General features: G+C 45.3%; 6 protein-coding genes and 4 long non-coding RNA genes across 13 annotated transcripts; 5 read left to right on the forward strand and 5 right to left on the reverse strand.

Moving 5' to 3' along the window:
* The first annotated feature begins 3,681 nt into the window (after positions 1 to 3,681).
* On the forward strand, positions 3,682 to 101,486 carry CPNE2 (copine 2). The gene is made up of 16 exons (XM_081203676.1): positions 3,682 to 4,048; positions 38,334 to 38,530; positions 63,954 to 64,133; positions 66,285 to 66,359; positions 75,106 to 75,177; positions 76,908 to 76,991; positions 79,654 to 79,743; positions 80,374 to 80,472; positions 84,073 to 84,159; positions 85,748 to 85,807; positions 88,917 to 89,050; positions 91,008 to 91,062; positions 96,348 to 96,399; positions 97,895 to 98,028; positions 99,697 to 99,933; positions 100,905 to 101,486. The coding sequence occupies exons 2-16, from the start codon at positions 38,363 to 38,365 to the stop codon at positions 101,010 to 101,012; spliced, it is 1,635 nt and encodes a 544-aa protein (XP_081059802.1). The 5' UTR covers positions 3,682 to 4,048; positions 38,334 to 38,362; the 3' UTR covers positions 101,013 to 101,486.
* Positions 30,414 to 44,150, reverse strand: LOC308592357. 2 transcript variants are annotated; one of them, XR_014010484.1, is made up of 4 exons: positions 42,988 to 44,150; positions 37,764 to 37,884; positions 31,112 to 31,277; positions 30,414 to 30,519 (listed from the first exon to the last, which is right to left on the reverse strand). It is a non-coding gene; the product is annotated as an uncharacterized lncRNA (long non-coding RNA). The 2 variants fall into 2 exon arrangements; XR_014010485.1 differs by lacking the exon at positions 30,414 to 30,519 and having other exon boundaries at positions 31,027 to 31,277.
* Positions 87,744 to 88,891, reverse strand: LOC308592361. The gene is made up of 2 exons (XR_014010489.1): positions 88,331 to 88,891; positions 87,744 to 87,946 (listed from the first exon to the last, which is right to left on the reverse strand). It is a non-coding gene; the product is annotated as an uncharacterized lncRNA (long non-coding RNA).
* A 932-nt stretch (positions 101,487 to 102,418) lies between the features above and the next one.
* PSME3IP1 (proteasome activator subunit 3 interacting protein 1) lies at positions 102,419 to 113,102 on the reverse strand. The gene is made up of 7 exons (XM_081203721.1): positions 112,971 to 113,102; positions 110,386 to 110,526; positions 107,623 to 107,721; positions 107,047 to 107,169; positions 105,016 to 105,148; positions 104,474 to 104,541; positions 102,419 to 103,232 (listed from the first exon to the last, which is right to left on the reverse strand). Exons 2-7 carry the CDS (start codon positions 110,513 to 110,515, stop codon positions 103,012 to 103,014), a joined length of 774 nt encoding a protein of 257 aa, XP_081059847.1. The 5' UTR covers positions 110,516 to 110,526; positions 112,971 to 113,102; the 3' UTR covers positions 102,419 to 103,011.
* Positions 113,103 to 113,380: 278 nt separating this feature from the next.
* RSPRY1 (ring finger and SPRY domain containing 1) lies at positions 113,381 to 150,406 on the forward strand. 2 transcript variants are annotated; one of them, XM_081203674.1, is made up of 16 exons: positions 113,381 to 113,629; positions 118,547 to 118,624; positions 125,281 to 125,775; positions 129,842 to 129,894; positions 131,912 to 132,024; positions 133,081 to 133,207; positions 134,296 to 134,354; positions 135,595 to 135,661; positions 136,693 to 136,824; positions 139,976 to 140,091; positions 140,951 to 141,094; positions 142,138 to 142,249; positions 144,613 to 144,715; positions 146,322 to 146,474; positions 147,683 to 147,787; positions 148,900 to 150,406. In XM_081203674.1, the coding sequence occupies exons 3-16, from the start codon at positions 125,429 to 125,431 to the stop codon at positions 148,994 to 148,996; spliced, it is 1,728 nt and encodes a 575-aa protein (XP_081059800.1). In that variant the 5' UTR covers positions 113,381 to 113,629; positions 118,547 to 118,624; positions 125,281 to 125,428; the 3' UTR covers positions 148,997 to 150,406. The 2 variants fall into 2 exon arrangements, with proteins under 2 accessions (XP_081059800.1, XP_081059799.1); XM_081203673.1 differs by lacking the exon at positions 118,547 to 118,624.
* Positions 150,407 to 153,159: 2,753 nt separating this feature from the next.
* Positions 153,160 to 164,452, forward strand: ARL2BP (ARF like GTPase 2 binding protein). Of its 2 annotated transcripts, none has more exons than XM_081203733.1 (7): positions 153,160 to 153,323; positions 154,287 to 154,433; positions 156,247 to 156,308; positions 157,674 to 157,780; positions 158,784 to 158,869; positions 160,352 to 160,448; positions 161,844 to 164,452. In XM_081203733.1, the coding sequence occupies exons 2-7, from the start codon at positions 154,396 to 154,398 to the stop codon at positions 161,940 to 161,942; spliced, it is 489 nt and encodes a 162-aa protein (XP_081059859.1). In that variant the 5' UTR covers positions 153,160 to 153,323; positions 154,287 to 154,395; the 3' UTR covers positions 161,943 to 164,452. The 2 variants fall into 2 exon arrangements, with proteins under 2 accessions (XP_081059859.1, XP_081059858.1); XM_081203732.1 differs by having other exon boundaries at positions 153,161 to 153,323; positions 154,382 to 154,433.
* Positions 164,453 to 165,484: 1,032 nt separating this feature from the next.
* On the reverse strand, positions 165,485 to 182,035 carry PLLP (plasmolipin). The gene is made up of 4 exons (XM_081203731.1): positions 181,742 to 182,035; positions 171,123 to 171,296; positions 168,043 to 168,165; positions 165,485 to 166,578 (listed from the first exon to the last, which is right to left on the reverse strand). Exons 1-4 carry the CDS (start codon positions 181,877 to 181,879, stop codon positions 166,459 to 166,461), a joined length of 555 nt encoding a protein of 184 aa, XP_081059857.1. The 5' UTR covers positions 181,880 to 182,035; the 3' UTR covers positions 165,485 to 166,458.
* Positions 182,036 to 218,105: 36,070 nt separating this feature from the next.
* Positions 218,106 to 233,461, forward strand: LOC308592322 (uncharacterized protein). The gene is made up of 3 exons (XM_081203701.1): positions 218,106 to 218,273; positions 230,521 to 230,641; positions 231,378 to 233,461. Exons 1-3 carry the CDS (start codon positions 218,192 to 218,194, stop codon positions 232,240 to 232,242), a joined length of 1,068 nt encoding a protein of 355 aa, XP_081059827.1. The 5' UTR covers positions 218,106 to 218,191; the 3' UTR covers positions 232,243 to 233,461.
* Positions 233,462 to 241,571: 8,110 nt separating this feature from the next.
* LOC308591565 lies at positions 241,572 to 242,654 on the reverse strand. Its single transcript, XR_014010190.1, has 2 exons — positions 242,486 to 242,654; positions 241,572 to 241,686 (listed from the first exon to the last, which is right to left on the reverse strand). It is a non-coding gene; the product is annotated as an uncharacterized lncRNA (long non-coding RNA).
* A 5,325-nt stretch (positions 242,655 to 247,979) lies between these two features.
* Positions 247,980 to 251,504, forward strand: LOC308592508. The gene is made up of 3 exons (XR_014010533.1): positions 247,980 to 248,285; positions 249,105 to 249,225; positions 250,600 to 251,504. It is a non-coding gene; the product is annotated as an uncharacterized lncRNA (long non-coding RNA).
* The last annotated feature ends 7,261 nt before the right edge of the window (positions 251,505 to 258,765 follow it).

The raw sequence follows: 258,765 nt of genomic DNA on the forward strand, positions 1-258,765 counted from the left end.
AAAACACTTAAATTTCACAGCTTATTTTCTTGTAACTTATTTCCCCGACCTCCTCCTACCTCCCCTTCTTGTATACCCAGTTTTTAAGTTACTTATACAGCAAATCCTTATCTCAACATCTTAAATTATTGTAGCTTTAAATTCTTGCTTACAAAAAGAAAGTCATTTTGTCATAGTTACAGCTTGAAACCACTTAATTTCAATCCAGCATCATTCAACATTCCTTAATTTTACAATATTTTTGTAAATGGTCCTTAAATTTTTTCCAATCTTCTTCTGCCGACTCTTCTCCCTGGTCACGGATTCTGCCAGTCATTTCTGCAAGTCCCATACAGTCAATCAGCTTCATCTGCCATTCTTCCAAAGTGGGTAGGTCTTGTGTCTTCCAATACTTTGCGATGAGTATTCTTGCTGCTGTTGTAGCGTACATGAAAAAAGTTCTATCCTTCTTTGGCACCAATTGGCCGACTATGCCCAGGAGAAAGGCCTCTGGTTTCTTGAGGAAGGTATATTTAAATACCTTTTTCAGTTCATTATATATCATCTCCCAGAAAGCCTTAATCCTTGGGCACGTCCACCAAAGGTGAAAGAATGTACCTTCAGTTTCTTTACATTTCCAGCATTTATTATCGGGCAAATGATAGATTTTTGCAAGCTTGACTGGGGTCATGTACCACCTATATATCATTTTCATAATATTTTCTCTCAAGGCATTACATGCCATAAATTTCATTCCGGTGGTCCACAACTGTTCCCAGTCAGCAAACATAATATTATGACCAACATCTTGTGCCCATTTAATCATGACTGATTTAACCGTTTCATCCTGAGTATTCCATTTCAACAGCAAGTTATACATTTTTGACAAAATCTTAGCTTTAGGTTCTAACAGTTCTGTTTCCAATTTAGATTTTTCCACCTGGAAACCAATTCTTTTATCCTGGTTGTAAGCCTCCATTATCTGGTAATAATGAAGCCAATCTCTCACTTTGTTTTTTAGTTTCTCAAAACTCTGCAGTTTCAATTTATCTCCTTCTTGTTCTAAGATTTCCCAATATTTTGGCCATTTGACCTCCATATTGAGCTTTTTCTGGGCTTTTGCTTCCATCGGTGACAGCCGGGTTTTAGTTCATTTCCAGCCTATCAGGTTTTGTCTGTAGTGCCTTATCTGATGTAAGCCCACCCACAGCAGGTTACGTAACTACACCTGAACCTCAGATGCTCTAAAACAGGGGTGGCTAACCTGTGGCTCTCTAGATGTTGTTGGACTCCAACCCACCTGCCCCAGTGGTCAAGGATGGTGGCAGGAGCTCTGGTCCACCAGTGTCTGAAAAGCCACAACTTTCCCACCCTGCTCTAAAACCTTTGACATGTAGGTTTCCTATAGATGCAGCTTGGGATGTGTGAGAAAACCCTAAATTCCCAGCAATGCGATTGAATCCCTGTTGTGAAATGCCAACAGCCAATAGGTGTCAGATGTATCCTGTGCCTTCTTTCCTTTTGCCCTTTCTACTGGCTACTGGGCTACAATTCTGTACCAGTTGCTATTCTTAGTCTCCACTTTTGCCCTTTTCCTACACAAGCATCAAACACAGGCTGGATGCTTGGACATTGCCTACAGGCAGGCAAAGAGCACTGTAGGTTCTGGCCTTTTAGCCTCTGTTTTGTTTCTGATTTGCTTAGGCAACTGCTGGAACCACACTTTGCAATACAAAGAGTTGGTGCCTGCCTGGCTACCTCAAGTAGCCACATCTTCTAACAGTGCTCCAAGGACATGGCAGGTGGAAGTATCATCTCTCTCTATCTGTTGAGCTGGGAAATTACATTACAAACACTTGTTTGCATTTGCTAGGATGGTGCTGCTTCTGTTCAAATGTTTCATGCCAAGGAAAGTGGTAATCAGCACTAGAATTTTGTGCCACAATTCCCTGCAAGAATTTCCAGATAAGTCTATTGCTTTGAATAGGTTTGGCAGAAAGATAAAAGAGGGAAATGCATCACCCTCTGGAAAGTTTACAAATATAGGTGCCAGTAGACATCATGAAGTTGTTACAGTAAGTGCCACACTATAACAACAAAAAGAGGTGCCAGTACTGCGTACCCTTGAGTACCCCCTTAAAGAAACTTACTACATTATGTATTTTGTGTTTTATGCTGTGAACTGCCCTGTGGGCTCTTGATGAAGCGGGGCGATATAAATTTAATAATTACAAATAATTCACTTGGAACTGAGCTAATGCATTTGCTGAACAAATACAGTCAAACCTCAGTTTTCAAACAGCTCCATTTTCGAAAGTTTCAGTTCCCTGACACCGAAAACCTGGAAGTAAATGCGCTGGCTTTTGAACCGTTTTTCAGACCCTGAACGTTTGACGCTGCTTCTGCTTGAGTGCAAGAAGCTCTTGCAACCAATTGGAAGCCGTGTCTCGGTTGTTGAACGTTTTGGAAGTCCTGAATGGATTATGTGTGACAACCGAGGTTTGATTGTAGACATTTTTGGTAGGACTCGCTCGCTGCTGTTGTTTGCATCTATCCTGAGAGACAATGGAGTGTGCCTCAGGGTGGGGAGTGAAGTTAAACCGCTGCGTTAACAGCACTGAAGTGATCTCCCTGGGGCACAAGCCTGGGCTTTTTGTATGGAGGTCCTGGCCTGCCCAGACCCCACTCTGGGACTCTCTGATGTAGTCCAAAAGAAGGCAGCGCAATACGTTTGCCATCAGCTTGGCTACAGGAGTTGCCGGAAGCTGCCATCCAACCGTGTTAGGGACTCCACTCTGGATTTGCGTAGCGTTTACTCCTTAGAATTTTCTTCTCCCAAAGATATCCCGCAAGGCAGCAGAAGTTTAGGATCAGAGTTTTCCTTCTCTGGTATGGGCTGCCTTCCCAGGTTGATGAGCCCCATCTGCCCCTCACTTCTCTCTACAGCATGTGCAGAAACAGCTTTCTTGACCCCTTGGCCCCACTGTTGGTCTCGTCCACTGGAGCCTGTCTTCGCATGCAGGATAAGTCCCTAACTCACCGAGAGTTTGAGACCCTCATCGGGTTTAGCAGTTTCCTGGGATGAAGCCTGAAACTCAATGAACTGAACTGATTGAGCCTGAAACTCAACGAATCTTAAAGGGAGTCAGTGTGCTATTGTGGAAAAAGACCAGGACGAGGGAGAAACCAGGGAAAGAGGTCCTGAGGGCAAGAGCACCTCTCCCTTCCTGTGTTTCCCAGCTACTGGTATTTAGACGCATTCCTCGACAGCCCACGAATTTCTTTAACCCTCTAAGTTGGCGGCCATCGCCGCCTCCTGTGGGAGGGAGTTCCGCTGCTTAACCGCATAGTTAAGCAAGCAGGGGGCTCTGCGCCGAAGCTACGCGGCCTTCTGTACTCGGGAAAAGTCCACGTCTGTTGCGCCATCAGAGGAGACGTCCCGCTCCGCTAGGAAGGAAGCCTCCCCCTGCCGGACTTTCCTTCCGAGTCCCGTTCCAGTCGGGCTCCGGCTGGTGACTACGAGCTTTCCTTGCGCCGCCCCGAGGGGCTGCCTGCCTGGGGCCTTGATCGGCGCAGAAGGGGAGTATCCCGAGCGGCGGAGGGAGGCGGGACGGGCGGCACGAGATTCCGGAGATTTCGGCGCCTCCGCCCCCCGGGAGGGGCCGAGCTCCCGCCCGCCAGCCCGCCCCTTGCTCGCCCGCCCGCTTTCCGGGTGGGCGCCGTCGACGCCGCTGCCTGGTGCACTCGGGGCTGACCGGAGCGCAGCGCCTGCACAGGGCGCCTCCACCTCCTACCGCCGCTGCTGCTCACCAACGGCTCTTTCCCGAGGGCTCCTCCGCCCAGGCGAGGCTGGGCGAGGCGGGAGCCCAGCTGGGAGGAGCCGCCAATTCCGCTGTTGCTGCTGGTGGTTGGCGCTCGAAGAAGACAACAGGCAGCGGGCGAGGGAGCGATCTGCCGGGCAGCGGCGCTGCTCTCCGCCGGGAGACTCCGCTGAAGCGCGCTCGGCTCCCTGCGCCGAGGCAAACGGCCGCTTGGGCTCGCCCTGCCCGCGGTGAGGAGCGCCCGAGCGGTGAGTACCAGGCAAGGGACGAGGGGTGCGTGTGGGACTGGGGACCCCCTCCCTGTGCCATTGCGCCGCGATCCCTTCCCAAGGCTTGGGATTTTGCGCGCTCTCTCTCTCTCCAGCTTGCAGGCTGCCTCTTTTTGCTTCTGGGAGTTCTGTTCACACGTGCCGCCGTACCAGACGCGACTTTGCCACGGAACGGGCGCTCTTGGAGCCCCATCCCCATTCCATATCTAGCTGACACACGTGTTCGGCGAACACAAGTTTGCCCCCACCTGTTGGTCTCGTGTTTCCAAGGCCAGTGTTTTAAAACACAGCTTATTGGGTTCGTTTATTTTCTGAAGAACGGGCTGCGTGTGCGCCGAGACTCGGGAGCCGCCTGTTTTGGTTCGGGGTGAGCCTGCAATTCTGCATGCTTCTGCCTTGGGGGATGCTGAGGAGAATGGCTGAAACGTTGGAGACAACGAAGCAGAACCCTGGAGCAGAGACACGCGGGAGACAAGGAGGCAGGAATCCCAAAAAGGGTGTTTCTATGTGAGTGCAGAGGGCCTGAAACACAGCCAGCCCACACATCGCTGGGGTCGGGGAGAATGGGCTTCCAGGTTAAAGAGAAGCAAGCAGACTGAGGAGCTGGCATCTGCCATTTTTAAAATAGGATTTTGGGTGACCCCCTCCCCTTCTCAAGCACACCTGGTTGGTGGGTTTATTTTTGCAGGGAAGGGGGTGCTCTCTTGGCAGACTGTGGAAGGCTGTGGTGTCTTGGGAAAACGAAAGGCAGGATAGAAACGCAATAAATACTTCAAAGAAAAATATTTCAATAATTTGTATGCCACTTAGTTACAGTACTAATTAATTACAGCAGTTAAAAACAGCCTTCTAAAAAGCAATTAAAAACTCCCAGAAGCAATTGCCTTCTCTCAAACAGTTTTGGTGTTGCTGCCAAAATGCAGGAGCACGCTGCAATGTCCCGGATGTGGGGACCACCAGCCCTTAGTATTTTCTTTCTTTCCAGGGTTGAAGCTCAGTCTAACCCAAGACTATGGTGTTGTCGCTGGACGCCCATCATCCCCAGGCAGGATGGCCTGTTGTTAGGGATGATAGGATTTGGTTCCAACAGTGCATGGAAGACCACAGGTTTGCCCCTTCCCACTTTACGACCTGATGTTGTGGCACCCTGAAGCACCTGTGCACAGTTTGCTCATTCACACCTGTTCACATCTTTAAGCAGAGGCTTGACAACCATATGTCAGGAGTGCTCTGATGGTGTTTCCTGCTTGGCAGGGGGTTGGACTCGATGGCCCTTGTGGTCTCTTCCAACTCTATGATTCTATGATTCTAACAGGTCTCCAACAGGGTGGAGAGGTGTAAAGCTTCAAATCAGTCTGACCCCATCTAGTTTTCTCTGCATGTTTTGGACTACAACTCCCATCAGTCCCTGTAGCCAGCAGCACCAGTGGTCAGGGACTGATGGGAATTGTAGTCCAATGGCACCCAAAGGGCCGCATGTTCCCCATCTCTAGCCTAACCCAAAAAGGTTGTTGGGCAACCCTAAAATGCACTTTTCCTCCACTTCCCTAGGCCCTCTCACCACAAGAACAATGACAGCTAGCCTGGGGCCCCTCTTTCATTGGGTTTCCAGTGGGCTTTTATTGGTACGGTGTCCTGTCTATGGGATGTAGTCACTGGTGCCACTTGTGATTCCCCCCTTTAAAAAAAAGATACTCCCCACACCTGTGCCAGCAGGTGGTTGTCAATATTTAGAACTATATCTGCTGTTACCCATTGCTCTTTGGTTTTGTAGCATTGGGGGTTTGAGAACTAACTTTAGAGAGACTTTGCATTGTGGGGTTAAAAAAATTATATAAAGTGGCTTACATAAGGCAAGATAGCTCTTTTAAAATAAGGAATATACAATTCAGTGTTCATTGCTTCATTGAGTAACTGCAGCCGAAATATAAATGGAAACTAGTGTTAAATCACACATTTCAACCTCCCAATGGCTGCAGTTGTTACTTGCTTGTGTGAAACTGTTCTAATTCATCTCCTTAGAGCACTACTTCATCTTTTCCTTCGCTGGAGGTTTATTATTGAAGGTATATTATTATTATTATTATTATTATTATTATTATTATTATTATTATTATTATTTTTCAATGGTACGATAGCAAATATAGCAACTCTGTACGTCTCAAAATGTCCCAGTCAGGGAACTTCGCACAGGTTTCTGGTGAACCACAGTGAGAACAGGATGCTGGGTGAGAAGGGACCCCTGTGTCCTGACCCGGCAAGTCTCTTTTTGTAGGTTCTTATGAAGAGTGTATTATATTCCTTTAAAAAGGGGAAAAGATTGGGGTGGCAAGGGAGTGTAGAAACAGCATCCACCACAAAGAAACAAAAGCAGGGAGAGGAGGTCTACATGAGAGGAGGGGGAAAATATCATTCATTCATATCAACGGCCTCGGTCCTGTATACCTGAAGGAGCGTCTCCGCCCCCATCGCTCAGCCTGGACACTGAGATCCAGCACCGAGGGCCTTCTGGCAGTTCCCTCATTGTGAGAAGTGAGGTTACAGGGAACCAGGCAGAGGGCCTTCTCAGTAGTGGCGCCCACACTGGGAACACCCTCCCTTCAGATGTGAAGGAAATAAGCAGCTATCTTCTCTTTAAAAGACATCTGAAGGCAGCCCTGTTTAGGGAAGTTTTTAATATTTAATGCTGTACTGTTTTTAACACTTGATTGGAAGCCGCCCAGAGTGGCTGGGGAAGCTCAGTCAGATGGGCAGGATATAAATAAATTATTATTATTATTATTATTATTATTATTATTATTATTATTATTATTATTATGTATAAAGATAAATGGTGTTCTGTTTTAGTTAATTAGCTAACTGAATTATTAGGAATAACTTTCTAGCAATAAGAGCTGTTTGACAGTGGAACAGGCTCCCTCCAAAGGTGGTGGACTTTTCTCCATTGGAGGTTTTTCAACAGAGGTTGGGATGCCCCCTCTGTCAGGGATGCTTTAGTTGTGATTCCTGCGTTGCAGGCAGTTGTGCTAGATAATGCTTAGGGACGTTTCCAAATGTACATGGAATGTTTGTCCCACCCTAACTCCTAAAGGGGGACGCGGGTGGCGCTGTGGGTAAAACCTCAGTGCCTAGGACTTGCCGATCGTATGGTCGGCGGTTTGAATCCCCACGGCGGGGTGAGCTCCCATCGTTCAGTCCCAGCTCCTGCCCACCTAGCAGTTCGAAAGCACCCCTAAGTGCAAGTAGATAAATAGGTACCGCTTTATAGCGGGAAGGTAATGGCGTTTCCATGCGCTGCGCTGGTGCTGGCTCGCCAGAGCAGCTTCGTCACGCTGGCCACGTGACCCGGAAGTGTCTTCGGACAGCGCTGGCTCCCGGCCTCTAGAGTGAGATGGGCGCACAACCCTAGAGTCACGACACGACTGGCCCGTACGGGCAGGGGTACCTTTACCTTTACCTTTAACTCCTAAAGGAGCCCAGGGTGGCAAAAAAAGGAATTAAATATAAAATGAAAACAACTTGAAATATTTAAAGCGATGAAAAAAATCTCAAACCATTAAGGGCATCCAAAAACACTTAAGAACAGTCCCATATCCCCATTATCCAATGGCCGTGCTGGCCTGGGCTGATGGGAATTTTAGTCGCAAACACCCAGAGGGCACCAGACTTGGGAAGGCTCTTCTCAGCCAGTAATGTCCAACCTGTGTGCCTTGGAAGAGCTGCCCATGTGCTTTGGTACAGTAGGTGAAACTCCAGTGAACTCCAAAGAGTTCATCCATAAATGAGGATCCCCACTGCATCTCTGCATGAGTCATTGCCCTGGTAGTTTTGCTGCATCTCGGAAGAGGCTTTTTGTGTGTGTGTCACTGCATGAACTCCTGCTTGGGGCTTGTCTCCTTTAAATGAAGAAGCCCAGCCAAATCAGCAGTCTCAACAGAAGCACAACAGCATGGGGCTCCTCTGAGCATACAAAGCCGCCATATACCAAGGCAGTTCATTGCACTTGTCTGCACTGGTTTCAGAGTTTGAAGCCAGAGTCGTGGCTGGATGGCCAGGGATTGAGCCTTCTGCGTGCAGAACAGATGCTCTACCATCTTCCCTGATGGCTTCTCAGAGGACCTGTGACTTACACCTTTGGAAACATGAAAGTGAACCATAGCTATCAGAAGTTGGGACGTGCTGTTGCAGAGGTTGGGGTCCCAGTCTTCCTTGGCACTTGGCTTGGTTCTGGGAAGTCCACACACACACACTGTTCTCCTCTGTGAGAACTCCCCCTGCTTTGTTCTTGTTAAGCTCTGCCTGATACTGCATTGATGTTTTGCCTGTATAAACTCAAGATCCCATCTTCACCTGTTCTGTGTGTGTGTGTGTGTGTGTGTGAATATCTCCTTTCAACCTTTGCAAAGGCCATGGCAGGGAGATGGAGGCTGGCTCTGTTTGCAGCAGGTTATGCCCTGGTGCAACTCAGTGGCACTTGCGCTATCGAATCAGGGACTAAATGAGATCTCGTAACCCCATTAATCCATCCCAATTTTGCATTTGGTTCTGGAAAATTGCTGTAATTACTGTGTCCTACTTCTCTCTCTCTCTCTCTCTCTCTCTCTCTCTCTCTCTCTCTCTCTCCTGCAATTGAATAGATGGTGACTCGCTCTCTGCAGCAGTTATCTGAACAATATATTGGCACTTCCCCAAGATAAGTGGCTGGATCTCTGAAAATGTAGCTGTATAGAGAAAGTTCATTGCTTACAATTGAGCTGCCTGTTCCTTTTTCATGCCTCCATTCAAATCAGATTCCATCCTCCCTGTCAGAATGCACTTGATCTCTACTAGCTTCTGTGGCTTGCAGTACCCAGTTCAGACATTACACTTACATAGATAAGGTTTAGGGAACCTTGGTTTGGCATGGTGTCTGGATGGGGAAACTGCGGTTACTGCCCTTATTTCATTTCAAGGGAACCCTGCAGTGGAGCACTGAGCAGCGCCATAAGACAAAAGATTACTCTAAAGCTGCAGGTCTGGAACCTCAACCCATTGTTTGTGTTGTTAACCATGGTTAGCCCAAACTGTGGCTTGGGATAATGTTGACCTGATGTGGCGTGGCTGATGTTCCTTGCACTCATACACTGTCAGTGAGATTTAAATACTTCACTCCATTAAGTGGGTAGTTCTTCTGATTGCTTGTGTTTTGAACTGGGCATGTTCCCTTGGCCTCGGTTTCCCCTCTGCCCTTGGAGGCAGGCTCAGGCAGAGAAGGGAGGCATCACTCAAGGAGCCACTGAGCCCCCTCCCCCAGCCCAACTCCAGGTGGAAGTGCATGCTTTGCATGCAGAAAGTCCCAGGTTCAACCCCCATCAGCAGCATCTACAGGTAGGGCTGGGAATGTCCCCTGCATGAAACCCTGGAGAGCCCCTCCCAGACAGTGCAGGCAGTTCTGAGATAGATGGACTCGTGGTCTGACTTGGTATAAGGCAGCTTCCCCTATCTTTCTTTGAAGGAAGAACAAAGGTGATCATTTGAGTCTTAGAGGTCCTTTTAATGAGCAAGCATTGAACTCAGAAAGACAGCACTTGGAGCTTCTGAAAGGCCAGCTCTTTCTAACAGTTCTAGGTCAGAGGGGCAGCTTCCAGCTTGAGCGCTGGTGCTCAGGTGTGCTGGAGACGTTTCCAATTCATCTGACCCACAAGACTTTAAAGCACATTCAAATCTGCTTTCTGCATCCTTATTACAACGAGGCTATCCAAACTGTGTAATAACAACTGCCATTCAAAACACACAATTAAGAGAGAGGTCGACCCTTCTGACATCTGGTTCTCATGTTAACACTAGATCTTCGTGTATTTACACTTCCCTAGAATAGAACCATATGACTTTCGAAATTGAGAAAATTATCAGATGTCATTGGCATATTCTTAAGGACATCCCTGGGTGTGGTAATACCCCTCCCTTTTGCCAAATAACGCACCAAGTCACTAAAAGATATATTGGTGCATATGGATTTAAAATCAACACCCGTATAATGTATGTTGTCTGGTCCTCCACATGGTTTCTTTAAATGTGGGCATTGTACCTCCTGCAAATATGCTCTGCCGGTAAAAGAGTTTAACAACAAAGAAGGTTTTAAGTTCGTTTTACAGGCATTTGCCACGTGTTACTCCACATGTAATTTACATGATTAGATGTCCCTGTGGATTGTTGTATGTAGGTCATACTCTCAGACCTATCAAAGTAAGAATGTCAGAGGACTGATCTAGGATCAGGAACAATGTAATAGATGCTCCTTCAGTACAACATTTTATTGAAGCATCTCATTCCAATGAGGACTTAACTTTTTTGTAATTTGGACGTATTCAGGTCCTGTAGAACAAGCTAAAAAAATCCTTATGCAGAAAGAAACTAGGTTTATTTTCTTATTCAATTCCTTACATGCCTCAGGTCTGAATACTGTACTGAAATTGATTGTTTTTTGTGAATTTGTACTAATGTTTACATGTAGAACATCTGAGCATGGACTAGTTTGTTTCACCTCTGTGGGCCAAGTGGATTATTTTGAGTACTTAATTGAGCATCTGTGGATTGCTATTAACTTTAGATCCAAAAATTGTTTACATTAATGTATGAGTTTGTATATATGTATATCATCTGAACATGGATTAAGTTTTTTTTATTTTTGATGTGCCATATAGGTCACTTTAAGAAATATATTCTGTATCTGTGGATTGCCAACACCTGCAACCCAATCAATAGACTCTGTGAAAGGATTTTGTGGAACTGTAACAACCTTTCATGTGGCTTGTTTGGACTTTATGAACAGACAGGTGGAATAGACACCATTACATGGATGGACCTGATGCATGAACTGACTAGAGAATGATCTGATCCACTGGGTCTTCTGCTTTGTTCGTTTGTTGAACTTTATGGGTTACTTCTGTTGAAATTTGATACAACGAATAGTATACCTTATTTATCTAAGAACACAGCCAGTTACGTCTTGTGTGTTTATTGAGGAGACGTTGGGGGAGATCTGACATTCTGTTGCTACCATGTTTGTGGGAGGCTATAAAAGTTGTTATATGCTCAAGATCAGTGGCGTAGCGTGGGGGGTGCAGGGGGGCCGGCCGCACCGGGCGCAACATCTGGGGGGGCCGTGCTCGCACTCGCAGCTCTCTGCCCCTAGGGCAGAGGGGGCGCAAATTACTTGCCTTGCCCGGGTGCTGACAACCCACGCTACGCCACTGCTCAAGATTCTCTTGGCCCCTGAGAGAACTAGTAGGGGTGTGAGAGGCTCCAAACCAACCCAGAACTGCCGCTTGCTCCTCTGGAACTTCTGGGCTTCTGTGGTTGCATTAGGAATGCATTCAGAACGCAATGCAAAAGGTAGTTCCCAGTTCCTCCACTGTGCTCTCTGTCTTTCGAGAATGAGTAAGCTCTCCACTTTTAAAAGCTGTTTTTGGCTAGTTGCCCTCAATTCTTGAGGGTGAGGTTGTTGTTTTTTTTGTTTTTTTTACAGCAGTAAGCAGACTTCTTCCAAATGTCAGACGTTGTCAGACTGCTTATCCTTCCAACCTGGCAGAAGCTTTTGAGGCCTGGGCAAAATGGAGAGCCTCTTCCGCCCTCTGATCCTTTTAACTAGAGACCCCGAGGATTGACTTTGGGACCTTTTCATGCCAAGCAGGTGCCCTGCCACTGAACTTGAGATGTTTGCCAAGGTGCAAAATATGAATCCTTATTAAATGATGTCTGATAAAGGTTGCTGGAGCCTCTAAGGCTCAGACTATGAGACAGGTGGAATACAGCTTGGTGGGTCTGGCTGTGCTTGGCGGCTGAGGGGGTGGAGCTTGAGCTGGGGGGGCGGAGCTAATAGCAAAAGCTCTCAAACTAAGCAGAACACAGCCTGCTGTGAGTAAACAAACAATCATTTCCCAGCAGGAAATCTGCATACTAGCCTCTTATGCCCAAGTGTTGCAAGACGACTCAGTTGGACAGAAGCTCTCTCTCCTGGGGACTGACTGGGCTGGGCATGTGTGTGCTGCCTTCTTTTTATTGGCAGGCTGTTAAACATGGCCCTGCAAGCAGAAATCTAGCAGGAAAGGCTTCTTCCATCACTGTGTGATGCCAGTAAGAAGCTTTGCTTGCACTCCCAGGGACATGTGTGGATGGTGTAGATTTGGCTGAGGCTCCTGGATGTGCCTGAGGCGTGTTGCCAGGCACCCAGGTGACACTCAATCATTACAGGGTAGACCCATGTTGAAAACACAGGATGGTTTCCCCTCCCCTTTCTTTGGCCGCCTCGTGTGATGCAGCGCTGCCCCCTCTCCTCAAGCCATAGGCTGTGTTCTTAATGTTGGAATTGGATTTGTTTGTGAGCTGGATTGGATTTTGCACTCACAGCTGTAATTATAAAGGTTGCCTGCTGCCACAGGAGAGAGAAGTGGGTGTGCTTGTGTATGTTTCATTCATTGATGCCCATTGAGTATTAGAGGATACACAAAGGTACAGCTGATTGCCACTGCCAAACGGTGTTGTGAGCTGCGTGAGAACAGCGGTGCCATGTTGGAGGGGGTTGTCTTTCAGCACGGCCAATTATGTATCGCTAGTCAGACATAATGGGTTATATTTCCATTCGTGGGGGGGGGGGGAGGTGTCTTTTCAAGTAAGGATCAAAAGTGCCTTGCAGAAAAAAACATTGTTGGAGGGAATAAAACTGCACCATAGAGATCCGGATACCAATTCTGGGGAAGAGGATGGCACATCAGATACTGCCTTCTGTGCTAGACCATTGATCATCCAACTCAGTATTGGCAGTGACTCTTCAGGGTCGCTGGCAGGAATCTCTCCCAACACTACCTGCCAGGACCTTCTGCATGCAAGACTGAAGCTCTGCCATTGAGCTGCAGCCCTTCCTGTAGTTGATCCATTCTTTTGGATTATCCCATTTTCTGGAAAGACAAGATGGCGCCTTCTCAGTTCCAGGCCCAGAAGCCAAGCAAGACTGGCAGCCGAATCTGACTCCAGCAGGGGGAGTGCTGGAGAGGGGACAGGCCCAGAGTGGTTTAACTGCCCATTCCTCTTCCAGGGAACATTGGGAATTGTAGCTATGGGAGGGGACTAGGGATCTCCTGACAACTCTCAGCACCTTTAACAAACTACATCTCTCAGAATTCTTTGGGGGGAAAGTCATGATGGTTTAAAGTGGCATCGCGGCTCTTTAAATGTATGGTGTAAATGTGGCCTTGGATCATTTACTCTTTGTTTAGAGAACTTTGGTCTCTTTCATTCATTGAAAAGTATAAGCAAACTGGAACTCACTTCCAGGGTGGCTGGTAGCATTAGCAGAGCTTTAGTAGTCATTTTAAAATGATTATTTAAGGTTCAAGAAGAATTTTTATCAGAGTAGATGAGCCATGCCAGGACACTTTTTTCCTGTCCCCCCCCCCCTTACTAATCTGAGCTGTTTCACAGGCCTGGCTGTGCATTTAAGCTCTGAGCAGGATTTATTTTAGTTGTATGTTAATATTTTAATATATTTTAAAATGCATTGGCATCTTTCTTGAGGTTCCAGGGATGGGAATAGCAATAAGTTTGATAAATCGTTCATGCATCCTCCTCATTTTGCGGTCCACCCCATTGGCTCACAGCAGATAACACGTTTGCTGCAAAACTCCATATTGCCTTGCTTAAACCCCCAGCTTGCTTTTTCCATGCCCACCAAAAGTCAATATGAATTGTGGTCAAAGTTCACTTTGTTTCTGGAAGAACCCTGTCCTTGTTCTAGGCATGCTTTGGAATAAGCCAGCAGAATCCTGACCGCACCACCTGACACTGGACTGCACCACCTCAGAACACAGATGAGCGGGGGAATCACATTTTTAAAGCACTATCAGTGAAAACCCCTCTGTGAATATCACCCCTGTGCCACAGGTCCAGAACAAAGACCTCCTTCCTAGTCTGTTAAAAACAAACAAACAAACAAACAACCTCCAAACTCCTTGCAAATAGAAAAGCAGTGCAACAAAGGTCTGGGATTGACCCCCCCCCCCATTTAACTTTCAGGGAATCATGGCTGATTTTTTGTTTTGTTTTAAGCATTGGAAAACTGTATTTCCCAGTCTGCAGTGGTAACATTCGTTCTGCTGCTGCAAGACTCCCCTATCTGACTCTCCTGCCCCAAAGCCTCACATGGCCTCTCCCCATCATCTGCATGTTGCTTGTGACAGGACCCTCTTGGGGACTGGATCTCCAAAAGAATGGGGACACTGGGATCGTGCAGAGCCTGTATATGTAGATTCCCCTTTTCACCTGCCTCACTGAATGTGAAGATCTCGGAGGTAGGGCTCATAGAGGCTGGGGGAGGCGGTTCTCTTGTCCTCTCCATGCTCTGTATGTTCACAGGGAGTGGCCCAAGTAAACATCCTTCTAGAACTTGTATTTCTATGAGTTTCCAGGTAATGCCCTCCTGTATCCCCTTGTGGCCCTGGTTTGAAGCACCAGTTACAAGCATGGCCAGGAGTGGTCTCTTAATCTCCACTGTCATGAGCTGACATAACAATGGAGGCAATCTCTTAGACCTGCTGGGTCCAGGGTTTGTGTGTTGTGTGTGTTTGTGTGTGTTTGTGTGTGTGTTTGTGTATACACATACAATCTCTGTAATGCATACATCAATAAGAGACTGGAGCCTGCTCTGGCTGGCCAGTGTCCTTTCCCCACTTTCTCTGGTCCCATCTGGCACAAACTGCCTTGTGATGGGAACATCGGAGGTTGACCCCTCTTCCAGAAGGCCTGGCTGCTTGATCTTCCTTTTCAGTGTGTAACTTTGGTATATCCATTGTATCTTATCAATGTTTTGGCATCAACCAACAACCAAGATGCAGAATGACTAAATATATGACACAGGTAAAATATTTATTTTTATTTATTTTTCATGTATTTGCACATATGAATGGTATCCCCATCTTTCCTCCAAGCAGCTTGTGGCAGCCTGGCCCCTCTCGCTTCATTCTTTCCCCTCCCAGCATCCCTGGGAGGTTGGTTAGGCTGATCACCTAGTGAGCATCATGGCTGAGTATAGATTTGGAGCCTGGTCTCCCTGGCCCTCCTGTGGTGTTTTAGTCCATAGGGGTGGGGAGCTGGTGCTCATCAAATGCTATGGGGTTCCCAACTCCCATCAGCCCCACAAGCATGGCCAGTGGACTCAGGGATGATGGGAGTTTTAGTCCTCCAGCAACACGCGGAGGGCTAGAGGTCCCTTTCCCCTATGCTAGTCCTGACCCCAGTCCTGGCTCTAAAGTAGACCTGGAGCTCTTTTGTCTTCAGTGCTGGCTCCAGGGGATCTTGGGCAGGATGCCCTCAAAGGATTCCTTCCACCGTCATTGGTGCCAGCTGTTGCTTGCTAGGCAGAGCCAAGGAAGAAGCAGACAGTCAGCCTGCCCCTCTTTCTTGACACTCCTGCTGCTGTTTTCTTGCTCTTCCCCTCTGGGCCAGAGGGAGCAGGTTGCAGTCTCGAGGGGGAGGAGGAGGAGCTGGTCCAGGGGGCTCAGGTCAATGGGCCCCTCTGCTGGCGTGTGGGGCCATTGACAGATGCCTGAGCACGCCAGCCCTTGGCACCAGCACTGTTCACCTTGACCAAACAAGCATCAAATTCACTCTGGGCATCCTCCCTATGGCAGTGCCCTCCCTATGGCAGTGCAGTTTTCTTAAAGCCTTTACTGGGTTCCCTCCTTGCTTTAGATTGGGGCTGTTCTTAATTAGCTGCACTCATTAGCTTTGTTTGGCTTGCATAATGGCAAAAAATTAGATGGCAAGGTGGAAAGGAGCGATGCAAGAAGCATCCCTGTAGGACAAGATTCCCGTCCGCTCTCCAATCACCTGCTGAGGATGGGGTGAAAATCAAGGGAGATGCTTTTTTTAATGGATCCCTTTAAGAAACAGCCCCAAGCTCTTCACTTTGGTCTGGCTTTCATGAGCTGGGCTCTCTTGTTCCTGTTCTCAGACCCTTTTGTACGGACCATGTGCATGTTTTCTGCTGCTCTAGAGGGGAGGATCTGAACCAATGGCCTCCAATGACAAGATAGGAGATAACAACTAAAGGTTAGGAAGAACTTTCTGAGGCTAAGAGCTGTTCATGGACTGGACTGCTTCGGAAGGTGGTGGAGTCTCCTTCATTTGAGGCTTTTAAGCAGGGGTTGTGTGGCCATCTGCCAGGGGTTCGCAAAAGCGGTGGTAGCGAAGGCTCCATCTTCCAGGAACTAGGGAGCTTCAGAGGTATCTTTTGCTCAATAACTAAGTGTGACCCGGCAGCTCTTCACCGCTTGACTGGTGGTTGGGTCATGGTCAACAGCTGAGGCAGATGCTCCATGATTCTGATTCTGTGCCCTGTAGTAACACTTGAAGTGGCACTTGCAGCTCTTACCTGCAGCTTGATCAATGACCTCTGATGGTTACCTGCAGCTGCCAGTGAGATCGGCAAGTGGCTTTAATTTTGGGAATCAGAGGTGTGAGGTCCTTCCTATAGAGCAGTGTTTCCCAACCTTTTTTGGGCAAAGGCACACTTGTTTGATGAAAAAAATCTCGAGGCACACCACCATTACAGCCCCGTGACGTCAGCGCGCAGCGTCACGCCGGGAGGGACGCACGAAAGTGTAAGTTTCAATTTTTTCCCCTCCCCCTTGCCGGGGAACCTCCAAGCTTTGGGGGTGGGGGGGAGGAGGCAGCAAAGCGAGGCAGGAAGGAGAGCGCGGCTTGGCTGGGTGAGCTTTGGCAGGGGCAGGGAATGAGAGCCGCGAGGCGGGCGCTGCGGACGGAGGCGTTGCCCGCCGAGCTCGCAGGCAGCCAGGCAGGCAGACGGCGAGAGCCCCGCGCTGGGCGGCCTCTCCTCGCCGCCGCCGCCCCGCCTCTCGCCGCCCGACTCGCCCGCCTCCCTCCAGGCAACATCTCGCGGCACACTAGTGTGCCGCGGAACAGTGGTTGGGAAACACTGCTATAGAGATCACTGTGTCCCACTGGGTTTCTCCACTCCCCCAGTATTCCACTATGCTCCCTGTATCAATGCCATCCTCTTGAGACAAAGCACTCCAGTTCACCATATTGTCTCAGAGGCTTCTAGCATTGGTGTATATACTATCTCTCTCCAAGTGTCTTTGGCACTTGTGGCTTGACTTGTAGTGCTTTGGCCTCTCTCAATTGCTGTCCCGTGCACCTGTAGCCAAAATGCCTAGTTCTCCTCCATCCCCATTTAATTTAATCATCTTCATTCATACCTGGGGGAGAGATTCATTCTGAACCTGATCCTCCTCAGCTCCTGATACTGAAGCAATCAGCCCTGCGTCCCTTCCTTCCTACCTCCCCTGCCTTGTGGAGATGTCCAGCCAGTTTGAATGCATGCTGTGATGTCATTGCAGCTCCTTTACTCCACATCACCGGTTGCCATTTGGAATTGGGGGTGGGAAGCACAAACTTTTGACACAATGATGTTATGTCTCAGGGAGTAGGCGGCAACCCTTTGATCTTCATAAAAAACAACCAAGTGTCTTTTCACCCTTTAAAGATCAACAGATTTATTGTGGCATAACCTTTTCTGGGCTAGAGGCCACTTCCTCAGGCCCATGCCAGAACAAATCTACCGGGCTTCTTTGCTGCCACAAGACTGTGCTTGCTACCCATCTATAAATAGTTACCACTCTGCATGTAGCATCTCATCTTTGCCGTAGCGAATCATCTCTACCTGACCTTTGCTAAAGGAAGCATCTCTTTGGAGGCGGATAAGTGTGCTCAATGCACCTCTCTCTGCTGAGAAGAGATTTACTTCTCCTGGGTGAGCAAGTTCCTTCTTCCCAACTGTGAATAAACTCTACAGCACACAGATAGGAATTAGCAACAGGGCAGTCCACATGCGGCTGGCTTGTGTGAGCTGGCAGTGGAGCCAGGAAAACTCTTACTAGCTGTTGCTTCTCACTGCAGAAAGCACCCGTCTCCCTTGTGGTATATTAAGTTGTGCGAGAGAATTTGCAAAAGTGCTTGTAAGCATGGCATGCGGGGGATGGGAAATGGTCAGAGGTTCTGGATGAGTTCAGACATAACAGGAAGCTGTCATTTCCTACAGGGTGTGCCTTAGGCTTATGTGTTTTATACCCTGGAAGGAGGTATAGATGGATACGTGCTTCATAACCTTCATCTATGGCCGTTCCTCATGTGCCCCATCCAACGGAGGTGTGGGTGTGGGTGTGGGTGGGTGGGTGATATGTGAGAATGGGGCCTTTTCAGTGGTAGTTCCCCATTTGTCAAATTCTCTCTCCGGACCTCTTGAAATTAACACAAGAAGAGCCTGCTGGATCAGGCCAGTGGCCCATCGAGTCCCGTTCTCACAGGGGCCACCCAGCTGCTTCTGGGAAACCAGCAAGCAGGGTTTGACCACAAGAGGACACCCCTCTTGCGGTTTGCAGCAGCTATTAATCAGAAGCGCTCCTGCCTCTGCCTAGTTAGTAGTCACTGACGGCCTTCTCCTCTGTGAATTTGTCTAATCCTGTTTTGAAGTTGTCTAGGTTGGTGGCCATCACTGCCTCCTTTGGGAGCAAGTGCCATAGTTTTATCTCTGCACTTTGTAAATAAGTAGACTTCAATGGACCTAACTTAGCCATAATAAATTCATAGGGTCTACTCTGAGTAAAACATAGTTGAGAATACCCCCTCATTTTTAATTTGGAGGGTTGTCAGTGCCTTTTCTTGCACTCATTGTTCAAGCTGGGTAAGCAGGACATGCTGTTTTAAAATATATTGTCAGATGAGTGCCTTAGTCTGATTTAAAGATAAAAAACCATGGGAAGGTAGGTGGAAGCCTTGAAGTTTTCACCAGCACCCAGTGAGCAGACCCATTGGTCACCTGGTTGCAGCCTCCCATAGGATACTGAGATGCCCTGTAATTATAGCAATTGTTTCTAAATTTGGTTCTACACATATATGAATCAGCTTATGCAAATTTTATACAAATCTCTGTCCTCATTTGTCCTTTTTTATTTTGTGTGCATGTGATTATTTTTCTTTTTGGCCCTAGGATACAAACTTTGACAGAGGTTTGTATATTAACGCAGGCAGCTGAATATAGCACAGTCCTAACTGTGTGACAGTGCCCAAGGCATCTCTGATTAGAAGCACAATTTCTTTCCCAAAGGTGATGCTCTTACTGACTTCAAAGGGAAAGTACTCTCCTGTGCATCCATGTACTTAAGGTATTGTTGGTGAAGCTATTCGTCACCTACAGCAGGGAAAACCCAATGTGGCTCTCCAGGGTCTCTCTATTTAGTGCTTGGTGAATTTCAAATGCTGCTGGAAAGTGTCCTGGAACTCTGACCTTGCCTCTTTCTTGTATGGGTGGTGGATAAAGACAGGCATGTGTGTGGAGGTAAAAGGAACATTTGTTGCTCTGCCCACCTTTCCTTCTAGCTCTGTCCCCTACTTGCCCATGGCCTTCTGAAAATTGCCCAGGTAGGAATGCAGCTCCTTGGGCTGGGGAAAGTTTGTTTCCGCTGACCTGCAGGAATCCTGCTTTCAAGCCCTTCTCCAGCAGCTTGAGGTGGTGCAGCCCAAGGAACGCTTTCCATTTGACCCTGCCGGTGGTCATGCGAACTGGCCCCAAGTGCACTACGGTTGCATCTCACATTGGGGTTCTGTTCCAAGGGTTCTCCGTCTATGTGGAAATTGTGTACATCCAAACCAGTAAAACAGCCCCATGGCTAGCAGGTAAGGGAGAGAGAAAGAACTCTCCTGTACTCCCAGGACCCATACGCTGAGCGGGCCTCGTTCCCCTACCTGCCCCCCCCCCCAAGCAAGGCAGGCAGCTTAAAATCTTGACACTGGAAAACCTTAAAAAGATCTGGCACAAAGAGCTTCTAAGCTCTCTGTCTTTCTACGTTTAAGTGGTGCAGTTTCAACCAGCTGGCCTTCAACCGCTTAAGTTCGAGACCACGCAGGCTAATGAGCATAAGATGCAATTGTACTGTAGTTGCAAATAAATCTCAGCACCCCCTCCCTACATTGCTGCTGGATCCAGCTGAGCACATGACTTCTGGATATCCCGCCCCCCCACAAAAAAAACAAAAATCTGTCTTTAACCCTACAGTGTGTTATTAGTACAGTTGGAAACTCCGTGTTGCCCGCCCGCAAGTGGTGATTATCTACTAGAGCTCTGCAACTCAGCTTTTCCACTCAGTGAGACTCACTTTTCTTTTAATTGCACCTTTTGAATTGTCCTGCGAGTCTCCTTCCTCTTATCTTTCTGCCAGGCTCCTTAGCTTTGTGTTAGCCAGGCCTGGTGTCTCTTGCATTCCACCGACTCTCTTTCCGTTTTGTTGGCGTAAACTGACCCAAAGAATCCCCACACTTGCAGACGCACGCAAGATCACGATGTGTTCCATCTTTAGCTTGCAGAAGTCTATTGAGATTGAAGGTGAGTACTTGGAAGTCCCTTTAATTCTCTGCTCTGTCTCCAGATCTGCCCCCACCCCGCTAGCTCAGGCTTATTTTTTTAAAAAAAATCCCACCTCATATCTTCCACCCAGAGACAGACACCAAGGACTCAGTTCTAATCCCTGGTTAAGTCTACAGGTTCGTCTTTCTACAAAGCAGACACTGTGGAACTTCTTCTGTGAGTCTGCTGTGCAATTTGATGTTATTTTTTTGTTGGTGCATCTGTGTTTTTTATCACTGGTGATAATGGTGTGGAAAATGCTTGGTATTTTTAAGTTGCTTTCGAAAACTGCTTTGGAGAACTGTACACCTTCCCTTTGAAACAGCATTGCTAAAGCCAGGGCTGTCTTAAGCATATGCAGCACCAGGGTGCAAAGATCCACCCAGCACCCCCCCCCCGGTTGCCCAGTCCCAGGCGTGCAGGAGGGCGGAGCTGGCCAGCCGCCTCAGCGTCTCACTGGCTTGGTCGTCCCCAAACTTGCAATGCAGAGCTACCCACAGCAGAAGAGCCCGCCGTGGTGCTCTGATTGATGGGCGGTCTCTTCATTGGACTCAACTCTTGGGCCCCGGACTCTTGCCTGGTGCCCCTGAGAGCCCAATGCCCGGGTGTCCCGCACCCCTGGTGCCTATGGGTAAGACGGCCCTGGCTAAAGTCCTGCTTGATGTCATTGTACATGACAAATCTTTGCTGGAAGATACAGTGGTACCTTGGTTTGCAACCGCTTTGGATTACAACCATTTTGGATTACAACCACGTCAAACCTGGAAGTGTGTGTCCCTTTTTTTTTACTACACCCCCCTTTTTTGGATTACAACCAATTTTTGGGGGGGAGGCCCCATTGGCAAAAGCGTGCCTTGGGTTACAACCTGTTTTGGTTTACAACCGAACCTCTGGAACGGATTATGGTTGTAAACCAAGGTACCACTATACTAGAGAATCCACTCTGGTCAGTGACCGACATCGATTCATTCTTGCTAGAGAATCTCCACTGGTAGGAACTTAACCCCTCTCATGTATATGAAGCTTCTTCTCATGGAGTCTAACCATTGGTTCCTCCAGAGTAGACCTTCCCTATCCAGGTGCCTCCAGAGCTTTTAGACTGCAACTCCCATCATTCCAAGCAGGCAAAGCTGAGGCTGGAGGGAGTTTTGTAGCCACAATATATGAAGGGTAGCAGGATGCTTTGCCACCTGACAACTTCAGTCCTTTTTGTCCCTCACAGGGTTCTCTATGTAGTCGTGCTGTAAACCTAGAGTGGGGAACATGCATCCATCCATGTGTTTTTGGACTACAACTCCCATCATCCCTGACCATTGGCCATACTCATTGAGGCTGATAGGAGCTGCAGTCCATTAGTAAGCCACCTTTGTGTTAGGATTGTAGGCCCTTAAAATTGGGACATGTTTGGTGTTGGCCCCACACCTGGCAGGTGCTGCTGGGTAGGGGAAATATTGTTGGCCTGAACTATGGATGAGGGAGAAACTCAATTTAGTATCCATTTAAAGATGAATTTAGCAAATGTGTGTTTTCCAAAACAATAAAGCTGGGGTTTTGAAAAGCTAAGTAAGCTGGGATAGCTCAGTCAGTAGCAGGTGAGACTCTTAATCTCAGGATTGTGGGTTTGAGCCCCACAATGGTGAAAGATTCCTACACTGCAGGGGTTAGGACTAAATGATCTTCATAGTCCCTTCCAACTCTACAGTTTTGTGATTCTGCTGTTCTGATTCTGTGGTAGAGTGCTCTTGTGTTTGAATCCTGCTGGCTGGTTTCCTACAATTCTATGAGGACACTGTCATCCTTTGCAATTTGTGCTTATCTAAATTTGCAATGCACTTCTACAACCAAAATGCATATGTTGGGGGGAAAGTGTACATAAGAATTAATTTATTGGTAAAACTAACATTTTATTAGGAGAAATTACTTGCAAAAATGTTTTCATTAGCCAACACGGCATACAAAAAAGTCAATAAAATACAGAAGACTTTTCATTTAAAAAAATTTAATAGCGAATTGTTGCAGATATGTGTACTGAATGTCAGCTTGGAAAAAGAAGAGTACCAAAATTGGCAAGGTCCTTACTTTTTTACAATAATTTTTATTTTCAATTACAATCCAATAATAGCCTCATTATAACAATACCAAATTATAATACAATTGCTAACACCAATCATTCAAATACCGAATTAATATAATTTAGGTGGCCCACCCACTTGCTAGATTTGATGGTTTGATGGTTTTCTTTATTTCTGCATTCCAAAATCTTATTACAGTGGTACCTCGGGTTACATACGCTTCAGGTTACATACGCTTCAGGTTACAGACTCTGCTAACCCAGAAATAGTGCTTCAGGTTAAGAACTTTGCTTCAGGATAAGAACAGAAATTGGGCTCCGGCGGCACGGCAGCAGCAGGAGGCCCCATTAGCTAAAGTGGTGCTTCAGGTTAAGAACAGTTTCAGGTTAAGAACAGACCTCCGGAATGAATTACCGTATTTTTCGCTCTATAACACGCACCCAACCATAACACGCATGTAGTTTTTAGAGGAGGAAAATCTGTAGGCATGCCACCCGTAGGCATTTCCTCCATAACACGCACAGACATTTCCCCTTACTTTCTAGGAGGAAAAAAGTGAGTGTTATGGTGCAAAAAATACGGTAAGTACTTAACCCGAGGTACCACTGTAATTTCAATTACATTCCGTTCAAAATAATAATCCCTTATGCAACAACTGCAATATTAATAACTTCTATTTGTGTTGACACATTAAATGATTTATAAAACTACAAGTGAGGCACTCAGACTATATCCTTGCTCTTCCTGTGTGTGGCAATTATTCTGTTTGAGGTGTTTCTTCCTGTCCTTGTAAAATGTTATGTCTATCTTTTCCCGGTTGTTGCTTTATCTGTCATGCCATGGGCATATCCCAGGCAAGGTCCATTCTTCCCCGATTCTACAAGTAACTAATAAGGAGGGATGGTAGTTCAGTAGGAGAGCAGGTGTTTGTATTCAGAAAGTCCCACTATCAATTGGCAGGATAGAAACATGGTTCCCAAACTTTTTCACACCCCTGCCTTCTTGATTCCACAAACTCATCGCCCTTCCACCCCGCCGTATAAAAAACATTATTCATACTAGCGGTTTGCACCACCCATTAAGGATGATAATGGCAGAATAAAATTCAAAAGAAGCAAAAATTAATTTCACAATGTTTATTCAAAATCCAATTAAAATTATTTCGTTCAATCAGTCCAACAAAACTGATAAACTTGATCCAGTGATGCTAGCTTTTCAGAGTATGCTAGTCATTTGGCAAGAACCTTAGATACCATGCTTAGTAAATACACTTCACTGTTCAAGTAAATGCTTCATGCAATGTTTGGGCTTGAGGAAGTGATGCCAGTCTCCAAATGTCTGGCTTGAAGCCACTTAGCAGCAGTCTTAATGCACCATTTTTAGTGCCTCCCTTCCTCATAGCACCCCCAGGTAATCCCCCCTGCCGGGGGTGATCCTGCCCCCTTTGAGAATGGCAGGAATAGATCAGCATCTTGAGACTCTGGAGAGCCTCTGCCAGGCAGTGTGTGGATCTGAGGTGTGAAACCTTAGGCCTGGGGGGCTGTGTGTGGCTTTCCTGGCCTTTTCTATCCAGTCCTGAGGATCCACCCTGGCCCACATCCCTTGCCTTGCCTCTTTCCAGCCCATGACCCTCTCACCAACCCTGCTCTGCACCGTCTTTGAGCCGCCCAGAGTGGCTGGGGAAACTCAGCCAAATGGGCAGGGTATAAATAATAAATTATTATTATTATTATTATTATTATTATTATTATTATTATTATTATTATTATTATTATTATTATTATTTATTAATTGGCTGTATTGTGTCCTCAGACTCAGAACATGCTGTTATTTATTTATTGCATTTATATGCCACCTTTTTGTCCTCCAAGGAGATCAAGGTGATGTACATGGTTCCTCTGCTCTCTCCTTTTATCCTCACAACAACCCTGTAAAATAGGTTAGGCTGAGAGACAGTGACTGGCCAAAGGTCACCCAGTGAGCTTCATGGCTGCGTGGGGATTTGAACCCTGGCCTCTTCCAGGTCCTGGTTTGACAGACTAACCCCACTAGGATAGAGGTGTGTGTGTGTGTGTGTGTTGAAATTAGCCTACTGTGCAAAGGTAAAATATTTATACTTTGCTCCCTGTGTTTTTGCTTCTGGCCCTTCCCATCTCTAGCATGTGACCCCCAGAAACTTCCCAAGGGACAAATGTGGCCCACCCATTTCTGGTGACGGCACTGTTGGGTTTGATGGAGAAGATGGTCTGACTTTGCACTTCCTGTTTTCCCTGCATACATCCAGAGAGCTATTTTTAAGTGTGCCTGGAGGACTTGCAGGCACCCAGCAAGACTTCCACAGCCGGCCTTCATGTGAAGCGTCACTGAATCAGTTGCTGCAGAGAATATACTCCAGATGGGGTTGGTCGCATTTCTCCATAGTACTCAAAAATAACACAAATGAAGTAAAAAAATAGCAGCACTGGGCTGCCTGTGGAGGGGGCTGTTTTTGTTCCTTGTGCAAAATGGTCTCACGCTAGCATGGCCCAGGGAGGCTTATTATTATCATTATTATTTTCTTATATATATGCCACTCCTCTGACTGGGTTGCCCCAGCCAGTCTGGGCGGCTCCCAACAGAATATTAAAACCACAATAAAACATTGAAAAACTGACCTCTCTTTCTCCCTCTGCCCCCCGTCCACAAGCAACAGAGCCCAAATGTAGCACCCTGCTTGTGGTTAACGCTTAGCTGGAATGAAATATTCAACGCAGCAACAGAGAAATTAAAATAATAATTTATTTGTCAGACAAATAAATGAGAGGCACAGTGGTATATGGTTACCAAGCTCTGGCCTGGCTCCTGCCATTATGGCCAGCCCTTATATTTCCTTAATCCACCCCCTTTTGCTCCTCCTGTGGCTGCCTCTTGTTCAATCAGCCTGCTTGAATTTCCTATTGGCTGATTGCTATAACCAATTTTTAAGATACACCCATATCCTTCTGTCCTTATATGGAACACAAAGAGCTATATATTGTTACATCTATAAATGACAAATAAGTAGTAATATATCTTACATGTGTCTCAACAAGGAATCTTAATTACCAGCTCACCTCTTGCCTTCCTTGCCCTCCAAAACAGATGGTTAATAATTTTAAAATTTTATCTTGAACAGATGTCAGAGACCTTGGGTTCACATAAACATTGAAAGATCTCCTTCATTTGAAGGTTTCTAAACAAATGTCTGACAGCCATATATCAGGATAGCTCGGATGGCGTCTCCTTGTCTAGGAGGAAAACACTCTCAAGGTTCTCTAAAAACAGCTGGCCTGCCTGGCATGAAACTTTTGAAAATCTAAGCCCATTTAATTTAGGAACCTGATCAAGATATAAGCCAATATATGCCTTGATTAAAAATGCAGTCTATATTCAGATGCCACATTCCCCCCTTTCAAGCTCAAGGACCAAGCGTCCTTGATAGCTTGATCTGCATCATATTCCTGAGTTAAAGCTGTGTATAGGGCCATGATATGAGGTAGAGTTTCATTCGAAATCATCTTGCTAATTGTACTTCTAAAACATGAAATGATACATGGCATCATACATAAAACCATCACTACTACTGTCAAGAAAAACAAGCAAGACAATAATATCCCTTTGAGTCCTGTGACATTAGGTAACCATCCCATATCCCATCCTTCCCATGTTTGTACTGGGACATGTGCTATATTCTCCATCTTTGTGGCCAACACACGGATTGCCTCACCATTATCTGAAATGTTAAAGCAACAGGCATTCCCTGTCAAGTTCAAGACTCCACATAGGCCTCCCTGCTTGGCAAGTACATAATCCGTTCCCATTTTCAGCTGCAAAATGGGGCTCTACTTTCATCCAACTGTTGTGCAATACGTCTCAAACTCTGGGCCGTTACATTGGTTACAAGTTCCACTACTGCTTGCAATCGAATTATTCTGTTTAGATTATAAATAGGATCCTGTGCCCCTTGTATGAGCTCACCAGGATTCCAGGAGGCAGGATCATAATAGGCTATAATGCGCTCTGGTGGCCAATCATCAGTACCGCTCCAACTTTGGGTACTTCCTCCTGCTATATGAGAAATATCAGCGTTTCTTCGTGTTCGCTTGGCCAAATTAGTGGGCAAAATCCACATTGGTGGTAATACCCATCCCAGGAAACAAGTCCCACTCCATTTGGAAGGGAGTTTCTTGTATGCCCATTCTCCACATATCCACCACAACCATGGGTCTGAGGGTTTTGGTATGTGGAGTGCATGAGGCGAAATATCACAAGGGGTATATAGTTCACAGTGCAGTATGTTAGATTGCCTTTCTCTGTCACAGTTATGTTCCATACCACTTTCCATGCATGAATAAAAGGGGTTGCACAGGGCAAGGTATTCCGAGTTCGATAGGTAGTACCGTTTGCCCAGGTATGACTATTCTTAATATAATCCCAAGTATAGTGACAATGAGAAGAGCCTATCATGGTAGAATCAGCTGCATCTGATGATTTATGTACACAGAATTCCCCTTGTACAGGTATAACTCGTAATGTTTAGTTGAGTTCCATCCGAGGAAATTCTGTACTTCTGCTTGGTGTGGCATTTCGCTTACCATACCAATGGCATCTAATGGTATCGGTAATAAGGGCATACCTCCCTCTGAATCATCTGGCCCAAGAGAGCAAACAAGGCAATTAGTCCTATTTGCAACATTGGCTTACCATTTCAGCTAAACCTACCCACATATTGTGATCATAGCGGAATCCATATTTAGCAAATTTGGTCAGATTCAAGGACCCTTCCTCTTCCCAAGGGATCAGGATTAATAATAAAATCATGTTGATGTCTAGCATATACATTCCTTCCACAAAAGATTACCGTATTGTGATAGCATATAAATATTAGTCCCTATATAATTCCCCCAGTGACAGAAATGGGGAACCACCAAGACCAAAACATATATCCCAAAGATCCCCAATGTGTAATATCCCTGATAATTGTTCCACAAGGGGGCAGTCAATCAATTGTATAAGAGAATCTTCCCGCTCACAGTCTCTGGTTCAGACGCTCCTCAAGCTTCAGGCGTGCGCAGGTCAGCCAGCTTCCAGGGTGTGGCTGCAGCAGGCCGGTCGTCTAATGTTGCCCGTGACCTAGCCCGTTCCCCGTAGGGCTAGATACAGGGGTTTTTGGAGAGAGTCAGTTTAAGAGGATTAGAGGGGTCACCTTTGCACGTCCAACTGCCTTCGGACTTCTTCAAACGGGAGTGATGAATCCAGGGGGGTCACCTCAGCTACCTTCACCGCTGTTGGAGTAGAGAGCAAGACGGTGTAAGGTCCACGCCACTTAGGTGCAAGTGGATCACGTTTCCACTCTTTCACCCATATGCTATGCCAGCCTGAAGCTGATGAATCGGCACGGCAATGCTGCACGGCGTGCGCTCGAGGGCCCACCTGTTAAGATAAAAAACAAACAAACAAACACGGGAGAGAGACAAAAACACGGGAGAGAGACTGCACTTGTCCCTGTGTCACATGGTCTCTTATTTGTTTGAGGTCAGTTGGACTATCCTGAACAAAGGAGGGCGGCCTCCCATACAGGAGCTCAAAAGGTGACAACTTAAGTCTTTTTGTGGGTGTGCACCGAACACGAAACAGTGTTATGGGTAACACGTCTACCCTCCTGAGACTTTAGACATATTAGTGGGCTTCTGGCATGCCCTGCAGATACCTTGCACAAGCGTCTGGCGGTAGGTAGTAAGCCTGGCCAGGTGAATTGCATTGTTTGGATCCCAATTAGGATCTTCCAAGGGAAAGTTGTCCTGGAGATGACGGTCAATATTAAAAAATATTTCCCACTCTGGCCTGCTCACGCAAATATATCTGTGCCTTTTCAATTATGTCTCTCCTTTCCTCAGTGGTGAACAGAGTATTCAGGAGCTGGCGGCAATCTGTCCAAGTAGGACTGTGAGTATTTATTATTGAAGTCACCAAGTCCATCATAGCCTGAGGTGGCTGTATTGCTTGCTGACCGATCAAGGTCTCCCTGTAACTTCTGTGATAATTCTCTAGGACTTGGATGTACAGGGGTTTGGGGTGGGCAATTAGTTGTTCCACTAAAGGAGACTGTAGATGGAGTTCTACTGGGACTCACAGGTGGAATAACCACTTCTGCTTGGGCTTCATTATAGAACTCCAATGCCTCCTGAAGATATTTATCATAATCTATCAAGGAATCAAGTTCTGTGACTCCACCCCCATTATTCATTCCACTTTCTTGCCTTGGGGTTACAACTGGTGGAGTGTTTGGATTTATTTGGCAAGATTCCTTTCCTAGCTTTGGCTTTTACAGCCAATAATTTGCATCGTTGGACTTTGCATTCCCTTATCCATGGAGGATTTTTTTATATCAAAGGTTCCTTGAGATGGCCATTCAATATTTTGCTTCGGCCACTCTAATTCACATAACGTTCTCAGGCGCTCTGGCGTCATTTTGACTCCATACGCCCCTGAGAAGGCTTTCTTAAAATTATTTAACATACATTCAAAAGGTGTATTTCCCCCCTTTGAACCCCCAACTCCCATTGTATGGCCCTGTGAAGTATCCACTCAGTCACTTACACACACACCTTACTGGGAAACGAAGTAGTACTCACTCCACACTTAGGTCAGCTACACATTGTACTTTCTCACACATGCAATGCGCCAGATACTTCACCACACACTACCTCCCATTCTTCCCTTTCCCCCCACCAGATCACCATCTGATATACCCAGCCACCTAGCGTACTCAGTTCCCCTTTACTGAGACGCAGAAGTTTGATCAGGACTTCTCTTCCTCCCAATTAATTGGAGGGCCAAAACCCCTTAGTGCACTTACCCTTAGCTGGTTCCCTGTTTATTTCTCTGGTCCCCCCCGGTCCGTCGCCGTCGGTGGGCAGGGTATCAGACAGACGAGACTGCTGCGTTCCCCTGGAAAAAATTTTTCCAGTGCGCGCTTGGGTAGGCAATCAGTTGTCCTCTCTCTTGTACCCCGTCCAGTGAGGCGAAGGAGCTGCGTTCCAGCAGACCACTGATCCGAGTCGCAGGCACCATAAAATGTAGCACCCTGCTTGTGGTTAACGCTTAGCTGGAATGAAATATTCAACGCAGCAACAGAGAAATTAAAATAATAATTTATTTGTCAGACAAATAAATGAGAGGCACAGTGGTATATGGTTACCAAGCTCTGGCCTGGCTCCTGCCATTATGGCCAGCCCTTATATTTCCTTAATCCACCCCCTTTTGCTCCTCCTGTGGCTGCCTCTTGTTCAATCAGCCTGCTTGAATTTCCTATTGGCTGATTGCTATAACCAATTTTTAAGATACACCCATATCCTTCTGTCCTTATATGGAACACAAAGAGCTATATATTGTTACATCTATAAATGACAAATAAGTAGTAATATATCTTACATGTGTCTCAACAAGGAATCTTAATTACCAGCTCACCTCTTGCCTTCCTTGCCCTCCAAAACAGATGGTTAATAATTTTAAAATTTTATCTTGAACAGATGTCAGAGACCTTGGGTTCACATAAACATTGAAAGATCTCCTTCATTTGAAGGTTTCTAAACAAATGTCTGACAGCCATATATCAGGATAGCTCGGATGGCGTCTCCTTGTCTAGGAGGAAAACACTCTCAAGGTTCTCTAAAAACAGCTGGCCTGCCTGGCATGAAACTTTTGAAAATCTAAGCCCATTTAATTTAGGAACCTGATCAAGATATAAGCCAATATATGCCTTGATTAAAAATGCAGTCTATATTCAGATGCCACACAAACTGCTTTTGAAATTTCATGCCTTGCCATGCCTGGCCCTGGAGAATGCTGCAAGGCTTAAAGCCTTAGTGGCCTTGTGCAACTCGGAGTTTGGCTCATTGTGCCTACAGAGAAAGGACATTAAATCAAGTAACAAAATGAGCTCATCTTTCTCCCATCAGAGCAGCAGGGTGGTTGGGGCCATGTGCGTGACTAATGGCAAGGGGCAAACCAGCAAGCTGCAAGCCTGTCATTAAAACCAGGTGCAAGTTGGAGAACCCGTCAAGCTGTGAATGGGGAAAACACTCTGCCTTGTTGTTAAAAAAAGATGATGAAGGAGCAGCACAGAAGCTTCCTGTGGCTTGCTCCTGGAAATCTGGGTGCCCCTTGAGCACCCTGGAGCAAACCCAGTGCAGATGGATGCAGGAGCGAGTGTGGGTATCGGTGCAAAACCCACAGATCTGGTGGGCACTGGAGACCTTGCTGAAATGTGCAGAATTCTAGTGGAAAGGTAACAAGCATAGCATGGAACATTGTAGATGAAGAAAGAGAAAGGGATCTAGGAATCTGCGTCCTGCATACTGGAAAAAATGACTTTGGGCCAGTCCAGCTAGGGAGCAATCAGTCCAGCTAGGGAGCAATCAGTGTTATAGTTCAGGCTGCATTGCTAGTTTCCTGCTGTACTCATGGGGCTGTTGTGGAGTGAAACATGCCTACCTTATCACCCTCCTGGTGTAAGGGTGAACTGCCTATGGATGTGCCTCCTCTGCAGCCAGTGTCTAAATGTCTGCTGTCTGTACTTGATCCTGCAGGTACAGGTTGAGCCATTCATTCATTTTATTTGTACACCGCTTTTCCAGAAAAGAAATTGTGCTCCAAGCAGCTTAAAACAAAAGAACAGGAATACATTGCAAACGAAAGCAATTTCATAATAACACCGCAAAATAACATAGCAACAGTTTCACAAAAACAGCAGGACAATAACATAGTAACTGTTTCATAATAAGATTTGCAAATTAATAGCAAATCTAATAGTACACAAAAAAACAGATCTCAGTGCTGTAAATATAACAATATTACATAAATAACATGCAGCATCCTCTAGCAAAAATAACAAGGGAGCTTCACGGTTTGACCATAGCCCTAGGAACACCCCTCCCATGATGATGTTGCTCACAGTCCCTTTCCTGCAGCAGCTTCTTATAAGGCTTCCAAGAGCAAGGGGTGGGGTCGTGTTTCAGGTGTACATCTTGCAGGTCCAATGCCTGATGCAAGAGCATAGGGCCTGAAGGTTTATCCTAGCTTGTGTGCTTTGCTTGATTTTAAAATGCCAGGATGTCAGTATCTGTTTTTACAGAAACGCTCAGAATGTGCAGGTGTGCCAATAGCATTATTTAGCTGTGATTTCTGCACAGCAGCTGGGTTGGGGTTCCTGCCAACTCTACAGTGCTATGATTCTAACTTAAACACTATTTTAAGGGCTTGTTGGTGCTGACCTTTAAAACCCTAAACTGCCGCGGTTCAGTATACCTGAAGGAGCGTCTCTACCCCCATCGTTCAGCCCGGACACTGAGGTCCAGTGCCAAGGGCCTTCTGGCAGTTCCCTCGCTGTGAGAAGCCAAGTTACAGGGAACCAGGCAGAGGGCCTTCTCGGTAGTGGCACCCGCTCTGTGGAACGCCCTCCCACCAGATGTCAAAGAGAAAAACAACTACCAGACTTTTAGAAGACATCTGAAGGCAGCCCTGTTTAGGGATGCTTTTAATGTTTAATAGATTACTGTATTTTAATATTCTGTTGAAAGCCGCTCAGAGTGGCTGGGGAAACCCAGACAGATGGACGGGGTATAAATAATAAATTGTTGTTGTTGTTGTTGTTGTTGTTGTTTTCCCTCTGCCAGGCTTAGGCCATCTCAGCCAGCAGTAGCCCCACTCCTGAGCAGAGTTTGGATCTGGTGTAACTTTACACAGGTTTAATTTACTTCAGCTTCTTTCTTCCCAGTGGATGGGCCTTTGAACCTAACTTGCATTTTCTTCCCTCCTAGCCTATCCCTTCAGAGCTAAGGCCAGTGCCAACACAGCCGTTGCAAATTTGGTTTTGGTCTGGAAAAATGATAAAAATAGAACAAGCCTGCTTATTTTAAGGCTTTGGTTGTGTGAAAAGTGTATTTAAAAAAATAATAATGGTAGGTGGAAACACTTCATTCTAGTCTGGACTTATTCTCTCTCTCTTTTTTAAAAGGTTTTTTAACAGGCCTGTAAAAACAGAGTTCTGAAGGTTTATCTAAATTGGAGGGAAGTGGATGATTAATAACCCTGAAGTCTATGACCTCAGGACTTTCCCCCTTCCTGTAGACGTCCTTATATAGCTAGTTTTTGTTTGCTCCAAGTCACACTCTTTACAAACCAAAACACCTTGCAGCATGGAAAAACGTGAGGCTGGACTCTAAGGCTGCCTATGCCCTAGATCTTTAAGTGCATTCTCCACACACACACCCCACTGATTTTGCATTATAACAATTCAAAACATGGATGCAGTGCAACAAATAAACATTAGTTAACATGAAATAACCATAATGTCTGCTTATATACAGTGGTACCTCAGCTTACAGATGCTTCAGGTTACAGACTCTGCTGACCCAAAAATTGTACCTCGGGTTAAGAACTTTGCTTCAGGATGAGAACAGAAATCGCGCAGTGGCAGCTGGAGGCCCCATTAGCTAAAGTGGTACCTCACGTTAAGAACAGTTTAAGGTTAAGAACAGACCTTCAGAACAAATTAAGTTCTTAACCCGAGGTACCACTGTATACACCTTTAAAGCACATTTGAAGTACCTTCTTTCCTCAAAGAATTCTAGGCACTATAATAATAATAATAATAATAATAATAATAATAATAATAATAATAATAATACCCTGCCCATCTAGCTGGGTTTCCCCAGCCACTCTGGGCAGCTTCCAACCGAGTACTAAAAACACAATACAGCAGCAAACATTAAAAACTTCCCTAAACTGCTTTCAGATGTCTTTTAAAAGTAAGTTTGCTATAGTTTACTCCTCACAGAGTTACAATTCACAGCAACCCTTCACAAACTACAGTGCCCAGAATTCTTTGAGGGAAAGAATGTGCTTTAAAGGTATAGCATGTGCACAGCTTAAGGCTCAAGATATTAAGCCCTTGGGTATTGGTATAATAGGGCCTGAGGCCTATGTTGTGATAGATTTCCATTCCCCTCCCTCCAACCTCTCCCTCTCTCCTCCTTGGGCACTCACATTTAGCCTAAGTGTTCTGCATAGCTCTGAGCCTCCTGGGTGGTTTTCTGCTTAATGCTTGTTTACTAGTATAGAAACCATAGCATCATTAAAATGATGTCCATTACTCTAACAGAGCTGTAGTTATACTAATGTGGAAACACCCAATTCATGCAAGCAGCTAAGACAAAGAATCGGCCTACCAAAACACAGGCATTAAAATAAAACATCCCCCATAAAAAAATACCACAGAGCAATCCCACTAAAACATTAAAAAATAAACACCCAAAGTTAAAATGTTTTCGTAAACGTAACTGGAAACTGTCATGTAACAGGAAATATAAAAACTTACAAATGTGCACATTTATAAAATAATATCGAAGGATAATGCAGCACTGGGTGAATAGATAATGGTGTTTATTTAATTAGTGTCATCATCACCATTTAATTTCTAGCGCTTTATTATTTTTATATAATATGAATTGCTTCCTGTGAAACATCTCAAAGGAGTTTAACAAAAATAAATAAAACAATTTCAAATATTAAAAATCATATATAAAAACAATTACAACAATTTCAGATATAAAAACAATTTCAAATCCAATACAGATACAAGTGAGGATAAAAAAATCTCCCCTCAAAAGGTTTGTTGAAAAAGGAAGGTATTGAATAGGTGCTGAAAAGACAACAGAGATAGTACCTATCTCATGTATATTAGTATTTATGTAGTCAGTTTCAAAGTACTTAACACGCATGATCTCAAACTACAGTCCGAAATACTTACTGAAGCATAAGCTCCACCCTGTGCTGTAAGACACACTTCAGAGCAAACATGCATATGATTGTGCTATTAATCTTTATGACAGTTCTGCAAGGCAGGATAGTATTAACTCCATGTTGCAGTTGGGAATAAAGCTGACTGTTCTTAGACCTCCTGGAAAGGAATCTGTGGCTCGGGCAACATTTGAATGATAGATTTTCTCTTACTCCTCCTACTTTGCCCAAAACCCTTTTGAAATTGTGGTTCGGTTTCATGACGGGATGAACATGAGGTATGGATGCTTTCCTACAAAAACGAAGTACAGTGGTACCTTGGGTTACAGACGCTTCAGGTTACAGACTCCACTAACCCAGAAATAGTACCTCAGGTTAAGAACTTTGCTTCAGGATAAGAATAGAACTATTGTTTTTCTTAACACACAGTTTCATTTCAGTGTAATTGACTACCCCTTAATCTATAACTAAGCCGACAAAGATTTTTTTTAACAGCCTGACCCTTATTTAAACAACTACAATTACTGCCTGAGCATGACACACGAGGGGCTGCAAGATTTCTCCCACCTGTCCTTCAGAGAAATTCAAAAGACTCTAGTTGTTTTTGCTGCAGCAAATGGAGTAACAAAGCTACCTGATAAGTAATTTGCTCTAAAAGCCCCTGTTTTGCACTGGCTTCCAAAGCAGGGCATGTTAGGAAATGAATCACTATTTCCCCCTTAATAATAAAGAATATTTAGTGAAATGCTTGGGTTGGTTGGTGCAGCTGATTGTATTTGCAGCTGCAACTCAAAGAGAAAGTTTATTTGGGAGGGGGTACGTGTTTGTGTGCAGCGACAGTTTTCATCTGTGTACACAGGCCTTGATGTATGTTGAGTAAAGTCAGGATGGATCTACCACCTGATACGTGCTTGCGCACCCACACACTCTTAATTCCTAGTAGTAGTAGTAGTAGTAGTAGTAGTAATAATAATAATAATAATAATAATAATAATAATAATAAATTTATTATTTATACCCCACCCATCTGGCTAGGTTTCCCCAGCCACTCTGTGCGGCTTCCAACAAAAGATTAAAAATACATTAAAACTTCCTTAAGCAGGGCTACCTTCAGATGTCTTCTAAAAGTCAGATGTTTATTTCCTTGACACCTGAAGGGAGGGTGTTCCACACACCCTCCCTTCAGGTGTCTAGGGGATTAAGAATTACACAACTTTTAGAAGACATCTGGAAACAGCCCTGTATCTGGAGGTTTTTAATGACTGGTGTTTTTATTATATTTTTAGATATGCTGTAAGCTGCCCAGAGTGGCTGGGGAAACCTAGCCAGATGGGCATGGAATTATTATTATTATTATTTTATTTTCCCTCCCAACTTTTCACCTCAAAGTTTAAAATCAGGGCAATATGGAGACTGTGGGAAATAGGAACTGCATAGGAATGTATGCATGTATATCTGAAGGAGCATCTCCACCCCCATCGTTCTGCCCAGACACTGAGGTCCAGCGCTGAGGGCCTTCTGGCGGTTCCCTCACTGCGAGAAGCCAAGTTACAGGGAACCAGGCAGTGGGCTTTCTCGGTAGTGGCGCCCGCCCTGTGGAATGCCCTCCCACCGGATGTCAAAGAGAAAAACAACTACCAGACTTTTAGAAGACATCTGTTTAGGGAAGCTTTTAATGTCTGATGCATTACTGTATTTTAATATTTTGTTGGAAGCCACCCAGAGTGGCTGGGGAAGCCCAGCCAGATGGGCAGGGTATAAATAATAAATTATTATTATATTATTATATGAGAGCCAGGATCTCTGCAAGCAGCTGTAAGTTTGTGAAATAAAGACTCTGAAATTTAACACACCCTAATACCTGGTGCCCTGCAGATGTTTTGGACTAACAGCTTCCATCTGCTCCAACCAGCATGGCTTTTTTGGGGGGGGGGGAGAGACACCTTAGACTGAGAGATTCTGTTTCTGTAGCTGGTGTCATTGATTCTCTCTGCATCTGCAAGCAACTTGGAGTAGAGGGGCCCCCTGAGCATGTGCAGAGCTCTTCCCAGCCAGCTCTCTGTATTCAGGAGCAGTGGCTGTAGAGCAAGCTGTCTTTCTGCAGACTGAGCCCTCCCTCCTAACCTGGCTGATGTTGTTCTGCCTCTCTTATGGACATGGCTGGCCTGCCACCTTCTGCCCAGGACTTGAAACTGTCAGGAAGATGTGACATCTCTGTTGGCGGAGAAATTGAGATGCAGCTGAAAGGGCCTGGGGCTGGGGGAGCTTGGAGAGATGGCTGACCCTGAACAGGATGAAGAGCACAGCTGTCAGCAGCTGCCCACAGGAAGAGACAGCAGAGCCGTCATCCCTGGGCAGTCATGCCTTTTGTGAATTAAAAAAGAGAGGGCTGTGAATCTGGTTTTAATGTTCTCCCATAGGGAAGCAGATGCGGCCCACCGAACTGGGGAGAGGATGCTGAAGGTTTTGAGCTGGAGGGAGTGGCAGTTCCAAGGATGTTCACCCGGGTGGCCCTCGTTTCAGAGATGGAGATGTTGAAAGCAGTGTGTTAGTTGGGGTTGGTCACTTGTCTGTCCAGATAGCTGCACAGCCAGGGCGGGGAAGTTTGTTCAGTCCAGGGATTAGGAACCTTCTGGGCACAAGAAGGAGCCAAGGATGGGACTTAACCTTTGTACAGCTGGCTGCATTGCAAATGTGCAAAGCCAATTGTATCTACACTCATTTATCTCCACTGCATTATAGAATTGTAGAGTTGGAAGGAACCCAAAGGGCCATGTAGCCCATTGTGTGTGTGTGTGTGTGTGTGTGTGTGTGTGTGTACAAGAGGCATTATCATAGTTCAGTGGCATGTTCCAGCTAGGACAAAGCACTCAAGGAGGGTGTGGAGCCGGTGATGGGGTGCCTTGGGGAAGGTTCTGAGAGCCAGATAGAGATGCTTAGAGGGCCACATTTGTCCTCCTGTGTCATTGTGAGAGTCACACCCATCGTTCTGGCCACAGCCACTGTTTCTCTCTCACCTCACCTGCCAGTGACACGTGGCCCCTGGAAGACTCTGCAACTGTCATATAGATTCCATCACTCAGACAGAAAAATCGCAATAGAGCAAGCCAATAAAAATATTCAAAATAATAGAGAAGCAATAAGAGAAGCAGTGAAATAGGGAATTAAGAGCAATGTGTGAATTAAGAGCAATACAAAAAGCAGTGAAATAGCAGCAAAACGTATTAGCAATAAATAGCAACATCCAACTTGGCACTGTATCATTGTACTGAATGAAATAACTCATTGCTAGATCAATGAACAGCAGTGAAATATACTTGCCAAGGGAAACCAATTTGGAGCAAACCTGTCTTAAATGTTTGTTTGAAGGGACTTATGGTCCTCACTTGGAATTGAGTTCCATCAATGTGCATCTTGACACATCACCTTATTTTGTTTTATATTTTATTCTACTTTATGTTGAATTTCTGAAATTACAGAAAAAACAAAACTTCAGTATCATTCTCACAATGACCCAAATTGGGGACACAATGAAAATGCTAGGCATAAGCGATATTAAATTGAGCTTTCAGCCGTAAGGAAAATAAAGCAAAGACCCAAAACTACACCTCTGTTAGTTTGATGGAAGAATAAAGTTGTAACAAGTTGCAGTCTTAACCACAAATATAACAAAGTTAAAACTAAAAGCAATGGGGAGGGCAGCTGAAGCTGAGAAGAGGGAATCTGCAGTGGAGTGAGTACACAGGATTGATATGACATTTGAACTCAGAACTTAGCTCACGTGTTTGGCCACTATGTTACATGGGTGGTCAAAGCACCAGCAAGACTCCTCTCTCCTTGTAGCAAATGCCTTTTTATGGGGAATTTATGAGTTTTATCCCTCCCCTAGTACTAATAAACCTTTCTACCCTTGCAGATTGTCGGGAATTGTTGCTGCCTGAGCTGATGGCGTACACAACCAGCTCCAGCCCTTCCGTGCCAGTGGGGCCCCAGTACTGCGTTTGCAAAGTCGAACTGTCTGTGTGTGGCCAAAATCTTCTGGACAGAGATGTCACCTCTAAATCTGACCCCTTCTGTGTCTTATTTATGGAAGTCAATGGCAAGTGGACAGAGGTAAGGCCCAAAATGTTGCCCTGTGTCAGGAATGGCCATCCTCCATTGGCCAGTGGGTGCGAGTTACAAAATGGCTGCCACAGGAGCATTGCATCACACAAAATGGTGGTTGTGGGAGAGTGGTATAATGGATTCCGTGTTGGAGAGGCTGAGACAGATGATCAGCTAACAAGAATTTTGTCATGGGCTGGTTGGATGCAGAAGAGTGATGGGAGGCACCGGCTGTGGAACCACCAAGGGAAGAAGGCTCAGAGCCAGGGGATTGGTGGTGGGACGACACCAAGTGGTTGGAGAGAGAAGAGGGAGCAGACTGGGAGGAGGTGGTGTCAGAAGCTGAGGAGGCAAGAGGGTTTAGTTAGCAGGAAGAGTCTGTGGCAGAGAGAGGTCCAGAATCAGTGGCAGAAAAGGAGGCTGGAGAGGAGATGGGCCAAGAGGCAATATGCTCCTGGCAATGATAAGAATATTAAAGTTCATTTAGATAGAGAACCGGATTTGACACACATTCAAGCATTTACAAACCTAATCCCTGGTAAGAATTCAAAAGGGTGAGGGCTGGTCAGCTACATGCATGCTTGGAGGATACGAATTCTCTATTTAAATAATAATAATAATAATTTAGGTTTTCACATAATACATCTTAGGAACACGATATATTACAATTCTTATTTTTCTGTGACTTCCCATATCACTTGATAATACAGTGGTACCTCGCAAGACGAACGCCTCGCAAGACGGAAAACCCGCTAGACGAAAGGGTTTTCCGTTTTGGAGGCGCTTCGCAAGACGAATTTCCCTATGGGCTTGCTTCGCAAGACGACAGCCCATAGGGAAATATCCGGGACAGCGGGGAAGCGCAGCGCGTCTTCCCCACTGTCCTCGGACCTCCTCCGAAGCCGGGCGGTGGGGCGGGAACGCCTCCTCCCGCCGCCGCCGGGCTTCGGAACGATGCTCCGAAGCCGGGCGGCGGGGCGGGAACGCCTGCCCCCGCCGCCCGGCTTCGGAACGGTGCTCCGAAGCCAGGCGGCGGGGCGGGAACGCCTTCTGAAGGCGGGCGGGGGGCGAAAGTCTTTGTTCCCCCCTGCCTGCCTTCCCGGGAGAGCGGAGAAACACAGCGCGTTTCTCCGCTGTCCCAGAGGGCTTTTGAAGGCAGGCGGGGGGGAGCAAAGACTTTCGCCCCCCGCCCACCTTCAGAAGAGGTCCAGGACCTCTTCTGAAGGCTGGCGGGGGGCAAAAGTCTTTGTCCCCCCTGCCTGCCTTCCCAGGGGCTTTTAAATCGCCCCGGACAGCGGAGAAGTCCTCCGCTGTCCCGGGGCGATTTTAAAATGCCGCCCGCCAGCATTTTAAGATCGCCCGGACAGCGGAGAAGTCCTCCGCTGTCCCGGGGTTTTTTAAAATGCTGGGGGTGGGAAGAAAAGCCCTTGTCCGCCCCCCAGCCTTCAGAAGAGGTCCGGGGACAGACTGTCCCTGGACCTGGTCTGAAGGTGGTTTCCCTAGGAACGCATTAATTGATTTTCAATGCATTCCTATGGGAAACCGTGCATCGCAAGACGAAAAACTCGCAAGACGAAGAGACTTGCGGAACGAATTAATTTCGTCTTGCGAGGCACCACTGTACGTTATATCGCTACTCTCTGAACTGCCCATTTGTGAGGATGTGGGTTCTCTCTATCCATCACAATCTGGCTTGAGGTCTGGGTACTGCTCTGAGGCTGCCTAGGTTGCCCTGAAGGACACCCTTTGTTGGGGAAGAAACAGAGGGAGTGCAGCACCGTTGAATCTCTCCACCATTCAAGCAGCATTACGAGTTATAATCCAATATTTGTAAGCTGACCCATTGGCTTTTTTGTGTGATTCCCCCACCCTGGAAATAGTAGATTCTTGCAGTCCTGGGTGTGGTGGAAGGTGGTGGACTCTCCTTCATTGGAGGTTTTTAAGCAGAGGTTGGATGGCCAGGGATTCTCTAGCTGTGATTCCTCCATTGCAGGGGGTTGGTCTAGATGACTCTTTGGGTCCCTTCTAACTCTACAGTTCTATGATTCTATGAAAGACTGTGAATCTGTGGCCCAGGAATCAGTTATTCTCTGGGCAGAAACCTCAATGGCCTCCTGCTTGCTTTGGTCATACATTTCTGTTATCTTCTCTTTGCAGACGCCTGTTTTGATTAAATCTGCTGGCAATTTGTTCCCTTTCATAGACTTCTTAAAACGTTGTTATAGCTTTATCAGGAAGTCCAAAGAGCAAGCAGTTAACCCAAGGAGCAACGGTCAGCAATCACTCTGCAGGGATTCCTTGTCTGTTCAGCTTACCGGCAGTAGATTGTCCGCCACCCTCTTCTTGACTTGTGCCAACTTCCCACAAGCTCCTCCAAAAGGAGGAGACTGCGGGCAGGCTGGCCAACAAGCCTGCTGCTTCCATCTCCATCTTTGGACAACCACTAGGTTCTAACCAGTGTCAGTCCTCCTCAGAGCAGACCCATGGGAAATAATCATTCCAATCAGCCTACTCTGAGTATTTCTTGGATACAACCCATTAAGTCCAGAGTCTAAAACCACCCAACTGCGGACTTCCGGGTTGGCGCCATCGCCGAATGGCGGACTCCCTCTGAGCTCCGGAGGGAGTCTGCTCGGCAGGGGCTGGGTCCTACCGCGCCGGCGACGCGGGGACCCTTAAAAACCATGGGCACGGAGCCCGTGGACATGGTGACTCGGCTGGCACCGCTAGCGCCCTCCCGACTCGTGAAGGAGCCTTTTTAAAGGCTTCCGATCGGGTGCTGGGGAGCGGCGTGGTGCTGTGAGTCCTCCGCTTCCCCTGCCGAGTGCAGCCGCATGCCATTCGAAGGAGAGCGCTGGCTTCTTCCATTGGAAATTCGGACTTTTAACAACAACCCGTGAGTAATTGGGTAACTGGGTATAAAAGGAGAAAAAAAGAAATTTTTTTCGGATTCGGCACGAGCGGGGGCGATCTAAAAAGGAAGCCAGTCCCCCCCTGATTGTAAACATGCTAAAACAAGGACTGGGTAACCAAGATCGATCCAGAAGTTTATTGCTGATAAAAATTATTAATTCCACGATGCGAAATTACAAGAATTGTGCTGGAGGAGAAAAGTGGAGGGTGAGAGGGAAAAGGCAACCCCCCCCTGGGAACCGGGGCAATTCGTAGAACCTGGCGAAGAGAGACGGAGAATTTGACAGCTGTCAAAGTAGCTGTCAAATCTTGAGAATATAAAGAGGACTTTGTTACAAGTATTTTGCTGGTTAATTCTGTTATAATTTGATATAATATGGATACAAACTGTCGGGGGGGGAAAGAAACAACAATTTGACTTTTGGATTAGAGGATACAAAGTTACTGCAATCCCCCTAGAGGGGTTTCGGGACATTACAAGCGGTCGTATGTGGAAAACTACTCTGGGATGTGCACAGGTCTTATCTTCTGGGAAAGCTGCAAAACTGAAATACTATTTTGTCTACAGAGCTGTTTATATTAAAAGGAGATAATAGAATTTTCTTTTGAAGAAAGGGACTGGACGTAAGTTTTTGTTCCTGAATAACAAACCTCTGTAGAGATACTAGACTTCGGAATAAGAACGTTTTAGCAGCTGAACAAGACAAGAAACCTGAGAAAGTAAGGAATAAAAAGAACAAAGGACCAACTACGACACGGAAAGAACAATGGGAGGAGCAACAAAGACCAAGGAAACTAAAGGCCTCTATTAGACTGGATTTTTGAAGTTAAACATCAATAAAACAAATAAATTTAAAGAAAACCGGCAAGGTGGAATGAGAAAAATTTGGCTGTGGACTTGAGATCTCCAGGCCGATAACATACAGACTGATGGACATGGGGAATTCAAACCGGGGAAGGGAGGGGGAATCTTGGAATCCAAAGGCTATGTAACCAACTTTTTGAATCTTCTTATATCTTTTATTTTCTATTTCTTTATATAACTTTGGTATCTTGATCTATCATGTTTTTTTTAAAAAAGGGGGAATTCGTGGAAGGAAATTGGGGCAGATCTTGGGGGGAAAATCTTTTTTCTATTTCTGTTAAAGATGAGGAGTGATGGTAAGATTGTATAAATTTAAATTGGCTAATGGGTTAAACATATTAGGTTTTAATTGGGAATGAGAGCTTGTGGAACCAACTTAGGGAAAGGGGAATACAGTCGGGAGGGGAAGGAGGGAGTCCTAGAAAGAAGGTTATGAAAGTAAGAATTTAAATTTGTCTTTCTTTTTCTTTCTTTTCTTTATCTTCTCTATTTTTCTTATTCTGTTATTATTGGAAATTTTAATAAATATGATTAAAAAAATAAAAATAAAACCACCCAACTGCCCCACTGTTAAGCAAGGTTTTCTATAGCAGTTGTTCACTCTCCAAACAGATACTACTGTTGGCTTTCTTTGACAAGAAAACCGCATGCTGTGTGAAATGGAGTACAGACACACACACACATTGACTTGAAAGATGGTTCCTCTCTTCTGCGCTAATATATTCAGAGAGAAGACACATTGTACTGCCCAGCAGCTGGGATTTGCATGCTCTTGGGTTTATTTTGTGAATAACATTTTTTTGCCCATAAGGAAGAATCAGCCCTGGTTTCTCAAAGCGGACGGCATTGTTGCCTTGGATGATATGGGGGGGGGGGGGGAGGGTAAAAACTCTGTTGTGATGAGAGGCAGATGGACACAGGAAAACAGCTGTGTTGTAGAACTGCTCAAGGAAGGAATTGGAAGCTTGTTTACACAGCTTTGTTTACATGGTCAGAAGCTGCCAGAAGGTTCTGCTCTTTCCCCTTGTAGTCTGCACTGGAGTCATTTACTCTGCAATCACTTCTTCTGCCCAAATGGTATCTGCCCTTTGGATGAAACAGTGTGGTAGGGCGAAAGCAAATCCACTGTGATGTTCGTGTGTATGCATTTACATGCATGCAAAACCAGATTGATCCGCCCCTATGGAAGGGGACATAACTTATTTTGACTGTGTACACATCATACATTTAAAGTACATGTGCCCCCCGCCCGAGAATCATGGGAAATGTAGTTTGCTAAGGGTGCTGGGAATTGTAGCTCTGTGAAAGGCTAAACTACAGTTCCCAGAATTTTATTTTGGGGTGGGTGGGTGGGTCAGGGAGGGGTGTTGTGTACTTTGCATATATGGCATTTTACGCAACATGTTGAAGTGGTGAACTCTGAAGAATGGCAACTCTGCCGAGCTAGTCTGAGCAAATTTTGAGAAGGCAAAAGGGGGAGATAGTGAATTTACCAGGAACCAGAAAATACAGTGCCTGTCTGGTGAAGGAGCGGGTAGTAACTCCTTAACTGATGCTATGTTCATGCTTGATGCAACCAAGAGGATTGTCTGGAGTTGAAGGGGGAGCCAAATACAGTATATTTGTGGTTCCATGTTTATCTTCAGCTGCAGGGGGTAGTGTGGTACAATTTCATGGTGAAGACTTTAGGTGCAGAAGGTTCCAGGTTCAGTCTGCAACATCTCCAGGTGGGCTGGAAAAAGACCCTGGAGAGCCATTCCTGCCAGTCACTGTAGACAATGCTGAGTTGGCTGGAGCAATGATTTGACTTGGTATAAAGTAGCTTCCTATGTTATTATGTTCTTTCAATGAACAGTATTGTGAGGCTCAGACTGCAGGGCAGGGGGGAAAGCAGATGTTAGTAAGAGAAGTGTTGGGGCAACTGATTTTGGAGCTAAGGAAACAGGGATGGCAAACCATGCTTAGTAACATAGGCAGTTTTAGGGCTGGGACTGATGGGAGTTGTAGTTCAAAATGTCTGGAGGGGACCAGGCTGGTGGAGGTTGGTGTAATAGGAAGTTTGTTCCTGAATGAAAAAGATTCCCTTTCCTCCTTTTCGTATTCTGAAGTGCTATTTTTCACTGCCCTGTTGCTCCGAACTCCTTCTCTGTTCAGGGTTTTCATCAGAACTGAAGTGTATGTGTTTCTTTCTCTCCCTCCCTCCCTCTCTGTAATGCCAACTTTTCAGATGTGTGGTTTTTATTTCGCCTGGGTTATTTTTGGACTGTTGCTTCAGAAAAACATGCGGTGCGGAATGTGAGAGAGAGGAGTCTTCAATGGGCAGTCTGTGAGACGCAGGCTGTTGCTTGCTGCTCTGATTCTGAAGGGAGGTCAGAGGATTGTCTGAGCTGGCAGCGGGTGTGGAAAAGGGGGAGAGGGCATATTTTCAGCCTGCCCACCAGAACCTGGGCAGCCTCCAGAAAGATGTGAAACAAAGAACAGTCACTGACTCCTCCTGAATGTAAAAGTCTCCAGTGGGAAAGGCTTGCTGGCACCAAGAAATCAAAATCGAGGCTGCATTTTTAAGTGTCGCTTGAAAAGTCCCCTTTCATCGGTCAGATAATAGTGGTTTGGGGGCAGATTCTGGCCCACTAGGGAACAAGAGGGATGTAACAGCTTGCTGAGTGGGACCCCCAAGGTTTCTGAAAGTACAAAAAAATCTACCTGCTACAAAGCCCCCATAGGGATGACTGTGCTCGGTAGCAGTGGAAAGCTGGGCGTCAGCTGGAAAACAAAAATGGAAAACTGAGATGGGGTGTGGAATGGAGTTTCTGAGGTGCACTGAGCAGAAACACTTCTGTTAGGAGTTGGGAATATATTGCAAAACTCTGTTGCAGGTCCCACTTGTTTGTGATCTGCAAGGAAAATATCACAACTTTTCACTCTCTCTTTTCCACATTCCTTTGCATTCCATACCATGGATGGTTCTATGGAATCTATAAAGAAGGCAATAAAAATGTTAAAATAAAAAAAATCCTTCCAGTAGCACCTTAAAGACCAACTAAGTTAGTTCTTGGTATGAGCTTTCATGTGCATGCACACTTCTTCAGATACACTGTGTATCTGAAGAAGTGTGCATGCACACGAAAGCTCATACCAAGAACTAACTTAGTTGGTCTTTAAGGTGCTACTGGAAGGAATTTTTTTATTTTGACTATGGCAGACCAACACGGCTACCTATCTGTAATAAAAATGTTGTTAGGCAATAATTTTTTATTACTTTTTTGCAGATGTGTGTAAAGCTGCCTTTTATGGGGCAGGACATGCAAATGTGTGTGGATAAAAATGGGGGTTGTTTTTTGTTTTGTTTTTTGCAATTTGCTACCTTTTCTTTTCTTTTTATATAATGAAACATCAAACATTAAAAACTTCCCTCAACAGGGCTGCCTTTGGATGTCTTCAAAAAGTCAGATAGTTGTTTCCTTGACCTCTGATGGGAGGGCGTTCCACAGGGCGGGTGCCACTACCGAGAAGGCCCTCTGCCTGGTTTCCTGTAACCTCACTTTTCACAGGGAGGGAATTGCCAGAAGGCCCTCGGAACTGGACCTCGGTGTCTGGGCTGAATGATGGGGTTGGAGACACTCCTTCAGGTATACTGGGCTGAGGCTATTTAGGGCTTTAAAGGTCAGCACCAACACTTTGTATTGTGCTTGGAAATGTACTGAGAACCAATGTAGATCTTTCAGGACCAGTGTTATATGGTCTCAGCAGCCACTTCCATCCATGGTGGTCAGCCACCATTTTTATTTACTCAAGATGCATGGTCCTGAATATAACAAACATTGTTCCTTGACCTTCCTTGGAGCACTTTGTGCCATATTTGGATCTGCAGTGCCAGCCTTTTTGTGGATAATGACTAAAAGCTGGAACAAGAAGCAATTAACTCTGTAGCTATGCAAAGGATGTTCAATGAATTCCCTCTAGTTAATCAGTGTTGGTGTGTACAAATTAACTAGACATTTTTCAAAAAGATTTAAAAGATCTGCTGAAATCTGCAGTTTTCCTTAAATCTCAGCCAGGCTGGGGGGTTGGGGAGTCGCATGGAAAATGAGCTCGGATCCTGGGTTTGAATCAGACCGAAGCTAAGAAATCACATCTTAGATGGGTAAATCATTCCCAGCCATACAGTCAAATGGACTTATTTGTACAACCTGCAGTTAAATGAGGTTAGTAGTACAGCTGCCCATTGTTATTTAGCAGAAACGTAGGTATAAATACAACTAAAATATAAAATAAATTTACAAATGAAACAAAAAATAAAGTGTGAAGCTGCAGCATACAGTGCCACAGTGAAACATATCATTCAGTGCAGAGAGAAACCACAATCTACAATCAATTTCGGAGTTTCAAGGTTGTGCTATGTAATTACTACTAATACGTAGTTGATTATTTGATTGCCATCCTCCCAAAAGATCGTGTAGGAAGCCGTTTTGAGAAGATAATATTCCTTTTCTGCTCTCTCTCCCCCCACACCCCCGACAGCTGGTCTACAGTAACTCGCTGTTCTATTTCCCTTCCAACCTCCCCTTGTATTTTTAGCAAAATTACCATATTGTTGATATGCATTTCCAAACATTTCTCCCATTTTTAAAAATACATTTCAGCAGAGCTTCTTTCCCTTTTTCCCTCTCCCACCCCGCTCACCATTTTTGACTCTCCCCCAACACACACGTTGCGTACCTATTTCTAGCTTTCAAATGTTCACAGGTTTTGTTAATATCCTTTTCCTGTTTGGCATCTATGCGCATTGGCAAGGTGGAATGGTGGCGTGCCTAAACGAAACACGAGGAGTGATGGCGGACAGTAATTTACATACCTCTAAAAGGAGATTCGGAAAAATCTATGGTAAAGAAGTCTATCAATGGATACTAGTCACGATAGCCATATTATGAAGCTTAGGGTTGTGCAGGAGAGCGCCTACTCTGTGGCAGCCCCAGAATTGTGGAATCCCTTCCCTTCACCTTCATGATACAGCTTTGCGGAAGTTGCACCTTTTAAGACCCTGGCCGTTTGAAACTTGTATGTTCATTTATTCTTTTATTTATTACATTTCTATACCGCCCTCCATCCATAGATCTCAGGGCAGCTGACAACATAAAATTACAATATAAAAAAAGCAGAATACAGAATAAAAATAAGAACCAAAACAAAGCCCTCCCAGTTGAGAGAGATTTTAGGAGTTACTGTGTTCTTGTGGTTGTACAGTGGTACCTCTGGTTACGTACTTAATTTGTTCTGGAGGTCTGTTCTTAACCTGAAGCACCACTTTGGCCAATGGGGCCTCCCGCTGCCGCCACGCCGCCGGAGCACGATTTCTGTTCTCATCCTGAAGCAAAGTTCTTAACCTGAGGTACTATTTCTGGGTTAGCGGAGTCTGTAACCTGAAGTGTATGTAACCTGAAGCATATGTAACCCAAGGTACCACTGTAGTTTGCTTTGTAATGTTTTTATTGTTGCATTTTAAATTGTTGTGACAATTTAACCCTGATGATAAAAGGCGAGGGAGGAGAGCAGCAACGACATAAAAAGCCTGCTGAATCAGACCAATGGCTCATAGACCTAGTGGTGGGAGGAAAAAATCCTTAAATAAGAGACATGGGGGAATGATTAATGGACTTCAATGTCTGTACACTAATGCGCAAAGCATGGGAAATAAACAAGATGAGCTTGAGCTCTTGGTACAGCAAACTAAATATGACATAATAGGCATCACTGAAACCTGGTGGGATAAGTCCCACGATTGGAATGTAATAATGGGGGGATAAAATCTATTTCGGAGAAACAGACCAGACAAGAAAGGAGGAGGAGTGGCGTTATATGTCAGGGATGTGTATACCTGTGAAGAGATCCAAGATTTAGAACCTCAAAGCCAAAGTGAGAGCATTTGGGTCAAAATTAAGGGAGAGAAGAATAACAGAGACCTCATTGTGGGAGTTTACTATAGATCCCCAAGCCAAACGGAGGACATAGATGATGCCTTCCTGGAACAGATGGCCAAGCATGCAAAAGGAAGGGAGATAGTAGTAATGGGGGACTTCAATTACCCGGATATTTGTTGGATGTCAAACTCAGCCAAGAGCATAAGGTCAAACAGATTCCTCACTGGCCTTGCAGACAACTTCATTGTCCAGAAAGTGGGAGAATCAACAAGAGGAACAGCCATTTTAGATCTGGTCCTAACCAATGTTGATGAGCTGGTTAGTGGGATAGAAGTGGAAGGATCATTAGGCGCGAGTGATCATGCTCTTCTGAAGTTTACTATACAGCGGAAAGGAGCAGCCAAGCATACTAGGACTCAATTTCTTGACTTTAAGAAAGCCGACTTCATAAAACTTAGGGAAGTGCTGGGTGAGATCCCATGGACAGTAATACTAAAAGGAAAGGGAGTTCATGATGGCTGGGAGTTTGTTAAGAGGGAGATAGTAAAAGCACAACTTCAGGCAATACCAATGAGACGGAAACATGGAAGGTGCCTAAAGAAGCCAGGGTGGCTATCTAAAGAACTTTTAACTGAGTTAAGATTAAAAAAGGATGTGTACAAAAAATGGAAAAGGGGGGAAACCACCAAAGAGGAATTCAAACAAATAGCCAGCACGTGTAGACACAAAGTCAGAAAAGCTAAAGCACAGAATGAACTCAGGCTTGCTAGAGAGGTTAAAAGCAACAAAAAAGGCTTTTATGGGTATGTTCGTAGCAAAAGGAAGAACAAAGAAACAGTGGGGTCACTCAGAGGAGAAGATGGTGAAATGCAAACAGGGGACACAGAAAGGGCTGAACTCCTCAATGCCTTCTTTGCCTCAGTCTTCTCCGATAAAGAAAACAGTGCCCGACCTGAAGAATTTGGAGCAAATGATTCAGCAAAGGAAACACAGCCAGGAATAACTAAGGAGACAGTACAAGAATACTTGGCTAGTTTAGATGTATTCAAGTTTCCAGGGCCAGATGAACTGCATCCAAGAGTATTAAAAGAACTGGCAGATGTGATCTCAGAACCACTGGCAGTCATCTTTGAGAATTCCTGGAGAACAGGCGAAGTCCCGGCAGACTGGAGGAGGGCAAATGTTGTCCTTATTTTCAAAAAGGGGGAAAGAGAGGACCCAAATAATTACCACCCAGTCAGTCTGACATCAATACCAGGGAAGATTCTGGAGCAGATCATTAAGAAAACAGTCTGTGAGCACCTAGAAAGGAATGCTGTGATCACCAATAGTCAGCATGGATTTCTGAAAAATAAGTCATGTCAGACTAACCTGATCTCGTTTTTTGACAGAATTACAAGCCTGGTAGATGAAGGGAACTCAGTGGATATAGCCTACCTTGATATCAGTAAGGCATTTGACAAGGTGCCCCATGATATTCTTGTAAAGAAGCTGGTAAAATGCGGTCTTGACTATGCTACCACTCAGTGGATTTGTAACTGGCTGACTGACCGAACCCAAAGGGTGCTCATCAATGGTTCCTCTTCATCCTGGAGAAGAGTGACTAGTGGGGTGCCGCAGGGTTCTGTCTTGGGCCCAGTCTTATTCAACATCTTTATCAACGACTTGGATGATGGACTCAAGGGCATCCTGATCAAATTTGCAGATGACACCAAACTGGGAGGGGTGGCTAACACCCCAGAGGACAGGATCACACTTCAAAACGACCTTGACAGATTAGAGAACTGGGCCAAAACAAACAAGATGAACTTTAACAGGGAGAAATGTGAAGTATTGCACTTGGGCAAAATAAATGAGAGGCACAAATACAAGATGGGGGACACCTGGCTTGAGAGCAGTACATGTGAAAAGGATCTAGGAGTCTTGGTTGACCACAAACTTGACATGAGCCAACAGTGTGACGCGGCAGCTAAAAAAGCCAATGCAATTCTGGGCTGCATCAATAGGAGTATAGCATCTAGATCAAGGGAAGTAATAGTGCCACTGTATTCTGCTCTGGTCAGACCTCACCTGGAGTACTGTGTCCAGTTCTGGGCACCACAGTTCAAGAAGGACACTGACAAACTGGAACGTGTCCAGAGGAGGCTAACCAAAATGGTCAAAGGCCTGGAAACGATGCCTTATGAGGAATGGCTAAGGGAGCTGGGCATGTTTAGCCTGGAGAAGAGGAGGTTAAGGGGTGATATGATAGCCATGTTCAAATATATATAAGAATATCACATAGAGGAGGGAGAAAGGTTGTTTTCTGCTGCTCCAGAGAAGCGGACACGGAGCAATGGATCCAAACTACAAGAAAGAAGATTCCACCTAAACATTAGGAAGAACTTCCTGACAGTAAGAGCTGTTCGACAGTGGAATTTGCTGCCAAGGAGTGTGGTGGAGTCTCCTACTTTGGAGGTCTTTAAGCAGAGGCTTGACAACCATATGTCAGGAGTGCTCTGATGGTGTTTCCTGCTTGGCAGGGGGTTGGACTCGATGGCCCTTGTGGTCTCTTCCAACTTTATGATTCTATGATTCTATGATTCTATCTGGCCCAGCACCCTGTTCCCACAGTGGCCAACCAAATGCCCATTATGGAATGCTGGCAAGCAGGATTCGAGTTTAAGAGCACCTCCCCTCCTGCAATTCCTAGCAGCTGGTATTCAGAGGCATACTGCCTCCAACCAGGGAGGTAGAACATAGCCATTGTGACTAGAAGTCGTGGATAGCCTTATCCTCCATGAAAAGGCAGGTAAAAAGGCAGATAATAATAATAATAATAATAATAATAATAATAATAATAATAATAATAATAATAATAATAATAAATTTTATTTAAACCCCGCCCGCCCTGGCCAGAGCTTGGCTCAGGGTGGCTAACACCAGTAAAATTACAGTAAAAACATAATAGGGAAAAAAAAACTCAATTTAAAATACAGGTTAAAATGCAATTTAAAAGGCAGCCTCATTTTAAAAGTAGCCCATAGATCAAAACCATAAGGGGAGGGAAACATAAGGGTCAGACTGAGTCCAAACCAAAGGCCAGGCAGAACAGCTCTGTCTTGCAGGCCCTGTGGAAAGATGTCAAGTCCCGCCCTAGTCTCTTGTGACACAGCTTTCCACCCAGTCGGGGCCAGTACTGAAAAGGCCCTGGCCCTAGTTGATAAAAAACAGAAACATACCCACTTGTGTGCGATCGACACGTGTGCGACCATGTATATGTGCAGCGCCAGGAAAGAAGTAAATAATTGAATTCATACCCAGAAATAGAGGGAGAATGCTGGAGAGTCCTTGTGGCTTGCGAGGAAACCCTCCCCAGAACCCAAAGAGGACTTTGGTGAGGGCAGAGAAGACATTGGAGGTGCAGCGGGGCTTTGTTTAGGCTGCTCAGCTTCCCTGGCTAACAGCTGGTATGTGGGGTAGCACAGCCAACACTTTTCTGCCCGTCCTACAGCCTCCTGTCAGCCCCAGAGCTTCAATACTAGTTGTGTATATTTTTGGTACAGTATTTTTGATTTGTGGAGAGGAGTATTTTGAAGAGAGAGTATGGAAGAGAGGGCATTTATGTGATTTTCACTTTTGCTTGTGGGGTGCCGGAACGTAACCCTCCCCCACATAACTGGGGAGTCGCTTGCAGTCCAGAACAGGTTGGCAAATGCTAATATAAGCTCTCATCATCAGAGTTTATTGTGTGCGAACAAGTTAGTTTAATCTACAAATTTTTCATTTAGAAACAATTTTTTATTATTCTTATTAGTTGTTGTAGTTGCAGCAGCAGCACCTTTCTGCCCAACTAGTGATACAAAATATAAAATATATACAATATTAAAAACAACAATATGGATAAAAACAATGGTTGAAGCAGAACAAAGCTGTTACCGGGGAGAAGCGGAATGAAATTTAAAGCCCATCAAAAATCAGGCAGAGATTTTACTAATGGCATGCCAAAATGTTCCGCTGTGTTTTCATCGAACATTGTGCATTGATTGATGAGAAAAGGAACTGCGTCTGAGAACTTTCAAATAGGAGAGAAATGTTTACTGGAAAGAAAAATAGACATAAGAACATATGAAGAACCTGCTGGATTAGGCCCAAGGGCCAAACAAGGGCCAAACAAATGCTCCAATGGGAAACGAGCAAGTAGGATTTGGGCGTAAGAGCAACTCTCCTGTGGTTTCCAGCAACTGGTATTCAGAATCATTGCTGCCTCCAACTGCAGGGGCACAAAGCCCAGCCACTGTGGCTAGTAGCCATCGATAGCCCTCTCCTCCATGAATTGGTCCAATCCTCTTTTTAAGCCATCTGGGTTAATGTTCCTCACTACCTCCTGTGAGAGTGAGTTCCATAGTAAAACCATGCACTGCGTCCTCTGCAATCTGACAGCAGTGGAGTCGGCTCAAAACCCCACACCCACCGAAACACTCAAGGAATTCTCAGGTGCCCTGACAAATAGATGGGGGAAATGGAGGAGCCTTTCGTAGGGGAAGCAAACTTCCACGAAACCATGCTTGTTTTCACAGCCGTCTTTTCCATAGGGCTTAGTGGTGCGTCATGCCAGGGCGCCGGCCTCTCAGGGGCGTCCCAGCAAGTGGGGGAGCTGCGTGGCTTTGGCGGTAGCTTCCCCTTTCCCTGCATGCCCTCCAGCTGCACCCCACCAACTTTAAGGCTGGCGGGCATGCAGCTTCCCTCCCAAGCCTCCTTTGGAGGAGAGCGATCCCCGCAGAGGCTTGGGAAGCTCGGGAGGGAAGCTGCACGCCCACCAGCCATATGGTTGGTGGGGCACAGCTTCCATCCTAAGCCTCTGTGGGGATCGCTCTCCTCCCGAGAAGGCTTGGGAGGAGCCCAACTTCACTCCCAAGCCTCTGTGGGGATCGCTCGCTCACAGAGGCATGGGGGAGAGTTGCACCCCCCCCCCCCCATGGCTGGCAGTGCACAGCTACAGCCACCCCAACATTATCTGTGGTAATTTGGGGGCACTGGGCAGATATTTGCATCCCCGGCGCCACATTTGCTAAAAACGGCCCTGCTAGTTTTATTCCCTCTAAAGATAAAGGCTTGGTAAAGCTAGGGCCAACCGACCTCCTTAGCGAGGAAGGCCTACAATTGGGACTCCTGTGAGGAGGTTTCTAGGTGAGGAAGGGCACCTGAGGTGACTGTGGCGGTTTGGTGAAAGGGCAGCCTCCTTGCCCCAAACCCCTTTCCAAGTTTCTGTTCTGACAGTCCCAACATTGTTTGCTGCTGGAGGCAAACCGAAAGGTACAGAAGGGAAATTGTAGGGGAGGGGAGTTCTTCTTCTGGGAGGCGAGATATGCATTTAAGGGCTTGCACTTTCTCTCTCAGGAGTATAATTTTGCGGGAATGTGTTGCCAGGACAGCAGGCACCTCACGCCGCCTGCTTTCCATAATCCCTAACAGAAGCCCCTTTCAGAGTTAAGGAGGCATTAGCACATAAATGCTCCATTTGAGGTCGAGTGAGCCTCAGAAGTGTCAGCGTTTTCCAGGGCCTGTGGCCAAGAAAAGCGTGTCAGGGCTGGAGCCGGGCCCTGCGCACGTGCGGGCCCTGGGTTTTGGCTCCAAAGCGCCTTTAATCTGAGAAACGTTGCAGGACACGCTGTGCGCCACTTGGCAGTGAATTCTCCCAAGACAACTTGTCTCTCTTCAGGTGGCTTTTAACGCTTGATACAATCACTCCTGCAATTTTGAGTGATTTTAAAGAGCTTTATCTTGGGATAATTGGAGCTGTGTGGAAACAGGGCCTCTTTGCGTCATTTTTCCCCTCGGAGCTTTTTCTCTGTCTTTTCCCCTCCTCCCTCCTTTTCCATATAATTCAACAACAAGGCATGGAATCCAGGCTTAATTTGTAATTAAAAAGGTGATGGGAAGGTGTGTTCCTTGTTGAGAGCTGTGCTCTTGGACCAAAAAGCACTGTGACTTAGGAGCAAAACCTCCCCCAGTGGTGGTATAGTGGTTAGAGTGTTAGACTTGGACCTGGGAGACCAGGGTTCAAATCCCCACTGGGCCATGGAGCTCCCAGGTGACCTTGAGCCAGTCACTCACTCTTAGCCTAACCTACCTCACAGAGTTGTTATGAGGATTAAATGGGACAGAGGAGAACTATGTAGGCCACCTTGCGCTCCCTGGGGGAAAGGTGAGGAATAAATAAATAAATGGGCTGATAATTTGGAGATTCTCATCATTTCCCCTATTTTCAATGTGCAGGTACATCCCCACCCAGGTACAAGAGGAAAGTATCAGCCAGCTTTGGGAAAACACCAAAGGTTGCAGAAATAGAGGAATGTTCGGCAGTGGGGAGGGAGAGCTCAGCAACAGCCCCATGCTCAGTAGCCACTGAATTTGGACTTACTGTTGGGGATGGGCCGGGAGGTGGGCAGACCAAAACCATAAGAACAACATTAGAAGCTTCCTATAATTGGGTCAGGCCATTGGGTCCATCTAGCTCAGTATTGGGGTCTCCCCCAGGCCTCCCTTGGGAGGAGGTGTGGAAGCCCGTGACTCTACACCAGCCTGACCTGCCTCTCCCTCCTGCCTCACCTGTTCTTCACTCTCCGATCTTCAGCTTCTCTTGCCTCTCACTCTCATCTCCTGGCTGTCACAGGCTCCCCCAGTTCACTGATTCCTTCTTCCAAGTCAGTCTCCAATCCCACTTCTCCCCCCACCCAGTCCCTAACTCATCAGTATCCAGCCACCACTCCTCAGTGTCCAGCCAGTCCCTGGCCCCTGGAGATGCTGAAGATTCAACCTGGGACCCCCCTTTCGGCCCTAAAGCAGGTGTACTGCTTCTGAGCTTCCCATGTTGTTTATGGGAGTGGAGATATCTTAAAGTTGTTTTCAGGAGACTGTTTGGATTCTTTGTGAGATAAAGGGAGAATAGAAAGGAGAGGTGGAATTCGGTGAAGAGGCTCTTCTCTCGGGGAGTGGGCAGGGCGTTCACTTTCTGCTTCAGTGTGGCTACTGTTTCTTTCTGTCAGGTTTCTGCACCCACACCCACAGATGTGGCCTTTTTTGAGGGGGCGTGGCCTGGGAGAGTTCTGGGGGCCAGATAGTGTGCCCTGCAGGGCCACATTCAGTCCTGTAGGCCTGACATTCTACACCAATTTTGACTAGTACTGTTGGTGATCTGGAACAGGACCGGGAAGTGGCATATGCCCTAGAGAGAGTCCTGAGGGCCACATAGAGAGCTCTGCAGGGCCATATTCAGCCTGCATGTCTGAGGCTCCTAACTCCCATGAAGAGTACCATTTTATGTGCACCTGCAGAGTCCTGCGGTCATCTGCCCCAGGCTTCTTGCAGCTGTATAAACTCACATTCCGATTTCCCCTTCCCTCCTTCCGCATCTGCTCTGTCGTGCATTATGCCTTGAAGGCCTGCATTGGCACAGGAAGCACAGCCGAGAGAGCCAAAAACCTGCCATTCTCCTCACTTGGGCTTTTTCTAGGAATGCAGATTTCATTAAAGAGCACAGCCAATTATGTGAAAGTGAAAACTTCACTGCCGCTTCCTTCACCCCTCATAAGCCTTGCGAGTTTGAATGGGTGCCAGCGAGGCAGATGGAGTAAGTTACATTGGTACCCGTCCCTAGGAAGGAGGAAAAGAGGCCCTGCTATTGATCCCTGCAAAATATGTTGCCATTTCAACATGGCAAGATGTGGGAGGTGTGAGGGAGTCTTTGCTCCTTCTCTTGCATCAGTTCAATTTAAAAGTGAGCATGCAAAGAGAGAGAGAGAGAGCGCGTGCGGAAGAATTCAGTCTCTTTACTGAAGCAAAGAGAACTGATTTGTGTTGAAGCACACATATATTGGCACCCAAAGCAGTGCTGGCACACCCACCCCCAAAACTGGGGAGCCTTTTTCAGCTCAAGGGCCACGTTCTCCTCAAGGGCAACTTTCTGGGGGCCACACACCAGTGGCGGGTATGGCAGAAGTAGGTGCTCTCTCTCTCTCTCTCTTTCTCTCTCTCTCCCTCCCCCCCTCACCCCACACTCTATATTTCATCAAGGCAAGGACACATCCAGCCAAGTCAAATCACCAGCAGAGGCCACAAAGCAAGGCTAGGGAAGGCTGTGGCTCAGGTGTGTGTGGCCTAAGCAGTCTCAGGGGCCTGAGATTCTTCCACTCCTGTAGTGGATTATCTTGATGAATTCTGAGCTGAATTCTGTAATTGTGGGCTCATTACGTTGGCTCCAAAAACCTGCAAAACTGCAGCATGATGCAGTAAAACAATAGGACCCCCCCCAAAACATGGAAGTGCACAGTAATCACTATTATTATATATTAAATTTTTATACCACCCTTTATCTGTAGATCTCAGGGCAGTTCACAGCATAATGTTTGGGCTGCTGCATAAGCAGGTCAGCGCTGCTGTGCTCCGAGTCTTGCCTGTGCTTGATGTTCTAGATTAATAGGCCACAATGACTGAGTGGCCCCCGAATAAGGAGTCCCAGACTTCAGGCAGTGTTCTGTTGCCTACACTGGTGTAAATCCATGTAGTTCCTCTTCACAGAAGTTGCTCCATAACTGTATGGAGTGCACCTTTCATTTTTCCGTTCAAGACTGGTTGATATTTTGTGGGTTGGTTGGGGGAAGAAGTCTTCCCTGTGCAACATGAAATTACCCATGGAAATCCTTTGGATTTCGTATTTTAAATATCTGGCGCCTGCCTTTTTATGTGAACTGATGTATTGCACACTTCCTGGTCTAATCAGAGAGCATAATAATATTTTGGATGTTTCACTTCTTTGAAATCTATGATACAGAACATGGGCTTTAAAATGTGCCACATGAGACTTCCGGAGGCGGCGCGAAATAAGCAATGGCGGTCCTCTTTGCGCTGCGAAGAGGGGCTCCGCAGAAAAGGGTCGTTCGCTGCGGCAAAGCGACGACCCATTAAGAAAAACCATGAGCAGAACGAGCTCGTGGCCGTGGGATCCGGCGGGCACCTAGAGCGACCCCCAAAACGAAGAAGGGTCCCCGTAAGGGGATCCGGAAGCGCGGAGGGGAAGCGGTGCTGTGGATTCATCGCTCTTTCTGCGGGAGTGAAGCCGCGCGGCTGTTGCTGATGAGCGCCGACCTTTCTTCCTTAAGAATTGGATTCTAAATCATCTACTCGTGAGTAGGAAGAGTATTAATTTCGGGACTACAAAGGAAAAAATTTGGCTGAAAGCGGGAGACGAGAAAAAGGAAGTCCGTCTCCCGGTAGTGCTTAGAGATCAAAGGCAAAGGAACTGACAAGCTGGAAGCAGTGAAGGGGGATTTAAAGACGGGAAGTTTCATGCATCTGGCGGAGTTGGTAACTGAAGGGAAAGGCAAGCTTTTATTTTTCTATCTGTTACTGTGTTGATTTTACTGGAGGATCCTCTCCCTTACTGGACTTTTAAAACTTTAAAAACCCCAGTCCCGGGCTTGCAGGGGGTAAAAAGCTTCTTTGTGGATACAAATATAAAGTTGAAACGGATACATAGAGGCATCATTGGTGGATACAATTAAATAACTGTATCTTGCATCTTCAGATAAACTATTGGGACAATATTGAAAGGGCTTTGCCAGAGGAAAAAAAGTTTTTTTTTGAGGACTATTGTTAATTTACTTGACTGCAGAAACTTTAATGGCGACTGAACTCTCTTTCTTCTTTCCTGAATTGTAACAACACTCCCTCTAGTGGAGTTTGGGATTTACAAATTCCTGAGAACCAACTTTGTTTTGGCTCTCTGTGGCTTGGTTATCTACTTTGAGGCCTGTCTTTCTCATGGAACATTTGACAGTTTGACCTTGAATCCAAAGGCAGGTGTGGGATGAGTGGCCCACCGAAGACAAGAGCTGCGTCGAAAGCAGGAAAAGGCCAATTAGTACAAACAACTCTGATTTCCCAGGCTCGCAGATCTTCAGTCCCTGCTGTTTTACAGGGAGCTGTATCCTCAGCAACAGCTCCATCTAAGGAAGCTGAACAGCCAACAACTGAGGATATGGCAGCAGGGGGATCTGGATCTCTTCTAGAGGAAATGCTACAACAATTTGCAATTTTGAACAAAAAGGTTGATGACCAAACTGCTAAAATTGACCTAGCTACATCCTCAATTACTAAACTTTCTGAACAGGTGGCTAAGCACTCACAAGATATTGGGAGTTTAAAGGACGCTACATCTGAAAATCGGAAATTGGCCGAGGCTGCGAATGAAAAAGCAGGCCAAGCAATTCAGAAAGTGGATGAATTGAAAGGAGAAGTAAGGCCGCTTCATAAACACGTCAGTGACCAGCAGGCCTACCTGTCTATGGTGGAACTGAGAAACAAGGAAAATAATTTGAGATTACGCTCTATCCCAGAGATTGAGAAAGAGGACTTGACTGGCTTTCTGACAGCAGAATTTTCTAAATTCTGGGGTATAAAAGAAGATACAGATTTTAAAATAACAACTGCATTCAGACTGGGAAGAGTTGCCAGGAAGGACAGGCCTAGAGATTGTTTGATCATTTTAAGGACCAAGCAAGAGAGAGACAAACTACTTGACCTACATTTTAATAAAGCACTTGAGATCCAGGACAGAAGAGCTCAAATTTACAAGGATATTCCTAAACAACTACTGGATCTCAGATCAAACTACACTGACCTAGCTGGGCTTTTGAGAAGCAACGGAATACCCTACAGGTGGGAGTTTCCACAAGGCCTATCATTTAACTACACAGGAAAGAAGATTAAAATCAAAACGAAAGAGGACAGCCAGAAGTTTCTGCACGACCACGGAGAAGACCTGCAGAAGGGAATAGCAGGTCCTTGGCCTCCACCTGAGTCTGGGAAAGCGCCAGCACCCTCGGATTTAGACAAGAGAGAAGGCACCCCATAAAGAGCAACAACAGATTAATACAGGATGTCTCTACAGCTGTATAGCTGGAACATTAATGGCGCGAATTCCCCGGAGAAACGCAAAAGGATTTTTCATATTTTGAAGAAGGAACATTTGGATATAATCTGTCTCCAAGAAACACACGTGACCAGGCTTCACAGGAAAGTGTTAATAAACAAAAGACTAGGCCAAGAATTTATCTCATCAGACAGAGTTAAAAAGAGAGGAGTGGTGATCTATGCAAAAGAGAATTTATCACCAAAATTTTTGTTTAAAGATGAACAAGGAAGAATCCTGGCAATTGAAATACAAACCCAAGGAGAAAAAGTTTTGATATTAGGAATTTACGCACCAAATGAGGGGAAATCAGAATTCTACAAGAAGCTTCATGAGACATTACTGGATTATCTGGACTATTCTAACATCATTATGATGGGAGATATGAATGGGGTGGTCTCTACTTATATGGACAAGTCACAGAACCAGAACCTGACCAAAGATGGAAGACTACCAAAGACTTTTTTCGAACTAACTGACAATATGGATTTGATTGATATATGGAGGACGAGAAACCCCCTAGGTAAAGAAGGAACTTTCTTTTCTGAGGCCCATCTGTCATGGACAAGAATCGACCAAATTTGGATAACTAGAGGTCTGGCACCTAAGACTACAAGAGTAGAAATCTGCCCAAAGACATGCTCCGACCATAACGCTATGAAAATAGAAATGAGATTCACTACTGCCGACTCCTTCAGATGGAAAATGAATGACAACCTGCTAAGAGACCAAGAGATTGTAAAGAAGGCCCAAAAAACTTTAAAGGACTATTTTGAAATTAACCTCAACACCTCGGTGGAAAAAAGAATAATCTGGGACGCAAGTAAAGCTGTTATGAGAGGGTTTCTGATACAACAAAATACGATTAAGAAAAAACTTTGGAATGGGAAAAAGGATAAGATATTAGAGAAGATAACAGCCGGAGAGAAAAAATTAAGACTAAATCCAAAATCAAAAGAGACTTTAAGAGAAATTAAATTTCACCAGTCACAATATATGAAACTGATCAACCAAGAAGTGGAATGGAAAATTAAACAAATGAACCAAAGATCTTTTGAATCTGCGAATAAATGTGGGAAGCTGTTAGCTTGGCAGTTGAAAAAGAGACAAAAATTAAACTATGTTACTAATCTAGAAGTGGAAGGAAAAAATATTCAGAAACCAGGAGAAATTAGAAAGTGCTTCCAGAAATATTTTAAAAAACTGTATACCCAAGGGCCTGAGGAAGTGGCTGAGATAGAACAATTTTTGAAAGATAATGGTCTACCAGAATTATCTCAAGAGAAGAGATCAATCTTGAACTGTAAAATAACACAACAGGAAATTGAGGATGCCATACAGAACATGCAGTTAGGCAAATCCCCAGGCCCTGATGGACTTACCTCCAAGTATTATAGGATGTTAAAGGACTACTTGACACAACCATTAGTGGAGGTTTGCAATCAGATTATGGGGGGAGGGAGGGCACCAGATACGTGGAAAGAAGCATTCATCACTCTGATACCTAAAGTGGAAACTGAAAAGACTCAACTTAAGAATTACCGTCCCATCTCACTCCTGAACGTGGATTACAAAATATTTGCAGACATTTTGGCAAATAGATTTAAAAGGGTCTTAAATGAAGTAATTCATAAGGACCAAGCAGGCTTTCTCCCTGGTAGACATTTGTTTGATAACACCAGGAACATTATTGATATTCTGGAACTTTTACAAACAAATATTAACACTAAAGCAGTGTTAATTTTTATTGATGCAGAGAAGGCCTTTGACAATATTTCTTGGAAATTTATGAAGAGAAACTTGGAAGGGATGGGAGTGGGAAGGGGGTTTGAGAACGGAATAGAAGCAATCTATTCCGAACAAAAAGCTAAGTTGATAGTGAACAATGTGGTGACAGAAGAACTTCAGATTGAAAAAGGAACACGCCAGGGGTGCCCCCTGTCCCCTTTATTGTTTATTTCAGTCCTGGAGGTTTTGCTGAACATGATAAGGAAGGATCGGCAGGTACAAGGAATTCGGGTCGGAGTGAAACAATATAAACTGAAAGCATTTGCAGATGACTTGGTTTTAACATTACAGGAGCCAGAATCTAGTACAAAAAGAGTTTTAGAACTGATACAGAAATTTGGTCGGGTGGCGGGTTTTAAGTTGAACAAGCAAAAAACTAAGGTGTTAGGGAAAAATTTGACAGCTACTGAAACAGAAGAGTTTCAGAAGGAAACAGAACTAAACATTGTTAAAAAAGTGAAATACCTGGGGGTTAATCTCTCTTCCAAGAATTTGAACTTATTTAAAGATAATTACGAGAAATGCTGGTTAGAAGTTAAAAAAGATTTAGAAATTTGGTCAAGACTGAAGTTATCCTTGTTAGGCCGAATTGCGGCTATAAAAATGAACGTTTTGCCAAAGATGTTGTTTTTGTTTCAGGCCTTACAGATTGTGGACAGAGTGGAATGTTTTGGAAAGTGGCAGAAGGATATCTCTAAATTTGTCTGGCAGGGCAAAAAGCCCCGAATAAAGTTTAAAATACTAACTGATGCAAAGGAGAGAGGGGGATTTGCCCTGCCGGACTTAAGGATATACTACGAAGCTGCAGCCTTCTGCTGGCTGAGAGATTGGATTTTGTTGGAAAACACTGATGTCCTAGATCTGGAAGGCTTTAATAACTCGTTAGGTTGGCATGCGTATTTGTGGTATGACAAGGCAAAAACACATGGAATGTTTAAAAACCATATTGTCAGGAGAGCAATATTTATGGTCTGGAGAAAATACAAAGACTTATTAGAAAGCAAGACTCCGAGGTGGGTATCACCAATATAGGCCAAGGCTCGGAAAAAACCCAATATGGAGGCCGGATGGCCGAAATATTGGGAAATAATAGAGAATATTGGAGACAATTGGAGGTTGCAGAGCTTTGAAAGGTTAAAGGGTAAGGTGCAAGATTGGTTTCACTATGCCCAAATTAATGAGGTTTTTAAGTTAGATAAAAAAACAGGATTCCAGGTGGAAAAATCGAAACTTGAGACAGAATTGTTAGAACCAAAGACCAAGCTATTATCGAGAATGTATAACTTGCTGCTTAAATGGAACACACAGGACGAGATAGTTAAATCAGCCATGATAAAATAGGCTCAGGACATTGGTTATAACATCATGTCTGAGGACTGGGAAAGGTTATGGACCACCGGTATGAAGTTTACGGCATGTAATGCCTTGAAAGAAAACATTATGAAAATGGTATACAGGTGGTACATGACCCCAGTCAAGCTTGCTAAGATTTACCATTTGTCCGATAATAAATGTTGGAAATGTAAGGAGGCTGAAGGGACATTCTTTCACCTCTGGTGGACCTGCCCAAGAGTGAAGGCCTTCTGGGAAATGATATACAACGAGTTAAAAAAGGTGTTTAAATACACCTTCCCTAAGAAACCGGAGGCATTCCTCCTGGGCATTGTCGGCCAGAAGGTGTTAAAGAAGGATAGAACTCTTTTTATGTACGCTACTACTGCAGCAAGGATTCTTATCGCTAAGCATTGGAAGACCCAAGATTTGCCCACACTGGAGGACTGGCAGACGCAACTGATGAACTACATGGAACTAGCCGAGATGACTGCAAGGATCCGAGATCTGGGAGAAGAAGCTATGGAGGAGGATTGGAAAAAATTTAAGGACTATTTGCAAAAGCATTATAAGTTATATGAACTTTAAGACGCCGTATGATTTGGAACGTTAGCCCCAGCAACAAAAGTGGTTTATATAAGAAATTGGATAATTTTTATGAAAGAATTAAGGTTTAAATGGGTAAAAATGACAATATGCTATATTTTAAGAGTAAATGGAAAACAAGAGATTTAAACTTAAACTGCAATTGAAAGTAAAAAAGAAACACATGAAACAAGGTTATAATTTGCTGATAAATTTTATTGTTAAGAATGCATTATGCGGGAGATGTGGGGAAGTCCGATAGAATTCTGAAATAAGTTGACGAAATGGTTGAGATTTTCTGTCTTTTCTTTTCTTTTTACTGTTTATGTTTTTTCTCTTCTATTTGTAATCTGGAAAAAATGCAATAAAAATTATTATAAAAAAAATAAAATAAAATGTGCCACATGCATTAAAATACACATTTTCTGATTAAATATGTTTAGAGAGGCATAAGCATATTGAGTAAAATATGTACTAAATATTATTTTGTATTAAAATGCGTATTTAAATATGTGTGCCATATTTATATTTTTTTAATTGCAGAATGGGTTGAAAACAGACTGTAGCAGTATTATGGATAAACACATGTGAGGGGTTGCATCTGATGTTAGTCATACCCAGAGAAATGGACCTATGTTGGTCATGGCCATTAATTTCAATTGGTCTCCTTCTGACTATGGCTAACTTTGGGTACAGCAGATTGGCTGTACATAGGTGGATACCACCATCATTATTATGACCTTTATCAATACATTTTTGTAATCATTTTATTTTCTTTTTTTATTGCAAAACTGCCCTGGAGAGTAGAGGGTGGCAACATCTCAGGCTCTTGCCTGTCAGTGCTGTCCACAGGCTGCTTCTGTTGCAGCCTTGCAGAATTGCGTCTTTGTGTTCATAACTCAACCATGGAGAGGAAAGATATATGTCCGGGACTGAGCATAGCAAGAGCGCTTTCAGATTGCCTCCAACACCCTAAAAATGTTCCACCTGTCTTCACCGTTACTTTTCAACAAAAGCTGTACTACTGTCTAAAAAACTCATTGATCGGCTCACTTGTTCAACCTAATTCTTTATTTGTAGATCGACAGGACAGAAACAGCTGTGAACAACCTCAATCCAGCCTTCTCCAAGAAGTTTGTCATAGATTATCGCTTTGAGGAGGTTCAGAAGCTGAAATTTGCCTTGTTTGACCAAGACAAGTCAAGCATGCAGCTGTACGAACATGACTTCTTGGGAGAATTTTCCTGCACCCTGGGAACAGTGAGTGTTACTACCTGCTTAGTGGAGTCCCTAAGTTTCTGCTTCTAAAGTATTGCCGGTCATTGGCAAATTGTTGCTAGTTCTTCAGGCAGTGAAAGAGATTAGAAGGCAGGACAACGAACAGCAGCATAATCTGGACCCTCCTGAATTAGATCATAGTTCTGTCCCCTTTCCAGCTGTTACGCTTTTGGAAAGCCCACATTAAGACACATCAAGCATTCCACTGTTGCTTATTCCCATCTATTCTAGTTTACCACCATTGTATGTGAAGGTCCTGTTTTACTATCAAGCCTATTCTCCATTTAATAGACCAATCATCTGTGCACTCATTTATCTAATGCTTTAAAAAAACTCACCTAAGCCGGTGGCCATTACAACATCTCGTTGCCTAAATTACATGCTCTGGAGAGCAGTGCCAGTCTTTGTTTACCGTGCCAATATCTGAACTGCTAGGTGACCCCCTCCCCAAAAAGCCTCTGTAGGCATCTTCCAAACATTTCCCCAAACATTTATGAGATTGCCTTTCAGATATAGGCAACCTCACAAAGCAATTTACACTTAACATTACAGCAAAACGTCAAGGCAGCGTTGAAACTAGGTGGTTAGACTAAAGAACTGAGAATTAGGATGGTGGGGGAAAATCTGCCCCACAGAAAGTGTGAAGAATTTGTCAGCCTTGCATAACCATGGGAAGAATTGCATTTCAGGAACAAATGTCCCAAGAACCATAGAGAAGCCATTTTGGGGTGACTGTGGTTTCTTGCTCTCAGTCATCTCTTGGATCCTCTTTCTTTTTTTCTTCTTCTTCTTTCTCTCCTCTAGATGAAGATTCTTTCCATCACCTGCTCCAGTTAAAGCAAGTGATGCAAAGGGAGACCGGCACTCAAAACAGGCCCCACTTTGAGTGCAGATCCCAGCTGGCTTTCTGAGAGCCGCACTCAGCTGCTCAGTACTTAGCAGGAAGCCTGCTGGAATGTCCTCAAAGTCTTCTCCTGGGCCCAACTTTTTCTCCAAAGGCATGATCAGCCCATGAATAGCCTTGGGAAGGAGCTGCCTGAATGGCGTCTGGGAATGCCATTCTCTCTCTCTTTAATTTCACTTTTACGTCAGGCTTCTGCTGTTGCAATGCACCTGATGAACCCTGCGGTTAGATTGAATGGAAAGACTCCTTCTCTTTGTCACCCCCTAGCAACCTTGCTGGCCACGTCAACTTGAAAACCAAGGAGATAAATCCCTTGGTTTTAGGCATGAGGTGCATGCATGCTGAGATCAGGAACACAAGTCCGATCCGCCTGCTGAGCCGCTCTCTGCAAATGCCCTCTCCTGTTGTGCTTCCGTCTCTTTCTCTCCTCAGCAGTGCTGAGTGTTTTCCGCAGGTCCAAGGCAGGATGTGAGCAAATAGGAAATGTCACCATTTAGCACGTTGTGCAAGTGCATGTTTGAACAGGGATCTTAACTCTGCCCAGTATTGGGTTTTTGGTTTTAGTTTGTTTTGGGGTGAAGATTTTTTATTTCATTTTATAAAATATATAAAATGGAGAGAACAGTTATAACAACAGCTGGAAATTAAAATAGGAAAAACAAACTATAAAATAGGCACGTAGAATGAGTACAGTCACACATGGGTTATAAGTCCAAGTAGAGGATATTAGCATTATCTGATTATCAGCTATCATTCCAGATCTGTCCAGGCCTTTGACAAGGGTTGCCTTGAAAATGATGGTTCTGTTGTATATGTAAAAAGGAATGCCAAATCATATAAAACATATCTGGAGCTTCTGGTCCTTGTCGGAATCTCAAATTATGCATAATTTTCTCCATTTTGGCTGGATTCCAGAATGAGTGGTACCAAGTACCCAGTGTAAGGTTTTGGGCTGTTTTCCAATGAGTTTGCAATTAATGTTACAAATGCCAAGATAATAAATGAGGCCGATTCTTTTGGCAAGTTGTCATCATCAAAAACATTAATTTTGGGCAACAAACAATAGTTTCTTTAGTAATTGGTCAAAATTAGTATCTGTCAAAATTAAATCCCTCAAAGCTTGCAACAACTTAACATTGCCACCATAAATAATAATGACTACATCCAGGATTGTACTCTGTCGGATCATTGCTACATGCCTCCCTTTGTTTTCTGTTCTTCTCCCTTAGATTGTCTCAAGCAAGAAGATGACAAGAGCACTCCTCCTGGGGAACGGGAAGCCAGCTGGAAAAGGAATGATAATGGTATGGGGGACATGAAAGCAGTGGTATAAAGAGGGCGGGGACTTGGATTCTGAACTTAAATCCCAGTTCTGCATTTGGGATATAGCTGGAATCCTTTTTAAGCCCTTGGTTTTTTAATGACTGCTGTGGGAGCCACCCCGGCTGGTCACTTCACTCCCCAAGATCTACACACTCCCCCCCCCAAAAAAGAAAAGACACACAAAGTGTATTTTTCTAAGGAACTGGGGTAAAAGGTTGCTCCAGTAGAATTGATCTGAGCCCTGAAAAGAACATAGAACTGAAAGAAGTGGGAAATGGAGCCACTCTTCCAGATTCCTTCTTCAGCTCTTTATACTTTTCAAGAGAGAGAAAAAATTAACCACCCTCTCATTTAAAACAGATTCCTCTTCCATCCCCCTGTTTTACCTTATTTTTTATTAGAAGAGCAAAAACAACCAAAGGGACCAGAGCAGCCAAACTTCCAAGTCCTGATTCATTCCTTTCCATAGCAAAGCTTAAGCAGAAATTTCAGTGCGTGCTTAAACCTCTCACCCTGGAAACAAAGCTTCACTTGGACTGGGTGGCATCCAGGTTTTTAAAAATGTTCAGACTTATGTCCATATTAAACCATTTGCATAAAAATGCATATGCCATGCACTCCTTTATGTCTTCTGCAAATTTGTGCGCAATCTGCAAACCCATAAGCGGCATGCAAGATAAATCAGGATAAAAGGTTTGGTTTATGGGGATGAGTAGTGTTAGTGGTAAGAGGAACAGGGCTTACTACTTAGCAACAGGTTTCTTAGCAACAGTTTTTCCTCTCTTGCACACTTGTGCACACAGAGCAGTGCCTTTCCCATTGTAGACATGTCTGGCTAGTTTTGCAAATGAAAGGAAGTGATATTGGCTTGCATTAAAAGCGCGCACACACCGCCCTCCAATCCTTCTCATCTATAATTATCAATTGGGATGAACTGTTTGCTGCACCCTTGATGCCTATACATCATCATGATATATCAAATGCACCATGAGCCATGCTGTGCATATTAGCTCACTGGTCCTTACGTTGCAGCCTCGGGTTCACCGACGCTGCTTCCAGCTATGCTTTCAATGCCTTCAACCACTGTAAACCCACTACATACTGTGTGTGTGTGTGTGTGTGTGTGTGTGTGTGGTTGCATTCCAAGGAGTGCGTCTGAAGCCAAAACTGAGTATAGTCAAAACCCATTTGGTTCAATGGCAGGTGGAATTGCCAAAGTCATTTTTCCTGGAACCATTTTTCCCTTTCCACCCACTTTCTGCCCCCTTTTAATTTTTTTAAAAAATGTTTTGCCACATGCAGAAAGCTGAATGTGCAGAAGTTAAATGTGCATAAGTTGTGGACTTATTGTATGATTCCATATTGGAAACAGGAGAGAGAAATGGCAAAGAGTCAGAGGTGTTTTTGAAGGGTTTTTTCCAACTTACATTTTAAATGTAACCTGAAAAGTGGCTCCCTCTACAATAGAAACCCACAAATTCTGTGCATGTTTCTTATCCCAGGAACCTTGTTCCTGCTGAGCAAAGTTGAATCTAAAGTGAACAATGGTGTTGCTTGAATTGCCTTCACTGTAGTAATCTTGGTGTATTGTCACCAGCTTGCTGAGATGTGTGGGCAGAGGAGGCTGGTCTATGAGGTCAAATGGGGAATTGCCCTAAACAACCTCAGTCTGCCCACAGCCAGTCCCTGGATACCTGCCTTCTTCCTTACAACCAGTCCAAGCTGGAGCTAAACAAGAACAATAGCACAATTTGCCCATGAATATATGGGAGAACATAAGAAGGTGCCTTCTACCAAATCAGACCATTGGTGGTCTGTTCATGGTAATAATAATAATAATAATTTATTATTTATACCCCGCCCATCTGGCTGGGCTTCCCCAGCCACTCTGGGCGGCTTCCAAAAGAATATTAAAATACTATAATACATCAAACATTAAAAGCTTCCCGAAACAAGGCTGCCTTCAGATGTCTTCTAAAAGCCTGGTAGTTGTTGTTCTCTTTGACATCTGGTGGGAGGGTGTTCCACAGGGAAGGCGCCATTACCGAGAAGGCCCTCTGCCTGGTTCCCTGTAACTTGGCTTCTCGCAGTGAGGGAACTGCCAGAAGGCCCTCGGTGCTGGACCTCAGTGTCCGGGTAGAACGATGGAGGTGGAGACGCTCCTTCAGGTATACTGGACCGAGGCCATTTTGAATTGTGCTCGGAAACGTACTGGGAGCCAATGTAGGTCTTTCAAGACTGGTGTTATGTGGTACTGTTCATGGTGACTGGCACCGGTTCTCTGGGGTTGCAGACAGATGCTTCTCCTAACCTTACCTGGGGGATGCTAAGGGGTCAACTTGGGCCCTTCTGCATGCAAAACAGATGCCCTGTTACTGAGGATTCTCTAGCTGTGATTCCTGCATTGCAGGGGATCAGTCTAGATGGCCCTTGGGGTCCCTTCCAATTCCACAGTTCTATGATTTCATGCATATTGACCAGAGAATATTTTCATCTTGAAATGGAAACAGCAGGATGCTCAGTTGTTGTGCTTCCTGAGCTTTGTGTATGCAATTGTGCATACATTTTTCTAGTGCAGGAGAGGCCACACTACTAAAGGAAGAGCTTGGATAGGATTGGCCCAGCACAATTCGTTGCTTGAGGCAAAGGGCCAGATCACACACACAAACACATTCCACACACAAAAGCTAACTGGGCTAGCATTTGACTCTTATTTCAGCACTGGTGATGGGACAGCGTCCAAGTAAGGACAGCAGGCTAGTTCAAGAGGGTGCATGCGGTCCACACAACCTCTGCCTTCCAAGCCCTCACTGCCACTCAGGATGTGCCACCTGAAGCAGCTGTCGCACTCAGCCCAATGGTAAGGCTGGCCCTGAGTTTGGCTGCTAAATCCCTGCATGGCAAAAATTGTGAGCAGCAATCCACATAATTAAGGCCCCATTAATATTGTCTGCCCAACAGAGATAGGAAAACAGGCGTCGTCCAGCTCCTTCAAATTAAAACAGCCAGATGGACCATCATTAAAAAGGAGAAAAAATAAAAACATCGCTATTTCCTGTGTTACAGGCTGCTTTAAGCATACTCATTGATGTGGGTGGTTCCTCCCCCCCTTACCATAGGAACAAATATGTGTGTGTGTATATATATATTTACATAGCTCGGCAAAATAGTTAGGAGATGCTGGACTAAATGGGCCACTGGCCTGATCCAGCAGGCTCTTCTTATTGGCCATGCAGCTCCCACTGGTGTGGATGGGGTACATTGGATATCTGTACATAAAACTCAGATATACCGTATTTTTCGCCCTATAGGACGCACTTTTTCCCCCTCCGAAAATGAAGGGGAAATCTGTGTGCGTCCTATGGGGCGAATGCAGGCTTTCGCTGAAGCTTGGAGAGCGAGAGGGGTCGGTGCGCACCGACCTCTCTCGCTCTCCAGGCTTCAGGAAGCTATCAGCAAGCCTGGGGAGCCCGCGGGAGTTCCCGCAAGCCTCCCTAGGCTGTGGATAGCAGCCTGCTGCCCGGAGCGCGGGGCGCGCTGAAGCAGAGCGCCCCATGCTTCAGGCAGACATCCGCAGCCTCGGGAGCCCTGGGGGGGAATATTTTTTTTTCTTTATTCCCCCCCCCAAAAAAAACCTAGGTGCGTCCTATGGGCCAGTGCGTCCTATAGGGTGAAAAATACGGTATCTAAAAGATGCCACACCAGCCCAGATTCTGATTAAAGTGGAGTGAGAAGGAAAAGGTATTGGCAACAGGCTTCCGTGTGGAGGCACCCTCCAGCCCAGCACTCTGGAGAGAGATCTCGAAGGACTTCCTAATTGTGAGACATTGACTCCCATTGATAAAATGTCTACCAGCTATCCTGGCCCATGAATCAGGAGCCTGTGGCCCTGCAGTTGTTGATGGACTGCAACTCCCTTCAGCCTCAGCCAGTGGTCAGCAATGGTAGGAACTGTAGTCCAACAACATCTGGAGTGCGTCAAGTTGGAGAGACTGTTCCTAGCACACACAACTGCCGTGGAGAAAGAGGTTTAGCTCAGGGCTTGCCTTTTCAGTTTGATGGGCTGGTGATAGGAGCTGCTTGATGATGCAAATTGCAGTCTCCTCTGATTTGGCTGCACCATGGTGGGCTTTCATCTCCCTCTGCTGATCAGGTGTGCTTGATTTTAATGCCATGGGATCTGCTGAAGGCATCTTCATCTGTGCTTGCCCTCCCCATGCACTCAGCCAGTCACCAATCAAGCAGGAAATCTATTCAAGGAAACTGACGGTGGATTTAGAGAGGGGAACGGTGTAACTTGAACACTCTGTGTTCAAAACTGGCTGCTCGCAGGGCTGTTGTGAGGATAAAACAGGGAGGAAGAAAACGATCCACACCACTTTGAGCTCCTTGGGGGGAAAGGTGGGATATAAATGCAATGAACGAATAAATAAATAAAATTGTTGTAAATGGTGCTTTGCGAGAAATTAAAAGGACAGGCCTCCAAGGGGCATACTAAGTAGACACAGACCCAATATCTGTACCAGGCAGACTAGATCTTACAGGAAATGTGAGGGGCTTTTTAAAAAAAAAGCAGGGATACAGCTGAGACCTACACAGAAGGCAGGAGGATGCAGCTGGAGAGAGTTTCTTGAAATGGTCCCATTGGGCTGGTGGTTTGGTGTTGCTATGCCAGGAGAAAAGGTGGAATGGGGGGTGGGGAGGTTTTTAACCATTCGAGGGCAGCGAAATGGCAAACTCCCTGGAGACGCTCCATGCTGGAACGAGGCAGTGGCAGCCCCTCCTCCTCCAGTGCAGGATGCGCTTTCTGTGCTGGCAGCCGCTTGCCTCTGCTCAGAGGGAGCTGTCTTCCTCCCACAGAACAAGAAATGTAGTCTTTCTTTCTCTGTGCCAGGGGAGAAGGGGAGCCTGGGGCCTGAATGTGGGCCCTCCTGGCCTTAGGGGAGGCTCTTCCTCAGGCACTGCCCCTTCTCCCCAGCCCTGCCCTGCCCTCCCCTCTTCCCGAGTGCTTTTGCCCAGCTGGACTGTGTGCTTGATCTGGGGATGATGCTTCTTGCCTGCCTGGATGGAGAACGTGTGTGTGTGTGTGTGTGTGTGTGTGTGTGTGTGTGTTTTCTCACATAGAGACCTGTGATTTTTGTGTGTCCGGAACACAGAGCCGCAGCTATTGCTCTTCCCATCCTTGCCACTTCCATAAACCTGGAAGAGGAAAGTGACACTCTTTCCCACTTTCCTCTCTTGATTCCATGTGCTTTTCCAAGGTGCTTTTCCTGCACAGCAGGGGGTTGGACTCCATGTCCCTTGGGGTCCCTTCCAACTCTACAACTGTGATTCTATTATCTCACATTTTTTCACTTTGCGGTTGGACCTGTGTTCCTAGAATTCTGTGCTCTAGCCTAGGCTAAATCTACTGAATTCCTGGACCAGAAATGCCAGTGGTGGAAGCTATAATCCAGAACATGTGGAGGGTACCTGTTTGGTGAGGTCCGTGTTGCTGGGCCCTCAGCCCTTATTCAGTTGAAAATAAGGCTCCTGTGTGGAAAAATTAAAATGTTGGACTCAACCTCTGTTCTGGCTGCAAGCACTGACATCCAGCCATCGTGCTCAGGAGGGGGGGGAGAGAGAGAAAGAGTATGAAGAACATTTGCAAAAAGAAAAAAGCAGCCTTGGCATCTTCTTCTCTTCCACCCACAGTGCCTGGAACCGCCTCTCACTCCTATGTTCCTTTCAGCACCTGTTCATGCAGAATAAACCCCAAAGCAGAGCAGCCGCAGGGAGGCCAGTGACAGACATCTCTCAGCACCAGGCTCTGAGACAGGGATCCCCACTCCTCGCACATGGGCACCCTATTGCTTGAATTAGCAGAGCTGCTGGTTGGAGGATGGAACTGCAGGCAGTTCAAACCAGGCTACTCAACACTAGATCACAGTCCCAGGAATCCGGTTGACTCTGAAAAGCCAGTCCCATGCCATCGACAGCAAGGCAGATGGGCAACCCTGTTGCTCAACTTCAAAGCTACGTACATTTGGATTTTTGAGCAAGTGCTACGGTCACTTCTCTGCTGGCTCTCCTGAATCAGCCTGCCAAAGATGCATAAAGCGCGCGCGCGCACACACACACACACACACACACAGACAGACACACACACACAGTGCACTTTCCCAAGAGATAGGGGTAAAAGCTGGACCGCATAGAATCAAAGAATTGCAACTACAGAATCCTTGACAGATGGCCATCCAACCCCCATTAAAAAACCTCCAATGAAGGAGAGTCCTCCACCTTCTGAGGGAGTCTTTTCCATTGTCAATCAGCTTTTACTGATGGAAGGACGTTCCTAATGTTTAATCGGAATCCCCTTTCTTGCCATTTGAATCCATTTGTTGGGGTCCTACCCCCTGGAGCAGCAGAAAACAAGTTTGCTCCATCTTCCATGTGACAGCTCTTTAGGTATTTGACGTTGGCCATCACATCACTGCTCAGTCTTCTCTTCTCCAGGCTTAACATCCCCATCTCCCTCAGCCGTTCCTCAAAGGGAACCTTGAGGTCCTTGATCATCTTGGTCACCTGCTCTGCATGCATCCGTAGAAGACTAATAATAATAATAATAATAATAATAATAATAATAATAATAATAATAATTTATTATTTGTACCCCGCCCATCTGGCTGGGTTTCCCCAGCCACTCTGGGCGGCTTCCACAGAAACCAAAAAACACTAAAATATCATACATTAAAAGCTTCCCTGAATAGGGCCGCCTTAAGATGTCTTCTGAATGTCAGGTAGTTGTCCATCACCTTGACATCCGATGGGAGGGCATTCCACAGGGCGGGCGCCACCACCGAAAAGGCCCTCTGCCTGGTTCCCTGTAGCTTCGCTTCTCGCAATGAGGGAACCGCCAGAAGGCCCTCGGCGCTGGACCTCAGTGTCCGGGCAGAACGATGGGGGTGGAGACGCTCCTTCAGGTATACTGGGCCGAAGCCGTTTAGGGCTTTAAAGGTCAACACCAGCACTTTGAATTGTGCTCGGAAACGTACTGGGAGCCAATGTAGGTCTTTCAAGACCGGTGTTATGTGGTCTCGGCGGCCGCCCCCAGTCACCAGTCTAGCTGCCGCATTCTGGATTAGCTGTAGTTTCCGAGTCACCTTCAAAGGTAGCCCCACGTAGAGCGCATTGCAGTAGTCCAAGCGGGAGATAACTAGAGCATGCACCACTCTGGCCAGACAGTCTGCGGGCAGGTAGGGTCTCAGCCTGCGTACCAGGTGGAGTTGGTAGACAGCTGCCCTGGATACAGAATTGACCTGCGCCTCCATGGACAGCTGTGAGTCCAAAATGACTCCCAGGCTACGCACCTGGTCCTTCAGGGGCACAGTTACCCTATTCAGGACCAGGGAGTCCTCCACACCAGCCCGCCCCCTGTCCCCCAAAAACAGTACTTCTGTCTTGTCAGGATTCAACTTCAAGTTAAGATTCAAGGAGTCTTTAGACTTAGTCCTATCATATACTCCGGCCCCGTGCAGCTTTGCTTTTTCACTTCGGGGCCTGCGTCCGCATGACACTAATGAGGAAAGAAGAGGCGCAATTAACCAACTCGTCTTGTGCTCTCTCCACCAACAAAGGCTCTTTCTGACTCACTGCTTTTTATTCAGATCATGCTGGAGAGTAAACAGCAGCCCAAAGGGAAGAGCTATTTCCAGTTGTGGTCAATGTCATTTCCCCCCCCTAAGCAAGATCTGAGTGGGGGGACCAGAGGAGAGACACCCCCACTGACATGAGCAGCTGCAGGGGGGGGGAGCAGTTGCCCCTCTTTGGATAATCACCAGGTCCCCAGTTTGTTTTCTTTCTTTTTTAAAAGTGCATTTCTAACATTTGTAGACCCTAAGGAAGCAAAATGTGCAAGCCCTATTTTCTTTCTCTCTTTTTTCAGAATCTACCCTCCAGATGTTTTGGACAATAGTTGGCATCAGCCTTTGCCAGCATGGCCAATGGTTAGGGCTGGTGGGAATTCTAATCCAAAATGTCTGCAGGGCACCAGTTTGTTCTGTTCCATTTTTCCTGCCATCCAGTTTTCCAGGGTTTTTCTGCAGCAGTCTGTCAGCATTCTGTGGACACTGAGCAAACTCACTCCACCTTAGACTGTTTTTGGATTCCCAACCCCCCAAAAGTGTTTTCCCCCCTTTCAAATAAAAGAGATTTTAGCTTTGGTTCCCACAATCCTGTCAGATACCTCTCTGCTCTGTATGGCTGTTGTTGTTTTGGCTACATAGGCGGCAGCAGCACTCACACCTGAACATTGGGAGTAGATGGAATGATTATTTAATTAAAGCATTTCCACCATGCTCTTCAGCCAGAAAAAAAGACTCTCAGAGCAGCTTGCAAATTCCAGCGATAAGACAGTCCCTATCTCCAGGTTTAGAACCTAAAACATATGACACAAAAAGAAAAGGGATTGGGAGGGAGGAGGAAAGAAAAAAAAAACCTCAGGCGTGATTTCTTGGTTACAAAGATCCTATGATGAGCAGCTGGAATGGGGGGGGGGGGAAATATAAGGAAAAGAAGAGCTAAAATGTGCTGGTGTTTCAGCAGAGCAAATAAGTTCTCCATCCCATCCCTCTTCCTTCCCTGTAGCTGTGTTTTTCCACAAGCTATGTTTTTCTTCATCTTTGGGGGCTCAACCATATAACGTGTGAAGCTTGATAAGAATGACTGGAATTTTCTCTTGTCTTCCAGATAGCAGCTCAAGAGCTGTCGGACAACCGTGTGATCACTCTTAGCATGGCAGGCAGGAAGCTGGATAAAAAGGTGCGTGTTTGGGGTCCTGCTTCTCCCCCCCCCAATAAATTCATATGGATGCAACATGTAGCCAGTTAGGTGATGCTACAAATGCTTGTTTTGACATTGCACTGCACAGTGTTGAATGCAAGGCAGCAGCCTGGTCTTCCAGTGTTGTGCAGCAGAGACCACGCACAGACACGAAAGGGCTTTTCAGTCAATGTTGAACAGTTGACAACTTTGCTTGGGATGCAACAGAGGTAGGGGAAAGACGTGTAGGAGCCAGCAATTTTAATAAGGCACCCAAATTCTCTCCTTTCCCAGACCTGTTCATTTACCTTCTAACTGTCTACCCTGCCTGCATACCATGAGGTCTAGAAGCTTGCCAAAGGAAATGGAAGCAAAGAGTCTCAAATAGGCTTTTCCTTTCTCTTGGAGGGCAGAAATCCTCCTTTAGTTGATTAGCCTCTGGTTCCTACCCAGCTCTCCTTTCAGTTGCCAGAAACAGCCTTTTATTTTCCTGAGCTTTACCGATACAACTTTAATCCTGCTGGCTGTTTTATGTTGCCGGTATGATTTCATAGCTTTTATTGTACTTTTTTAAAGTATTTGCTTTTTAGGGTTTTATTTTTGTAAGCCTCCCTCAGATTGTGAGTGAAGGATGATATAAAAAAGACTTTGAATTAATGCATAAACGAAATAATCGGTCCCTGTACCAATTGAGATTCACACCCTGCGTGGACTTCTGAGAAACCCCTGTGCATCTATAAATAAAGTATGTAAACGGACTGAAAACAAGCAGCCCTTGAAGAGGCAAAGCTCTGAAAGGCCTGTTGAAAGAGAGAGAGAGCCCTAGAACTCTGAGGGGAGACAGTTTGTTTTCAGGGTGGTGCAAGTCAAGGTCGATGGCTCCTTCCATAAGCGTACTGCCTGGTGCTTTTTTTGATCTGCATTGCATATTTTTTCCCTCTGAGATGCCTCTGCTCTTCATGTATTCCCCCACCCTCTAGTTCCCTAGGATTTATCTTGTGAATGCTCATTGGTTCAAGAACACATCTCCAACTGAAGGCTGCCTGGGATGGCATTGCAGTTTCCCACAGACAATAGTAGTAAAAGTAGCAAAAGAAAAGGGTTTAATAGACCCTCTTGCCTGCTGCTCTTCTGTTCCTGACTGCAGCCTCCATTGCTGCTTTTCAGCAGCTTAAACTCTAAGAGATTAGTCATGTTCTCTCTAGTATCATTTAGTTTGGGCCATGGCTGTTGGGGAGCCCTTTAAATACAGGACTGGTTCCAAGAGTTGGCCTGGTTGGGGATCTGCTGGGGTGTGTCCACACACCAGTTGGGGAGCCCACTGACGAAACACACTACAGTGAGGAGGTAGAGGGTGCAAGTCCAACCGCTAAAGTCCCCGGCAACCCTGCCAAAGTTGTTGAGGATTTGCATTTCGGCGTGAGCACCAAGAGACCGTTTCAAGCCAATAATATTTGTTGCTTTGGGGAAATCAGACCATCTGTGGATGCTACTGTTTACCCTGTGCTTAGATGTTTTAAGATTTATGGGCATTCATTTCTTATTCGTTCAAATTGTAGCACTGGCAGGACCCTGCAAGACACATTGGGTGCCTCTGATTTATAGCCTAAGGGGAAAGACTTCCTCTCTCCTCCTAATGCTACGTTACCTGGTGCTGATTTGAGGCAGCTGAGCCTCAAACGGTTGTATAACCGTTGTGATTATTTTTCCCTCTTTCATCCCCCTTGCAGGACTTGTTTGGAAAATCAGACCCATTTTTAGAGTTTTATAAACCAGGAGACGATGGGAAATGGATGCTAGTCCATAGGACAGAGGTAAGCAGGGTCATCAGTTAGCATCAATGAACTCCCCCTTTGAGAGATGCAAATATCAGTGTTTTGCAGCAAGATCACACTCTGTCCGTGTCCCATGCTGCCAAGGACCAGATATTTTGGGTGATGTTTTTGAATAAAGTGAAGCTGAGGTGTCCCCAAACACCTCGAAAACCTTGAGTGGGTGTGTCTGTGTTGCAAGGGATAACAACTGGCTTTTGTGAGTTTGAAAAGCAGTTTCAAGGCAGAACTGGGGAACTATTATCAACCAGAGGTCCACATTCTCTTTTGGGCAACATTCTGAGGGCCATGTGCCAGAGGTGGGTGGGACCAGAGACAAAAATAAGTGGAACATAGAATGTAAATGTTGTATACTGTAGCCTAGTTTCTGCACACAAACACACTTCAGCCCTTGATACGGACTAGCATCCAGTTCAAGGGCACCTTCCAGCCCAGAAAAATTATGCGGGGTACAGAGCAGGGCTGGTGGGGGATGTGGCTGGGGTGACTTCTGAGGGCCAGATAGGGAGGTTTGGATAGCTGCATTTGGCCCCTAGCTTGAGGTTCCCATCCCCAATGCAGAATGAGTTGCATTGCAAAGGCAAAAATCAATATGGCCCAAGAAGAATTATGCAGTGCTCTTTATACTGCAACGATCACGTCTAAATGGAGAGGATGGGGACTCTTTGCACTGGCTTTTGGTAACTGTGTCCAGGTAGTTATCTTGACTGTTTTAAAAAAAACACTATACCACTAAAACATCAGCAATCAGTTCCAGGGGTGCCTCTCCAGTTTTGGGAGCTGCTGGAAAAGGCATAAATCATAAATGTTTTTGGAGGTTTTTTTGGTGAGAACTGGAGGTCTTGTCCCCCCATGGCCTAGCAGGACAGAATCCATGGGCTTCAGACCTTACAGCTGAACTGCTATTGTCATTAGTATTAACATTCCTGGCTGAATCACTCCAGAGACTTTCTAAGACACCTCTTGCGTTCAAGTGCCTTTGGGAGCAATGAAAAAAACCTCTGTCCTCAAGTTTCAAAGTAAATGTCTTGGGTGCTCATTGACAGGCCCATTCAGATATTAGTTTTTGAATGCAGCAAAAGCCTGGTTTGCCCACCCCTAACCAAATTTCTCTCTCTCCAAGACTTCACTGATGTTAGTAGTGACAAAAAGAAAAAGACCCAAAGCAGATACAGTTCCTGTGTGTGAAAAGAGCAGGCAGAAAGCAGTTTCTTAAAAAATATAGCTCAGTCGGTAAACATTGAGTCTCTTAATCTCAGGGATATGGGTTCGAGTCCCACATTGGGCAAAAGATTCCTGCCTTGTAAGGGGTTGGACTGGATGATCCTTGGGTCCCTTCCAACTTTACAGTTCTTTGATTCTACCCAAGCCCGCGCTTTTACAAACCACTGTGCCTTCCTCTTTTGCAGGCCAGAAAAGAGACAGACACTCTCCAAAGAGACAATTATCAATACATTTGTTTTCTTCTTCTGTGCCAATCCTAAATACATTATGCAGAAACCAGTGTCATTGATTTATGAGTTCCTTAATGCTGATTTCCCTTCTTATATGATCCTTGAAATATTAAAGAGCTCTTGGCATGAAGGCAGAAAATGGCTCATTTTGGATATAATGCACCATTTAGCATTACATAAGTGACCATAAACTAGCCTTGGGTTCACATATTCCCTGCTCCCCCTCCCCTTCTCTGGAGGGGCCACAAGGAAGAGATGGGAAGCTTTCACTTTCTGCAGGTTTTTGCTACATCTGAAATAGGGGTGGAGGAGGGAGGGAAGCGGGTCACCTTAAAGCACAGTTTCTTGACACAAGCCAGGACCAGCATTAGAAGTGTTACACGGTGTGGGGTTCAGAAATCCACTTTGCACCAATGGCAGTGCAGTTGTGCAGGGAGGGACAGTGTTGTGTGGAAGAGCCCTAGCCTTCCCAGTTGATTTGTGCTATTGTTGACTGACACATTGTGTGATTTTTCTCCCATGTTGGGTTGTATGTGTGCATCCTTTGAGACTCCCACACAGTGCTCCAGTGTCTGACAGTTCTGCACAGGGAAGTCTCAGTTTTACATCGCAGTTTCTCTTTGATCCTTTCCACTCCTTTGCAGGGAAGCGTTTACAGTCATTTTAACATTAACACTTAATCCGTGCTCTAACTGGCAATGCCTTGCTCTTGACAAGAGGCCAATCCTGCCTCACTCTTCAATGCAAAGCCTATCCTCTCTTACTGATGTGAGTTCAGAGACAAGGCTACCTTTTTTTACATCAAAAAAGCAATTATATTTGTAAATCATTTTGGCTTTGCAGGTTGAATGGGGAGCACGTTGCAGTCATTGCAGGGGTAGAAATAGGGGAAGGTAGAATAAATGCATTTGTAAGTGAACCAATTTCTGGTACACATTTTGAATAACCCATGCTGGTGGGGTGGTAGTCTCCTCCACCTGATGAGAGGCAATAGGACAAAGCAAGGGTCCCAGGACTTGGGAGGAAGGCCCGGGAACTGCTGCTTCCCACTGGCATCTACCACCTTGAGGCCGTTGCCTTGCTCTGCCCAATAGTAGGGCCGGCCCTGGTGTCTAGCTTGGCCCTTGGTGTGTTGGCCTTGATTGTGAAATGATCTCCCCCTGTGCTTCTCCCGTCTCTCCAAATTGCAGGTGATTAAATACACGCTGGATCCTGTGTGGAAGCCATTCACTGTGCCTTTAATATCTCTGTGTGACGGAGACGTCGAAAGGCAGATAAAGGTACCAAGGGCCCAAGTCTCCCTCTGTTTCAGTGGTTGCCAACAGTTTGGGGTGCAGGAGGGCATTTTGGAATTTTGAGATAGTGCCGAAGGTACCAGTCATAGAATGGCTGCTTCCAGGCTTGTAAACTAGCAGAAAATGTTAGGTCTTTTTGTTTGAAAACCTTCCTTTGTTTCCAGACATTGTGAAGTTGGGTATGCACAGCATGTTCTGGTGATTATGAAATCATGGACTCCACTCCTCCACAGAGTAATTTACAACATTTTAAAAATTGTTTTCTTTTTCTTTTAAGGTCTTCAAATGGGAATTTCTTGGAAGTTTCTGGAAATAGCAATATTTGTTACCATAACCTTCATCTTTATCCATTAATTGGATCTGTTCCTCTGTAATTACTATTTCTAGACAGCATCTCATTATTTCTGACACCTAGTTCTAATTCTTGGAAAAAAATAAACGATCCCATTTCCGAGAAAGATGAGTTTCTTTGTCACAAAAAATGTGCAGCTCAATTTCAGGCTTCTTTAATGGGCAGCCCAGCAATAGGCAACATGAGGACACCTGTTTGTTTGCTTCTTTAAAGAAAACAAAAAACCCCACTCACTGCTCTGCTTCTCCCTTTTCTCCCACCAGATCATATGTCATGATTACGACAACGACGGAGGCCACGATTTCATCGGGGAGTTCCAGACTTCCGTTGCCAAGATGTGCGAAGCCCAAGATGCCTTTTCGGTAAGCTCTAGAGAACCACTTTGGATGTGAAGAATAGGAAAATGTTCTGGCCTGAAGGCACTGTAGCTGCAGGCAGGGCTGGGAGAGATTCCCTGCCTGAAACCTTGCAGAACTGCTGCCACAGTGTAGACAAGACTGAGATAGACAGACATTACAAGGCAGATTCCTAAATTCACCTTGATAAGCAGATTTGGGGCTTGTCAGTCCCTGCATGGGAGACCACCTGAGAATTACATGTTGAGTTCTGTGATGTAAGAAACATGGCGGGATACATATGCTGTAATAGTAATAATAATAATAATAATAAGGACAATAGAAGAAGTCTCTTTATGCTGAGCCATTGGTCCACCTAGAACAGTAATGGCTTGTCTGGTAGTGGTTTTCTGATGTGTCAGCAGAGAGTCCTCTCCTAGAAGGACCGCCTCTCCCCATATAAACCAACCTGGATGCTGCCTTCATCATCCAAGGCCTTCCTTTCTGTGCCTCCTCCCAGCCAGGCTGATGGAGGTGACCTTGCTCTCTCCCTGCTCAGAGGCAGGGTGGTGGTGCAGGCCTGCAGCAAGGTTTCAGGAAGGGCCATAGCGCAGCGATGGAGCATACATGCGCACACAATTTACTTGTATGGCGCTTTTCCATGGTTCAAACCATGCACAATGCGGTTTACAGCATGAACAAATGTACATCATTACAGATGTAACAAAAGTAGCCATAAACAGTAAGTAAAACACATCAAAAAGTGCACAACCAAATAGCCAAAAATATCACTAACAGCACCCCCCCCTCCAACAACAACACCCCCGTGCGGGAGTCTGTTCAGCATCTTCAGCTTTTGCAGCTGGAGTCAATCACAGCCCTCCCCTCCTAGGCCAGGTGGGTAAAGGCCTGCAAGGCAAGAAGCAGGTCTTCACATGCAGAAGGCTCCATCTCCAGGCAGGTGCCTGAAACTCTGGAAAGTCGCTGCTGCCAGTCAGTGTAGCCAGTACTGAGCTAGATGCAATGGTTTGGTTCAGTACAGTGGTACCTCGGGTTACAAATGCTTCAGGTTACAGACTCCGCTAACCTGGAAGTAGTACCTTGGGTTAAGAACTTTACCTCAGGATGAGAACAGAAATCGCACGGCGGCAGTGGGAGGCCCCATTAGGTAAAGTGGTACCTCAGGTTAAGAACAGTTTCAGGTTAAGAACAGACCTCCGGAACGAATTAAGTTTTTAACCCAAGGTACCACTGTACAAGGCCCCTCCCCCCTTTTTTGGTTTTGTACTGCTGTCTGTGTGGATGAGGAGCAAAAATCCAACTGGATCATTAAAAAACAAAACACAACCTGTTGCTGCCTCCATAACTCCCTACGCTGCTGCATTGCCAGGGGGGTTGGACTAGACGACCCTTTGGGTCGCTTCTGGTTCTATGATTCTATGATTCAATGATTCTGCTTTGTCTGGATTGATGTGCCATCTTCGTTCCTTTACTTGCATTCTCTTGGTTTGTTATTTTCAGTTCTCTCCAACCTCTCACTCATTAGCAAGCCTTTACGTTGACAGTCAAAGAAAGTACTTTTTCCCCACACAGTCATTTGAATAATGGAATTTGCTTCCACGTGAGGTAGTGTTGGGCACCCATGTGGATTGTTTTAAAGGAGGATTAATGGAGGAGCAGGCTATCAATGGCTATGTCAGTATGCACCTGAATAGTAGTCACTAGGAATCACAAGTGGGGTGCCCAGGCCCTGCTCGGGGGCTCCCCATCAGGGCATCTGGTTGGCCACTGTGAGAACAGGATGCTGGGCTCTGCTATTATAATTTCTCCTACCTATGGCACACCCAGTTAAATAAGGGATTGGATGGATGTTAAACTAAGAACAGTTTTTTTTCTAAGGCCCAAACATTTTACCCTTTGCAGAATGGGAGAGCCAGATTAAAGGGTATCCCTAGAGGTCAAGCTGGATTTTGTAATTTTCAGACCCTTGATACGTGATTCACTTGATACGTGAATGTGAAGTGCATGTGGATTTCGTTTTTTAAAAAATCTACCCATTGCTACTTTTGAAGACGGATTTTTCGAGATAAGTTGCTCTTCCTGTCAGAGACACTGATAAATATGCTACATTTAGAACAGCAAAAATTCTCACTCATGATCGATGGAAATTCTGCTGATTATCATAGGGATGGCAGCTTTCTTCACCATCAAACTGTGATATTTTAAAAGGTTTTTTAAATTTTATTTGTATCAGTCTCTGAAATGTTATTAAATGTGTAAGGTTTGCTTAGTTGATACCTGGCCAAATGTTTGTAATGGCAAGTAATTATATTACAGTTTTTTAAAAAAACACCTCATCAGACCTGTTTATGAACCTTGTGGGATTTATTCAAATGTTTGTGAACATTCTCATAGCTCATAGCACGTTTTGCATGGGAAAAGTGTCTTGTTCAATCGCTGGCGGTTTCAGGCAGGGTCTGAGAAAGCCCTTAAGCCCTGGACAGCTGCTGCCAGTCAGTGCAGACAGCACTGAGTTAGCTGGACCAATTGCCTGTCCTGGCATAAGGCATCTTTTTAAATCTCAGGGGAAGTCTATAAAAGGCCAATAAAGTGCCAGTTTCCCCCTATTATGTTCAGAGACCTTTTATATTGAAGGATGCTAGAGAATTCTCTTCCGTTTCAGGTAGATCAGACTATCTAGTGGTCTAAAGGTTATGTCATTGGTGTCACCCGTAGCAAAGTGAGCAGTAGAGGTTGATCTGTGAATTGAGAAAGTCCCAGTAGGTCAGGTTCACAATTGTTCACAATCGTTACATATTGACTTCAGACCTTCCTTTTTGCCTCCTACGAATGTGTGCGTTTTTATTGACATGCTCCAGGTGGAAAGAAAAGGTTCTTTCAGAGAGACAGCTGGGGTGCTTCTACATAAAAGCTTAAAAATAAAATGGGAACACACGTTTGTTTACTTAATGAGTAATCAACATCCTTCACCCCCCAAAAAACACACTCACATAAAAAAGGACTTGGAATACTGCTGTGTTCATCTGCCATTTCCGCTTTTGTTTCTGTCAAGTGCTGAGTGCTTCTAAATGGAGTTACCTGCTGTCAGTAACCCAGGCAGCTCTTTTATTCAAAACACCAGGCTCTAAAGACCAGAAGGGAATGGCTTTCTCAGCTCCATCGTCTGGGTGCATCCATAGCTAACGATGGTTGAGAAATTCGATTAAGGGAGCATTTTAATGCAGAACCTACTAGGAAAGACTTCCTTGCCCTAAATCCTGGAGAGCTGCTGCCATTCAAGGTAGACAATGCTGAACTAGGTGGATCAGTGGTCGGTCTCGGGCAGCGTCCTGTGTTCCGATGTAGTTTGCAGTTTCCAAACTGGCAAGCAGACCCAGATGCAGCTGACCTTCCAAAGGTGCACTTTTCTGTGTTGAGTGGTGCAGTTCCCCAACCTAACAAATCGTGGCTCATTGTGGCATTTTGCTGGCATTGAGAGAATGAGAACTGGCTGTGTGCAGGATTTCTGATCCAGGGACAAGGGTCCCTGCCAACTCTACAGTTCTATGATTCAAGATCTCTTGTGTTTATTGTGACTTGTCTTCCTTCCATTTCATTTTTAAATAGGTAGAATTTGAATGCATTAACCCTAAAAAACAGAAGAAGAAAAGGAGCTACAAGAACTCAGGAATCATCATTGTGAAATCCTGCAAAGTGAGTACTTCACACAAAGCATCTGTCACCAACCATGGTGCCCTCCAGATGTTTTGGACTACAACTCCCATTGCCCCCCACTGAGACTGAAGGGAGAGGTATCCTATGGGCACCCCCAGACTGTTGCTTTTGTGGGGGTAGGATTCTATCACATACCAGCAAATCCGGGTCTTGCAGTTGTAACAGACTGGGAGGTCATGTGCAACAAACCCACTTCCTCAAGAAGATCAGTTTTCCCCCAATAAGGCATGTGACCGGGAGGGATGGGAAAAAATATTGGAAAACATTGGACAGCGCTTTGATACAGCGTTGTCCAGCCTTCCTCAAGCAAATCAGGGAAAGGCTCATTAAACAGGTAATCTGGAAGCGATTCCAAACATCTGGAGGGCGCTGGGTAGGGTGAGGCTGTTGTGAAATGTGTTGCTGCTCAAAAAACATGTATGAAAACTCTTGCAGCTGCTTCTTGGAAGGAAAAGCCGGTGGCCTTATTTTCTTCAGAGGCGGTGAATTGGAATGGTGGTGGTTCTTTTCTCCCACAGATTTGTAAGCAAGGCAGGGGGAAGATTAAGCTCCCCCCCCCCGGTGCGTTTCCCTAGAAGAAATGTATTATTGTATAATCTTTAAAGTTGCAGTTATGGTTAGTTCATCCTAACTTTAAAAACAACCGTTACTGGATTTGCATAATGCTGTGACCTCAGGAAAGGGAAGCTATCAACGCTGAGCTTGAAGGGGAGTAGAAGGGATGAGAGAGGACGGGGAGGAGGGAAGACATTGAGATTCTTCTGAGGTTCTGGAGATGCTACAAAAAAGGGAACCAGGCGGTTGGTGCTTCTAGTTCAGCATTGTCTACACTGACTGCCAACAGCTCTCCAGGGTTTCAGGAAGTGGGACATTCTTAGCCCAGCTTAGAGACTGAACCTGTGACCTTCTGTATGCAAAGCAGATGCTCTAATATGACCCTCTCCCCTTCCATCCGGCAAGAATAGCCAACGTGGTGCCCTCTAGGCATTGTAGGACTACAACTCTCTTCATCCTTAACTATTTGCCATGCTCCCTAGGGCTGATGGGAGTTGTAGTTTTACAGCAACAAGTGGACATCCCCTTGGCACCCTCTGCTGTAGGTTGCTATTGGCTGTGGCTTCTGGTGGATGCATCTTTGCTTCACACTGTGTGCTGCTTCAGGTATTCTATGCAAATGTTATCATAGAAGCAGCAAACATTTTTGCCAGGATGGTCCTGATGCAGGAGGTGCAGTGTATGCATACATACTCAGTGTTCTTGATGACTGCAGTGTTCAGCAATCTTTTGCATTTCTAACTGGACTTGCCACAGATAGAACTTTGAAGGCAATGGAGCTAGTTTTTGCAGTGCACACATGGGCAGTTTCTCTTTGATACTTACTACCAGCCATCATATTGCTTCTGAAATTTTGATGGTCAACAGGACCTTAGTTCCATAGAGACAAACGGTCAGAAGTGCTTTATAATAAGTTTTCCTTTCTGCTTATAAATGTTTAGGGATTTCTGAAAATGCACTTATATTGCCTCCCTTCCTCCCCCCTTTCTAACCATTTGAATTCCCTTTTCAGATCACCAGAGATTACACCTTCCTGGACTATATCCTTGGGGGCTGCCAGTTAATGTTTACGGTAAGGATCTTTGCCTCTTTGTGCACAAAGCGCTATAATAAGCATGAGGCGAAGTGAATTCGTTTGGGAACATGCCATTCTGCATCCTCTCCTCACTTGGACTTAATCAAATGACAGGCCTAAAAAGATCCCAGGAGATCAGGGTAGCTTTGAGGAGTCTCCGACTCCAGTGTAAGCGCTGTGGATCTGAGAGCAAGCTGCCTGTATCAGCCCCTGGCTGCAATCGCAAACGAGGCATGAGGTACAGCAGAATGAATGACATCAATCCAGCTCAACGGGGCATAAGGAAAGCAACATTGCAAAGCAATGAACACATTTCATTTGGCCAAAAAAACCCAATGCCGGGTGAATTTTGCAGCACACATCATCAGTTTTTGCCTCAGTTAGAATCTGTATTGGATCTGAAGTTGTTACTGCTGATTCTTTTTTTTAAATGGTTGATCGCTTCAAGATGCCTTCATGGGAAGAGATTCAAAAATTTAATTTAATTAACATCAATTTCCCCATGAATCCAAGTTCATTTAGGGCCACTTGCTGCCTGGGCTCATTTTGCAGGCTTGCTTACTAACCTCATTTCTTATTCAAATGAAGACTGATGCCTCAGTCAGACAGGTCTGACCCAAGACATATTGCCTCTGGAGGCAGGATATCTGAAATCTCTGTTTAAATACATGCATCTGCACACAGATATTCATTAATGTTGGCCACAACCTGCCAGGAAGGTCATCAAAATGTCTAGGAGCTGCCTTTCAATGTGGATCGCACAGAGCGACCTCCTGGTCAAGCCCATAGCCAGAAAGCGTCTGGTAATTGGGCCAAAACTAGGGCTGAGCCAAATTCACCACCCGTATTCACAGATTATTATTATTATTTTGCTGGAGGAGGGGGATTTGGGAGTTGAAATTACTCAAATGGATTGGGGGCATATTGTGCTACTGGTCTCTTCCTCTCTTTTTCTTATAAACTGTTTATAAATCTTTCTAAAAGAAATGATTAAAAATAAACAACTTACACATAACTCTCTAAGCAGCGTACACTCTAAAATTGTCAATAAAGCACAGCTAAGATCAATCAAAAAACCCCACAACCATAATGTAGTCATAGATAAAAACACAGCTAAAACCAGTAAAACCTTTAGAGCAAGCCTAGAAAGCTGAATCATATGTTTGCTGGAATAAAAATACGTTTCTAGCAGACCCAGAAAAAAATGAGGTGCGGGTCTCTGTCCATTTGTGAGTGGGATTTTTTAAAACTCATGCTCTGCTGGCAGTGGCTGTAGAACAGCTCCATCTTTTCTGCCCAGGATGCCCCTGGGGTATTGTACCAATTAGCATCTGGGCTCAGTTCCAAGTGTTGGTTCTGTCCTATAAAACCTTATGCAGCTCAAGACCACCCCAGTACCTCAAAGGCCACCTCATCCTACATTAGCCTGTTAGCAAAATGCATGTATAAGCTGCAAATTTGTGCAAATGTCTCTATTGGCGCACTTGAAGATTTGGCAGATGTAGCTTTGGGCATGCCAAGTGACAGAATCAGAGAATTGTAGAGTTGGAAGGGACCCAGAGGGCAATCTAGTCCAACCCCTCCACTGCAGGAATATCAACTAGATCAAATGGCCACCCAACCTCTGCAGCGAAAGGAGAGTCCACACCTCCCAAGGGAGTCCATTCCACTGTTGAACAGCTCTTACTCTCAGAAAGTCCTTCCTGATGTTTTGTTGGCATCTCCTTTCTTGTAACTTGAATTTCTGCTCGCTTTAATCCAAGAAGCAGATCCTAGCTTTGGTTTGTTATCTAGCAGAATTTCCAATGCTTTCCCCCTGTTCTGACCTGTATCAACGTTCCTGAGACCTCTGGGTTAAATGTTCTGTGTTTCTTCACCTTAGACATTTGCTGGTGTATATGCAATGAGAGATTTTTCATTCATTCTGCACAGGTGCGTTTGTGTAATCTTTACTTCAGGAAGAGTGGAGGGCCTTTAAATTCCACTGCTGTTTCATCCAATGTATTGAACATGTATCCCCGCCCCCTGCTGCTTCAAACTTATTTTTCCGAGTACAGTGTCCAAGAATGTTGTGTCTATGCACACAAACACACAAATGCAGGCTGTATTCTTTCCCCCCGTATTTGTTGTTTTGGTCTAAAGAGACATAAAGAGAAAGGGAGGAGGCGTTGCCATAGGAACGGGAATGAGTACAAGCATGTTACGCACACAGCTGAACTATTGCATAAAGGTTTGCTGGCACAAAGGAGGAAATGGTTCATTTGGAAGCCAAATAAACCAGCACAGAGGGCTGGAATCATCTGTTCAGAACTTGACTAGCTGGACGGGCTTCTGGATTTCTCCTGATGCTCGTCTAGCAGGTCTTGAGTTGTGGAATGGCACCGTCAGGATCCACTGAGTAACTGATTGCCTTCCATTGGATGCCATGGCCAGCGATTGGTTGTTATTCAGATAGTGCCACCAATGCACACGGTGCTTTGCAAAGTAGTAGCAGAGAGGTCTGTGCCCCAATGATCTTACAATTGAAAATGCAGCACAGTGGAGACAACAGAGGAAGCTGAGGGAGGCAGAGGAGAGGATGGATGGATGGGGAGAATGTGGTCTTGTTCAGATGTAACGCTAAATCATGAGGATCTTAGGGTCTTGGAAGGTTCATATCAGGCGAGGCGTTGAGGGACCTGTGCGATGAAGAACCAATACTGAGAAATAGTATTGACAAAGTCTACTTTTTGCCCTGACCATTTAGCTGTGGATGAACCCAAAAGCCCTTTGAGGAAGAGGTGGCCACTCTGTTGAAGTGGAACCAAGCCACACCTTAGGCTTTCCAGGTGTGGTGAACCAGTAGCCCTCCAGATGTTGTTGGATTCCAACTCCCATCAGCCCCTGTCAGCGTGGACAGTGGTCAGGGATTCTGGGGGTTGGAGTCCAGAAACATTGGGAGACCCCCAGTTTCCCTGTTGTAGAAAGGGGGGGGATAAATAACTCTTGCCCCCAGGGAACACCACTTTCCTGGTCTGTTTTTTGGAACCCGTGGAGTCCAGCCCCTGTGGCCACTACTACAAGAGGGCATTGCTATAGTAAAGGTGGTGCTGATCTTTCCTTGCAGGTCGGGATTGATTTCACAGCCTCCAACGGGAATCCTCGGGACCCCACGTCTTTGCACTACATCAACCCCATGGGAACAAATGAATACCTCTCAGCTATTTGGGCAGTGGGGCAGATAATACAAGATTATGACACGTAAGTGCCACTTCCCTCACAAGCCTCTGTCTGGAAGGGATGATCTAAATATTGCTTCAGATGTTTTATGTATTTTAAAACAAAATTCATGGAGAATTAAGTCAATCAAGAGCTGTTAGCCATGACAGCTAGGTGGAACCTCCAGCTACAGAAGCAGTACACCTGGGAAACCCAACCAGATGGGTGGGGTATAAATAATAAATTATTACTATTATAGGCCAAAAGATGCACACAGAGGGAAAACAGCAGAGGTCTATCAACACATGGGCCGCCAGTCAGTGGTAGAGCAACTGTTTTGCATGCAAGGGGTCCCTGGTTCAATTCCAATGGCAGGTAAAAGACTTTTTAAGTATGCAATAATGGCAGCGAGAATGCTACTAGCCCAGAGATGGAATGAAGGAGAAATACCAATGAAAGAAGAATGGCAGATGAAACTGATGGAATATGCGGAAATGGCAGAACTGATTGGAAAGATCCAAAACCAGGAAGATCAAGTATTTTCTAAAGACTGGAATAAATTCGTAATTTAATTAAAAGACCACTGTAAACAGTTAAAATCTTTGGCAGGGATGTAAAGACACTTGTAATGTGGAATTGATTTAATGATAATTATGGTTATAGAATAGCTAGATAAGGGTAAAAGATGCAGTAAATTTAATCTTAAAGATGGAAGGAGGTCTAAGAGTTTGAAAGAACTCTGTATTTTAATGTTTGAAATTGCTATGTTTTATATGTATATTTTTTCCCCGAAAACTACGCACGCACGCACACGCACACATACACGAATACCAATGGCAACTCCACATAGGGCTTTGCAAGACTCTGCCTGAAACCCCGAAGAGCCACTGGCAGTAAGTGTAGACATTAGTGAGCTAGACAAACCAATATAACTAACTCGGCAAAAGGCAGCTTTTTACAGCCCTATCTTCCTGTGCCACCTTCATGCCTTGCTTGTGATCTTCCAGATTCCCCTGGCTGGCCATTTGGGAAATGGGATGTTGGATTAGATCAACCTCGTCCTACCTCAAAGTGTTCCAGATGTTTTAGATTATGGCTCTCAGCAGCCCAAAGCATCTGGATACGGAAGACGGGACGGGGAGCTTGCTTTGAATCATCCTGGCTCTTCTTAAATTCCCCCTGGAATTCTGCAGATTGTCTCAAGCCAGGGACAGATTGCCAGCGTGGGGCAAAGTGCCCTTTCCAAAACAATGTGTTTCTTGGCTTATGTATTTATATTCCACTTATTAGGCATGCTTGGCTCCCAAAGGAGCTAACAATTTAAAATTGTTTAAAAGGGGAGAGGATTAACGCCTGCATGCATCCCTTCCATGTGGCTTGTGTAATTCTCTAAAGTTTGTAGTCCTCATGATGGTAGAGAAACACATTGATCTGGCAGTGAAGTTTGACCACACGCATCTTGCAAAGCTGGTTGTGAGGCCTTGCAAACACATCACCTTCTGGAACTCTTTGCATAGGGCTTTGCAGGCTGATCAGCAGTGCCTGCAACCTCCCCCTTTGACTGAGCCAGGTTTTTACCTGTCCCATACCTGGGCAGGTGTGTGTGGCTTGGCCAAATGGGGTGGCCTGGTAGGCCTAATTTGGCCCATAAGCAGGAGGTTCCCCTCCACTCCTGATTAACAGAAAGGCATATAACCACTGCAGAAAGGAACTTGGGATGGATGCACCTTCTTGTGTAACTTCCCAGCAAACAAGTCAGAAGGAATGCACAATAAAAGACTGAATATAATCTCACCTCTGCATAAGCTTTGTGTGAATAAATCAGGGTGAGTACTCAGGGAGTAGGAATCTCTCCTAAGTAGTTTTCTGCATATCGTGTTGAACCGATAATGTTTATTTGGGTTACAGAACCGTGCTGGAGATGTGCAGCCATGGCTAAGTCCATACTTACTTTCTCCCTTGCTTCCCCCTCTCCCCCCTTTTTCTGATTATTTTGCAGAGATAAAATGTTTCCTGCTTTGGGATTTGGTGCCCAGCTCCCCCCAGACTGGAAGGTAAATCTGATCCTGTTGTTGTAGACGTTTCCATGCTTACAGTGTGTGTATCATTAGGTGGAACAAAGCTTTCAGGGTTTCCTTCTTGATTCTAACAGTGCAGTTCTATACTTAGAAGTACATCCCATTGAGTTCAGTGGGGCAGACTCCTACATAAGCGTAGGAATGGCGCCTCAGTCAAACAGCTGGCCCCGTGGCAAGCATTCAGAGCACCTTGGGGAACAGAGTCTGAAATGGGGATTCTAAGGCAGGAGTGAAAAGAAAGGGGGATAAGGAGAGAGGAAGGTGTGTTTGCTTGTTCAGAGGTTTAGGCTAGGCTAGAGAATCCATCAGCTAAAACTACAATTCTGCCTCAGCCCTCCAAGCTTGGATGGGTGAGGAACAGTCCATGCCATTCACTGCTATAGGTCTGTAATGTTGGATATCAACTTAAGCTGATATCCAGAGTTTCTACAAGATTTCCCTCTTTCTCATCTCCCCCCTGTAGCTCCTGACACCTTCCCCACCTGCTCTTGATGGACCCCCTAACCTTTTGAAACATATTTGAGGGTGTTCCCAGGGGGTGGGGAAGAAGAATCCCATTACATGAATGAAAGTCCATTCTGCTAGCGGATGGGCACAACTGGGTGTCATTCATGTGGTTGGGAATGACTGCAATGGCTGTCAAACATTAGGAATCACTGCCAACCCTAATAAGGAGGGCATGAGTGTCCCGGTTGTCCACACAACAACTCCAAAGACAGAGGAGGTAATCCACGACCAGCCAAAAAGGAAACCTGTGCCATAAAATGCGGGTTAGGAACCAAAAACTTTTCTCTGAAAGCCAGACTACAAAATGTTAAAAACTGCAAGAGCAGTAATAGTGCGCTTTGCTTTATAAGATGCTCTGAGGGCATGCTATTGCTGGAAGGTAAAAATAGATTAATGAAATAAATACATGGCTAAATAAATGTTATGACAGTGCTATTAGATGTTTATGTATATGGATTTTTGTTGTGTGGAATCTAATATTTTTACCCGCAATATTGATAAACAGGAATCTGCCCTGCCCATAGAGGCATCTATGCTGCACCTCCACAGTTGGTGTGAATCCTGCATGCCCTGTTGGTGCCCAGGCATGGTTGCTGATTCTTGGAGCCTCTTCACTTGGTCTCAAGTGCTACCTTAATGATTAAATACTCTAGTAACTCTCCCACTGTGCACATTATTCTTGCTATTAATACAGTGGTGCACACCCTGTATCAAGGTGCCAGTGACATTAAGTGCAGGATCAGGCACTCGATGTGCTGCTTGAGAGTGAGTCATCCCCCTTCTTCACCATTAAACATTACATTTGTCTGTCATTTCCCCCATTACAATGAATGCAGTAAACATCTTTTGGTTCTGAAGGTGACCAATTTGTTGTTCCTGAGAGCAGGAGGAGGAATCAAATGCTGACATTTTAATGGGAGGAATTAGGATGGGTGACGTGCAACTTTGCTTCTGAGATGATTTTTTTTTTAGTTGAAGTAAGTTAAAATGGCAATCCAAAGGTTTGCATTTTGGGGTGGTTGTTTTTTCACCCCTGAGCAGGGTGTTGGGTGAGTCTCTACTTTCTAGGACTGCAAGCTTCAGTATTATGTCTGAATAATCACTGAAAGCTTTAATAAACATTTGCCAGCCATTTAACTGGAAAGACCGAAAATAAAAACGCCAGGTCTCTGAACACTCAAAAGGTCCACCGCTGTGATGAATACATGAGTGGGCAGCTTCCTTTGTCTTGCACCACATCACATGTGGGATCTGTTGTCTAATGATTTAGAAAAAGGGAAAGTGATCTGTTGGAACCCAATTAATGAAGTAAAATAAGAAGTAAACAGTCTAGCAGACATAAAATTTCTTTCAGTACAAAAAACTCCATCCTTAAATATCTAAATTCATAGTAGCATATAACTAGATTATGTCTTTGGTAAAAGCCAAAACACCTTTGCAGACACTTGCTTTGATTTTTGCATTACAGTGGTACCTCAGGTTAAGTACTTAATTCATTCCGGAGGTCCGTTCTTAACCTGAAACTGTTCTTAACCTGAAGCACCACTTTAGCTAATGGGGCCTCCTGCTGCTGCCATGCCGCCGGAGCCCAATTTCTGTTCTTATCCTGAAGCAAAGTTCTTAACCTGAAGCACTATTTCTGGGTTAGCAGAGTGTGTAACCTGAAGCGTATGTAACCTGAAGTGTATGTAACCCGAGGTATCACTGTATTCAGTGTTCCAAGGACTGACTAAATGTAACAACAACAAAAACAATATGTCACCCATTGAGTGGGTTGCCCCAGCCACTCTGTGCAGCTTACAGCAAAATATAAGCACCCCAGGCTGTGGGGTCCCAGATCTATGCTCTGTGATGTGGCCTGAATGGAGCCACTGGAAACATTAATTGACAGGCCTAATTGTCATCTATTTGGATATTGCAGTTAAAACTCCCAACCCTGCATATTAGATCTGGCAAGTGCAGTAGCTCTGTGAATCTAGGCCTAAAATTTATGCTCAGAACCTGTCAATAGGACACATAACTTCCATTTGTTCCTCATGTTTCAGGTGGGTCCAGTGATTGATACACTTTTCTAGGTGTTTTTCCCACCCACCAAACAAAAAACAACACCTGTTTGCTTTTCAGAGAGGCAGGTCTATTTTATCTAAATAGCCTATAAGCCTGATTTAGTTTCCAGCCAAAGAACAGCATGACTCAATACCTTTTCCATGCAGGAAACCCGACCACCATTCAGGAAGTTTAGGTTTATTTTAGCTTCGGAAATCTCTCACATATAACAACGCTTGTGACTTTGTGGGGGATCTGGCCAGGGATGGTGTGTAAACCTACCTCACAATACACAAACTGAAACACAGCTACATTTCAGAGTTCGCATTTCTCAAAATTTTGCATTGCAGTTCTCTTAGCCAAGTAATGTGTGCAGAAATACATAGGCTGAGGTGAAGTGTGCATAGAAACACATGTATTAGTGAAAAGAACATACCAAAAAAATAGATACATGTTGGCTGCTTTTGAGAATGCCTGCTCTTAATTTCCACCATATCTATAACCTCATGGATGGCTATCTGCATTTTCCATGGACTGCAGATAACAAATTGCAAACATGGCTATTGTTACAGTGAGGACCAGAGCAGGAAGCAGAGATGACTATTAAAGATAAGAGACATAGAAATCATGCTTTGTTCTCCCGATGCTCTTGTTGCCATGGTGCCTCAGGATGCTTTCAAAGGACTGATATGAATAAGATATTCAACACATTAAAAAAAACACCATGTTGGAAATGTCAGAGAACATCTTGAAATGCAAAGGCCTTTGCGAAGGGGACCTCAAGAAGTCATCTCTGTAGGGGCTGTGAGAGGGAACGAATTCAAATTCCAAAGCACTTGGGGAGGGGGCACCCAGGAGGCTGTGGCTGCAGCCATCTGTCAAAGTCCCTCCCATGTGCAAACTTTTGGTGGTGGTGGGAAAACTATGTCAAATTATTCATTGTTTGCTCGTGGGGAGAAAGGGTCCTGAGCCTGCAAGTCTGGGAAAAGAAAGTGTCGTCTATGGAAATCACGATGCTTTCTATTGTGTCACTTGAGGACCTATCCCCAGCCCTCTTGCTAGTCTGAAACGGGATCTCTATGCTGTTGACTGGGACTTGCAAGGTGAGGGGGAAGCAAAAAGAACACTTTTTGGGTTGTTGTTTACACATTCCTGAAGCTTTTTCCTACTATGCTATATGGCAAAAAAGGGGCTCAGTCCTGAGACCTTTTTTTGCTATATGTAGGGGGCGGTTCTAGAGAGTGGGGAAGGGGGTGATTCCCCCCCCCCTGAAAAAAACCCCTCTGTACATTGTTGGAATGGGTGTTTTTAACTTAATGGGTCATATCTCCTTGGGCCCAATGCCCACTCTTAGGATACAGCTTTAATAAATGCTCAAAGACAGACATTAAAACTTCAATACTGTTTGTTTGTTTGTTTGTTTGTTTTAGAGTTACTGATATATCTCTCTTCCCCAAAATTGGGAGCCAAGCACAGTGCATGGTGTACTTAAAAAAGTAATCACAAAGTAACCTTCACAGCATAATTTCCATTGTCGGAGACAGTGATGCTTCTGAATGCCAGTCGCTGGGAATCTCAAGTGGGGAGAGTTGCTACTGTTTCTCTTACACTGTGAGAACAGGATGCCAGGCTGGATGGGCCCCCTTGGGCCTGATCCAGCAGGGCTTTTCTTGCGTCCTTACAACCAAAGAATGAAAAGACACAAGCCCTGCAATTGCCTTCTCTTTTCTCTTCCTTTCTTTGGCACTGACCCACTCAGTGCTCAACTGCCCTCCACATTCCATAGATGCCACAAAGGGACAAATTTGTGCCTATTTGGTTTGTTTGCTCATTCATTCATTCATTCATTCATTTCCTTCTCATTCATAAACTAGTCTTCTGAATACCTGAGAAGCCCCCTGAGTATGCAGGAACCAGACCTTGCTTTGGGGTGGCCCATTTTACTTCCAAACAGAGAGGCACAGGACCATGCGAGTTTGGCATGGGAGGGAACGGCAATGATGCTTACGGGCCGAAATATAATGCAGTGCAATGTGATGAGAGCTGCCTTTGGGGGACAGTGCAGGGGTAATTGCGTGGCAGCTTTTGCCACCTTCAGTCTGACACTAAAGTTTAGTCCCATGAAAAAGAAAGGTGATGCATTTATTTGGAGCAATTGTGCCTTCCTGCTCTTCAGCCAGAAAGGTTCCCAGAGCAGTTTGTGTGCAGACAGTTGAACCAGGCATTCCCTGCCCTGCAGGCTCACAATCGAAAAGACATGATGATGACACAAAAGGGACAGGGAGGGGAAAGTGGGAAACAAAGGCCAGGTGCTTGTGCTGAAAGTTTTTGGTCCTTTCAGTGACTCGCTGGAATGGAAGCCGCTCAAGGGCTGGAGGCCCAGCCTGATGGAAGGAGCTCCTCTTCTCACCTCTCCCACTGAAGTGAAAGAAGAGGCTTCGTGGAGCTAGCCCTGGGTTACATGAATTGCTTGCTAGCTCCATCATTACATACATTCAGTGGACAAGCAGATGTGCAAAAATGGGTGTGGTGCCCTTGTGCCACAATGCAGTCTTTGGGAAAGGGTGGAGAGAATGGGCTCCCCTAATTTTAATGCTCAGGTGAATCTTGGAGGAAACTTGGGTATCAACTACATTTTGCAATATGTTTGGGTGGAAAGAGGAGTAAAATTAATCCCCACTGCTTCTTTTTCAACCTTCGTCTTCCAGGTTTCACACGAATTTGCCATTAACTTCAATCCTACAAACCCCTTTTGCCTCGGTAAGTGCCCAGTTCATTTTATTTCTGCTGTCTTTAATTCATTGGCTTTTAAATTTTAATGCTGTACTATGTTTTATATTTTATTTCTCTACACTGCTGAGGCATTTTCTGCATGTAGAGCAATATACACATTCTGTCTTAAATGCAGGGGGTGCAAAGCTGAGAGGGTTTTTTTTTGGGGGGGGGGGGTTGGCACACCTTCTGAAAAGACACAAAAACTTCCTCTAAGTAGCTTCCACCACAGAAGTATCCAGACTAAAATAGCACTATATGTGGGGTGTACAAAATGCTTAAAGAAGAGCCCCAGTTCAAATCTTTTAATGATATAAGGCCCTGGCTGGCTGGGGCTGATGGGAGTTGTAGTCCAACAACTTCTGGAGGACACCAGGGGAAGCTGCCTTAGGTGTTCCAACTAGGCTAGGGAGGTGGAAGAGATTTGATTCTGTTTGCATTTCACTAAGAAGCCCCCAATTTGCACTTCCCGAAACATTATGCATATCCAAACATAACTATCCATCAAAATGCACTCCCCTCAAAATTCTGCGAGGCCACTGACCAACCAAATAATGTGTACCAAAATGCATATATTAGTGAAAATTACATACAGAATGCATTATGGTAGGGAAAGTTGCTTGCAAAATGTGTGTATATTAGTAAAAAAAAATGTATATATTAGGAGAAATCCATGTTAAATATTGACGCATTTTCACTGGGAACAAATCACTGCAAACTGGAAAAATGAGAAAGGGAAATCGACAGACTCCTTCCTCTCTAGTTCCAATTGCCTTTCTGGATTAGTGTGAAGCTTCCTGCTTCCGATACCAACTAGCCAGATGCTGCCTCTGAACTTATGCTGCCTCTGAGCATAGAGGTTTGGTTCTAGTTAGCAGCACTTGTTGGGAGTTGTCTGTGAATTCTCTGGGAAATGCAACCAAAGCAGCCTCCACCTCTCACAGAGACATGAAGCAGCCTGGGAGCGTTAGTAGGTGTTCATACATGTTGCTTGAGTGATAGGTTAAAGGGTCACCTGAGTTAACGGGGTGAGGAATAAATAGCTGGGATGCAGAGACAGAAAACCCCACACACTTCCGGATGGAGCCGAGCAGGAGGCCCCCTGCAAACAGCTTGACAAGAAGCTTGAAAAGGTTGTTTCTTTTATAAGATTCTTTCCCACCGCCACCCAACAATGAGGATGAGACTGTCTCAAGTCATTAATTAATTACCTATATTTAGGGCTACCCCCCAATTAGAGAAGTCTTCGTCATTTGGGTGAGTTTTAGGCCAGGATCCTCTATGCACTTACCTGGGGATGAGTTCCAACTGGACTTTCTTCTGAGTAGACACATGCATGATGGGATTGTGCTGCAAGGCTATTTCAGGAACACAAAGGTCGCAAAATCAAAACTTTGGGACAGGCGTTGGGGCTCACACCTGGATTTGTGTGCATTTGGGGGCCTGCAGCACTGACCACCCATTCTCTTACTTTGCACTAAAGGTGTAGAAGGCATCGTCCAAGCCTACTCCACCTGCCTGCCTCACATACGCTTCTATGGACCAACTAACTTCTCCCCCATCATCAACCACGTGGCTCGGTTTGCAGCCCAGGCCACCCAGCAACAGTCTGCGACTGTGAGTTCAGGCACCTTTGCCATTTGTCTTTCGATAAAGTGTGTTTGGTGGGGCCACTGCTGGATCTGCACGAGGGCAGAGGCTGCAAGGAGCAGAACTATTAGATCAGTGGTTCCCAAATGTTTCAGGCCACCACATTCTTGGTTCCATTAACCCGTCCCCAGTGCCTCCTACCCTATAGAAAGCATTTAGCGGTTTGCAGGACCCACTACGGGATAACACAATAAAACTTAAAACAGTAACAATCAATTGCACCTTTATTTAAAATCCAGTTAAAACTATTTCAATTAATTAACTGAACTTGATACCAGCTTTTTGAAGGCTGAGAGTCATTTACACCTCTAGTGCCCCTTGCCACCCCCACTGTCTCCTAGCACCCCCTTAGGTAATCCCACTGCCCCCAGGGGGTCATAGAGCATACCTTTACCTTTTTACCCTGGATCATAGAATTGGAAGGGACCAGGAGAGTCATCTAGTTCAATCCCCTGCAATGCAGGAATCTTTTGCCCAACATGGGGCTTGAACCCACAACCCTGAGATTAAGTGTCTCATGCTCTACCGACTGGTACTGCCCACTTTGGGAACCACTGCATTAGATCCTGCAAGTACATGATAATGCTACTGCAGAATTGAACCCCTGGATGACGTCCAATGCACTGCTAGCTCACTCTGCTCTGAAAGCTGATGGATTGGATCACCCGCCATTAAAGACTTGCAGAAATAAATGTGTGCTTCAGAGAGAATGTTTGTGTTGCTATTTTGGTTCCAGTTTGAGCTGCAGAACAGGAGGATTAATTTTATAACTCGTGTGTTGGTTGGAAATTCACGGGAAGAGATGTACCCCAAACTTTCCTCATATACCAGGAACATTTGGTAGGGGTAGCCAATCTAGTGCTACTCTCTGGATGGTGTTGGATTCTAACCCCCATCATCCCCAGCCAGTGTGGACAATGGTCAGGATGATGGAAATTGTAGTCCAGTAACCGCAAACGTCTACCCCTTCCATCCCCTGCTGTGGTCCTGATGAAAATCGCCCTGCAAACCCTCCCACCCCAGAAAAAGTTTCCATTGATATTATTTCTTAATGTAGATAGGCCCTCTTTTAGGAAAATGTTGAGAACTCCGATGGGGGCTTAGCACAAACTTCTCCTTCTCCTGCACTATTCGGTTGAGACACCCTCCTGTATTATTTCCTAAGGCAATGTTGTCCTGCACCTTGTCTGAGGACAAGGGACCATCCTGCAGGTTTCACCAAGGACCAAGGAGTGCTAATCAGGTGTCAGTTGTGTCTGTCCTTTGGCACTAATCATCAGAAAATTTTAATAGATAACATGCCAGAAGAGAATAGATATTCCATGAGGCAGCCTAAACTAGAGCCGGTGACATTCCCCAATCTAGTTTCTCCTGGTTTGGGGAGGGAGCAGGGTGCCCTTTGGATGTGAGCCATCTCCATCTTACCCCGCCAACCCACTGAATCACCACAACACACATTTCTTTGGGCCTTACTGACACCAATGTTCCAGTGTCAGGCCAGGTGCCCCTCCCTCCTTGCAGCTGAGCAGGACTGTCCCATCCCCTGGCTCATCATCTCAAACTGCCCACGCTCCACCCATGTCCCCATACCCTGGAACTTGTCTGACTTTTCGATTTTTCGCCCTGCTTCTTCAGCAATACTTCATCCTCTTGATCATCACCGACGGCGTCATCAGTGACATGGACGAGACGCGGCATGCCGTTGTGCAAGCCTCCAAGCTGCCCATGTCCATCATCATCGTGGGAGTGGGGAACGCGGACTTTGCAGCCATGGAGTTCCTGGATGGAGACAGCCGCGTGGTCCGGTCTTACACGGGAGAGGAGGCTGTGCGTGACATCGTCCAGTTTGTGCCCTTCCGGGAATTCCGTAGTGTGAGTGTGAAAGGCTTTGCCAGTCCTAAGTGCTATTATTTTTATTTATTTGTTACCCGCCCTTCACCATAAGCTGTGGACTTTTTGGGATGCTGGCTTAGGTTAACGTTTGTTTCAGTCCAGAAAAGCTTGCCTTCTGTTCTTAAATCACCACTGAGACATACTGCCTGTCTTAGGGTCACTAAACGGATATATGAAGCTGCTTTCTGCTCAGTCAGATCAACGTTTTGGACTGCAACTCCCATATCGGCCAGGGTTGATGGGAATTGTGGTCCAAAACATCTGGAAGGCTGGCCTAACCCTAGCAACTCCACTGACCACAACTCCGTGGTGGGTGCCTTCAGGATACAGAAAACAGGCATAGTTATACGTTGCTTTGATATCGCGGCAGCGGCTGAATGTGTGAAGTGGCTTCAGTGAAAAGCCTGAAACTGTATCTACTTACCGTATTTTTCGCTCCATAGGACGCACTTTTTCCCCTCCAAAAATTAAGGGGAAATGTGTGTGCGTCCTATGGAGCGAATGCAGGCTTCTTGGCTTCAGCGATAGCAACACGAAGCCTCCAAAGCGCAGAGGGAGCAAGACTCTCCTGGCTTCAGCGAAAGGAACCCGAAGCCTTTGGAGCGCAACCTTGCCGCCGCTCCCGGACCTGTTCTGGGGGCTAGAGAAGCTTGGGCTTCCCCCGCGCCAGTCCCACGGCTAAATATGAAGCCGCGCACAGCCTCTCCCGGCTGAAGAGGTTGCGTGCGGCTAAAGAGGAAGCCGAGACAGCGAGCGGGATGGATCCCGCTCGCTGTCTTGGCTTCTTTGCTCTTTGGGGGGGGTGGGATAAGATTTTTTTTCTTGATCCCCCCCCCCCCCGAAAAGCTAGGTGTGCCTTATGGTCCGGTGCGCCTTGTGGAGCGAAAAATACAGTATTTATTTTATTTCATGGTGGAGAAGCTTGAACTGCACTGGCTTTCTTCTTTCAGGCACCGAAGGAAACCCTGGCCAAAGCTGTCCTGGCGGAGCTGCCGCAACAAGTGGTACAGTATTTCAAGCACCAGAACTTGCCGCCCATCAACTCAGAACCTGCCTAGGGCCCAGCCTACAAACTGTTCTTTGCCTGCATGTGCCCCAAACGTGTCGATGGCAGACGGTTGCATGTCTTATGTGGTTTCAAACAATTTGTACTTTTTGATCTAAGATGATTTAATTTAAGAGACGCAACAAAGAGCCCTGACCACCCCAAAAAGTGCAACATGGGAAGCCACTGGGCCTGAGATTCCTGGGCCAAGGAAACTGTTGTCAATGCAGGACATTTTCCCTTCCCAGCCCTGAGAATCAACTTTTAAGTATTTGAATGTACTTTGTATGATTTATTTTTTTTGTGGAATGAGAGGAAAATTTTTACGCCCAGAACTTTCCAAGCCGTGAAGTTCTTGATATCCCATTACCCAAAGAAATGTGGACAGTTCATGGATGTGTCATACTTCTCATGCTCAATGTTCATTTTTATACTGTGTACATGTTATATTTGTTATACTCAGGTTAATAAACAACCATGGACTCTTTGCAGCTTCATGAAACCCTGGTGTGGTCGGTTTGGAGCTCTGCAACTCAGGTTTGACAGGTGAGACAGCAATAGGAACCTGTAGCCAGTGGCCTAGAACAGGGATGGCAAACTCGAGGACCATAACCTCTTGGCCAGTCCTTGTGTGTGTATGCTAGTGGCAAATGTGGCCAGTATGTGCATAGCACACACAGGCATATACATACACACACTTAATTTTTTCAAACCTGTCTCCCAAACCTCCCTGCTTCCTGGAAGCAACTTCTGCTTCATCCCACACCATTCCTGGGCTTTGCTGCTTGCTTCCTCCTCCTCCACTTTCTCTCTGGCTCTACACCATTCTGCTCTCTGTCATTTTAAGTGGTATATAACAAAAATCCACAATATCCGAATCTCAAATTTGCCACAGCACAAGCTTCCCATATTATATAATCCTGTGTTTAGGAAGAATCTTCACTTTCTTAACTGCTCATAGCAACAGTGAGGAAAAAGTACTGGGGAAAATAAAGTGTGATGGAGTCATGCTTCTAAGCCCAAGCACACAGCATTGGCAGGTAGCAGCTTTTAATTCTATTCTCCATCATTTCCTTGAATGATGGCTTAGGTTCAAGTTGCTGACACCCTGCAGTATCCCATAAAATACATGCAATTTGCAGAAATTGAGTACAGTCAAGCTTCCAAGTTTGCTCAAGTGCTTTTGCCAACCTGGTGCCCTGGCTTACAGCTCCCAACACTGATGTGAGCTGTGGTTGAAAGCATATGGCGGGCACTAGGTTGGCAAAGGCTGCCCTGAAGATGCCCACACACATACTGCTTGACAAGGAATTTGGGCACCTGAGATACACCTGCCCAGGAGCCTGCACTGAAGAGAAAACAGCTAAGTAAGGCATAAGAAGTGAATAGAGATGGCAAGCTCCAAGGTAAAAATAATAATGCATTGAGGAGTTCTTTAATCAGATGCAACACTAAAACGTCGTTACAGTGTCATGACAATCCACATTACCATCTGCTCGATTTTGCACTCTCCCCACAACAAAACCAATACTTAAAAACTAAAGAGAGAGAGCCAGCCAACCCATATGTCAGCACCTGCCAGACAGCTACACCCTAAAAATGCTTCTTTGTAAAACCAACTTGGAACACACCCCCAGCAAACAACCTTTTCATTCATGGAATCTTTTTAAAAATACAAGGAATTTCCTGTCCTCATCTGTAAACCTCAGAAGCCTCAAGTCTTTTGTTGCTGTTGGTACAATGGATGCTTTTCTGGATTTTCTGGATATTGAAGATGTGTGTCTCCCCCAATCTGTACTCCCTTCCCAAACTGAACACAAGTCTTAGAGTGGAGAGAAGGACAGGGGATATGAAGAGAGACACGCACAAAGACTGATTCAGTACATTATTTTGGTATTCTCTGGAAAATAAGAGACAGGAGAACAGAAGTTGCAAGTCTAGGGGATGGTTGGGATGGAAACAGAGAAATGACGAGCATCCCTACCCATGCTTCTAAGGGGCTGGGGAGACGCCTACAGCGGAGCATCAAAGAAGTTGCTTCCCCGAAACACGGAGGAGACGATCTTCCCGGTGGAGTTGATGGTCCCTTCGCTGTCTGAGCTGGACTCTGAGTCGCTGCTCCCAGAGTAGGCCCCGAGGCCCGGCAGGATCCCAATGCAGACGGCAGCCGAGGGACAGTGGAGGGCAGAGCCGCTCATGGAGCCACTGCTCAGAGGAACACAGGGCGGCTTTTCTGGAAGAGAGCCGTGGAGAGGGGTTGGGAGAGGAAGATTGGAAAATAAAGCTGCCAATACAAATCTATGGAGCGACCACATTTGGAATACTGTGTATGGTATTGGTCTCCTCACCTCAAAAGGTTCAGAAAAGGGCAACCAAAACGACCACAGGGATGTAGAGATTCCACTATGGGGAAAGGCTTTTGGAACTTCTTAAGTTTAGAGGAAAGGTGAGTAAGAGGCGGCATGATAGAAGTTATGCATGGCATGGAAAGTGTGGCCAGAGGAAAGGTTTTCAGGACAGATTTTAAAAAGCACTTATTCACAGTGTATAGTTAAATTATGGCACTCACTTTCACAATGAAACTAACAGGGAAGCAGAATAAACTGCCATGTGAATACAGCCTCGGTGAGCAAAGCTGGTGCTGCTGGCCTTTCAGCTACAGATCTGCTTCATTACTTTCCTTCAGTTACCTTCAAACATTACAGACCAAGGACACCCATCAGAACAGAAGAGCCCTGCTGGTCAGACCAAAGTCCCTGTTAATCCAACATCCTGTTCCCATAGCTACTACCCAGCTGTGGATGGGAAGCCAGCAAGCGGGACAGTGGTGCAGTTTCATTATCTTGCTTGTATTCCCCCACAACTGAGGTTCAGAGGGAAGTGAGTGTCCCAGATACTGGAGATGATTCCCAGCCATCATGACCAGTTGCCACTGAGAGCCTTATCCTCCATGAATTTGTCATAGCCCCATGAAGATATATGCCCTTTAACCCAAGCCCTCACAACATGGGGCTGAGCTTTCATTTACATACATATACATCTGCTACCCATGAGGTGTCCAGACACAATCCACTTGCGAGCCTGAACATGTCGGCTTAAGACCATTGCTCTAGGACAGAGGCCACTGAATTATCAGCTCATGACATCACCATTGCTTTGAGAAGACAAGTGATATGCACTCCACAGTCAGAGGCGGTAATGCTTACAAGCATCTGGTTGGCCACTGTGAGAATGGAATGCTGAATGGGATGGGCCACTGGCCTGATCCAGCAGGCTCGCCTTAGGTTCACTGCAATATCACTTTCCCCCAGGAAAGCCGCCTCATGGGTTTTGCCCAATATTCTGCAACAGGATGCATCCCTTCCTTCACTCCCCCCCCTCAACTGACTGATCAGCTGTTCATGAAGGCAACATGACCAACGCACAGCAGGCGATACGAGGCCTAGCGTAACCCACCATTGCAAACACACCTACCTGGAGTCTTGTCATGGTCAGGATCCGGATCGAGTTTCAGTCTTTTCACGCTGTTGGCACCTTCTGAACTGAAAGGAAACAATGCAAAGTCAAAAAAAGAGGACTGGAACCATAGGGGGGGCACTGCAAGTTGTTCTGTAGGTCACTGAGTTGCCATGGCAAAAAAGCACTAATATCATATTTACTCGAGTCTAATGCGCCATTGAATCTAAAGCACACCACAATTTTCAAAACCCTGAAACCATTTGCTGGCAAATGTAAATGTGCCATAGAATCTTATGCACACCTTGATTTTCGCAATGTAAATTGGCCAAAAAAGGTGAGCATTAGATTCGAGTAAATACAGTAAATTTAAAAAATAACAATGGGCTTTACATCTCCTATTCAGATGGGAAAGCCTGGTATATTTCTGCCTGGGAGATTTTAAACTCCAGAATCTACCCCACTTCACACCCCACATTGCGATGGTCAATTTTAAGCCTCAAAAGGTTAGCTTGTTTACTTTCCATCAACAAGGGCCCTTCATTCATCTGGGAACTTACCTCCGATGTTTCACAGCTCCAGCCAACAGCTTTGCCTGTGAGAACTTGCTCTTGTTTTCTGCTGATTTCGCCGGCAGTTTCTTGTCTGCTTCCTTCTTCAGGTCAGCACTGACCCCCACCTTTGACAAAGTGCTGTGGACTCAAAGGTTAAGGATCAAGTGGAATCTGAGGACTGACGGGTGTGCAGGAAATCCAGAGCAGCCAAACTCGCCCTTACATTGGCACCTGTAGTCCCAGTCCTGCCAGGCTGCAGGGGTACCAGTAACCCCAATACCTTAGAAGAGGCAGTGTGTGTACACTTATTAAAACCTGCACAGGAGGAGAAGGAAACCAATCTTTGTGGATTTGTTTTCCATCAGGACTCTAAACCTTTCCATCAGGAACACCAGTGAATCAATCATTTGAATTATTTGAGTAATTATTTACTCAAATAAAATCAGTTATCAAATGCATTAAGCACCAGTGGATTTTATAGTAATTGGCATCATTCAGCTGCCCAGATAAAAATCTAACCACCCCATCACATTCCTGAAGCACCTTCCCCGCATTTACATAGGGCCACGCTAGATGTGACATTCAATGCATCCAATCCAAGTCCTACTCAGAGTAGACCCACTGAAGTTAATGGACTTTAAGAACTTGCACTTCCCAGTTTCAATGTTTACTCTGAGTAGAACTTTGTTGGTTACAACTTTCCATTTAAAATGCATGCTTTTTTAAAGTGCAGATAATAATCTCCCTCCAAACAAGCTAATGCTATCTATATTTTTAAAAATATGTATATTAGTGGCTTTGTTGTTTTTTTGAGATGCTCAACAGTACTGCTAAAGGAAGCTCTCTGGCACCATCTGGTGGAGAGCCTCAAATACCAAACATGCCTCTTGAAATATTAGGTGGGTGGGTGGGTGGGTGGGTGAGCGTTAACACTCACACAAACCCCACCCTATTCCAACAGGGCTTGGGGTGAAATTCACACCATTCAAGCACAGAATGAGTCACTCTGACCAACTTTACCCATTAAAGAACTCAGTAAAAGTTACAAACTGGTAGTTCATGCTTAGCAGCACACAATATGAAAGGTTCAATTTCCAGCATCTCCAGGTGGGGCTGGGGAAGGACCTGCAGCTGAGGCCTTGGAAAGCCCCTGTCTGCCAGTGTGGGGAATACTGAGCTAGGTGGGTCACTGGCTTCACTCCGCATAAGGCAGTGCAGTCAACATTTGAGTTTCTGAGATGGTTCCCAGGTCAAGACCAGAGACGTTCAGTGAAGAAACTGATGGGTTCAAATGTGGAGGGGGTGCTGGGAAAGATATGGAAGAAAGGGGTGGTGTGAGGGAAGGCTCTGGAGCAGAGCCTGGGAAAAGTACTATGGACAGGGCAACACACAGATCAGCAAGGCCTAGAGCCTCCCAGGCTATCAGCCCAAGCCAGCACAGCCAGTGGCAAGGGATGATGGGAGTTGTAGTCCCTAGCACCTGGAGGCTGCCTACCCCTGATATCCACACTTAGAAGAATCAGCCCAGCTACCAGAGCCACAAGAGCTTCAAGCCCAAATGAAAAATTCTGTTCCAAAAGTCTACAAATCTGGTCACCAGCAATGCTTACCCATTCCCTGGATGCCAAGCACAAAAAGATTCCTTTCTGATCTGTGAATAAACTCACAAAAGGGATGTGGAGGGGTCAGGTGACCCCAAATAATGGCAGGCCACCAAAACAAATGTTGTGGGGGCCCTGGTGCTAGTCACCAACCTTTTGCCACATCTCCAAGAGTCCTCTTGTTTTCATCCACAGCCAGATCAAATTATTGACGTTTAACACATCCTGAATAACAAACCCACAAGCTCTGTTCTCAAATTCATCCATAGCAAAGCGAGAATACAGCTCTAGTAAAAAATATGAAATGGGCTGTGGAAATTAAGCTCCAGCTCTTCAGATCGCCACGACACCCCAAACCGCACCCGAGTGCTAAACAAGCCACCTGCCCCTTCTTACTTCCAACTTTACAATAGGAAGTGCTTCAATGCAAAGGATATTCTGTACTCATTCAGCTCTTTGAGATCCTCTTCTCGCCGCTGCTTCTCTATTAGCGCTTGCTGCCGAGAAACCTCATCGAGGAACTTGGTCTCCTCTTCGTCTAGGCCTCTGACCATGTTTTCTGAAAGAGGAGGCGACAGGAGAACAGACTTGAATAAGCCATTTAGCTGCAAAGCCAGCACCATCTTGCCCTTCCTCTGCAGCATGTTCCTATTCTGATCCACATGACACTGCAGTACTTTAACAGGAGGTCTTTCTGGCCCAAACTCTGGAGCTGGGAACACATGATCTCTTCTAGCCTCTAGAGACAAGCGCACAGATAGGCAGCCATGCTAGCAATGGCTCAGCTATGTTACGGGAACCAGGACATCCCCTCTTCTGCCAGTACTTTGACAGACAGGCTTCTGTTCCTTCTCCTTGTCCCCCAAAAGTTGTCATGCTCTCAGAATTCTTTAAGGAGCTCAGAGATATAGGGCCCTGCTTTTCTCAGGACAGGATTTTCACAAAAAGTACTGAAGCCGTTCAGTGCGGCTCCCCTGTGTCAGGATTCACAAAGATGCTTACTGGAACTTACTGAACTTGAACTGCTCCTCAAACTCCTGCTGCTTCTTGTCCTTCTGCTCCTGGAGCCTTTCGTAGAGCGAGCGGGGGTCGTACACCTCCTCGGGGCATTCTGGGAGATGGAGAAGAAAGAAGTTGTACAGGTGGCCACTTTGAAAGGTACGTGAGATAAAACGTGCTCCCAGTACAGTCTCTGGCAGCCTTGCCTATAATCTCAGAGACATTCCAGGTCTACTAGCCTTGATGCTACCTGCTGGCTGCTTTTGGACTAAAAGGAAATGAAAAGCAACTTCTGTGAAGATCCATTTGTTTGTCACCTGAAAGGGATTCTGACTATAGGCAATAGGCAAGTGGCTCTTTACAAGCCAGGTTTATCAGACTTTGCTGATAGTTTCATCAACAGTTTATTTGTTTGACTCTCATGGTAAGCCATGCTCAAGGTGGCTCCAACTTCAGAAAAGTTTATACAATAAAATACAGCAAAGTAACTCACAAACAATTACAAGACATAACAAAATTTCTGTAATCATACAAATAAGGGTAAGGAAAACATCGTATAAATATGCATGCAGATTAAACAACTCATTCATAGCAAGGCCAACAATATAAATACAAAAGCTTAACCCAAATGGGAGTAACAATAATGTATCTTCTCCAAATCAAAATGTTGCCCCAAGAACAAACACTCAACAAGAACTTGCCCTGATGAACTTTTCCTGAATCACAGGGGGAGCAAAATGCGGCTACTTCTCCATCCCTTATGCTCTGCTGTTTTCAAGAGATTGCTTTGTGCAAGGCTGCCCCTCTCAGCATATCCAACCGATTTTGCCTCCTTATTAGCACAGAAGCCTAGGAAGCTATCAGACCATTGGCCCATCAGCTCAGTATTGTCAACACTGACTGGCTGTTGCTCTCCAGGATTTCAAGAAGGGGCTGTTGTGAGTCCTATGTGGAAATGCCTCTAGAAGTTGAACCAGGGACCTTCTGCTTGTGAAATAGATGCTCTAACCACAGTACCTCCAAAACATTGCTCCCTAACACCCCAGCAAGCTGCTGCAGTAACGTGACTGTGAAGCTGAACAGCAGAGCAAGAACCCTGGATTCAAATCTCACATCTGCTATGAACTCACTTGGTGGCTTTAGGCTATGGAAGCTTAAACAAAAAGCAGCCAGGAAGGGGCATATACTGGAGGTGGGACCCACCACCACCTAAGCCTACCACCACCTACCACCACTTCCCCTTCCTTCCCTGCAATCTCAGTGAAGGTCTGCCTCATATTGCTACAACACTTTTCCTCAAATTAAATCGCAGTGTCCAAGATTGCCATTGGAATGAGGGAGTGGGAAAGTAAACCCAACCACCCCTCCCTGATACTACCCATCTGATTGGTGGAGAAGAGAGGGCAGCCGTGCTACTTCCACCACTCCCAATTGCTCTGATGCTCCTGCCAATCAGGAATGCAACAGATCTCTTCAGCCAAAGGAGGAGGGGAGGAACTTGGAGAAGGGGTCAGGCTAGATGGAAAGGCAACCTATGGCTCCCTATCCCTGCTTCAGGCAAATGGCTCTTAACCAGTTTCAATGTCCCATTCCACCCCCCCCCCCCGCTGCATTAATAAAATAGTGCTGACCTGCTTCACAGAGCTGTTCCTTTAATATTTACATAACAAAATATTAAATGCTTCAAAAATTGCAACACATTCCTCATCATTACTGTGCTAAAAAGTAACAACTGAGTGTTTGAATCATACCTAAACAGTCTTTAGTCTCTGTTTGATCCTACTCTGTCCCACTAAGTCCTTAGAAGCTCTTGCAATTTGTTTTTGTACAAGCTTCAGGTGACAGACTCCGCTAACCCAGAAATAGTACCTCGTGTTAAGAATTTTGCTTCAGGATGAGAACAGAAAAGTGTGGTGGCGGCGCGGCAGGCCCCATTAGCTAAAGTTGTACCTCAGGTTAAGAACAGTTTCAGGTTAAGAATGAACCTCCAGAATGAATTAAGTTCTTAACCCAAGGTTAAGGGGTACCTTGCTTCTCAAACTTAATCCGTTCCAGAAGTCCATTCAAAAACCAAGTCACACTTTCCCATAGAAAGTAATGCAAAATGGATTAATCCATTCCAGACTTTTAAAAACAACCCCTAAAACAGCAATTTAACATGAATTTTACTATCTAACAAGACTATTGATCCATATAATGAAAGCAATAAACAATGTACTACAGTCACACAATCAATCAATTAGTAGTTGAACTGGGTTTCACACAGTCCCCAAAACAAAACAAAAAAGTCCCAAAAACAAAAACACAAAGTAACAAAAACAGGCAGACCTCAGCGTAACACTCAAAGCGGAGGTGTGGCACACAAATCAGAAGCGTAACACTCAAAACAGAGCACGTTTGGCTTCCGAAAAAGGTTTGCAAACCGGAACACTTACTTCCAGGTTTGCAGTGTTTGGGTTCCAAGTTGTTTGAGTACCAAGGCGTTTGAGAACCAAGGTACCACTGTACTACGGACTGTTGAAAAAGGTTTGTCTCCCAGAACCCTAGGATGTTCTGGCCCCATTTCACTAGAGGTAAAATATCCTACGACAGCAGATAAGCTACCTGTGGCTAGATAGGAAAAGGTGAAGATGGATAACTTCCAACTTCCAACAATCTCTCATGTGGAGGAGTTTCAGGTAGAGCAGGCTTTGAGGGATTGATCGGTATTGTAACGGTAGTCTGAGCTCTCCTACTACCTCTCTATTCAGCAATTTCCCAATCAACAGTCAAATACCTTCAGGGTCTTCGGGTTTCCGAACCTTCTCCCATTCTTCCTGCCTTCGCTTGCGCCGCTCTTCTATCTCCGCTTCAGACACAAACCTTTTGTTAATCACGAGGTCGGCACTACCTTCTCCTCCATCCATTGTGGAGCAGCCTGTGCAGAGAAGAGAGTTAGGAGCAGGACAGTGTCTATTCCCTACGTATAGAGACACACTGAACTCTCTGGCATAGAACTGGCCATGCAGTGCACTGCCATGCAAATAATCCTTAACCCAATCCACGGATATAGGAAACCAGTTTTCAGGTAGAAGGCTAGGCTAGATCTCCTTGACACACAGTTTTCTACAGGGAGGTACATTTCACACAGAAGTATTCAGTAAGGTAAATTCCCACCCTGCAATGGTGCAGTCCAAATACACTGTGTGTAGACCATCTCAGTGAGAAATAAATTAGAGTCAGAAGCATGCCTACAATATCCCTGCCTACATCTACTATGCTGTACCACCGCTAATTCCCCCTACCTCAGAAGACCAGAGGCAAAGCACAATGAATTGCAGGAAGGAGGCAGTTTATGCCCTATAGCAAGCACTAAAGTGGTACTGTCTCCTACTTGGACTTGACATGTGGAGCATTTGCCACAAATGGATTGTGGAAGAAGTGACCCCACAATGCTGCTAAGTTTCCAGACAGCTGCTGCCTTTAATAGATATGGAAAAGAGAATGTGTCCTGGGGGAAGTTTTGTAGAGGACCTGATACATTCCCTCTCTGTTCTATGGACTGAAATGTTAAATTCAGTCTCCCACTTTCCCCATTAATCAGAAACAGGAGTTCCTTCTTAACAGAAAAGTCAGGACTATCACCTGTAAAATTCCACCATTTGCTGTACACAGCAACAAAACAGGACGACACGTTTGTCAAAAACAGATATCATTTAGTCTCTTACAGGGTCTGCATAGTAGCCATCTCCATGCCATGTTTTTTTTTATGCATATTATATGAATTGCATTAAAAAGCCTTGCAATATAAGACTAAAGTCATATCTAGTCCAGCATCCCATCATCCACAATGGCCAACACAACGATGCCTCTGGAAAGTCAATAAGCAGGATATTGGAACAAATGCTATCTCCTGCTGTTGCTCCCCAGTAACCGTTGAGAGACACACCCATCACAAATCTTGGCAGCAGTATATAGTCATGACTTGTTGTTATTGACAAACCTCATGTTTTCTACTGAATTGTCTAATCCCCCTTTTAAAAAAGTGGCCTTCACCTCTCACTTCCATGAGTAGCAATAGAATTTTATTCTCCATTATGCGAAAATGGAAGCTGAGCTAAATTACACATATATTGAACAAAACAGGACTGCTTACATCATTTATTTTTCAGTGCAGAATTTATTTTATCTTACATAGACCTTGGAGTTTCAGCAATGGATCTGCAGGTGTTGCACACAGGATAAAACAGCTTTGTAATGAAAGGAAGAAGCTGAGCCAGCATGCAGTTTTTAATGTCAGGATGCAGCTGCTCTGAGCAAGCAGGTGACTCCAATCATAAATTACCGTATTTTTTTGCACCATAACACTCACTTTTTTCCTCCTAGAAAGTAAGGGGAAATGTCTGTGCGTGTTATGGAGGGAATGCCTACGGGTGGCATGCCTACGGATTTTCCTCCTCTAAAAACTACATGCATGTTATAGTCGGGTGCGTGTTATAGAGCGAAAAATACGGTAAGTCAACCAGTGCTTGCACCTGAGAAAAGGCTGGCCTACTGGCTCCTTAGCTAGAATACCTCTCATCAATGTGAATTATTTCACTCAAATTCCTTCACACTTAAAAAGGTTCCTCCGGTTAGAAAAAAAAAGACTGCAATGAGTGCAATTACTTGTCCCCTTACTGTTCACAACCTGAGGAAGGTACAGATGTCACAACCGTTCCCTCTTAAACAAACAAGGTACCTTACATATGTAACACTCCTTGCTTGCAAGCTTTAAAAACCTTTTAACTGAAATTAGAAGCTGGATTTTAAACTACTCCCCATCTGAAATAGTAATATGACTTTTTACAGGAGTGCAAAAGGCTTTAAAGTTAAATCCTGTTTTTAAGTTGAAAATAACTGCAGATGTTGCTTCTTAAATGCATATCCCATTAACTAGAGGCCACCTTGAGAAAACGTATTTTTAAAGAAATTTTATATATTGCTTTAAAGAAATTTTTAAAGTACAGTCGTAGCTTTAATAAACAATGGCATTGCTATCAACAGCATTTCATCGGTATTATATCAATAATATTCATCCTCATTGTGTGGGTCCAGACATTCTATTTTAAGAAAACTGTAAGGACGAGGGTCCATCCATAAGTTGCTTCTAAATTGTGTTTTAACGCTGTAACCCGCCTTGTGGCCTAAGGGTGAGTGGCGGGCAATAAATAAATAACAGCACTACTACTATTACTACTACTAGGATAGAATATCTTGTTAATAAATTATTTTAATTATCATTCATTATTAATAAATAATTTCGCTATTCCAGTTACCATCCCCGCACTCCCCCCAGTCTCAACGGCCTCCTAGAGCCGGAAGGCGGCCCGCGACACCCACCTCTCCGCCATGGACCCCCCCAGCGGGGCCTTCCTTCGTCTTCCTCCCGAGCCCACCTTTGTGGACGGAGTCCCGGCCGCACCAATGACAGCCCCGCCCCCTTTACCCCCACGGTCTCCCCGCCTCTTCCGCCTCCGAGTCACCCAATCGGACGCCGCGTTCCTTTTCCTAACTCATCGATCCAGCCAACCGAGGCTTCCGTCGCAAACAAACCAGCGAGTCCTGAAAGCGGCGTCTACGACTGGGTTGGTTAAAAAAATAATAGGGGTGGGAAGGGACAAGGCGGGCGCTTAGGATTGGCCAGCCTCCCTTCCGAGCGGCGTGGGCGGAGCTTCGCTTCTAGCAATTTGAGAATGGGCCGCGTGAGTGGAAAGCGACGAAGAGGAGGGGGCGTGGCTAGTTGCCTTGGGGATACGGAGCGAGGAGCGGCGGCGGCCTGGCGGGGAGGTGGGCGGAGCCGCGGCGCGCTCGCTCTCGGAACGGGGAGGGTCCGCGGAGGCCTCTTGCTCCGCCGCCGCCGCCGCCTTTCCTTCCCGCCGCTGGCTGAGGAGAAATAAGCGCGCGGTGGCACAAAGAGGCCGCCCCGCCGCCAGCACGGCGCTTCTTCTCTGGCCTTGACGGGCTGAATGGAAGGCGGCAGCCAGCGTGGAGCGGCTGAGGTGAGTTGAGAGGAGGGGCGCCTGGCGGGGAAGGAGAGGGAGGGGAGGGGGCCGGGGGAGGAAGTGGAGGGGCGGGGGGAGGGCAGGGCCTGATCCTGATCTTGAAGTAGGAGCGAAGAAAGGGCCCTGCGGGTGGATGGGCGAGTGGGGAGAAGCCCAGCGCACAGGGGGATGATAATTTCTCTTATTTATTTTTTTTTTAATAGTGTCTTAACGCTGTAACCCGCCCCAAGCTTTAATTCATTAATTGTGACAATGATGAAAGTCCTGGCAGTGGGACTGAGGGTGGGAAGGAGCCTGCATGTGTACAATGCCTTTGTGCGTGTGTGATCTATTTAATCTCTCTCTCTCTGATAACAAATGTGCATAGCTGATCCACACATATGTACGTATGCATATACATATATACACAGGTGATAGTGACACAAGTGTGTGTATACATATCATACATATGCATGGTCTTACATCGTTTTAGTATCTAATACATGGCTTGCATTATGGGTGGCTAGCCCTCAGATTGGGGGCCTGATCTGCTCCCCCCACCACCACCACACTCAGCAGTTTTTTCTCTCCCTTCCCTCCCCACAAGATTTTGCTAATTTGGATGGTGACAGCAAAAAGAAAACTGGAACTAAAGTAGATGCAGCACTAAAGTGGGTTGAGCCTGGTGTGCCTGCAAATCCTCAGAGTTTTCCTCAGATGTCAGATTGATGGGTGTAGAAATGGACAGTTGTTTGGTATGGATTACCTGAGGTGTGGCTGTGTGTGTGAAGAGTGCACACACTTAAAAGAGTGTGGGGTGGCCACACCCACCACTGCCATGCAGCCCTCAGAGGGTTGGCCGAGGGTGAATGTGGCCCTCAGGCCAAGAAAGTTGAGCCACATCTGACTTCCATGATAACCCACATGCATGCAACTAATACACAGTATTGTTGTTTTTGCTTACATTAGCATAACAGCTTTCTGAAGGGTAGTGGTGTTGGACCGTTGCAGAAAGAAAAGAGCCTTGTGGTACCTTTAAAGACTAACAAATAGTGTTGCTGCAGCACAGTGCTACCCTCTAAGGTGTCGTTTGCGATGATAACGGTAATCATAATTATGTCATTAATAACAGTGACGAAAGCTACTGTTTTAAGTGCAGCTCTTCGGGGCACTTTGCATGCATTTCTCTCAGTAGGCAGGTAGCATTTGACAGCTCAGAGACCTCCAGGGTAGCAGCCCAGAAGGTTAGAAATGCTGGCATTGACCCAGCTGTTATTTAACAGCACCCAGATAAATGTTTTGAGGGAGGGTGAGTCCCCTTTCAAAGAATGCATTGAAATTTGGTCTTTGGGGGGCAGGGTATAACACACAGGGTAAAATATCTCTTCTTACAAATAGACTCCCTTCTGTTAAATATGGCTTTCTAGTGCATACACATTCATACTCTTTATCCTAGCACATTTACCTGGGTTCTGCTTCATAGTAGCAGTGTTAATACTAGCATTTCTTGCCTCTGGGTTGCTGTGGTATAGGATTGTGAGCTGCCCAGTTTCCTCCTTGTGAAGGACTGCCTACTTTGCTTTGCCAAGAAAAAATTATGTGAAGTGGTTTGAATGCTCTAAAGCATTAAAGTAGCAGCATTGTAATGATGCACAGTGGTGCCCCGCAAGACAAATGCCTCGCAAGACGAAAAACTCGCTAGACGAAAGGGTTTTGCGGTTTTTGAGCTGCTTCGCAAGACGAATTTCCCTATGGGCTTGCTTCGCAAGACGAAAACGTCTTGCAAGTTTGTTTCCTTTTTCCTTGTTTCTTAACACCGTTAATACAGTTGCGACTTGACTTCGAGGAGCAACTCATAGAACGCGGTGTGGTAGCCTTTTTTGAGGTTTTTGGTGATTTTTGAAGCTTTTCCAAAACTTTTCCGACACCGTGCTTCGCAAGACGAAAAATTCGCTAGACGAAAAAACTCGCGGAACGAATTAACTTCGTCTTGCGAGGCACCACTGTAGCTATGGATATTGGTGCTGCTTATTTAGGCAATGATAATGGTCTTTGTCCTTTTTGTGCCTGAGGTTTAAGAAACCAGAATCTTTGAATGTGTAGTATCTGCCATGGGAGGGTATGAAGCAATGTCTTCCAGCACGATGTAGCTGTGGCTTACCCTTTGCTAGTTCAGCACACCTGCTTACTTCTCCTTTCATGCATGTGGAAGAAGCAAACCACGAACCCAGGCTGCATGGTTTGTTTCACTCACAGCAAATCGCCATCTGTAGCCAAGGTTTGTTCTTGGCTTGCTTGGTATGTTTTGTTGGAGCAAAGTAAATCACAGTGATAACTGTTTTTTATGTAATACTAAACCAGGGATCATGGTATAGTTCCTCTGCATGCTGGTAGGAAGAAGATAAACAACATTCCACATGGACCTGCTCTTTATTATGGTCGGTGAGCTGGGCCAAGCTTAAATCTGTGGTGATTACAATTTTCTTCTCAGTTTCTTCCTCCAGTATGAAACAATACTAAGCTCACTTTCACCACTCCTCTGTCCCAGTGATAGGTGCAGCTAAATGAGTGAGGCTGATTGTTGCTCCTCAAGGAATAATGACTCCGGCCACTTTTCTGTTGCCAAACATAATAGTGTGTTGAGTTAGGAGGGGGAAATAGCTTGACTTTTACTAGCCCTTAACCCTCTTTGCTAATATTGATTTGTTTGTTTGTTCACTTGCTGAGCTGTATTTTTAAAGTTTTAATTATGGTTTTAAATTTGTTGCATTCTTTTGGAAGTACTTTAAAATAGAGGGTTTTGTTTGTAATCATGTTGAATGGTGACTTTAAATTTGAATGAATGAATACATGGATTGGTAACATAGCGTGTAACAAGGATGGGAGAGTATGTGGTCCTCCAACCATTTGCCTTGCTGGCTAGAGCTGATGGGTGTTGGCAGCCACCATAATCTGGAGGGCCACAGGTTCCCTATCCCTGCTATATAATCTTGAATACGTCTTGTCTAGAAAATGAGATTTCCTTAGAGTTTAAAATAGTAGGTTGGAGACCTGGGGATGTACTGGCGATGAGTAAGAGATTCCTGGGGACTAGGGCAAACTTGAAATGAAATGAGGAATGGCATATGAGAAAGCCTGAGGACAAGAATCTTCCTATGGAGATAAGATGGTACTGGTAAGCTATGTGAAAGTTGTCTGCTAAAATAGGGATGAGGGAGGACGACAGGCACTTCAGGTTGGAGTGAGTGTTCTGCTGTGTGATGAGCCAGGCAGTTTCTAGGGGAGACTAGTAGCTGATTTCCTCTTGCTTTTAAGATTAGTAATTCCCAAATTGTATGTGTTCTTTCATAATTATAGAAACCCTTTTGAGAGCCCAGAGTGCCCGCCCACAGAAGGCAGTCTGCATGATCCATTGAAGGGAGGCCTCTGGCTTTCTTTTTTCCACCTTCTATGGAGGTGGGTAATTCTGCCTTGTCTTTGTTTGGATCATTCAGCCATTTCTGACACTACCGAATTATCTACCTCCAAGGATTGCAGGAAGAGGTTGCCTGTTGCATCCCTCCACCAGTCAGTTCCCTGGGTTTTCCCCTGACAAAAAGCAAGCCCAGAGGCACAATTCTTGCAGGAATATGCTGGGCTACAGGTAGTGTAATTCTTACTCTTGCACGCTCTAAACCTTTTGAAGTTTGACGAAGTGCGTTTCTTCATTTTAAACTCAGTAAAAAAATGTACTTCTACCATCAAGAATTTAGAAATTCATACTTTAGATGAGCAAGGCTATTTCTGAGGGAGATTAGTGGCTGGCTGCCTAGATGGTAGGGGCAGAACTGTGTTCTGCTCCCACATTTTATGAGACGGAAGACATGCTGCTCAGAGTTTTGAATGGTGCCTCACTCTGCGCATGATGCTAAGCTTCATGCTAAACCATGGCTTCACATCAATGCATGGGTTCCCAGGGTGCTCTGCCTCTAGTGCTACTGTGAGCTAAGCCATGTTTTGGCTTGGCAAGTCATCTGAACTGGGATGGTGGTTTGACTTATTCCAAACAAAATAGTTGAGTGAGATTTGTTCTTAGTTTGTCTAGAGCCTGCCTTCTGCCCCTCACGTTGGGTGTCCTGTTCCTTGTAGGCAGGAACCCCCTCATTCAAGTGTGATGTGTGAACAGAGTATGCAGAGAGACACTGCATCCTTCCTCATGGATTCTTCAACTATTCACATCCTTGCTCCAAACACACTTTTCACCTATAGTGATATATCATGGGAAAACATCATCTTTGTTAATTAGTCTGAGGGATGCTCTCTGCTGATGGTTATGAATAAAGTGGGGTGGGGTTGGTAGTACAGTGGGGAGAGTCCAGGATATAGGCCCAAATGAGCAATATTTGTATAAATAAGGTTTCCAGTCTGTATGCTCTTGAGTCACAGGAACAACTTTTTAGTCATGCCTGCTAGTTTGTGTGACTAAATCCAACACACAGTTTGGTTTGGTTATTTGACCAAGAATTTTTGTACAGTACTGTGGGGCAGAAGCGTTAGGGCTTCCCCTGCCATTACTTGAATAAATAAAAACTTAACAATTGCTCAGACAGAAGCATTTTTGCCATAGGGACTGGGTGGTCCATTGGCGTGGGCACAATTGATCAGTTCAGTATGCAAATAGATTCATAACCCATGACGCTCACACTGTGTAGTTGGTTTTGTAGCCTGTGGAGCTACTACACCTTAAATGACTAGGGGGAAGGGTAGGAAATCCATCTTCCTGCCCCAACCAGGATTAGCATTGAACAAAGCTGTATCGGTGAAGCTTGGCCTCCTTGGCTGCTGCCTGTACCTCGTGAGTCTAGCCTTTGCCCAAGTGAGTCAGTCACTTGGCTAGAACCTCTCCCTTACATTGAGGAGGCTATCACCTGAACTCTCTTTCCTGGTCTGTTTCAGCTCCTAGCAGTTGGTGCAGTGCAGGAGATTGTGTGCTCTACCCCTTTGTATCAGCTGCCGACATTGAGGATAAGTGAGGTAACTTATTTTTCACCAATGCATCGCTTCTTTCTAGTCAACTTTCCAGCACCATTCAGATAAATAGAAGTGTGTGATGACCCATAACAGACCAGTGCTTGGAGGCTAGATGTGGACCAGTAAATTGAAGGTGAATCCTGAGACGACAAAGATGTTGTGTGTTCTGAATTGCTGAGTCTAGGAGGTTGGAGATTACCTGTTCTGGATGCGGCTTCACTCCCCTGGAAGTAGCCGGTTCATAGCTTGGCGGTGCTCCTAGATCCACTACTGCCCCTGGAGGTTTAGGTAGCCTTGGTGACCTGAAGTGCCTTTTTTCCAGCTATGGCCCCCTTTGGAGAGAGACGACCAGTGTACTCTACGCCCTGATACTGTTCAGACTGGACTATTGCATTGTGCTCTGTGTGTGGAATCCCTTGAAGACTATTTGAATACTTCCACTGGTCAGAAATGCAGGTCCAGAAGAGGGCTCTCTCTGTGTCAGGCCCTAAATTATGGAGTTTCCTCCCTGCAGAAATGTGTCTGGAATATTTATTGTACATTTATTGTACAGGTGAAGATTCACCTCTTAAACCGAAGTTTTAATTCTGCTTTGTGGGACCCACCTCTTTTGTTGAATTTATATCATTCTGCCATGTTTTTAAAAAAATGGTTTTACTAGTTCTATAATTATAGCAATTTTATCCAGTTTTATAATTGTATATTACCAGTATATTGTTTTAACTCTCCCTGAGACCTTATGGTGAAGACTAGGTAAGAAATTAAATCAATCAATTAATTAATTTCCCCACCTTTTCTTAAAAGTATGTCATATGATTGTGACCCAAACTTGAGAATTGGCTTCCATAGGAGATTTAATGAAATTATAATCTTCTAAACCTTTTAGCTCAGTTTCATGTTAATGTGTGCCTGGTAATGTGGAATGATTTGCATAAGGAAATTTTCTAATGCTCTAGACTAGAGATTGTAATTCTCTTGCTTATTTGACTTCATTTAGAAAACAAAGTTGAAGAAATAGCCAAGCTTTCTTTGCATTGTGTTTGCTGTACTTGTACTTCCCACTTCCAAGCCAAGCACTGCAGAAATATTTCTCCGTTTAAGAAACACCTCTGCAGTTATGACCTACACGTCAGCAAACCCTAAGTTTGGATTGTGGATAAAACTGATGTCAATCATACATGAAAAATGATTTGCAATGTTTGCTTACCATATGTGCCCCATTTCTAGGAAGTAGGATTTGAAGAGAGTAACCCCAAATATAATCTAAGATTTAGACTGCACCATTCTTGGTCATAAAGCAAATGAATAGTTGGTGTTTTGTTAGTAGGGCTAATTTTTGTTTTAAATGGAGGGTCTGGGGAAGCTTGTACATGGGGACCATTGAGTCTCCAAAACAGAAACTTCTCAGGTGCCAATTGCAAATTTACACTTAGAAAACCAAAAATAAGGTTCTTATAATTGCATATTACTGTTTGGTTTTTAAACAGTAATTTTTACACTTCAGAAAATTGCCAAGCTCTTTCTGATTCAGGCAAGTTTAATAACAGAATTAGAATAAATTTCTGGCATAGTATGATAGGGAGGTTTAACCAGACCCAAAATCCAGTTTGCACATGGGCATTCTTGTTTTCTTTGCAGAAACAGTCAAGCCACATTTTCTCTCTCTTTGAAATGCAATTAGTATCTCTGTGTTAACTTTTTGTGAGTTGATTCTCTTAGAGCTATGGGTTTTATATATTTACAATGGGTGAGGGGAAAATCCAGCTATTACTGAGTTAAGACTGGAAACTGAAAAGTTGAAGTCATCCCTGTATTCAACTTTGGCTTCTTGGCAAGAATTCAGAGTGGGCAGGGTTTTTCCACAATGAGGTGATTATGGTTGAGTGTAAGGAAACACTTGAGGCTGTGAATCATTGATTCCTTCCCTCCTTACTCTAGAGGCGCCTGCGCTCAAAACCATTTCCAGCCAAGTTCTTAGCTGACCACTTCTGCTGAGTTGTTTGGACCAGGAAAATTTGGTGGGATGATCATATAGATGTCGTACGTTACATTGGATAACATGTTAAAATTACGAGTGTGGATGTCTTTTTATTGGAGACCTTCCCATAGAAATAGTGCCTGTGGAGCAAGCCTGTTCAGCTTTTTGTTTCAGGCAGTGCACAAGGGGAAATGTGCATTCTACAGTTAGAATTGTTCAGTAAATTAAGGAACCAAATTTGCATGCTTCATATTCTGTTGCAAGTGGTATACCCCTGTGTTTGCAGAAGCTAGATTTATGCACTTTTTAATATTACGAATTGGAATATAGGGGGAGGAGACCAGCTTTTTTCACAAAGGGTGGCAGTTCATTCCTAGAGTTTCTGAGAAATTAAGTATTGTGTAGAAAAATCAAGTGTTCTTTTAAGTCTTTATTTTGTTACGCTGGCTCATAGTAGGCATTCTGTGTGTGTGTGTGTGTGTGTGTGTGTGTGTGTGTGTTGTGTGTACGCGCTAAGAAAAGGAGAGTATCAGGTGTCAAAAAGTATTTATTTCTAGTGTTGTGCCTGGAGCCCACAAAAATAGAACTCTTGTTGGAAGAATTTGTGTCTGATGCAATCAGTTGGCAAACATGTTGCTAAAAATACATGTACTGTAGTAGTTAACAGAGAGCAGCTGAAAGAGGCTGGTATTTGGGAGTCCTCGTGCTGCTTCCTTGATTCACAGAACTAGCAGTAGCCAAGTCTAGTTTTCATCAGTACTGTATTAGCACTTCCCAATGTGTGTGTTCCTCTGATAAGCAGAGGTGACCAAAAGCATGCTGGCTATTTGAAGGGAGTTATTGAACTGTCTGACAGGCAGACCACGCAAGGCCTGCTGATAGTAGGGCCAAAAACCCTTGCTTGGAAGTTGTTGTTTTTCTAAGTTGTACTGTGCAATGCTTTCCAGACCTGTGAATGATACCCTTGGTTCCCAATGCATTTCTTGGCCACTAACACACTGGTTTGTGCATACAGCAAGTTACTGCAACTTTGTAGGGCTGTGAATTTTTTTGGATGATGGTTTGGAAATAATTAAGGCTGCTATATTTCAAAATTTCATAAATATATAGAACAGCACAATTTTATGTGGTAAGTTATACATAATGGGTTGTATCCATCATAGCGCTACATGAACAAAATGCATTGGATGGACGGTGTTTAACTACCTTGTCTCATCAGTGCAAGGATTTCTGCTTGCGCAACAGAACATTATGCCCCCCTCCTTCCACTATGTGTCACCTAAGTCTGTTCTAGGGTTTCCCCTAACACTCCTGAGCAGATTTGGCAAAGGCACAGAGCACACAAGGGGGAGGAGGCGGGGAAGTCATGTTATGCAAACAGAAATCCTTGTGGTGATCAGACAAGGTAGTTGAACTTCATGCTATGCATTTTGTTCTCTTACAGAGGTAGAGTAAGTTGAGAGCTGATAAGGAAAGGTGTCGCATACACTTCAGTTTCTCCCCCTGCTCCCTGTGTCTTTTCACAAGGGACTGACTCATAGCTTCCACATTGCCAGAAATGTTCTGTCTCTGTTAGGGGTAGAGGGGTATGTGGCATATGTGAGACAAAGCTTAAACAAACGAGAAGCTAGAAATTGGCTGGCAGTGTTTTTTATAGGTTGACATACTTAAGTGAAAAATATAGGAAAAATACAGACTTCAATCAAATTAGCTGTTATACCTGTATATATCTAAAGTGCATTAAGGTGTGGTGGCAGCTGAGGGTTACATAGACTGTTTACTGTGAGCTGTAAGATGACTGGTGCACAGATAACTTGTTTATGTATTGAGTGCCCAACAGAGCAGTTTTGCTTTCTGTAAGGGCTACTTAACTTCGCATTTGCAGCTTATCTTTGTCTTTGCAGCATGTGTAGAACTTCTTTTTCAGGAAACTGGCAAACTGAGGAGAGTAATAAGCTCCCCCTTCTTAGTTGAGAGTCTCCATCCCAAGTACTGTGCTAATTCACTGGTTTTACACCATGGGTTGGCTCCTCATGATTTTAAGAGAAACTTGGACATTGTGCTTTGAAACCAAATTATGCGTGCTGTTATATAGCCTGTAGCAGTTTAGGAAAAAATAAGGCAGAGGAACAACTTAAATAGGTTTGCATCAGTGTACCTTAATCCTAGGTGCACAGTCATTTCATGGGTTGTTGTAAGTTACGACGTTTCAAGATGATTGACTTGATGCTTCAGCCTCTAGGAATCTGTGAAACTGGGTTCCTCCCCTTCTTCTGCCTTACACACTGATGTGCTGGATGATCTAAATATACTGACTTTCAGGCTGTGTGATTATATATATATCAGTCATACACGAGAATGGTATATCTCATGTATGATGGAGCAATATGACTAATAATGACGAATAACATCACTTACTTTCTATATTTAATCAGTAGAGCACTTATTTTCTCCCAATAGAGAGTGGTAGAAATTCTAACTGTAATCAACAAGTGAAAAATTAGTTCTCATTCTCGTTTAGAAACAAGTTATTCTAAGAGTCTTAGATTTTATTTGCCAGGTCCAAATCACTCACAGTAATTCCTTAATAATTTGATATTAGAATAGCTTTACAGCTGGACAAAACAACAAGACAGGCGTTGAACCTGCTGTCACATGTGTGTATTGTCAACAGGGCTGTGGCATGCAAAAGATCTCAGGTTCACTTCCCAGCATCTTCAGGTATCTCTGGGCGAGATCTTATCAGAAATTGTGAAGAGCTGCTGCCAGTAAATGTAAGCAATACTGAGCTATATGGACCAATGGTCTGACTTGGAATAAGACAGTTTCCTGTGGAAAGCTTGGGTTTTAGTCATCACTGGGCTAAATGTGAGTTTTCACATAGATTAGTACTTCCTACACCTTACCCGGGCTGGTTCAGGTAGGATTTTGGGTTGATAATCATCCAGGTAAATTGTACCTTGTTCCATTAAATTGTAGTTTTCATATTATGACTAAGCTTTTATAAGTGGTGGTTTCACAAAAGCAGGTTATTTTGATAGTTATAGCTATGCCACTCTCAATATAGTGGTGTGAATTGGTCTAAAGGAAGGAAGGACCAGCCTATATGGAAAGTTCAGCTCTCAGTATCACTCTTCCCTGTTGTTGTTTTTTAAAGATTTACAAGCACCTTGCATTTTTTTAAATTAAGCCAGTTGATGCATTCCAGTCATTCACTGTGGAGGGCCATGTGTCATGAAGTCATGAAGTTACATCTCTTCCTCCTTTCTCCTTTTGCCACCCCGTGCTCAGAAGAGCTTTATGGTTACCCAAATATGGCAGCCAACTTAGTGCCAGTGCCAGCATCTGGCTTGCTTTTGGGAGGCACGTTCTGAGCCCTCCACCATCCCCATCACTCTCCTCCCTCCACTGGCCTGGTCTTATTTAAGGTATTTCTATGCTGGCTTTCAGACAGACATCACAAAGCAGTTTATATAAACATTATTACAATAATAAGAACTGATTTTTTAAAAACAACAACCAATGCAAAAGGCAACTGTTTGCTTAGAAGAAGCTGTGATGGTAACTTCTTTTCTGCTCTGCTGCAGAGTGGGTGGTTCTGCAAAGATTTCCTGGGTGACAGTTAGAGGAGGGAGGGGCCACCACTGGCAGCTGGACCTGGGCAGCTTACTAGGCTGTGGGTTTCGTTTCCACTCTCTTCAGAGCAAGATAATTCTTCATAGACCTTTATGTGCCATTTCCTCCATCAGTTGACAAGTTGCCATTTGTTTCGGGGCATAATGCTAATGGAAACTGACTGGGCAACTTGAATTGTGTGGGGTTCTTTACCCTGCTTTTTGATAGTTAGATAACATTTTTATTCTTGGTAAGCTGGCTGGAATATCAGAATACACTTATTTTCAAATAAAGCATAGTAGAAGAGGCAACATGGTATATGGAGGGCTAGGCTGAAATCCATAGGTGTCTGGCTCCTTGATTTTTATTTTTATTTTAAATGCCCACCACTTAGTAAACTGATCTTTTTTTTCAACTTGAGGCTGGCTCCTGGAGAAACAGAAATATTTTTCAAGCTCTATACTGGCTGCACACTCTACCTGCATTTCCCAGTGACCCAACTCCCTTGCAGCTGGCTTTGGACTCACACAAAGGAGTGGGAAGGACTTTACTACTGGCTGCCTCAAGAAACCTCGCATTGATCATTTGTATTAGGATGGCGGGGATCTGGATGCAGTTTGAGCCTCCTCCAGGAACTGTGTATACGTGCATTTCCCTCTCCCGCTTCAGTTTACTTTGAGAACAGCATGTTAGAATGCTTCAGGGTGGGGATAAATTGGAGGCAATTGCGGTTGATTAGCATTTTTGTAGCCCTGGGTATCTGAACGGGACAGAATTGCAGTACTGGGCGCCTTAGCAGATTTGAGGATAAGAAGCAAGTTTTCCCTCTTTGTAGCATCAGCTGTTGGGTTTAAGGCAGGGTTGGGGAACTGGGCTGGGACTGATGGGAGTTGGGAGTCCACCAGCATCTGGAGGGTACAGGTTCCCTTTCTGGTGCAGGGCACAAAGGTATGCCAAATGGGAAATTAGGATTGTTTGCCTGCTTGCAAAGGAACTTGTTTGCTAGTCACATTATTTTACAATTTCAATCCAAGTTGATGGGCTTGTATTTTTTCTTACCCTCCAGGCCTCCTTTTGGATGACCAATGTGTATCTTCAGTGATGATGTCAGACACTTACCCAGCAATTCCCTGCCCATTCCAGTTGTTACAGACTCATATGATGCAAAAGCTGCAATTCAGGATCCCAAAAACATTGCTTTTAAAACTGTCTAGATGATTGTCGTTGCTTTGGTTGTGTTCTATGCGAGCAGGAGCCTTCTCCAAGGTTTACGGCTGACCCTTGAACAGCACATTCCCTGTTTGCTGCAAACCTTGGGGGCTAGCAGCATGGGCAACTCCTGTGTTTGTCGGGAAGACAGTGGGGTAGAAGACAATGCAGAATCCAGAAGTCGCCAGACAGAGAACAGCAGAGTGCCTGTATCGGACTCCAGGAGCCACCCGAGGGATCCAGTGAGGCCCCCCCGGCGGGGACGGGGGCCACATGAACCAAGAAGAAAAAAACATAACGTGGATGGATTAGTACTTGACACGCTAGCAGTGATTCGGACGTTGGTAGACAAGTAAGTACTTCCTGAAGAGAAATATTGCCATGGATGTACCTTCCTTCTCTTGTAAATTGCTGTGCTGCAATCTGTGGAGACTGCTCTAATGTCCCCCTCCAGTGGCATAAAAGTGGACAACTTTATGTTGGAATTGGAAATGTCTACAGATGTTTCAGGAACAATCCATGAATAAGATAGTAGATTCGCCTTGGCTTCTCCTCGTAACACTTGCGCTTTTTGAATACCCCTCCAGCAGTTCATTTTGACGTCCAAAGTTTGTTTCAGTGAAATCCTACTCGGCCCTGTAACCTTACACTGCCTGATTCCGTTGAGTGGCAGCCACTGCAGTGCCTACACCAGTCGTGGGAGGAGAGCCAAATGGCAAACTGTCTTTGTGTCATGTTGAGACTTCTACAGTTTCAACAGACACAAAAGCAATATACAAGATGCTGCCTAAGGTCTTTGGAGGCCAGAGGTAGTTCTGCCACCTTTGATGGCAGAAGAAAGGTTTCCTTTGGGACGGAAGGGGACACTCTGATAGTGCTAGTAGGTGCTGTTGGGATTTGTTAGCCAGTTTGACTTCCTTCAACCAAATTCCCTTTGTGTGTTTGCAGTGCATTGTAAGATTGGGCAGCGCATGCTAAGGAGGCAGTTATTTAGGGAAGCTTTCTTCTGACCCCTTTCCTAACTCAGCAGTTGAAGATGTCTTCGTGGATAGGTGGGGGGCAGCAACTTGTGCTTGTCCCCTGTCTTTGAGTTGACTTGCTTCTGCAGAAGCATGTATTGGAGTGGTCTGTTGGTCTGTCCCTTCTAAAACTCCAGATTGAAAGGAGTTAAAGAAGGAATAGACATGAAGAGCAGTATAGAAATTTAATTATTGTTATTAATAATAATAATAATAATAATAATAATAATAATAATAATAATAATAGATAATAAGGCTCCCAGGGGCTACCAGTCATGATGATACTTTCAGAATCAAATAAAGCCCATTGCTTGGAATAATAGCCAGAAATGACTGATTCCCTTATCCTGCTTGTGGACTTTCCATAAGCATCTGGCTGAGCACTTTGGGAAACAGGAATCTGGGCTTGGTCTGGTCCAGCAGGGCTGCTCCAGTGATATATGTGTTGTGCCAATTCTTACAAATGTTTACATAATGGTTAATGATAAGTGGAAAGATTCTGAGTAGGGTAAAGCAATAAAGCCACTTTCAAAGAAGTGATGCCTGGGTGCGTTCTCTGGTGGCACAGCTTGTGATGTTTGAATTGGATCTGAATAACCCTGTTGAACCACGAGCACATTGGGAGTGGTTGGGGACAGGGGGCTACAGACAGGCAAAGGAAGGAATATCCCAGGCAAGCAAAGTTTATGTGAGGAGGGAGAGAGACATGATCACACCCTTCCAATGGCAGAGGAGCTACTGCTACATATCATAGCAACAGCACCAACAAAATTGTCCTTAATGCTTCCTTTCCTGATTAAAATTGTCATTATTCGTTGTCAGTTTGAGTTATCTTTGTAGTATCTTAAACATCAACAAGGGTGTTGACAGTTTCCTTCCTGCTTTATTATCTGAGCTGCTGTCAAAAATGCTCTTTCATAACTCCTTAAATAATCACTTCATTCTTTGCTACCTGCCAGCTCCAAGCGTCTGAGGCCCTTTCTGGCACAGACTGGAGCTTCTGTTTGTCCTAGGCCACAGTCTGAAGGCACGTGATGCCCCCACCTTGTTGAAGCAAAGAGGGTCTGGGTCTGATTAGGGTTTGACTTCAAGACTGCCTGGGAATCCTTTGTGAACAGCCTTGCGTTTTGTGGTGGAGGGAAAGACTGGGTATAAATGTAATAAACAGAAGCTTCTGGGCACAATGGAATGCATTTCCACCTCTCTTCTCAAGCATTATAGTTTACTTGGATTGAACCTCAGCAGTACAATGCTTCTCCTATGCCACTTCTTTCAAGTTAATGACGTCTGTTTTCACCCGCCTTGTGCTGAGAATAAAATGAATGACTCTTCCACTTGCGCAGAATACAACAGTGTGGGGCAGTGGGATGGGTTCAGTTGCTTTCAGGACTATCTTGTTCAAGCATTATTGGCTATAAACATTGTATTGCTTTAACTTGGGGGGGGGGTGCTGACCTGAATAAACTAACAGACAGTTTTCTACAAAAAGAGTAGGCTGTTTGGGGGGATTTTCTAGCAATAGTAAAAATTCATCCTGCTTGGATCCTATTTTTCCTTTAAGGGGCTCAAAGTAGCATCCAGGGGTTATCAACTGGCCCAAGGCTACCCAGTGTGCTCAATGGCTGGGCAGGGTTTTGAACCCAGGTCTCTCTAGGCTAAGTCCCAAACTCTGTTTCTACTCCCTCACCTGGGCACTGGAAGGGGCATGTCTACTAACAAGTTACTAGGGAAAGCACTCGGTAGAATTCTTAGCCAGTGGGAATTCAGTCCTGTGATAGAACATATTGCCAAGCACAAATGGTCACATAAGTGGAAAATAGTTTTGTGATTCTCCTCCCCAGCCCAACCCCCCAAGATTGGATCGCAAGTGTTCTGTTTCTTCCTTCCATGCCCTCTGTCATTCAGCACTCCACAACTTCCATTCCCTTTCATGTTGTGTTCCGTTAACACTTGGTGTGTAGCAGCTGGCCTTGAGCCAGAGGTGCTCTGTCTTCTGTTCTGAATGGAGGACTCTGCCCCTCTTCCCTCTTGTGCCTTTAATGGTCTTGCCTTTTATATTTTAGACCTTGGGTGTGGACCTCTGTGTTTTTATACTTTCATAAAAGCACTTGGTATACTTTTAGGAACTGTGGCAATAATGAAAAGATTGTACATTAATGTGTTGACACTGTCTCATTATCCTAAGAATTTGGATTATTGCAGTATCCTCTGAGGCAGTGAGAGTGTGAGCGGATGCTCATCAAATTTTCACAACAGCTGATTGCACTGGTTGCCAGTTTATTTCCAGGCAGAAATCAGTGTGCTGATGATTACCTTTAAATCCCTAAATGGTTTGGGCTCAGTCACTTTCCTTACCAACCTGCCTGCTCCATTAGATTTGCTGGGGAGGTTGTTTTTCTTCTTCCAAGGGTGGCTGAGATGCAGCTGGCTGGGATGTGGCTTTTTCTATGGATAACGGAATTCCCCATCTTGGGAGGTCCATTTGGCCTCTATATTTTCCACCACATGACCAAGAATGTTGTTCCTTCCAGTAGATGTTTGGCCTGCCAGGTTCTAGTTTTAATGGCAAACCTCCATATCAGCTTTCTTGTTTCTTCTAATAGGCAAAGGAGTCCCTTTTGCTGGAAGGCTTCCAACAGTCTCTTAAATTAATGATACAAATGAAGGTTTCTGGCCATTGAATCCTGGGGTATGGTGCTGATTGTGGCAGTTGTCTAGAGAAGCCCTGTTGCGTGCAATAAGAGTTTTTGTATGCCAAGTCAGGATCTTTGTTTTCACGTTCACTCTAGATGACTGCACCACCACAAAGCCATTGTGTTCCCCACATTGGATAAAGTTCTACTTCCAGTTTGTTGTAGGGCTGATAAATATCCTTCAGGCACATCTGTACATGTAGATCCCTGGATTTCATTCCCATGGTTCTGTACTTGATGATGTGACTGTGGCCTAGGAAACATTTCTGCTACACCAGTATGGGGAAGTAGTGAAGAGAGAAGGTTCAAAGTCCTTATCAGCCACGGTTTGGCTCAGGGTTACCATGACAATCACTGGCTCTCAGCCTAACCTGCCTCACAAGGTTGTTAAGAAGATAAACAGGTGGCCATGTATGCCCCTCTGAGTTCCTTAGAGGAAGGGTGGCATAAAAACCTATTCAGTAAACAAATATGAGACTATATCCAACCAGATTCTACTCAGAATAGACTTATTGAATTTCATGGACCTGTTAGTCATGTCCATGGTTCTACTCTGAATAAAATTAACATTGGATAGGAACCATGGAACTTAGCTGGCTGTTAAACAGTCATGGATCTTCTGCATTGCTCTTCATTGTAAGCTGGTATGAGTGTGCCAACTTTGATAATGATTAACGTAAGCTTTTTGTCTTGTGTTTTCTTCCAGTGATCAGGAACCTCCTTATTCAATGATGACTTTGCATGAAATGGCTGAAACAGGTACCTCCCTGCTCTAGTGTGGCACTCCAGTTGCAATCTACTAAGAAACCATTTAGCTCTGTAAAGAAGCTTAAGAGTCGCACTGCATGTTTATTTCCAAGGGTTGAGGCAATTTTACAGTGATTACCTAAATAATACTGCTACTTGACAATGAGCTTGGTAAATTTGTAATTAGCTTAATATGTGTACCTGTCTAATCTGGCTAAATTTATGAGGTATGCTGTTGCGAAATCAGCCTGCCAGCTGCCACGAGGCTCAAGCTAACAGGCTTATTTTGGTTTTACACTGAGCTAGTAAACAGGCCTTGGAGTAACTAGGGGAATAGTTTGCTTCCAAATTAAAAGGAAAATGTTAATTAAATACTGAGGAACCTTGCAGGATATGGGAAGAATGTCCCCAAATGTGTGTTGATATCTCTAGACCAGTCTTCACCAACCTAGTGCCCTCCAGATATTTTGGGCTAAAGTTCCTGTCATCCCCTTTTAGCATACCAGGTGGGTGAAGTTGGCTCCGGACCACTATACCTTTTAAGCATTTTTGCCTGGAGCAACTGTAGTTGTCTGAATTCCTCGGTTCTGGAGCTGCTTAAAATACCACACCTGCTCATGCAGCTGTGGTTTTAAGGAGCACAATTCCTAAAGATGTAACTGAAGGCTTGAGAGTAGCTCTTTGGAACAGCTAGAGGCAGATCAATTTCATGTCTGATGCAGTGGATTTCCATGACACAAACAGTTTATCATCCTTTATTTCCTCATAAAAAAATTATACCCCTTTAACTCTCAAAAGGACTCAAAATACATTTCTCCTCCTTTAAATTCAGTGTCCAAAGTCCTTTGGACTTTATTACATGTAATTCTTCTAAATTGGTGCTGTACTTAACATGTGGAAAACGAAAAAAGCATCTAGACAGTAATGTCAATTGTGGCTCTGATGATGCCTTGCTCTGCAATGCAGCCTTTAGGCCTCAGTCACTTTGACTTTTCCCTTCCTTCCTTGGTGAGGTACTTGAAGAAAATGAGCCAGGGTAAGACAATGTCACTAACTGATCAATTAAAATGTTCTTCAAGAACAGAAACGTGAGAGTTCAGATTTTCCTGTTTCATTAGCAAGTTATAGATTATCTTCTTTATACATAAATGATAGGAAATATAACAGCCTATTCACAAATTCCTCTCTGTGTCCTGCTGTTGGAGAAGGAGACTGTTGGGAACTGGTTTAGGAAAGGCAGTGTGTTACCTTCGTTGCATTCCATCTCCTGTGTGCCTTTCTTAAACTTAAACCATAGTTTGAGAAGGAAGGGTGGTGTGTTTCTGATCTTTTGCCTCTTATAAAATAACTCTGGAGCTTGCTTTCCAAGAGATAATGTATTAGACCTCGTAGTATTCAAGGAATCCTTCCTAATTCACTAATCATTATCTATAGAAGCCAGTTCCTACATTCTGTTTCAAATCACTGTTCATACCAAGGGATGGAGGTTATGCAGAGATGGATCTGGTTCAGTCATTAGTGGCTCCCATTAACTTAGTGGGACATAGTAAAGGAACTTCAGAGAGGGAGCAAAATCTCACCTTATTTCTATGCTGTAGAAACTCATGGCATTGATTGTGCATAAGCATCATGTTACAAAATGCAGCTGAATTTGTGACTTGCCTTCACTGAGAAGTATTAATGCTCAGTGTTGGTGGTGGTATTATTATTATTAATATTACTACTACTACTACTATTACTATTTATTGTACTTATGAGTCATCACTAGGTATTGCAGTTGAGTAAGAAATATGCATGTGTGAACTTATCCTAACATTAATCCCTGGAGCTATGAATATTTGCCCTATCTCCAGGAGCTGAGTTTGTCCTGCTATTGCAGTCTAGATTAGCAGCTGCTTGCTAACTGTGATGTGTTGTTCAGATGAATTGTTAAAATGCTATTGAAATCATACTTGTGATTCGTGTATGATTATTGTCTCCATCTATTGTTACCAGTCTAAGACAGTTGCCTCTGTTTTGTGATTGACAGATGAAGGCTGGCTGGAAGTTGTCCAATCCTTAATTAGAGTTATTCCATTAGAAGATCCCTTGGGACCAGCTGTTATAACTTTGCTTTTGGATGAGTGTCCATTGCCAACGAAAGTAAGTAAAATAAATGCATGCAGACTTGGTAACCTTATTACAACAGCATGTAGCATCCCCCACTGTCGAACTGATTCTGACCAAACTTTTTAACAATGCACATCTTAAGAAACAATATTGCAATGTGTCATTTTCACACCAACAATTTCCTGAACAAAAGTTTCAAAACACAACTGAAAGTCATTGGACGGAAAGCTTGTCCTGGTGAGCACACACAGAGACACATGCATAGAGTTGTATAAACTCTCTGTTATCTGAATCTGCTAATTGCTTGTCCAAACTGAGAATTAGGCTGTTGATGCCTTCAGAATTCATGTATGCGCCACCATTTTGTAAAGATACTGAATATATAGACTTCGTGCCCATAAATCTTTCTGTATGAACTATGAAATGCATTAGGATATCTATCACATGACTAGAGAAGTCAGTAAGAATTCTTTCCCCCCCCCTAGTGTGCATTGCTTAGTCAACTTTGTATAAGTGTACCACGAGACCAAAAACACTGCAAAACCCAGGCACTTTTAAGATTTCTCTTGGGCCCTCTCTCCTTCCAAAAATATGATTCATTGAGTCTCCTCTCATCATATGACTAAAGAACGAGTTGAAGGGAAATAACACTTTGCAGAATGGCTGGTGTACTTTCCTTTGGCCAAGGTTCTTAAATAGCTTATGCTGGATTTATCCCACAGGCTTCAGTGGCACAACTCCAGAGTGAGAGATTTTAGGATTGCAGCTATATATTGTTTTACAGTGAATTACTTTTTAAGAAGGAAGAAGTATTTCCTAACTTCTTAAAAACCTGTGACTACTAATTTAGTGTCTTGATAGTCCTTGAAGTTTTGTGGATGCGAGTTGCTGTTTTTCTAACAGAAGCTGTTAAACAAGAGGTTTTGCACATGCAAAAATAGGGAGCATATGTTTTGTTCCCCAGTGGTTACAAAGTACCGTGGAGATAATTGGAGTATCTTCTGGTTCTGTCTGGAGCTGAGATAAAGAGAAGGGACTGTGTCTCTCAGTGTTCTACTATTCAGTAGCATTTTAACTTGTCTTGTTTAGGATGCATTGCAGAAGTTAACAGAAATATTAAGTTTAAGTGGAGCTGTTGCTTGCCAGGATGCCTGTCATCCTGCCAAACACCGGAACACAACAGCAGTACTAGGCTGTTTGGCAGAAAAACTTGCAGGTAAGAAGGATTTTTAATGTTTTTATGTAACTGGGGGGGGGGGGTTATTAACAGGCACCCTGCTTTGCTTTGCTCTAGATTCTCCCCTCCAGTCTCTCTGCTCAGGTCACAGGTGATCTGGTGTAAATACGTTGCATGTAACTCCCATCATTATCAAGAGTACGCCCTCAATATCCTGGGGTAGTGCTTAGAACATTAACTCCCTAATTGAAATCAACGAGTCTGTAAAATGTTTTGTTCAGCTGCACCCAGGCACCCACAGCTGTGGTCTCCAGATCATCAATGATGCCCAGCAGGGTGTCTCCAATGTATTCCTCTACAGTAGGCAACATCTTTTTTAAAAAATGATGCTGGCAACACCAGAAAGCAAAGGGTTCCTCTTTGAAAGTAGTGTCAGGCTGTGTTGTTTTGCTGGAATGCACACTTACTGTTATCGGTTACAGTGGGAGGGGGTTGCAATACACCTCCTGCTCCTCCATTTGAATGCCCCTTAACTAGGGGCAGTAAATACAAGGGGGGTGTACATACTTTGTGTAGCTGGGTCTGGGAAGTGTCCAGTAGGAACAATACTTGGCTGTCACACCTAGCGAAAATTTGTGGGCTCCTGCCTGCATCCAATATACAGCTGACTGCTGGAGGTTAATACTAAAAACAAGGGGATGGATATTACCTTCATGCCATCTTGTAAACTTATCTGTGGAGTCTAGCTTTCTGAGATCCTTTTAAGCACAGTATGATTGTATGCTTACCCAAACCCTTGGAACTGCCCCTGTACAATCACCCCTTGCCTTCTGGAGGCAGCACACTGAGTAGGCTTTGCCACCTTTGGTTGAAATTGCACAAGTTACATGTGCTTAAGATGCAATATTACTGTATTTAAAAAACATTGGCTTTTCCTGCTTAATTGGTTTTTTTTAAAGCTAAACTAAATATACTTGATTTCTTTCTTTCTTGCACAATGCCTTATGCCTATAGAGCACAAGATATCAGGGAGGGCAGAGTTGTACATTAAGCTCTTTGGAATTGACTTTTAAAAAATGTAATGCAGCAGCTTCGATGCACGTGTTTCATTTTTAGTGTTCTTGCAGGCCCTGCAAGTGTAGGTTTACTCAGCCAAGGGATCTTGGAATACTTGCTGCAGAGCTTGGTGAGTATCACAATTTAATCCTCCTCTAATGTTGTTCCTCTTTAAATGCTATGTCTCCTGTGTGTGAACATCAGAGGGATCAGGGCCTTGCATTTCATCCTGTTAAGTTTTGGGAGGAAACAGCTCCCAACATGGGGTCAAGCCTTCATCATTGCTGCTGCTGCCGCCGCCATCTTCCTTTTTCAGTAGTGAGTGTGTGTTGAGGGGATGCATAGAAATGGGGAGGGGACATTGATGAGGTAGAGCACATGCCTTGAATGCAGAAGCCCCCCATATCAGAAGGCACAAGTCAGCTTCAGAAGTTGTTCATGTGGCGAAGAGTCATGTGCTCACCTGCATATTTTTTCCTCTGGGCAAGCAGTGAAGAGTAATGTTCCCATCCCACCATCTGTAGATGGTGGTGTGGATTTGCCCCTTTAGGAGCATTTATAAACTTACAGGCAACTTATTTCTGTTTTTCAAGGAAAAAAGCAATGTATAAAAAGTCTTAAATTAAAACCAACATTGTAAAATCATTACATTGTTCTTTAGTGCAATGGAAATTAATGAAAGAATAGAATTTAGAGGCCTCAAATTTGTCTGGAAAGCTTTGAAAGGTTAAAAGAAAGCTTTTTATAATGTGTTGACGGAAATGATAGGAGGTAGAACATGGCCTCCCCTGCCAGACTTAATAGGTGAGAAGAAATTGCTTAGAAATTTCATCCCCTCTGTGGCCCGGTTCAGATGCCACAGTCCTCCAAGCCATGGTTTGGAAGATCAGCAATACATCAGCATCAGCTCCACTCTCCTCAAGTCTCTCACACTCATTTCTTGCTGTGCTTTGGCCTCTAGTTATAGTTTGTTCAGATTCCTGAATCAAGCAGTCCATGATCAGCAGTAGCCTCCAAGCCACAGTTGCCAGATTTGAACATTACAGCAAACTACAGTTAGAGGAAGCCTGAAATTGAAGGAGGCGATTTGTGGGAGTCAGTGGCTTGTTTTCCGATCCTCTGAGCTGAGCCATGAATATTTCCCTAATCCAGAACAGCTTCCTTCTTCCTTCTGCGTAGGACTTTGTCTTGGTGCTTGGGTCTCTAAAAAAAGCCCTGTGATAGACCGTTCCTCTTACGACAAGACATGAATGCTTTTGTCTTGAAAGTGCAATGTTTTTCCCTGTATTTGACAAATCGGCTAAAGTTTGTTGTTTTCGGAGGTCAGTTTAAGGGAATACTGTATCCTTTAATTCTCTTGTTTATCTTAGGAGTTCCAGTCCCACCCAACCGTAATGCTTTTTGCACTAATAGCCCTGGAAAAGTTTGCACAAACAAGTAAGTGAGTTAGCTCAAAATCTATGGGGAAAACACAAGATGGTTCCTAGTAGTCTGTGTGTTGAACTCCCCCCCCCCCCCACATACACACACTTTGTTCATAAGCATGCATGTGGCACTGACAAGATGGCTTAGGCTTGCTCCAAGTGCTATGGAGTTCTTTACTGTGAACCTTCAGAGCCTGACAACTGCTCTCCCTCCTCTGCTCTCAGGGTCCACCTGAGATTTGGAGGGTGTTCTTAGTTGCCTGGAAACAGCTGAGCAGCATGTCTGCTGTTGCAGTTTCCTCTACAGAGAACACCAAATGACTGTGTGGTGTGGCAGGACTGTTTAGTTGTGCCTGTGGTTTTGCATATCTGCGCATGGTGCTGCCTGCAGTCCCAATATCCTGACAAGAGTTGCCTTGTTTTTAATGGAGGAACAGGCCCAAGTGATGCCCAACCAAGGGGCAGAGGAAGATCAAAACAAGTAAACCCGTCAAACAGAGCCTTTTAGTGCTATAGAGTAGGGATGGGGAGCCTCAGGCCTGGTGGCCAAACATAGTCCTCCAAGCCTCTCTATGTAGCCCTTGGGCCTCTCCCCAGACCACACCCCCTTTCTCCAGCCCTGTTTTCCACCCTCCTTGAGTGCTTTTGCTTGCCTGGGATGCATCTTTGAACTCTGATAAAGCCTGGGTGAAGAATGGAGAGGGGTGTGAGTGTGTGTAGGATGTTGCCTCCTTGGGCTGAAAAAGTTACCCACCCCTGCCAGATAGCAAGGGTGTGGTGTTAGGAGGGCAGGGAAGAAGAAATGGTGTCTGCAAAGGCCCTCTTGGATGCTTGGAAAAGGTGCTTTGCTTAGCTAATCATCACATGGCCAGTGACGTAAGTTCCACTGACTGCATAAATGTTGCCTGGTTCCTCTTTGAGAAAGAGAGAAGAGAAACTAATACTGCTTTTGGATACTTAGAAAATGATATGTTTAAGCATGAACAATCTTTGTTTCTGGTGAAGGTTTTTTTTGACAATCGTCACTTTGTGTTACCATTTTAGGTGAAAATAAAATGACAGTTTCTGAAACGTGCATCAGTGACCAGCTAGTCTTGTTAGAGAAATGGACAGATAATCCAGACTACTTAAAACGCCAAGTTGGATTCTGTGCCCAGTGGAGTTTAGACAATCTATGTAAGTAAGAATTTATCTGTGAGATGGGGGCGTTGCTGGTGACATGCTCTGCATTCAATAATAAATTTTTTTATTAACTGACCAATCACATCAAATCAAACCAAATTACATAAATTCCAAATTACACAGCCGAATTTTAATTTTTTGTTGGGGGTACCCATATTTCAAGTTCCGAAGGAGATCCAATCAACTTCTTGCTTCTTACTGCTGTTTTAATGTCCACAAATCTAACCTTATGATGTTCACAGTACTATCCAGTCCTTTCTTATTGTTTTTCCACATCGCTTATTGTTATTTTCATATATTTTCCCTTTCTCTTTGTGACATCTGATCGTCTCCACAAGCTGGTTAGAACAGTTTGTAATCCTGCATGGATATTATTTTTTTTATCCAGTAGCCATATCCAGACGTTTTCCATATAACATCACTTCCATACATCGAAACAGTCTTAGCATCACTAATCTTCACCAATCTGCCTCCTTTCTCAAAACCTCTGAGGAGATTCAGCAGGAATGCAGTCTGAAAACAAGTCCGTTCCTCCTCTCGGCTATAAATCCTTTGGCAAGATGGCGACTCCGAATTAATTGCTGCGCCATTGCAAAAGCTCTTATTGCTTCTCGATCTCCATAAAGCATACTTTTGGTTAAAATTTATCTCCACACAGACCTTAATCATCCTGCTTGGGTCAGTTCGACCGACGATTCTAATGAGGGGTTCTTGTAAATCACATAGAAGGAAAGTAAAAAAGGTCCCCCCCCCATTCAGTCCCGTTGTCAACATACCCAGCCTTTGGTGTATCTTCATCGTAAAATATTCCTGTTTCTCCAACCCGTCGTCGTCTTTTGCAGAGGTCACTTAAATTAGCAGACTTCCCTCCCCTTCTTCACTTGAAATATGTGCATTTGCTTCTTTTGTAATTAATTATTCCAAATTGCTGCAGCTAGTGCGCGATCAGAGACAGCGTCCAGGAGAGCCGAGGTCCACACGGGGGCATTCTGCCTAGTGCCCTCACCCCCTTCTTTCGAATTAGGGGGTGATTTATTGGCACAGCAGGCAAGGGCAGTGTTCCCCATTTCCTTGGGGCAACAAGGGAGGCTGCCTACTCCCATAACAGCCTCTTAATTACCCCGTGTGGGTCGGAGAGATGGTATTGTCGGCCATCTTCCAATGCGCCCCTAGTGGCCCCCCCCCGACATGCTCTGCATTCAAAGATGCAATGTTTTATTTGGTATTTAAGCAAACTTTGACTGCTATGGTGTAATGTAGCTTTCAGAATCCGAAAGCGAAAAATTCCTTGATAAAACCAGCAGTGTTATGTTCATGTACTGCTACTGAATTCAGGTCACTTAACCCAGAGGCAGGATAACTCAAAGGTGGAGAAAATTTGGGAAATGTCTTGGGGTAGCTGCCTAACCCTTTAGGGGACCTTTGAACACTCAGAGAACTGATTCTTCCTGCACTTCACAGTGTAGCAGTTTTGTACATTTTAGCCTTGAGGTCAGACAAGTCTGTCAGAGCAATTTTCACAGAGGGAGCTACGTGAGGTGTACAATTATTATGGGGCGTAACTTGTCGTGACTTGCTGTGGAGAGTTTATGGCCCCAAGCAAACATCTGCCTTGCATTGTCCTCCTTCTAGCAGGAAGTGCACTGGTGAAAAATTTGTTTGTTGCCCAGACATTTTTAAAATCAGTTTAATTTAGCCATCCCTATAGGAAAGTAGTGGGAGACTGTGGCCCACTTCACAAGTTGACCTGAATGTGCTGTTATGCAACTCACCTTAAGCACGTGGGTGGAAGTTGCACAGGCCACCGGGAGTGATATGGAAGCATCCACAAGACAGCAGTAACCACATTGCTATGGGTAATATATGAAGGAAATCCATGGTGATTATAGGCTTCTGCTTCTGCCACCATTGTGTTCTCTTTGGGTTGCAACTTCCCTTGAGTTTAGAATCTAGTCTCTGGCAAAAGCTTGGTTGCTGTTCAAAGTCTAAAAATAGGAATGCCTTTAAGGGGGGAAAGTCCTTAAAATTTGGACTCATTTGGCTTTGATTCAGCAGCCCACTTGTTAGTGGGAGTAAGTCACAGGTAACATAAGAATACTTGTGCTCATGAAAGAGCTACACTGACTTCCAGTAAGTTCCTGCATGCAATCTAAAGGCCTGGTTATAACCTTTTAAAGGTCTAAATCAGGGGTGAGAAACCATTTTTGACTCCATAGGCCAGACCCTAATCAGGATCTGACTTGCAGGCCAAATTTGACAGGTGGGCAGGGCCTTCTACAAGTCTCTTTCTCTAAGCCCCCAATTGCAGGGGCTTAAAAGGGCAATAGGAAGAGGCTTGGAAAATGCAGGAGCTGTTTTAGAGCCTTTGCAAAGAGGCTCTTTGAAGTAGTGTGTAAGCAGGGCTTGCTATAAGTGTTGAGCAGCTCACTGGTGTTTGCAGCAAGCCCCACTTTGGGCAGGGAATGGCTACAGTACAGTGTTCCCAATGTGGAATCTCACCAGTGCTTGCTGTCACCATTGATCAGCGCAGATAGCAAGGCTCGCTTGTCAGGGAACATCCAGGAGCACCCTTTGAGGCCCCCAATTGTTCATTTGCAGCTGCATATCAACCTGCTCCCCAGCTGACATCATAAGCCATATCAGATGTGAAAAGGGTGGTCATGGTTCGAGGAAAACTGCCTTTCAGGCCAAATTGGATCCAGCCTAATTTGGACCTTGCACCCAAACTTTCACATGCCTGTACTAGAGGGTGGTCTGTCGGATAGTCCCTTTAATGAAGAAGAGGTACATAATTTTCCACAGTTCCCAGTTCCTGCCCATCACCCCTCCTCAGCGTTCTGAGAATTTCAATATTCCATCTTTGACAAGTGTAGCAAAAATTCCATTTAATGAATGAAATATAGTAACAATTTAATTTATTATTTGTACAAACTTAACTTTATTATAACTGGTAAAGTATCTAATGTATTCCCTGATTGGGGACTTCCTTCTCGGTCAAATTCCAGACCATTTGATCAAATTGGTTAACTAACGCTCTGCAGTTAGGTGAGCATCAGGTGAGCAGATACATTTGATTGCCAGGTCCATGTTTTGCAATATTGGGACTTCTACTAGTGTTACAACTTCTAACTATGTATTTTTGCAGTTTTGAAAGAAGGCAGGCAGTTTACATACGAGAAAGTGGACTTGACCAACATAAATGCCATGCTGAATAGTAACGATGTCAGTGAATACCTTAAGATTTCACCACGTGGGTTGGAGGTAAGTTTTTGGGTGCTTAATTCCATCATATTTTTATGTCTTCTACACTTCCCCAAACAGTAAGAAGTTTCAGAATAGCACTATTTGGGTTTCATTTCCCTTTGGAAGAGAGGACACTAGAGGCTTCACTCTCTTTGAGATAATAATATAGGCCGTAAGTCAAACCAAGCCATTTTTATATGTTTTGGTTTTTTTAATAAACCCAGCTGAAATAGCAGAAAGAGAGGAAGTTTAGCAAGAGGTTTTAATCAATGATTAATAAGGTTGTGAGATCAAAGGGGATACAGTAAGACTTACAAATCCTGTTTCAGAATGTAGCTATTGGTGATCCTGGTGAAGTTATTAAAATGGACTACAAAGCCTGCATTCAGGATACATATCACAACCCTGTATCACTTGCTATCAATTTGGGAAATAATTACTGGTTTGCATTATTTGCAAATATGCAAACAAAGCATAAGGGAGGGCAAGCAGGTGCCCCTCCCGCAAGGAGCATTGGATTCCCAGAGAGTCATGTGCATAGCACACTCAAGGCTCCACCTGACTTTGTAGCAGACTCCAGACATAAATTCTCAGTGGTCTGCGTTTGCAGAACAAAACAACAAAACAAAACAAAACAACAAAAGCAAGCCTTTTTCAGACCACACCTGCAGGGCACTTAGTCTCACATCTTCACCCCTGCGGGTGAGTTACCTATTCAGTATTAAATGTAGAATCGGTTTCTTCTGAAATATGAGCCTGTTGCCTCAAAATGGAGCTGAGAACTTACAAGGATTTAAATTCCTCCTGCTAGGGCCAGGTAGCTGTTGTCTTTTGGAAGGCAAGCATTTGTTTATTTTTCTTTTGGTTTGTTCATTAGGCCCGATGTGATGCGTCGTCTTTTGAAAGCGTTCGATGTACTTTCTGTGTGGATTCTGGAGTTTGGTACTATGAAGTCACAGCCATTACTTCTGGGGTGATGCAGATAGGATGGGCTACCAAAGACAGCAAATTCCTCAATCATGTAAGTGCCACTTTCTGCCATAGGAACCTACTCATTAAGTTGGATCGGCCTTGGAGTCTCTTTTCTGGGTCCCTGTCACCTCTGGAAAAGAAGCAGATGGGAGCCAGATAGAAGGCCTTCACTGGGGCACTAAACTTGTGGAACCAACCTGCTTGGAGATGTTAACCTGGTTCCAACACTGACATCTTTGCAGAAGCCATGTGAAGATTCTGATTTTTCTTGCAACTTTTGGTTTAAATGGGCCATCCAGATGTTTTGGGCTGCAGCTCCCATCAGCCCCAATCAGCACAGGTTGGCAAAAGTTGCAGTTTACAATTACAGGGAAGGTGCTTCACTGAAGTAAAAATGTTGTATAGGGTTAGATGCAAATACCTTGATATGGTGGGGAGAGTTGGCGTTGCTGGAGAAGGAGGTAGATGAGAGCCCCTCTTCACCTTCCCTAGCAGCACAACTGTACATTTAACTGTATTTTAGTTATCGGTTATTGCACAGCACTTTGATGCCAAAATGTGCACTGGTGTTTGGTGCAATGACTGGTGCAGATGGGATTTTCTTAACCTTAAGCAAGAGAGCCAGAATATCTCACCTGTTTGCATGCTCCCTCCTCTTCTCTCCTGCACAAATCCAGCATAAATTCAGTTGTAGCATTGCATTTGCACCAAATTTAGCTTTTGTCTAGGTTTTAAAGGTGATTTTGCAATTTCAGAAAGTGTCAGGGAGCTATACACAACCAGGAAGCCATAGCCTATGGATCTTTCCCCTTCTGGAATTCACCCAGTGTATGATCACACAGCAGGAAGCAACTCTTGAGAGAAGCCCTGAGTCTGTACTTGCAAGAGGGCAAAAATGTGCCCAGTGTAGTCCAACAGTGGGCCACATATTCCAACCTGCATTCAGATCTCACCCTTGTTAAGAAAGAACATATTGATACCCCCCATGTGCCCATAGTTATGCAAAATGGTTGAGAAGCTTTAAAAACAAGATTCCCACAAGTATTGTCATGTCTCAAGAAAAATAAATGCTGTATTTTATCTTCCCTGAAGGAAGGTTACGGTATCGGGGACGATGAGTACTCCTGTGCATACGATGGCTGCCGGCAGCTGATCTGGTATAATGCCAGAAGTAAACCACATTCCCACCCGTGCTGGAAGGAAGGTACTCCACCCATCTTGTTGCAGTTGTTGCTGTTGTCGTCTTCATTTGCTGGGAAATTGTTCTAGCACTCCCCAGAGGGGAGCAAAGCTGCCAATTTAGTAGCCTAGAATCCCTTCTACCCTGTCTCCTACCATTGTAGGTCACTGTAAGTGAAGAGTCATTTTCATCCCTTCACAGCAGCCTTCTGAGGGCCACATGCCATTGGTGGGTGGGACCAGAAGCAAAAGTGGGCAGAGCCTACCTTTGTGCAGTAGGCTAGCTTCTACACACACACTTCTCTCTGTCGTCCATCCGGGCAGGCCAGAGTCCAAGGTTCACCAGAGTTCAAGGACACATTCCAGCTAGGCAGAAACACTAGGAGAGCATGGAACAAAGCCAGTGAGGGCCATGGCCCAGGAAAAAGAAAATATGGCTGGCACACATGTGTGGCCTGCAAAGAGTCCCAAGAGACATGGAAGAGGGTCACACTTGGGCCTCCTAGGCCTGAGGCCCTGTCTTCTGTCAGATTGGAAAGGCTAGGCTGCAAACTTTTTTCAGTCCTCACTACATGCAGGAAAGGTTTTGTATTGGGGGGGGGCATACCAATGGTCCAGTTCTCCACCTATAACCAGAAGTGGTACAATCTAGGAAAAGGCTTTTATTGTTGGACTAGTTCTAAGTTGGGATCATTCCATGCCATTGAAGGAGAAAAAGGTGTAGCCAGGAAAGGATCTTGATTGAAATTGAATTTTTGGACAATGGAACGGATGGCCCAGGGATCCAAGGGGTCTCTTTCCCCAAGGGGTGATTCTTTCGGGACATGTCCGTACATCAGCTTCCTGTGCTTTTAACTCAGTGCTTTAGTAGTAAACTAGAAGCACAGGAAGCCTTTCCTGGAAAAACCAAATGTCCCCTCTTCGTTCAAATGTCCCCACAGACCCCACACATTCTTATTGCTGCTCTCACTGCCAGTCATGCAGATTGCACATCCAGTATTGAGATCAGCATGCTATCTGGGGTGAAGACTGCAGAGGAGAAGCATGATATGTACATGTAGGTGCCTGCACTGCAAACTCAAGGCACAACTGCATTTTTCAGAGCATATTTACAACATGTTTACTTTTGTTTCTGATGCGCATCCAGTCCCTGGGGTCAATGTTTTAATGTGCTTCTGTTCATCTTGATCTTCTCTGCATTATGTGGAATCTATGTAGCGTCAATTCATCCTTCATTTGGGAAAAGAGGAGCACAAAGTTTCCTTCTAGTTACAAACTCTTACCTAGCTTCCTAATTACTTAAATTTGAGAAAATGAAGATGACTCTGAGCAGGCGTAACGCTGGCTCCCTGCAAAATGCTATTTGTAAATCAGGAGTCAGCCTCCGGAACATATTTATTTTTTATTTCATAAAATGTTCACAAAACAAAAACTCAAAAGTAGTTTACAAAAAGATTTTTTTAAAACCCAGTAACAATTTGCAACAATAGTTTAAAACTTACAAAAAGTTCAATGTCTGCTTCTTTTCCTTCTTGTGTGAATTTTCCCCTCTACAGCTTTAACCATAGTTTAGAACAGGGGTCAGCAAACTTTTTCAGCAGGGGGCCGGTCCACTGTCCCTCAGACCTTGTGGGGGGCCGGATTATATTTTGGAGAAAAAATGAACAAATTCTTATGCCCCACAAATATCCCAGAGATGCATTTTAAATAAAAGCACACATACTACTCATGTAAAAACACACTGATTCCCAGACCGTCCACAGGCTGGATTTAGAAGGCAGTTGGGCCGGATCTGGCCCCCGGGCCTTAGTTTGCCTACCCATGGTTTAGAGTTACAGGTGTTATAACCCTACTTGGTGCTAACCAGAGTTCTCTTAACCATGGTTTGAAGACAGTTTACCAGCCCTGGTTAAGATTGAGCCTGGTTTTTTTAACCATTGTTATTGTAAACTGTAAACCATAGTTAAAGCTATTGAGGGAAGCAACATGAGATTCATGTCAGGGAGAAGCCTCCATTCCCAAAGTTGGTTTTCAGTTTGCAAACCACAGTGTGCAGAAATCAGTGCTATATCCTCATCAGGCCTTTGAATACTTGCTGCAAGGTTTCAGGATTAAAGACAACATAAAGGAGGAGAGGAGGCATTTAAACAGAGGTTGGATGGCCCTCTGTCAGGGATTCTTTAGCTGTGATTCCTTCATTGCAGGCAGTTGCACTAGATGACCCTTGGTGTACCTTCTAACTCTACAATTATATGAAAAGGGACTGGTATAAGTTTACTCACATGCAGAGGTTGTTCCCACCCACTGCATATACCAAGTCACTATTGTGGGGTGGGTTGTTAAACAGATCTCCAACAATCCTGTGTTTTTTCTTATATATGACTTCAGGTGATACAATAGGATTTTTGCTGGACCTACAAGACAAGAAAATGATCTTTTATTTAAATGGGAACCAGCTTCCTGCTGAGAAGCAAGTCTTTTCTTCTGCTGTGTAAGTATGTGGCCCTTGTGAAAGCAGTGAAAAATTAATAGCAAGCTTTTAAGATCCAGATAACAATAAAATTAAGTCTAAAAGGCCAGGGGAACATAAAACCACACTTGCCAGATGCCATAAGAGCAACAGAATAGGGTTCCAGATGGACCTCTTTGTAGAGAGCATTCCATAAGTGAGGTGCCACCATTGAGAAGACTTTCTCTCTGGGAGGCACCTGCCTCACCTAAGATATGGGGTACCTGGGTAAGGCCCTCTATAGAACATATAGGTTAGATACAGAGATAGGTGGCTCTTCATATACCCTGGTATTAAGCCATAAACAGCTTTAAAGGTCAAAGCCAACATGTTGACTCGACGACTGGATGCTAGTTCAACTGGTGCAACACCTGTATAATAGCTGTCACTAGAACTTAGCATTTATGTATTGCATTTATATCCCACCTTTCCTCTAAGGAGCTTGTAGTGGCTTACACACGCCTCCCACTCTCCATTTTATCATCACAACAACTCTGAGGTAGGTTAGGCTGAGACAGAGTGGCTGACTCAAGGTCGCCCAGTGGGCTTCATGGTTGAGTAGAATATGAAAACTGGTCAATCACATCCTAGTCTAGCACTCTAACCACTACACTACTCTGGCTCCAGCATTGTTTCCAAAAAGTCTTCAAAGGGAGCGCTGCAAGTAATGGGTTACAGTAGTCTTAAATTGTAGATTGTCAGAGCATGGATTATGGATGCTTTGCTATCTCTGTCCAGGTACAGCAGGCCCACCAGCCTAAGCTGATGAAAGCCACTCGGTGCCACAGGAGCAAACTCGTGGATCTCAAGCAACCTCCCCAAGCTGTCTAACCCTGTTGCTTCAGGGGGAGCACAGTCCTGTATATTACAAGATGAACATTGCTCCCCTGATTTGATATGATTTGATAATAGACCATTTGAAACTATTCCTCTTCCCATCCCCCAAGCATGTAGAACTGCTATAACCTTGGAGAATGCCCACAAACATTCTAATTGCTCAGGAGGAATGTGTTGACAAATCTGCAGCGGTGGGTTGACCATGCTGGAGACTAGAGTAAAACGCAGAAGCTGGATAGTTGAAAGAGTAGGGACAGCGTGAGCAGTGTGCTCATAAGCAGAACTGTTATGTAAAGAGGTTTGAGCGGCAAATTACCCAGCGGACAAAGAAGTGGAAATCTGAGTGAGCAAAGAGTGGAATTCAGGCTGGGTATTGGAAGCAGGCAGGGAATAGATATGCAAGGGGCCTGTTTGAAGCTGCATGTTAAGGATCTAAGCAAACCTGGGAAGGGGGGCAGTCTTTAGTCTGCAACCCATCTACTTGGGCTAGCCAGCCCTTCCTATCCCTAACTAGAAAACAAGCCATGACTTGTAGTAAAGACAGCATGGTGTAGGGGTTAGTCTGTTGGACTAGGATCTTGGAGACAAGGCTTCAAATCCCCACTTGGCCATGAAGCTCACTGGGTGACCTTGGATCAATCCGTTCTGCACACCTGGATGATTCTACAAGTCATGGGTAATACAAAGTGGCACCGTGTGTTGGATGCTTTGCATGGTGGTGCTCTAATATTATTCTCCCTTGATTTTGCAGGTCTGGCTTCTTCCCTGCAGCTAGTTTCATGTCTTATCAACAGTGTGAGTTCAACTTTGGAGCAAAACCTTTCAAATATCCACCATCAGCTAAATTTAGCACCTTTAATGACTATGCCTTCTTGACAGCAGAAGAGAAAATCATTTTACCAAGGTAATATTTTCTACTTGTCAGTGCATGGAACTGAAGGCCGAGATTACAGTCTTGTTCTTTGTAGGTTTTGACCCATCTGGATATGATAAATAAAGGACATCCTGTGAAGTTTTATCAAAAGCCTGTAGTTTCACACACTGCAGCCTTTCACAATGGAAGAACCACTTAACCTCGGGACTGTTTTGTGTGTTGATTGTAGAAAATGCAGCTTGAAAATGTAATGTGGGAAATGCTGGATACCTGTCATTCTGAGAGTTGTATCTAGGGCAAACTTAAGGTAAAGGTACCCCTGCCCGTACGGGCCAGTCGTGTCCGACTCTAGGGTTGTGCGCCCATCTCACTTAAGAGGCCGGGGGCCAGCGCTGTCCGGAGACACTTCCGGGTCACATGGCCAGCGTGACGAAGCTGCTCTGGCGAGCCAGCACCAGCGCAGCACACGGAAACGCCGTTTACCTTTCCGCTATAAAGCGGTACCTATTTATCTACTTGCACTTAGGTGTGTTTTCGAACTGCTAGGTGGGCAGGAGCTGGGACCGAAAGACGGGAGCTCACTCCGCCGTGGGGATTCAAACCACTGACCATGCGATCGGCAGGCCCTAGGCACTGAGGTTTTACCCACAGCGCCACCCACGTCCCAAACTTGGGTGCAAACTTAGGTGCAGATTATTCCATGAGAATGAATTATGTAAACAAAAGCTAACTTTCATAGATTAGATTAGTTCTGTGCTATTTATCCAGTTTCTGTGATTCAGGTTTTTGACTAACATCTGAAGTTTTGTTGATTGGTTTATTAGGGGAATGAGAGAAAGGCTAGTTGGGAGGGGGAGCTTTCCATATTCTGCCTAGACCCTCCCCAACTATAAGGGGTAACAACTTCTTCCAGTGGTGGTAGCTTTAAACGAGAAGTTTAGATCTTCCAGATGCCCGATTTCATGCTTAGTATCAAATCTGTGTACTTGTTTGATAAACTAGTGGATATGCAGAGCATTAATTCTGCAGTGGCCTTAGTTAACAGAATTGAATAAATTGTTAATTGAATTTGTTTTTGTTGTTTTTGTTTCCATTGCTGCACATACTAATTCACAGATATTAAACTGAGATTCATTGTCATGTAAGGTGATCATGTCCATAGTCAAATACATTTGATATGAGCAGGATCCCTTGAAACTGTTTCTTTGAACTGAATCCTGCTGATTTTTCCTCTTCAGACATAGACGACTGGCCTTGCTAAAACAAGTGAGCATTCGAGAGAATTGCTGCACTCTTTGCTGCGATGAAATAGCAGACACAGAACTCAGGCCATGTGGTCACAGGTATGGTGGATAATTATTCCTTTTATTTATCATGGTTTTGTAGCTTCCCCTGTCTTACATGCCCTAGTATGATAAGCTGTAATTGGTCTTGGAGGGATTATTTATTTATTTATTAAATTCGTATACTGCCCTTCATCCAAGGTATACAGGGTGGTTCACAACACAAAAATTTAAAAATTTAAAATGAGAAAATATACAATAAAACAAAAACCAATAAACGCCCCCTCTCACAAACACATTTAAAAGACTATACAGGATATATATTCTAAAAGGTGGATTAAAAATACTATTATTAATTATTCATAACAATATTATTATTGATTTTCTATTTTGTAAAGCTTTGCAATCCAGGTTAGACCTGGTCTGCATATGTAGTAGGATGAGGTGGTAGAAGGGATTCTGCCAGTTCAGGCTGCAGGTGAGGAATGTCACTTTTGTTTTTTCTTCATCATCAAGAGGGGAAGCCTGCAAAGAACAACAAGCACAGCAAGGAGGAGATGTTCCAGATCAGCCTGTTTCCTGCTGTACTAGGTTTCTACTAGCAGGGATTTTGTTGTTGCTGCTGCTGCTATACCTGCAGTATGACGTGGTACTGTCCACGCTTCTCCCTTAAGATTCTACTACCCACCTTATTCCCCCACTGCTTCATGTGTACATAAACCCTATAAGTCTTGAGGCAACAAAGAAGATGTATTTTACTGCTTAGAATATGTGCATTGTCTCTGTACTATTAACTGTCCACAACAAAATTAGCATTGGCAAATCATGTGAGTTGTGACACGCCCACCTGCCCATTCGGTGTTCCCATGGAGAATTACATGACATAAGTTGCATCCATGCTCAGAGTAGTCCCATGAAATAAATAGGCACAACTAGCTTTGGTCCATTATTTTCAGTTGGTCTACCTGGATTAAAAGCTATTTGGATACAGCTCCATTCCCACAACAAAAATGAATGGATTTGTTTGTTTGTTTGTTTGTTTGTTTTTAAAAAAGAGCAAAGACATTTCTGTTGTTCCTGATGAAGAGTTCTGTGTAACTTAAATGTTTGCATACTATTGCCTGGACAGAAGTTGCCCTAGTAACCCATCTTATATCGTTGTCCTTCTTTAGTGACTTGTGCATGGAGTGTGCCTTGCAACTAGAGACCTGCCCTTTGTGTCGACAAGAAATACAGACTCGGGTCCGACAGATCGCTCACATTTCATGACACGTGGGGAACTGTATCTCGTGAACTTCCCTCTGATCCATTCCATTCAGCGCTAGAAGGGAGAAAGGCAGCTCTGACCGAGCCACACACAAGCTGAGAGCCCCAACTGTGGCCCACTTTCACGCTGAACAGTAGACGGAAACCTGTTAAGTCGCCCTGCTGCCTCAGAGCTGTGGAATGTTCTTTTAGCAGAAATGAAAGTTGGCGGCGAGACTTGAGCTACCTGTTGGTTTGTCTCCGACCAAGGTGGCTGGAGAGTCTGCCTCTTAAGTTTGTCCCCTGTCCCCTGTCCACTTCCCATTTCCTTTCTTCCGCTGCTCCTTCCACTTGCCCATTACATGTCAACAGTTTTGCACTGGAAACATAAAGCTCATAATCTCCTCTAATGGGGGCATATCTGTCTTCTAAAGCCTTTATTTCAGCAGCCGTCACACATTTAAAAACAACACCAATATTTCTTGGTCAATGTAGCTTCCTGCTGGTCAGAGACCCTCTGTATTTTGGACTGTTGACCTGAAAATGTTCAGACTTGAATTCTACATGAAGAAACTGATTTGTAAAGGAGGTGTTGAGATTCTAGAAGAATCCAAAATTTTTTTTGATAACTCTGTGATTCCAAAGAACATTGATTCTTCCACTACCACCACCTTTTTTTAAACTGCAGAAAACTGCATTTTCATTCATAGTGTTTCTAGTTCCTTCAATTTCAGTACCTACATTGTTGTCAAAAAAGAAGTGATTTTTCAGGAGGGATTCTTATAACTACAGTGCCAGATTGGAGATAGCTTGTTATTCTGGGTATTTTAAAAGGTACCATTGATTTCTCTCTCTCTCTCTTTTTAAATTCAGTATTTGTTCTTGCAAGTTCTGTATGTTTTGAAAGTATTGAGCTATAGAACTCAAGATCTGGAAAGAAAATGTGGAGAAACTCTGTTAATATTGTTTTGAAAGAAATACATGTTGTTTGAATAGCAAGTCAGCCTAGGTTGACTAAACTACCATTTCATTTACATAGGCTCTAACAAACTTAGTCTGCCAAGCTCATGCCTATCCACTTGGCAAAACATGTGGGAAGGAGGGACACACAGTGCAACTTCTAGGGTTGCACAAACCAATATCAAAAAGCTCATGGGGCAATGTGCATATTGTGCCTCTGTGCAAGTGCAGAAAAATCACTGAAATCAGCTGTGTAAGAATCTCAGCCTTAAAAGAAAGTAAGTTTCTAGTTATGGTTGCAAGGTACCTTTGGAAGGATATGTGAATAATGTCTGTTGAATTCTTAAGATGTTTAGACATTGTTGAATCACATTTCCAGTGGTTCAGGATGGGGCTTCAGTTTCCCGTCTTAATTTATAGAGTGCTGAATCCAGCTTTTCTTGATTCATTAAAAACAAAAAGCAGTTGCAACAATTATTTATTTTATTAAAATTTCCTACCCGCTTTTCTTTATAAAGGAGTTCCAAAGCTGGGTACAATACCAATGAATAAAACCATAAACTGGGATAGCTCAGTTGGTCAAGCTTGAGACTCTTCTCAGGGCTGTGGGTTCGAGCCCCACGTTGAGCAAAAGATTCCTGCATTGCAGGGGGTCAGACTAGATGACCCTCATGGTCCCTTCTAGCTCTACAGTTCTTTGCTCAAACAAACAATAAAACAGTAACGTCAGCTGAGAGCACATAGACAGTTTAATAATACCTGTTTACAAAGTGTGGCAACACAGATACCCCAAAACCTATTAATCCAGGAAAGTACCTCCAGGTGTATTGGGGGGGGGGGCTGTTGCCCATGATAACCCTTCATTGGGCTACCGGCCTGACAGGCTTTGTTTGGACTGATGTCCCTGATTCAAGACCACTCTCCTTAACCCCTGCCCAAGCCCTCTGTTCTCCCTCTTCCCACATTCCTAGCAGGATGCAAAATGGTGCCCTTTCAGAATCACTGCCTCCAACATGGTTCCTGCAGAGATACCCTCATAGTCATCCTTGGAAGAGGAGATAAGATGGTTGTACAAAGTTCAGGGCTTTAGAATCTGGTCTCACCTGAAAGGGCGAGGAAGGTGTATGAATCTTCTAGTGGCCTCTTTCCCCAACACCGTGGATTATTCACCACATCTTATGGCCGTGCATCTTCTGCTGGCTTACTGGAGCTTGGGACCATAAGCCTGCAAAGTATTCTACTGCTTTATGTTTGAGGATGTGTTGCTGCCTTTCGCTCTTCTTGCCAAGCAAAGATGCTGAGTTATGTATAGGCAGTTCCTTAGGTGGGTGACAATTCCCTTCTGTACGAGACAAGCTGTAGCTCCCACCCAGGGGTTTATTAGGTTGGCTGCAGTCAAAGGTGGCAGGCTGGGGGGGGGGGGTGTTATGCACAAAAATCAGAGGTCTCCACTCTACCTAAGAGCTTGCCTGCTCCCTGGGCTGCTCCTCTACTCCCCTGGGCAGCCAGGCAAGGTGCAGAGGCTCCTCTGGGTGCCTTGGTGTAATTCAGTTGCTGGTGTGGGGCATCACGGCAGCCCTGTGGGACCCTCTTCCCAGTCACCCTGTGACATTAGACAAAAAGCAAAATTTGAGTTTCTTGTCCATTGTCTCGCTGGCTTCAGAGGCACCAATACAGCCCCTTGCCAAGGACACAAAGGACAGGGGGCACCGATACAGCTCCTTGCCACTTGTCCTGGCTATGGTCTTGGTGCCTGAACAGCCCTGCATTCCAAGAAGAGTAGAGTTGGGCAGTGCCCCTTGAACAATGGGTGTGTAGGGGGCTGCTGGGCTGAGGGTGGGTCAGAAAATCTTCCTTCTGTGTGATCTTAAATAAACTTGTTAATTCATTTTGAGATATTTCCACCTGTTCTTAAGGATACCTTTTCACAGGGGAATGGAGGGGAGTGGCAAAGTTTTATCTTGCAATTCAAGTAAGCACTAAAGTCAGGATGCTGTCATATTAGCAAATCAACCAGAGATCAACAGCAATCTAATGGTTAAGTGTTCAAAGCAAGCCTTCCTCGCTGACCCTACCATAAAAATCACATGATTTTGTGTTATGCTTGTGTAACAAGCACGTTATTGTGGGTCCTCAGTCTGTAACTACTAAGTCAACAATGTCAGCTGACATGTTTATTATGCTTCTGTCCTAGCTTGGCATGTGGCTCCTGACGGGTGGGTGGGTGTGAATGTTTTGCAAACAGGCAGGAAAGCCCTTCAATGTAAGAGACGTGTGTCATCCCATTTCACTGGAGAGCATGAAAGCAAACAAGAATCTAGTCAGGATGACCCTCTCCCAACAGATAATCTCAAGCAAGATAAATAGTATACACATACACCCACAATGTGAAAACTGCTTTCCGGAGGGATTCGTCACTATACAACACCATTGCCCATATTTGGTCAACCACGAAGCTCACTGGGTGGCCACTAAGTCTAACCTACCGCACAGGGTTGTTGGGAATTAAATGTCATGGGATAAAAAGGTGGGATGTAATTGCAATAAACAAAAGAAGAACCCACTGGTTTGGCCACTGACAGCAGGATGCTGGGCAAACGGAGTCTTTAGCCTGCTCCGGCAGACAGGCCCGCCTATGTGAAGACACACTTCAGATACAGGCACCGAGCTCGGCGACTTTTAAACTCGACGCGTAGTTACCGTAAACACTGAAACTTTCGCAGGGGGCAAGATGGCCACCAACTTTAATACCGTTAAAAGAAGTTTGAATAAATTAACGGAGGAGAGGGCTACTATGCACAATGGCTATGGCATCCTCTGCCTCCATTGTCAGAGGCAGCAATGCCTTCTGAATACCAGCTGCAGGAAACCACAAGAGGGTGAGAGGGTTAATATGCTCAAATCCTGCTTGGAGACTCCGCAGGCGTGGGTCGGCCACTGCAAAAATGATGCTGGACCAAGTGGGTCGCCTTTAGCAAATTCCAGGAAGGATCTTAGTTGTTGCTGCTGCCGCCGCCGCCTACTTTGCTCGGCTCAGCCAAACTGGGCACCGCCACGTGGTCGGTGAGGCTGGAAGGGAGAGAACCGCCGCCCCCCCCCCCGCGCGCTTCCTCTGATTGGTTCTCTCCTTTTACGTTTCTTATTGGTCGGGAGAGAAGTCCCGCCTAGCCTCCTGTGATTGGCTCAGTTCGTTCAGCCTCACAATGATTGGTCAGGTAGGTGTGCGTTACCGGAAGAGGCCGTTTCCTAGGCAGCAGCAGCAGGAGGAGGAATAAGAAGAAAGAAAGAAGCGACGGCGGCGTTTGCAACGAACTCTATGGGGGAGGCCAAGGCCTTCGTCCCGCTCGTCGGTCTGCGGAGTGACGAGCTGGCGCTGCCTGTAGGAGGACAGGTAGGAGCCAAGGCGGAAGCTTTGACTAGGACTCCTGGGTCCCCTGTGGCCCTGAGAGGAGCCCTGCTAGGTAGGCCGGGGGGTCCTGGCTCGCTCCTGGCCTTCAGAGGTAGACTGAGTCAGTATGTGGAGGCTCTATCTGCTGGCTAGGGACTTGGAACTGCTCTGCCAGGTCAGGCCAACCTTGGGTCCAGTAGGGCCCCTGCCCTCCCCGCCCCACACAATGGCAAACCAGAACCCCAGAAGCAGGTTTTTTGATTGATTGTATTTATATCCGACTTTTTTCTCCAGTAAGCTCAATGTGTCATGTATGTGGTTCTCTTATGCTCCACAACAACCTTGTGAAGTAGTTTGGGCAGAAGTGGCCTCCAAGGTCACAGTGAACCCGGATTTGTCACGATTTGAACCCGACTCTCTCCCAGGTGCTGGTGCTTACAGCTTGGTCTGGGCGTGCAGCAGAATTAGGTGGTAGTAAAATGAACTGTCCCAACTACTTCTGGAGGATTACATTTTAAAAAATAATTCTCATCAACAAAGACTTCCTTCAACAGGAAAGCTAGTACAGTAGAGAGTGGACTGATCTAGAACCCCCCCCCCTCACAGCCAAGAGAACCCAAAAGCTCCTGGACCGTATAACAGAGGCCCTTGATAATTGCAAACATGCAAGACTTCTTGTACGTCTGGCAAACCCTAGTTGTGATAAGTGGCACCCACAATGTATTTGTGAGTCTATAAATTCTGTGGACTTCTGTTGCCCGTTTCCAAATCCAAAGTCTTGGAATTCCATACCTTCAGATCCACCAATTCCAGTGCAATGGGATAAGTTGCTTTTGTTTCAGGCAAACCTATTCTGCTGCTTACTTGTATGTATAGTTCATTTGTTGCCCACTGTTTTCCAGGAAATAGAAAACAAGTCATAATCAATGGTTATTTCTAGATGTGGAGGTGGTGTAATATTTTCAGATAGGCTTGAGGCCTGACATTGAAGACAGGATGACTGACAGCCAAGTATTACACCCTGAGGTTTAAAGTATTTAAAGGTTTACGTCATAAAACAGGTGACAAAGCCACGATGGAAACTTTAGAAGAAGAAAACTTTGGTGTGTCCATGTAAGTATATTTCTGTTTCTGCACTTTGAAATGTTAAAGCCAATAGGAAGTTTTAACAGTTAGGAGAAGATGGGTTTTTTATGGCATGTGCTTCTGTGGACTTGAGCCTAGATGATAGAATAGGCTCTCTAGTCCACAAAAGCTTATGATGCAATATTTTTGGTACTTTTTAAGGTGGGAACATTGCTTGGTGATATGTTATTTTCTAACTTTATTAATAGTTGGTTTCAGTGTTAATTTTTAAACTACAATCAAGACTGACTCATAAAGATTTTTGTTTCTCATGGATATAGATCAGTAATGGATCAATGATAGATCAATGCCTTCCAAATATTGTTACACTATAGCTTCCATCATTCCTGGCCAAATCTGTAGGGCCATAGGTTGCTCACCCCAGAAATTGATTTCCATCCTCCTTTTTAAAAGCCATCTAAGCTAGTGGCCATCATCACATCTTGAGGTGGTAAATCCCACAAGTTAATGAAGCATTGTGTGATGATTTAGTTAAGTGCTGTATATAGAAGTACTTTATTTGTCTGTTACAAATTTCCTGTCAGTTAAGTTCAGTGGATAACCCCAGCTCTTTTATGGACCCTGACTTTTAATATAATGCCTGAATCAAGCCAAAGCGATTCTGCTTTTGAATTGCAAAAACAACTGTATTCTGATCTGGAGGGATTGCTGTTATCCCTTCTGTATGTGGCTAGATGGCAGCAAGTAGCAACGGTGTCTCCTCCACCAGGCTTGGGTTAGGAACAGCCTCTTCCTTGCTTCCATTAGGACAGGGATGTCCAACAGGTTGATTGCGATCTACTGGTAGATCCCCAGGAGGTTTTGGTAGATTGCGGTCGATCGCTGGGTCCCTTTGCTTAGCGTTGGTAAAATAGAATCCAGCCCCGCCCTCCATTGTTGCATGATCTGCAGAATGGAAGACGGAGTTTACTCAGTGAGGCTGTTTGTCTCCCCAGCGATCTGTTGGTGAGTGGCTGTTTCCCTTTCTCCCTAAAAATGGCCAACAGCTTACCTTTGAACTCCCCAAAAACAGGGCTTTCCTCCTCCATAAAAAAAGTTCAACAATTGACATCACTGCCATTTTTTAATTCCGTGAGTAGATCACAGTCTCTTGGGAGTTGGCCACCCCTGCAGTAGAACATCAGCTGTTAGGCACATCACTCTTATTCCTACTTAGTGATGAGGGAGAAGAAACTGAAGGATGATGCCGTATCTAAAACCTTGCCTAGTTTCTTCATGGATAAAGTACAGGCTGAACCCAGTCCAAGTCTGAGATCAGACTTGACTGAGGCAAGGCAAGGAACTGCTTCTCATCAGGGTGACTGTCCTTGGTTAAATCTTGTCTGCAATGCAGAAGAACGTCACCATAAAATAATTCTTTGAGTAACTTGTGTTTGAATAAACAACAGCTTCTCTCTGAATGTAGTGGAATCTGGGGAGGAGGACTCAGTTCAGGTAGAACAAAGCATTACTGCAGTGGCTTAGAGATTTAGAGCTGTAAGCCAGGAAGTCTCTGGTATGAAATCTCACTTTGACAGCAAATGCACTTAAGATAGCCATAGGCAAATGGTTCTTTCTCTTAGTTTGAAGTTATTCTCTGTAACAGGAGGGTGATAGTGTACCTCCACTTTACAGGACTGATGAAAACATTACTGAGTAATATATGTGCTGGAAGTATTTTGTATGCTCATGTGTGCCATAAAGGCAGTAAGCATTATTCTGTGTGCCCTGGATTGTTATGTTTATGTGTATTTCACCTTCCATAGTAACCTGAATCCAACTTGGCTGTCTCTCATTTTAGCTCTTCACCATCGGATGCTGAGTTTGATGCTGTTGTTGGCTATTTAGAAGATATAATAATGGGTATGTTTTTCTTAAGGTAGCACTGCTCAAAAGGGACTGCCAAGGTGCATCTCTTCTTATTGTTATTTGTGAACACACTGGGGTATTTTAGAGGAATTGTTTTGATCTTATCTACAGTTTTGATTCTGTGGTGGATTTTGTCAGCACTGGTTTTTATACAAATACATCATAGTCTAGACCAGACCTTCCCCAACCTGAGATACGAACTATCTAAAAAGCACTACAGTGGTACCTCGGGTTACATACGCTTCAGGTTACATACGCTTCAGGTTACAGACTCCACTAACCCAGAAATAGTGCTTCAGGTTAAGAACTTTGCTTCAGGATGAGAACAGAAATTGTTCTCCAGCAGCGCGGCAGCAGCAGGAGGCCCCATTAGCTAAAGTGGTGCTTCAGGTTAAGAACAGTTTCAGGTTAAGTATGGACCTCCAGAACGAATTAAGTACTTAACCTGAGGTACCACTGTAGGTTGAGGGGAAGTCGGTCTAGATGATATTATTGTTTATGTATTTTCAAGTCGCTTTGAGGGCTCCTGAGGTGCCAAAAGAAGAGATAGCGAACTAATAAATAAAATAGGTACCCACCACTCTCTTCTTTGTGCAGTATCAGCACGTGGGAAAGTGTTCAGTGGTTGGCATTTGTGCCTGGCTGAAGGTGGAACTTGTATTCTTTTCCTTGGACATGGAAGCAGAGTTCTCATGTAAATTTTCTTCTTATTCTGCCTGCTTTTCCTTTCTTGCCTCCACCTACTGCATCAAGTTCTGAACAAGGTTCCTGCTCCTAAACAGCTGGACCCCATGATGAGAGCTCCTGTTGAGGGCTGGGGATGCACCACAATGTTTTATTGTGGGTCCACACTTGTTGATAGATACTTGCCTTTCAATGAAACATTCAATAAATCGGTGGTGCCTGAGGTACTGCCCAGTAGGTGGCTTGAAATAACCTGTCAATCCCTTTCATGGAGAAGTGCTTGACAACCGTGTTGCAATTACAGTGGCAAAATTTATGCCTGATTAATTGATTCTGGATGAAGGATTGGAACTGTGTGTATGCTGACTTCTCCAGGGAACTGATGTTGCCTCATATGTTCATTATCCAGCTCTGTTCCCTGGGTGAAACTTGCCAAAAGTCTTTTAATCAGGCTCTGCCTTGTTTGTGTCAGTGAGAGAAACTCTTCATCCTGCCAGAGGCTTAGCGAGCTAGCAAGATAGAGAAGCTACTGCAAGGATTGGGCCTCTGTCAGCTGCAGCTGTGCTGTCGTTGCAGCTATGAGGGTCACCATGTACTGGATCCTAAGCTGAGGACAGCACACCAATGAATGTAGTCACTGTCTTTCGACTGAATGCAACTGTGTTGTGATTTCAGATGATGACTTCCAGCTTATACAAAGGAACTTCATGGACAAATACTACCAAGAGTTTGATGATACGGAGGAAAATAAGCTCATCTACACTCCTATTTTTAATGAATATGTGAGTGCATATGTCCTGTTTTGATCGTTATCACTTGCATATGATGGTGGGCTTTGTCTTTTGAACATTTGCCACCCTGTGAAAGAAATTGGATTCTGTGTGTTTCAGCAGCAAGTGTGACCTGTGAACCATAAGAGAGAGAGCAGCCCTGCTTCAGGATGTTGAGGCTCCTCTCACACCCTCAGAGGGACCTGAGACCTCAGTGCAGGTGCTGAAGTCCAGCCTTCATCAACCTGGTGCCCCTTCACTGTTTGTTTGTTTGTTTTAAACTATAACTCCCATAAGCCCCGGCCAGCATGGATGTGAGCTGTAGTCCAAAACATCTGGAGGGCACAGATGGTTGGTGCTGCTGACCATCCAGTGTGCTTCTCTGGGCCGTACCATCACTTTGTTCACTGTGCCAGGAAGGTTTTCCTGCTACAAAGTTTGCTCAGTGACTAGAGGGGAGGGGCCCAGGCTGGTTGCTGTCCCAACATGGCATCTTTTGTAACAGCTTAGCTTCTTGTGAAAGTTTTCATAATTGTTGCAGATTAAAGGGTTGTTAAGGGCACAGCTGCAAGAGCTGGTTTAAACGCTGGCAACACTGATTGCTGCTGAGACACATGTGGTTTCTGAAAGATCCTTATGGTAGCTTGCAAGTCTCTAGTTGGGTTCTGAAATTTGGGGGTTATATCCAGTGATGGTCAGGGTACTCCCATCATTAGTCGTGCTCATTGATTTCAGACATATAGTAATTTTGGTGGGTCTGCCCAGAGTAAGGACCCATAGTGTTCTTATAACTTAAGGGTAATGAACAGAACAAATTACTTCCTCAAGGCAGAGACTCAGCTCTACATATTTTAACTGGTTGTATCCTGTTGTTACCTGTAACATCTCTCATATTTGGATCCAAAATGTGGTCCAGCCATTGACAGTCTAGTAAGCTGCACCTGATCGTAAGCTACAATATTTGCTCCCTGTCATCCTCAGCTGGAAAATAATAATACAGTGCTTCTCACTTCAGATATGCTTGGTTGAAAAATACATTGAAGAAAAGCTCTTGGACAGGATTCCTGGTTTCAGCATGTCTGCCTTCACCTTGTCATTACAGTAAGTTGGATCCTTTGCTTTCCATTTCTTTTTCATCTTCACTGCATTAACTTGCTCTTAAGGCTCCTTATTGAGTAGGGTTGGGCTTTGAATTTTGGGAGCAGCTTCTCTCAGATGTGAATCCACCTATTTTAAGCTCTGCTGCAGACTCCTTGCCCCAGGGTCTGCCCTTCTCTGAAATGCAGTCATGTGGTCCTCTGAGCAGGGAGCTCTATAATGTCAGTACATCTGTGAAATAGTATCCCCTAAGAGTGTCCACAGAATGGCGCTGTGGGTTAAACCACAGAGCCTAGGACTTGCTGATTGGAAGGTCGGCAGTTCGAATCCCCGCGACGGGGTGAGCTCCTGTTGCTCGGTCCCAGCTCCTGCCAACCTAGCAGTTCGAAAGCACCTCAAAGTGCAAGTAGATAGATAGGGACCGCTCTCCGGCGGGAAGGTAAACAGCGTTTCCGTGTGCTGCGCCGGTTCGCCAGAAGCGACTTAGTCATGCTGGCCACATGACCCGGAAGCTGTCTGCAGACAAGCGCCGGCTCCCGGCCTCTTGAGCGAGATGAGCGCGCAACCCCAGAGTCGGTCATGACTGGACCTTATGATCAAGGGTCCCTTTACCTTTACCTTTGTGTCCAACAGACCTTACCCCCTTTTTCCCATTTAGATATAATGTAAAACAGGAAGAAGACCGCTGTACATCATTCATATATGTCATGCGCTGAGGCCCAAATGTTCATGATATGCACAAATGTAAACAATGGGCTATTAAGTCACTTCCACGAAAAGAGAAGACTGTTCTATGCTTAGCCAGTGGTGCCCATCCCAGCCTCCTTTGCAGATCAAGGCCCATGCAATCCCATGCCATTTATAGAAACCTTCTTGAAGATTTCATATTGTTGATCATTCCTGAGGGCTGCATAATGAAAACTGATGTTAAATGGATATTCTGCTGCTTAGCGAGCAGATCCATCCCTTTGTTTAGTAACAGCTTAGAGCCTGTTTGCCCAGTATTCCCTCCATCACCACCCTTGGGCACACACAGCTGAGGAAAAGCTGTAAATCAGACATCCATGAATGCAGTTGGCAGAAGTGGCTGTGATTGCAGCAACAGCATTCCCACTCCCCTTCAGATTCTGAAGCTGCAGAAATTTCTGTGGGCTGCTATCTGTTCATTTTCAAAGTGGGGGGGGGCGATGACAGAAGCACCCCCTGATGCAAGACAGAATAATTATTAAGCTTAAAATCTAAAATGTGTACAACTTTGAACTACATTTTCTTTGGATAATTGCTTGGTGACAGTGTGTGAAGCACCCCTTAGTCCCATTATTTTCAGTACAAATTACTTTGTGGAAGTGGCTAATTTAAAGAGAAAATGCAACTTTTTTTGATAGGCATTTTCCTCTTTAGCTTTTGTAATGCATATTTTCTCACTGCCTTTTAAAATCTAGAATGTCTTGCTGTTTTAATGATGACTAAATCCTTCACTTACAGGCAGCACAAGGATGAAATTGCAGGGGATATTTTTGATATGCTTCTCACATTTACTGACTTCCTCGCATTTAAAGAAATGTTCCTGGATTACAGAGCTGTAAGTACTTCAAAGCTCAGAAAGCACACACTGAATGGCCAGGCAAGTTGGTTTAACTGGGAGTGACTCTTGGGCATATTGAGCAGAGAGAGATCACTTTCCCAGTTCTGCTTCCTAAGAGCCTTTTAACTGAGGAAGTGAAAAACTGATTTTGGTGCTTTATGCATGCAAAGTAATTGGGGCTCCTTCCCAGCTTCTGCATTCTGGGGGTGAGAAAGAGGACCTCAGTTCAGGAAGAGAGGCTTGGCCCTGGTTTTCAGTTTGGCCAAACTATAGCACTCTGGATGGGGCGGAGTGGTTTTCAAATGTAACTTGGGGTGATGGTTTTTTTTTATCATAAAGTATTATGCCCAAAAAGTTGCTCAGTGACAATTTGATAAAATACAATTTTTGTTAATTTGCATAGCTATCAAGATGCATGTCTTAAGTTGGTATGGGAGTTCTTTATGGGTTTGGGAGGGGGTGTCTAAAAATGCTTTTAGTGAACCTCAGTGGTGAAATGTGTGTCCAATGCACAAGTTTCGCTCCAGAATTTTTTTTGGGGAAAATACTGGAAACCTGTGGTCCAAAACAAGTCAGTTTGAAGTTACGCATGTGAAACCCCAAAACCAGTTGCATTTAACAATTCAGAACTGTTGTTATTGTGAAATCTTAAACACTGATCTTTTAATATTTAGTCTTGATAAGGAGGGTTTGAAATAGCAAAGGGGCCAGTTTCAAAAGGTTGGCTAAGGCAGAAATTGTAAGGGAAAGAACACATTCCAGGCCAGCTGCAAAAAGAATTCTTACTTATTTTGGTAGTGGGGGTGTTCACTGCAGATGCACAGAATCTGAAATCAAACAAGGGAGAACATTGTGTATATTGCTCTAAGAAAAATGTGTGCATATACACATAATGTGTGTATGTTTGTATGGAGATGGTGTGTAAATTTTTATATATGGCTATCTGTGCCCCTGATTCTCATGAGGGTTTGCAAAGACCAGAGTGGCAGAGGGCAAGATGGCAAGGGGAGGGCATGGATTACTAAGGTTACTTGGCATGGCAATAGAGGCTAGGTAGCATGGAGTAATAGTCAAAGGAGGTCTGGCAGCTGTACCAAGGATCAGAACTTGCCCTGGTCAGTAGAAACCCTGTCCAGTCTCCTCTGGCTTCACCCATGACTACTGTCAGCAACCAAAAAGCTCGGGGGGGGGGGAATCATTGCTTATTGATGATGAAAGTTACGATTCTCAGTTTCCACAGCAGGTGCCAGATTCAGTGTGGAATTTCTTGCCCACAGCCTTGCAGAAAATAAAAGCTCTGTGTTTCATTACAAACATGCCTCCTTGTCTGGCTGAAAGGCTGCCATTTAGAAATGCCGCCAAACTGAAGTATTTTTGGCATCTCCGTTCTAGGAAAAAGAAGGCCGAGGCCTGGACTTAAGCAGCGGATTCGTGGTGACACCCTTGAGCAAGTCCTCCATGTCGCCTTCCGCAAACAGTCTACGACACTAGCTCTTTCCTCCAAAAGAGAGCTGTCTCCACTTGGGGTGCCCTGAATGTAAAAGCCAGCAGAAGAGATTAGTGTGATGCTGAGGAGTGCAACCCTTATTCCCTCTTGGCAGGCCAATTTTTCGTCTTAGCTGCTTGTTTGAATGGGGCATTTCCACATGATCAGTGACTAGTATAACTCCAGCCCTGTCTTAGCACTTGGATTTGTTGCTATGCCAGCCAAAAGGGACTTGATGCCATGGAGGTCAGTTAGTGCCATGGTCTGTTTGAGGGCTGCCGATTTCTTGGAAGGAAAACAAGCACTTCTTCATTGGACAGCAGTGATGGAAAATGAGTGTCAAACGTGGGATGGTTCTAACTGCACAACTTTCTGAAGCTCACAATCACAACAAAGCGGGGGAAACATGTTTAGCGTAGTTCTAAATGCCACATTTTGACTTTCGACAGTAGCATGTGTGTGTTTGATGCGAATATATATATTTAGCATGAAACTTATTTGTCAGTTCTCTAGTAATTGTGAATTTGTATCCTTTCCCATTCAGTAGGCTTAGTGGTGTTGCTCTTGTAAGGCCCCCACTTCAGCTGCAGAAGGAACCAGAAAACTTGGGATTTCCAAAGTAACCTCTCTCCTAAGAAAAATCACACTCTGTTTCATTACTACCAGCAGTATGTGCTGTAGCACGGACAAAGCTTTCTGCAATGTCTTCATGGGGGATGGAGACTGTAAACCCAAATCCAAACTTGTATGGCTTTCAAGGAACTTTGGGAATTACAGTTCTGTGAGGTGCTGCAGTTCTTTAAAAACAAAAACAAAAGAGCTAAAGTTCCCCAGGTTCTGCAATATTAGTTAAGCTGGTTTTAACTATAAAGACTTCCCTCACAGCGAAGCTCAGGAAATGGTCTGAGAAGTCAGGACTGACTCTACCAGGTTTTTTTATCACAGCCCCTCCTCAAGCTTCTTTCAGGAAAGCAAGGACAGTTAAACCTTCTTTTAAAGTGGAGTGAATGTGTCCCGAGTGGCTTGATTATACCTGCAAGCTTTGGGATTTCATCAGTGTTGTGTTTTACTAAGGTTAAAAAAAGAATAGCATGGATAGCATTGCCTGTGCCATTATCGGTCTGCATCTTTGCTAGACACCTGGGAAGCCTCATGTGTGGTTCATGCTGATGGCTTTCTCCCTCCATCCTGGCTTAGTGACATCAGCTAGTAATATGTGCCAGTAGTGTTGGATCTGCTCTGCTTGCCCCAGCCACATCTCTGTTTCTGGCTTACCTCCACATGGATCTGTGGAACTCTTGCTGAGAAAGGTGTAGCTGCTGTTGCCATCTTGACTTGTGGCGGACCAGGCAACAGGAGCAGGGAATTCAAAACCCAAAAATTCCAGTTGTTCCCACTTTCTACGCGTTGCCTGCCTTTACTCTTGGTTGGTAATTGAGCGCTCAAGGACTCGGCCTGTACGATCCATGTGCTGCTGTCACACTGAGGCTTCTTCCAAAGTCACATAATGGAAGAAAGGCCAGGATGACTGACTGAGCCCTGAAAATTTACTATTGGAGCCTTTCAGGCTTCAAATCCTTTTTGTCCAAGCAGGGGTAAGTGATTCTTGTAATGAGGCTTATCACAAACATCTTACATGTTTCAGTTTTGGGTGACAATATGGTACAGCACAGTACTTGCTTGACTAAATCTTGGGAGATTGGGTAACGTGGTATCTTTACATCAGCAAACTTTTGCTTTCACAGTGTTTTCTTTTACATACGTTTCCCTTTCAGGGTTGTGTTCTGTAATGTGTTTAGGCTGTACACTGATCTGAAACTTGATTGCCAAGATCCAGAAGCAAACTCTGCATTGTAAAGGATGTTTTTTGTAACTTGTTTTGGCAAGGTCCCATGTGTGTAAACGAGGAATAATCTTGTCCCTATACTTTGAATATTGTTGGTATTTGAAATGTGCAAGAAGTGCATTTTCAAACAGTCACGGCAAGGCATGTTGACAATATTAATGACAGTATTTATCTTGGTGCAGTTTGCTTTTAAAAATCCAGTCTTGGTCAGCAAATGGGTAACACAGACTGGAATGCAGGATCAGATTCAAAGTTGGAAGTTTCTTGTTTCTCTCTTGCCATTTCAAAGACATTGTCTTTCAGTGCCCAATTTGTCAGAACTGCTTGGAGGAGAGACACAAGGAAATGAATTTTCATTTTCTAATCTCACCCAAAACCGTTGAGGTGCATGGGATGGATTTTTTGGTACAGGCTGAATGGAATTTTAGAATATGTCGTTACAGTATTGGATAGTCTAAGAAATCCTTGGAGGACTCCTCTGAAGGAAACATGTGCAATCGCTGGAGAAACACCTTTCGTCAAGAGCTTCTTTTGGCATTTCTTTCAATGGTGTGTTCACAGTTTGCCTGCCTCTTGTTGAAGTTCACTTCATACCAAGAATCAATTTGTGTGCTGTTGGCAAACTAAGACTATATCATTTTGTGTTTGATTAAACAACCAAGTAAATGATTACTCTCTCTGGGTGTGTAAATCTGGGACACTGGGAGAAGCAAGTACGCAATACTATTTACTGGAGCAGAAATAAGGCCAATAATGTAACATTTAATTACCCTTAGCAAAATTGTGCACCTGATTGTGTGTGTATGTATGTATATATAGAGAGAGTTTAGATTCCAAAATAACTGCACCTTTTGACTGTTCCCCTGGTCACTTTTCAGATAACTGCTCAGTCTTGTCTGTATGCTGTTGCTTCTGGGTGGAAGGGAGGACAGAGATTTAAGTAGCAGCTACTCTCCCATTTTTTAAATAAAACCTCCTATCTACCCAACCATAAAAACAAAGGCAGAAGGAATGGTGGTAGATGTAGCTGCAGGGGAGAGCAAAGCTGTCCATGGTGGAATGCCCCTTTCTCCGCAGCTATCAAAGGTGCAGTCATCCTTTCCCTTCTTTGCTTCCAGTAGACATTGGAAATGGCTCTTGTCATTGTCTTAAAGGGTAAGGTAGAGGGAGGAGAAGCAAGAGGGCATGATCATAACTCCAAACTCATGGAACAGTTAGGGTGATGCCCTGGTGCCTATTGCAGAGCACTGAGAGCTTGCTGTGGAAGTTAAGGAAGCCCAGGTCTAGTTTTATGGATGGGAGATTGCCTGGAAAATCCATCAAGGAAGAAAGAAAGAGTCTCTATTAGAAGGTGAAAAGCTAGCTGGACCTGGTGTGCTTGGAACTCTTGGTCACAAAGCCCAACTTTGCCTTTTGGAATTTCTTCTGGCCCCCACTTCATAAGGACTGGAAACTTTTTTGCTTTTTGCTTAGCCATACAATGAAAAAGTTTATGAGGCTGCTGTGCTTGCATAATGCAGTCCAACACAGGACACCCACATGCCTTCCTGAATTGTCTAGACTATATCTGGCAACTAAATAAGTGTTTAACAAGTAAAGACAGGCAGAGCCATTCCCCGTGGACTTGTACTACTGAAGGAAGCGAATTAGGTGCCTCTCCAAGTAAATTCGGTGCTGGAAAGCCCTCATTTGACAAAGGTGAAAGATTTATTTACTTTATTTAAAACAAAACATTTTTTTAGAAATAAAATACCTGTGGTCTTGTACCAGAAGCATCCTTGCTACTATGGAACACGCTGGGTTAATAATTATACATTATTTACATAATGGCTGCAAGTGGCTGGCATAAAGGGAGGCTGCTGGGTTTGCTTTTTTAGTGGGTTTAGTTTTTGGTGAGACGTGCTGGCTTGGCCGTCCCTGGAGATGGGCATCCTCTGGGCTGCTTCACAGGAGCGTGTCCATCCCTTGATGACAGTGTGGCTCAGTGGACCATCTTCCCACTTCAGAGCACTGGATGTCCCTTTGAACCTGATGCTTGCTCAGTGTAGTCAGTTGACACATCAAGTGGCGGTAAATACCTGTGCGCACCAGGCTTGTGGAGTGTCAAATCGCCAGCACAAATCTGACCCTGCAACTTTGAATGGTCACCACATGCAGTGGCCTTTAGCAATAAGATCACATGCAGCCAAGATACGGAAAGGCAGGTTCCCCCTTAATTTCAACCACTTGATTTCTGTTTGTACAGACCAGTCCCTGCAGAAGCATTGGGTCAAAAGTGGCATGAGATGCTGAGATTACTAAATGGGGTGTTACCTGTGCTGACTCACTGCAAGCCACGAGTTGTGTGTGTGAGAGAGAGAGAGAAAGAGAGAGAGAGAACCAGCCCTTGGGTTGTCTCTTGCTGGGTTTGCTCCATGATTCAGCTGGCCCTTGACCAGTCTGAGGATACTAATTAGTGCATAGTGTGGGGTGGGGTGCTTTAACCAGCTATAGATGGCGTTAAAAACAAATACAGCATACTTGGCAAAGGCCATGCTAAAGCTGGGACTGGGAATAGCATTCAGAGTACTAGGTCTGGAAGGGGAAAGGGCAGAGGGAAGACACCAAACACCCAAAGGCTCCAGTAGCCACTGTCACCCAGTCAAGTTGTGTTGATTAAAAATGGCCCACAGTTTTCAGGCGTGATTAGAAATGGTTGCTTGGCTGGTTGCTGCGTTACTCCCATATCCCCTCCAGGCTCGAATGCTGAGGCAGGCACTGACCCCGTAGCCAATCATCACCAGGCAAGCAAAAAACTGCAAAAGACAGGAGACGGGGGCATTAATGTCCCAGGAGCTTAGGTGAGTAAGCTGTAGGTCCATCCTGGGTCCTGAGTCATCGTATGATGATTAGATTGTAAATGTGCAGGCAAAGATTGCAGTGGTGGTTGTTTCTACTGAGTTTATGTAAGCCTCTGGGAGCCTTTTTGGCTGAAGAGGAATAAAAAAGCTTCAGTAGGAAAATGCTGATGAACCCAACATTTTCTGTGAAGATCTCCACTGCCTGCAGTAGAGACAATCCACTTTTCTGCTTAAAATCTCAATTAAAGGTAGCTTGCCTCTTCTGGCAGCTAGAGTAGCAGTTTTAAAGGGGGAGATGGGAACTGGTCTTGTGCACAAATCTGCTGGGCATTTATTGGATCATATGGACAGAGGCCAAATGCAGAAGCTGAGTTTCAGCACTCAAGCCTTTCAAAACATCCACTCTGGTGGCTGTTAATAGCATGAGAAAAAGTAGCTTCCAGCCAAGGTGTAAGAGAATGTCAATACTCAGCACAACATTCAAGAACCCCACGGCCTTGAGTTCTTAAAATAGGGAGTAAGTGAGATGCAAAGAAGGATCTCCCTCTGAACTGTTAAAACCTCAGTCCTAAATGGATTTAACATAACTATGTCCATTTCAGCCTGCAGTGGATTTCAGTAAAAGCATAGTACAAAATGATAACCTGGAAATTGAGGGTGGTGTGCCAGCGTGCCCTTGCCTAGCCGAAACTGGTTAACACAGCATTACACATCACCCGTCATGCTGGTGGCTGGCACTGGACTAAGGAGCTGAGTTACTCCAGGGAGGAGGACAGAACACATAATGTAGCTTCAGCTGGATTCCCAGTTACTGAACGTTACCTCATTGCTGGCACTGCAAGCTCTGGATGAGTACACAAAATGATGTACTGGCAAGCTAGCACCACATATTTACAGATGGCATTGCAGGGGGTGGGGGGCTGAGTACTGTGGGGGCAATCGGGGTCATATAACTGTAGGTATGGTAAAAGGAAAAGGGGAGCCTCGGAGTCATCTGGAGGCTCCCTTCATATTCTGATGGGCAGGGTTAGGTGAAGCTGTCAATTTTGGGTTCTCTCAGGTTCTCACTTTCTCCCTCATTCAGTTCACCACGTTTTCACACCATTGTGTTCTTTTAAACAAAAAGTCCTCATGAAAACTCAACATTTTAGTGCAACTTTTCTGTAAGTTACACATTTTTCTATGTGATTCCATCTTTTTGGCAAAGCAGTTTCCCCTAAAGAACTTTTGTATGTTGTTTTCACCAATGTGTGCACTCTTAGGCATCCTTTACCTTAGCATATGCATGTCTGTGCACTCAACTTCGCTGGATTATGAAATTCAGCAAACCGCGTATTTCGGATGACGGCGTTTCTTCCCCCTCCTCCCCCCCCCCGGCAACAAGTGCAATGGGGATGCAAGTGCAAAGGGTTAACTCACCGAAGCAGAGGCTCTTCTGTTGTAGTCTGGTGAGTGCGGCCAGGAGTATGGCTCAACAGAGGCCGCGCTTGTGATGAAAGCTGTTGCATACAAGACGGACGCAGCAACATTGAATACCACTAGCTGGAAGAAAAAGAAGACAGTCTTGGAGGACATTCCATGAGGTCTAAAGGTGAAGACCTACAGAACATTGGGGAAGGGCTGCAACTAAATGAAAAGCATCTCCCTATGTTCCTAACATTGACAATTCTTACAGCAGATTGTTCAATTGCAGGTGACCTGGATGACCTGCCTTATGCATACGAGCTGAATCTTGCTCTTGCCTCTCGCCCTCATGCTTCAGGTGGGGACTGACTGCATCTTTATAATGTGTGCTTTTTCCTTTTATCTTACAAAAAGAAACTCCACACGAACATTTTAAATAAGTTGCAAAGCTGCTACAGGAACTGAAGCCTGTATGATCTCACAGGTGTTAGCCAATAAGATGCCCGTTTTCTCCCCCGCACGAGGTTGTTCCGGGAGATGAACATGGGCATGTGTTTCCAATCGCCTCTCCCACACCCAGTCTTCCTCCTAAGCAGCCAGGTACATGAGTTTGCTGCCATGGCACTGCCCTCAGCGTTCCTCCAGGAATGAAGAGATTTTACTTGTAGCATCCTGTGTTCAAGGAGAATGCAAACAAACTAGCACACTGGTGAAAATTCTAGGATACAAATCCTCAGAGATTGGATACAATAGTTTTGCTTATCCTAGTGAAAAGGATTCTGAGCATTGTTCTGATTCAGATATATAACACTAGGCAAATAATAGTGTTTATTGGGTGAAGAAGAAGAATATCTATTGGGTAAAGACAGATGTAATAATTTTAGTTATGGGTTGGAAACAGCTTTACTGTGTTTGGTTACAAACCTGAGCTAGACCATTGGTCCATCTAGACCAGGCACCCCCAAACTCAGCCCTCCAGCTCTTTTGGGACTACAACTCCCATCATCCCTAGCTAACAAGACCAATGGTCAGGGATGATGGGAATTGTAGTCCCCAAACATATGGAGGGCCAAGTTTGGGGATGCCTGATCTAGACCATTCATCTTTACTCTGAATGGCAGCAGCTTTCCTCAGGTTATGCAACTTTGCAGCAGAAGTCAAATGTCATCAGTACTGAATGGCTAGCGAATGCACATTCCCCTGAACAGTTCTGTATTTTTTAAAAAAGCAAACAAACCAACTTTCTTTTTTTAAAAAACAAGGTGAATAATGGTCCTTTAACCACGGCAATTAAAATTTTAGAAAAGACAAAGCAGTCCTCTTGAAGCACTGGCAGACAAGCAAGAGTAGCCTCCAATTTGATGGTATGTACCAGGGGTCTGCAACCCTTAAGACAAAAAGAGCCACTTGGACCCGTTTCCGAAGAAAAAACAACAACTGGGAGCCGCAAAACCATTGTGACATTTAAAACAAATATATCTCCGGAGCCACGATCTGACAGCGGGTGGGAAGGTGACGTCGGGACAGTGCGTGACTAACGCACGCACCGCCCCCATGCGACGTCACAGTCAGTACAGCGCCTGCCACAGTGAGGAGTGTCGGGGCACACAATGCGCCTCCTCCCCTCGCTAGTATCCGCCCCGGAGCCGCAGCAAAGATGTAAAAGAGCCACATGCGGCTCCGGAGCCGCGGGTTGCAGACCCCTGGTATGTACTGTTCAAACTGTGAAGCTAGAAGCAGTCAACATGTTGCACCAGCCTTAATATTTATGTCTGGCTTCATCTTAGATGAAAAAAGCACATGCAGTTCTCTGTAAGTGAGCTGTGTGGAGGGGACCCTTTCGTGGATCTGTTCCTGACTGATAAAGGTCACTTGAACTAGGATGTTCTGTGGCCAAAACAAGTGCACACTTCGTTGATTTGCGCAGGACCAACTGCAAGAGTCGCCCATTCAGTTTTGGAATTTTGGCAACAGTTTCTGCTTAGATGGCTGTAGGAATTCTAGTCATACTGGTTATGAAAGTGTAACAATGAGAGCACTGTTCCTTTCCTGTCTCTGCCTTCTGGACTGGCAGAATGGGGAGGTGGCACTTTGCTGTTCCACAGAAGAAGAGAAGGGACTTGCTGAACTGCTGCAGAAATGGAGACTGTTAACTGTTTCCTGCAGGACTCAACTAAGCTGATGTCCCTGGTGCCAGGAGCAATCTTCACCTGCTGCTGTTAGAATGCTGCAAATTCAGCATCACCTCCCTAAGGCCCATTTTGCATTTTTTTAAAAAAAACAACCACCCACAATACTGATATTTAAACACGAGGTGAAATAAACCTATTGTTTAATTCTACTAGATCAGCTGGTCCTGTGAACATCAGAACCTATCCTGAGCAAAAAGGCTTATATGCCTTTTAAATGCCTTTTCTCTTTCCTGCAAAAGCAGCACAAATTACAATCAGGCACTAACAGCAGAAGAGAGGCACAAAGGCTGCTCTCTAAAGTATGTGCTCCCTAAAGTTCATATGTTGGTGATCTTTGAGGCTGGTTTACTGCGATGCACTCTATGGGGGGCTGCCCTGGGCCTCGCCCAGAAGCTCCAACTGGGGCAGCATGTGGCAGCCAGACAGCTGATGGGGGCACATAGCTGCCAACATGTGACACCTTGGTTAAGACAGTTGCACTGTCTACTACTGAGCCAGGTTTTAAGCCCTTGTGTCAATTTACAAAGCCATTTTTACCCTTTACACGGCTTTCTGCCATTTTGATCGATAGTTTTGATATAGTGTCGCCTATATACTGTTGCAAACTGCTTTGATTTTTTTATGATGCAGCAGTGCATACATTAAAAAATAAATAAATTGATAAATAGGGAGGCAGCTAGGCTTCCAGAACTTAAGAAAAGCCAGACTTCCTGCCACCCCCACTGCCCTCCTGGTAGTTTGATCTACAGTTCCCATCAGCCCTCAGGCAGGCACAGCTGAAACCATCCGGAGGATAGTGGGGGGGGGGGAGAGGGCTTGGGGTAGGGTGTGCCAGAGCACCTGGGAGCTGTAGTTCAAAACAACTGAAGGGCCCCAGGCTGAGGAAGGGTATTGGGTACTCACCACAATAGGCCAAGGAATCATGTAGAGCTTTGCCTGAAGTTGGAAGAGGTACATCCCAAAAAGGATGACTGTTACCAGCCAGAAGAAGATAGCGACAAACATCACCCAACCATAGGAAGGGTACGGTTGGTAATATGTGTCTGCAATGAGGGCCCACACCAGGCATCCCAGCACCTGCACAACAGAAAAAAGGACATTGACAACTTTTGCTAGTGAAGGATATTTTGCAGAATCAGAGTTGGAAGGAACCCCAAGGGTCATCTAGTTCAACCCCCTGCAATGCAGGAATCACAGCTAAAGCTTCCATGACAGATGACCATCCAAGCTCTGCTGAAAAACCTCCTTACTGGCAGAAAGTGCCTTCTTTGGTCAGAATCTCCTTTCTTGTCATTTAAATTCCTCAGTTCGGGTCCTACCTTCAGGAGCAGCAGAAAACAAACTTGCTCCATCTTCCATGTGACAGCCCTTTAGATATTTGCAGAGAGCTATCATTTCACCTCTCCGTCTCCTCCAGGCCCAACTCCCTCAACCATTCCTCATAAATAAGGCTTGGTTTCCAGACTCTTGCTCATCCTAGTCATCGTCCTCTGCACACTTTTCAGCTTGTCAATACCCTTCTTAAACTGTGGTGCATGTCATCTGAAAGAGGCAGTAGGTAAGCTCCAACCCCACCACACTACTTCACTCCCAAGGCAAACAGGCATTGCCGCAATATGGTACATTTCACTGTGGCACACAGTTCCACTGAATTTATTCCTAGTGACACAGATGTGCAGAATAAAGGCAGCTGGCAACTTTGGCGCAAGCTCTTCATTCTCTCTCAAGCGCCAATGCAATGTGGCGCCTGCAAACCTCCTCATGGTGTCTGTGTCCATGGTTACGTAGGCACACTCTTGGCTTCTGCTCAGTCACTGGAAGCAATGTTATACCTCCCTAGAGGCTTGTTGCCCATTGTCTCTTTCCTGGCTCTGGGGCCTAGTGGGGCACAGCTCCTGTCTGCTCCTGCTGCCGCCTTGGCTACGTCATCCAGCCCCTTGGCTGCTGGAGAGTAAACAAGCAAGCAATTTTCTGCCCACAACGCACTTGCAACCATAGAAAAAATTAAAAAAACAAGAAGCAAAGATGCACATTGAAAACGTTGCCATAAATAAGATTAACAAGTCGAAAATGACTGTGCAGACTCCCAGCTTGCAGGGACTGGTTGGTTTCTGCACCCCCAAAGAGAACATTGAGTTCACCAGCTGGAGGCAAGTAGCTTAGAAAGTGGAGGCATCAGGTTAAGGAAGAGGACACCTCACATCATCTCCAAAGTATTACTATCCTTCTGACAGGGAGAAGGTAGAGGAGGAGGGGAATGATGCAGTTAAAGCAGCTGGCCAGGGGCTTGATTTACCGCCGGTGACTCCACAAAAGTCTTTCATTGCTGGTGGCCATGAAAGAGGCGCTATGTGGCCAAAGAGACATTGTCTCTGGCATAAACACTCTGGCTCTCTCCTGCTGCTTCGGTCTGGACAATGCCTTCTCTTTCAGACCTCTGCTTCCCTGCCTCCACAATAGCTATTAAGAAAAGAAATATATTGATGATGATGTTGTGGTTGGTACAGGAGGCAGAACACCCAGTTGAAATTCTGCTCTGGGCTTGACTAGAGGTGGCCAGCCACAAATTTGGCATGTGATTGATGGCAAGTGAGGGGAAGGGGGTTCTGCTTTCGAGGAGGGAGGAGAAAGGAGATATTCCCATGGCAGCCAATTGCCTGCAGCAGCCTGACTGCCGCTGACTTCCGTCGTTAGTCCTGCTATATTAACTTTAGTAAAAAGATAAAGCTATTTTCAAATCCAGCTTGATAGTTATCAGATTGCCCATTCCTTGGGGCATCAAGCACAGCCCTGCACGATCCAGCACAAAAGGCTATTGAAAGACTGGCACTGGCAAGGCACTCTGTAGGACCCACATCAGACTGACTGCAAACCGAAGTGTAGAGAAGAGGACGACAGCGGTGGGCTAGGGGTGGGCCAATACATCAACTTTGGTTTCTCTCAGCTTCTCCTTTTTTCAATCTGAAGTTTAGTTCTCTGTATGTCCATATCAGTTTGTAAAAAATAATTTAAAAAGACAGGATGAAAGTCCGCATGAAAATTCATCAACAGCTTAGTTCAAATTTATCCTAATATATTTGCAAAGCGATTTCCCATAATAAAATGAGTTTTTTTATAATATTGTCATTAATACATGCATGTTTGTGCACATTAAATGGCTGGAGAAATTACACTTCAAAATTCAGAGGATGACTATTTTAGTTTACACTTTGTTTTGAAAAGTAAAAAGTAGGTAAGTCTGCCTTTAAACAACAACACAATGAACTTTCTCCCCCATCTCTGGTTGGACGAAGCCCTGTTCAGCCCTGCAGGTTTGCAAACAAGTAGGAAAGTAATTGGTCTCTCACAGCCTTGCAGGCGGGCGGTTACCAGAGGCAGTGGAAGTTGGGCTTTGAGACCCCTCAGGCATCCTCATCTGTTGTGTGCATCATATCTACAAGCACAGTGCAGCAGCAGTAAAGGATAATGCAATTATAAGCTGCATCAACAGAAGTCTAGTGTCCAGATCAAGGGAAGTATGTAATAGTACCACTCTATTCTGCCTTAGTCAGACCCTTGGTCAGTCCTGTGTCCATTTGTGGACTCCATGGTTTAAGAAGACTATTGACAAGCTGCAGTGTGCGCAGAGGAGGGTGACCAAGATGTTACAGGTTCTGGAAAACAAATCTTATGAGGAACAGTTTAAGGACTTGGGAATGTTCAGCCTGGAGAAGAGGAGACTGAGAGGAGAAATGATAGCCATCTTCAAATACTGTATATGAAGGGCTGTCCCTGGGGAGATGGTGCAAGCTTGTTTTCCACTCCTCCTGAGGGGAGGACCTGAACTGATGGATTCGGGTAACAAGAAAGAAGATTCTAACTAAACATTAGGAAGAACCTTCTGACAATAAATGCCATTTGGCAGTGGAACGGACTCCCCTGGAAGGTGGTGGACTCTCCATTCCCTGGAGGTTTTTAAACAGAAATTGGATGGCCATTTGTCAGGAATTCTTGAGCAGTGATTCCTGCATCTCAGGGGATTGGGCTAGATTACCCAGGGGGTCCCTCACAACTCTATGATTCTATGAAGATTCATACCCATAATACTATCAGGGTGGTCATAGGCTTTCAATAGTTTTTACATATGGAAAAGTTTGGGGGCAGATGTACTGCATGTCCAGTTAGTGCACACCCATGAAACCCTCTAACTTTTTATACCATATGTGTTCTGGTTTGCCTGTTTTTTGTCTCACTTTCATTGCCCTCTAGTCCAGACGGCAATAATGCAATGACACTGAGGAAGTGTCACAGAACATTTCCATTCACTGCCTCCTTCCCCACCCCCACCCCTCCTCTCTACCTACTGAGCCAGCTCCCTTTGTTTCCTTCATGGATACATTCCAAAGAAGCAAAAAACAAAACAAAAAGCAAACAAATTGTGGGCAGGGCAATTCATTGTGCAGAGGAGAGGAGGATAGCTTGGGTGCCTGGTCAGTTGGGGAGGGCTTTGGGATATGAATACTTTTACAACTGTCAATTCAGGCAGAGATTGGTGAATCCCAGCTGTTTTCTCCCACCTTTGCCATGTCACTGTTTGCTGTTCTGTGCCATGCAGAGCTGGTCCTAACATTGAGCAGAGTGGGGCAACTGTCTCAGGCGTTCGGTTTGGCGCCACATAAAAAGGCACCCTTATTAACTATAAAAAGCGCTTAAAGCACCCAGAAACTGCTCAGGAGGAGGGAAAATGAGAGCGGATTAGCAATGAAATATAGCATGATAGAATTGGGGTGCTGTCATGGATGTCATATTTGGATTCCACCCCCAAACATAGAAGGAACGAGTCAGACCAGTCTGTTAAGTGGCCCTAGCCAAGGCCATTAAGCATCTTTTTACATGACTAAAGAGTTGGCCCAGGACAGGTGTGTTGTCACAGAAATTACTGGCTAGTGATGCTTCCAGAAGAAGGGGCCAGACTTTCCTCCTTCACCTGATTGGAGGCAATGTCATTCTGGGGTAGGAGAAGAGAAGGCCAGACACAGGTGTGTGCTAGCACCTCTGAAGTCTCCCATTACTTGGGGAGTGGGCTGCATGTAACAATACGAATTAAGGACAGGGCAGGATAATGGAACCTGCCTCTGTGATGTGCAACCACAGCAAACCTAAGCTGAAAAACGTGTTCTTAAGCCCTTGGAGTTGTGTTTTTACCATACACATTGCACGCACATGCTTAAAACAAAACAATGTGATATTGTGGAATATGATCAGAGAAATCTGAGAGACCAAATCCCCACTCAACTATGAAGGCTCACCTTCTTGAGATAGTTTGTCGGTCTTTGGTTTCTCTCTCTCTCTCTCTCTCTCTCTCTCTCTCTCTCTCTCTCTCTCTCTCTCTCCTTAACCCCACAGAATTATTGTGAAAATAAAATGGGGATGAGAGAAACAGCCACATGCACTCTCTCCTGAGTTCCTTGGAGGAAGAGGCAGCGGCAAAGGTAAACATGAAAGAACAACAGCTGAAGCTCCCATTAGGAGATAATGCAAGGGGCATCCTCTATAGGCTGACCTTCACCTTGCCAGATCTACCTTATTCTTCACTAGGACCCTGAGGCCCAACAGCTGGGACTAGATGCAAAATCATGGGGCTGCCGGCTGGGGTGTGGCAGTTGGGTACTTATTTGGAGTATTGAAGGGAAGATTGCAGGCCAGTGGAAAAATACAGGCTAAGCTTCCTTTCCAAGCCATTAGCTTCACCTGGGATAGAGGCTTTAACATGACAACAGGTGTTGACACTCCATTGAAGAGGAATTTTGGGTCTGGACAGCATTAGTGCCAACTCCCTGGGACCCTGGGTGCCCAAGCACCCACCAAATTCTCCTGGGTGCCAGGCACTCAAATTTCGGTGCCAGGGCCATGCACACTGCATGGCACCCATGGGCCTGGGCACCCACGGTCACAGGGCCAAGTTGGCACTCCTGCTGGGCAGACAGAAGGTTGCCAGGGTAACTGGGTGGAAAGTGACAGGAAAAGAGTGTCTTAAGCAAGGTGTGCTGGGAAAAAAGAAGGGAGAGGCTGGCTGAGAGATGCCCAGGTTTGACTCCAGGGTTACACTGCTGTGAGGAACAAGCTCATCTTGAAATGACCATGCTTTAAGTTCTGGATTCCCCCCATATAAGCTGAAGATGTAAATATGTGAATAAACCATATTTCTTAAAGCTATGACAGTCTCTGCTGCGTCATTTCTACTAATCCTGGGTGAATGCCTGGAACCCTGGGAAACTTGCTATTGCTCAGCAGAGAGTGGGGGTGGCACCCAACTTTTGTAACAATAGCTTTATTCACTTTTCTTAATTGTAAAGATAAAAGCAGAAGCTTTTGGTTTACACCTGATGTAACTTGTATTTTTTTCCACATAAAAAGTTGAGTAAAATCATGGGAGGGGAAATGGAACAGGCAGAAGATCCTTAATGAGCTACTCATGGAGCCTTATGAAACAGCACCCACAGTTTCAGCTCTTGTCAGAAACTGTTCTTCTCTGTCTGCTCAAACTCCTCGTTAGCCCAGCCTCTGCTGCTTTCTGCAGAGCACTGACCTCAGACTCTGCTGCTGCTGCTGCAGGTGGGTTGCCAAGTCAGAAAATCATCCACAAAAGTTCTTTTGTCCGTCCCCAAGCTTCTGTGGTGGTGCCACCAGGGCAGGACTTGGGGGCAGAGGTCTGGGGCCCAAGTCAGCAGATCAAGCTGGGGGCAGGGGGGCAAAATGCAGAAGGGCAGATGCTCCACTTATTTCAAGAATGTGGCACAACACACATCACCATCTAAAATACCTCCCACCCCAGTAGGATCAGGAAGTCCAGAGCGTGGAATTACATAACTGTACAGATACTGCACATTTCCAGTGATTGAACTGGGCAAAGTCCAGAGGCCCAGTTTGCAAACAATATGAAGCTAAACAATGACTTTCTGAATTATGGTGCTGGAGGAGACTCTTGAGAGTCCCATGGACTGCCAGAAGATCAAACCTATCCATTCTGAAGGAAATCAGCCCTGAGTGCTCACTGGAAGGACAGATCGTGAAGCTGAGGCTCCAATACTTTGGCCACCTCATGAGAAGAGAAGACTTCCTGGAAAAGACCCTGATGTTGGGAAAGATGGAGGGCACTCCATCTACTAGCATGAGTTTGACCAAACTGCCGGAGTCAGTGGAAGACAGCAGTGCCTGGCATGCTCTGGTCCATGGGGGTCACGAAGAGTCGGACACAAGTAAACGACTAAACAACAACAAACAATGACTAAGTGTGAAGACACAGGAGTGTGGGGACTTAGCAAAAATAATGGCTGCTTCATTACCCCTGCTGTTGCACCATGATTTAACGTTATATCAGAACTCTGGTTCATGGTTCATCTCCCCCAGCCAAACCACAAGCAACAAGCCAAGAAGAAATCTTCCCCACAGATCATGGCTTGCATGCAGAGAGACAGCAAAGCACCAGCCTGGGTTTGGACACAACGCTAAGCCAAACCATGGCTCAGCTCTAGTTAGCGCAGCAGGAGGAGGAAAAGCAAGATGGATTACAAACAGCCCAGCGGGCGGTACAGGGCATCAGCTTCCTCCTCCTCATTGCTGCCATTAACAAATTCAACAGGGAGGAGGCAGAGACCAAACCAGAATTAGTTGGCTCCACCACTTACTAGCTCTGGCGCCACCTACTGTTGTCCTCCCACCCTTTGCCTCACCTTAGCTGCTACTGGGTTTGGCTTGGTGTTATTTCTGTAGGTTGTGATAATTACAAGAAAGGAGATTCTGAATCAACATTAGGAAAACCTTTCTCACTGTAAGTGCCATTTGACAATGAAACTGACTCCCTCAGAAGGGGGCAGATACTCCTTCATTGGAGGTTTTTAAGCAGAGGTTGGGTGGCCATCTGTCAGGGATTATTGAGCTGTGATTCCTGCACTGCAGGGCGTTGGACTCCATGACCCGTGGGGTCCCTTCCAATACTACAATTCTACGATTTCATGATTTCTCTCTGCTTCTGGAGAGACCTTTACACCAGGCAACTGCCTTTTTCCACTCAAGAGGTAGATGCCGCTAAGCTGAAATCAAGTGAACCTTAGGTGCACACATATAATCGCACCTTTTAGCAGCCTGGAAGAAATGAACACACTCCTATTCTGTTGTCAAATTCATAGACTTGTAGAGTTGGAAGGGAGCCAAAGGGCCATCTAGTCGAACCCCCTGCAATCCAACTCAACAGGCATGTTTTACAACTCTTCAACCCAACTGTGGACAATAGTTAATTTATTGAGGGGAAAGGAAAGAACAACCCTTTTATCGTCCTGACGTTTGCTATGACTGCATGGCTAAAGTGCGAAAAGAGCCCATTAAGGCTGAATCTCTCTACGTCCACCTTTGCCTACCTGTGTTCTCCATCTCTTTGGGGCCATAGGCCCTATCAGCCCCAGCCAGGAGAGTTGGGCTCCAAAACATCTGGATGGGTGCCAGGCTGGCAAAGACTGGTCTACACCCCCCCACACACACACTCTAGAACTAATTTGTGAATCTCCTCTTGTAAATTTCAAGGCGATTTAAAATAATGCAAGGAAAACAACTAAAATAGGTTTTAAATGAATATTTAAAAAACCCCCAACCATTAAAGGTAGGTTTTAAAACAATACAAAGACTGACATCACACACACTGAAGCTGGGACAAAAATGTCTCCAATTGTTCCCATAGAGCACAAATAGCAGGAACTTCTTGTATCTTAGCCAGCAGCCATGCTGTTCCTCAAAAGAGTGGTACAGGACCACCTTAACCACAGGAGGCAGAAGAAACAATTCTCCAATGCTTCCCTTTTGCAAAAACAGACCACACCAAAACATCCTATCCAAGTCCTTTGCTCTCAGGCCATTTTGGAGGGTGATGCTCCCATCACCTTCCTAGACATGGATTGATAGATTGTCTATAGAAAACTCTACATGATCTGCACTGGAGGTGTGTTGTGCTGTGTGTGTGTGTGTGTGTGTGTGTGTGTGTGTGTGTTCATGATGATTTTATTATTTATACCCCACCCATCTGGCTGGGTTTCCTGTCTGCCTGCCCACCCCCACCATCCCAATGAACCCCTCCTTTTCTGACACACATATGCCCTGTGAAGCTGGGGAAAGGGAGACAAATTCTACCCATCAGCCTTCCCCAACCTGGTGCCTTCCAGATGCTTAGGATGGCAACTCTGACATTCTATTCATTTAGAAAATTTCTTAAATTGCTTCATACTAAAAAAACCCACCCTCAAAGCAATATACAAACAAAAGTTATATGCAATACATTCCTAACATGGGCGTAGCCAAGAGGAGGCAGGGAGCAGCAGCTGCCCTCCCTAAATCAATAAAAATAACATAGCTAACTAAGGTTCTGCCCACCCCCCACAAAAATCCTGGCTACGCCCATGAATCCTAATCAGACACAATCCCATTAAAATACCATTGTGCTGGCCAGGATTCAGTTATTCTTCTGAGAAGACACTTTGCAATTAAAATACGTCTTCCAAAGTGTCGTTGCCTGTCGAATATCCGCCAGAAAGGAGTTCCATAACAAGGAAAAGGTACTTTGCGCATTCTTAGAAACTTCTTGCTTTACACATCTACTACGGCTGCAAATATTGGTCCAAAACATCTGGACAACACCAGTTAGAAAAACCTACTGTGCATTTTTAGAATGTGGGGTGGGTTGCCTCTTATGACACAAGTTTGGGGAAAAGTTTGTCCCTCTTCTGGAGTCATTCCCATTTGGGTACTCTGTGGGACAGCCAGCCAGCCAGCCGCAAACTTGGGAGGCAATTGAATAAACCCTCCGTCACCTTCTATCAGAACCAGAAGTCTCCTGAAAATGTGTAGAACTTGCCTCTCCTTTCCCGCCTCCCCCAAACCCAACTCTGGTATTCCAAAGCACTGTTTGACCCACCCACAGCCCCCCCAAACAATAGAGTCTGTGCTAGTTTTAATGAATCTTCTGTGTGTGGTTTTAGGAGAAGCTGGCAGTGGTTTATTAGTGCGCGCGCACACAGTGCCGATGTGCATAGCATTTTACAAAGGAGAGACCCTGTTCCAAGGGGCTTGCAGTAAATAGTTAGAAAACAGAGGCAATGGAATCATAGAACTGCAGAGTAAGAAGGGACCCCAAGGGTCATCTAGTCCAGCCCCCTGCAATGCAGGAATCACAGATGTCCTACTCTATTCCTCTGTAAAGATAAGAGCTGGCTTAGAGCCACAATCTGGAAATGTTTGCACACAAACAAGAGACCTGCGTGCACAACAGCTCTGAGCGCAGATGTCTGCAAAGTCCCTTGTGAAATCAATGGCTAGCATTGGAAGAAGGGAGCCCAGAAAATGAAATCATTTGGAAAGCCAACTTCCCTAGAATTCAAAAAAGTCTGAGATGACACTAGTATATGCTGAGCGGAAAGCTCTCCTCCATCTCTTGGCTGGGAACTTGGCAGGGATGTTCTTGTTACACAGGAGATAACTCCAGAATTCAGTTCTCCCACCTGTAGCCCAAAATTACGCAGGTGAAAAGGTATGCTGTACATACTTAGGAGCACTCTTTGCTTTCCTTTTTACTCAAAGTATTTTCACAGCAAGACATTGATGTGGAAGCCCGTTACCCCCACTCGCCCTCCAATTTTTCGCAGGTAAAATTATCTGCATTGGAGCAAGAACCAGTCGTACCTCCCTGGGGCACCTTGCACAGCCACCTCAAGGTGCTAGTCCCCGTTTTCAAGCCCTTTACTGCTTGGTGCAAAGCAGAAGAGGGCAAAGCAAAGCAGCAAGCGGGTGCAATTGACGCTGCTCTCCCCGACTTCATTCTGCATCTCGCTATCATCCCTCCACGCTGCCCACGATTCTTCTGCCCTGGAGTCAACCCACAAACCCCCAGTTTCTCTTCTGCCTGGAGAGAGGGCTTCATCCGGGAGTCTTTTCCAGCCCTCCTTGGAATCCCGGAATCATAGGACATGGAAGGGACACCCCCCAAGGGTCATTACTCCAACCACCAGCAATGCATCACAGCCAAGGAAACCAGCCTCTGCTTAAAAACCACCTGCTGAGGACCTTCTGCATCCCAAGCAGCTGCTCTGCCGCTGAGCTAGCGCCAGTTCCCCAACCCCTTATGCTGCAGGGGGGACAAACAGTCAAGCGATCTGCCTTAAGGGAAGGTCCCACCCCGTCCTCATAATAGTGCGGGGGGTAGCTGAACTGGACTTCTGGAAACTCTCTTTCGACGGTAAGGGTTGTTATCAGATGACTTCCCTCCTTTCAGAAGTGGGGAGCCAGTTCTGCCGGATTTGGACGCCCCCCCCCCGCTCCCGCCAACGAGCGTGGGAAAGGGAGCCTAGCCTGACGCGCCTGGCCGCTAAGGAGCCGCTGGGCGAGGACGGCACTCTGCACGCGCTCCGAGACACCCTCTTCTCGGAAGACGCCTCTCTCAGCCGCAGGACCGGGGAGGAGGGATGGGGAAAGGAAGGAGCTTGGGGCAGGGGTCGACTCACGATTTCCACGATCATCAGGACCCCGAAGAGGGAGCGGAGGAATTCGAGGTCCACCGAGGAGGAGCGCAGCAGCCCGCCGCCCTGAGCCCCGGCGGGGGTGCTGGTCCGGGTGCTGACTTTGGCCGGGAACTCGGGCATCCTGAGGCTGCGGTCGGCGCCCCCCGGAGGGGGATCGGGCCACGAGGGGGGCCGGCGGAGCGGGGAGCCGGGCTGCTGCTGCTGGGGCTGCTTCGGAACTCTGGTCCCGGTGCCTCGAAGGCGCGTCCGCCGAGCAGAAGCAGCAGGAGGAGGAGGCAGGCAGGGCAGGGCAGGGCCGCCGCCGTCGAGAGCCCAAGCCCCCGGAGGGCGAGCCCAGCCGCCGCCAGGCAGCCGGCTTAACCCTTTCCCGCCCTCGGGTTGCCACCTTCCTGGAACAAGCCCTGCGCCGCAGCTTTCTCAGTAGGAGACTCTTTCCTTGGCATCAGGACGTAGGTCTTATCATAGACTCGTAGAATCATTGAATTGCACAGCTGGAAGGGACCTCCAAAGGTCATCCAGTCCAACCCCCTGCAGCGCAGGAAGCACAGCTAAAGAATCCCAGGGAGACAGGAGTGCCAACTTGGCTCAGCGACCGTGGGTCCCGGGGGTGTGTGGGTCCCATGCAGTGTGCATGGCCATGGCACCAAAATTTGTGGGTGCCCGGCCCCTTCATGCAGAATTTTGTGGGCCCCAAGGAGTTGGCTCTCATGCTGGCAGATGGCCTTCCAACCACCTCGGTTTAAAAATTTCCACTGAATCGCAGAATCATTGTCTAATTGTAGAGTTGGAAGGCCCAACTCAACACAGAAGTCGCCTTTTCTTTCTCTCACACATGCCAAGAACCTTTACTTTGTGCCACTCCTCAAAAGCCTCCCTTCTCCTCCTGACATAGCAAAGTGGGGGTGGGGGGCGGGGGGCAGGGAGGAAGCTGAGTCCCCAGAGATCCAAACTCAGGAGGAAACACCTTTAACCACATGGGCCTTACTCCTGGATGGCAAATTATGTTAATTATTGACATAGGAAGCTGCACTGTAATGGATCCAACTGATGGTCCATCCAGGTTAGTATTGTCAACAGTGACTGGCAGCAGCTGTCCAGGGCTTCAGGCAAGGGACGTTTCCAGCCTTACCTGGAGATTTTGCCCAGGATCGAACCTGGGACCTTCTGCATGCAAGGCAGATGTTCTAGCCACTGAGCTACCCAACCTCCCGAGGATGCCTGCTCCTTCATTCCTTTTGATAATGAATGTCACCTTAGTATAATATTCATGTATTTGTGTTGCTTGTCAATCCAGCCCACTCTGCCTGCAGGAAGGGCATGAAAGGAGCATAGAAATGCCCCTGCCTCACCTTTGACCTTTTCCCTGCTTCTGAAGAACCACCTGCCACATGAGCAAGGAAGGATGGAACCCTAAGCACACTTTCTGCAGAGCACGTCCTGCTGAACTCAGTGAGATTTACTGAGGAAACATCTAGAGTCCGGTGTAGCTAAACTTTTCCAGCCTGGGGGGCTGCATCCCACTGCTCAAGCCCTCTAGTCAAGTTTCTTTGTAAGGCAATGATCTTAGCTGGCCACTTCAGTGCCTCATCAGCATGCCAAAAGAATAAGCCAGGCTGCAAGAGCTACAACCAAGTACTGGTGTTTTCCAGGCTAATGTATGGGCCTTCCCACCCCCACCCCTAGCTGTTGGGTAAGAGAACAATAGCCAGAGGTTGTGTGTGAGCTGAGCTGGAAGCAGGCTGGCAGCTGGAGACAGAGACATGCTTGCTCTGGGCTGCATCCAAAGCTGAGACTAATGGAGATGCAAGATCTGTTGGGGCGTTCATGCTGTGCTCAGGTTGTGTATATGTGTAAATAAAGCCATATATCCTAAAGCAAGGGTCAGTAAACTTTTTCAGCAAGGGGCCGGTCCACTGTCCCTCAGACCTTGTGGGGGGCCGGACTATTATTTTTTTTTGAGGAGGGGGAAATGAATGGATCCCCATGCCCCACAAATAACCCAGAGATGCATTTTAAATAAAAGGACACATTAAAACAACAACAAACTGATTTGGACTCCTTGGCAGGTTTTGAATAAACATACACAAATTTATTAGAATATATGACAGATTAGGCAATGAAATGTTCAATTTTACAACATGCAGAGAATAATATGTGCAAACAAATCAGAGAGGGGAGCTGAGGGAAGTCCTTAGTGGGTGGAAGAGGGAGGGATGGGGGGGGATAAAAAGGGGGGAAATGTAATTGGTTATATTGATTGATAATTTGTTCTGTTAAAATTGTTTAATAAAAATATACTTTAAAAAATAAGTAAAAGGACACATTCTACTCATGTAAAAACACGCTGATTCCTGGAGCGCCCGCGGGCTGGATTTAGAAGGCGATTGGGCCGGATTCAGCCCCCGGGCCTTTGTTTGCCTACCCATGTCCTAAAGATACCATAGCCTCTACCAACCTTTATTCTAAGGAAACCAAACTCTGGTCAAGCAGTGGAACCTCTGGATTTTCTCAGCACTTGGAGATTGGGGTGGTGAGTGTCATAGTCTCATTGCTGAGCAACAACATGCAGAGCTCAGTGGAGTGGAAGACCAGCCAACCAGAAGAGTCTCTGAGGTGTACTTACCTGGAGGCAGAGTCAGCATCCAAAGTCAGGGTCAGGCAAACAGCAATCCATGTGGTCAGACAGCCCAGGGGTCAGAGACTCCAATGATCAAGGCTCACGAGGCGCAGGAAGTAGCACAACAGAGCCAGGAACTACAAGCTTGGCTTCCCACATCTGACTGACCGCTGGAAGCTCTGCTTAAGAAGCCTGAAGCCAGCTGATTCTCATGAGTGCCTTCTCTGTGTCCTTGAAGGCTGATCAGCTGCAGGTGGAGTCATTCCACCGTCTCCCCCTTCAGGCTGCTATTCAGCTGGTAAAGCTGACTCCTGGCCCATGGCAGCAAGTAACAATATCTGCCGGAGGGGAGCCACAGGGATTATTTTATTCCATCATGTGAGCTGCTGTGTTTTTTGTGGTTGGACAAGGAAAATTAAGTGACCATACGTGTTTCTCTATTTGCATTGGCTGCCCAGGAAATTAAGAGCCAAAGTTATGGATGTCTTTTTTTTCTTTGTTATGGCTTACAAATAAAATTGTTACTACTTCTACTTTGAGACAGGTTCCCATAAATGGTGGGTGGGGTGTCATCCTTGTAGCAGAGTCTATCCCTCCCACTCATAAGGAAGCTGGCTTGTGCCAGCCCCCAGATCTCAAAGCAGACGTGGAAAGTATGCTCTGCCCAGGGAACACCGAAACCATTGGAGCTTCATGCTGGAGACAAATAATTTTCAACAGAGCAGAAAATGGCCTGAGAAACACGCCACTCTGTCCGCCATACACAAACATTTCCTTTGTCCCAGGTTGCCTCTGATCAAACGGGTTTGGCAGGTCTCAGAAAACTATGCAACCCCCACTTCTTTAAAAGTACAACAGAGCCTTTTCTGATGATAGACTGAACTAGTCTGATGCCCTCTAGAACAGGCATCCCCAAACTCGGCCTTCCAGATGTTTTGGGACTACAAGACCCATCATCCCTGACCACTGGTCCTGTTAGCTAGGGATGGTGGGAGTTGTAGTCCCAAAACATCTGGAGGGCTGAGTTTGGGGGTGCCTGCTCTAGAGGTTTCGGGGTACCCAGCCAGTCAGCTTAGCACCATGTTGGGGAAGGCTCCTGTTGACCCTTGCCTATATATATATATATATATATATATATATATATATATATATATATCAAAAAAATGTCCAGTAGCACCTTAGAGACCAACTAAGTTTGTTCTTGGTACAGTGGTACCTCGCGTTAAGAACTTAATTCGTTCTGGAGGTCCGTTCTTAACCTGAAACTGTTCTTAACCTGAAGTACCAATTTAGCTAATGGGGCCTCCTGCTGCCGCCGCACAATTTCTGTTCTCATCCTGAGGTAAAGTTCTTAACCCGAGGTACTATTTCTGGGTTAGTGGAGTCTGTAACCTGAAGCGTCTGTAACCCGAGGTACCACTGTATAAGCTTTCGTGTGCATGCACACTTCTTCAGATACCTTCAGATACTTTCCCTTTGTGACAGAGTTAGGGTGTGGTCCGGGCCCCCAGAAAATGCTGTAGTGTGTGGTGTAATGGTTAGAGTGTCTGACTATGGTCTGGTAGAGACCAGGGTTCAAATCTCCCTGCTTGGCCATGAAGCTCACTGGGTGACCTTGCAGGGCAGTCGCTCCCTCTCTGCCTAACCTACCTCACAGGGTTGTTGTGGAGATTAAATGAGGAGGGGGAGAAGAACCATTTATGTCACCTTGAGCTCCTTGGGCTATAAATGCAATACAGTACATAAATAATAAATAAAACTGGGGGTGCAGATAATACCCAGCTTGGCCGTTCCTGGAATGCTGGATTTGAACCAGGCTCACAATGGTTTCAAATCCTCCCTGGGGGGCAGAGGAGATCTGTGACTAGATGATTTTATTGTTATTATTATTATAATTTGAAAGTACAGAGGGTGCTTCGCATTTGATCAAGGATGGAGAAGAGGGTGTTCAATGTTTTTCCCTCTTTATTATTTTATTAATTCATTAAAATACCACTCCAGCCATACATCAATTAATTAATTAAAATACTTACAACCTTAGCCATATATTAAACTGATATCGGGCAGGATATGAGAATACATTTGAAATTAATAAAACAAACAAATGAAAGGCAGATAAAATAGTTACTATAAGTGCCAATACAGTGCAGTGGTTAGCCTAGCACCGGAGAGACCAGGGTTCAAATCCTGACTCAGCTATGGAGATCACTGGGTGACCTTTGTCTGTCACTGCCTCTCAGTCTTGGGTTGTTATGAGGATATTAAACATTATTTTATTTCAACAACTACAATAACATTAATAATAACATGTGTCACCATTTTCATAAGTCCCAAGGCAATTTACAAACCGACAATAAAAGCAACTAAAAATTGTGGGATGAGGATATACATGTAAATGCAATAGAAGAAGAAGAAGAAGAAGAAGAAGAAGAAGAAGAAGAAGAAGAAGAAGAAGAAGAAGAAGAAGAAGAAGAAGAAGAGGAGGTATCTAAACGAAATTACCGACTTTGTATAGGCAGGGCAGTGACATCTTCCAGCTACCAGCTAATTGATGATGGATATTTGTCTGAATCTGCCAATTCTGCTGGGTTAGTTTAGCCGGTAGAGTATGAGACTCTTAATCTCAGTGTTCTAGGTTCGAGTCCTACGTTGGGCAGACGTCTCCTGCAATGCAGAGGGTTGAACTAAATGACCCTCGTTGTTCCTTCCAACTCTACAATTCTGTGCATCTATGATCAGATCCCATCAGCAGCCTTGCTGCGTTTCCTTTTCCAGTGCCTCTGCTAGCATTACTCAGTGCTTTCCATTAGGGGGCAGACTTCTGCTTCCACCCGCTGTTTGCTGCAGTGCTCACAACAACCCTGTGAAGTCGAAATTATTATTGGTGTTTAAAGTATTGAACAAGTTCGGATCTGCCTTCCTGATGGAGGGTCTCTCCCTATACCAGACAGCTCGGGCTCTGGGATTGACGCGGGCGGGCACTACTTTCAATTCCACACCCTTTTAAAACATGGAGAGTGATGGAGGCTTTAAAAGATGCGCGCTAAGAGGAATCAGAGATTCAGGAATTCTGCATCAAGAGTTCTTTGCAAAATAAGATTGCACCCCTACATATTTCTTCGCAAAATAACATTGCACTCCTACAACTATCTGCACAAAAGTCGGAAGTGGTCAAAGACAAATAGCTCCCTTCCTGTGTTCCAGGAATTTTAAAATCTCTGTGTTAGAATTCAGATCGAGGGGACGTTTACACAGGGCAGTGGTAATTCAGAGTCAAAGAGCACCTCCTCTTTAGAGAACAGTTAAACATGGCTCCACGCTGCTGAATCTCCGTTGTGATTTACTTAAGGCAGACTTTGTTTGCAGGGGCAACGAGGTTAAATAATGTAAGTAACAGCATTAAAATGATTTTTCAAAAGGAAAAAAGAAAATATTGGAGCTCTTTGTCAGAAGTGGGATTCGAACCCACGCCTCCAGGGGAGACTGCGACCTGAACGCAGCGCCTTAGACCGCTCGGCCATCCTGACAAGCTGACTGAAACACGCTCCCTCCCATGGAAGAGATTTCGAAAGACGATTGGTGCGCGTACTGCTCCGCTGCTCACAGGCTTGCGCAGGCGCAGTTGGACTGCCTTTCATATTGCCTCCCTGTTGCCTTTCGCTCCTGTTTCTCGCTTTCCTTTGTCAAGATCAAAGGCAGGATTTATTCCCGCAGGAAGGGGCCTGGCTGGCTGCGCTCTGAGTCTTAGAGTCCTTGGTTTCCCAGAGGCGGAGGGGGCTAGAGAGGGGATAATGGGTTTCAGAATCGCCGTCCCCCATTTGTAAGCGCGGGAGGAGCGGGCAGGCGCTGGAAAGGGGGGCAGCAGAGAGGATCGGGCCCCTGAAATGCTGCAAGTCGGTTTCTATGCAGCCTCTGATTCCAAGCGGGCTTCCTCAAGTATGCAGTCTCTGTCCCAGCTCTTGGGCATGTTGACTCCTGTTGGGAAGCTGCTTGAAAAACATCCGGTGAAGGAAAGGCCATCACCTTCCGAGGGAGCCCGTTCCACTGTTGAACTACTGTCAGAAAGTCCTTCCTAATTTCCATAAGACGAACCCCACTGGATCAGCACAGGCCCTATCTCCTCCAGCATCCCACTCAATGGTGCATTTACGTACGTATAAGCTAAACAAGCTATAGCTTAAGGCCCCACTCTTTTGGGGGGCCACAAAAAATGTAAAGGGGGAAAAAACTGGGTGTACATTTCCAAAATATAAGATAAAAAACAAAATAAAGTCTACATACAGAAACAGTGTTTTATGTTGTGTAGGCTCCTATGATGTAAGTAAATACGTATTTTGTTATGTGCGAATGGCTTTAGGTACCTATTAGGTGCATAAATTACCATATAGCATATACTCAACACAAAAAGCAGTGACAATTTGTTGTTGACAAAGGACAACTGGACATATCAAGGGCCCCATTACCTTCAGTAGCTTAAAGTAAAGGTAAAGGTACCCCTGCCCGTACGGGCCAGTCGTGTCCGACTCTAGGGTTGTGCGCTCATCTCACTTAAGAGGCCGGGAGCCAGCGCTGTCCGCAGACACTTCCAGGTCACATGGCCAGCGTGACGAAGCTGCTCTGGTGAGCCGGCACCAGCGCAGCACACGGAAACGCCGTTTACCTTCCCGCTAGAAAGCGGTACCTATTTATCTACTTGCACTTAGGGGTGCTTTCGAACTGCTAGGTGGGCAGGAGCTGGGACCGAAAGATGGGAGCTCACCCCGCCGCGGGGATTCGAACCGCCGACCATGCAATCGACAAGCCCTAGGCACTGAGGTTTTACCCACAGCGCCACCCATCTAATCTAAATCCGGCCCTGATCCCGCTTCTTAGAGTCAGTGGGTTGGCTCTGGGAAGCTGCCAAGGAGGGTGTGAAGGCAGCAGCCAACTTTCACCCCTCGTGCTGCCCAGTGTCCAGAAGGGGCTCCATTTCATGGCTAATAGCTGTCAGTAGGTCTGCCTACCGTCAACCAATATAAAAGAGAACCTTAGTATTGAGTGTTGATGACTGGACAGGAGCGTTTGTTCATCGGCCAGCCCTCCAGAGGTTTTGGGCTACAGTTCCCCTCAGCCCCAGCCAGCTGACACAGTGGCCTGAAGACTGATTTGGTGGGTGAGGGGCGGGGTCTAGCTGCATCCCAGGCTCATTGCCAAGCTGTGACCACTGACAGAAGAACAAAGGCCCCACTGAGCATCCCTCTCTCCCCTTGGTTCTTTCCATGACTGGACGTACACATAGGCTTAAGAGGAGGGCATCTCGTCTGGTCAAAACAGATTGGGTGAGAGTGCCCATTGGATAATGGCTCTCAGGGTGCCAAGCAGAGGTTCTCTCATCCAGCTGGCATTCAGCTGCCCAAATGCAGAAGGACTGCAGGCAAGCGTTGCCAAATGATGAGGGAGGAAGAGCAAGAGCCATCATGGCTAGTAGCCATCGATAGCCTGCTCCTCCACGAATTTGTCGAATCCTCTTTGAAAGCCATCTTTAAAGCCTGTAGTTTAACTCGGTGCTGTGTGAAGAAGGACTTTCTGATGTCTCTCCTGAACCCGCCAACTTTCAGCTCGTGGCACTCCAGATGTTGCAGGACTCATAACGCCCATCAGCCCCAACTGGCATGCCCAACAGTCAGGGGCAGGAGAAGCTGCAGTCCTGCAACATCAAGAGGGCCACAGGTTGCCCACCCTTTGTCAGGAGTGCGTGCAGGAGCCAGGCCCTGTGACCAGTAGGACTTTACAGGACTAGGGCCTTCCTAAGTTTGTTCTGAAGAGGCAAGGCACGGCCGCACAGGTGAGGCAGATTGGTAACTCACAGCACCTGGTGGCAAGAGCCGGGAAGGGATATAAGGTCAGTATTTCCCTTTGGCTCTTTGCCACGGCAACACGTTTCCTGCCTTGCAGCGTTTGGCTCCTTGAGCCCTTGCTTCTTGATCCTCAGACCCTTGACTTCGTGACTCCTTGCTTTCTGACCCTCAGACTCTTGGTTTCCTGACTCCTGGCTTCTGGACTCCCATTCCTGCTCCCACCCTGCTATCAGTCCTGATGTCCCCAGCCGGGACTTCGATTGCCCTTGAACCGGACCGTGACACCCTTGCTGCAGGGGGTAGGTTCTGCTTCACTCTAACACCAGATCTTTGAGGGTAAAAGAGCACTCCTGGGAGCAAGCTCTGTGGAAGTTGTAGAGAGTGGGCCCCAACAGCTTCCTGGCACCAAAAAGACCCAGACCATAGTTTTCCTGTTCCAAGATGCCTGTAGCGACCCTCTCCTGCAGCCTTTGCCAGATCATTTAGACTTCAGTTTCTTTGGGCCCCAGCTGGAACAGCTGTTGTGGTCCATGTGTTTGGAGGGCACCAAGTTGACTAAAGCCTGCTCTTCTTGAAGCAGCTGAAAAAACTAACGCTTTGACCTTTGTATTTCCTCCTCCTCAAAAAAAGGGGAAACATCTTTACTTAGAAAGAACATTTAGTGAAATGTTCCATCCTTTCACTTCCTTTTCTTACTTGATCTTTTGACCTTCCTTTATTTACACCTCCCGATTCACTGAAGTGTCCATAGGAACACAAGAAGAGCCTGGATCAGGCCAAAGGTGGCACAATCTAGTCCAGCATCCTGTTCTCACAGTGGCCAAATGGAGGTGCCATTATGGGGAGCCCATCAATGGGACCCAAGGGCAGCAGCAAGCTTCCCCACTTGTTAGTCCCAGCATGCTGCCTCTGACAGTGGAAGCAGAACATGGCCATCTCAGCCAGACCATTTTTAAAGCCACTGAAGTTGGTGGCTGTCAATCTTGTGGAAGTGAGTTCCACAGTTCAGCTATGCCCTGCGTTAGGTGCAGTATTTTCTTTTGTCTACCCTTCTGAATCTTCCAGCATTCAACTTCATTGAGGCCCCCAACCTCTAGTATTATATGAAAGAAAAACATATCCCTATGCAATTTTCCCACACCATGATTGTATATATTTCTATCATGTCACCTCCTTGCCTTTTCTCTAAGCTAAGAAGTCCCAGAAGTTGTAATCTTTTTTTCACAGGGGACTTTATCCAATCCCTTGGTTATTCTGGCTGCCCTTTTTTTGACCCTTTCCCAGCTTCATAGTATCTCACCCAGGCAACCACTTCCTGCATCAGAAGCTGTGATCAGGTGCAGCCAACCCGATAAACTGCTGTTCGACCTTATTCTGAAAGCACTTGTTTCTCTGCTCCGGTGTGGATTGTGCTGACTTTGGGGGCACGAGGAACAAGCACTATCAGTTTGATGTATCGGGTTGGCTGTCCTAACTGTTACACCCCACAGTGTGTGGGAATGGGATGATATAGCTTAACCACCCACTTTTTTTTTAGTTTAAAAGTTATAAGTGCAAAACATTTCAGGTGCTGCTCTTTGCGTTCTGGGAGAATGTGCAGGAAGGGCCCAAAATGGAATGTGAGCAGGCAAGACACACAGAAATATATTGGTTATGGTCCTGATTGACAGAGACTGGCCCTGTTGAAACTGGTAGCCAGACTCTGAGGCTGAGACCCTGACAGCTTACAGGCAAATCCTTTGAACATAGCAGCTGACCTTTTCATTTGCCCCCCGACATGAGAGGACACCCCACCTGAAAAAGCATCAAGGTGAGTAAAGCTGATGTGCAAGGAGATGGTAATTATTAATTATCAAATGAAAACATCTCCAATGAATAATTCACATTATTATTATTATTATTATTATTATTATTATTAGCCTTTAATGCCACCTTTTTCTCCAAAGAGTTCAAGGAAGTGTACATGTCCCCCCCCCCCAATTTAATCCCCACAATAAATTCAATTCATTGGCCTTATGCAGCAAACCTGCTTGTCCATTCAAACTGGACTTTTTGCAATAATGAAAGTATGGGGGGAATGCAGAGAACAGTGTGGAGTAACAATTGTTTGATGTGGGGTTGTCCAGTCTCCCTACAAACAAATCAGAATGAATGCTTAATACGTAGTCAGTGTCATCTAGGTTTCCTGCAAAGAAATCTGGATGGATGTTCATTGAACAGGTCTTTTGTCTATCAATGAACCTGCACCTAACACTGAGAATCTTCTCTTCTTTGGTATCACTCATAGCCGAGTAAGATTGTCTTCCAGAAACACGCTTTTAACAATGAGTCTGTAAGTGACTGTGGAGGCCAATTCTGGATCCACATGTCCCTCCACAGTGGGGGTATTGGTTTTCGGGCAGGAGTTGATCACGGTGTGGATTTGCCAAGCGTGCCTTCCTCTTAGCACGTTTCTCCCTTGCGTCCTGAGTTCGAGCATCTTTAAAGCCCATGACACCTTTGGTAAAGTTCTCCAATTGGAGCGCTCACAGGCAAGTGTTTCCCAATTGTTGGAGTTTAAACTACTGTACTTTTTTTAGATTTGCCTTGAGACAGTCTTTAAACCTCTTTCGTTGGCCACCAGCATTACGCTTTTGTATTTTTAAGTTCGGAATAGAGAAGTTGCTTTGGAAGACTATCATCAGGCATCCGCACAACATGACCAGTCCAACGAAGTTGATGTTGAAGAATCACTGCTTTGACACTGGTGATCTTTGCTTCTTCCAGTACACTGGTATTAGTTCGCCTGTCTTCCCAAGTGATGTGTCAATTTTTTTGGAGACATTGACTGATAATAAAGGAATGGCCACAGGGGGGCAGTAGTTAAGCTCAGCAGGAACTAGAGTCTGATTTTCTGCTCCTCCTTCACATAAAGCGCCCTGCTCATTACCACCTGTGATATTTTATTTTGCCCTTTGAGGAGCTGTAGCAGCAGCAAACCAAGCGTTCGTACTGCCATTTTTCCCCTAGGCTTGGCAGCTTTTGAAGCAGTCCTGCAGCTGTGAGTTTATGTCTTTTGATATGCAATAGCTACTTTGCAATTTTGAAGATTTGATCTGCTCCAATACTGACTGACTTTGTCCCTAAGATCTGCTGCGGGTGGTGGAGGCTTTGCTGGTGGTCCTCACTAGGATTCATATTTTGGGAACACACCACAGGTGACACCCTTTCTTTGTGGTGACACCCTGATTTTGGTGCCACTTCCTGCAGTTAGTCTTCCCTCTTTCTTTTTACATTCCACCATCAGTTGAAGATGCTTTAGTTTAACCGGACCTCTGGATTAAAACAACAAAACACCAGTGCTCAACAGGTGTGAGTGATGTCTGTGTTTCAATTATTTCATTATTTCAGAGTTATTTATGGTTATTTGCATGTGTTTTAGTTCAGTTATGCATCTTATGATTTCATCTTTTACTGTATCTCACCCTTGTCTCCCTTTAGAGGAAGGGCAGTTCATAAATGCAATCAAATAATAATGAAAAATAAATTAGCAAGTCATCATGCCATGAAAACCTTCAGCTCAGGCCTTGTAGCCCAAAGTTTTCTGGTGAGGGGGCTAGGGAAGGGAAGAGTTTATTGCCACTCGGCCAATGCATGAATGCAGGTATCTTTAGAATGTTTACACTGTGCTGCTCATTTATTTCATTCATTTATATCTTGCCCTTCAGTGTAAGAAACATTTCTGGGGTGGCACGTAAAGTAAAACTAAAATGATCTCCAATAAAAGCAGGAATACTGAAAGAAGTATAAATGACACAGGATGAAACCAGTTCACCTAAGACTCACAAACAATTTCAAGTTAAAAAAACTGGGGATATTAAAAGCCTTTTGCCTGACATTGAAAAGACAATGGGATAAGTGCTAGGGGAGCATCTCTGAGTGGCGGCGGCAGGGGTGGGAGTGGAGACATTCTATAAAGCAGGTGCCACAACCAAAAAAGCCCTGTCCCAAGTGGCTGGGAAACTTGGTGAAAAGTCTCTGAAGATGACCTAAGTTTGTGTGGGTAGGTGGGTACACTGAATTGTGTGAAGAGTAAGGAGTCTCAATATGTATTGTATGAATAGTAAGTGCACACACACACATGAGTGAGTGTTAGTCATTTGGGCCACACCCATTGCTGCCATGCCCCACCCTGGGAGGTTGGCTAACCCTCATTGTGCTCCTTGGGTAAAAGAGGGTTAAACACTCCTGGTGCCTAGGGGACCCAGAAATGGAGTGAGCATTGTGCAGCTCAGTGGGCAACTGGGTAGGATCTGGCCTACATACTTCTACATACTTCACCACTCCTACATACTTCACCATTATTGAAAAGTATGAAGAGTTAATTTTTAAAATAAAAACTGAACATTCATGGAACGGGTGGAAGTATATCTGGCAGGCAGTGTCACATCGAAGCAGCCCATCTTGACTTGCTGATCTTGACCAAAGTCACAGGAGCAGGGCAGGCTATGTGCATGTTTGTGTGTGCATTTGGCCAGTTGAAAAACCAGCTTCTGCCAGCTTCTTCCATGTATGCATTTAGGGATTGGGGAGCAATTTGATCCAGTTTGCAATTAAAGGCCAATCTACCAAATTTGAACTTTCTAAAGCAATACGCGAACTGAAACATACTAATCCCTCACATTTCAAACTTCTCTCCATTTTGCAACGCAGTTCTCCAGGCAACGGATGTGCAAAAATGCATATGCAGTACTAGGGTAAAGCACAAAAACACACATAATAGTGAAAATAACAAAAAGAAAACCCAAAGGGTTCTCATCAATGGTTCCTCTTCATCCTGGAGAAGAGTGACTAGTGGGGTGCCACAGGGTTCTGTCTTGGGCCCGGTCTTATTCAACATCTTTATCAACGACTTGGATGATGGACTCAAGGGCATCCTGATCAAATTTGCAGATGACACCAAACTGGGAGGGGTGGCTAACACCCCAGAGGACAGGATCACACTTCAAAACGACCTTGACAGATTAGAGAACTGGGCCAAAACAAACAAGATGAATTTTAACAGGGAGAAATGTAAAGTATTGCACTTGGGCAAAAAAAATGAGAGGCACAAATACAAGATGGGGGACACCTGGCTTGAGAGCAGTACATGTGAAAAGGATCTAGGAGTCTTGGTTGACCACAAACTTGACATGAGCCAACAGTGTGACACGGCAGCTAAAAAAGCCAATGCAATTCTGGGCTGCATCAATAGGAGTATAGCATCTAGATCAAGGGAAGTAATAGTGCCACTGTATTCTGCTCTGGTCAGACCACACCTGGAGTACTGTGTCCAGTTCTGGGCACCACAATTCAAGAAGGACACTGACAAACTGGAACGTGTCCAGAGGAGGGCAACCAAAATGGTCAAAGGCCTGGAAACGATGCCTTATGAGGAACGGCTAAGGGAGCTGGGCATGTTTAGCCTGGAGAAGAGGAGGTTAAGGGGTGATATGATAGCCATGTTCAAATATATAAAAGGATGTCACATAGAGGAGGGAGAAAGATTGTTTTCTGCTGCTCCAGAGAAGCGGACACGGAGCAATGGATCCAAACTACAAGAAAGAAGATTCCACCTAAACATTAGGAAGAACTTCCTGACAGTAAGAGCTGTTCGACAGTGGAATTTGCTGCCAAGGAGTGTGGTGGAGTCTCCTACTTTGGAGGTCTTTAAGCAGAGGCTTGACAACCATATGTCAGGAGTGTTCTGATGGTGTTTCCTGCTTGGCAGGGGGTTGGACTCGATGGCCCTTGTGGTCTCTTCCAACTCTATGATTCTATGATTCTATGATTCTAAAATGCATTATATTAGAAGGAAGTGCTTTGCAGAAACGTGTGTATTAGGCAAAAGAGCATGCAAACAAGTATAGTAGGAGGAATTCACACAAAAATGCTAATGAATTTTCATAAGGACTTTTTTTAAAAAAATGCAAACTGGTGTAGAAATGTGGAGAACAGAGAGAGAAAAACAAACCAGGCAGATTCGCCAGTCTCTAGCAGGGATTGTATACCTTGGAGGGAGCAAGATGGGAAGCTGGCAGGAACTGGACTGTGTGCCAAGGAATTTATGCCAAGAATTTCCAGTTTCCCCTGCAAATGTTCTGTCATAGTTGTGAGGTGCAGCCAAGCCATTATTTTCCCTGGGATTTTCCCACTGAAGGCTATTCTTTGACAGTTTAGTGAAAAAGGAAATTTGTGAGCTAGACAAAACTCCAAGTTGGAAGTTGTTGGTTTTTCATCCAAAAAAAGCCATCACATCTGTGCCTGCAGAAAGGCCACAGAAAACCACACTCCCACAGAAAGCAGCCTCTGTGAAATGTTTCTGTGTGTCAGGTTCCTGTTAAAAGCACAAAAACAAGGACAATTAAAAGGGAGAGTAAGAGAAGCGTCTCTTTGATTTCAGACCCACAAGGCACAATCCTCAATGATTGATTGATCAGTTGAATTTATAGCCTGCTCTTCTTTCACATGAAACCCAGGATGGCAAACAGAGACATGGTTCAAAAACAAAGAAAACATATCCTAAAAGATGTAAAATTATTCCAAAAACAATTACGAGGCCATTCTAAAAGCTGTTTACAGCTAAAAACATTCTTCCATCTAATGGCCTCAGGGTTGCTAGGAACAATATTTATCAGCCACCAAATACACCTACGTGGCTTCCTAATTTCTCATGGAAGTGCTTTCTATGTTCTCGTGAAAGCTAAGAATGATGAAGATGGGCACATCTCGCTAGGGAGAGCATTCCACAACTGGGGAACCAACACTTAAAAGGCTCTGTCCCTTGTCAGTGTCAACCAGGAGGTTGTGGACTCTCCTTCATTGGAGGTTTTTAAGCAGAGGTTGAATCTGCCATGGATGCTTAAGTTGATATTCTTGCATGGCAAGGGGTTGGACTGGATGACCCTTGAAATCCCTTCCAACTCCACAGTTCTATGATTCTGTGATTCAACACCTGCATGACCCCAGACCAGGACACCTCTGCTTGTGGGAGGTGGCCCAAAGTGCCAAATAAAAAGGATGCTGCAGTCATTGCAGTTCCTCAGCTGCAGCCTGACGTGGTGCACTCTAGGGAAAGCATTACTACTTGATTTGGCAGATGGCATCTCAACTGCCCCAAGGAGCCACTAAACCCATGTGCTTCAGCCTTGAGTCCCCACAACTCCCATGACCCCTGACCATTGGTGGTTGGAGTCCAAGAAGATGTGGGGATACAAGGTTGAGGAACTGTGCACGAAAGTTAGGAAAGTTTACTTCTGGTTGTGCAGTGCACATAGTATCAGGTTTTCAGCAGTATTTCTATGTTTGGCTTTTCAAACTCCCTTGCTTTGTGGAATTAGTATTCTGCTAAGACTACCACAAATGTGTCATTCTACTTCCAAACACAAAATACACAGATTATCTGTGCAGGTCCAAACATCTCTGAGATGCAGGAGCCAAAAGTGGCTGTCCCCGCCAGCCTCCGCCCCACAACGTCACCTCTCCTATTTGTGGTTTCTTCTGTTTCAGGTGAAATGTGTTATGCAACCCATTCCCTTCTCATTCTTCTCTCTAGGCACTTTTCTTCTACCATTTGAGGGGGCAATTACGAAACTTCTCTCGACAAGACACTTCATGCCCAGTATAATCTGAGCACTGGGTTTATGGGGGATCAGCCAGGAGGAGGAAACTCAGCAAATGGCATTTTCCAAGGACAGGCAGACAACTGGCAGGTGGTGCTGTTCAGAGCCCTGTTGCGTCGTCAGACCAAAGGCCCATCTAGGTCGCTGCCATGTTTGTGGCCCATTCATCCTGATTAGTCCATGGGGAGATTAGCTGGCTTGGGTACTTCTTGAGCATTCATTCCAGTTGGTTTGCAGGGAAGTGTCAGACAACTGTGCGCCAAGTAAATATTATTCCATACTTTCCAGTCCATTTGCCTATTATTTTACTTAATCACAAAGAGTTTGATTTTGAGGGTTGGGCAAGCGGGTTGTTGAGCAAGAACTCCCAATCTGCTTTAATTGCGCAAACTGGATTTGCCAGTATGTGACTGAATCTCATCCCCAAATAGCAAGAGCATGGAAGCACCCCTTAGTCCAGCATCATCTTGTCTACAGGGACCAACCGATGGGGAACTCACATGCAAGACGTGGATGTAATAGCATTCTCTTGCTCTTTCACTGCACAATCCCATGCAAGCTGACTTAGAATCATGGAATCATATAGAGTTGGAAGGGGCCACAAGGGTCATCTTGTCTTCTTGGTGGCAATTCTCACAGTGTTCAAGTGGACTCCTCGCCTGTGGTTAGCAGGTTTAGGATTGTTGTGAAGGCTGAGGTTAGGGTGATTTTTTTCTGTCTTCTTTGGAGTGTTTGTGTAAATTAATTCTTAATCGGAATTCTGCTGTGTTTAACCACACAGAGACTTTATGCACCTGTTAGGTTTTTGATCTCTGCGTGAGTCACTTTGGGAGCTTTTTCGTGGAAGAGAAGGGAAGATGGGCACGGGGCGGCGGAAGGGGGTGCAGTGGGGGCAGGTCACCATGGGTGTCACAACTGAGCGGGGTGACAAAATGCCGGGTGGCACTCACCACAGGGCCTGCAGCATGCCCGAGCCAAGCCCCAAATGGTCCGCACACTGCCTCCCCCTCAGCTGTAGGGCGGCTGAGTGGGAGGACTCATTGGAGGCCCCGCAGAGTGTCCTGCCCTGGCTGGCTCCACCCCTGGGCACAGGGCACGTGCGCTGCCCCAGGTGCCCGATTGGCTTGCTCCACTGCTGGATGGCCAGGGCTGTCCCAAGACATTTTGCTGCCTGAGGCTGAGCACTAAAAGACACACTCACCCACCCCTTTGCCTCAAGGCACACAGCGCGAAGGCTGCTCAAGCAGGAAACCCCACAAGCGCCTCTCCTTGTTCCCTGACAGTAAAGCCACAACAATAAGAAATTAAATAATGTAACCATTTTTTGGTGTTTCATGAGGACAACCAAAATCAGTCACTCAATGTGGCCACCTCAATCTGCTTGACAGTACAGCTGGCCTGGGGGTATAAGCGTGTGTGTTTGTGTGTATATATGTGTTTGTTCCATATATATATGAAAAGAGCAGAGGAAACGCTTGGATTCAGTCCCTTTTCTGCTCCCCTTCTTATCGCGCCAACCTGTTACGCAGGGCCTGAGGTAGGCATTTGAATGGCCTAAGTGCCTCAGGTGAGCCCTGCTGGGTCAGATGAGAGATCTACTCAATTCAGTTTCCCATTCCCATCCATGGCCCACCAGATGCTTCTGGTATAAGCAAACCAAGCTTTTTTTTTTAATTGTCTGGGCTGGCAGCCAACAGAGGGTTGACCATGGTTTAAATCATTTTTGTTACTGAAAGGGCTAATGATCAACCCATGAGAAAGTCAGGGAGAGATGAAGGAAGTGCAGAAGAGTGTTTTCTTTCTCCTGATTCTGTAGAATTCCAGAGACTTTGCATGTGCAAAACGTCTTGGGCAATGTGTTCTGAACTTAGAACAAGCTTCATAGAAGAAATCAGCAAAATAACTAAACAGGTACTAGAAGTCATCCCAGAACTGGCCCTACTGAACCTCTTCCAAGATAACAATGGCCACTCACACTATAAATAGCTCATAACCCACGTACTCTCAGCAGCCAGAAACAACATAGCCAGACACTGGAGGGACCTGTCAGGAGTAAATATGGACCACTGGTATCAAGTAGTATGGAAAACAACCTTACTAGAAAAGCTAACCAGTAGCCTGAAACTGACAAGGGGACAAACAGAAGAGGACGCCTTCACTATGGCGTGGTGTAGTGGTTAAGAGCAGTGGACTCGTAATCTGGTGAACCGGGTTTGTGTCTCTGCTCCTCCACATGCAGCTGCTGGGTGACCTTGGGCTCGTCACACTTCTTTGAAGTCTCTCAGCCCCACTCACCTCACAGAGTGTTTGTTATGGGGGAGGAAGGGAAAGGAGAATGTTAGCCGCTTTGAGACTCCTTCGGGTAGTGATAAAGCGGGATATCAAATCCAAACTACTACTCCTCCTCCTCCTCCTCCTCCTCTTCTTCTTCTTCTTCTTCTTCTTCTTCTTCTTCTTCTTCTTCTTCTTCTTCTTCACATACACAGCCCAACAAGACAACAACACGAACCCACTAGTAGCATACAATTCAGTATGGCTAACTTAACCCAACAACCCCCCACCCGACCAACAAACAAACCCCACTGGAGCCAACCAAAGACAATCAACCACATCCTAGGCTACCCCAACCTGTCTCCCCACCAAGGAAACATAACAAGCGAATAGAAAGAGAACCTACCCAAGTGACACTGACACAAAAACCCACACATATACTAAGTAGAAGAACACAAGCTTTACCACCCCCACCCACTCTCTCCTGCCCCTCCTTTTGTTTCCAACCCTATACTCCATTATCAGTGCTTTTTTTCTTTAAAAAATGTTTAGGGGTACTCTCATTTTCCTACTCATATTGAAATACTGCCCCTCAATGAGGCCAAACAAAATGTTTAGGGGTATGCGTACCCCCAGAAAAAGCACTGCTGCATATAACACCATCTCACAACAAATGTAACTGATCTGTAGAAAACACAACCTGAAGAAAGAGACAGTACTTATGCTTTTGTAACGAAGAAAATATTTAATGAAAATTATTTAAAAAACGAAACAAAGTGCCTGGGGCAGTTGTTAACTTGGAAGCAGCTAAAAATATATTTCTTTTTACTTTTCATTTCCCTGCCCTCCTGTTTTTAAGCTTAGAGGTTGTAATAAGCATCCTATGCCTTGCTTGACCTTTTGAACTCCCTTTGTAATAAAATATAGGTGATATCCATCTGCACTATGCATTTAAAGCAGTGTAGTGCTACTTTAAACAGTCAGGGCTTCCACCAAGGAATCCTGGAGACTGTAGCTTGTTAAGAGCTGTTGGAAAACCCCTATTTCCCCACTCAGAGCTGTAATTCTCAGTGTGGCTCAACAGTCAATCCCTGTTCTTACTAGGGAGCTCTGAGAACTGTAGCTCTGTGAGAGGAATAAGGGCAGGCATAGGCAAACTCGGCCTTCCAGATGTTTTGGGACTACAACTCCCATCATCCCTAGCTAACAGGACCAGTGGTCAGGGATGATGGGAATTGTAGTCTCAAAGCATCTGGAGGGCCGAGTTTGCCTATGCCTGAATAAGGGTCTCCTAACAACTCTCAGCTCCCTTAACTAACTACAGTTCCCAGAATCCTTTGGGGAAGCCATGACTATTTAAAGTGAAATGATGCTGCTTTAGATGTAGAGTGTTGAGAGTGCCTAAGCCAGTAAGTCATATTCAGAGTAGACAAGGCTGGTTCAGCCATCTCACAGAAGTGCAAGGTTGCTTGCCCCATCTGAGGACCAGAACTGCTTGTCGCACATCCCTTTTCCTTATAATTGGACTGCAGGGGGCATGTCACTGTCAGATCAATGTCCTTGCTTGTGTCGCAATGATCAGAGCACTAAACCAGGCATAGGCAAACTTTGGCCCTCCAGATGTTTTGGCCTACAACTCCCATGATCCCTAGCTAACAGGACCAGTGGTCAGGGATGATGGGAATTGTAGTCCAAAACATCTGGAGGGCTGAAGTTTGCTTATGCCTGCACTAAACCTTTGGGTAGAAGCCACCAACCGACAGGCACAGCCGTCGTTGCTTGTGACCGCTGCCTTGTTTGTCTCGATGGCTGAGCCGCCCCCGCTTACAGGAAGCTCAGGTGTCAAGCGTTTCTGGCTGAACAGGTGACACACCTAGCAGAATCCAGGAAAGAGAAAGCTGACCTTTTTGATGTTTTCGCCAATGTGGTTATGACTCAGCCAGCCGCACTGTGCAACCGGATGATAAACTGTACAATGAAAGTGGTGGGTGGCATAGAGAACTCATAATACTTTGACAAGCTCAAGGCATTGTCGTCCCCATCAGTGTTTCTGTTTATTTGAAAAGCTTGCACCTATCTTTGGACATAAAACAGCTCACGTTGTGAAGTTTAAAAATTAAATTAAAGTAAAAACAACAAACACCTAGAATAAGAACCATACAAGGCAGAAATGGGGAACCTGTGGCCCACCAGAGAGGCCATTGGACTACAACTCCCATCATCCCTGAGCATGGGCTGTTCTGGCTGGGACTGATGTGAGATGGAGTCCAACAACATCTGGAGGGCACCATATGGACAAAGTCTATTTATATACCCCCTTTCAACTGCTTAGATTTCATGGGAGTTTAAAATAGATTACAAACATAACTACTTTTACTTGTTGGCACCATTACACATGTATTGCTCAAAAGAATCATTTTTAAGGGACTCTTTGAAGAGTGTGGCTAGAGGGGAGTCGTGAATTTACCATGTTCCCCAGCTACAGACTTCCTCTGAATCTGGAGACCCCATATCCCCTACATAACCCCATATCCCCATCAGCCCCAGCCACCATGGAGGGCACCAGAAAGGCTGCCTTAAACTCCACTAGTAATCCAGGCCCACCCCCTTGCTTGGTTTTAATCCCTGATCAGCTGCCACAGTGAGAGGAGCCAGGGAGCTGGCTTACCCACATTTTGAGGAATTTCTCCTCCAAGAAGTCTGTCGTCTGGCACTTATTTGGGACTCTCAGTGCTGAGCTAAGCTTCACTTCCCCCTTGCCGCTTCTTTGAACTGTGAAGCGGCGTGTTCCAATGAAAATGTGTGGTCTGGTGTTTTCTGAATTGTGTGGCTGACCTTTATTTTTTTATCTGTTTTTGCTGCCCCCTGTAATTTATAATTTTTCCACTAAATGGCCTGCCCCTGCCTCCCGTTTCTTTTAGCTCTGCCCTTGTATGGCTGATATGATGACCACAAGATTTTTGATTAGGGCACCGGAAAGGTCCCTGGCCCAATCTAGGAAGGGCTGGGAAATCCTGGTCAGTTGCTGCCAGCCAGTGCAGACAATATTGAGCTAGAAGAATCCATGGTTGGTATAAGTAAAGCTACCTTTATATATGGGGTAAAGGTAAAGGTAAAGGGACCCCTGACCATTAGGTCCAGTCGTGACCGACTCTGGGGTTGCGGCGCTCATCTGGCTTTATTGGCCGAGGGAGCCGGCGTACAGCTTCCGGGTCATGTGGCCAGCATGACTAAGCCGCTTCTGGCGAACCAGAGCAGTGCATGGAAACGCCATTTACCTTCCCGCCAGAGCGGTACCTATTTATCTACTTGCACTTTGACATGCTTTCAAACTGCTAGGTTGGCAGGAGCAGGGACCGAGCAACGGGAGCTCACCCCGTCACGAGGATTTGAACCACCGACCTTCTGATCGGCAAGTCCTAGGCTCTGTGGTTTAACCCACAGTGCCACCCATGTCCCTGTATATGGGGTAGGTAGGTGTTAATGTCTTCCTGCTTGTTCTGCTCGCCAATCATTATTTTTTATTATTTTATTATTATTATTTATTAAATTTGTATACCACCCTTCACCTGAAGATCTCAGGGTGGTTCACAGCATAAAAATGCAAGATAAAAACACAAAATACATAACACCCCCCCCAAAAAAAACCCATTCCCCCCACCTCCCCCCACAGACACATTTAAAGTAGCACATAGTGCTATTTTGGATACAAAGCCATGTCTTCTCAGAAATAATTATTATTGCATTCAGTGTGACTTATTCCTGTTGGAATTCTGCCTGGGTCAGAGGAATGTGCCACAGCGTAGGCACCGGCAGATATTCCTGTCGACCTCCCCGCGTCTCCACTCTGCTGATAAGCAGGCGAGGTCCCGGCGATTCATCTCAGATGTGTGAGAGGAACACACTGTTCTCCCTCTCTCCCCTTTGGTGTCCCCCAGGGAGGGGAAAGAAGCAGACAGAAAACTATTTACATCCTTTATTTCTGTCTCTCATATCAGTACAGAGAAACATGTCTGCACTCGACAACAGCAAGAAGAAACTCCACCCATGTACTTCCAGTACGGGTCATATGACACACACACTGAGCTAACATCCGGTGCTCAGTACAGAATGGACTGCCCCTTTGTTTCCATGGCAACAGTCACAAACATCCTGTCTGGCTTTCCAGCCACAAGCAGCTGACTGAGCTGCTGGAGCCTTTGCTTGCTGCAGCATTGGTGCTTTATGGTAACATACTCCCCCTAAAGTATCAATGCGTGCTGCGAGCAAAGCGTCATCCAGAGAAGAAAACAAACAGTTGTTATACTTATAACATTCCCCTGTTGTTTCAGTTCCACCCTTGGAACTACCCGCCACTGGTTTAACCAATGTACCTCTCTGGTTGTGTGACTTCGCATTACCTTGGTTAACAACTCTCTGTTGTGCCTTTGTCTCTGACTCAGACACAGCTTCAATCTGTCCTTGATCGTTTACAACAGCAACATATGCAAGGTTAGCAAACTCCTTTGAATACCTCTTGGGTGGTACACCCTTCGTTGCTCTCTCAGACCTACGTAAGAGCTGCTGCTCTTCTCTGCTTTCTGGTTCAGCCTCTGAACTCTCTGGAGAACCAGTACTAAGCTTAATCAGTGGTTTATCCTCCTCTTCTGAGGGTCTAGTCATTATTTGAGATTTCCTCTCAATGACTGTGACAACTGAGCTGTCTGAGCTATCAGTGTCATCATCATCAGTACCACTGAACTCAATAAGATCAAACTCATCATCATCATCATCAGAATCCTCTGTGGGAAAAGTGTGAACAATCACTCTCTCTTGTTCAGGAGCCCTCTCTAGAAATTTTGTGAGAATCACCTGACCAGATTCAGACAAAATTACTCTGTAGAGACCTTTTTCATAACCCACGAAGATGCCTCTGGCATTCTTTACCCCACTTGGAGCTTCTGTTCTCACATGAGACCCGAAAACCTTGAAATAGGCAACAGAAGGTTTTCTATTGAACAGCTTCTCAAAAGGAGAACATCCCAACTCTGTTGAGACTTTTCTCAACCACACGTGAAGATAGGACGCTAGCGATTCGGCCCAATATTCATGTGGCAAATGTGAACTAAGCAATTGTGCATGCATCCCCTTTTGCAATTCTTTGTTCACTCTAACACAGACACATTTCTTCCATGTTTCTTCGGAACTAGCAAGTTTGTGTCTTATCCCTTTCTCATCCAGGAACCTCTGGAAATCCTGTAAAAGAAAAACTGGCTTGTCATCTGTGAAAAGACAATCAATGTTAGCATCATGCATACTTTTAACCTTGTCACAAAACTCCTGAAACTTTTCTAAAGTTTCCTGCGGTTTCTTCATCAAGTAAATCCAAGAATAATTAGTGTAACAATCAACACACACAAGGTAATATTTTGCACCGCCCCTAGATGGTTCTAGAGGACCAATCACATCAGCATACACCCGCTGAAAAGCTCTGTGGACCTTCTTGGACACCTTCCTGGTGTTCACACTGGTCACACCTGCAAGAGAAATTTCGTTAGAATCAGAAGTATTACATTTCATGTAATCACTTTGATCAAAAGGCAACAAATACAGTCCATCTTTCTCTTTGGCAGTAAGAAACAGTTCTCCATCTTTGTAGATCTTGCATCTTTTGGCATCATAGTACAGTTTTAGTCCCTTCTTTGCAATCTGTGAAGCACTCAGCAGACTAAATTTCAGTTCTGGAACCAGGTAAACATCGTTTATAGTCAAGTTCAGACTCTCAAGATACACAGTTCCAATTCCGGTCGCTTCCAGTTCTTGACCGTTGGCTTGTTTCACAGTGAAGCTTTGCTTCTTCAACGTCGAAAACAGTTCTCTGTGTGGGCAGAGATGCTTCGTGGCGCCGGTATCGATTATGAATGCGTTCCCAACATCTGGCGTGGTTCCTTTCGCCATCATAGCCTTTGCAGGTTTCACCTGGCACTTGGTACGGCTTTTGCTTGACGCCTCAGGCTTCGTAGAGCTGTTCTTGGCTCCTTTTGACTGTCGCGGCTTCTTACAGTTTCGCTGTAGATGCCCAGTCAGTCCACAATTATAGCATCGGACGGCACTCAATGCTACGGCATGCTCTCCAGTAGACTCAGCAGTGGGAAGATTTGAACTCTGTTCTTGCCTCCCTCTGTCTTTCACTTCCAGTGCAGCAAGTCTGTCGTGTTCGTTCAGGACGACGGCACACACCCTTTCCGCGGTCAGATCCTGAGCAGGTAGCGAACCAAGCTGACTGGCAACAACCTTGTAGGTCCGGTTCAGGCTGTTTATCATCATGAAGCAAAACACTTCCTCCTGTAGACGGAAATTGCGTTCCACCATCTGTTGACGCAGGAACTTCATCTCTGTCAGGTGCGCTTGAACATCTCCATCAGGCGCTAATCTCAGATTGGTCAACTTCTCAAAATACAGCAACGCTGAAGAACCAGCATCTCTCTGATGCGTTGTACGCAGCGTGTTCCAAACCTCTTGCGCAAATTCCAAATGCTGTATATGCACAAGCTGCTCATCTGAGACACACAGAATTATAGCAGTCCTAGCCTTCACATTCTGTGACTCCCAAGCACGCGTTGGTGCTGCAGGGATGGGATTCTCAATCACCCCAAACAGTCTCTGATTCTGCAGCAGGGCCTTCATCTTTACAGACCAAGATGAATAATTGTCATTGGTCAGGAGGGGTGGAGAAGGCAAGCCTCCCCCCTTCTTGGCATCCATTTTGAGCCCTTGCATTGACTCTAAAACACAAGCCTCTAAAATCCAATAGCTGGCTTGTTTACACTGTCGACACCTGGCAACTCTGACACTGGCTGCGTTGGAAAGTCCCTTCCAGCAGTTCGTGAGGACCTAGTCATAACAAAACTTTGTTTTCGCCTCTCTGAAGCATAGACTGACTGTCCAGCCCTCTCGAGTAACTTTCCATTTCTCCTCTCTGAGGCACAGCCTTCTGAAGGACGTTGCTTAGCAACAGCGCATTCCTTTCCTCGGACAGGAAACCACAAAAATGCCTGGTATGCAGGCCTCTTCTAAGTTGGAGCTGCTTTCCCACACACGCTCTCCGTGAAGCAGGGAATGAATCATTCTGCACTCACACTTCTAAGCCCTTAAAGTCTCATACCTTGAGCATCGGCTTGGCTGTCAGCCTTCTTCTTGTCAGCTTCTGGCTGCAGAGAATCAGCCTCTCCCAATAGGCTTCCATGGAGCAGAGGAGGACAATTCACCAGCCTCTCATGCAGATGTCCGATGGATCGAAGAAAACAGCAACCATCCTCTGCTACCACTGTTGGAATTCTGCCTGGGTCAGAGGAATGTGCCACAGCGTAGGCACCGGCAGATATTCCTGTCGACCTCCCCGCGTCTCCACTCTGCTGATAAGCAGGCGAGGTCCCGGCGATTCATCTCAGATGTGTGAGAGGAACACACCGTTCTCCCTCTCTCCCCTTTGGTGTCCCCCAGGGAGGGGAAAGAAGCAGACAGAAAACTATTTACATCCTTTATTTCTGTCTCTCATATCAGTACAGAGAAACATGTCTGCACTCGACAACAGCAAGAAGAAACTCCACCCATGTACTTCCAGTACGGGTCATATGACACACACACTGAGCTAACATCCGGTGCTCAGTACAGAATGGACTGCCCCTTTGTTTCCATGGCAACAGTCACAAACATCCTGTCTGGCTTTCCAGCCACAAGCAGCTGACTGAGCTGCTGGAGCCTTTGCTTGCTGCAGCATTGGTGCTTTATGGTAACAATTCCCAGGTGAGTGGGTTTAGGAGTGCAGGTTTAACTACCTGCCTTGGAAATGCATTAAGATAGAAATTCAAACACACATACATGCTACCAGTGCATGGAAATGGATGGGGACAGGGAGAGGAGGCAATACTTTGTCAGTAAGAGGAAAGTGAACAAGGGAAAAGAACTCCTAAATATTAGGCAACAGCTGCATTTAACATTTTAAGGTAGTTGGATGAAAGGTTTTCAATCTCTTCAGTAATCTTTTATCACTCTAGGATGAAACATGCACTAAGAAGCAGTAGAATTGGCAGTAGTGAAACTGTGAGGGTCTAAATCACTACTGCTAAACATTGTTTTAAATCAATGTTTTAACCTCCCTGCCAATTAACTAAGAGTGGTATATGTTCTGCACCTTATTTAGTCTGAATACTGCAAGCTTCTGAAACAGTACAAATACTTAAGCCAGGTACTATTGTGATTCTGACCATGACACAGAAATGGTATGGTTCACTGGAAGCTATGACACCTGCCACAAGAAGACTTTCTGAAAGTCTTTCCCACTTAGACCTTCCTGGTTATGCCTCCCCCTTTCCTCTCCCCCTTTTCTTCTTCCTTTGGTCCTGTCTCCCATCATTACTTTATCTGTGATTGCAGGGAGTTGGACTAAATGGCCACTTGGGTCCCTTCCAACTGTACAATTCTATGATTCGACGATTTACTGCAGATACAACCTTCCTCCAGGACCCCCTCCCTCCCAATCAGCTGCAATTGTGCAACCTGAATTTTCTACTCTGAATCCCAGTCAAAAGAAGTGAGAGTCTGGAAGTGTCAGGCATCTTGATCTCCTATAGCTTATAGTATATCGGAGAAAGGCATGGTTAGTTTGCTGGACCCCTAAACAGGAGCACTCCTGCTAGGATGTGTGGATGTACTGCATTACTGTATTCCCACATTTAGGGCCCTCTCCCGCTCTTGGGGATTTTCTGGATAATCCGCAACACTCTGTCATTAAATATTACAGCACATTCAGTACATGGGGCATTAGTCATAGCCATTCAGAAATCTGGATTGAGGCCATTATCTATTATGTTCAGCAGAGCCATGACTTAATGCCCCAAAATGCCTCTTGAATGGGTTGGATCTGTTTGCTTTTCACAGGAGAACAGAGGAATCAGTCAGGGGAGTGGTACTAGTCCTTCTGGGAAGAAAGCCGGCTGGGAGGAATATGAATGAACTTGAATGCCACTCAGTGGTAAAGCACAAGATTGGAATGCAGAATGTCCCAGGTTCAATCCCTGGCAATTCCAGCTACAGCTGGGAAAGACCCTTGTCCAAAAGCCAGAGAGCTCTGGCCAGCCAGATGGACCAGTGGCTTGACTCACCAGAAGACATCTTCCTGAGCTCCTAAGGTTGCTTCTTACTTGCTGGAAAGGATTTATCCATGTGTGTTTTCAGGACCCACCTAATTCCTGTGACTGTCATTTGTTTTAACTGTTTTTAATTTGAAATTGTTGTAACCTGCCCTGGGGCTTAATATAATAATAGGGTGGAATCCAACATCATAATAATACAGTTGTTCCATCAGCACAGATATTTCTCCTTGCTAGACAGAACAATCTCTCCCCTGCCCTCTGTGCTGTCCTGGGGGTTCCACCCCCCAGAGCCAATTGAGGGGTGCACAGGGCATGCAGGAAGAGGAGAAAGTGGGAAAGGCCCGTTGCTCTAGAAGGCTAGCACAACTATTTAGCTGAGTCTGGCCCAAGAGGATGATGATGATTTCCCAGTCACTTGCCGTCTATGTGAGATGCTGTTATCTTCAATTTAGCTTGACAAAACAGAACCCACAAACTTTTATACTCCGACTTCCACGTTGGTCTAGGCTTCATTTACTTTGTGTTACTGTAATGGCTGATGAAGGATCAGGTCCTAGATTTTGAGTCCAATTTAATTATGCTGAGATCAATTTAAATTAGTGATCATTAGCTTATTTCACCTTGACTTAAATGGGTTTACTCTACAAATGAGTAGGGTTGCAATGTTAACCCCACTTACATAAAAGTAAGCTCCATGAAAACCAATAGGATGTATTTCTAACTTGATGTGGTTAGGATTGAGCTGTGAGTCTGGATCCAACCTATCCGGTATCTCTGAAATAGAGGTTGCCAACACAGTGCCTTCCAGATAATTTGGACTACAACTCCCACTACCCCCAGCCAGCATGGCCACTGGTCAAGGATGATGGGAGTTGTAATGCAAAAACATCCAGTGGATTGACTATCCCTGCTCCAAAGTGTTACTTAAATCCTCAATAATAGCCATGGATTATTAAGAGGGATTTGTGAAGGCATGTGAGGATATGCTGATGAAGATATATAGAGATTTTTATAGCACAGAAGATTTAGAAGATTAAGGCTGGATTCATCCTAAATTCCTTATTGGTTCAGATCTTATGTGTTGACCATTGTTCTGAGATGGTTTAAACCAGGGGTCTGCAACCTTTAAGACAAAAAGAGCCACTTGGACCCATTTCCGAAGAAAAAACAACAACTGGGAGCCGCAAAACCATTGCGACATTTAAAACAAATATATCTCCGGAGCCACGATCTGACAGCGGGTGGGAAGGTGATGTCGGGATGGTGCGTGACTAACGCACGCACCGCCCCCATGCGACGTCACAGCCAGTACAGCGCCCGCCACAGTGAGGAGTGTCGGGGCGCACAATGTGCCTTCTCCCCTCGCTAGTATCCGCCCCGGAGCCGCAGCAAAGATGTAAAAGAGCCACATGCGGCTCCGGAGCCTCGGGTTGCAGACCCCTGGTTTAAACTATGGGAGATTCTAACTAAGTCTTAGTAAGACCTTTCTGATGGTAAGAGCTGTTTGACTGTGGAACAGACTCCCTCAGAAGGTGGTAGACTCTCTTTCAATGGATGTTTTTAAGCAGAGGTTGTGAGGCCAATTGTCAAGGATGTTGGAGTTGGAACTTAAGAGGTTAAGTTGTTCCCATGATGCCTCACCATTCTGACGTCAATTTTAGAAGCTTGGGAGGAGCTTCGGGAAAAGTTTGTCAGTCCCACTATGTGAGCTGTGGGGAACAGACGCAGGGCAGTGATGGCTGCAACTAGCCCTGGAAATACCTGAGAAATGTTGGAAATAAATGCTGTATAGAGACAAACGGGACTCTGTGTGTTTGTCTGGGAGCTGAATCCAGCAGGTGACAGTTTACAACGCTGTGCGAAGCTCTGCTGAACCGTGACGAAGAAGAGCTGGAGTGGAAGCGTGCCGGGCAGCAATAAACCGCTAATCGAGGTTCGTAAATCAATTAGCGGGGGTCACGGCTGATAAAATAGCACAGGTTATGGGTCATCACCGCATGTAAAACAGTCGGGAGCTTTGATCTGCGATGTCGAGCAGGGGGCCGGCAGGAGGCGGAAGGACTTTGTGCCTGGTGTTAAGAGGCAAAGGAGCAGCTGCGGAGTTTGAAAGCAGCTGGCTGCAAACCGCAGAGAGTGCCTGTGTTGCGTGAAAAGCCAGAGGAGCTGAGAGCAGCAGGGAATCGTTTCTCCGGACGGGTGCTGGATGAGCTGGTGATTTTGTAAGTACAGCTTGGGGCCCCTTGGGAGAACGGAAGAGGATGGCAGGCTGCCAGGTCTTGGAGGACTGTGGGAGGCTCACTTTAAGAAGTTGGGCAACCTGACTGCTGATCTGAAGTCTACTGTTCTGGGTGCCAGGAAGCCAGAGGCCGTTCAGCGCTCCAGGGTGTTTGTGAGGCTGGAGGCGGAAAGCAAGGGCCGGGAGATGGCTGCTTCAGAACAGAAAGACAAGATGGCGCTGATCACCTACGTGAGAGCCGGTGCACAGCTGGGAAAGGCTGTGGACCCCAGAGGGGGGCAAAGGGACTATTGGCACTTGGAAATGTACTGCTGTGTTTGCTGTGGAGCTTCAGCAGGAGGCCAGAGCCCTGGGGAAGGAATACAAAAGCCTAAAGATGGCTGGAGCCCCTGTTCCTGATGCTGTAGCCTCAAGGAGTGCTAGTGAGCAAGAAGGGGGGGGCGGAAAGTTCCAAAGACAAGTTTGAAAAGTTTTCCACTGAACCTGCTGGGATGAAGCGGCAGTTCAGGGGGGGCGGATCTGGCAAGAGGTGCTTTTCCGGGAGGAGGAAGGCCAAGCCAGCTGGGAGAAGTCCCAGGCAGTGTTTTTCCACTGGAGTTCGTCGTTGCTACTTGTGTACTGCAGCGGGACGTTTGCGTCGAGATTGCCCCCACCGGAGCAGAGAGACAAGACAGGATGTTGCCAAGGTCAAACTGTTGAATTCTCATGGGAACCAGTCGGGTTTCCATGGCAACTGGTCTGGAAAAACAACCAGGCGTGAGACTGAGGCTGGTGAACTTGCCAGGTGCCAGCAAGAGACTCGTGGGACAAGGCCAGAGCAGAGTGTTGTTATTGGCTCTGCTGCTAATTGCAACTTGATTCCAGAGACATCTGCTGGGAAGCTGCGGAAATGCAGGGCTGTTTTGACAGGGATGACTGTTAGGTTCACAGACGGAACACAAAAATCAGTCTGTGGTGTGGTGGCTAACGTGTTCTTTTCTTTCCAGGAGGAGCGAGAGATCTACGTTGTGCCGGGACTGAAGTGTTGTCTTTTATATGTATCAGCTCTAAAGAAGCAGGGATACAATGCTCGTTTTGAAAATGACACCTGTTCCATTTTCAGAGGAGGGAGACAACGGGTCAACATGCAGAGGGAGAACAATGTCTTTGTTCTGGAGTCACCTATGGAGGGTTGTGGGAATGCTGGAAAAGCACGGGTGCAGTGTGCTAAGGTTCCCAGTCATGTGCAAAAGTTGCACAGGTGCACAAAAGGGTGTAAAATCACACAATGTGGGAGGTCCCAAGGGTGCAGGGCATGCAAAGGTGCAAAGGTGCTTGGTTTTCCCGGGTTTGGGAGGGTAACCAAAGAGCCCTTTGAGCTGGTTCTCACAGATCTGTCAGGACCCAAGAGGTCTGAGAGTCTGGGTGAGGCCAGGTATGTGCTGTCGCTGACAGGTGACCACAGCCAGGTTGGCTGGTGTTTCTCTCTCAAATCAGAGGGGGAGGTGACGCAACTGATCCAGAATTGGGTTGCGGGGGTGGAACGAAGGTTCTCCACCAGGGTGCAAGGGTTCAAGAGCGACCGAGGGTCACAGTTTACTGGGTCTGCTCTGGAGAAGTTTTTCAAGGAAAAGGGAATACGTCACCAAGTGACGGGTGCAAAGTCTCCTCAAGGGGAGGAGAGGGAGGCAGAGACTGATCCCGGTGACGGGGACAAGGTCCAGAATCAGGGTTCAGATCCCGGTGATGGGGACCAGGTCCAGGGTCAGGGGTCAGGGCAGGTTTGGGCATCTCCAAGGGTTGTGAAAGGAGTGTCCAGGTGTGAGGCTTCATCTCCGGTAATGGAGAAAGCTCACGGAAGGATTGTCAAGTCAGAGGGGGAAACGTCTGACGGAGAAGACACAACTGCTGGCCCTAATGGGTCAGTAGGGTATCAGGTCACAGGTGCGTGGAAAAGTGTCGCACAGTGTGATTCTGGGAGTATTGAAGGGGTTCAACAGGTGCCTGGGAAAGATGCTGGGAAAGAGCACAAGGCAAAGGGGAAGGTGTTGAACTCAAAAAAGGTGTGGTCAGAATGTGATGCAAGGGGGGGTGTTGGAGTTGGAACTTAAGAGGTTAAGTTGTTCCCATGATGCCTCACCATTCTGACGTCAATTTTAGAAGCTTGGGAGGAGCTTCGGGAAAAGTTTGTCAGTCCCACTATGTGAGCTGTGGGGAACAGACGCAGGGCAGTGATGGCTGCAACTAGCCCTGGAAATACCTGAGAAATGTTGGAAATAAATGCTGTATAGAGACAAACGGGACTCTGTGTGTTTGTCTGGGAGCTGAATCCAGCAGGTGACAGTTTACAACGCTGTGCGAAGCTCTGCTGAACCGTGACGAAGAAGAGCTGGAGTGGAAGCGTGCCGGGCAGCAATAAACCGCTAATCGAGGTTCGTAAATCAATTAGCGGGGGTCACGGGGGTCTAGCTATGATTCCTGCATTGTAATGATGACTCTTGGGGTCCCTTCAAACTCTGATTCTTTGATGGGGCATGGACACAGACATGAGCAGCACTGACTCCATAATAAACTGCCATTTGACAATGGTTAAGACCTGTCAAACCTGTCCCAATATAATTCTTCAAAGACTAACCCATGTCTACTATAGCACCTCAATTCCTCTGCCTAATAGTTTTATCAGACCAGAGAATTGGAAGGAAATTCCATGCAGCATCTGGTTTGTGTGAGGCTTTTAATAGTCATTTGTAGGAAATGGCATTCAATGCCTTGTGGGTGTGTTTACCCCATCCCTTCCCTATATAAACAAAGCTGGGGAATGAATATTCAAAAACATATCCCACCAAGGAAGGCCACCTCTGCCACAGAATTTCCAACAATTCTGCTATAAATCGGGTCCAAGGTATGAGGAAGTTGGGGCTGAATTCTTGCTGGGCCTTTAGTGCCTGGAGCCTTTGCATATAACTCCATGGCTCAGCTCTGGAATGTGTGTGAAGCAAGGACCAATGAGGGGGTTCTGCAGGAAGTAGAGAGAGAATTCTCCACTTCCCCCACCAAATGCACTGAGTCATCATAAGCACCGAAAGTTGTCTGATCTCAGGGATTATGGTGAATGAAGGTGGGGAGGAGGTGGAACAGGAAATGGGTGCAGCTTGGAGTGCTACCAACTTGGAGAAGGAGGAGGAGGCAACCACCGTTGGAGGCAGCAATGCTTCTGAATAACAGTTGCTGGGAATCTCTTGTGCTTGAGTCCTGCTTATAGGCTTCTTTTTGGAGCATCTGTTTGGCCCCTGCTCAGTTGGTTAGATAACATCAAGGTTGCAGGTTCAATCCCCATATGGGGCAGCTGCATATTCCTGCATTGCAGGGGGTTGGACTAGATTATCCTAGGGGTCTCTTCCAACTATGATTCTAAGATGCTGGACTAGATGGGACATTGGCCTGATCCAACAGGCTCTTCTTATGATCTTCTTTCTTCTGAGGCAGACAGTTAGGATAAGAACGTCTACTGGCAGCGAGTTCCACAGGACATGGCCTTGCTACGTGAAAGGCTTGGCCAGCAAACCTCAGGGGCATGTGATTCTTGCGAAGATTTTAAAAAGCAGGGGGAGACCTTTCTATGCATGCCACCCTGAGCAGCTTGGAGGAAAATGTGGACCAGAAATGTATTAAATAAATAAATCTCTAAACAGTGGCGTAGCGTGGGGGGTCAGGGGGGGCCGGCCGCACCGGGCGCAACATCTGGGGTTAGGGTTAGGGGACGCAAATCCACGGGTTAGGGGGCGCAAATTACTTGCCTTGCCCCGGGTGCTGACAACCCACGCTACGCCACTGTCTCTAAAGGGGGAGGAGCTCAAAACAGCACATTGAGGACTGAGCATGCTTGGTGAGTACAGAATGCTGACATGTGGGAGGAAAACACAGAGGCTGTGTACACACTGTGCCCAAAGAATTCTGGGTATTGTAATTTGTGAACTCTAACTCTGGGTACTACAGTACCCAGAATTCTTTGAGGGAAATAATGTGCTTCAAATGTGCTTTAATGGTATAGTGTGGGGGCAGACTTTGGTCTTTCAAATTTCAGCAAGAATAGAAGAACAATTGAGGACAAAACGAAAATTCAAGTGTTCACTTCAGAAATATCAGTATACCTCCAAAAATCAAACCAAAAGAAAACAAGGATGTATTACAAAGACAACAGGTTCCGTCACACAGCATAACACTTCAGTATTTCTATTTTCATGTTGAATTAATTTCTTTTAGTATCCCAAGCTTGGAGAGATGCTGCCAGCAGCTGCTGTTGCAAATCAGTACATAATAACATGCCCCCAAAGTGCATGGAATGCATTTAGTGTCTCTATAACTTGTAAGGTTCTCAAGGGAGGCTGGCAATATTTCAAAAGTTTTTGTACCAAAGAGAAAGTTCCAGTCCTGTAGAGCTTTCTGTTTCTGTACAATTGACAGTCTCACAGCAGTTCATAAAAATGTTGGGAGGTCCTAGGGCTTAAGATTCACGTTTGTATCTACATCAGAAATATGCAAAGGAGAAAGCGTCTCAAAGTGCTAAAATTCTGAAAAGCTTTTTCCATACAAAAAGTTGCAATCACATACTGTCAGCCCTTGAAGTGTTTAAAGCTAAACCCCAGCACAGTTATTATATGGGGCTCAGATTTGGACGGGCCCTCACCTTAGATCTACAGAAGCTGTTCAATCTAAGTTCCTAAGGCAATTTTTTTTCTGTTCCATCCTGTGTTCCAAATGCTTCTTTGTACTTGGAAGCTAATATCCCCTCTGTTGAATGACAGATTTGGTGTAGGACATTTTATTATTGGCTTTGGCTAAATTTAAACCCCATCAGTCTACTACTTTTAGTATCACAAGATTGTCATGAGAGCTTGGACTAAGATTGTCATGAGAGCTTGGACTAAAATTGTCATCCCAAAGCTTTACTTTCCTGGTTTATCACCACAACAGTTATTAACACTGGGCTTCAGTAAAGCAAATAATTTAATTAGACAGCACCTATATGATATCAAGCGACAGAATAATCTGGCCACAATAAAGAAATCTTGTCCATGGTATTATTATTTTCCACCTCGTCATTTTGATACGTTGGCACCCTATTTGCAAAATTTAACAATTCCTAAATACAGATGTGCTTTCACGTACGCAAGATTAAATATACTGCCTTCAGCTGTACTTGAGGGTCGATTTCAAAAAATTCTGCTGGGAAAATGGTTATGTCCCTGTGGAGATGGCAGTATTGAGTCAGTGGCTCATGTGCTTCTAGCTTGCACTCTTTATAAAGGTATGAGGTTATTTCCCCTCTACTAATGTCCATATCGGGTTGCTCAACCACTGCTACTGTGTCCTTTCTTGTACAAGATCAAGATGACCAGGTGACAGCAAAAACTGCAATTTTTTTAGCAGGGACCCGTAGAATAAGATATATTATTTGATTATGGATGTAAACCTCCAGAATGTATTTTGTATAGTTAAGTTTTTACCTCTACCTTCCATACACTGTGTTTTATTTTATTGCTATGGCTAGTGGCTGATGCAAATAAAGCTTTTTTTCTGATTCTGATTCATGTTCACATCTTCAGACACTTCGCTTCAAACACCCAACACTTCAAACACACATGTTGGGAATTTCTTGAAACACAGTAGGCCAAAACTTCTTTCAGGTGGAGATCCCCACCCTGGGTGCTGGTATGTAAAAGGTAAAAGGCAAAGGACTTTTGAAGGGTTAAGTCCGGTCAAAGGTGACTATGGGGTTGCAGCACTCATCTCGCTTTCAGGCCAAGGGAGCCGGCGTTTGTCCACAGACAACTTTCCAGTTCATGTGGCCAAGCATGACTAAACCGCTTCTGGCGCAACGGGACACCATGATGGAAACCAGAGCGCACGGAAATGCTGTTTGCCTTCCCACCGCAGCCGTACCTATTTATCTACTTGCACTGGCGTGCTTTCAAACTGCTAGGTTGGCAGGAGCTGGGACAGAGCAAAGGGAGCTCACTCTGTCGTGGGGATTTGAACCACCAACCTTTTGATGACAAGCAGAAGAGGCTCAGTGGTTTAGACCACAGCGCCACGACTTGAGGCCATGCATGGTAATTGAATCCAGGTCTGTGCCACCTCTGGTAGATTTTAAATAAACGGAAATTGACTCTGTTGGTTTACTGCAATGGAGCCCCCCCGGCCACGAGAGAGGGCATGATTGGCTGAAACACTAAACAGAAGCACTTAACAAAACAACATCATGTTAGGGGACGTGTCCCGTTTGTCTCAAAGCCTTGCTGTTTCTGGATCCTTATGAACATACGAATCTACATTTAGATTTTGATGGATCTATCTGGTTCTATTCCAAACCCTTTCTAGCTAGCAAGGTTTCTGGCGCGCCCCCCCCCCTGACTTAGACACGTCTTTGCAAAAAGTACCGGGGCAAACCCCGAAGAGGGGGCGAGGGGCCAAGCAGGGAGCGTGACTGCCGTTGCTGCCGCCAACCCAATCAACCATCCCCAAGAGAATCGCCTGGATTTTCCCAGAGGTCGGACTTGGGCTGCCAAGGGAGGCGTGCCGCCTTCGGGAAGGGAGGGGAGAGGGAGGGAAAGGAGGAAGGAGGCGCACAATCCGGGAATGGCGCTGCTGCTGGTGGTGGTTCTGCGAGGTGCCCATCGGGCTTAGGAGCGCCCGCCTCAGCCGCCGGGGCAGGAGCATGCGGGACCCTCTGCTGGTGGCGCTGGGCTGGGTGGTGGCGGCAGCGGCCATCGCCTCGACGTGGCACGTCCAGGTGACAGGTGAGACCCCAAAGGGGAGAGAGCGAGAGCGAGAGAGTCCCCAGCAACCTGGGCAGGGCGTCCCATGGACCACATGGGGGTTTCCTCTCGAGGAAGTGGGCAAGGGGGTGGCTTTTTCACTGCTCACACTGGATCCGTTTTAGCTGTTGGTTATTCAGTTCATGAAATGTATATTCCGCTTGATCGTAAGGAAAAGCCTCCAGCGGTTTACCAAAACACGTTTTAGATCGGCTGCTTTTAATCGATTGGCTGGTTGTTTGGTGCTGAGCTTACTTTTCTTCTTATTCAATGGACCCGTTGCTTTGTTTTGTAAAATAAAACTGTAAGAGCCGCCCTAATAGTTGGGTAGAAGAAGGCAGTGATTGGAGAGGGGCATTTGGTGATTTGCTCTTTTACCTGGCTTTGAGTGACTGCGCACTCTGTTGCTTGTGTGGGTGTGTTATGTATTAATCTTCTGTCCAGCACATTGAGGGGCCAAAAAGTGATATACAAATAAACCGTTGTTGTTGTTGTTATGCCCCCAAAGTGATATCTATTTTATTGCATAAAATTTATACACTGCTTGATTGTAAAAGAAACAAAGAAAGCTCAAAATAGTTTTCAAAAAAAAGATAGAATAATTAAATTATCAATAAGAAAAATTAACAACAGTGATTTAAGACTTTTGAAAAGTCAATATAACAGTAGACTAAAGACAGATTAAAACTCGCAGAAACTCAACTTTCTAAACATCTGGGCAGGCTCACCTAAAGTCGAATGTTTTTAGAATGTTTTCAAAACAAGAATGATATAAGAATACATAATAATAATAATAATAATAATAATAATAATAATAATAATAATAATAATAATAATAATAATAATACAACAACAGTGATGAGGGGCTCCAGCCTGTGTTGAGAACTACTGGCGGCTCTTGCCAACCAGCTGCCTCCCAGGTGTTTGGGAGCTGCTGATGGGAGTTGTAGGGCAACATGGGGAAGGGTCACTACCATCCAACCCAGCCCCCAGCATTGCTCCTCTCTCTTTAACAGTGGTCCACTGCTGAAACTTTCACACCACCTCTTATTATTTCCCTATCAGGAAAATCACCACCTGCTGAATTTCTGTTGAATTTGCTTTTTAAGGCACAGGAGCAATGGCAATTAAAAAGGTGGCAATCCTGAGTTACCTTTAAGGCAGTGGCGTAGCGTGGGGGGTGCAGGGGGGCCGGGCACACCGGGCGCAACATCTGGGGGTTAGGGTTAGGGGGCGCAAATCCACAGGTTAGGGGGCGCAAATTACTTGCCTTGCCCCAGGTGCTGACAACCCACGCTACGCCACTGCTTTAAGGTGCTTGCTTGGACCATGGTAATTGAACCACCAGCAGATCAATTTATTAATTTTTAGAAAGGGCCATACACTTGTGAGTCACCCCACTGGTTTTGTACTTGCCAGCCATCTAGGCAAAGGGTGCCTGAGCGTGTTTTGTTTCTGTTTCCCTTTCTCTAACTGCGTAGGCAAATGGGGCACCTTTTCTCTCTTGTACTTCCAAACGGGCCAGGGGGAAAGCAGATGCAGTGGGCTCAGCTATGTTCACCCCACTCCATTCAAGCGCAAGGGTTTGAGTCTTTTTAGCTTAGAGAAATTTCAAGCGATTGGCAACGTGATAGAAGTTTATAACATGGCACTTTGAAGGTGCACAGAGAAAAGCCCCCCCCCTCTCTCGTAACGCTCAAATTGGTGGATGTACAATGAAGCTGAATGTTGGGAGATTCAGGATAAACAAAAGAAATTCCTTCTTCAACCAGAGCATATTGAAGCTATGGAGACAATGATGGCTCCCAACTTGGATGGCTTTAAAAGAGGATTGGACAAATTCATGGAGGGCAAGGCTATTAATGGCTACTAGGCATAATGGCTAAGCTCTGCCCCCACAGCCAGAGGCCTCATGCGTCTGGGAATCTCAGGTGGGCAGAGTGCTGTTGCACTTATGTCCAGTTTGCAGACTTCCAACAAGGATCTGACTGGTCACTGTGGGGAGAGATGGGTCATTGGCCTGATCCAGCAGGCCTGTCTTATGCTCTTATGTTCTTATGTCAAGGTGATGGGTGGGATGCTGGATTTTGTAAATTAATAAAGCGGGGGGGTGGAGAGAGACATTGTTAGCTCACATTAAAGATAAGAAAATTAATCCCAATGATATCCAAATGAGACTAATGATTATAAAGATATATGCTCAGATGTAGAAGGGGCAATTCGATCTCCAAACCGTTGAGTAATGGATGGTGGGTGTTTTTCCTTTCAGTCTCTTTGGGACTTGCCAGATCCCCTTTCATTGTTCATCCATTAGCCCCCATCTCAGAGGGACATACCGTATTCTTTGCTCTATAAGACTCACTTTTCCCCTCCTAAAAAGTAAGGGGAAATGTGTGTGCGTCTTATGGAGCGAATGTAGGCTGTGCAGCTATCCCAGAAGCCAGAACAGCAAGAGGGATTGCTGCTTTCACTGCGCAGCGATCCCTCTTGCTGTTCTGGCTTCTGAGATTCAGAATATTTTTTTCTTGTTTTCCTCCTCCAAAAACTAGGTGCGTCTTGTGGTCTGGTGCATCTTATAGAGCGAAAAACACGGTAATTTAAAAGTGTGTGAACGTCTGCAAACACCAAGCATTTTGATTTTAGCATAGGAAGAGGTGCTTGGGTGAGGGGTGCTGAACTCTCTCTCACACCTTTGCACCCTTTGTTCCATCGCCTCAGGTGCTTTTCTCACAGCCACCTCTGATTCTGGAAATGGCTGGACTGAGGAGAAAAGTGCCTGAGCTGATGTAGCAAGAGGAGCCCTGGTGGGGGAAGGGGAGAGGGCTCAGCTTCCCTCACCCTGTAATGTAGGGGTAAGAGCAGCTTTTGCCAGCCTGCTGCCTTACAGGTGTTTTGTATTACACTTTCCAGGAGCTGCAGCCAGCGCAGCCATGGTACTGTTAACTCCAGCATCTGAGAGCCCAGCTGACTGAGGCTGATGGGAACTGTAGTTAGGAATGGGAGAGGATTTTGGTTTGCTCCAGATTTGGAAGCAAACCTCTCTGGTCTTCATCCGATGGCTCACATTGGATCACATGTCTAGACTGGATTGCATGTATGTGAACTTCTCAGGTTGTGGTTCTTTGTGCTAGCATCCTGGTTTTAGTTTCATTTCTATACAAGGTGGTTCGGGAGCTTTCTAGCTCTTTTTGCCTTTCTGTTCAAAAATCATTTCTAGCTGCTTGAAAGATACAGTATCTGTATTGGAGTTTTAAAAAAGATGTTATTAAGGTGTTTTTATTGCTTTATTGTTTGTCACTCTGGGCTCCTTTGGGAGGAAGGGCAGTATAGAAATTGAATAAATAAAAAACAAATTAAAATTAAGTCTGTGTATGTGAAAATTGCTTAAAATATCCATATGGTTATAAGATGGAACAGACTTGCTGGTCTACTTGTGTTCAAGGGACACAAACCAGATTAAGGCTGCATTCACAACATACATTTCAACTGCAATGATACCACTTTAACCAGTCATGGCTTCCGCCAAAAAAATTATGGGAGTTGTAGTTTGTTAAGGATGCTGAGAGTTTTTAGGAGACCACTATTCCCCTCACAGAGCTACCATTCCCAGAGTTTCCTGTGAAGAGGGACTGATTATTAAACCACTCTGATGAAGTTATAACAGGGCAGATAATCTATCAGAGACCCTGATTCCCCGGACCATTTGGTAGGATGGGTCCTTTTTGAAGTGGGGTTGGTCTAGAAGACCCTTGGGGTCCCTTCCAACTCTATGATTCTAAGTGTAGCCACATGATGAGGCTTCCCCCTGAGGGCAGCTGTTCACATCTAGCACTCTTGAGACTTGATTCAATGGCTTTTAAGATGCCACCAGAACTCACCCACTGTGCTTTGTGGTAGGCTAGCCAAAACCACAGGATGAAGAATGGTGCCTCCAGAATGTCACCATTCTGCACAACAAACCCACTTTCTTAAAATGAAATAAAAAGCCCCCCCCCCGACTTTTAGTGCTTAGGAAAGTGACAGGAGAGTAACAGGGAACCGTACTGAAAAGTGTGGGGTGAACTAAAGATAAATGGGAAGACATGTCAGCACCACCACCCCACGCCAATTGGAATGAATGCTCATTGTCCTATAACTGCCCCATAATAATATTTGTTAACAAATGCTCAATACATAGTCTAGCCTCTGTGTAAGCTTTGTGCAAGCAGATCAGGATGCTGAATAGCAAAGAGTCCTCAGTGTGATTTAATTTAAAGTGTCTGCTATGCTACCATTTGTCTGCATGAACTGGGATGAAGGGCCTTCCACTTTCTAGTGCATATCTTAAAAGTATTTGTGTGCATGTTTGACCGTATGTGTATTTGCAGAAACATGGATTGTTCAGGGACACTGTGAGTTGGGATTGGACCTCGGACTGGATATTCAGCCTATTTGTTTGCTGCTGTGTGTGAAGCAGACGCAAATGAGTGAAAGATGCTTTCATCAAAAACACTTGAGTTCGCCAGCAAACGACGCCAGCTGTCAGGTCTTGGTTACTCTGTGCATATTGAGCTAGGCATCTCTTGCAAAAAACAACAACAAAACTTAGCAAAATTAAAAGTTTTGAAATATGGGTTTGGTCTCTGTTCCCCACCCTGCATCAAAATATAACTTTTAGTAGTGAGAAACAATTGGCAGCCTTTATTGATGAGTTCTTCCTGCCATCGGGGCCACTGCAGGATGCTACTTCTCACAGAGAACAGCAGGGATTTGTCTTGGGCTGGGAAGGATTAAGAACAGGCAATTAATCTGAACCAGCATTGCTCAACCATCCACATTCCTGTCTGTCATGCCTCATCTGGAGGAGTCCACAATCAGAGGCCAATGTGGAGCTCCCACTACTTAGTGAAGCCCAGGACCCAACGAGATCTGTGGACAAGGACAAGTTAGGATTCCGGGACAAGGGTGCTAAGTGAGCATCCCATGGAGACCTCTCCTTTGACAACAACTCATGGGATTCGGCTGGGTGTGGTTCCAGCAAGCTCTAGCTGAAAAGCCCCAGTATCAGGTGGGAAGAGCTGCTTTTTGCCTTGGAGCTGGCCCTCTACTTGCGTGGGATGAGACCTTGGACTGCCCCTTGATTTGCATCTTTCCTGAGCCCTTGCTTGAACCACTGTTTACTTGGGACTGGACCTCGGACTGGCCTTGGGTGTTGCTGGTGTCTGCATCCATGGCAGCTCTGTTTATATGGATGTTCCTCTGCAGCTCAGAACCCAGCTAGGGCAGGACACTCCCCTCCCTCTTTATTCAGCTGTCAGGCAAGGCAGAGAAAGGGGGTGTCCCTCTTACGCCCATTAAAGTGAATCCAATTTCTCCTCTGTTGTTCTTTGGAATGCAGAGGCACCCCTTGAGGTCAGATCCCCAGGCCCTTTCAAATTCTGCAAGGCCTTGCTGTTGCAATTCAAGGAGGGGAGGTAAGCTGAGCCCTTTCCCCCCCGCCCCCCTACTTTCCTCCTCACTTCCATCAGGCTCGCTGCTCAACTCCTGTTCTCCTCCTAACTGGCTAAAGATGCTGGCTGAGTTTATTTTAGGTGTGCTCAGGAAACCCAGCTGGCGCCTTTGTGGGGAAGGGACTTGTCCAGGGATAAACACATCTTTCCAGGGCCAAGATAAGATTATATTTGTCTCTGCTGGCACCAATTATGTTGGTTTTTTTTTTTTTTTACTTTGCTGCTTGTAAAACATGATAATTTTCTGGATAAAAATATAGTTTAAAGAACCCAACTTTTTTCAAATGTGTGTGTTGGGGGAGGGTTTCCTAGGATATTGTTATTCAAATGGATTTTTTTATTTAAATATTTACAAAACACAAGCGTATCAAGGTGGCTTACCGAACATACAAAATGTAATAAAATTGCCTGTAAAACTTAATTTAAAACATCAGTAGATGCCAGGGCTATCAGACAGGCAGTACCACCCACAAATGTCAAAATGAAGACTCCCTGTGTTCACTCAAGCCAGCTGCTTCTACCACCTATCAGCTTGTCCCCTCCTCAGACCTGTCCTCAGTGTCCCACCACCAATGTCGTGGGTCTAAGTCTTCTTCCTCTGTGTCATCCCTGGGGATTTTTGGGCTGGTGTCTCCCACTGCTCTTCATCAACCAGCCAGTCTCTGACAGTAGATTGGTTAGAAAGGGAAGCTCATATTGCAAAGGCTTGCCTAAAGAGTAGAGTTTTCAGAAGAGGACTGAAAGAAGGCAGGGATTAATGCTGCCAAAGACAGTTCCACAGGGCAGGGCCTTCCACACTAAATACTCAGTCCCTACTAAAGGCCAACCAAACTTCAAGGCATGGAGATTCATCCAAAGAGCCCCATCAGATGATTTCAGTGATTGACACACAAGGGAAGAGACAGTTTTTCAGGTGTTTCAGGCCCAGGGCTTTGTGGATTAACACAAGAACTTTCGAACTGTTGCCTGCAGTCTGCTCCTGTGAGCAGCCTAGCCACTGCCGGAATCAAGTCTTGAGGCTACCAGTGCACGGACCACTGTATGGTCAGGCTGTGTGGTCCAGGAATGGTTTCAGCTGGCATACCATCTAGAGCTGGTAAAAAAAAAAGCACTCTTGGGCATTTTTTAGGCATCCCTCTGTTTTGATATGGTTTGGGCAGTTTGAGTATGGAAATTGAGTTCATCTCATTTATGTACATATTGTCGCTGACATTGCCTGTCATTTAAGTCCTTAAATGCACCTAGTGTGTCCAATTGTCCAAGAGGATTGGTGGATAAATTCATGGTGGATAAAGCACTATCACTGGCTACTAGGCATGATGGCTGTGCTCTGCCTCCGTGGTCAGAGGCATCAATGCTTTTGAATACCAGTTGCTGGAAGCCACAGGAGTGGCACATGCTCTTGTGTTTGGGGTTGTGGGTTTCCCACAGGCATCTGGTTGGCCACTGAGAGAACAGGATGTGGGCCACCGGCTGGATCCAGCAGCGCTCTGTGTATATTCTCTTGGGTTGGCGTGCTAATTTAAAAGGGGGGGGAGCTCAGTTTTGCTTTCCCCCTGTGCTTTCACCCATTTAGATTGTGATCTCCTCCGAGAGCTGTTGTTTAAGCGCTTCTGTGAGCATTATATAAATAACAATAAATTATCCATTCCATATGGGCTGGATGTCACACAGTCGTCCTTGAATGGGGCCCTAAACAACTGTTGTGCAAAAGCCAAATCTAGCTGGGATCACTGATTGCTGAGTAAATCCCTTGAAGGCAGAGGCCAGATTCCACAAGGGTGAATCTGCAGAATATTCATGCCTCCAGCTATTCAAAATCCCACTGCAGGCACTTTGTGTTGTGGGGAAATTAGCATCCTACACCCAGTTTGCATTTAGGTTAAAGCAATACAGTATCTCCCAAGATCAAGGTGGGGCAATCTTGGCTGTTCTTGCCTATCTCCCCTTGTGCAATTCTCCAGAGCCATAGGTGAATATTTCCCAAGTAGCTGAAACTCTTTCTGAGAGGTGTATGTTCCAGATTAATTGATAACCCAGAAGCTCAGTCCTACCTGGCCAGTCCAGGAGCTACAGACGAAGACCCTGATAAAGCACCCCAGCCTCCAGACCGCCAACAGTCCTGCTCTTCCTTTCAACCTCTGCCTTGCGACAATACCTGCACTGTTCCAGATGAACATGTTCAGCTTATTGCTGTTATTATTTCATAATCTGTGAATCACTTTGTGTAGCTCTGTCCCAAGGTGATTTGCAGCCACATTCTTAAAAACAGCTAAGAGAATATTGTAAGCAGTAGGAAAACAGCTGAGTATATATTTAAAAACAGCACAGAATGAACACCTAAGGCAGATTCGTCTTCATCCAGCTGGAGAAGCCTGTCGAAACAAAAAATACCTTCAATTGTTTCTGGAGAATACAGATATCAGTTGCCTGTTGTATCTCAACAGGAATGCTGCCCCTCCAGAGGACATCATAACCTGGGGTGCATGAATCCACTCTCCTAGTCACAGAGGGATGCAATTTCTCCAACTAACCCCATTTTATGGTGGCTTAAGGTGCAGGAGGGGGGGTGCGTCTCCTGCAGCAGGATGAATGTTGCTAATCAATGGCTAAAAACCAAGCTGCTGTCAGCTGCAATCCAGGACATGGTTGAAAAACTGGCAACCCTGATCTCACAGTGAGTGCCAGCTCTTAGATCTGTACTACTAATTCTTGAAGCGGATTAGGGGTGGCTGTTCTTGCATCAGAATTCCATTGAAAATGTGTCTGTGCTGGGCAATCTTACCTTTTATCTCCCTGTGTGTGCCAACCTGTTGACACTCTGCAGCCATAAGCTGCCTTGCTTTCTGTAAAATGGGTGAAAACAGTTTCACCAAAGGTGTGTCCTAGGCAACAATGGGTCCTTGGAGATGTGACTGCAAAGTTAGTTTATTCCTTTGTCAAGCTTGTTTGACCTCAGTGCTCTTTGAGGACCTGTCCCTGAACCTTTTACTATGAAAACATGTTAACATTGTTTGGGGTAATGGAAACGCCCTAATGGCAAAATTTGATGCATTTCAGGGACATTTTATGCCTCAGGTGGTGTTTTGTTTGTTTGTTTGTTTCCAGAAGAAAAACTGAAAGTGATAGGTAGCTAAAATGTGGGGACCTTGTATGGGTGACAACTTGTGACAATGTCCTAGAATGACTTCCTGGTAGGTTTGTTTCTATGTGAATTGCACAATGATAAGGGTGCTGAGGGGACACTTGGGTACCCACAAAATTGGAAGAAGGTTAAGAAGAGGCTGGAGGGGGCTGCATTCTGCATTATAGACACTGCCTTGAGACACCGTGGTACTCCAGCACCACCCTGAGTGTCTCCCATCCCTACTGCCAGAGACAGAGGAGAAGCAGCGGCGGCAGCGGCAGCAGCTCAGAGTCCCCTGCCACTGCTGCTTCTTGTTTCTGCAGCAGCGGGCAGCATGGTGTGGCAGTCGGCAGGCACAGGGGCAGGATTTGCTGTCTCAAGATTCCACCTCCACCTGAGGCAGCTGCCTCAGTTTGCCTAATCATAAGGCTGGCTCTGTCTCTAAGCTGCCTTCCAGCTCTTTATGTGATGCAATAAATCATCTGTAAATCTGCAGAATCATTTCCTCCCAGTTTGCCCTGAGAGAGGAAAAGGTTGAATTGAGCACTATGATAAGGTTACCAGATTTTTTTCAATGAATCCGGGGACACTTCAAATAAATAAATAAATAAATACTACACGTTTGTGACGTTGATGCTGCAGCGATGGCAGTGGCAGAGGGGCGGCCGCCGCCTTGACCTCAACCGCCACATTTCCCTTTCCTTTGAGGCTTCTATCTCCTTTCTCCATGAATCTGGGCAGCCCCTGAGTTGTTGGTTCTTCAGTGGTGGTGGTGGGGAAGCAGTGCGCAGTGGGTCAGGCATGGAAGGCAGAGAAGGAGGGCCGAGAGTGGTGGCGGCAAGGCTCGGGCAGCGCAATGCCTTCCTTCCCATCGGAGCAGCCCCAATCCCATTCCTACTTGCGTGCAAGCAGGAGGGGGTGGGGATCCCTCAGCTGGGAAGGGAGGCTTCCCGTTGCCTAACTGAGGGATCCCTGCCCCCTCCTGCACGCAAGCTCTGATAGGCAGCGTGAAGCCTCCCTTCAAAGCTGAGAGATCGCTGCCCCACTCCTGCTTGCACACAAGTAGGAGTTGGGAGGCTGCTCCGATGGGAAGGAAGGCATTGTGCTGCCTGAGAGATCCCTGCCCCCTCCTGCTTGCTTGCATGCAGGCAGCATGAAGCCTCCCTTCACAGCTTCGTTGCTGGGGTCAGGGAAGGTGGAGGCAGCCCGGAAGCTGCATCTTCAAGCCCCTTCACCACCATCATATGGGGACTTCTTAGCAGCTCCTGTTGCCAGCCAGAGCCAACTGCTCCGGGCTGCTGAGACTGCCGCCCCTGCGTTTCCCGGGGACATTAGATGAAATCTGGGGACATTCCAGGGATGGAATTTGTCTGGGGACTTATTCACAAATCCAGGGACTGTCCCTGGGAAACGGGGACGTCTGGTAACCCTACACTATGAGGGCACTTTGAAACTCCTTCCCGCATTATGAGAACATGATGCCTGCTCTACTCTCACAGAGAGTCTGTGAACAGGGCAGACCTCAGCCAGGTGCCTCTAAATATCACAGAAATAGCAAGCACAGTTTCCTGCTTCTGCTCCATAGGGACACAAGGGTCCCCTGCAAGGCTAGCTGCTGATGTGTATCTCGGAAGTCACGACCATTTCTTTTGTTAGCCTGACATTTGGGTTGGCTCAGTGGTGTTAACAGGCACAGCTGCTCGGTTTCAAAAATAAAATAATGAGATTGCTCATCAAAGAGGAAAGAGTTGGGCAATCACAGTCTATGCTGGCAAATCTTTCTCACATGATCCTTTTCCCTAATGCAACCAGAATTCAAGGCACATTTTCTGCAACAAGAATTCAAGAGAGTTGTGCAACCTGCAGCTGTTTTGAATATGGAAACGATTTTATATAATCGTTTTTTGGTTTGAAATTGGAAATGTGTCATTGGCAAAGTATAGTTTTGCCATCTGAAGCCTTGGGCTTGTGTGCTTCCTAAACTTTATTTATCGTTCTGACAATTTGTATAACACTTAATAACAGTTGCCTCTAAGCAGTGTACAAGAGACTCAATGCAATGAAACTAAAAATGAGCTAAAAGGATAAAAGCAAGTGTAAAAATGTTCTCTTGCCATCCACATTGATTTCCCCCTTCACCTCCTAGTTTGATCAGGCCATAGTTTACTACTACTACATCTGAATTAAGCATGCTAGAACTTTAAGCAATAGACCACATAGATGTGTGAGCATCCTGCCCTGAAAGCAGTGGAGCCTTTGAAAACATTCATTCATTCATTCATTCATTCATTCATTCATTCATTCATTCATTCATTTCATTTATAAATTCCATGACAGCCAGTGTTGCATAGTGGCTAGAGTGTCTGACCAGGACCTGGGAGGCCAGGGTTTAGCCATGAAACGCACTGGGTGACTAGTTGCTGCATCTGAGCCTAACCTACCTCACAGGGTTGTTGTAAGAATAAAATGAGGAGGGTGAGAGCCAGGTACACCACCTTGAGTTATTTGCAGGAAAGGTGTGTGTGGGGGGGGTATAAATATAATATATAAAGCACCCAAAAGCAATTTAACAATGAAAGCATCAACAATAAAAATGTACATAAAAACACTTCCATTACTGATTCAGAGTGGGATAAAATCTTTATTTAAAAGGCTTGTTGTAAAGGGAAGATCTTCAATAGGGGTTAGAACGACAATAGAGACGGCAAGTGGCTGATATGTAATGGGAGTCTGTTCCACAGCGTAAAGGCCTGATTCTGACACCATGCAGAATGGACCCCTTGATGAACTGCTGTTGGTTATGGTCCCTGATATGAGTGCAGTGATTTGTTAGGTAAATGCACAGCAAGATGATATTTTAGGTATCCTGGTCCCAAGCTGTATAGATTACCAGTACCAGCATCTCAGATATAGCCCAGTGGCTGCTCAGTAGCAATTCAAATCAATGCAGATGTTTGCAAAAGTCTCAGAAGGTGCTCACTGCTGCCTCCCCCTGTTCCCCAAAGACCAAGTGATTTATCTGGGACAAGGCAAGGCCCTGGAGAGAGGGGTGCATGCCAGGTCCCGGCTGTCTTTTCCTGCCTTGCCACAGCTAAGTCCCTGGGCTTAATGGCAATAACTACACATACTTGGTACTCTGAATCAGACTCAAAGTTTGGCATGCTACTAGTCAGGAGAGTGTTGTTGCACTCAGGTCCTGATTTTGGGCTTCCCATAGGTTTTATCTGGCCGCTGTGACAACAGGATGCTGGACTAGATTGACCGGCTTTGACTTGATCCAGCAGGGCTTTTCCTATGTTCTATTTTGTATTTGTTTCTCTCTCTCTTCTATTTAGAATCAGGCATTTTATTAGGCTAGCTTATTTGCATACAGTGTTCTTTAATTTATGCTGTTAAATTAGGTTTGCTCATTTGTATTGTTTTGCACAATGTTGTATGGGCTGATGCCTTTTTTCTATTTATTGACATTGTGACTTACAATCCGTTCTAACGTTTTTGAACAGTAATGCTTATTGTTCGTTTGATGTGTTGTGAGCCTTTTGGGGCACAGTTTTCTGGGAAAGTGGCATACAAATAAACACGCAGTGATTGATGTGCTGTTTTCTTGCTGCAGGACAACCGGAAGTAGGAAAAGGCTGTGCAAACGAATGCATTCAATACTTATCCAAGCCGATTCACCAGACCAGACTTCAAAATTATACAAAAAGGACATGTGGGACGAAGACTTCGGTAATGTAAGTGCCTTGTGCCATTAATGCTATGCCAGTTATTATACAATCCAGTTTTCTTCTCATCAGAAGAGATGGAAGTTAAATGCAGTTGTCACAGGAGACGTGTGTCTTCCAGTTTTCTTTCTACCTATCCAAAGCTCTTTAAGAAGGTCATAAATGATTAAACTGATTTCAGGAACAAAAAAGGGTGGGAACAGGCTTAAAATACATTGATGTTGTTATTATGGCAAAAAGCAATGGCTGTAGTGATGCTGTCTTTTGTTTGACCCTTCCCACCCTGACCTCTATGTGTAAATTCAATTATTACTATGAGTATATTATATATAGTGCTATCAATTTGCATGGTGCCCAGACATTAGCAATGAGAAGACAGGGCTCCACCTCATACAGTATATAATATAAAACACGACACAAGCTCAGACTACAGAGGGAAGAGAGGGAAGGAGAGGGAACAGTGAAGCAGGGAGGACGGTGGCTTCTTAGGGTGCAGAGGTGACAGGGTGCCAAGCTTCACTGCAACTCTTTGGTTTATTTCTGCTACTCTGCAACACAATGTTGATGAATATTTGCAAGGCCTTTTTTTTGTTAAATGGAAATGGATGTGGAAAGATATTTATCTTAACTAAGCAGTGCTAAAGGATGTGCTTAAATCTGTCCTGTTGATGATCACTGAGTTTTAAAACCGCTTAACTGAGCTGGATCGTGTCCCTTTTAACTGTTGTTTCCCTTCTCTGTCCAGACTGATCACTAAGATGAATCGGAAATTCTGTGCAAGACCAGAGGATGTCTGGGTACAGGAGGCCATGAGGCAGCTGGATGCAATGAACGCTCCTACAGAAGTGACAGCTGGGTTTGACAAACAAGTGGGAGATACTGTCTCCATATCAGCTCACCCTGGGGCTCCACCTGACACCACTGTCACATTTAGCACAGCTACGTACACTCCCAAACCAGCAGTGATGGTGACCGGAACGACCCTTCATCCCCAAACCCTTGCAAGTGGCACTACGGTTTCCCAAACCTCTCTTGGACCAAAGAGATATGAGGGAAGTCTCACAACTGCTGGGAAAGGCCTGGAAGAGTTCCCTGGATCAACTCATGATTTGGTGGCATCTCCATCCAGCTCCCCCATAAGCAATTTTATTATCGCAGATTCCACAGCAAAAGGCACAAAGCCGACCACAGCATCTGCCGCTCCCCCAGCTTCCTCCGAACAACTGACTCCAGTTCTGAGCAGCTCCAGCACAGGTACCGGAAGGCAGTCAACTGTGGGGCTCCCAACTGCTGAAGCAAACATGCACACTTCTACCAAATCAGCAGGTACTTTGTCAACGTCAGGCTTTCACCAGGAGAACGCAACCGGGAAAAGCAGAGCAAAGCCAACCACAAGCACTCCCGAGGTTGCCTTCTCTCCCAGTGCTTTGGCTGGACCCAGAAGTCACATCATCTTCTTGGCTTCCGTGGGGACTTTTGTGTGTCTCACCATTGTCGCTGTTGCGTGGGCATGCGCTAGGCCCAGAACACCACCTAAGGAACTGGTCCAAGGCTTGCTCTTCACTTCCTCTGACTCTCAGTCTGACTCCTTGGCCATGGAAGTTCTTTAACTTGCCTGTGACTTTGTCTAAGAATGCTTCTTTCACGGCAGGGTTTTAACCAAGGCCACTGAATAAAAGAGGGGGAGCAAGTCAGCCCCATCCTGCATGTTCAGTCACAAGATGCAGTGCAATCACATCAGATGAATGGCAATGCCCATAAACTGGGGGGGGGGGAGAGGCTGGCCCCCTCAAATATGTTATTAGTTGACTTCCACGTTCTAAGGCAAGGCAGGTGGTGTGAGCTTCCCCCACAAGAGCGGGACCTGTGACATTAGCTGCTCTTGGGCAGCAGAATGTAGCAAACATATTGCCCAAGGGTAGTGAGAGAGGCCTTATCCTGCAGGAATATGAACTCAGGCCACTTCAAAGTGGGAGGCAGGCCTTCTCACCAAATCCCTCTGCTAGGGGAACAGAGAGCGGCTCCTTCCTGAGCCATTCAAGCCAAGTTGGTTGGAAGCAGAGCTGGAGCAGTGCCAAGGCAATTGTATATTGACCTGAGACCAAGGTCAAAGGCTCACCGGGGACATATAAGCAAGCATCCTTGGATGGGACTCCTTCTAAAGTTGTTTGCTTGATCTTCCTTTATTTGTCAAAGTAGGCAAGTGTTGAATCTGTTGGTGTCTCCGTAGTCCACCAAGATTCAAATCTCATGAGGTCGCTTAGACCCTGTAGACCAGGGTAGACCAGGGCCACATTCTGCCAAGAGCCACATTCCCTTCAGGGTAATCTGATAGGGGCCACATGTCAGTGGGAGGGGGGCAGAGCCTCTCACCTCCCTCCTTCTCTCCCTGCCCATTGGCCTGCAAGCAGAAGGGCAGATCGCTCTTGTCAGAGGTCTGAACTGCTTGCTTGTGGTGGTCTTCCCCTCCCTCCTTCCATTTTGCCTTCCTCCTCCCCCTGCTCTGTCTTTCCTTCCAGGCTTTTGCCCCCCTCAAGCAAGAAATTAGGCAGGGGGCTCCAAGTAACCTGCTGGCTACAGACTCTCCACTTCTGCAACCCGCACCTGCTGGTATCTGTTAGCACATAGGAATTACCATTTCAAGTATGGGAGAGAAGTGGGAAAGCATTACGTATGTTGAAATTTGCACTAAACGCTAAAACCAGGTCATTTAGCCAAGCTCAAGGTGTACAGTAGTTTTTTATCCTTATCCATAGAATGGGTATTTTCTGGGTTTGCTATATGGTGTTTTGTATTTTCTTTAAGTAAATAAATAAAAGTTTAATCCCATGTAGTGTGTCGTCTTTCACAAACGCGAGGTGGAATAAAAAAAGAGGGTCGTCCAAGTGAACCAAAGTACCTTGTTATGGAACCACTAACAGATTACAGATGTAGGGCCATCACTTTGCTTTATTTACACCCTGCCTTTCAATTTTATAAATGCCTAAAGTGGCTTAAAATTGAACAAGGAATGGTACTGGAAAAACCAAAACAACAGTTTAAGCAGGAAGGGAAAAAGTCAAAGCATCAAAATCAGGCAGTAGCAAGTCTCAGAATTTTTTGTTTGTTTTCGTTTTAACAATTTTTATTGGTTTCTAAACAAATTCAGATACAAGAACCATTAAACACTTGTCCAGCAATACATCTAATGGTGTTTGTTTTAGCTAGACTGGTGACTGGGAGTGGCTGCCAAGACCATATAACACCGGTCCTGAAAGACCTACATTGGCTCCCAGTACATTTCTGAGCACAATTCAAAGTGTTGGCACTGACCTTTAAAGCCCTAAACAGCCTCGGCCCAGTATATCTGAAGGAGCATCTCCACTCCCATTGTTGAACTCGGACACTGAGGTCCAGCTCCAAGGGCCTTCTGGTGGTTCCCTCACTGCAGGAAGTGAGGTTACAGGAACCAGGCAGAGGGTCTTTATGGTAGTGGCGCCCACCCTGTGGAACGCCCTCCTATCAGATGTCAAGGAAATAAACAAATAAACAACAATCTGACTTTTATTTTTTTTAATATATTTTTATTGCTTTTTTCCAGTTATCATATCAAACATCAAAAGAAGAAAGAAGAAAAGAAAAACAAAAGAAATCCAACTTTCAATTACATTTTTCCATGACTTACTGGACTTCCCCACATCTCCCTCACCCTGCTTTCTTAACAATAAAATGTCAGCAAATTAATGGCTTGTTTCGTGTGTTATTAATATTTTCAAATAATTCTCTTTTAGGTTCAAAATACTTATTATCAATTTACTTTTACTTTAAACTAAAACACAATATTATTTTAAACTTTAGTCCTTTCCAGGTCGTATCTTAATTTCCAATATACAAAATCTTATTGCTGGAGCTTAGTTTCCCAGGTCATGCAAATTATTGGCATTCATATAACTTGTAATATTTTTGTAAATAGTCTTTGAATTTTTTCCAATCCTCCTCCGTTGTTTCTTCTCCCAAATCTCGGATTCTGCCAGTCATTTCGTCCAGTTCCATATAGTCCATCAATTGCATATGCCACTCCTCCAGTGTGGGCAAATCTTGTATCTTCCAGTGCTTTGCGATAAGTATCCTTGCTGCTGTTGTTGCATACATAAAAAATACTCTATCTTTCTTTAACACTTTCTGGCCGACAATGCCCAAAAGGAAGGCCTCTGGTTTCTTAGGAAAGGTATACTTAAATACCTTTTTTAACTCATTGTAAATCATTTCCCAGAAAGCCTTTACCCTTGGGCAGGTCCACCAGAGGTGGAAGAATGTCCCATCCGCCTCCTTACATTTCCAGCATTTGTTGTCAGACAAATGGTATATTTTAGTAAGCTTGACTGGGGTCATGTACCACCTGTATATCATTTTCAGAATGTTTTCTTTCAAGGCACTACATGCCGTAAATTTCATACCGGTGGTCCATAACCTTTCCCAGTCCTCAAACATAATGTTATGCCCAATGTCTTGAGCCCATTTTATCATGGCGGATTTGACTGTCTCATCCTGAGTGTTCCATTTAAGCAGCAAGTTATACATTCTCGAAAGTACCTTTGTCTTTGGTTCTAACAATTCTGTCTCTAATTTCGATTTTTCCACCTGGAATCCTGTTTTTTTGTCCAACTTAAACATCTCTTGAATTTGAGCATAATGAAACCAGTCTTGCACCTTATGCTTTACTTTTTCATAGCTCTGTAATCTCCAATTGTCGCCTATTTTTTCTAACATTTCCCCGTATTTCAACCAACCGGTCTCCATATTGGGTCTTTTTCGGGCCTTGGCCTCCACTGGTGATGGCCACCTCGGGGTCTTACTTTCTAATAAGTCTTTGTATTTTATCCAGACCATAAATATTGCTTTTCTGACAATATGGTTTTTAAATGTTTTGTGAATCTTAACCTTGTCGTACCACAAATATGCATGCCACCCAAAAGCATTGTCAAACCCCTCTAGATCTAGGACATCAGTGTTTTCCAGTAACAGCCAATCTTTCATCCAGCAGAAGGCTGCAGCTTCATAGTATAACCTTAAGTCTGGCAGACAAACTTCGAAATATCCTTCTGCCATTTACCAAAACATTCAGCTCTGTCCACAATCTGAAGGGCCTGAAACAAAAACAACATCTTTGGCAATACATTCATTTTTACTGCTGCAATTCTACCCAACAAGGAAAGTTTCAATCTTGACCAAATTTCTAAATCCTTTTTAACCTCTAACCAACATTTTTCATAGTTGTCCTTAAACAAATTCAAGTTTCTGGAAGACAAATTTATCCCCAGGTATTTCACTTTTTTAACCACAGTTAATTCCGTTTCTTTCTGAAACTCATCTGTTTCTAAAGGTGTCAAGTTTTTGACCAAAACCTTGGTTTTTTGCTTATTCAGCTTGAATCCCGCCACCTGACCAAACTCTTGAATCAGTTCTAATACTCTTTTTGTACTAGATTCTGGCTCCTGTAATGTCAAAACCAAGTCATCTGCAAAAGCTTTCAGTTTATATTGCTTCTCTCCGACATGTATTCCTTTTATCAGCCGGTCCTCCCTTATCATGTTCAAAAGCACCTCCAGGACTGAAATAAATAACAGAGGGGATAGGGGACACCCCTGCCGTGTTCCTTTTTCAATTTTAAACTCATCTGTCACCACATTGTTCACAATCAATTTAGCTTTTTGTTCTGAATAGATTGCTTCTATGCCATTTTCAAACCCCTGTCCCACTCCCATCCCTTCCAAATTTTTCTTCATAAACCTCCAGGAAATATTGTCAAAGGCTTTCTCCGCGTCAATAAAAATTAACACTGCTCTTGTATTGATATTTGTTTGCAAAAGTTCCAAAATATCAATGATGTTCCTAGTGTTATCAAACAAGTGTCTGCCTGGGAGAAAGCCTGCCTGGTCCTTGTGAGTTACTTCATTAAGCACTCTTTTAAACCTACTTGCCAAAATGTCTGCAAAGATTTTATAATCCACGTTTAGGAGTGAGATGGGACGGTAGTTCTTTAGTTGGGTCTTTTCAGCTTCCAGTCTAGGAATCAATGTGATGAAAGCTTCTTTCCACGTTTCCGGTGTCTTCTTCCCCTCCATAATCTGGTTGCAAACCTCCATTAGTGGTTGTGTCAAATAGTCTTTTAAAGTCTTATAATACTTGGAGGTAAGACCGTCTGGGCCTGGAGATTTGCCAAGTTGCATATTCTGAATGGCGCTCTCAATTTCCTGTTGTGTTATGCGATGGTTTAAGACTGTTCTCTTTTCTTGGGATATTTTTGGTAGTCCATTAGTTTTTAGAAATTGATCTATCTCAGTCACTTCCTGAGGCCCTTGCGTATAAAGCTTTTTGAAATATTTCTGGAAACACTTTCTTATTTCTTCCGGTTTCTGTATATTTTTCCCTTCCACCTCCAGATTGGTAACAAAGTTCAGTTTTTGTCTCCTTTTCAACTGCCATGCTAGCAGTTTTCCACATTTATTCGCCAATTCGAAGGATCTTTGTTTCATTTGTTTAATTTTCCATTCCACTTCTTGATTTATTAATTTCGCATATTGTGCTTGGTAAAACTTAATTTCTCTCAGAATCTCTTTAGATTTTGGTTTTAATCTCAATTTTTTCTCTCCATCTCTTATCTTCTCTAATATCTTATCCTTTTTTCCATTCCAGAGTTTTTTCTTAATCGTATTCTGTTGTATCAGAAACCCTCTCATTACAGCTTTACTTGCGTCCCAGATTATTCTCTTTTCCACCGAGGTGTTCAAGTTTATTTCAAAGTAGTCTTTTAAAGTTTTTTGGGCCTTTTTCACAATCTCTTGATCTCTTAGCAGAGCGTCATTCATTTTCCATCTGAAGGAACCAGCTGGAGTAAGTCTCAGTTCCACTTTCAAGGCATTATGGTCGGAGCAGGTTTTTGGGCAGATTTCCACTTTAACAGTCTTAGGTGCCAGCCCTCTAGATGTCCAAATTTGGTCTATTCTTGTCCATGACAAATGAGCCTCAGAAAAGAATGTTCCTTCTTTACCCAGGGGGTTCTTTGTCCTCCAGATATCAATCAAATCCATATTGTCGGTCAGTTCAAAAAAAAGTCTTAGGTAGCCTGCCATCTTTGGTTAGATTTTGATTTTGCGACTTGTCCATATAAGTAGAGACCACCCCATTCATGTCTCCCATCAAAAAGATGTTAGAATAGTCCAAATAATCCAGCAACATCTCATGCAACTTCTTGTAAAATTCTGACTTCCCTTCATTTGGTGCATAGATTCCTACTATTAGAAACTTTTCTCCTTGTGTTTGTATCTCAATTGCCAAAATTCTTCCATGTTCATCTTTAAATAGAAATTTCAGTGACAGGTTCTCTTTTGCATAAATCACTACGCCTCTTTTCTTAACTTTGTCTGACGAAATAAATTCTTGGCCTAGTCTTTTGTTGATTAATACTTTCCTATGGAGCCTAGTCACATGAGTTTCCTGCAAACAGCTAATGTCCAACTTTTCTTTTTTCAATATGTGAAAGATCCTCCTTCTTTTTTCCGGAGAGTTCCCGCCATTTATATTCCAGCTTAGAAGTTGCAGAGACATCCTGGATCAATTTAAGAGTCCTCTTGAGGTGTGTCTTCTTCGTCCAAACCCGATGGTAAAGCAGGTGCTGGTTCAGGTAGAGGTGCTGGCCCAGCACCGGCAACTCCTTTCCGAAGGTCCTCTCCGTAGTCGTTCAAAAATTTTGTTTGGTCTTCTGTTGTTCTGATTTTTATCTTTTTCCCTTTGATGGTAAAAGATAGTCCTTGAGGGAATTCCCACCTATAAGGGATTGTGTTGTTTCTAAGTAGTCCTGCTAAATCCTTATATGTAGATCTTAAATCCAATAATTGTTTCGGGATATCTCTGTAGATTTCTGCTTTTTTACCTTGGATCACCAGTGCTTTTTTAAAGTGTAAGCCGAGTATCTTGTCGCTTTCTTGCCTTGATCTCAAAATGATCAGGCAATCTCTAGCTCTGTCCTTCTTCACCACTCTTCCCAATCTAAAAGCGGTGACAATTTTAAAGTCCTTATCTTCTTTTATAGCCCAGAACTTTGATAATTCTAGTGTCAAAAAGCCAATCAAATTGTCTTGTTCAAGTTCTGGAATCGAGCGTAGCCTAAGATTATTTTCCCGGTTTTTCAATTCCACCATAGACAGATAGGCCTGCTGTTCGCTAATTTGCCTGCAGAGTGGCTTTACTTCCCTTCTTACTTCCTCTACCTTCTTATTGGCCTCCTCTGCTTTCTCATTTGCACGTTCAGCCAGTCTCCGATTTTCTAAGGTTGTTGTTTGGAGGTTCCCAATTACTTGTGTGTTTTGAGAAACTTGTTCAGTCAGCTTGTTGATAGTAGTTGTAACTTGATCAAACTTTGTGTTTAAAGCAGCAAGCTGATCCAGAATTTTCTGAGAAACTGGGTCTATCCCTCCTGCAGCCATATCCTTTGAAACTGGCTCTTGAGTTGATTGAGCACCTTGCCCTTCTTTCAATGTTAAAACCGTAGGGACAGATGATCTACGTGACTGTACGGGCTGTACAGGCAATGTTGTTTGTAGCAGTAGCTGTTCTGCCTTTGATTTAGCTGCCCTTTTCCTTGTGCCACTCATTCCACAGCTGTCTATGCGTCAAGGTCAAATTGTAAGTCCCATGGGAAAAATAATCCAGGAAGAAGAAAACAAATACCAAGAAGATAATCCAAATAAAAAGCAGTTCCCAGAGGTTAGTTAGTCCTAAATCCACTAGGGGGAGCTTCCCTGTAGGTCAGTGAGAAAATAAAATTTTCCACACTAAGCAGAAGCCCAAAAAAAGCAAAAAGTTTTAAAGGTACCTTCAGTGTCCTTTTATACTTAAAGAGCTTTCCCAAAGTACCAACAAAGTTTCAATAATAAGTGCAAGAAACAGTTTCTTCGTTATTTGTATCCAATCATGCTTGACAGTAACAAGTCCACTTTAATTACAGTTTCTGCAATTTGACAGTTCCTAGTGTCCTGGCAGCCCCAGCATTTGGTTATTTTGTAATCCACTTAGTAAAAAAGGGGAGAGGTTTCCGTTCAAATCAGTCACTTCCCAACCTCTTAATCTTTTTCCCCTTTCAGATGGTTAAGTTCCAATTTGCACAGTTCTAAAAGTTTCCTCTTAAAATCCTTTTCGCAGTGCTCTCAGTTTGCAAAAGTCTTTTGCTTTGATCTTAGCAAAGGCGGAAAGCGGACTTCCTTTTTTCACCTCCCGTTTTCAGCCGAATTTTCCTTTAAAATTTAGACTCAAATAAATGTTTGTAAATCCTTACTCACGAGTATACAGTTCTGTAGCCAAATGTTCCAGGAAGAAAGGACAGCGCTCATCAGCAGCAGCCGCGCAGCTTCACTTCCGCGGAAAGAGCGATGAACTCACAGCACCGCTCCCCCTTCCACGATCCGGAGCTCCTTACGGGGTCCCTTCAACGTTTCTGGGGTCGCTCCTGGTGCCCGCCGAGTCCCACGGCCACGGGCTCACTCTACCCGTGGTTTTTCTGGATGGGTTGTCGCTGTGCCGCAGCGCACGACCCTTTTCCGCGGAGCCCCTCTTCAGCAACTGAGGAGGACCGCCATTGCTGTTTCGCGCCGCCTCCGGAAGTCCCTGACTTTTAGAAGACATCTGAAGGCAGCCCTGTATCGGAAAAAATTTAGTGTCATTTTTTTTTACAATTTTCTATTTGCAATAAGCCACCCAGAGTGGCTGGGGAAACCTAGCCAGATGTGCGGGGTATAAATAATAAAATTGTTGTTGCTGTTGTTCTTGTTCTTGTTCATTGACTATAGACATAAACTTGCAAAAAGAATGTTCAAACATATTATTTAATGTAACCTCTGCTCTGAGAATATTGGCATGACAAGGTCTTGGTTTTGGTAATTAACATGCTTAAAGAAATGGGCCCACATTTCTTGGAAGGTATCTCTATTCTGAAATATAAATGGATGGCAAAGACAGGCTCAGAGTTAAGAGGTTAAAAGGTCTGGATGAATTAAGAAGACAGGAATGAAAAAGTACACACTTGTTAAAGGAATTGCTGGTCTGGTTTGCACATAACACTAAACCATGGTTTTCTAAACAGTGTTGATGGGGTGCTTTTATGAAAAAGTGTACCCACTCCCATAGGAGGCAGTGGTGGCCATCAACTTAGATGGCTTTAAAAGAGGATTTGACAATTTTATGAAGGATAAGGCTATCAAACGGCTCCTAGCTATGATGGCTATGCCCTTCCTCCAAGTTCAGAGGCAGCAATACCAGTGGCTGCAAACCTCAGAAGGGGAGAGTGCTCTTGAGCTAAGGACCTGCTTGTGGACTCCTCATAGGTTTGTCACTGTGAGAAAAGGATCCTGGACTAGATGGGCCATTGGCCTGATCCAGCAAGCTCTTCTTATGCTTAATAGACCAGCCTCCTAGTTACCAAAGGTAGCTCCAAGGACAGCAAATGACTTGGGCATGTGGAACTTCAGGCATCTATATCTGGCCCTTGAGACTGCCAAGGCCACACCCCCTCTGTAGGCCACACCCCCTTTTGACGCTACCACGACCCTCTTTTTGCCTGGCTGGATTGTTTGCTTGATGATGGCTTGTGCTTTCCTGGGTGAAGAGGGGTATGTAGAAACTAACCTGCAGTATAAAGGTAAGGAGCCACCAAGCTAAGGTACCAGTGCCATGTGTTTCCTGGAAGGAAGTCCAGAGGGGAATGTAGAGTTTGGGCTGGAAAACCTTTTCCAGCCCTGAATTAAGGACTGGGATGAGAAGAAAGCTTGGAGGCAAGATTAGGACAGGAGGGAGTTTACTCCACATCAGCAGCTGAGTAGATTAGATGGGAGCACTGAGTCCCACAGGAAGGAATTTAGTGGGGGAAATTTGCAGGGATTATAAAATGCATTATGAATAGCATTCATTTTGTGTTTTACTTTCTTTATTGAGCCCTTGTCCTTAGAGTCTGCCCCCTGTTTATAACTGCACAAATGCTGGAGTTCTTCCACTTGATAGCGACTTCCTCTGTAACATTGATTCTTATCAGCAAAACCAAAAGAAAGGATGACATGTTTCAGTTTAACGCATCACCACCTGCCTTTATATCGAAAACAATTGCAAACCCTTCCGCTTAAGTGATTTATTCTGCTTCTAACTACTCCTTTTATGGCAAAGTGGGAGCAACACTTGTGGACCTCCTAGTGAGGCATCCTCCCAGCCCAAAGCACAGACCTGATGGAGAAACTCTTCCAGTCCCATGAGATACAGCGGCGCACAAGATGGAACAATGCTGTCACTTCACATAAGGCAGCATCGTATGGACAGACTACCCAGGAACCTTTGCAACATTGCAGAATGTCCCTTGCTCATGCAAAGCTGTGGGGTCTGACTTCAGGGTTGTGAGCACCCCTAATTAGGGTGGAGGCAAATGCACACCCTCCAACACACTGAATCTCAAAACCGGGATGCTTGTCATCGCGGCCATGCTCCCATGCAAGTCACGTGACCCATATGAGATCACAGAGCCCAAAATATGCACTGGAGGGGGGCTCTCACATGAGAGCACAGCATGCAAAAATGTGCATTTTGGGGCACCACACAAGATCGTGGCTCTGGAAAAAGCGCTTTTTTGGGGGGGGGGGATTGCGGCACGAGATTGCAGCCTAAAATTGCCACCATGCTCTCACGTGAACAAACGGGATGTCCCGGTTTTACCGGGGCACTCACAGGGTATGCAAATATGGCCCTCCAAGCTTCTCTGCTTGGCTCTTGAGATTCCCTCAAAGGACACTCCCACTCCCCAGGCCACACCTCCTCCCCCCAAACCATATCCCTCACCAACCCTGCTCTGTACTCTCTTCCATTGCTTTTGCCTGTGTCCTTGGAACCAGGCCCACACAGAGCTTGTCTGAGGCCCGGGGGTCAAGTCTTGTTCTTGGCATGACAGTGTAACTTCAGCCAGCCACTGGCAGGGGCCCCCAGTCAGCTTAGCCCTCTGAGGCCTGGAGCAAGTGTACCCAGCTCACCCCCCCTCCCCAGCTTGGAACTGTTATCATGTCACAGAGGATGAAGAGGGTGGGTGGGTGGAGGAGGAGAATCCTCTGACTTCTGCTTGGCTGGAATGTACCCTATTGTGCAACAAATAAGAGCCACCCACACCTATTGTTCTGCCCACTTTCCCCCCTGCACTTTAGAACGGAATGCAGCCGGAACCCTCAGCCTGAAAAAGGTTCCCCCCCACCCCTACTGTAGGACCACAAGTTGTTTGGGACTCGTCCAGCTCACCCAAACTCTCTGTTCCTCCTCCCACACAATTTTCTCTGTATTTTCACTTCCTTTTCCATCCTCCTTTCCTTCCGATTGTGTCATCCAGTTTCATTCCGGACTTCCTCCACCCACAGCCCATACTGTCCTTAAATATACCATATTTTTCCGAGTATAACATGCCTCCGTGTACAATATTTTTGGGGGACGCAAAATTAAGAAAATGGGGGGGAGATTGCCCTCAGTTGTTCAGCTTTTGGGAGGGAGGATTGCCAAGACTTCTTGTGCTTTTTTGGGGGGTGTGTGGATTTTTTTTAGGGAGAATTGACGAAAATGGCTCACCCACATGCATCGCAAAAGCCACCCATTGTGTGTCTCTGTGCCAATGGTCCACCCTAGTACCGCAGCGACAGCCAATCAACAACAGCCCTTGCCGCAGCCACCAATAACACGCCAAATAGTTGATGATAATCTTCGCATAGCAGCAGTAACCAATCCCATGTCCCCTTATGCAGTACAGTGGTACCTCAGGTTAACCTTAATTCGTTCCAGAGGTCCGTTCTTAACCTGAAACTGTTCTTAACCTGAAGCACCACTTTAGCTAATGGGGCCTCCTGCTGCTGCTGCGCCACTGGAGCACAATTTCAGTTCTCATCCTGAAGCAATGTTCTTAACCTGAAGCACTATTTCTGGGTTGGCGGAGTCTGTAACCTGAAGCGTATGTAACCTGAGGTACCACTGTATCCCCAATTTTAAACATAATTTCTTAATAAATAAACCTCGTCTTATACATGAAAAAGTATGGTATATCATGCATACCAAGAAAAGAAAAAAACGTCCATGATAAAATGATTTTGTACCATCTGTACCTAGAAACATTGATCCAAAGCCAGAATATTTTCAACACAGCATCTGAATCTATAGACATTTGCCCATAATGGATACATCTCTATCTCAATGCCTGTCCCAATTATTTGCAGAGGATGAGGATTGTAAGGGTGGGAAGGGGAGGAGGAGAATATTTCTTCCCTGAAAAGAGTTTTGGGATAGCAGAGAACCCTCAGCTGATCTCTGCCATGGAGATAAGGCTCTTAGTGGCTACCAGCCATGATGGCTAATTTCTCCCTCCAACGACTGGAGGCAGGATGCATTTGAATACAGGCGTCCCCATCACTTATGTGCAATTGACTTGCATGCGGCCACATGTATGCACGGTGCCAGAAAATAATTAAATAATCCAATTCAAACCTGGAAATGATGGGAGAGAGCTGGAGAGTCCTCGTGGCTTGCGAGGAGACCCTCCCTAGAGCCCAAAGAGGATGTCAGTGAGGACTGAGGAAGCTCTGAAGAGACTGGAGATGCAGTGGGGCTTTGTTTAGACTGCCCAGCCTCCCCGCCTAACAGCTGGTGTGTGGGATAGCACAGCAGCAGCCGCCACCATTTTCCCACATGTCCTCCAGAATCCTGCCAGCCCCAGAGCTTCAATTCTAGTTGCGGGTGTTTTTTTGTCTGGATTGAAGAGAGAGGAAAGTCCCAGGTTCAGTCCCTGGCATCTCCAGACAGGGCTAGGAATGTACCGTCTGAAATTTTGGGGTGTCACCATGGGTCAATGTATAATATTGAGCTAGATGGACCAGCAGCTGGACTCAGTATAACAGGAAAGAAATATGCCCCAGTCCAGCAGACACAAAAACTCCTGCAAACATGTTGGGATCTGAACATCAGAATTTGACAAAATAGAATACTGTACCATGTAAAAAAAAAAATAACAATAATAATTTTATTTTTTATACCTTGCCCCTCTGGATGGATTTCCCCAGCCACTCTGGGCATATATAAAACACAGCAAAATATCAGACATTAAAAACTTCCCGATACAGGGCTGCCTTCAGATGTCTTCTGAAAGTTATGTAGTTCTTTATCTCCTTGACATCTGAAAGGAGGGTGAGGGTGCAATACTTATGTAAAACAACTTTGTATCATGAACATGAACCAAGTATGGAGAATATTGAACTGGTGCATTCTTTGTATATGTTACACATTGTTTAGATTGCTTATAATAGCTCACTGAAGGAGACCCATGAACAAAACACATTGGGTTTAGTTACATTTAGGTTGATTGTGTCAATTAAAATTTGTTTGCAGGGTTGGTGTTTTTACATAAGCAGCTTCCTATGTCGAGAATCATAGTCCATAACCTCTGGAGGGCCCTGCCTTGGCCTCTGCTGCACAAGTGCATCCTTCTATCTGTGGCAACAGGCAGGCAGGAGTTGCTTGTCCTCCTCCAAAATAGGCTAGACATTCGCACCTGAAAAAGTGAGATTTGACTCTCTCTACTTCTCCTCAAAGGCCTCCATCTCCCCCTGCTGTTTCCCGCTGGGAACTACATCTCCAGGTTCTCTGGAGCACACAAGGATTGCCCTCTACTTGCTCAGTAGTAGAGATTCAGTAGGGGATTCAGCAGTAGAGATTCAGTTTACATTTAAAGATTACATTCACACTTTCCAAAACAATGAGAACCGAAACACCGACATCTTTTGAAATCCATCCCTACCTGAATTTTACAATGCAATTCTCCAGCCAAGCAGTGTTTACAAAAATGCATAGCCATGGCGAAAGCGTGTATAAAAATGAATATATAAGTGAAAAGAACACTCAGAAATGCATTATATTAGGAGACATTGCTTGCACACATTTGTATATCAGTCAAAACTGCATGCGAAAATCTGTTAGGTAAATTTGTACTAAGACGCTGAAGAATTTTCAGGGGTTTTTAAACACACCTACAAATTGCTGCAAAAGTGTGGAGAGCTGAACTTAAAGTTGGAAAAATGAGAAACTGAGAGAACCAAAATGGATGGATCCTTCTATCCCTTTTCAGGAGGACTAGTCCTGATGGCATCAGCTCACCAAGGTCTGAGGGAAGAGATCTGGTTTTTGGCTATTTGGTTTTTAAACTGGGTATGGAGATGCCTGGGACTGTCTGCATGAGAAAGCATCATTTTGACCCCTGTGGTGGCAGGAGCAAATGAACATTTCTGAACTCATGTTTTCCACAGTAACATTGAATGGGGGGGGGAGTATTCTCATTGTGCAAGAAGATGGGCAGGTGGGAAGGAGTGTTTAGCTCTTTATTCTCCTTCTTCCCTGCAAATGGGCTCTAGCCAAGTGGGTACCATATCTGCTTTACATGCAAAAGGTCCCTGGTTAAATCCCCGACAACTCCAGGTAGGGCTGGGAATGGCCCTGTTATAAAATTATGGAAAGCCGCTGCTGTTCAGTGTAGGCAATACTGAGCTACAGGGACCAGTGGTCTGACTCTGTACAAGACAGCCTCCTATCCAGCCTTGTCATTCATGCCCCATCCTCCAGTCAGGCTTCTATCTAGTCCCTGGAGCTGATCAGGAAACTAGTAAAGAAGGGCCGGGGGGGGCATGAAGGTGTGTGGTGGAAGGTGGAGGGTGTAGGAAAGAGGGTATATACTTAAAGAGTATACTGAAAAACTGACAGCTTCTAACTTATTCACTAACACAGTGTTCCTAAAGGTAAAGGTAAAGGGATCCCTGACCATTAGGTCCAGTCATGGCCGACTGGGGTTGTGGCGCTCATCTCGCTTTATTGGCCGAGGGAGCCGGCGTACAGCTTCTGGGTCATGTGGCCAGCATGACTAAGCCGCTTCTGGCGAACTAGAGCAGTGCACGGAAACGCCATTTACCTTCCCGCCAGAGCAGTACCTATTTATCTACTTGCACTTTGACATGCTTTCAAACTGCTAGGTTGGCAGGAACAGGGACCGAGCAACGGAAGCTCACCCTGTGGCGGGGATTCGAACTGCTGACCTTCTGATCGGCAAGTCCTAGGCTCTGTGGTTAAACCCACAGCGCCACCCGCATCCCTCTCACGGTGTTCCTAGCTGACTCTTAAATAAGCTGTGAGGATGGTCTGCTTCCTGACGAACAGTAAGTCACAGTTTGGACCCCCAGTGGCTGCATATGACAGCTCGGTTTTTAAAGACTTTCTCACATGTGCTCATGTTTCAGTGAACAAACAGACTTCTCGTGAAATAAGCATCAAAGTAGGGGCTGTTTGCTGCTTCCATCTTTACTGCTGCAAAATTCAGTCAGTTAAATATTTGTGCCCCGTTCACAAATATTTCACTGCATCGTTTGTGTGTTCATGTCTTGGTTGTGGGCTTCCAATAGGCCTCTGGTTGGCCACTCTGAAAACTGGATTCTGGGCTAGATGGTCCTTTGGTCTGATCCAGCCTTGTCTACTGTCTTTCGCCAGTTAAGTCATGGTGCCTTTTGCACCCAAATTCAAAAAGAAAAGCATACAGTAGCTCTTAGATTCCTTAAAATGCACTCCAAAAACCTCTATTATGACTGAAATATGTAGACATGAGCAAATCCATCAATCAGGTGAAAGGTGATTCTGGACAACCAGAATTACTATATTGTAGCAATACTGGTGGATTGTTGTTTTGTTCTTTAACCAGAAAGGGGGGGGGGACTCCCCCATTGATTTTAAATGTATGCAGTGCTACTGCAGTGTAGGATAGTGTAGATTATTCAGCCTTATCTAGCAATTCATAATAATCCAGGAGTTCCGGCAGCGATGGTTGTTATGAATAGAGGGGCATTATGAAGCATGTCCCTATTTTCATCTTTGAAATGTTATTAAAAGGTATGGTATATCTGCTTAGCCTGCTACATATGACGCCAGCCTCTTGTTTAGCAACGGGAATCATAGGAAGCTGCCCTGTACAGAGTTAGACCATTAGTCTATCCAGCTCAGTACTGCCTGCATGGACTGGCAGTGGCTCTCCAGGATTTCAGATAGCAGGGATTGAACATGGGAGTCTCTGTGTGAAAAGCAGATGCTCTGTGGCTGAGCTATGGCCTTTCCCCTGCAGTTCCCCCAGCCTGCCTTCTCTGACCTGGTCCACCGCACTGAGTAGCAAACAAAATTCCAGATCCCCCTCTTCTGAAGTAAAGATGTGCCGGTCTGGTTTCACTTCTGCAAACTGAAGCTTTAGTCGCGCGTCGCAAATGCTTGGATTTGAGCTGTGGGTGCCTTTTCTCTCGAAAGGAGAAGTGAGACCAACCTCTCGTGGAATTACGCTTGACATTTTGTGAGTTTCTCTGGAAAGAAATGTGGGTGGAAATACATGGGTAGAATCCTAGGAAAATCCACACTGGGGATGGAAGTGTATATATTCACACAGCTTCGTCCCCAAGGACACACTCTCCAGCTTCTACAAAGGCAGCAGGACAGAAGAAAGCTCCAGACCTTGAGAAGAAGCCAACCATGGGCAGTCTGAAGACCGCATTCCTGATCGCCCTCATCCTGACTCTCTCTTATCAATACACAGAAGGTGAGCAAGTGGCACTTTCCTCTTGTTATACTGTATATATGTGTGTGCTTGCTATAATATTTAAGAACTATAAAGCCTCAGAGTCTCTTGCACTGGGAAAACCCAGCAGATCACAGGCTGAGGTCCTGGCATCTCCAGTTAAAGAATCTCAGATATCAGATTCTTGGCAAGCAGGTGTTGAATGGTGGCTTAGTGCTCATACATTGGTGTGCATGAGTGCTAAAGAAGGGGAAGGGACCTCTGTCTCATAGAGCTGCAGTAAGCGAGAGAGTAGACCATGCCCCAGCTAGGGTCAAACATGCAAGTGGGTTTTGCCAACTGATTAGAGGCAGGAGGGATCAGTGCATCGCTAACAGCAGCTCAATGGGAAGATGGAGCTTTTCACAGCATGGAGGTGAACATGGTCACCTGCTGTCAAGTGTCTATGAAGCATCTGTTAAATTTTAGCAGTGACAGGGATTGCAAAGCCGGCAACCCCAAGTGTAACTGAATCAGCGTTCCTCCTAACTGCTTCCTCTCCAACCTGCTGTGTGTATAGAAAATGCCTTTGGGAGGTTTGCTTTGGTAGCTCACAGCACACCTGTTTCATCTTGCACTTCCTGGCTAACATTCCAGCAGGGTATCAAAGTGACTCTGCTACCAGACAGCTATCCTCTGTCCTTAGAAGGAAAGCACCTCTGAATATGCAAAGGAGCATTGCTGAGTAGACATGTGTGAGATCAGGCTACATGCCTCAATGACAGTAAATATGAGTGTTGTGTCATAATAATGGTCAAAATAATGTTCCTCTCTTCTCTCCTCTTCCCCCACCACCTACAGCACTGCGTCCTCGGATTCCGTCAGACTGTTGTGAGAGATATAGGATGGGAGGACAAATTCCCCGCAACAGAGTGCAGAATTACTACAGGACTCCCAGTGATTGCCGCTTGGATGCTGTTGTGTGAGTACAGAACGCCACTCCCCAATTATGTGTTCTCCTAACATTCAAATAAGGACAACTAGGTGGCCTTGACTGGGGTGAGGGTGTCAGAAAAATCATTTCTCGTTCCATTAAATGGCATTTCATGAAGTTTCTCAAATTTGTGTTGAGCTGCAGTTGGAGCATTTGTTGAACCATTTGTGATGAGACCAGGCGAGTGGAGGTTTGGGGGAAAATAACAAGTAAAAAGCAACCTCTGAGAGAGAGTTCCAGAGGTTCCTCTGAGCTGCTTTTCTAGGACTTGATGGGAAGAGTTGGCCCCAATGAAGAGATGGACAGATCTGTCAATTTCACAGACAGACAGACAGACAGACAGACAGACAGACAGACACACAGACAGACAGAGATGAACAAGGGTTTGGGGGCAGGGGAGAAGGTAAGAGTTGGAGAGGAAGAACGGCCAAAACACAGAGAAAAGGAGGATAAGCATTGCTGTCCCCACAATGGATAAAAGTGGGGCCACCTGCCTCCATATGTGCCCCTCTGTCAACTATTGCAAGGGGATGAGGAACCTTAACCCAAGGTTCAAGTGCAACCCTCCAGGCCTCTTTCTCCAGCCCTCAGGACATTTCCTAGACCAAGGCCCTCTCCAGCCCACTTTGCATCTTCTTTGTGTCTGGAATGAACCTGCCATTGAACAGGGACCATGCTTCTTGAATGCCTGCATGGAGGATGTGACCATGTGTGGAAATCTCTGGCTGTGGAGAAAGAGCCTTCTCAGTGGTGGGGTTGGTGGCCTCTCCCAGGAAAGTGCCTGTTTTTGTGTCATTTCAATGCTTGGCAAATACCTTTAGGGGTGTTTCTTTTAAAAATATTTCCCGGGCTTTTAAATTCTTTGCTTCAGTTTCTTTTTCAGTACTGCTCTTTTAGGTGCTGCTGCCGTTAGTATCACGCTGGCCTGCTTTAATTGTGTCCCCCAGCCATCCCACTGTGTTTCCACCTGCCCTGCCCTGTCACTGATCTGGCCTGCTGCTTCAGGTGTCGTGGAACATACTATCCCATTTGTGTTCAAATAGGATTCAACTGTAATGAAAAAACGCAGTTTGTTCTGTTATGTAAATTGATGTTGCTTTGTTCTGTTGTTTATATATGTCATTTTGTTATTATATAAAAATGACAAAAAAAATAAATGGATTAAACAGCGGCCAGTCAGTGGGGAACAGGTGAGATTTTGCGTACTTCAGGAAGTGAAATCACATCTAGGGCTGGCCCTGTGGATTCCTGCACTTCCAACAGCTAGTAGATCTTCTACACAAGAGGAAGGAAAATATGATTACAGGAGGCACACGCCAAGAGATCGTTTCTAAACCAAGTTATTTTGCCTTTTCTCTACAGGTTTGTTACAAAGATCGGTAGGCGTGTCTGTGCTAATCCCATGATGTCATGGGTGAAAAAATTAATGTCACAGCTGAGAGAAATTAAACCATAATTTTGGAGAACCAAAGGAAGAACCTCTGCTGAACAGGAAGGAAGACAAAGAACCACTATCCTCATTTCCAGCTTCTCTGCTTCCTTCTGCTTTTTTGCCATTCACAAGCAAACATCTATAAGCATTTAAACAGCACTGAAAACAGTGTAGCTGTGGCCACTTATGCACTGTCAGAAATGCAACATCAAAGAAGAGGATATCAATTTGCATAATGAATATGTATACATGTAAATTAAGATATAACTGTTATAGTTTAACTGGAAATACAATGCATCTCACCATTGTGGGGGCGGCTGTGACCTAGGTGGTAAATGGGGATGGGCAACTACAAGGCCTCTGCTCCTTTCTTTTTTAAAGGTTCTTTTAGAGTCTTCTGAGGAAGGGTAGTATATAAATGTGATAAATAATAATAATCTTTAACTGGAATAGGTTTAAGGAGATGTATCTCCTCCGACAGCCCTTCAAATATAGAAGGGCCCATCAGATTACGTATATAGGCTAGTTAATGCTATATGTTTCCCAATCTCCTCCCAAAAATCTGGGAATTGTAGTTTGTGGCCTACTAAGAAATGCCTCACTCTTTATTCAGTGACATTTCCCAGAATTGCTTGGGCTGGAAACCACAATCGTTAGACCATGGTCAACACTGCTTTAAAACTGAACTGCGGACACAGACATGGTCATGGAAGGAGCAGAATAACGGCAGAGTCTTTGAGGGTCCCTTCTCCACCGTTTGCACTGTGGCCTTTCTGAATTCATTCATAAAATTAGCTAACACCAGATTATGTATGAAAGAATCAATAGCAACTGGCAAGCAAGCTGTATTAGATACAGTGACTGAACTGGAGGCCCCTCGACTGACTTCAGGTCCAGTGTTGGACCATTTCGATCGGATACTCCCTACTGATGTGGATAGATTCCTCCAAGTTGGTAGGCCCACCACCTGCCTCCTTGATCCGTGCCCGTCTTGGCTGATTAGGGAGTGTCCAGATGTTGCGCGGACCCCCCTGGTTGAAATTATCAATTTGTCCCTTGACACGGGGACATTCCCAGGGGAACTGAAGGAAGCAGTGGTGCGTCCACTCCTAAAGAAAACTTCATTAGATCCCTTAGACCTATCCAATTACCGCCCAGTTTCAAATCTTCCATACCTGGGTAAGGTAATTGAGAGAGCGGTTGCTGAACAGCTTGGTAGGTTTCTGGAGGAAACATCGGCATTAGATCCATTTCAGTCCGGTTTCCGTCCTGGTTTTGGGACGGAGACGGCTCTGGTTGCCCTAACAGATGATATCCGTAGACAACTGGATCGAGGCGGGTCAGGACTGCTGATCCTTTTAGATTTGTCAGCAGCTTTTGACATGGTCGATCATGATCTTCTGGACCATCGCCTTGCAGACGTGGGGATACAGGGCATAGCCCGTAACTGGTTGTGCTCTTTTATCTCTGGTCGGGGACAGAGGGTGGCACTAGGGAGGGAAATGTCGTCACGCCACTCCTTGGTGTGTGGAGTGCCGCAGGGCACAATTCTCTCCCCAATGCTTTTTAACATCTTTATGCGCCCCCTTGCTCAGATTATCCGGAGCTTTGGGCTGGGCTGTCATCAATATGCTGATGACACTCAGCTCTATCTACTGATGGATGGCCACACCAACTCGGCCCCTTACACACTGACCAGATGCTTGGAAGCTGTGGCTGGATGGTTTCGTGGGAGCCGATTGAAACTAAATCCTTCAAAGACAGAGGTCCTATGGCTAGGTCGGGATAGCATGGGGATGAGGGACCAACTCCCTTCTCTTGCGGGGGCCCAATTAGTGCCATTACCTTCCGTTAAGAGTTTGGGTGTAATCCTTGACGCCTCCCTTTCCATGGAGGCGCAAGTCACAGCAACAGCCAAGGCGACATTTTTCCACCTTCGCCGCATCAAGCAGTTGGTCCCTTACCTTTCCCGCCCCGACCTGGCCACAGTGATCCATGCGACAGTCATCTCCAGGCTTGACTACTGTAACTCGCTCTACGCGGGGCTGCCCTTGAAGCTGTCCCAGAAACTCCAGCGGGTACAGAATGCTGCAGCGAGGCTCCTCACAGGGTCTCTGCCATGGGAGCATATTCATCCAGTGCTTTTCAAGCTGCACTGGCTCCCGGTGGAGTACAGGGTCAGATTTAAGGTGCTGCTTTTGACCTTTAAAGCCCTTCACGGCCTAGGACCCTCGTACCTACGGGACCGCCTCGCCTGGTATGCCCCACGGAGAGCCTCAAGGTCCATAAATAACAACACCCTAGTGGTCCCAGGCCCTAAGGAAGTTAGATTGGCTTCAACCAGAGCCAGGGCCTTTTCAGCACTGGCCCCAACTTGGTGGAACGCTCTGTCTCATGAGACCAGGGCCCTGCAGGATCTGATCTCTTTCCGCAGGGCCTGTAAGACAGAGTTGTTCCGCCTGGCCTTTGGATTGGAGCCAATTTGATTCCCTCCGCCCCCTTTTTCTTTTTTCTTTTCCTTCTCCTGCAATGAGGCTCCATTTTAATATTTTAATGTTCCATTATTTTAATGTTGTATTTTATTTTTGTTTTTAAGTTGTAATCACTCATCTTGTTTTTATTATTGCTTGTAAGCCGCTCTGAGCCCGACCTTGGCTGGGGAGGGCGGGGTATAAATAAAAAATTATTATTATTATTATTATTATTATTTACGACCGTCATATATATTCAATGCCGCTGCCATCGCTGGGCTATTGATGCCTCCTTGCTTCCTTGACCCTTCCTGGCTTCCTCCCCTCCCATATTTCTTCCCTGCAAGAACCTGAACTGTCCAAAGCAGCTCTCAAAGGGGGTCTTCCCCCCTCCTCCTCCTTCTGCTGCTGCTACAGAAATTAAGCTGAAGATTTCTTGGAGCAGGACCTTTTCCATGCTTGGCAAAGTCCCTCCTGAAGGAAGCCTGGCAACAGCCTCAGTCAAGAAGACCTTTTGTTCTGTTAGGCTGCAATTCTTCCTGCTGACTGACATTAGCTTAAACTTTCCTATGTTTATGGAAGTTTTAAAGAAGAAAGATGGAAGATAAGCTTAAAATAATAAAGATTTTTTTTCAATTTATTCGATTCATTCATTCATTCATTTAGTCACTAACAGCATTTGTAGGCTGCCCATTAACAAAAAGTTCTCTGGGTGGGCTTCAGTAAATGGCATTCACGATCCTTGGTGTCATCTCTTCGAGCTTGCCCAGTTCTGGTCTTCTTCCTTTTTTTAAGCACAGACTATTAGGTCTGGTCTTGAACGACTCTGGGGTTGCGGTGCTCATCTCGCTTTATTGGCCGAGGGAGCCGGCGTACAGCTTCCGGGTCATGTGGCCAGCATGACTAAGCTGCTTTTGGCAAACCAGAGCAGCGCACGGAAACGCCGTTTACCTTCCCGCCGGAGCGGTACCTATTTATCTACTTGCACTTTGACGTGCTTTCGAACTGCTAGGTTGGCAGGAGCAGGGACCGAGCAATGGGAGCTCACCCCGTCGCGGCGATTCAAACCACCGACCTTCTGATTGGCAAGTCCTAGGCTCTGTTGTTTAACCCACCCACGTCCCATAGCTAATGCATGGCTTGCTTACTTCACAGGCACAGGCAAAAAGCCCTGTTGGTTCAGATCAGAGGCTTGTCTAGTCCAGCATCCTGTTCTCACAGTAACCAACCTCACACATCTTGGGAAATCCACATGCAAGACAAAAGCACTTTTCCCAATAGAATTCTTTAGAAACTGGAATTCAGAGGCATGTTGTCCCCAATAAGGGAGACAGAACATAGGTACTGTGGCTAGCGGCCATTGATAGCCCTCCCCACCATGAATTTATTTAATCCCTTTAAAAATCCATCCAAGTTGGTAGCCATCACTGCCTCCTATGGAAGTGAGTTCCATAGTTTAACCATGGGGTGTATGAAGAAGTCCTTTCCTTTTTTTTCCCTCGCTGCAGCGAGGCTCCTCACAGGGTCTCTGCCATGGGAGCATATTCATCCAGTGCTTTTCAAGCTGCACTGGCTCCCGGTGGAGTACAGGGTCAGATTTAAGGTGCTGCTTTTGACCTTTAAAGCCCTTCACGGCCTAGGACCCTCGTACCTACGGGACCGCATCGCCTGGTATGCCCCACGGAGAGCCTCAAGGTCCATAAATAACAACACCCTAGTGGTCCCAGGCCCTAAGGAAGTTAGATTGGCTTCAACCAGAGCCAGGGCCTTTTCAGCACTGGCCCCAACTTGGTGGAACGCTCTGTCTCATGAGACCAGGGCCCTGCAGGATCTGATCTCTTTCCGCAGGGCCTGTAAGACAGAGTTGTTCCGCCTGGCCTTTGGATTGGAGCCAATTTGATTCCCTCCGCCCCCTTTTTCTTTTTTCTTTTCCTTCTCCTGCAATGAGGCTCCATTTTAATATTTTAATGTTCCATTATTTTAATGTTGTATTTTATTTTTGTTTTTAAGTTGTAATCACTCATCTTGTTTTTATTATTGCTTGTAAGCCGCTCTGAGCCCGGCCTTGGCTGGGGAGGGCGGGGTATAAATAAAAAATTATTATTATTATTATTATTATTATTATTATTATTATTATTATTATTATTATTTCTTTTCTAAATCTCTCCACATTCAGCTTCACTGGATGGCCCTGAGTTCTAGTGCTATGGGAGAGGGAGAGAAACTTCTCTCGGTCCATTTTCTCCACACCATACATAATTGTATAGATCTCTAAGATGTCCTCCTCACTCATTTTTTAACCTAAAAAGCCCCAAATGTGGTAACCCTTCTTCATGGGGAAGGGGTGTGCCCCAGCCCTTTGATAATTTTGGGGTTTTGCACCTTTTCCAGCAATGCAATGTTCTCTCTGCTGTTTGAGCATCGTTTTCCTCTCTCTTCTCCCTCACTCCAACTTGCAGTGAACCTGAGAGTTTCCTAAGCTTCCCTTCATTCCACCCAAATCCAAACTGTAAATGCCACTAAACTTCTTTGAGTTGCATTCCTTCTATAAATTGTATGGCTGGATCTGTAATTTGACATGGTAAGGGGAGGGGGGCATCTCTTCCAAGGGAATGAAAGGAAGTGATGATCAGTTGGATGACTGTGGTTATGACTACCAAGCCTAGGAGGGAACTTGGCAGAGACATGTACAAATGCTATCCATTAGATGGCACCAAACGTCAGGCTACAAAGCACAACTTCAGGGAAATATGCTAGCAATAACCTTGCACGTTTGTTTCCCTGTTGAGATATTGGGTGCAATCGGATGGTGGTTCAACCCATATTCTCCTGGTTTTTCATGGTGATTTCAGATGATGCTGTCGTTTCCTGGTTTGGGGCCTCATGGAGCAAATTGCTTTTGTCTTTAGTGCTAATTTAGTGCTTAGGTTCCACCTGCCACTAACCCTTGGGGACAGCCCTTGGGTCTGGTTTGGAAGCTCAAACTGGGGCCAGACTGCTGAGGGGGCATCTGGCTGACAACACATGACACCATTGTTAAAAGAGCTGCTTCACTGGCTGTCCATCTACTACCGAGACAGGTTTATGGTCCTTGCATTGCTTTCCAAAGCCCTGAACAACTTAGTCCCAGGGTACCTCCCTCAAGGACCATCTGAACCCTTATATCCCAGCTTGATCACTGAGGTTCTTTGCAGGAATGTCATTGGTCATTTCCCAAGTTGGCGAGGCTCATGTGACAACAATAAGAAACCAAGCCTTTAGCCAACGGCAGAGGAAGCTGCTTGGGTGTCTGGGGAAGCACACCCAGGAGCAGGGCAAGCCGTCCATAGGAGTGGGGTGAGGAAAGGGCACACCATGGGGCCTCCAGAGTCTGTCTGCCTCCTCCCACTCAGCCGCCCTACAGCTGGGGGGGAGGCAGCGGGTGGACCGTTTGGGCAGCATGGAGCCTGCGTGCACCCATGCCACCAGGTTTCTCCCAGGAGAGACGCATGGCTTCGGCACGCTGCAGGCCCCGCAGTGAGTGCCGCCCGGCATTTTGTCACCCCTCTTAGTGGTGATACCCGGGATGGACTGCACCCACCGCACATCCTTCCTCCGTCCCTGCCTTTAGTGTCATTGGCTCAGTCCTACAGAACTCTCTGCCAACAGAGATTCAGCCAGCATCTTCTGTCTCAACTTGTAAATGCCTGCTGAAAACATTTCTATTTCATCAAGCTTATGCAGGCAATTAAGACTACGTGCATCCTTCCACAGTGGTTAACTGATGTCTGTTTTTAACTTTATTATGGTTTGTATGGTTTTAATCAGTGCTTTTTTTCTAGAATAGGGGTACTCTCATTTTGACTCAAGAAAACCACCATTTTATAGTTCAAATCAGGAAAAATAAATACAGTAAATGGACAAAAGTATAAAGATTCACAAAATGTTTGGGGGTATGAGTACCCCTGCATACCCCCCAGGAAAAAAGAACTGGTTTTAATGTACTGTTTTATGTTTTTATTGCTGTAAACCTCTTTGATATCTATTCATAGATTTTTATTGATATAGCAGTATACAAATACCTGATCTGTGACATTTGCGATGGGTGCTGCCTGCTGACATTCCAGATTATGTAGATTCCTCCTCCTCAGCCTCCATTCTGATTCTAGGACCATTTCTCCTCCCTTCATTAAAAATATATATTTCCTTCAGCTTTTAATTTCATGGCTGGAAAGGAAGTGTCAGGTTACTCCAAGGCTGACAGGACACATGCAGCCCTGTCTGCCACACAAGGCATGCACACAACCTCTCCTTGGGACTCCTCTGCTCTTGAGATGAGGGAAAGGACTAAGATCATCTTACCCATTTATGAAAGCTTGTGTTTTTTTGGTGCACAGAAGTTTCTGAGGAGGTGGGAAAGACTACGGCCCAGGGCTGCAATTCTAACTGCATTCATGCACAGGACAGGCTGCCAGCATGAAAGGAGGAGTGGTGTCATCAAGAGGGGGAGGAGAAAACAGGAATTGTCAAGCCACGCCCATCACTGCGATTGCCTTGAAGCACAATTCTTATGGGACATTGCAATGGAAAATCACGCATGTTGTGAAAACATCCTGCTAACAAGAGAGCCCAAAAACCTTATGCAAAAAGGTTTGTGTCTGAAAACACACTTTCTGGAATCATCACTGTTCGTTGCAGGATATTCAGTAAAAGCAAAGAGCATTGCCATGATGAGCTTTTCCAAGGAAGTTTCTGAAAAGGCTGTAAATGTGCTACCAAAGGTACACTAAGATTTTAAAGTCAAATTGAACTGCACTTTGTTGTGTTCAGGACTTGATTATGCACTATGGCAGGTACACTGTAAACCTAGGTGCCAGCCCAATTGGAGCGCCTGTTATGGTTCATTTATCTGGAGGTCCTCAGGGTAAAAGTGTGTGTCTCTGGGAACGATTCTTCCTGTATGAAGCTCCCTCAAACTTAAAGTATGTCAAGACATCCCTGCTGAAGGTTCCATCTTACATGAGTGTTAGATTAGCTTCCACAAGTAACAGGGCCGTTGCTGTTGCTGCCCCATCAGTCTACAAATGCCCTCTTTCAGCATACCTTCCATAGTTGGTTTGTTAAAAAGCTCATTCTCTGCTGCTTGGTTTCAGCATTACTTGATTCGAAGAAGAAGAAGAGGAGGAGGAGAGAATATGTACATCTCTTTGAAATGTGCTGAAAATCTTGTATAAAAATCTTTAAAATAAAATACACTAAATAGTGAATAGTGAAATACACTAAATCCTGCTCCCCTCACCTTTCGGAAGTCCCTGCAGCTCAAAGCACTGTAGCTGTTCCCTCACCACAAAACAGAGGCAGAGTTGATATTCCGAGCTGGACGGAAATGCAGTGTAATGTGTGTGGCCTGCCAGAGTGAAGGACAAATTATTTTGAAAGGAAAGTATTTTCAGGAAGTTGTGCACAGGGTTCTGGGAAGTAAGAGTTGCTAAGAACTTCCCTGCACTCTGATGTAGCTTTCCTTTTCCTGATGAACTTGCTCCAGCTCTGTCAAACCATTGAATAACAGAACCACATGCCATTTCTGGAAAGATGGGATCCCCATGCACTCTTTGCTGAATACTGTGAAAGTGGAGGCAAGGGGGC

This window comes from Podarcis bocagei (assembly GCF_964188305.1).
Source record: "Podarcis bocagei genome assembly, chromosome: 7".
Lineage (NCBI taxonomy): Eukaryota > Metazoa > Chordata > Lepidosauria > Squamata > Lacertidae > Podarcis > Podarcis bocagei.

Coding starts and splice junctions, on each gene's coding strand:
- ARL2BP (XM_081203733.1), top strand. CDS start 154,396: ATGGAAACTTTAGAAGAAGAAAACTTTGGTGTGTCCAT. Junction 157,781..158,783: donor CTCCTATTTTTAATGAATAT/GTGAGTGCATAT, acceptor TTCTCACTTCAG/ATATGCTTGGTTGAAAAATA. Junction 160,449..161,843: donor TGTTCCTGGATTACAGAGCT/GTAAGTACTTCA, acceptor TCTCCGTTCTAG/GAAAAAGAAGGCCGAGGCCT.
- PLLP (XM_081203731.1), bottom strand. CDS start 181,879: ATGCCCGAGTTCCCGGCCAAAGTCAGCACCCGGACCAGCACCCCCGCC. Junction 171,297..181,741: donor TCCTGATGATCGTGGAAATC/GTGAGTCGACCC, acceptor TCTGTTGTGCAG/GTGCTGGGATGCCTGGTGTG. Junction 166,579..168,042: donor ACAGAAGAGCCTCTGCTTCG/GTGAGTTAACCC, acceptor TGTCTTTTGCAG/TTTTTTGCTTGCCTGGTGAT.
- LOC308592322 (XM_081203701.1), top strand. CDS start 218,192: ATGCGGGACCCTCTGCTGGTGGCGCTGGGCTGGGTGGTGGCGGCAGCG. Junction 218,274..230,520: donor GTGGCACGTCCAGGTGACAG/GTGAGACCCCAA, acceptor TTCTTGCTGCAG/GACAACCGGAAGTAGGAAAA. Junction 230,642..231,377: donor GGGACGAAGACTTCGGTAAT/GTAAGTGCCTTG, acceptor TTCTCTGTCCAG/ACTGATCACTAAGATGAATC.
- RSPRY1 (XM_081203674.1), top strand. CDS start 125,429: ATGATTGTCGTTGCTTTGGTTGTGTTCTATGCGAGCAGGAGCCTTCTC. Junction 134,355..135,594: donor AATACTTGCTGCAGAGCTTG/GTGAGTATCACA, acceptor TGTTTATCTTAG/GAGTTCCAGTCCCACCCAAC. Junction 140,092..140,950: donor TTTCACCACGTGGGTTGGAG/GTAAGTTTTTGG, acceptor TTTGTTCATTAG/GCCCGATGTGATGCGTCGTC.
- PSME3IP1 (XM_081203721.1), bottom strand. CDS start 110,515: ATGGATGGAGGAGAAGGTAGTGCCGACCTCGTGATTAACAAAAGGTTT. Junction 107,722..110,385: donor GAAACCCGAAGACCCTGAAG/GTATTTGACTGT, acceptor TCCATCTCCCAG/AATGCCCCGAGGAGGTGTAC. Junction 104,542..105,015: donor GGAGCTGTGAAACATCGGAG/GTAAGTTCCCAG, acceptor GTTTCCTTTCAG/TTCAGAAGGTGCCAACAGCG.
- CPNE2 (XM_081203676.1), top strand. CDS start 38,363: ATGGCGTACACAACCAGCTCCAGCCCTTCCGTGCCAGTGGGGCCCCAG. Junction 80,473..84,072: donor AAGCCCAAGATGCCTTTTCG/GTAAGCTCTAGA, acceptor ATTTTTAAATAG/GTAGAATTTGAATGCATTAA. Junction 89,051..91,007: donor ATAATACAAGATTATGACAC/GTAAGTGCCACT, acceptor ATTATTTTGCAG/AGATAAAATGTTTCCTGCTT.